Source organism: Mugil cephalus, chromosome 12 (assembly GCF_022458985.1).
Source record: "Mugil cephalus isolate CIBA_MC_2020 chromosome 12, CIBA_Mcephalus_1.1, whole genome shotgun sequence".
Lineage (NCBI taxonomy): Eukaryota > Metazoa > Chordata > Actinopteri > Mugiliformes > Mugilidae > Mugil > Mugil cephalus.
This window is the reverse complement of record NC_061781.1, coordinates 572167-860524: the sequence shown is the minus strand read 5'-3', so window position 1 is coordinate 860524 and position 288358 is coordinate 572167. Positions and strand designations below refer to the sequence as shown.

General features: G+C 41.4%; 3 protein-coding genes and 2 long non-coding RNA genes across 12 annotated transcripts; 4 read left to right on the top strand and 1 right to left on the bottom strand.

Annotated features, from left to right (window-relative positions):
* Nucleotides 1-25649: 25649 nt before the first annotated feature.
* On the bottom strand, nucleotides 25650-30067 carry LOC125017891. Of its 2 annotated transcripts, none has more exons than XM_047601421.1 (6): nucleotides 29969-30067; nucleotides 29745-29850; nucleotides 27459-27518; nucleotides 26840-27078; nucleotides 26572-26719; nucleotides 25650-26338 (listed from the first exon to the last, which is right to left on the bottom strand). In XM_047601421.1, the coding sequence occupies exons 2-6, from the start codon at nucleotides 29782-29784 to the stop codon at nucleotides 26172-26174; spliced, it is 654 nt and encodes a 217-aa protein (XP_047457377.1). In that variant the 5' UTR covers nucleotides 29785-29850; nucleotides 29969-30067; the 3' UTR covers nucleotides 25650-26171. The 2 variants fall into 2 exon arrangements, with proteins under 2 accessions (XP_047457377.1, XP_047457378.1); XM_047601422.1 differs by lacking the exons at nucleotides 29745-29850; nucleotides 29969-30067 and adding exons at nucleotides 28327-28412; nucleotides 28495-28896.
* Nucleotides 30068-30101: 34 nt separating this feature from the next.
* On the top strand, nucleotides 30102-52817 carry LOC125017796. Its single transcript, XR_007113885.1, has 5 exons — nucleotides 30102-30469; nucleotides 44412-44459; nucleotides 44628-44677; nucleotides 52272-52444; nucleotides 52724-52817. It is a non-coding gene; the product is annotated as an uncharacterized LOC125017796 (long non-coding RNA).
* Nucleotides 52818-55841: 3024 nt separating this feature from the next.
* Nucleotides 55842-256460, top strand: LOC125018276 (diacylglycerol kinase beta). Of its 7 annotated transcripts, XM_047602079.1 has the most exons (28): nucleotides 55842-56124; nucleotides 85308-85426; nucleotides 85697-86129; nucleotides 88035-88111; nucleotides 100514-100534; nucleotides 103257-103407; nucleotides 108572-108634; nucleotides 108905-109168; nucleotides 112321-112473; nucleotides 112991-113040; nucleotides 113129-113203; nucleotides 120174-120293; nucleotides 124205-124322; nucleotides 124624-124712; nucleotides 144541-144657; nucleotides 145885-145983; nucleotides 147783-147893; nucleotides 147974-148047; nucleotides 166184-166258; nucleotides 176105-176190; nucleotides 176439-176528; nucleotides 187971-188131; nucleotides 211287-211351; nucleotides 216511-216601; nucleotides 223405-223606; nucleotides 248188-248308; nucleotides 250173-250233; nucleotides 253345-256460. In XM_047602079.1, exons 3-28 carry the CDS (start codon nucleotides 86063-86065, stop codon nucleotides 253441-253443), a joined length of 2700 nt encoding a protein of 899 aa, XP_047458035.1. In that variant the 5' UTR covers nucleotides 55842-56124; nucleotides 85308-85426; nucleotides 85697-86062; the 3' UTR covers nucleotides 253444-256460. The 7 variants fall into 7 exon arrangements, with proteins under 7 accessions (XP_047458035.1, XP_047458034.1, XP_047458037.1 ...); XM_047602078.1 differs by lacking the exon at nucleotides 85308-85426; XM_047602080.1 differs by lacking the exons at nucleotides 55842-56124; nucleotides 85308-85426 and adding an exon at nucleotides 78360-79078.
* LOC125018278 lies at nucleotides 135238-140663 on the top strand. The gene is made up of 2 exons (XR_007113925.1): nucleotides 135238-137052; nucleotides 137205-140663. It is a non-coding gene; the product is annotated as an uncharacterized LOC125018278 (long non-coding RNA).
* Nucleotides 256461-265279: 8819 nt separating the features above from the next.
* etv5a (ETS variant transcription factor 5a) lies at nucleotides 265280-278421 on the top strand. Its single transcript, XM_047601513.1, has 13 exons — nucleotides 265280-265433; nucleotides 266993-267153; nucleotides 267248-267341; nucleotides 267428-267475; nucleotides 267662-267712; nucleotides 268672-268795; nucleotides 269054-269317; nucleotides 269404-269726; nucleotides 272998-273060; nucleotides 273155-273223; nucleotides 273331-273500; nucleotides 273592-273693; nucleotides 276973-278421. Exons 2-13 carry the CDS (start codon nucleotides 267106-267108, stop codon nucleotides 277201-277203), a joined length of 1587 nt encoding a protein of 528 aa, XP_047457469.1. The 5' UTR covers nucleotides 265280-265433; nucleotides 266993-267105; the 3' UTR covers nucleotides 277204-278421.
* The last annotated feature ends 9937 nt before the right edge of the window (nucleotides 278422-288358 follow it).

Below are 288358 nucleotides of genomic sequence, written 5' to 3'. Positions count from 1 at the left end.
CTATCCTGGTCCTGCCTCTTAAACTGTTATTAGCTGTTATTATTTAATAACAGCTAATGTTTTCTGTGTTCCCTTCAGGTGCTTACAGCTCAGAAACTGCAACTTCACCACGGTCAACAAGTAGTTCAAGTATGGATACCACACCTCGTCAACTGTCTGGATAGAGTATGGATTCATTTCCAGTGAGGTTTGACAAAGTTTGTGGATGTATGGTGGCTTGACCAGGTTATGGATGCCTTGTATGTAAATTGGTAACTATTTTTTATTTTTTTCTTTCATTACAAGTTCAGTTGAATTTTATTGTTTTTTTTTGTGTCAGAACCAGTCATTTTAATTGAATTGATTTTTGAATATTGCTGTAATAATGGTTACCTGTTACAGTTGAATAAAAATTACGGAGAATGGGAAATTGTAACTGTTCTTGTTCAGCTCGGTCTCACTGAAACATAGCAATTCATTTCCCACTGGCCAAAAACTGGTTTAAACCATTTAAAATTAAAATAATTCTGGTGTTATTAGGTGAGTATAGTTTTTTTTAAGTTGAAAGTCCTTTCAATCAGGAAATCAATGTAAAAGAAATCAAAAATAGTAAATTGTTGCAATTGTTCACCCAGTATGTAGTTACCTTTTTTGGCCATGTTTTGAAAGATCAAATTATTGTTGTATACTGTTATATTACATATAATATAGTCATATACAGCCTTTTTAAATAAAATAACACCATTAAAACCTAAAACTAATAAGAGCACATTTCTGTAACTTTAAGCATTATATTACAATGTTAATTTACCATCTTTATGGGTAATTTGATTGTTTTAAAATGTAAAACGTTTGTACTTAAACGTTAAAAACAACGTAAAACAATTAAATATCCATTTGATGTTATCTAAAATTAACAGTAAATTCTTGCAATCTAACCAAATATCTAGTTTTGCAACAGTTTATGACGTGTTTTCAAAGACAAATAACATTATTTTGTATCATATACTGTTATATTACATCAAATCTAAATTATTATACAATCTCTTCCCATAAAATAATGCCATTAAAACCAACTAATAACAGCACATTTCTGTAAATTTAAGCATTGTTATTCGTAATACAACATTTATGTACCATATTTCTAGGTAATTTAATCATTTTAAAATGTGAAAATGTTTCTAATTAAATGTTAAAACAACCTGAAAATAACGCAAAAATCTTATTAAAATTACAAGTACAAACCGTATTTAATTATGGAAAATAACTATTTTTACAATAAAGTCATTTTCTGTTATTTATTACATTTATTTTTAGTACCATAGTGGTCCATTCCAGTTGATGATCATGTCCTTTGTCAATTTAACCTCAGCCCTGTGGTCGACCATGTCGTGTACTTGCGCAGCATAGGCAATCTTCCACTTGGTTCTTTGGAGAGATGTTTTTCAGTTCTGAGGAATGTAGCTTCAATGGTTCCTCAATTGTTTGGCAAAGACGCTGGGTCTTTTATCCAAGAATATCTGGCATGCCAGTTTGGTTCCTTGCTGTGGCTGTCCTCAGTGATATAAGTGCATCCTTCCTTTACCACTTTGAGTTCTTTCTCCTCAGCAAGAGTAATTTCTTTGCCACCTGGCTGGCAGCTCCCACAGCAACAGCCGCCGCATTTCGGTTCGCAAGCTGCACCAATGCTGTTCCTCTTCCACCATTCTAGGAAGTCCCGATAAGTGGCCTCCTGGAACTTGATGTCAAATGCTTTGCTAGTGGAAATTGCTCTGGGTCCTTGTCAGTTAACTCCACATACTTCATAGCTGCCGCTCTCATTGATCTTGCAAAGTGTGTTTTGGACAGGTGAGCTGACACTGTATACTCCTTTAGAGTTTAGGATGAGTTCCTCCAACAGTCTTTCCCTTTTTTTTCTTTTTTTTTTTTCCCCATTTGTCTGCATAGTTGAACACCACAGGGTGTCAACATTATATGAGGTTTATGCAGTTATATTCTTGCAGCTGAAAGCTTTATTACTTCAGAGCGTGAGTGTGACCATCACCAGCCCTCCCTGAGAACTGTCCTGTTGATCTTTATTGAGTGTAGTGACCTTGTGTGGCAGGGAGGGCAGTGCTACACCTCAGTGAATAGAGGGGGAGAACAAAGGACAGAAAAGATGTAGAAGGATGGACAGTGGAGGAGAGGCATGTGGTGCTAGTAGGAACTAGTGGAGTGTAGGGTTCTGTACTTCCCAAGTCACCTCACTCAAGTATGACTGGGTACAGTCATCTCTGGAGAGATGAGAGAGTCCAGGGGGGTAATGGTGTCCCAATGGAAGGAGAGAAGTCTGCCATAGGGCACGTAGTGATAGAGTGAAAACAATAATCCAGCCCTTGATAGCCGGGACCCATCAATTCTTCTTGATGTGATCCAGCACGGGCTGGCAGGTGACAACACACATGCATGTGGGCATTCCCTAAATATGAGTGGGACCATTACCAGGGCCCAAAGTCAGGTCAGAAACCCCAGCGCCCGAGAACCTCCACCCCAGTGTGGGCGCATGGTGACAGGACCAAGAACCACCGTAGCCACGGGCAAGCCACACCCCAGCGCAGATGGTGAGTGACGACCAACACCCCCTGACCGACCAAGCAGCACAAGCGGTGCAGGCCAGAGCAGCCCCCCATACCCCCCACACACCCTCAGCCACCGCAGCCCAGTCACCCACCGCCGCTAACAACCCCCCCCAAAGACCCCACCCCCGCCCGCAGGGCAGCCATGGACACTGAGAGGACTCCCCGGGAGCCAGCAAAGCCCCCGCAGACAGGCACCGCACAGCGCCCAACCAGGACGGGCCATCCGAGCAGGCGGACCACGTGCCGGGCCCATGCCCCTGGCGCACCCAGGCCAGGGAGACCACAGGAAGAGGGAACCCCCACCCGGAAGGGAGAGACCCCAGCCCCCCATCGAAGGGAAAGGGGAAGCACCAAGCCACCGCCCGAACCAGTCGATGCTGGAACAACCAGGTACCCAAGGGAGCCGCCACGAGCCCGTCGCCACACAGCACCGGGAGACAAAGCCCAGCCAAGAGGACAACAGAGAACCTAGATAGGTACCCCTACCAACCGCCGTGGGGCCACAGACCGCCAGCCCAAGATGCCCCTGCTAGCGGAGGACCAGGCCCCCCAAGCCGTGCCAAGGGATAATGAAAAGTGACAGTGTCCCTATTACTGTGCTTCCACAGTCCCTGATGAGGAAGCAAGCCCCTACACCATGACTCTGTGACCCTGGATGTGGTGTGGTGCATTAAGACAGGGGGCAAACAGGAGGGTCGGGTGGGTCAGAGGACTGCAGCACACTACTGTCCTGCAGCCTGCCCTGACCCTGACCGATCCTGGGTGGACCCCTAAGGTGAGGTGCATTAAAAACTTGGGATGGGTGTGTGTGGTGTACCTAGCCTTGGTTGTAATGAGCGACATAGTGTATGGTGGAGTGTGAGGTGAGTGCAATTTAGGAGGCAGGCAAGTGAGGGCCAAGTCCCCGGCAGAAGGGCCGAGGCGCAACAGTAGCCCATGGGACCCACAGACGGGGCGAGGGCCCCCAGGACTCAGGAGTCCCCCGACCAGACCCCGCCCCCAGCCCAGCACAGCAACCAGGATGCGACAGACCCCCAGGAAACTCCAAAGCAGCAACACCGACCAGCCGAGTAATGGCATCGCCTACCCCCCCATCCGCCCCCTGGGGTGGCAGGGGTGCCCCCAAGGTGGAAGGAGACCCCACCCCCCGCCCCAGCACGACAGAGCGACCGGACACGCCCAGGGTGGTATTCAGGCAGCCCCCCGCACCCTCAGGCTCCGACCCCAAGGCGCCCAGCGTGGCCCCGACCGCCGGGGCCCCGACCGCCGGGGCCCCCTGGACCCCAGGAAGGCCCCCCCGACCAGCGAGGGCCCAGCTACCAGCGGAAGGGAGGAGGGGCCGGAGGAGGAGCCGGGCGAAGTGAGGAGGGCGCCGCAGAGGGGAGGGAGAGGAGGGGACAGGGAGCCCGCCAGCCCAGACTGCCAAGGCCCACCAGGAGATCCAGGGAGAGTCGGCCACCGATACACCATGACCCCGGGATAGTGAGCAAGCGCCGAAGCCACAGGGAACCCCAGGCAAGTCTCCAGCGCCACCCCACGTGGGGGAGAGGGAGGCCAGCTGGGTAAACCGCTCAGGGCTGGAAGTCAGCCCAAGGGTGAGAAGGAGTAGGGCACCCCTAATGCATGCTCAAGGTGTTGTGGTCCGGGGATCCTCCTTAGTGAACCTGGATGAAGAGGGCAATAAAATCTTTTCCATAACAACAGTCATCACTGTAAGAGAGATATTATTATAGCATTACAGTAAGTGGAACAGAAGTGGCAAAAGCTAGCAGGCAAAGTCAAGATGAAAATTAAGGTTGAGCGAGTCGCAGAATACAGACCATTTTTTGGCAAACAGAGTCAATTGATTTTTTCGGGTAGCAGATATTTTCTCCAATGATATATAATTGGAAAGAAGGTTCAACCACTGGGAAATGTTTAGTGACTGTTTGTTCTTCCAGTTCATTAGGATTGTTTTCTTGGCGATGGTGAGAGCTACAAGGACAGATTGTGATAGATGGTGAGAAGACTGATTGTTTCCAGGTCACCAATGAGGCACAAGTTAGGGGTTAATGGGATTCTGCAGTCCAAAATTAAGGCGAGTTTCTGTGTTACAAGTGACCAGAAGTGCTGTACCGGAGAACAGAGCCAGAGAGCGTGGAAATAAGAATCTGAATAGTTTTGATGTGCATTGCGTACATTTGTCGGATTGGGAGAAGCCCATTCTATACATCTTGTATTGAGTTGTGTGTGATCTGTGGAGTATTTTAAACTGGATCAGCTGTAAATTCGAGTTTTTTGTCATTTTAAATATATTTTGGCAGATCTGAGTCCAGAAATCAAAGTCTGTAGACAGGGAAAGATCGGCTTCCCATTTTGATATTGGTACATGTATTGAATGTGTGGTTGATAGCAGCTTATATATTAAAGAGAAGGTTTTCTTCTTTTTCTGTGTGAGTGTAATGTTGGTGACGAATTGTGGTGACTGTATGCAGTTCTGGAGCACTGGGATTTTCTTTCTGATTGTCTTGGTCACCTGTAGGTATTGGAGGAAGTTTCTATTTCTTATTTCAAACGTATCAAATAAATCTGTGTGATTCATAAGTAAGTTCCCCTGGAAGAGGTGATGGAGGTGGGTTATTCCTTTATGCTTCCAAGTGCTGAGGTGAAGAGGGGCTTTGTTATTCACAAAGTCAGGGTTGTGCCAAATTGGGGAGAACCCACAAGGTTCCAGCAGGGATCCTGTGGTCTCTAGACTCTTCCACCAAGCCGACAGGGTGGCGGCAATAATGGGGTTTTGGAAGCAGTTATGACGCTTAAGGGTGATTGTAATGAGGGGCAGGTCCGAAATGCATATGTTGTGGCAGTCGGCCTGTTCTATTTCTAACCACGTATTGTAATCTGCCTCTGGGTTTATCCATTTGGTGATGTATTGATCACCAACAGTCTTTCCCAATGGACCATCCCATAGCACGAGGTCTCCAACAACTTTCACTCTGAGGTGCTAGCTGGCCTTCTCTGTGGCTTATGAGCAGGTTTATTTCTCTGGGTCTTGAAAGTTCATCAAGTGGTACATCCGGTAAGAATTTCTGCAGTTGCTTCGATGTCACATTTTTATGGATATCTGAAATACTGTCCAGCCCATAATAAATCAACTTGTGTGCCTTCAGAGTGCCCTTGGGAGTGCTTACTCGGATCTTTAGGAGGTATCGCTTCATCTTCACTTGAACCTTCATTCATCCAACACCAGGAACGACAAGGGTGATTTCTTCACTTCGGAGGTACAACCATGTGAGTGATATAATTGGTGTCTGAGGCCAGGTCAATTATTGTTCCTATTTTCTGCCCTGCATTAGCTGTGACTTCAAGAAGCATCATGATCACTGGCAGCTCCTGTAATCCACTTTGCACTAGAAGGTTTGACTGATCTTTTACAGTGCTGAAAGCTCTTGATGCAGTGTTGGAAAATACATTTCGACATTGTTTTGCAAGCTCTGGTGGAAGTTTGTTAAAGAACTCCTCTTGCTCTGCTGTGTATTTTTTCCTGCTTTTATCCCCTTCTGGAGGAAATGTGCTCTTTTCCTGACCTCTGCTGCAGAGCTTCCTCTTGTGCTTTGAATCATCACAGACAACACACCCTGCATGGTCGGCACTTGACTGAATGGACTTGGTTCTGGCATGTTTGAGCTCAGTCCTGGTTTCCCATCTGCCTGGCTCCTCATCCTTCAGTTGCTCAATCTGCTCATAGATGCTCTCTTGCTCTTTGAGGAATACCAAGAGACTGTCAAACTGATTATGTGGAGCCACATCATTCCTTTTGTCAGCAGCATAAATGAGCCATTCCTTTCTTAGAGAGTCTGGAAGTTTGCTTTCAATGGATTTTGTCATCGGCGGATTTTTAATAGCACCTGTGTTTCCAAGGCCACTCAAATCTTGCAGCGCTTTCTCCAAAGCTTGAATTAGCTCCACTATTTTCCTTGGCTGACGACTTCTTACAGCTTGCATCTTCTGTAGCTCCTCCACTATTTCGCACTGGTTTCTAGGACATGAAAGATGTCATCTGCTGTGCTGTAGGTGGTGAGGTGAAGGTCTCTTGTTATTCTGCTTTGCAGACTGTCTAATAACTGAATCGTTCTCACCTCTCCTTGCTGTTGGAGCACCTCCCAGTCTCCACCTATGAAACTCCCGTTGGATGCCGGTGAACTTTGGAAGGGCCGTCAGTTTCAACTTGATTGCTGGTGTGGGATAACTGGAAACTGACAGTCTTGCAGCATCCTCCTTTATTTGTGCCTGTATGAAGGTGGCTTTCCTGGACACCAGTCTGGGGATGTAGAGATTGAGATTCTTTCTGAGGTTCTGAAAGTCCTCATGATCCTCTTGCGGGATGCACTTTTTCCACCTACTGTATGCCTCCTTTGCAGTCTTTACCAGTCCTTGCAAGTGGTTGAGCATGAAGTCATATGCCTCCTTGTTGCTACTGGGGGGTACAGCAGCGACGTTCTCACACCCAGTCTCTGCTGCTTGCAGTGCTGTTGAAAGTTCACACTTTCCATGGTTGGTCCAAAGAGCCTCCTGAATCAGACCTTTGACCTCTGTTAGTCTCCGCTCACACTCTTGTGCAGTCTTTAGCAGGTCAGCTTTTTGCTGTTCTATTAACACATTTCCTTCTGCATCTGTGCCCAGCTTTGCCTCCAGCTCTGCAGTGAGTCCAGTTTCCACTTCATCATTTGCATCCATGATTTCTCAGCTTCAGCTGCGAACTTGATTAAACTGTCCCTGAGCTCCTCCTCAGACATGTTGTTGTATGGTTCTGGTTATGCTTTTGGCCAGATGAGTGAACTGTCTTTTGGCAGTTACTCTCTCCACCTTGAGTTGTTCCACTTATTTTTCGGCCATGTTGTTCACTGACAAGAGGTAGGTACAACTTTGGAACGAAGATTTTATGTTGTTTTCAACTTGTCTTTCTCTCCAGAATCCCAGGTTGTTGCTCCTGCCATTTCAGCTTGGGCTCCCAGGTTTCTTTGGCTGCAAGACCACCGGTACAGTAGTTTCACTGCAAATCCGGTTGATGAAACGCGCAACTCCCCACTTGAAAGCGCGGTGGCATCGACCCAGAGTTCACATTGGATTTCATTCTTAATAACAAGTCCGTTTTTCCTTTTTTCACTCTTTTTATTTTCCAAAAGGTTGTACGGTCAGTTATCAGTCAATTGCTGGCAGTTATCAGGCAGGTGAAAAACCTTTAAATAACAAACAAAAGAAATTACATTAAATACAGAAAACATGCATTCATAAATGTTTCAACCCCCAAAAGTGCATTTCCCAAATTATTTAAACCAAATATTTTACAGTGTATTTTAATCAATATCTTATAGTTTAATATATTTTTTACATTATGAGCAAATGTAAACAAAAATTCAATGAGAAAATAAACAAACATTTATACAAACTAAGCAGACTTAGTCTCCAATCAAGCAGCTCAGATGAGCACCAAACAAAGCACGAGCACGTTAACAAAGCGGCATTTTGCAAACGTTCCATTCTCTCAGTGAGTTTAGGAAACGTTTCTTACAAGCTTCCTCTCTGGGGATTGTCGGTGTCACTTTGAGACTGTCGGGTTGTTTTTACCACTCTTCGTTTCCTTTGTCTGTTGCACACTCCTCTCTCTATTTCTCTCTCCCCTGTTGTGTGTCCCCTGTTGTATGCCTGGTGGGCTGCAAGGTGCGCGGACCTCCGGTTCTGCTGCTCATTAATTATTTATGAGTCTGACGTTTTTTGGGTTTGACTTCACACCAAATATGCAACCATTAAACAAACATCCACGTGGCATACTGAAGCACTGTATGGCTAATAAAAAATTTGAGCTAGCAACACAATGAAACATGCCTATAATTAACACACAACATCAATACACCACTAAATTATGGCACGTGAAAGAAAACATAGACAAACAGGTCAATACATACCGACGATGCAACTCAAACAAAGTATGCTGGTGTAGCTGGAAAGGAACATGAGCTGCCAAGTGTACACTATGTTCTCACATCATGGATAAAGGTTTGATTCAAATTTAAGAATCACTAACTGCCAAACTAAATCTGGCCAGTAGGTGGCAACAATGAAATTAGTGAAGTGAAAAAATGTTTTTTTTACAACTTAAACATAAAATTTCATAAAACCAAAACAGAACAGCATATTCTCTAACAAAAATAATATATAAATAAAGATGTATCACTTTTTCTATGACACCAAAACTGATGATGATGATGAAACCCTAACATGAGCGAAACCATCCTTCACATCAGAAAGCCTGAGCTGATGAAAGGAGCCAGAAGGTGCAGAAAGGGCAATTAGGAAATCACTGAATCCCCAGCTGAAGGGTCATCTAATTAGTTTGACCCTTAAGCCTCACATGATCATCCTGGATCATTTTCACTCATTTCCAACACTGGTCGTTGGGAACCTTTCATCTACTGGCAGCAAACACTCTGCACCGTTACCCTCACCCAAAAGTTGCATTATTAATGTGATAAGCATGCTTTAGTGGAAGTGTGGGTAACAAAGAGAGACAGAAAAGGAAGGCAGAACCATCTCTTCAAAGAAGCAATGAGAGAGGATAGACAATGTGAAAATGTGATAGTTATTTCACAACAAGAACAACAATTGTTTATTTTTTGCTCATTTTATTAAAATTAATCTCTGGCCTTGAAGGACACACGTAACGTAAGTGTTTCTTTCTCTGCAGGACACTATTTGAAGACGAAGGGATCACTTTGTGAATCACATTACCCAGAGTGCATGGGTAAGATTACATGAGAGCAGATACTGCATATCATCTACACCAGTATAAAGTGGTACAAACCAAAAGTGAAGCCAAAGCAAATAGAGGTCCCTCCACTGACTGCAGTATAGGTCATAAGATCCACCTCTTCCATATTAGTGGATGGGAATAGGGACGACTTTCAAGGATGGATTCTGTCATTGTAAGTAGTTAATATAATGTTGATGCATGTTCAAGTGTTATTTATTTTTTTTTTTTGTTGGATAAGGTTTGCTTTACTGACACCATAGAGTGTTTTTAGAGCATTGTGAACAGACTCTTAAACCCCAACCCTTTCACTTGTCTCTTAGAAGTGAAGACTTGGATGAAATGTCTTCAAAAAACTCTTGAATTTTCCCTGTAAAGAAACTAATAAAGTGTATTTTTTTCTTTTCTTGAGTCAGTTGCATCACAGTGAGTGTTGGCTGTTTTTTGTTTTTAATTAAAATGCTTAGTTTGTGCCAACTACGTCACTGACCAGGGAGAAAAAATATATAACTGAGAGAACAAATGACTGCACCTGACCCTGCTGGCTGAGCTCCACTGTTCCACAACATTTCATGTGGGCTCATAGGCCACCTCTTAAAACAACATCGGGGAACATGTTCACTGATGAAATGCTCATTTAAGGGAGAAGAGACAAAAGAGGCAAACATCTCTAAATATGGTGTTACTGTGACTGACAGGAGAGGATGGAGACGAGGAAGTAAAGCCCTGGTTTATGATACATTAAACACATCAACTCAAGCATCATATTAATATCTAATATTTCAGTGTCAGTCATGGCACTGTGTCTTCTAGCACTTTAATGACACTCCAACCAACTGTTGAACTAAACATATTGAAAGGTGACGTTGTTATAACAGCATACCAACATTTAAAACTGAAAATCTGACATTGGCTTTAGAAGCAGGAGCATAATTAGTTAAAGGTTAAGCACATCACCAAATAAACACCTTATCCATGGTAAGGTATGGTGGTAACAGCATCATACCCTAATGAAATAGTGACTTTACAGATGGAGGAGGAATAAATGAATAACTCTTGACTGACTCCCCCTAAAGGAAGATATTAGAATATTTTTTAACAAATAGCATCAACTATCAAGTATAATTAATAACCTAAATGCCTTTGTCATTAATATTTCATTACATAAAATGCGAGGAATGAAATACTGAAATCTGTCAGTGGCTGAAAGATGTTCAGGGCTCTCTTCGTTGGGAACTTACTCTGCTCCTGCAAAGATCTGCCAGGCCAATCAGATGCACGTCAGGCTACGGTCTGTGTAGGGTCTGTTGCCGAAGCAATGGTGTGAAATTGACACAGAAGTGGCAACCCGCGGCTCTTAAGGTCCTCTGCTGCGGCTCTCCGTGGCGAGCGGTGCGGGGCAAGGACGCTGATTAAAGTCGTTCACTTTTTCACGCTAACTGCCTCAGAAAGGCTGTATCTGTTCACTCAAGAGTAAACAAGTAAGAGCTACGCAACAACTGAATGCCACTGGATGCCATACTACTCACACTCATGGTTGTAACCATAGACATATATACGGTGTCTAAGTCTATGGTTGTAGCTTCCAACAAAAACACCGAACTCCCACAGTGCATTGCAGCACATATAGTCTACTCCTTTTTATCGAGTAATTCAAATGTACGTTATTTTACTTCGGTAGTTTTTTTAAATATAATTCTAAATTTGAATTTATGGTGATCTTGTAACATTAAAATAAAATGTGTTTAATTTTTTGTCGCTCAAAATATACGTCACAACTGCCGATGTGTGACACCCACCGGCAGGTCTAGCCCGCTATTTATTGAACTTTTCGACCGCAGGTAAGCCAACTATGGATAAATCCGTTATGTATGCATAAATAACATTTCTCTGTAGCAGTTCTTTCATATATGCAACACACTATCGTTTTTTTATACATAGCATAGATGTAAAAAACAATATATGCAGTGTTGTCTTCATTTTAGATGTCAAAGGGGTTTTGTGGCTCCCAGTGTTTTCTTTTCTGTCGGAAACGGATCTAAATGGCTCTTTGAGTGTTGAAGGTTGCCGACCCCTGGCCCGGCCCTACATTTGGGCATTGGGCATTCAGTGGAGACAGACAGGAAATGGGGAGGCAGAGAGGGGGGGTAACACACAGGAAAGGGCGCCTGATGCGTGATTCGAACCGAGGCCGTCTGCAGCAAGGACTGTATCCTCAACACATGGGTGGCTGGTGCACTACTCACAATTTTACAGATTTGGAACATAGGGGTTGAACGACTGTGATCAAAACAGATTGATTTAAATCATCATAGGATGTTCCAATGAATGTTTTTGCCACTGTTTTTGGTTTGGTTCACAAATGTTTTTAAATCGGGGACAAAAACCGAAAAATCAGATTCATTTTGTCAGATTTTTTTTTTTTTTTTTACGTCAAAAATCTACTGTTAAATCACACCTGTTCACTGATCTGTGAGCATTTAATTAAATGTTCTTGTTTGACAAACTGAAGAAATATTCATCATCAGCTCCTGGATCAGCCAGCTGATCTTTTTATGAGCCAAACAGATCAGTTCTGTGACATTGTGTGTGCTTTACAGTTTGGTCAAAGCATTTCTCATTTGACACTCCATTTTATAGCTCCATGACTCATGGTGGCTCCTTTTTGCTGGGAATATTGTGCCATAATTTACACGACTGTGGAGTCATTGCCAGTGTTACCTTGCAAAAGTAATCCAGTTACTGATTACTCTGTTCAAAGGTAACTTAGTTATTTTACTGGCTACTTATTTTGACCCTTTAAAGCCTGAACGGATTGTCGGCGAATCCATTAAAGCATGAGGTATTTGAATTACCGTAACTCACAATGGTTTGCGCTATTGACAATATTCGAAGTGTGGCTGAACTCTGGGAATTTGTGCTTTTGTTTTAATTTAAAAACTATTTCCTGAAAAAAATCTTCTTTTATAAAAATAAAAAAGGCATCCTCTACAACATACAGCCTGACCAACTACTTCAACTCTCCCCAACTTACTGGTTTTGCACCAAAGTCCAGCTCTTGTTGTTTGGGTGGTGGGGGATTAGTTGCAGCTTTCTGCATTAGTCACAGCTCTCTGTTTTGATTGACGGTGCTGTGCTGCGACTCCAAATATTTCTTTAAATTCGATGTTGTGTTTTTGAAGCTAGATAGGACTTAGCTGCCAGTGCAGAGTGTACAGCGAAACTTAATATTGTTTTCTTTTGCGGATAAAACCTCTGAATAGTGTCTGTATAGGCAGCTCAAAAACATGCATCCCTCTCCTCCCTCCATTGTTGTTTACGTGTGTGTCGCTGTGGTATTACATGTGATTGTCCTCATGCTGACTTGTTGAAGAAAGCAAAATTATCATCTAAATCGTTACTGACATCACTGGTCACTGTATGGCCTAATTTTTCCCGCAGCCAAACAGTCAGACATGTCATGTGGCTCCATGTCTACAGCCATCAATTAAGTAAAAATGTGGAGAATTCCTATTGATTCTCTCCAGCATTAGAAATTGTCAGTGCCTTGTTTGTACCCTGGATGGAAACTCTCATATTGTCTCTTCAGGTGTTGGCCTCAGGCCCAGGGACATATATCTGCCTTATTGACTCAAACTCTACTCTCTCTGGGATCTCAGATACTGTGACGCAGTCAAGTTCTCTAAACAAATTACAGCATGCTGCTTAAGAGCAAAACTCAAGTTTACTTTTCCAAGAATAGATGCGGTAACAACCGTGTAATACAGATACAGTTACATAAAAAGACAAGGGAACCGGAGGGCTAAGGTGAAAGTTGAAAAAAGGAAAGCTAATTTCTACAAATATACAAACACAACCGGAAGGAATTACCAGGCTGCTGAGGATTGGCATTGTCTCAGTCCCATTGTCGGTCCTCCATTTGAACAGGACGGTGGCCAGGAGTTAAGACATGGTGAGGTAATGGATGAGAAGGATCAGAGCATTCATGCTGCTAATGGATGTGAAACTGGTTTTGGACGGCAAATCTTGTGAGAGAATAAGATTAGTGGACATGTGATGGAGATCAAGAGGAGAAGCTCCGACTCTGAGAGCATCATCATGACTGACAGCTGTTTGGATTTAAAAAGTAGATACCACAAACTTCTGGCACCCCCCGTAACTATGCCAAAACAGCAAAATCGACAAGCTCATCTGACAACTTGCCAGAACGTAACCTAAGAAGTAACTTAAGGTAGAACTTCATCAAAAAATACAGCATATAATACTGATACTGATTAGTGTCCGACCGATAGGAATTTTTTGGCCCAATAACGATAGCTGATATTAGAGGAGGTGCAATCACTGATAACCGATATGCAACCAAACTGAGTTTTTGAGCTGGAATGAAAACAGGCCGATTGTGCATAGATTTTGCAGCGATATGATTATGTAATTGTACAGTCACAGTGACAGTAGTACAGACAGATGCTTTCTTAATCCAATGCCTTTAGACATTTAACATTGAACAGACTTTTTAAAATGACAATTAACATTTGGACTTAGAGACTTAGAAAAGTGCATATTGGCAAACAAACAAAAATTAAATAATGTAGCAGAACTTTCAATAAATAAATAAAAGTAAATAAGCCCTCTCGCTGGGGATAGATGTGGGAGGAGTAAGGAAGCGCTGGGCAAATGGAGACGAAGCAAAGTGACAGAGTTTAAATAGATGCGGGTGGCGAGTTGATGCGGTGGTTGTACACACCCGTGCTGGTTTATGTGACTTAAGGGGACTTTTCGGCGCAGGAGGGAGCGTGGATGCGAGCCAATCTTCTTCAACCATGCACGGAAAAGGGGAATGATAGGAAAGGTTTTTCAAATTTACTGAGAAACAATGCCCAGGTCAGCAATGCATGCCCAAAAACACGTCGTTCATTCGTCCCCTCCATAAACTACGCACAACCAAACCAAGCCAAAATGACAACGATAAAATATAAGTGATCCCGCGTCGTGTCGGGGAGACTCGTGCTTTCTTTGTTAAATCCTTTTAGCATATATTAAACTGTAACCCTTTGGTGCTTATTTGCAAACTGCTAACGTCACTCATGTAATACTACTACTGAGACAAAATCTGCGATGATACAGCAAAGTTGCCTCGCAGTTATTTTACACCAGAGATTTTGGCCAGGGACACTTTTGAAAGGGGCAATGAAATGTGGCCTATAATTGTTGTTCCAATCATGTTTTCATGTTTACAGTTACTTATTTCATGAACTAACTTACCGTGACTTGTCACACTTAGTTTTTTCTATCGGCGCAACATTTCACTGATATGATAGAACCCCCGATAGAACTGGAGCCGTCCTATTGGGCCCCGATATATCGGTGACCGAAAATCTACAAAATGGTGATAAGTAAGACATGTACAGAGGATAACAGACTATTATCTGGTGCACCCAGTGGGATAGTGGTGGTTAGTTCAGTAGCAGCAGAAACTTCTGAGGTTCTCTTTTCCTCAAATACAGAAACCCAGAGTGGTCCACAAAACAAAGTGTGGGATCCACCTGTTAATATTAACCACCGGACCAGTGAACAGCAACAAGTAGTTCAACAAATATTTAACGAGGAGTCAGGTCCCTTTGACAAACACAAAGACAAGGTGGGACACATCAAAAACCTATAAATGAATATCAAGCTGATTATAAAATAAATAAATAGATAATGTCCCAGTAGCTAAAAAAATACAATGCAGTTCCAAGACCATTGTATGATGAGGTTATGAACCACATCCAGGACTTGTTGAACTTGCCTTATCTGCAAATTCACTTCATCCTATGCATCCACGAAAACGATGGTATTAATGGAAACGCATTGTTTACTGTGTTAGATCAAGGCAAAGCATAAAATTAGGGTAGGGTAGTGTACACACTAGAGACACAAGGCGCCTGTGTCAGGGATTTCAGACAGTAACAGGCTACAAACATACAGCTCAGAACAGCGACCCATCTCTGCCAGATAACCTAAACAGGTTTTATTCCCAGTTTGAGGACACTAAGACCAGGGAAGCACACAGACTGACACCAGCATCCACTGACCACGTTCTGCAGCTGTCTGTTGAGAATGCCAGGAGGTTCTTCTCAAGGATAAATCCTTGTAAAGCCTCTGGACCAGACAATGTCCCAGGCTGTGTCTTAAACAGTGACGTTTCCTCATGCAAAGCTAGACAGTCAGTTAACAGTGACTCCAAGAACCACACAAGGCTTGACTTTTCTCATGCATTTCTTGTTTTATCTATTTTTCTTTCTCTTATTTGTAAAACTGAAACATTACAGAATATATAGAGATGGTAAACAACATATACATACACCCAACAATACAATTCAAACATTCTAACATCCTTCTGCACCACAGAATTACAATTAGCTGTGAGCAGACTGTGAATGAACAGCAACTACTGCTAAAAGTGCTAGCTAGCAGAGCACATGGTTAGTCAAACAGATAAAATGACATTTCCTCATTAACTTAAGTGTACCACAATTTCACTGTGTTACTTACAGACAAATAATCTTCAAGGCCCAAGTGTAACAAACTCAGCAGCAACACAAACTCTGCAGACTTCCTTTCATGGGTGCACTGGACTGTATCCTAGATCTGCTGTGTGACTGACTGCAGTAATTATTTCCGGCCAGTAAATGGCAGTAAGTATGAATTATCTCATGAACTGTTTTAAATATTTAACTTACTCAAATTTTTAACAACTTTAACTATCTACTGATTTTAAGTATTTATCCAGCTTTAAAAGCAATACACTCTCTGCTTGATATAATAATATTATATCACTACAAATACAAAAACTTAAATGTCTCTTGTTAATTCTCTGAAAGAGGAACTACTATCTCTTCCCGTCCTTCACAATCCGCACCTCCACCTTTCCGACATTATTGTCACTGATTGGCAAAGCTTTTACAACCAGTTCAATTGGCCATTCGTTCCTGTGCACCTGACTGTCTTTTAATAAGACCACATCCCTTTCTTTCACATTTAGCTTGTCCTTTTTCCACTTCCTGCGGCTCTGAAGACAGATACTCTCCTTTCCATCTCTTCCAAAAAGTGTCAGGGAGACACTGAACTTGCTTCCATTGCTTTCTGTGCAATGGAGCTGTACAAAAGTTTCCTGAGGGGGCTGAAATAGCACTCATCTTTTGAGTAAGGAGCATTGGTGGGGTGAGAACTACAGGCATCTCAGGGTCAGTGGATACGGACACAAGGGGTCGTGTATTGATAATTGCCATTATCTCTGCCATAAGGGTACTCAAGATCTCGTGTCAAGCAAATTGGTCCTTTCTGAAGCAACATCGTGTCCAGATTTTGCCTGGCAACAATTAACCTCTCCCAGGAGCCACGTGGGAAGCATGAGCAGGATTGGTACCTTTTGACTGCTGTGTCATCTTTACTCATATCCAGCTCCTTGCAGGCGCCCACAAAGTTAGTCCCTCTGTCAGATCGCAGAAATTTTGCTGGGCTGCGAGTGGAGAAAAAACTCCTCAAGGCATTAACAAAACTGTGTTGTCATGGCTTCAATCAGTTCAATATGCACTGCCCTGGTTGCCATGCATGTGAAAAGCACTGCCCAGCACTTGCTGTCCACAGTTCCTCCTCTTGCGCGACGTGTGCTGATAACCCATTGCCCAAAATGTCAAGGCTGACAGTAGTGAATGGAGGTTCAGGACTAAGTCTGTCAGCTGGCAAATCTGCCATTTTCTGGTAATCCAACCTTCCTTGCAGCTTGTAGCAAATAACACATTTGTGGATGACTAAAGACACCAGATGCTTACTGCCAATTATCCAGTAACCAGCAGCTCGTACTGCTCCTTCTGTAATATGCTGCCATTGGTGAGCTACTTGTTCATGAAAGTGTCTCAAGAATATTTTGGAAATGTGGTGAGTGTGAGGGATGATCAATGGGTGCTTTTCTTCCTTTGAAAGGTCAGCTGAAGATAGATGAGCTGATTTAAAAAGACTGGATTGAGCTTCTTGAGTGTGTTTCGTTTAGGTATTGTGTGTCCTCCCTTGAGATGTCTCTGTTCCTCTTTAAAAGGTTCTTGCTGGACAGAACAAATGATCAAAGATTTGGCTTGTGAGAGTTCACTTATGGTCACTGTCTTCTTGAAACATTTCCATCATTTCTCTCCTGCTTTTTCTGATTTATTAAAGGAAGCCGTGACATGAATGAGTATGGCTATTGTTCGATTGAGAGCTATCCAGCTTGAACATTGCTCAAAATGATGTGAACCTAACTGTGACTCTGATGTCTTGGTTACCAGATTTGTAACCTCAGGACGAATTTCATCCTCAGCTTCGGGTTCAATGAGAGTGAAAGAACTTGACTTGAGTGTCTCTCCTGTTTCGTGGTACAAAAAGACTGGGCCAGAGAACCAACTGCTGGGTTGGAGTTGGGGTGCTGGTATAGACCTGGTTGCCTGGTCTGGTGGATTGAAATCTGTTGGTACATAGTTCCACTGGTCGGAATGTGTGGACTTTTTAATCCGAATGACCCTGTTGGAGACATACACATAAAACCTTCTTGTGGAGTTGTGGATATAGCCAAGTACAATCTTGCTGTCAGTGAAGAATTTCACAGCATCCACTTCAGTATCTGAACGTCTCTGATCAGCTCGTATAGCTCAACAGCCAGCGTCGCTGTACAGACCTCCAAATGTGGGATGGTGTGGGCAGGGCAAGAGGCCAATGTCGACTTCCCCATAACAAATCCACATTGGCATTGTCTCTCAGTGTCAGCTACTCTCTCTTTCCTTTGTGTTGAAGATAACAAGGTCAGAATGTAGCATCTCTGTATGTGCAGGTCTTCAAAAGCCTTAAGAGAGTCCTTCCATGAGTTCCATTCTGCTTCCTTTTGTGGAAAAATGGAAGCTTCCCATTTGGTCTGTTCAGATGAAAGTCCACAAACAAGCACTTTGCCTTTGTTACGACTCTGGTCATAGGATCATTGAGTTTGTTTCAGGAATATGCTGTGCCCAGGAGGTGATTGGTGCGGGAGGCTCCATGGCTCTATGGCTCAGTAGGTAGAGCGGATTGTCCATGAACCGAAGGGTTAGCGGTTCGATCCCATGAGTGTGCCATATGCCGAAGTGTCCTTGCAACCCCCAGTTGCTCCCAGTGCAACTGGCGCTGGTGTGTGAATGTGTGTGTGCTTGTGTGAGCGGATGGGTAGATGTGTCTCTGACTGTAAAAGCGCTTTGAGTACCTTTCAGTAGGTAGAAAAGCGCTATATAAGAGCAAGACCATTTACCATGATTGACCGACAGAGGTCACCTACATAAGGATCCAAGATGGTGACCGGGGTTGGCGGCAGGCTTACTCTCATCTCCCTCTGCTCCCAACCAGCCAGTCCTTTAAGGAGCTTAGTCCTTTAAATAGTAGGGGTGGACTGCCTTTTTTTTTTTATCATCTTTCTCCTGTTTATTTAGTTAGGGGGTTAAGTGTTCTGTCATTTGTTTGGTTTTGATAGGTTATTGAATTAATTTCAGTGTAGGGTTGTTTGGCTTATTATTTTGGCCTTGGTCCACCCCAAAGTCATCATTTGCGTACCTTCATTTGTTTTCCTGTTGTAAATAATATAATGTCTTTATTTTATAACCTTTTGTGTCTTGGTCACTGCTTGGGACCAGGGGAAGATGGGAGTCTAATCATGTTGTGTCCTAGTTACCCCTAGATGGGACATAACATGAATTGGAGGCTCATCCACTTTTTTTCCCTGCATTGTTTGTGGTGAGCTCTGTGATTTTTTTTTTGTCTTTTTTCTAGTCTTCTGATTGGTAGTTTGTTTTCGGTGTGTGGGGGAAATTATGTGTTTTCTCTTGATGATTTCATGACCAGTCTGTATCTGGTAAAATTTGCTAAATGCACAAAAGCAGATTTGTTTATTTAGGCAGATTTCTACGTGGTCCAAGTGCCTTACAGTACTCGGAAGGCAGAACTCAAACACCCGGTGTGTGAGAAGTTGGTGGAGCAAGGCATGCTGCCCAAGGTGGCTGCAGCGGCTGAGGCTGCTGGTGACGCATCGGTGGCCGAAGCGAAGGCAGTGAAAGTTGCAAGCATGCCTATATTTGATCCTCCGGGTAACATGTCCACAGAGGATATCTGCTTAGCCCTTCAAATAAAAGAAGTGGAAACTAGGAACAAATAGCTTGAAGTACAAGCTATGCAGGTTTGCATTAGGGCTCTTGATCTGGAAAGAGATGCACATTGTATTAGTCCCTCCTTTTTGTGAGTCCGAGGTGAACTATTTCAGTGCTTTTGAATGGATAGCTGCCGCATTAAAATGGCCAAAAGAGTTTTGGTCACTTCTCGTGCAATGTAAGCTTGTGGGGTAGGCTCAAAAGTCTGTGCCAGTTTATCCATTGAGGACAGCTTGGAGTATAGTATCCTTTCCTATTAAGCCCATTCTATGTAGTTTTGAAGGTGTGAAATAAAATCTATGAATTATCTTGTACTGGATAAATTTCCCCTTCGCCTCTCTCATGTGTTTCCCTCTATTTCATAATTTATTTAGCCACTCCTCACTCAAATCACACCCCAGGTCTTTCTGCCAAATGATCCTCAGATTTTTACACACATCTTCTCTGAAACCATTAAATATCTTGTAGAATGTGGCTGTTCTATGTGATATACTTCAATTCAGCAAATTCAGTTTTATTTATATAGCACCAATAACAATACAGATTGTCTTAAGAACCCAGCTCATGTGGAGGGACCCATCTGCCGAAGGCCAGCCGGGTAGAAACAGAGAAGATAGAGAGAAAAGAAGAACAGGAGAAACAGATAAACAAACTTCTGTCATTAGGGGTGTAACGATTCGATTCACAATTTGTGGTTGCTGATATGATTCAAGGACGATTTTAGTTCACTTAGAACGATAAGATCCGAAACGATTCAGTGACTTGAAATCGATTCAGTAACGTTTTAGCCAAAAATTAAACCAGTGTGACTGAAATAAATACCTACTCAGTGTTTCCTCTACATACATTTCGGAGTGGCAGGCCGCCAACAGATAACTATCTTGCTCAGTATCTACTCTTCGGGGTTCTTAATCTACCGGTTATAGTCACTTTTTAAACTTCCACAAGTATCTCGATCTGCTGGACAGCGCTTGGTTTATCAATAGAGTACGAGGTTATTATGGCCCAGAAGTTGAACACCACATGACCGTTTCTGTTCATTATCCCTTCTTTTGAGCTCTGACGTTGTCATTACATGCTGGTCTGTTGACAATATCACATGATGGCGGTGATTGACGCTGCATGTTAAATTATCCAACTTTGCATCGAGTTGTTTCTCTTTGCTCAGGTCACTGTGCGTCTCTGGTGGTACGAGGCAGCGAGGCAAGGAGACGTGGAGGCGAATGTTAGCATTAGCATTTACATTAATTTTCCCATTGATGTTAGTTGGAAGCTAACACATATTTGTATAACGGTGTTTTCAGTATATCAAACTAATTTGTAAATTTAGTTTGTTCAGTTTTACAGTGTTTCTCAAGTAAATACTCTAAGCGGATCCTCTGACATGCTTAATCCAATGCATTCCTAGTATCGATACAATTGTTTGATTACCTTTTAAATCGATATTAGATCGATGTATGTTGTCTGGACAGCCAACTTGCCAAGCACAGATCGATGTAGTTGGATCGTAGTGGATGAAGGAGGGGAGGGGAGGAGAGAGAGTCAGACACAGCAGTTATAGAAAATAAATTGTAAGATATTAGAGCACAGGAGCCAGAGAAAAGAGAGGAGAGGACATGTCCTCGGTGCATTGTCCCCCTGCAGCCTAGGCCTATAGCAGCATAATAAAGGGATGGTTAAGTCCAGCCCTAACTATAAGTTTTGTCAAAAAGGAAGATGAATAGAATGAATAGAAGCTAAAACTGGGATAATATGGTCTCTCTTGCTAATACCTGACAGTGCTCTTGCTGCAGCATTTTGAATCAGTTGGAGGCTTTTTAAAGATTTATTTGGACAGCCAGACAGTAATGTGTTACAATAATCCAGCCTAGAAGACACAAATGCATGAACTACTTTTTCTGCATCACTCTGAGAAAAGATGTTCCTAATTTTGACGATATGATGAAGGTGAAAGAAAGCAGTCCTGGTCACCTGCTTTATATGAAAATTAAAGGACATATCCTGGTCAAATATAACACCAAGGTTTTTCACTGTAGTACTGGAGGTCAAGGCAATGCCATCTAATGAAAGCAGGTGAATAGATAATGAATTTCTGACATGTTTAGAGCCAAATACAATGACTTATGTCTGATTTTAAAAGTAGAAAATTACTTGTCATCCAAGCCTTTATATCTTTAAGGCATGCTTGGAGTTGAACCAGCTGATTAGTTTCATCTGGTTTCATGGATAAATACAGCTGGGTGTCATCTGCATAGTCTTAATATAAGAAATAAATACTTGATTTGAGCAGATTTAGACTACAATTAAGTGAAATAATCTGCCAGCGCAGTAAGATAATCACACTTGGTAAGATTTCTTAAAATTAGAAATATATATATATATATATATTAGGAAAGTGAGAATTATCTTAAAGAAAGTGGTGAAACACCCATTCCAAGTGCTGTATGCAAGTCAAATAATCTCAAAACTAGCTTTTCAATTCTTATTTCTTGAGTGAAAAAAAACTAAATCCAGAGCAACTTAACAGGACGATTCTTCTTAATTCAAGAGTTATGATTAGCTTTTATCTTGATCAATACATTAAAAATCATACGCAGAGAATATTGTTAACAACATTAAAAGTGTAATAATAATCATAATTAATCTAAATTCAAGTACATTTAACTTACTGTAAGCTCTACAATAGTGATACTGTTCTAGATTTAAGACAACCACCTACTTAAATAAAAACAAGTCTTGCATTAAACAAACAAATATTTTATTTTCTCTGCCTAAGAAAGAACATGCCTTTTTAGCTCTGAAATGCAGGAGTCAACAGTTCTTACAATCCAGTGCAGCTAGTCAGTTACACTGAGACTTCACAGCATAAAGTGTATGACTGGAGCACCAGTCATGTTTTGGCTCACAGTCTGTATCTGAGCTCTCTTCGCTTTTCATCGCAAGAAGTTCTCTGGGCCTGGGAAAAGGTCCTGCAGGTCTTCGTGAAACAGAGTGCTGATTATTTCTTCACTTATGTTTGCAGCTCTGACATACTGTAAGACACACATTGCAAAATGAATTAGTGCCATAGAACAAACTGTATGAAACAGCTGGCTAGCACAGACTGGTTAGTGCATTAACAATATATAAAGATATTGCATACCTTAGTAGACTATGCATCACCATATCAGAGTGATGAATTGTAATTCTCTTACAAAAACCAGTTTCATTAAAATTAGTTCAGAATTCAGAGTTAAGATGTAAAAATAAAACAATAACTACGTTAAAAATGTATATTTGACTACATTACCTCTCAAGTCGACACCGTGGCATCATGAAGTACGTCCATATTGTTAGTGGTTTTAGCTAGCAAGTTAGTTCAGGTAGCGTTAGCTTGTGCTCAGCTGCAACAGTGTACACAACAAATACACGTTGAAATATGGATAATATTTAAAACGTATGTGACTGGAAAACACAAGATATTCGATATAACATAACCTGCAATGAAATACGAATTCAAAACTTCTCGGACGAGGTAGCTTTATTATGTACCTGTAACGTTCCCTCCAGTGAGCTGTGCTGTTGTTCTTTTTTCTTTGTGTTCACTACTGCACATGTCCAACTTTCAACCGTCACGATAAAAAAGTGGGACGTCTCACTTCTTAAAAAATCAGGTGAATGTATTATTCATTCATTCATTATGCTCACTTAGTTTCTGAATATAACACGTTGTTTTTCAGAGATGGAAATAGCCATGGAGTGTGCCATCTCTCATTTTCGTTTAATCTGTAATGAGGGCTGTATTGTAATTTGTAATTTATTGTGTAATTTTTTTGGAGTTTTATTTTGACTGAACTAATACTTCAACATTCTGGGAATCCCTAGTCTTGTGATCACCGTGAGGCAAACAGCAGAGACTCCAGAAAGTCACTATCTGATGAGTTTTTTCAAAATCCGTTGAAACTTAAGGCTTTCCTATAAACAAGATACATTTCAAGTCATACAAGTCTAATTACTGAAAGAAGATGGTTTATCTTTTGCAAATAACACAGCATCTTAAAAACTTCTTCAAATGTCAAAAAAACTCATGACATATGAGACTTTTTCCACTTAACAAGATATTCAAGATACATTGTCTAAAGACAAGTCCCAATATCTTGCTGAAATGGTACTTGTAGTGGTCTTTTACCACTTTAAATCCATGTGACTGACGGAGAGTATTTCTTTAACTGACCATCCTTGTCCTCATGGCTCCAAAAGAAGGGATTGTCCACAATGTTGAATACTTTTAAACTCAATAAGTTGAGTATTTATTCTACAGTTAAACGTAAATGGTAAAACAATGCCCAGGGAGCATATTGGGAGTTAGGTGCTTGCTCAGGGCACCACAGCCACGGACAGGGCGGGAGGCGAACCTGTGACCCTTCGAACCCCAAGCTGTGCGTGACAGTCGGTTGTACTATGCACTGCTATCAAAACCAACTCCGATCTGCTTTGTTTTTTTAGGGTGATACACCCCCAACAGAGGCAGGTACCACCTCCCTTCGTCCTCCTTTAACGGAGGGGCAATCTCTGGCATGGCCATTTTGGAAAATCTTTTCCATGAAAGCTGCAAACTGATCTCTCATTTCTGGTTCCTGTCAACACTGCAGATCAGAGACATCAGCCCATTCATGGCTTGTGGCCTGTTGTTGGGGAGCCTTGGCCGTGCTGGCTTGAATGGTAATGGAGCTATCCAACTATTGTTTGCATCCCTTTTCATCCCTTCTTTCATTATTTCAATGAAGACATTGTCTTCAATTGATGGTGAGACCTGATTGTCATTTTTGGTTTGTTCAAACACACAACTGTCGGGATGGTCCGTTTCACAAGATCTGTCGTTAGGTTGTGGTGTGCCGTGGCAGGGGATCTGGATCCTGCAGTGTTTCTCTTTCACATTAAATAGATTAGGACAAGGCTGGAAACATGTTGGTCGACCTCTCTCTGTTGTGTTGGTATGTAAAGCATTCACTGTGATCGTTTTGTGAACCCCACCTAGACACACATCTCCCACTGTAACCACCCCCAAATCAAATTTTTGTGCATAGGGTGCATCCTGAGAGCCACTTATTTGTTTATGAACTTTGTGAACCCTGCTGATGCAGCATCAGTATGCAGGCTTTAGGGTCCAGCTCTGGGATGTCATTGTCATTGCACTCGATCAGACTGGGCAGGGGGATGTGGACTGTCCCATCTAAGGACTCTACTACGTAACCGGTGGCATTGTTCTCTTTTAGAATGGGCTTCTCATGAAAGGCTCATCTGTCATCTGTCTTTTTTGAATTTCCATATGACTCACAGTTGGGGTTCGAAAATACCCCTATCTTGTGTACTGTCACTTCTCTCTGTCTGTTACATTTCCAGGAGGGCTTCTCTGGAGGAAGTGTCAGGATGAGTGGCTAAAATAAAGCTTGGCTCATTCTTAATGATATACTGGAAAAAAGGCCACTCCAAAAACAAGCAAAAAAAAAAAAAAAAATGAATACAAGATATTTTTGCTTGTAGTAAGCAAACAAATCTGCCAATGGAACGAGTGAAAATTCTCTCGGTAAGATTTCAAGTTCTTTATTTGAAATAAGACATTATATATAAGCCTTAGAAGATAAGAGTGGTCTTGAAATTAGCTGGGAATACTCATTTTTAGCTATACATTACTAGTATTGTGATGTTTTGTGTCTCATAATAAGCTTGTGATGCTCAAAAATAGTATTTTCCCCTCAAAAGTAGCATCTTTTTTTGTCATCCTGTTTGTTTCAAGTGTATTTAACTAATTTTTTAGTTCTATAATTGTTACACTGTTCTAGATTTAAGTCCACCACCTACTTGAAATAAGATCAGAAACTGGCATTTTGAAACAAAATGTCTTGAGTTAGCATTCCTGACTCATATTAGGCAGTGCTTTTTTGCCATAATAAGCTGTAATTTACCATCCTGTCATCATCTCAAGTGTATTGACCTTATTATAAGCTCTACAAAAGTAATGCTGCTCTAGATTCAAGACATTCACCTGCTAGATTCAAGACATTAACTACTTCTTATAAGACATAAAAAAATAAAACTAGTCTTGCATTTAACCAACTTTTTTTTTATTATTATTTAAACAGCAAAAAGTCCCAGAGGACTGAGGGAAACAGCTTCATAAACATTTTGGCACTGTTAAGGTTAGGCCAGGTCCAAACATCTGACCAATGTGCCCCTCAATACACGAACAAAATTGTAGAGTTTTTTTTTTTTTTTTTTACAAACACTTAACTTTACAAAGCAAAACTCTGACAAAAGTTACAGTACTAAGAAAGCTCCATCTGAAAGTGCTGTTTTTAACTATCCCCAATGCATTTACTGTTTACACACATCTAGCCTTCCAAAAGAACTAAAAACCAAGGCTAGACTAGTCTTGCTTGGTCATCATTAGGATGATAAAACATGCTACCATGTAATGCACACATTTTTGTACATATTGTGGCATAGCCAAGACATCTACTCCGTAAAAAAAATCCTCTTTCTAAAAACAAATGTTTTAGGTGTCTTTGAGGCTTAGAACATACAGTATGTGAATAGGAAATAAATAGGGAGTCATCAGAGGCAGCACCATTAGTTATAATTTTGTCTGATACACCAGTCAAAATGATCCTGCAACATTTTACACAGCTCGAGGACATGCAGCAGAGTCTCACTCGCATCTCGTACCCTCTTTGGAGGAGCAGATGTGGAGGGGAACAGTGATGGCAGCACACGTAGGATCTCAAGAGCCTGTTCATCTGTACAGGAAAAGATTCATTACTAAACACTTGGACAAAGTGCACAAGGTCAAATCTGATCAAAGGGTATACAACAGACACAATGCTTAAAAAAAATTCAGCAAATAATGGGATAGCCATAAAAGATGAAAAAGATGGACGACAAAACATTAGCTCATGTACTTGACAATTAACATGCCCGAAGGTCCACCCTAACCCCTATTCACTAATAACACCAAAACAGCATTCCCTACCTTTGTCCATTCCTATTGGGGGTTTCTGCACCTTTTTCCATATACCAAAAAACTGCACCTTCTGGCAGAAGTCATGCCATCTTCCCTTCAGTTCATCGATGAAGTTGGTATTATCCTTATCCAAAATGCGTTGAAGCTCCTCCATCACCTATGAAATATCAAATATACCAATACAGACATTTGAATATATCATTTAAGAGGAAATTAGTATTTTAAACATTGTGCGTGATACCATGGTTTTAATCATGCACAGTCAATAATGACTTACATGTCCAACGTCCTTGAAACAAAGATATGCTTCGAGAACCTTCTCGTGTCTGTCCTCTTCGCGAACGGTATTTGAATCAATGAATGCTCTTCTGGCTACGAATTCCAAATCCAAGAGATGAGAGACATCCTGGTGGTTTGGATTTGTTCTTTTATACAAAGTTTGTAGGGTCTTGTAGTGCTTGGTCAAGGTTGCTGGACTGTAGGTGTCTGGACTGTCAATATCTGCAGACTTGTTAGCTGTAAGACACAAAAATACATGATTAATATGCCTCAGTTTAAAAAAGTTCATCCCATGTTGTTGCATGACAAAGAATATGTCCAAAAACTGCTACAAAAATCATACATTAATATTAAACTTTCATGGAATTAAATCTTTTAACAAATATCAGCCCTGATCCTAACTACCAAATACCTATTCATTTTTGGAATTTTAACCATTTAAATGCCATTTTAAAAAATCAAATCATTTTTTATATGATAAATGCAAGAGAACTATTTGTTCGAAACTCATATGGTCAGGCAATCACATACAATTGCATGTAGGCACACAAGTGCACCCCTACAAAGATACACACACCCCGACTACACACAGTCATGAGGCAGTTGGACAAACTCACCATTGGGACTGGACAGGGCAGAGGGTGTTTCTTCAGGTAGGCTTTGGGATCTTCTTTTTCCTTCAACACATAACACAGACATATTTCTGATAGGATAATGTATTTTAAGAATCATTTTGGTATTTTCAAACCAAAAATTAAATTCAATTAAAAAGAGCAAAAATGCCACTAATGAGACACATGGGTTTTAAATACTTAACATTATTTGATATGCTGGAGAGGTTATAGAAAGTAATGTTGCACAGTAGACTGATACTAAAAGGCACTGCTGTACCCTTTGGTTCAAAATGATACAAAAGATTTTTATTAATACCAGATTTCTGTTAAAACTTATTTTCTACAATAATGTTAATAAACTGATAATAAAACAGGACAAATGTAGTGTAAATACCTATCCTCTGATGTCCATTTTAAAGCCTTTTACTTCTGTCCATTTAATCAATTAGTTGTATAGCACTTTTCATACAAACAAAATGTAACACAAAGTGCTTTGTAATAAAATGCAATATCCCCCACACACATTCAAAGCAATTACTTTGTAGTCAAACACTAAAATAAGAGCACTAATTAAAAACAGGAAGTGAGGAAACACTAGAGACTGATCACCCAGGACAGTGACATGATTGATCATTTTGAGTCATTTTTCTTTGTTGAATGTCCAAATATGATTTAAGCTTCTCAAATGTGAATATTTTTTAGCTTCTTTAGTCTTTTATGACAGTGAAATTAATATCTTTAGGTTGTGGACCAAACCAGACTTTTGAGGACATCACCTTGGACTTTATACTGACCACACAACTGATCAATTAATCTTGAAAATGATTAACAGATGAATCTTTGATGAAAATAATTATTAGTTACAGCTCACCTCTTTGAATGTCTGCCATCTGAAGTTCTTTTTTGGGGGGATCTCACATTTTGCAGTCTTTTGTACAGCTGTGTGTACACAGTAACCTGCACAAGACATTTTATTTAATTTTTCGAATCGCTACTTAAAATGTCCAACACAGTCATCAACTGAATGCATTTCACTTACCCATGTATCGAGGCCTTAGTCCTGCAGCATGGGGTAGTACAGTACGATTCTGTTTGCCATTGCTGTGATTTCTGGCTTTGATGGGTATCTGTGTGATTCTTCATTCCCCTTTGCCCTCAGGATTGCAATCATACTGGTCATGGTGTTTCGAATGAGCCAGCATCTGAGCTCCTTTGACATCTGGCAGTTGCGCTGTTCGCCTCTCTTCGACAACTGAAAGTACTGTTGTTGGATTTGCTCAAGTTCTGTGTCGGTGTGCAATACGTATTCTGGAAAGGATAACTTCACAACCTTTTCAGGGGCTGTGTACTTTGCAGGACTTGCATTCACAGGAGTGGATGTCTGTTGCATGGGTGACGCATTAAAGGAGGAACTGCCCGATAATTTTGAGTGTTCTTGGCCAGATTCCTGTAAAATAAAAGATAATGATCTAGTGCAAAAAGCAACATTTTTGCTTTTTGTGACAACATAGAATGCAGTGTAGCATTGATAGCTCTACGTATAAATAAGCAATGTTCCATTTTAGCGGTGAAATCGCTTACATCAACTAACGGAACACCTATCAATTAATCTAAACTGAATTGAACACACATGTAGATGACCACGCCTGATCCAAAAACACTGTGCTGTTAGCTCATTGTGCTGCTGCAAACATAAATAGGTGGTTAGTTTAGGCCACTGAACTGAGAAACTGACCTCCTCCAACGCACCATGACAGGCATGCCAGACTGCTTTTCTCTGTAAAAAAGTTCTCTGGGCCTGGGAAAAGATCCTGCAAGTCTTCGGGAATGCTCATCATTGTCTCTGTGATGTTTGCAGCTATGAAAACATTGGAAGACAAACATAGCAAGATGAAACAGTGCCCTAGAAATGAAACTTCATGACACTATTTGAGGTTGACACTTCATTCAAAGTAGGTACCTAGTGCAAACCAGCTTAGTATAGAAATGTAGATACCTCATTGGCTGCTGTTGTCATATAGACGTTACTAGTATCACTAGAGCTGCCACCAACTAAGAATTTTCCTAGTGATCAACAATTGTCATTTGTCGCCATTAGTTGACTAGTCTTCACAGTTTATGAATTTAGGGGGAACAAAATGGCGTTCAAGGCCCGCAGTGCTGCTGGAACGTTAGCGGATCACATGTGGAGCAGTGCCAGGAAGCAATTAGCTTTTTCTTTTTTGCTTCAATTAGGCCTCTGAATTCGTACGTTCATATATGATAAAGAATAATATTTGCATACATTACTCCTTAAAGTCGACACTGAGACATCATCCAATTCTTCCATGCTTTTGGTGACTTAGCTAGCTAGTTAGCTCCGCTAACGTTAGCTCGCCTCACTGTATCTGTTCGGCTGCAACGATAACGTTACACAATAAACACTGAAAACACATTAAAAACGTCGATAACATTCAAAGGGTGTGCGATTTGAACTACAAATTATGAGCACTGGATACAGCGCTTTAATTTACCTGCAATGAAACAGTCAGTCCTAGCTCCAATCCAAGTCGGTCCCATATAACGTTAGTTAACGCCCACACTCTCATTTGCAGCAGCTAGCTGGCGGGGTGTAACCATAGTAACGAGTTTTTACGGTAGTCTTGCGCTACCGTCCTCATGCCTGTGACATCTTTGCTTCCAACATGATCTGGCGTTGCTTCATATGCTACATATGTGTGGCACTGACTCTGAAACAACCTTTGAGTCACATTAACAACATGCACAGTCGCAGCCCTGACTTCCGCGTCGTGTGCGGGATTGATGGTTGTCCAAGTGAGTACAGGGTGTATAACTCCTTCTACTATCACGTGAAGCGGACACATGCGCATCATCTTCTCCAAGTTCAAGCGGCAGAAGAGGAAGGACCGACTCGCTACGGTTTACCTGGAGCAGGTGAAAGCACAGCCGTAAACGACCAAATTTACGCAAGCCCTGTGGCTGAAGCGGAGGGCTCAAGCATCGTTATTCCAGCGGTAAGTCGTTAATGTTACACTAGCTGAAATTTAACGTTATTACATTTATTTAGGTCAACTGTGCCTGATCCAAGCACGTCCACTTAACATGCTTGTTTTTGTCAATGACAGGCTCAGGTTATTTTAAGATAAAGTAATAGCAGTGTTGAAAGTAATGCGTTACTGTAATTCCATTACATTTGTCAGTAACGAGTAATCGAACCAGTAGCGCAAATACAACTAGCCTACTGGGATTTAAATCGGCTAACAGTTGGTTAATGGTTACATTTATGTTGACAAACGCAGCCTACCGCCCCACAGATTGTCCACTTATGATCTAATGTCACCAGACATTACATTACAGCGAGCATCAATTAACCTGCATTTGATTGCAAACAAATGAGACTCAGTCGTTACAAACTCATCTTGGCTGAAAAGTGTAGTGGAGTGTATAGTACATATACTGGACTGCAGCTTTGTGTCTCTGCCTCCTGCTACAGCAGAAGCCCAGTCAGACAGTTTTTTACTCAACCATCTGCTGGTAAATGCATTCAAACTTAGTAGCAAGTCCCGTTAGTTAAAAATGGTAAACCAGTGTTGAAATACGTGTTGAAATCAGCAGGGTAAAGCTAGTTAGCTTACAGATGGTTTACATATGATGTGTTCAAGGTGGGCTCAGTAAAATGACCATTAGGCAAGTTAAATAAAATGTCATCATGATATGTTCAAATGTGTAATTTCAAGAAAAATAAACTTAGGTACACTAAAATAATAGCAGTGTATCTGCACATTAATAAGAGAATTAATTCAAATATTTAGAAGTAACACAAAAGTCACTTTTCTGACATGGAGACTCCAGAGTTCTTACCATTAAAGACCATTGTTTTCATTATATACCGTTGGTGAAAAGTTTGGAGCAGCTGCTGTCACATCCAAGAACAATAGCAATGATTGATGAGAGGCCACATACATGCAAGGATGGATTTTTTCATGATTTCATTGATGGAGACATTTTTAAGTCGCACCCACTGTTTTTGAAATTTACCCAAGCATTGCAGTTGGTTTTATATACAGATGAAATTGAGCTATGCAATCCTCTTGGATCTCGGGCAAACAAAAACAAATTGGTATCGATTTATTACACCTTAGGTGACATCAACTCTAAATACAGATCAAAACTTGCTGCCATTCGTCTGCTTGCCATGATAAAATCAAAAGATCTTTCACATTGTGGTTGTCATGACCCGTCGGCCATGAGCTGACTACTTTGGGCTACTGGTGGGCGTGGTTTGGGCAAATCCAGACTGCTACTCATCTCACCTGCACTCCGGTTCCTCGTGACCTAATCAACTCCCCTATAAAAGACCAGTCCAACCTTCCAGTCCCCGTCGGATCGTCGCATCAGCTCACCTTCACACTCTCTGCTTGAAACTAGATCCGCCTGCCAGCAAGCCCAGACCGAGACCCCTGGAGCTCCGATCCATGCGCTCGCCCACACTCTTCAGCAACTCACGCCACGACTCATTTCTGTGTTTTCAAATAAAACTCACTGAAAATCACTTAATCTCCTGGTCTGCGTTTGAGTCCTGTAACCAGTCCTGACAGAACGATCCGGTCAGTATGGACTCAGCAGACCTGGAGCCTGTCCGTCACGCCGTCTAAGCTCAAGGAGCAATTCTGGACCAGCACAACACCGCGCTTCAGGAAATAATGGCCGGGCTCCGGGATTTATCGACCTGCGTGGCCAATCTCCAGGGCGCACTGCAAAACCCACCTCCAGTGCCAGCTATTGGAGCACAAACTACAGCCAACCGCGCCAGGGAGCCTTTGGTCTCCCCACCTGAACGGTGCGACGGGAACTTGGGAGAATGCAAGACGTTCCTCATGCAGTGTGGTCTTGTCTTTGATCTCCAGCCCCTCACATACGCTACGGAGAAAGCGAAGATCGCCTACCTTATCGGGCTGCTGCGAGGAGCGGTGTTGGACTGGGCTTCGGTTCACTGGAGGAAGCAGGATCAAGTCACCACCACCTATGCCACCTTTGATACCGAGATGTCAAAAGTTTTCGATCACCCGGTTCAAGGTAAAGAAACTTCCATGAGGCTGTTCTCTCTCCGTCAAGGGCTTCGGAGCATGGCGGAATACGCCATTGAATTCCAGACCCTGGCAGCAGAGAGTGGGTGGAATGGGGCGTCCCTGCAGGCAGCATTTGTGAACGGGCTAACTGAAATGTTAAAGAACGAATTAGTATCTCACCCTGAACCTGAAGGTTAACCATTTGGATAGACAATCGTTGCCGTGAGCGGCGGAGGGAGAAGCGGCATACTTCAGGCGGTGACGTCACGCCTCGTCGGAGGGAGCATTCCCCAGCCCCGGTAAGATCTCGCTTCGCTTCCAATATTGTTCTGCCACAGGAACCGGGACCACGAGAGGAGAACCACGGGGGCGAACCTATGCAGCTAGGACGGAACCAGCTGAGCACAGAGGAACGGGAGCGACGGAGGGCTACGCCTGCCTCTACTGTGGAGGGCCGGTCACTACCTTGCCACCTGCCCAAGCCGACCGTTAAACCGAAGGGCTCGCTAGCCAGGGGAAGCATCCTAGCGAGCCGGGCCGGTATACCTCTGTCTTCCTGTCCCCGAACCCAGTTACATGCCACCCTCGGTTGGAAGGACCAGACACTAGAGCTTCTAGCTCTCATAGATTCTGGAGCAGATGAGAGCTTCCTGGACACCAGGTTGGTTAAACAGCTGGGGCTGCCTACCGAGCTACTAGAGGAGCCACTGGAAGCTAGCACTCTCGACGGGAGGCTACTGGCTTGAATCACCACCCGCACCTGCCCAGTCCAGCTCCAGTTGTCAGGTAATCACTTAGAACAAATTTTCTTGTTTGTCATTGATTCTCCGTTTATACCTCTTGTTTTGGGGCACTCCTGGCTGTCTATTCATAACCCCTCACATTGACTGGACTGCAGCCAAAATAAAGAACTGGAGCCCCACCTGTTTAGCCCGTTGTTTGCGATCTGCTCTGCCTCCTTCTGTAACCCTCCCGAAACCTGAACCAGTGCCACCGGACCTGTCGTTAGTACCAGCCGAATACCATGGGATCTCTGAGGTATTTTGCAAATAACAGGCTCTCCTTCTACCCCCGCATCGACCATACGACTGCGCTATCAACCTGCTACCAGGAGCTACATATCCCCGTAGCCATTTATATAACATCTCTCAACCTGAACGGGCGGTTATGGAGGAGTATATCCACAATTCCCTGGCAGCAGGGATCATCCGTCCCTCCTCTTCGCCTCTGGGAGCCGTTTTTTTCTTCGTGGGCAAGAAGGACGGAACACTCAGGCCGTGCATCGACTTCAGAGGGCTGAACGAAATCACGGTAAAGAACAAGTATCCACTCCCTCTCATGAACTCTGGTTTTGAATCTCTCCAGGGAGCAACCATTTTTTTTAAGTTAGACCTGCGCAACGCCTACCACGTGATCCGGATCCGTGAGGGCGATGAGTGGAAAATTGCCTTCAACACTCCCCTGGGACACTTTGAGTATCTCGTCATGCCTTTTGGCCTCACCAATGCCCCCTCAGTATTTCAGTGTCTGATTAACGATGTGCTGAGAGATATGCTGGGCAGATTTGTTTTTGTCTATCTCAATGACATTCTCATCTTTTCTCAGAGTCAATCAGAGCACATCCAGCATGTTCGTCAGGTCCTCCAGCGGCTGCTGGAGAACCGGCTATTCGTCAAGGCAGAGAATTGTGAGTTCCACGCATCCACTATCACATTTCTCGGCCACATCATAGCCCAAGGTCAGGTGAAGATGGACCCCGAAAAGGTGAGAGCGGTCATGGGTTGGCCCAAGCCCGAAAGTAGAAAGCAGCTGCAGAGATTCTTGGGGTTTGCTAATTTCTATAGACGCTTCATTAGAAATTACAGCCACATTGCTGCACCCTTAACCGTTCTTACCTCCCCTGCCAGACCATTTCACTGGTGCCCGGAAGCTGAAGGAGCCTTTGTGTAGCTGAAAAGCGATTCACCTCAGCTCCAATCCTCACCCAGCCAGACTCTTCTCGACAGTTTGTAGTTGAGGTTGACGCCTCGGACGTGGGAGTCGGGGCTGTCCTGTCCCAGCGATCCCCTGAGGACAACAAACTGCATCCCTGTGCCTTTCTTTCCCATTGCTTGTCTGCCACAGAGAGAAAGTACGATGTTGGTAACCGGGAGCTACTGGCGATCAAACTGGCACTCGAGGAATGGAGACACTGGCTGGAGGGCGCCGAGCAACCGTTCGTGGTTTGGACTTACCATAAGAACCTTGAATATATCCACACCGCTAAACGGCTTAACCCTCGCCAAGCCAGATGGGCCCTTTTCTTTGGCCGTTTCAATTTTGCCCTCACCTACAGACCCGGATCCAGGAATGTGAAGCCCGACGCCCTATCTCGACTGTTGAAGAAAGAAGCAGCTGCCGAGTCTGACACAATTATACCCAGAGCCTGTATCATTGGAGCTGCCACCAGATCGAAAAGGAGGTTAGGACGGCTCTGCAACATCAGCCAGACCCTTGTAATGGCCCCCCGGGCCATCTGTTTGTATCTCTCTCTGTTCGGTCATCTGTGTTACAGTGGGGCCACTCCTCCAGACTCTCATGCCACCCTGGAGTAGCCCGCTCTCTGGGGTTTCTGCACAGGCGGTTCTGGTGGCCAAACATGAGGAAGGATGTGCAGACCTTTGTTTCAGCCTGTCCCGTCTGTGCTCAGAATAAAGGATCCAATCAACCACCCCCTGGACTCCTACATCCGCTTCCCATACCACGTCGTCCCTGGTCCCACCTGTCTCTGGATTTTATCTCCGGGTTGCCACCATCAAAAGGTATGATTGTAATACTCACGGTGGTGGACCGATTCAGCAAGTTTGCTCATTACCTGCCCCTGCCTAAACTGCCCACAGCCAAGGAAACAGCCAAGCTCCTGGTATCAGCGGTATTCACAGTTCACGGCCTGCCTTTGAACATAGTATCCGACCGAGGTCCACAATTCACATCAGCAGTGTGGAAATCTTTCTGCCAAACCATCGGAGCCACCGTAAGCCTGACCTCAGGGTTCCATCCCCAAGCCAACGAACAAGCAGAAAGGGCTAATCAGAAGCTGGAATCCACCCTGCGCTGTCTGGTGTCCTCCAACCCCACCTCCTGGTCAGCTCAGCTTCCATGGGAGTACGCCCACAACACCTTGCCCACATCAGCCACAGGTCTGTCTCCCTTTCAGTGCGTGTATGGATTTCAACCTCCGCTCTTTCCCTCTCAGGAGAGGGAGCTGGCAGTCCCCTGAGTCCAGGCATACATCAGGAGATGTCATAGCACCTGGCACCAAGCCCGAGCCACTCTGCTTCGAACCTCGGCCCAGTATCAACGCCATGCAATCATCATCGCACCCCGGCCCCCACCTATTCTGTTGGAGACAAGGTATGGCTCTCGACCAAAGATCTCCCATTAAAGACTACTTCGAAGAAACTGTCACCCAAATACATTGGTCCCTTTGTTGTTGAAAAAGTTATCACCCCTGTGACCGTCGGTCTCCGGCTGCCGCGCACTCTCAGGGTCCATCCAGCCTTTCATGTCTCCCTGCTCAAACCTGTCCGTATCAGCCCGCTGCTCCCTCCTCCCCCGGCCCCTCCACCCGCCCGGCTCATTGATGGCCTGCCAGCATTCACTGTACATCGGATTCTGGACTCCCGCCACCGGGGCAGTGGCCTACAGTACCTTATCAACTGGGAGGGTTATGGACCTGAAGAGCGGAGCTGGGTTCCCAGGCGGCAGGTTTTGGATGCGGCTCTCATCTGGGCCTTCCACCGTGCTCACCCTGAGTCTTGTACTACTGAGACATTCGGAGTGGCAGCTTTTATTCTCTGAATACCTAGGCTCTACTAGCCAAATCTACTAGCCAAAATATTTAGACAAAGGGGACCTTCTAAACCCTAAATTCCTAGACTGTGCAGTTTTGGGGGCTGATCAGACCCCTCCGGCCTTTAAACCGTGCTAGTCGGCCCTTTTCTTCTCTATTCTTCTTTTCATTTCTCTTCTCTTCTTTTCCCTTAAACTCAGAGGGCAGCTTTTACATCCAGACAATCAGGCAATATCCGGCCTGACTATCTGGATGAGGGGGCATTCTAAACCCTTACTCTGGTCTTTTATATGACTAATCCGTACGTATTCTCTGTGTTTTATTCTTACAAACAGTACTACTGTTGAATCATACTCTCATAGCCACCAAATGTCTCATAAGACATGCAGAATTTTGGTTAAGAGGTTTTCTGCTCACCTTTTACTTAGTTGCGGCTGCTGACTGTAAGAGATGCTCCTCCAGTGTAACTACATTCCTTTCCTGGTATCCCGACGAGCCCCCAATTTGTCGAAGGAGGATATTTTCCTCTCCTTCAGCCCAGGATCTTTATACCGTTTGGAAAGGGTAGTTCACCTACTCACAAATCACGTGACAATTTCTCACGTTTTGGATATTTATTTTGTAGACAGAGAATAGATATTGACTTCAGCGCTGAGGCGTTGGTCAGTTCACCTTAAGGGTAAAAAGAACCTAAAGCCCCACTTCAGGGACATACTGTGACCTTATTCTACCTAGACCGCGCCCATAAGACAATGGGGAGGAGTACTGCCTGGAGTACTGGAGTGTTAGTGAGTTTCTATGTGTAGCCAATTAGCTTTATCTGGTTTCCAGCCTGTGAGATATCAGGGTGTGATGTGTCCTAATCTGTGAGCAAGCTGTAGCAAAGTGGAAGACAACTCCTGATATGGTGAGAGTAACATTCTTCTTGATTCTTCCCAAGGTTATACATAGGCTGAAGGCCTTATTAACCCCTGAAAACCCAACACTACAACACCATATTACATCCACAACGAGAGGTTGCATGAGTACTTGACATTGGAACGGAACAGAGTGCAGGATACACGCACAAGACTGTGTTAAAGCAGACTGTGTTCTTTTCATAACTGGATAAAACTTCATGTGCACCAACGCTACGAATGGGCCCCAACGGTTAGGGAAATTATCCGTGCGCTTGGGTTAGACTTTTCATGGTACCATTATCATTTATCTTTATTTCCATGTGAACTGTGAACATATATTGGTACTGGTGTGGGTATTATTATTGTGTTTTGAGTACACAAAAGAACTCAGATTTCTATTCTGTTTGTGTTATTGAAATCATATGTTGAACATTTGATGGGCATGAATACAGTTAAAATTTTAGGAACACATCTCGTCATTTCATAAGTGAATGGTTTATTAAAAGAGAACCACAATTTGATTTAGTTTACAAATAAGCTAAAAAATCTAATTTCATAGGTTTATTTTCATTGAGTTTGAGTTTGAGCTCAAATAAAAACAAAACAAAACAACAAAAAAAAGTTTATTTCATTGGTTGAAGGAAACTTAAAGTGGTGTTAACTTTTGTATTGAATTAAAAAGTTTAAAGCAAAAATAAATGTTTGTGTTTCTGTTTTACATATTGTGGTTTAATATTCCTTTAGAGTAAACTATATTTATTTGAGTTCTGAGGGCTTACATAATTTTTGCTAGCACATAGCACAGTAAGTTTTCAGTGGAGGCTAGTTATTTTCCTTTTTCACATTCAAGTAATAAAGTCCCTTGCTTAATTAAGACCCAGAGCAAATTCACTATCTTTAGCTGAGAACCTAGGACCTGTTTAATTCTTATTGGGTGTGACCTCAGTGTAGATTATAAACACTAAGGGAGAGAGGGGTTACATTTGGCTGCCTAATAACTCCCTGTCACCAGTTTGTCGCGCCCAGTGTTCGAATTACGGGAGAGCTAAGGGGAGCCGAGCTCCCCTGGAAAGGACAAGAACTCTCCCGGAATGCATACTTGGAGACTTTCAGGGGGAACTCTGAAATATTTTCCATTTTTGTGTCACAGGTTACAGACTTTGGATTTTCTGTACACCCGGGTTCCTGAAATAAATATAATAAAACATGCCAGTGTGTGCTTATTCACTATCTCCGTCAATTAATAAACACAATGCGGTACACTATCAGACACTGCTTGTGGTCAGCACAGCACTGTACTACAGTTTTAGCATCATGTTGATGGTGTACATACTTCTTCATAGATGCGACCGCTAGCTTATATTTGATTGGCTAATCGTTAGATGTTATTCAGTATTTTTAGATGCCATGTTGATAAGGAGTCAGAATCTCCAAACAGAAACAACCAAGCCTCAGACTGTTTGGATTAACTAAACAAACAAAGACAACTTTGAGTGAAGACAACGAAGCACCAGTTACAGCTAGCTTGCCAGAGCCACTAATGGTTACTGTTGCTGCTGCTGAAAGTGACAGCTCCAAAGCGGCTTCGTCACCAGACATCACCGGCACAGACACCGCAGCTACCTGCAGCAGTAAATGTAATGACACAATGGAGTCAGAGAAATACGTGTCTCTTCTCTAAAAATCAAGAAACAACGAAGTGGACAATGTGTTGTTGGATATTGTTGTGCTCACAGAGGGCACGGATGCCGAATCGATATATAAGGAAAGGCCTGAGACAAGCAGGACTGGACGCCGAGTTTTTTTAAAAAAAAAAATCTCATCTCCATAGCCACAGATGGAGCGGAACTCTTTGGCAGAGTCGGCAGAGTGGTCACTAAACTCAAACAAGATTTCCCTAAAGTTCAGTCGATACACTGTCTTGCTCACCGACTTGATTTAGCTGTCAAAGACTCACTCAGGGAGTTTGTATTTAAAGACTATCCTGCATTGGAACGCCAATTCAGGACAGCAATGGAGGACACATCTTGCTGTGATACAGAGAGGAAGAAATTCAGGGGCCTGCACAAACTCCTCACAAGCACAAGGTTTTTGACCAATTTGGCGTGTATGAAGGATGCTCTACGAGAATTACAAAGCCTGTCACTAAAACTGCAACGTAGAGAGACATCTTTAGTAGTTGCAAGTTTCTACATTCAGCAGACAATTGACATCTTGACAGCCATAAAGGACTTTGGAGGAAAATCCACACAAAAAGCGGAACAACACAGATCAACTGGCCTGTTCAAAGATGTTGAGCTGACAGAGAGTAGGCCAAAGAATATCCATCTTCAGTTCAATCAGTCTATAATTGATAGCTTGAAGAAGCGACTGCCTGAATTGGACCTTGTCCAGATGCTGAAATCGTTGGATAAACGCTTTTGGCCACAGCAATGCAGTGCTGTAATCCTCTATGGGAAAACTAAAGTGAGAGTGTTGGCAAAAACACTAGGAGAACCAGTCCGAGAGGCAATCGAGGAGTTCAGGGACTTTAAATTGAAAAACCAAGCACCAGGTAAAACTCTGGTATAACTTCAAACTGCAAGTCTGACATACCTGCCCACCTCAGCTGAGTGTGAGAGGGGATTTTCTGCTGTAAACTGTACTGACAGCAAGTACAGCAACAAGTTGCATGAGCAAAGCCTCTCCTCACTTCTCTTTGTGGACCTGAATGGACTTCCTTTGGAACTATTTGACCCTCTGCCTTTTGTGTCATCCTGGATTAAAGCCGGCCACTGCCAGTCCACATCCTAGGTTACAGGATGAAAAATAAAGACACAAGAGCCCAGGGCCCTGTGGTTGCTTCAGGATTAAGGTAAGAATAACAAAATTCCGAACTTGAACTGTGTGTTTGTGAGGACTGGCCCTGGTCCTATAGGCGAGATGATGTGTTTTTATATGGTTGTTATGTGAGTCTCTTCCATATAATGTTCTGTTTACATAACGAGACATTATGTTGTTTCAGTAACCATGGACAGTGTTTGTTTGTTGCGTGTAGGTCGTGCTGATAGGCCTATGCCTGTATTTGGCGGTTATATGCAAGGACAGTAAAAACATGAATACATGTATTTTGGTTGTAAGACAAAAGAGGAAGTGAGGTAATGTGTGTGAGAGTGACAAGTAGCTTCATATGCTGCAAATGACAATTGACCGCACTACCGCACTCTTCCATGTGTGCATGCATGTGAGATATTTAGTAGAGCTCCCCCGAAAGTCACAGTGTAATTCGAACACCGGTTGCTCCTCACTTGTCACCTGATTGACATATTACCATATGACCTTGACATATTAAACAGTTTCCACCCATCCTTTTGCCGATTGATGCAGTTCACAGCACAACAGCTTTTTGTCATTTTCTTTCTCCACTGACTCCGCTGGTAAACACATAAGAAATATCCCGCTTTCTGCCCTCTGGCTGCGTGCGTACATGTGTGATGACGTTGCACAGAAACCTGTCTATTGGTTTCTACAAGGACTAAACACTTATCACTTTGTTGAAAGTTTTAAATATGTGTGAAAGTCTGCTTAGGAATATTAACATAGAGATAACACTAGGAACATATCTTTTAACATTATTACCTTCCTTGAGTAACCATCCACTCCACTAAACACCACAATATTATACCTGTGGAAAAGAGGGAAAGTTTAAATAAACCAAATTCTGTTCTTGCTTAATTTCACTTTGATCATATCTTACTCCTACTGTTAATATTTTCCATAAAAATAACAGTCATGTTGTTATGGGTGAAAAATGGCTGCAGAGCTGCACTTTTGGGATGGAAAGGTATTTTTCTCTCTCTTTAAGCTGCTGTGTCTGTTTTAGGTCCATTTATTACCTCCAACTTCCTGTTTTGCAGTACATTCTGATTGGATCGGAGTGTGTACGTGGTTGGTATGTCTGCCATGTATACAACAAAATCAGGGATTACTTGTAATGAACAAAATGATCTGCTAATAGAACAGAACACACACGCACACAGACACACACGCGTGCACACACACACACATCATACTAGACACGTATATTCCCCAAGCATACCCCGACCCAAACCTAGTCTTAAGATAAAATAGAATATGGCTGAGCACTGAGTGAGGAAACACCATTCTTTAGCAGCTGTCCACACTGAGAGGTGTCACTGCTTACTGCTACAGAGGATGCAGCCACAGAAACCACCCTGACCCAGACAGACAGGGGTCCACACCATGTCCATGAAGCCCTGCAGCAGGACCCCCAACCATCCGGCCAGGACAACCCCCAAGATGGCACCCCTGCATGCAGGCCAGACACAGCTCCCAGCATGGATGCCCCCTACAAATACTTGTTATACTTTGTTCAAAAAAACATTTAGAATTGTGGTAGCTCTCATTTTAGCCATTAACTGAACTAAGAACCAATGAGGAAATGGAACTAACATAACTTCCTAGCTTTCCAGCTAATAGTAATGCTTCCTAACTAATAGTACCACTTCCTTACTTTCCAGCAAATACTAGCTCTTCCTAGCATTTTAGCTATTAGTACACTTCCCAGCTAATAGTAACATTTTCTAGCCTCCCAGCTAACAGGAGCACCTCCTAGCTTCTTAGCTTCTTATTCATTAATACACAGGATAAGATATTACAATCCCTTCTGCCAAGGTCCCAAGCCATACACATTTAGAAGCCCAGTCCAACTGAAAACCAGTCAGCAGACTAGCAGTCAGCTATCAGCTAGCAAGTAACAAGAACACACCAGTTAACTAGCCTAGCCAATGACAGTAGTCAGTAAGTGGCACATCGTTGGGGTTTTCAAATGGGCACCTGCCTTCACTGGTTTTTCGTTGAGTTATGCCCATGACACCTCAAGAAGGCTTAACACTGAGTTCCAGTATCTTGGAGCCACCCCCATCCATGCTGCCACCGCCTTGACAACCATGTGATTTTCAGCCACAGAGAGATTAGCTTACAGCAACAGCAACAAAATATACAATTGTGTTGGACTGGTGTCTGAGTTACCTCTTCCCCGAGAAGGGATGGGATGAGGATACAGACATTGGTTTGGGTAGGGGATGGGGATTGAGGATACAGGACTAAACCATGACCGGCATACCAAAGAACAAAATTGAACTACTCTTGCAGTTCACCCAGCACATATAGACCAAACAAAACACTCACACAACCTCGTACCTGTGGCTCGCTGAACCAGGTAGCAACAACTAAAACTGCTTAGCTGGCCTTAGCTAACCTTACTTTTAGCTCCCCAGCTAGTGTGTTTCCTCCTTAGCCAGAGCGACTCACTTGCTTGCTCTTCCGCAATTGTGGATTTTGCCACTAATCCACAGCAATCTCTGCATATCTAGCTTTCTTAGGGTCATTAGCCTCCTCAACTCTGTCTTCCCATGGGACAGTAAGCTCAATAAAATACGCTACTGGTATTTCTCTGGTTCCGACCACAATAGGAGGTGTAGCCCGTAACCAGGTGTTAACTGTCTGCACTGCGTTAATCGGCTGCTGTTTAAGTCGTCCCTGCTCCCAGGCTCTGCCTTTCCTTAGCTGCTCTGCCTTCTGCCTGATCCTCAATGGTCTGGCCTTTTCTCCCTTCCATATAAACATAATAATATAATTACTATATTATTATTATTATATTACATAATTCTCCTTTCTAGCAGATAAGGAATTAACTCCTACTTGTTTTTCCTCAGTTGCAGCTGCTGAGCATTTCAGAACGTGGTTGTGACGCCTGCTATATCGCTCTTCAGAAAGACTAACCCTGCAACCTGTCAGAATATGACTAAAGAAGTGCGCTTTATCACTAAGACACTAAGTCATCATACCATCTGCCCAAGCTCTTCACTGGCACTTCACAGATTTATAACAAACCTCTTATCTTCTAACTTTCCTTTAACAATGGAAATACTCCAAGATTTACTTAACTTAGCCCTGCAGGTTGCTATTCAACTTACCCAGCAGTCTGCTAGTACATGGAGCAGTTGACATCGCAGTCATCTTGTCATCCCTGTAGGCCCTAACTGGGGGGAAGCGAAGCCCTCCCTGCAGCTTCTCTCCACCTACCAACCATTTCGATGCCTTCAGCTCTCGCAGAAGGCAGTCGCATTTTTCTTCCCTCTCCTCTCCCTTATCTTCCCTACTTTGCTCCTCTCATCTCATCTGTCTACTGTCTGCACTTTTGAGAGCCTCTCTCCACACTGCTCTTGAAACTACAAAATCATGGAATTGCTAAACTGGTCTCACAATTTTTTTGACAAGAAACCTGAGTTCGGGGGCGCCAGACTGGCGGGTCGTGTGTCTGGCGGTTTTTTCTGTGGAGGACATTGAAGACATCTACCTATTCGGAACCATGATTTCAGGTCTTTTACTGATTGGATTAGGCAATCTGACCTGGCTCAGGAGGAGCAAGCTCAATTAGCATCTCTGCTACAAAAATGGATGCAAGTCTTTTCCACCCACGAGGAAAACTTCGGGAGGAGTGATGCAGCGAAGCACTATATTCCCACAGGCGATACAGACCCCATAGGGGAGCGTTTCAGGCCCTTGCCGCCTCTTCTGTATAAGGTCATGTGAGCCCTTTTAGCAGCTATGTTGCAAAATGGCATAACTGAAAGTTCCAGCCCTTGGGCAGCACCCATTGTCTGCAACACCCAAGCGACGTTTCAGAGTTTGATGCAGCAATGCCTTAAATCACAGACTCCCTATTAGTCGATTTAGATGACATCATTGTCTATTCTCCAGATTTCTCTACCCATGTCACACACTTGGAGGAGGTGTTTACACACCTTTGGATGCATGGCCTTAAGCTTCGGCCTAAAAAATGTAAACTCTTCCATCGACAAGTCAAATTTCTGGGGTGTCCACTTTTGTTGATTGGCTTGTCCCCATCACAGCTAAGGAATTAAAGGCCTTCTTAGGTCTGGTTGGTTAGTATAGTCAGTTTGTCCCTGGGTCTGCACAACCACTAAACTCCCTCCTGGTTGGTATACGCAGCGACAAGCATCTAAGCTCTTGCCCCTTACGTTGGTCTGCCGAGGCTCAAACTGCCTTTTACAAAAAAATAAATAAATAGTGACAGAAGCTCCTGTACTAACCTATGCTGATTTCTCTAAGTCATTTGTTCTTTACACAGATGGCAGCCACCAAGGGTTGAGAGCAGTATTGGCTCAAGTCCAGGAAGGTAAGGAGCGAGTCATTGCTTATGCCAGTCAAAATCTACATCCCACAGAACGCAACAATGCTAAGTACAGCTCGTTCAAATTGGGATATTACAGAGGAATTCAAAGATTACTTGACTGGAGTGGATTTCACAGTATATACAGACAATAACCCTGTTGTTCATTTACAGTCTGCAAAGTTGGCTGGCTGATCCTGGCAACCAGGATCCAGGACAAAGAGGTATGTGGAGCAAGGCTTGTGTCCCTGCAGCCCAGAACAGAGCACCTTCAGTGCTGGCACTGTTAGACTGTTAAATGATTGATAAGAACATCAACAACACTTGCACTCTGTTTGCTATGGTTGATAAGCTTACAATGCCCCCAAAAGAGGTATTTTCAGAACTTTCCTCCACAGAAAAATGCAATGGAAAAATCAAATCTATAAGACTAAATATTGACACGAATCAGCAAAATAATAAAATGGCACAATGCTTGAAACCACCTAGGAATAAATCAACTATGATGTCAGAATTTAATACAGTTGACCAAAAAAACATAGAGCAAACAGTTCAGCATCTTAAACCATCAACATGCTGTCTTGACACAGTGCCATCTGACTTTTTTTAAAACTATCATAAGCTCTGTCCAAACAGATCTTCAGCAAATAATAAATTATTCACTTCAATCAGGCACATTTCCTAAATCCCTAAAAGTAGCTGCCATCAAGCCACTCTTAAAAAAGAGAATGCTGGATGCGTCAATTTTAACCAGCTATAGACCTATCTCAAATCTCCCTTTTATAGCCAAGATCGTTGAGAACGTGGTTTTTAATCAACTCAGCAACTTCTGGAACTCCAGTGAACTCTTTGACAAATTTCAATCAGGCTTCCGACATCACCACAGTACAGATACGGCTCTTATTAGAGTGTTAAATGACATAAGGTTGAACACTGACTCAGGCAAGGTGTCAGTTCTGGTCCTGCTGGATCTCAGTGCTGTATTCAACACTGTGGATCACAGTATACTGCTGAACAGGTTGGAAACATGGGCAGGACTCAGCGGAACAGTCCTAGAATGGTTCAGGTCCTACTTGGAGGAGCGGAGTCATTTTGACCATTGGAAATTATCAATCCGACCAAGTGGCTATGACATATGGAGTTCCTCATGGGTCAGTCCTTGGACCCCTACTTTTCAGCCTATATATGCTGCCTTTGGGCCAAATTCTGCAAAATTCTAATGTCAACTATCATAGTTATGCAGATGACACTCAGATGTATCTCGCACTGTCTCCTGATGACTGCAGTCCAATAGAGTCATTGTGTCACTGCTTAGAGCAAATCAAAAATTGGATGAATCCTTCAGTTAAAGCAAGATAAAACTGAAGTCATTGTTTTTGGCAACAAAGAAAAGAGGGTTACTATCAGTAAACACCTTGAGTCACTGTCTGTAGAAACTAAAGACCAAGTCAGAAACCTTGGTGTGCTGATAGACTCAGATCTGACCTTCAACAGTCATATCAAATCAGTCACCAAAACTGCCTTTTATCAACTTAAGAACATATCCAGAATTAAAGTTTCATGTCCCAAACAGATCAGGAGAAGCTGATTCATACCTTCATCTCCAATAGACTTGACTACTGTAATGGTCTGCTGACTGGACTCCCCCAAAAAAGTATTAAACAGCTACAGCTCATTCAAAATACTGCAGCTTGAGTTTTAACCGGAACAAAGAGATCAGAGCACATCACCCCAGTTGTCAAGTCTTTACATTGGCTCCCAGTCAGCTACAGAATAGATTTTAAACTTCTGCTATTGATTTACAAATCAGTGAATGGTTTAGGTCCAGAATACATGAATGACATGTTAACAGAGTATAAACTCAGTAGAGCTCTGAGATCTATTGACTCAGGTCAGATAGTGTAGCGCAGAGTTCAAACCAGACACGGTGAAGCAGCATTTAGCTGTTATGCTGCATACAACTGGAACAAACTACCAGCAGAACTCAAGTCAGCCCCAACTGTAAGCACCTTTAAATCCAGGTTAAAAACATTTCTCTTTTCATGTGCATAGGGCTGAGCTGTTTTAAATAATTTTAAATCGTAAACTTGGATCTGCAATGTAAGCCCTCTTAATTGTTTTAATATATGCCTTGTACTTTTTTCTTTTTCTTTGCTATTTTTTTTTTTTTTTTTCAGTTTTATACTGCTCTTTTTAAATGCGTTGTCTCTATGTAAAGCACATTGAGTTGCCTACTGGTATGAAATGCGCTATATAAATAAAAATGCCTTACCTTGCCTTACAACAATACAAGGCAAGGCAAGGCAATACATCCATGGAGGGGTCCTGTACCGGAGATTTATTGACCCCAACACCCATGAGCAAGTGTTCCAGATTGTGTGGCCAGGGCCCAAGTGCCAAGAGGTGTGGAGACAGCATCATGAGGCTTCCGCACATGCAGGACAAGGGAGGACTTTGACCACGCTGAGACGCCGCTTCTTTTGGGTCAACATGGAGAGCGATGTGCGGGCTTTTGGGACATGGACAGCACCTCTTTGGTGGGGAAGGAGCCAGAGCTGGTGGAAGAGGTGTAGTATTATCGACTAGATATAATCGGCCTCACCTCGACACATAGCATCGGCTCCGGAGCCCAAGTCCTTAAACGGGGATTGGACTTTCTTCTTTGCTAGAGTTGCTCCAGGTGAGAGGCAGACGGCTGGAGAGGGCTTTTTGCTTTCCCCAAGACTCTCTGCCTGTATGTTGGAGTTCTCCCGGATGGACGAAAGGGTTGCTTCCCTGCTCCTTCGGGTCGGGGAACGGGTCCTCACTGTTGTTTGCGCATACGCCTGAACAGCAGTGCAGAGTACCCGCCCTTTTTGGAGATCTAAGGTCAGGTGCTGGATTGTTTCCCAACTGGGGACTCTACTGTCATTCTGGGGGACTTCAACACTCACGAGGGCAATGACAGCGTGACCTGGAGGGGCGTGATTGGGAGGAACTGACTGCCTGATCTGAACCCGAGCAGTGTTCAGTTATTGGACTTCTGTGCAAGTTGCAGTTTGTCCATAACTAACACCATGTTCGAACATAAGCATGGGAGCATGGGGTGGATGGCCCCTTGCTAAGGGCCATTTAGTTCCTGTACCAAAGGAGCGTGAGTTTGGTCCGTGTAGCTTGTTATAAGTCGGACTTGTTCCCAGTGAGGGTTGGAGGCCCTTTGTCACCGGTTCTGTTCATAACTTTTATGGACAGAATTTCTAGGTGCAGCCGTATGGTGGAGGGTATCGAGTTCGGTGATCATCGTCCCTGCTTTGCGCTTTGCGGAAGATTTGGTCCTCTTAGCTTCATCGAGAGCAACCTCCTGCTCTTGCTGGGGCAGTTCGTAGCCCAATGTGAAGCGGCCGGGATGAAAATCAGCACTTCCAAGTCTAAGACCATGGTTCTCAGTCGGAAGAGGGTGGATTGCTTACTCCGGGTCGGGGAGAAAGTCCTGCCTCAAGTGGAGGAGTTCAAGTACCTCGGGATCTTGTTCATGAGTGTGAGGGTAGAATGGAGCGGGAGATCAACAGACGGATCAGAGCGGTGTCTGTAGTGTTGTGGGCGCTTAACCGGTCCGACGTGGTGAAGAGAGAGCAAAGCAGGAAAGCGAAGCTCTCAATTTACGGATCGATCTATGTTCCAACCCTCACCTATGGTCATCAGCTTTGGGTGATGACTGAAAGAACAAGATCGCAGATACAAGCGCCCGAAATGAGTTTCCTCCGTAGGGTGGCCTGGCTCAGTCTTAGAGATAGGGAAAGAAGTTTGGACAGGACAAAAGCACAGAGTAGAACCGCTGCTAATCCACATCGAGAGGAGTCAGTTGAGGTGGTTCGGGCATCTGGTGAGGATACCCCCCAGACGCCTCCCTTCCGAGGTGTTCCGGGCATGTAAATGGTAAATGGTCTTGCTCTTATATAGCGCTTTTCTACCTACTGAAAGGTACTCAAAGCGCTTTTACAGTCAGAGACACATCCACCCATTCACTCACACAAGCACACACACATTCACACACCAGCCCCAGTTGCACTGGGAGAAACTAGGGGTTCAGTGTCTTGCTCAAGGACACTTCGGCATACGGCACACTCGGGGGATCGAACCGCTAACCCTTCGGTTCTACCTACTGAGCCATAGCCGCCCCCATGTCCCACCGGTAGGAGGCCTCAGGGTCGCCCCAGGAGGTGATGGAGGGATTATATATCCTGTCCTGGGAGCGCATGGGGATTCCTCCAGAGGAGCTGGTGGAAGTGGCTGGGGAGAGGGCCGTCGAGACCTCCCTCCTAAAGCTGCTGCCCTCGCGACCCGGACCTGGATAAGCAGACGAAGATGAGAAGAGACGAGTTAGATGGCCAGAGTACCTCCCTGAGCTTCTGCAAGCCTACAACAACACAGCACATTCTGCCACAGGGTTTGCCCCATCCTGTCTGATGTTCGGCCAACACCTTAGACTCCTGTTAGATGTTGGGTTAGGGGTGGCACAGGAGAAGCCAAACAGTGGGTTGGTAGGAAGGCTCCAGGATCACCACCAAAAACTGACCTATGCCTATGATTTGGCCTGCAAAAAGATGACAAAAATATCAGAGCAGACAAACTGTCGCTATGAACAGAAAGCTAATGCTACTCCATTAGTAGCCGGCAAGCATGTGTGGGTACGAAACCGGAGTAGGAAGGGCCAAGGGAAGCTGCATGATAGTTGGGGCCCTGAACCTCACATTATACTAGCAACAGTGGGACCTGGGTAGCCATTTTAACAGAGTCCTAGGCTCTTATTAAAACATTGGTGGCATTGTCTGCATATTAACTACTATTTACTTCTTCTACTTTAACCACAGTGCCACAAAAGCATTAGCCAGGTCTAGAAATACAACATGCATATCTCTCTTGTCTCACTTCACTAACTGGATTTGGTGCCAAATAATGCTGGTGTGGCATAAGCATTTAGAAAAGCTGGGTATTCCAGACTATTGTACTGATGTATTAATCTGTCCATTTTTCAAGTAAGTGGCCTCTGTGCAACATCTCTGAAGAAATCCTTCCCCTCAACATTAAGTAGACTGATTGGTCTAAACTGAGTTATCTCTGAGTAATCCCTCTTGCTCTGTATCATGCCCTGGGAATAACCTGTTTTTTCCATACTACCTTCTTCAACTTCCAAAGAAATCGCAGTAGATATGGTGGACTCTCATACAGCCAGCAAGGGACTCAATTAGGTCCCGGGGCTTAAGGGGCTCTTGCGTGCCTCACCACTTCCTGAAAGTCTTTCCATCTTGGTGGACTATCATTGTTGTGGAAAAATTCACCAGGTAGGGGTTGTCGAGAAGCAAGTAATGGTTCAGACTCAGCAATCACTTATGAATGTGTTCTATTCTGCAGCAGAAGGAGATACAAGATGACAGGGGTTAAATCTGTCATGGGTAGCCCGCGAACTCCGACTAACATCCTTCTTTTATGGTCTGGCCTCATGTGACTGCCTCCTTCTTCCAAACCTTTTCTTACCACAATTGTATATAACAGTCCCATTTTATCCAACTTACTTTCTGCCATCCTTTTCAGCTTACCTAGTACACTAGCCAAGTCATTATTGATGTCCTTCCACTGCTTACTTTCAGCTGTACCTGACCAGTTATCCCTCGGTTTCTGACCACTGATCTTCTCTCCCTTTGGTTGGCTGCTCTCTCTTTCTCTTACTCATTGTCGAGTCCAGTTAATAGTAGCTCTTCTTAGCTTCCAAGCCTCCAAGCAAATTGTCAGAAAATCTAAATAAGTTATGGGCTAATAGCTTAATTAACTATTATTTCTAATTTAGACAACACTTAAACACTTGCAACTCAAGTGATGAACATGCCATACTTTGCTTCAATTTAATTTTTTATTTATTATATTTCATCTTAGTTAGGTGTCAGTTTTAGCAGTTCATGAATTTTTGTGTTCAGTCTATTTCCACCTTCACACCAACTGTCCAGGATGGTCAAGACACTGACTCAACTCATCCTCTTCAGATCCTCTCATCAGTTTAGTTCAGAGTAAGTGAAACTGGAGTATACAGCAGGTGTACACATGAAACTGACTGACTTAAAACCTTCAAACCTACAATTTGAGCATCACATCTTGAAAACTCTACCCTTGAAGTTTCAACCTGTTTGTTCTGCTAAGGTGTCTGTGTGTGTTTGATGTCGCAACTGATGCTTCTCCTCGGTGATGAAACCATCATAACATCCTCCCAGATTTTCAATGGGGCTCATGTCCGGGAATTGAGCTAGTCACTTAAAGACCTGGATACTGTGCTCCTGCAGCCAAGAGCTACTGGCCCTGGATGTGTGGCAAGGGGCATCTTATTGAAACATCCATTTTCGATCTCTGCGGAACAGTGCACATGCAGAATTATACAACGTATAATATATAATATACAAAGTAGTTCCAACCAAGAAATCTGACTGGTCAATAAGACATTAAGAATGTGCTCAAATCAGCATTACAGCATGGCTGACTCATCACTAAAAATATTGCTCCGCCAAGTCTGTGGCAACATTGTATCCATCTCCATGGCAGCACTGTAACTGTCAGAGCTGGAGCAGGAAACGGCTGCAAAACATGCTACAAAACAGATCGGTTTGTTGTTGAACGTCAGCACAGAGTTCACTCGTCTGGGACTAGAAAATCATTTCTGTTGCTAGGTCATCACTAAGGTTCGGATTATTTGCTGTAGTGGTGAACTACGTTCCGTTACACATAGGAGTCTACTGACATGACTGATTGTGTTCCAGTTATTAGTCAGACCCCATTTATTTCCATGGAAACGGGGAGCAAAAAAACTTAAAAATTTGAGAGCAAAAGGTCCATCAACATGAATATATATTTAATTATATGCTTTATTTTGCTTTTGCTTTATTCGCAATATTACCCTCGAGGGTGTGCTTTAATGTCATTTGAGCACGACGATGACCGTCTCTCGGGTAATATTGCTTAATTGAGCATGTGGCTTTCGAGAATGGCACAATATTTGGGAGCATTCAATGTGCCATCACAGACCGTGAGATGACTAACACCAGGAGAACTCATGCATCCCCAAACCATGATTCTGCCTCCACCATTTTGACAGTAGGTACTGTACATGCTGGAGATAATGCCACACCTGGTCTTCCTCACATTAGCAGGAGGAAGATAAAGCTGCAAGCTGGACTCATCTGACCACAGAATCCTCTTCCAATTCCTGACTGTCCAGTTCTAGTTCTTGCTAAACCCTCTCATCTCATTCATCAGGGGTTGCTAGACAGTCTTGTAAGACCTTAAGGCATGATCTAAAAGTTGACCACGTACAGTGTCCAGTTGAACACTGGACACCAGTTTGGTTTGACCACTGCTGTTGGAGCTCCTGTGATGTCTTTCGACAGGTTTCCCTGCACATGTGGATCAGGATCCGAACTTTCAAATGTACTAGCAGCAAAGGTACAGCTTTCATTAGTGGATCAATGGTACCAAAATGACCCAATACTAAATATTTATCAAGGATTTTTATGGAACCAATCAAGTTTAAGTTTTTAAGTGTTTTAGAATTTGTTTCATGTTGTTGTTTAGAAATTGCACTTGAAGACCTAAGACTCATTCTTTATACAATATTTCATAAATGCATGGGGTGTCAGAATTTTTATTTTCACCTCTGTATATTGCTCACTGTCCCGAGAATTACATTTATGCTCAGTGATGCTAAAGGGTTTAGCCTAGCATAGCAGTCTTCCTTCTTCCCCATCTACTTCTCCTTCTTCACCTTCTTCTCTCCCTTTGCGAATCCAAATCCCTCAGGTCCAGACTGGACCCTCTATGGCCCATTCGCCATAACTTCCAGGACTTCTTGTTCTTCTATACACTGAAGATAGTTGTTAATGACCTTAATGACCATATAATCACTCAGCTGTATGACCATATCAAAGCCTTCAAGCAAAAGCTCCAGCTGCTTACCAGACATCTCTCCACAGGTGAGATAAAATTTTAATATGTTGTTGAACATAAAACAATGTAGGATTCTTATTGATAACAACCATGTAATTATATGTGTGATGCCTGAATACTTGGTGTATGTAGAAAATGGATGTTCTTATAGACGTGAAATCCAGTAGCAATAGCAGCATTTGTTTTTCATACTGTAGCCATAAACAAAACAAAAAAAATCATTTGATTGATGTTTGGTATTTAATTGAAAAAAAAAAAACCTTGCATCTTAAATTGCTACATTTCTCTTTTTGTCTGCACACTAGTCTCAGAGAAGTTGGGTTGATGGAGGAAGACACACCAAAATAACATTCTCAACAATCTTGTGGTAAAGTTTGACCATGACTTTGAAGATTTTCCTGGAAATACGACAGCATTTGAGCTGTTTGCACAACACTTTTCTGTAAATGTGGATGCAATCAGCTTCAAATAAAACCTTTGGACATTCAGTCCAATTCAGACCGCAGCAGATTCAGAGAGCTTTCCTTACAGGATTTTTACAAATGTGTTCCTACACAAAGATATGGAAAGCTCCAAAAACATGCACAGGTGATTTTATCCCTCTTTGGAAGTACCTATATCTGTGAACTTGTTGAGATGAATCTCAACAAGTTCAAACTCAGTGTGTTTACATGCAGAGCTTAATTGAGCTATGCTCAAAATTTGACTTTCTGACTACAGTCCTTGTCCCAGTTCACATGCAGCGGAAGAAAATCAAATTCCAATCACATTATCTGGGTGTCTTAATTGGATAAAGAGAACTGCGATTTTAGTCTGAGTAATGTGTTTATATGCACTTACTTGCTGGTCTGCAGCATGAAGGACTCTTGTGTCATGATCTGTATCTGTCTTTTATTTTGTGAGTCATCATTAATCATTAAATACCTTTTGCTTGAATTCCCTGCCTGCCTGCTCCTGTCCATGCCACGAGGGTTGCATCTGCCCCTACAGTCCCAGTGCCTGCGCCCTGGACCCGGCCGCCCACAGTGTCCCCAGTGCCTGCTCCCCGGACCCGGACGCCCGCAGTGCCCCCGTTTGCTTCAGCAATCCACGTTCCATTTACTGAGGAGCCGTTTGCTCCAATCGTCCACGTTCCAGTTCCTGAGGAGTCGTTACCTCCAGCAGTCCACACCTGCGTCCCTGAGCCCGTCGCCACCCCTGCAGCCCATGCCTGCGTTCCTGAGATGGCCCGCCATGTCCTGTCGGTCTCCTGGCCGTCCTCCAGAGTGGCCCACCACATCTTTCCAGCCTCCCAGCCGTCCTCCGGAGCGGCACGCCACGTCTTCCCGGCCTTCGGGTCGCCCACCTGAGAACTGTAAAATTTTTCCTAGTTTCCTGTCTATTGTGTTTCCTTGTGGTTTGTCATGTCTGTCCATGTCATGTTGTGTTTCCTGTTTTATTTTGTTGTGTGTCTCTTGATTGTTCACTGGTTTCACCTGGGTTGATCATCTTCATGCGTCTCACCTGTGTCTTGTCAGCCCTCAGCCCTCTTGTGTACATATAGCCGTGCCTTCCCTTTGTTCCTTGTCGTGCCGTTAATGTCTTCACGCCATGTTCCATGTTTCCATGCCATGTTGATGATTTCTTTTGATTTTTGAATTTTGGATTTTCCTGCCTTGTGCAGCGATTTTTGTTAATCATTAAATACCTTTTGTTTGAATTCCCTGCCTGCCTCATCTATAGTCCTGCACCTCCCACCCAACCCTGACATCTTGTTTATTATATGACTTAATAGGTCAACCGGAAAACGGACTGTATTAACATGGTATATCTCGCTGGAAAGACACATATCACCACCTAGTGTGGAGGAGGAGGACATGTTCCTGTCTGTTATTCGATTTTCTTCGCTGCATATAAACTGGGACAAGAACTGTAGTCAGAAAATCGAGTTTTGAGCATAGCTTCATTAAGCTCAACATGTAAACGCCTCCAATGTATCACTTAAGAGTAAGTTCTGCTCTGTAGGATTAAATATTACTTTGTTTATTGGACTTCTTAAGACATGAGCTCTTGTTTAATATGCATTTTTTTTTTATTATTTCTCTCTGCTATTTAGGCTTGTTGGAACCTGATAAGTGTACAAACTAAGAATCATCTTTTGACATGATGTAGTTTTAGAGAAAAATGATGTCCACTTATGTGCACACCTGTTTGAATTTGCATAAAATACAATAAAGTCACCTTTGTGTAATAGAGTGCAAAACTTTATTTCAACCCTGAACACAGCCATTTTCTTTCCTAACTGTTTTTGCATGTATTAATAACACATACAAACATACTTAACTTAATGTACTGCAAAATTAACATTTTGGCCAACAATTCCCCCGGGTTTCAATTTTGGCCCTCCACAGGTAAGAATTTGGGCACCCCTGGTTTACAATGCACCTGCCTAATACCTTTGCACTGTACTGCAGATCACCCTCTTACAACGCAACAGTGTATGTGAAACAGCAAACAAAAAACAGGAGTGTTTAGCTGCTGCATCAAGTTCATATGGTGATATTATGTTACTGTTCCTGACAAAGACAAATCATTACCTCAACAACTTCCTACACTGGAAAAATATCAAATGGAAGGTGATAACACAGTTAGTAATGTGAACATTAAATTGCAACAAAGGGTTCCTCCTAATCCATCTGATCTTCTTGATGGATCAGGTGTAGGGATGGTAACCTTTACTAATCATCTACTAATGAATAAACATCAGGTGAGGAGTTTCCAGGAGGGACAGAAACGTGGAGGTAGAAAAACAACCAGTTGTTGAAACAAGTGCTTGAAAAAGAATTCATGGGGACAGCAGTGTTGGAGACCTAAAGACATCTTGATCATTTTCTTCTCCTCTAGACATTCAGGACTGAACAAAAACATGAGAAGAACATACTACTTACTTCAGGTGTTGTGATTCTGTGCAGGATGTGTGTTTGTGTGAGCGTGAGAAAAACTGAAACACAGGAAGAGTGTGTATGCTGAAAACTACACCAAAAAAATAATAATGTATTAGATTATATATTATATAATATATGGTCTAATATATAATATACTTAGAGGGTGCTCATTTTCATGTGTGAGCTGTGTGTTTGTGTGTGTGTGTATATATATATATATATATATATATATATATATATATATATATATATATATATATATATATAATATATATATATTATATATGTATACAGTATATATATATATATATATATATATATATGTATACAGTATATATATATATATACACACAGTATATATATATATATACACACACAGTATATATATATATATATATAATATATATATATATATATTATATATATATATATATATATATATATATATGACAGCGAGTAAGAGAGAATAAAACATGCGCACAAGAGAATTGGAGCGAGATGAGAGAGAGAGAGGAGACGGAGGTAGGGCAGCGCAGAGGGAGAAAAAAGCCTTAATTAATTCAGCTTAGACGAGAAGGATGTTGCTGCTGCCGTCCCCGTCGAGCCTCTGGTGCCTCCGATGTCGTGTTGCACAAAGCCGAGAGTGTTAGTGTGAGCAGAGAGGACGAGAGCGGCTTATTCAACGGGAACCAGACACCGGTCCAGATCATGGCTTCATCACAGTTCCAGATTCTGGACCGACGAGCCCGGACTGAATGCTACATGGACCGTAGTGGCCGACGGTAGGACTGACTTTCTTTTTGTTTGCTTCCACCTCGAGCTGCTTTATATATTTTTTTTCTGTGTGTGTGTGTGTGTGTGTGTGTGTGTGTGTGTGTGTGTGTGTGTGTGTGTGTGTGTGTGTGATCGGTGTCTGCTTCATCTGTCTCACTAGTATTTATCAGAATTTCTTATTCTTGCAGAATGCTTTTTTTTTCATTGTTCAACTTTCCTCCTCTCTTATTACCACACGTGTAGCTGATATGCTTTTGTGCAAAAACAACAGATCACGACCACTTGGTTTTGTAGTTAAGGAGTGTGTTTTCAGTGGAGATGGATTAAAAAACAAAATGCTTCGGTCTCAGGAAGCCGTTCTCCACAACAGAAGAATCACTGTTGTAGTTTGATGTGCAAACCGCCCCGGGTCGGGTCACTCGTTCCCAGGAAAAAGACTTGTTGACCCTTTGTTAGTTGGAGCCGGACTACTAGGGGGAAAAGACATCGCTCTAAATCAGATTCTGTTTATTAATTGAACTCGTTTCGACTTCTTTTTGATTCCGTTTGCGCTTTTAATTTAACAGTGTATGTTGCACATCTACACATCCCTCCCTCTTTAATCCCAGCCTCCTGTAGCCCGAGACTTCTGCTGATTAATCAGTCAATACGTCGGTGATATACGCTTAAGATTTGTTTGCGAGAACACCACAAATGAGTGAACGGAGGAAGGAGCGGATCGACGGAGACAGGGACACACAGAGGAGAGGGAATCTGAGCAGAGGGGTGAAGGGAAGAGGATCACTTAGCGCCGCTCTGATATGCTGTTCACGTTCGGCGGCCAGGTCAGTGGAGGTCTGTAGCGGCGGACGGTGGAAAGCCTCATCGCTAGGATCCGTGAGTCATTAGCCTACTCGTCACGAAGATTAAGAGGTGAACAACCCGCCTGAACATGGATCTGCGCGATTGGGATAAAACCATGCACGGACCCACTCAAACGATTCCTTTTATTTCCATGGTGACCCCAATAGAAGGTGATTATCAGATAACAAGGCCCATTGTGAAACAGCTGTTTTTTGATGAAGAAGTGATTTTACTGAAACACAAACTGTCACGGGCATCTGGATTCCAAAACTGTCTCTTCTCTGGTGGCAATTCTGGAGCCTGCAACCAGATCAACTTCAACTGCAAACAAGTTCCTCTTCATTGGGAAGTGATTATGCTCCTTCAAAGATCTGAGTGCCCTGCAGATGAATTAGTTCTAAATGGCTCCGGTTGGTGTAAGATTTCTAATGTAATGAATTCTGCCAGAGTGAGCAATTCCAGTTGATGCAGAGGGTAGTAACACTGTGAAAATGAAGCAGAAGTACAGTTGTAAATAATTTTAGCATGCAGTGGGCAGCAATACACATCCAGTACAATACAACCTGCCATAAATCCCAAAGGAGAGAAGAAGAGGAAGAAGAAGAACAAGAAGAAGAAGAAGAAGAAGCAACAAACGAGCTGAAATGGACAAAGAGCTGAGTCCAAGGCTTGACATTAACACCTGCCAAATGCAGGTAAATTTCAGCAGTGGTGTGTAGCACAGCCACTAGCCACTTTGACGGACTGAATTTTATATACATTTTTAAATTATAGTCTTCTCAAAGTGAGACTACAGCACTACAACTGCCATGAGCACTGTGTGCGCACAGTGTTTGCTCATTGGTCCATTCATTCTGTAGTCAGGCGTTAGCAGTGAATTTATAATGTTGAGGCCATAGAGATATTGATCAGAAAACCCAGGAAGGGACAAATAAAAGAAAAGCTGAAGATGGAATGCAGGATAGGGAGCCAAAAAAAAAAAAAAAAGCTATTTAATGAAAATTAGGGTTAGGGGTTAGGAGTTAGGGTCGATTCTGATTGCCGAATCGCCAATATTTAACGGTGATTATTTCTCGATGGCCCCTGGCAACAACATAGCCACTGTTGCCCCCTGGAAACCAACAACACCCAGCTTTAACCTAACTTAATAAACAGGAAAATTGAAGATTTTCCGAATATAACATTTAATTTATTTGGAGAAGACAAAACACTGGATACATGGCTGTAGAATAACATGTCCCCGGACATGACTTTTGCTCCTGTATTAGATAGGGACAATTGAAGAAAGGGAAGAATCAAACGAACGCTGCAACGAGGAACATAATTTCCCAACAACAAAATTGCCACTAGTGAAAATGCTGAGTGGCGAGTAACTCTGGAAAACAACTACCTACAGTGGCTGGTGAACAAAAAAATTAATATCAAGCCCTGGTTTTGTCTTTTTAACAATGAATGTTGAGTCTCATTGGAGTCTTGAAGGCTGCTAATGTCTGGATCACATGGAGAACAAGTGTTTTTATTTCGTATGCAACCTCTGAGCCCACATGTAGCCAACAAAAAACAGTTTATCCAGTGATGTCTCTGAATGAAAAGCAGTTAGTGGTGTTTTCCAGCAGGTCTGTCCTCCTTAATCAAATAACTACCAGGCTAAAAGGCCGACAGTGGCTCTACATTCCACTGAAGTCATGCCATAGGAAGTCTATGGTCCTTCAAGACTAAAATATGATGTGGTCAGATATGTGTGTTTACATCAAAACATGAATTACTGTGGAAGCTTAATAGTGAAGAGACCAGAATCAGAAAACAAAACATACTCTTTCTGCTTCACCATTTAGCATTTCAGATGGAGACACATTAGTGTTACAGCTCCTGTCACATCTCGAGTCCACCCATGAAGCGAAATATTTGCATATTTGATTCTAGATTTCACAATAGGACATATAACTTATGTCTGAGGGGGACTTTTAAGACGCACTCACACTAGGCAACTTGAGTCGTGCTTTCCCTCTAAAGTCCGGATTCTATGGCTATGATATAAATATGACTATTTTGAAGATAGTTTTTAAAGAACAAGGAAGTCATTGCAGCTGTGTTGTGGGGTTTGTTCTCCAGTGCGCTGCTGTAACCGCGTAAAACTACGCGTCGCTTTGTGATGACGTCGTGCCATATCAACGTGATGATGTGTCACAGGCAACCATGCCTCAGCCCAGATGGCAAAAAATTGCAGTTCATCAAGTGACAACTTGAGGCTGGGATCCGTGGACAGAACAACTAGCCCAAGTGTGAGTGCACCCTTAAAGAGTATTTCACACATAATCTCATTTCTTACACACAGCACTAGTCACAGGCAGCAGTAGGAGACACAAAATCAATTACTGTCAGCTGGACAGTGTTCTCCACTAAATGCAGTGCAATCAGTTGTTGTGTGTATAGCTTGGCCTTTCCATTCTCTGCGTTTTACACACAATCTCCTAGTTGCCATGACACCCAGACCTTTCATAAAAACGTGGTATTTGTGAGGCTACATCCCAGTAGGTTAGAACACAGAAAGTCCTATGTGAGCCTGTCCTGTAGCAGAGCTAACTGCAGATCCATCAGTGACGTCCTTGGGAAGTTTGAGCGCCACCTGCAGGTCGGTAACTGAGTCCAGACATGGATGTAGATCATCCCACAGATGCTTGATCAGTTTGGGATCTAGAGGCCAGGTCAACACTGTGTGTTGTTCTTCATGTTTTTTTGAGTTGTTCCTAAACCGTTTGTATGTGTGTGTGCCTGTGTCAGGCTGCATTGTGCTGGGAATGGCTGCTGCCATCAAGGGTGGGAGTTGTCCTCATAATTAAAATCCTGTGGGATATGGTCCATCTTCATCTTACAAAGAAGCCTTAATTGAAAGAGCTCGGCGACTGAGCTGAGACATTCATCAGGCCAGTCTCTGCTGCATGTTGTCAAAACAGAAGTGATTGATCAGAGAAAATAAATCTTTTATAAGGTGGACCAAGTGGAAACATTGAGCGGTGACAGAAGAGGGCGAGAGGTGAACATGGTCCCGGACAAGAAGCAGGAATCATGCGTAAAGAGTGTGTATGTGTCTTGTTAAGTCTTGACAGGGGCCAGCAGCAGACCTTTTATGGGTAGAGTTGGTGCTCAGGCTGTGGCCCCTAAGGTTATCCATGATCTTGACTTTGGGCTGTTAGTACCCCCCTCAATAAAATATTGCCTATGAGGAAAAAAGTCTTTATTATTTTAGTTTTTTGTTTGCCATCTGTACTCGGTTCATAAATGACATCCTGCACTGCAGAAACTTGTTTCATGTGAACATCTCTCAACTTTGTCCATATAGTACAATATATGTTGCAGATTGTCTGTGTCTGTTATTATTTAAAGGACCAGTCAGTAGGACTTATTACTTTCTACTACTCTCTCCACTCTAGTGGTTAAGCTGCAGATTGCAACCATTGTAATATATATATATATATATATAAAAATTGTGGAGAGCTCTCAGTTCCTCAAAAGTCTGCTAGAGACAACAAACAGGTGGACAAATAAGACGAGTCAGAATCCTAAGGCTGAAAAACGTTCTGTAATTTAAAGTTCACAACTATTTCCGTCTTTTTGATCAATTAAAGTATATTTTCTTCTAGTAGTTTTCATCTCACTTGGTGTGAATGTGAGTTTAGTTTCTTTTTTTTTCAGAACGTGGTGAATTTGATTTATAAAGTGGTTGATGTTTCTATGCCGACAACAAATTAAACAAAACATGACAAAGAATTATCAACCAAAGCTGCAGCTTGTTTCACTGCTTCGTCAGATTCCTGTTGGCTCTGTGTCTTTGTTAAATTTCATTTGACTCAACCTTCACCTTCGCTTTCTCACCCGCCGGGTGTCTTCAAAAGGCTGTGAAATGGCGGCGCTCTCTCTGTGTGATAGGTGTGAAATGGGTTCAGTCTGCTTCCTTCGTTATGAGCATTGATATATTAGACTGGTTACACAGACATGATGGCAGCAGAGGTCCAGAGATTAATTAAAAGCAATTGAATGAACCCAAAGCGTTGTACAGTGGGAGCTCATGCAGGTGGAGCTTTGGATGACAGGTTTGTTGTTTGAAAAGCTAGCGGCCCAGTTTGCAGCAGGAAGTCTATATTTAGCAATGCTTGGATCATGAAGATTATCTCAGCGCTGTAAGTGATTGATGTTTGACACAGAAAAGCTGTTGCTGGTATCCATTTAATCATACGGTCACACGGTCCCATGGCTTCCTGCAGCAGGCTGCTATCTACACATGCTTCCTGCAGCGAGAGGCCCTCCAGAGCCACAATATCCTGCTCAGGGCCCTGCAGATGGGGGTAGTTGTTGGTTAGGAGCATCCTGTAGTGTTTGGCGTCTCTGCCTGAAGACTCTGGATCAGTTTACATCATTCTGCAGACTCATGGGCAGTTAGTGCTGTTCTGTCCTTCTGGTAGTGAAAGTGCAGATGTCAGGGAATAAGAAGGACAGAGCTGCTGCTGGTCCTCTAACAATAAGAGTTAAAAACCTTCTGGATCAGATCAAATGGATGGAAGTGGTGTAAAGGTTCTAGTGGTAATGTTTCTTCAATGTTGTAATAAATCAATTCTCCCTGAGCATGTTTGCTCCAAGTGGGGTAAATGTCAAACGAGGAGTTTTGTTCAGGAGGGACAGAAACATGGAGGTAACAAGGTTCTTCTTCTCCTTCCCCTCCTCCTCCTCTTCCTCATTTTTTCATCATCTTCTCCTTCTGCTACTCCTCTTCTTCTTCATCATCATCCTCATTTTCTTCCTCTTCTCCTTGTCCTCATCCTCTTCTATCTTCTTCATCTTTCTTTTCTTCTCCTCATTCTCTTCTTCCCAACCTTTTCCTCCTTTTCGACATCTTTTCTATTGCTCTTATTCATCATCTTCTCCTCATTCTCTCTTTATCCACTTATCCACCCCTGTTCGTCTTCTTCCTTCTCCACCTTTTTCTGTTCCTCCTTCTGTTTTACACCAAGCACATGTGATGCTACACAGGACTGTGAGTAGATAATGATCCTCGTGTTTGTCCGTGATGCAGCTTCCGGAAGCCTTTTTGTCTTCTCGTAGTCTTTGTCTCACTTGGTCACATAAATCATCATCAGAGCTACATAGTGAGTTCTTGAGGTCTTCGTGAGGTCTTATGCAGCTTCAATGGAAGGCCAGACATGATGGGATACACGGTAAATTTCTGGCAGCTGGGATGCCAGAAAAATACTGTGAAATAAGAAATACAAAAATAAAAATACAGTTATTTTCCATAATTAAAATACAGTTTGTACTTGTAATTTGCCCAAAAAAAGATTTTGCCCTATTTTCAGGTTGTTTTAACATTTAATTAGAAACATTTTCACATTTTTAAACAATTAAATTACCTAGAAATATAAAAACAAAATGAGACCAAGCTGAACAAGCTTTTATTCAACTGTAACGGGTGACCATTATTACAGCAATATTCAAAAATCAATTCAACTGGTAATGAAAGAAAAAAGTAAAACAAAAACAAACAAACAAACAAAAAAATAGTTGAGTTACCAACTTACATACAAGGCATCCATAACCTGTTCAAGTCACCATACATCCACAACATTGATTACAAACTTCGTCAAACCTCACTTGAAATGAATCCATACTCTATCCAGACAGTTGACGAGGTGTGGTATCCATACTTGAACTACTTGTTGACCATGGTGAAGTTGCAGTTTCTCAGCTGTAACCACCTGAAGAGAGCACAGAAAAAAATAGCTGTTATTAAATAATAACAGCTAAAACAGTTTAAGAGACAGGACCAGGATAAAGGTGCAAGATCCAGCCTTTTCCAACACCACAGCAGTCACACGAGTCCCACTATAGATGACACCGTTGCTTTGGGACAGACAAGCTTGTGAGATCTCAACATAACACACTACAAAGAAAATACACACAAGACTGACCATACATGGTAACTAAATGAACAACATATTCTTGTTCGGGGAACTATTGCTACTGCTGGATACAAAAGTCATTTTTTTTTAACATTGTAATAAAATATCCTGTGTTCATCCCTAATTAGTTGTGTTTATTTGCTAAAAATCTGAATCTAGAGAAGATAGACCCAAGTGATGATACTGATTTATAAGCACACTGTCAATTCACTGCTGCTGATTGTACTATATTGCAGTAAGTTACAGGTAGATTCTATTATTTTTCAGCCCATCTAACCCAAAAGAGTAATTCTGTGCAACAGATGCAAATACTCAACACTACAGGCATAGAAACTGGTCTTGCATCACAAACACAAGCTCAATCTGTCTGAATTCAAGTGCCTCACCTTGGTTTAAACACAGAAAGAGTACCTTTTCGTACTGAGTGCCTTTCCACTGCACCTTGGTAGCTGCTCAACATTGGGTTTTTTGATTAAGGTTTCTCCTACTGTGGAGCGCACTGCTTCACTGTACAGTTCAGCATGGAAAGGAGTGGAGTTCTTAACCACCAGTTTATGCCATGAAATCAACTCTCACCACTTATCTGCAGAGAGAAAGAAAAAAAAAATGATGAATCATGAAATTTGCCAAAATCAAAATTAATGCTATTGGTTGTGAAATAGTCGACCTAAACTGTGTTAGCAGATCTCCCCTCAATAAACTAAAAGATGATTGTTAGCTTATCCTTTACATATTTTTCAGTATTGTTTTGAATTTCATGTTGACCACTGACTAGTGTTGCACCAAAATTAAAATTTGAAAAACCCTGAAAAAGGCAGAGTAGGTCGCTCCTCCTATACTGTATTTGTGAGGCAAGAGGACGATGAAAATATTAGTTTTAAGAAAGAGTAACTGGTTGAAATAAACCATTACCAAATCTCAGTATCATTTATAAAACATTTGTTCTCTCTTCTTTGGAAGAAAATCCACTTAAAATGTCTCACTAGTGACACCTGCAAGTGGAGGAGTAGGAGCAGTCTGCGTGGAAAAGAGACTTTGACATTTTGACATGTTACATATAATTAATCTTCCTATCCTAGCCAGAAATCATGCCATTTCAAGTCACACAGTAAAGGTTATGGCCAAAAAACTAGTGAAAATGTAGAAGAGGGTTAATAATCGATTATTGTTGATTGTTGCAGCTCTAAACAAATGTTGTTCCTCTTTCTCTCTGCCTGTGTCAGTTAGTTAGCCAACGTTAGTGTAAATAAAATAAAAAACGGTTGGTCTGGCTGACTACTAACAGTCATAGATATATATCTATGACTAACACTGGCAGACACCACGTGAAGACAGCGCCAGTTAGCTAACATTTCAATTGACGACATGCTAGCGGATTGCTTTTGTGGACTGAGTAAAGTCAGAGGCACGGTGGTAAATAAAACTAATACTACTCAGCTTCAGTTTGATACTTGCCTTCTGCCTTCGTCCTTCCTCCAGCCTCGACATTAGCTGCTGTTTGCTCCAAGTTTCTGTGACCAAACGGGAACAGCGGCGTGGTGGTTGTTGACCTTGTTAAGCGTAACGTCAAAGACGGATGTTCAGTGTCCCAACAGCCAATGGCATGTCTTCTTCTTCTTCTTCTTCTTCTCCAACCTTTTCTGTCGACCAACCCAAACTGCTTTTCAAAGCATGTACTCCAATGACATGTCGCGTTCACATTTTTGTCTTTTGTGTTTGTGCAGGGAGACGTTGCAGCAGTAAAATGTTTCCTGATTACACACGTTTTGTTCAGACATGCTGTGAAATAATTCAAGACGTTGTGATTTACATTGGATTGTATATACTGTATATACACACAATAGCCTAAAGTGTTAAATAGTTGTTTTACTATTAATTTCTCAGTAATTTGAATTTTTTTTTTAAGTTTTAACATTTAATTTTACAGTTTATTCCATTAAATAACAGACAAATATTTGTAAAATTACGATACATTTGTGAACATATTTTAACAATAAATATCTGTATTTCTAATCATGTCTAATCATGTTTTCAAATGTGTTTCACAGTTACTGTGATTTCATGTTATTTTACATTTGATTTCTTTTTTTTTTTTTTTTTTTTTTTACAGGGTAGGATGAGGAGTTTTTGTGGCTTAAGATAATAACAGTACTGGTGTGAATATATTTTTCATTGTGAAGTATTTATTTCCATTCCATTTACTAGTCTGAATTTGTACCCCATATATCTAATATTTTATTTCTCACATAACAGAAATCATTGCATCTGGTTTTGCTAAGTTCTTTTTTACCATGAAGGCAGAATGAAATAGACGGAGTGTTGTAATGAACATAATGTGCTGTGGAGGTGTAAACAAGCCCTCTCTCTTCTCTTTCTTACCACCCAGAGGGTCTGAGTCAGTGATGCTCATTAAAACAGAACTGAAGCTGCAGTTTCACAGATGAGACATTCACACAACTGACTTTTAGTCCAGTTTATTTTGTTTCTGAGAGTTAAAAGCTGGAGAGACTAGCCTTTAAATGAATACTTTGATATTTTGTTAAATACACCTTTTTGAACAGAATTAAAAGCAAAGTTTGATTTTATCTATTTGTATGGCTTAAGTTTTAAATCAGACACCTGAAATATTTAACAAAACTCAAAATAAGTGAAATATAAAGAGATTTCTGTTTCATCCACAAGGTCCTATTTATACGTCTGTAATAATTACAAAACAGTCAGTTCTACAGGTTTATTCTGAACTGAATTAACATTTTCTTTTGCAGACTTTTCTTTAAATTCTATTTAACAAGAAGTTTGACAAAGTTTGCAGTTGCCTGAACTCATTTAGCTAATTGTGCGATCTGTTGTCAATACCTTAAACCATTTCACATAAAAGAGGAGGAGGGCAAGAAAGAGGAAGAGGAGGATGAAGAGGAAGAGGAGGATGAAGAGGAAGGGGAAGACAAAGAGTGGAAATATGTGATGAAATTTGAGCAACAATAATTGACCAGTATCACAGAAACAAAGGACAAGTTTGTGAGATGCAGGTTACAGTGCTGTAAAAATAGGGCTACAAAGAGGAGGAAGAACAAAAGCTGCAAAGAGCAAAGCAGAGCAGTAATTTCTGAACGATTCTGAGCAACTATGATACAACATGTTTTCCGTTCATCAAAAGACAATGATGGAAAAATATGAAGTTTGTTTTGAGATTAAAAATGTTCTTCTCCCTGAGAACTATATGTTTTGAACAATGTGTTTTTTTGTTTTTTGGTGGATTGTTTACTGACTGACATAATTTTGATCACTTTGTTTATGATTTGAGAGCAGTGTTTGGTTTTGAGCACAGGTAAAACTGTTTTAAGGTGAAAGTTCCATTTTGAGCACAAATAAAACTGTTTTGTAAATAGTGCTTGAAGCTGAGGTTTTGTGTTTAATGTTTTCAGAAAATGGAGCAAGGTTTCAGAAATTATGTTTTAGCAGTTGAGAAAAACTGTAACTCATTCATTCAGCCAATATTAGAAATGATCGCCTGAGTAAATGGTAAATGGTCTTGCTTTTATATAGCGCTTTTATACCTACTCAAAGGTACTCAAAGCGCTTTTACAGTCAGAGACACATCCACCCATTCACTCACACAAGCACACACACATTCACACACCAGTGTCAGCTGCATTGGGAGCAATTGGGGGTTCAATGGCACACTCCGGGGATTGAACCACTAACAAACCTTCGGTTCGTGGACAACCCACTCTACTGAGCGGGGTTTCAGCCCCAGTCTCCTGACGTGCTTGGCAAACTCCAGCAGACAGGTTCGACTGTAGTGATGTCTGTTCATTTGTGATAAGAGCCTTTTAAAAGTTTCTGTCCTTGGAGCTGGAATCTATCTAAACATGAAATAGGTCTAAACTAAAATTTACTTACACATTTCCACAACAATGTCTCTATTTCCTTTAACATCAGAGATGTTTGTTTCTCCGCAGTTACATTACTCAGAGAAGCTGCAATGGTTCAGTTCTAATGTGAGCTTTGTCTCTAAAATAAGGCTAAATTAAACGTGTGAGAAACTTTACAGCTTGTATATGGATCATCTTCCCAAGTCAACAACCAGCTGTTCATAGTTCTGATCTGGTCGGTAGTGATCCAGTAGAGACAGCGGTTGTTACAATATTCTACTGACCACATGATGGCGCTGGTTAATTACATACAGACAAATTGAGATCAGATTTCAAGTGCTGTCTGGGGACACAAGTGTAGACACTTTTTTACAGATTTTTCCAATTGCTAAAACACAATTTTGCAAACTAGTGTGGTTTTATCAAAATACTTCACACTATTCACAAAACCGTATACCCAAACTGCAAAATACCTCCTATAGCCTGCAAAATTAAGCACTGCAACCAAAACTGCATATAGCATTGTCAAAATCAAACTTTTGCACCAAGTGGCACACACACATGCATATTAGATTTTTGTCTAAGCAACTACACACTGTTGGGCATAATGTAAAGCTCATCTTTAGTATGCTTGCCTTAATACTAAAAAAGTTCAACTTGTAGAAAATTCTTCAGATTGTTCACATGCACGGAAATATTTGCAGATACACACATATTGTTGAAACATTTTATCTCCCCACAGTAAATTGTACAGGAAACTTGTACAGTTAGTGTAGGACATCAGCCATTCATGAAGTAAACAGGTGTCACCCAACGGATACACAATGACATGGGGTGTACTACATAGTGTAAAATAAATTTTGGTTACATACCTGTGCTCCAGACTAAATGTTGGAATGACAGAGGCGACAGTAAAACGTCTCAAGTTGGGCTGCACTCTCTGTCCAGCTTCTCGCATTGTCAGCCCGTGGTTGATGACATGATCAGCTAAGGTGCTCTGATTTCATTTGAAAGTTATTTTCTTCTTTGGCCATGAACTCCTCTACCAGCTCTACACCTACCTCTCACTCTTCCTCCCCCTCTTATTCTCACCCTCCCTCTTCCTCTTCCTCTCTCTGCAACGTCTTCCGTTGTTGTAAAAGAAAGAGGTGCTCACCTGTGGTCTTTTTATAGTGCTTATTTCCTGATTGAAGTGTTAACAATTAAGCATTCAGGTGTTTGGCCAGGTGGAACATATATTGGCCAGTTAGCTCATGTAGTGTCATTTTGAATGGCAGTGTTTTAAAACTGCAAAGATATGACTTGTTGTTGTGTCTTATGCAAAGAACCAGTTCATTTAAAAAGTGCCATTTTGAATTGCAAAATGTGTGTAAAGCAGAAAATGTGTTTAGACTTTTGGAGACTTGAGAGGAGGTTTTGCTCTCTGAGTGTCAGTTAAAATAATTGTTCTATGGATGTCATTTTAGTGTGTTAGCAATTGGAAAGAAAATGTAATGAATATTAGATGTGAATGCAGTGTCATACTATGAAAGTAAAACTGGCCATGTTTTGCGTGTTTCTTTTTGTGTTGTAGTTGGGTTGCCCTTCATGTGTGTTCCCGCCATTGTGATTGTGTGTATCCCTCAACACTTCCAGTTTATCCTCTCCTCAGTGGAACCAGTGCAGTCTCAACCTTGTCTTGACCAGCTCATAGTTTTTGTGAGACTTTGTCATTTTCCTTGTTTATTGTTATTTTACCTTTGATTATGTTTTTCCTCAAAGAGTGATATTGTGTTACTTTTGTCATTATATTTTTTTTATTGTGTTTTTGCCTCTTTAAAAGAGATTTTTGGTTAAAATCAGAAATAAAAAGTGAATTTGAACATCATCTCAGAGTCATGCATTAGGTTCAAGCCTGACATGCAGGAATCTAAAGCGAGCAACTTGCGGTCATTGCAATCGACTCGCGGGATAGATAGGATAGATAGATATATGTTAATGTCAGGTCTGAACTGCATCTTTGTCAAATCTGATGCAAAATAAATCAATCACAACAAAAATGTATCTGTTTCTGCACCTCTGTATCTACAGATTATTACAGATGTGTTAAGTCTAAAAATATGATTTCCTCTTTATGAGGCTTGGTCTGTCTCCCTGTGTGTGTGAGTGTGTGTGTGTGTGTGTGTGTGCGCGCGCGCGCTTGTCTTTGTCGTTTGCATTGATGACGTTGAAGTTGCCAAGGAAACCTCATGAGCAGCATGAACAGAATGCTCTCTGCTCTAAAGGGAAGGTCCCGTACGCTTGATGGCACTGCAAACATATATATCATATCAATAATACCACCAAATGGTAGTGAACGGCGCACATCCAATACACATCAATAAATATACAAAGTCACCATACACAATATACCACAGTCAAATATACATTTCAGCACCACAAATAGAACTAAAAATACAACATATACAAAAAATATATAAAATGTTTGGTTTTAAATAGTAAAAGAAGTGTATGGTGTATTGATGTATAGATGTCAAAGTAGAGAAGGGAATGTTACAGTGCTTAGTACATAATAATGAACAATAGTTAAGTTTCAAACACCATACACCAACATTTAGCTGTAAACTAATTCACCTCCACGATACTCAGTTGACGTCTATGAGTACTGTTACTCTTCTATCACCACATTAAGCCCGTCCCCAACTGATCTGATTGGCCCAGCAGATCTTTGCTGGAGCAGAGTCATTTCCCAACAGAGGGAGACTTCAGATAAACTTTAAACTTAGTGTACTAAAGTACTAACTTGAGTGTAGTTAAATTATTTTGGCAGGAAAAGTTTGTCTGGCTTCCAGGATAGTATAAGAAACGATGTACTGTATGTGGTTATGCAGAGATGAACCTCAGATTGAGGAGGATCAATGTGGTTTTCATCCCAGGTGTGGAACCAAGGGTGCTGGAGGGGAAATGGGAGTTTGCCCAGTCAGTTCACATGTGTTTCATGGATTTAGAGAAGGCTTATGATTGTGTGCCCTGGGAGTATGGGCTGGCCCCTTGCTAAGGGTCATTCAGGAGCGTGACTTTGGTCTGTGTAGCTAGCTGTAAGTCGGACTCGCTCCCAGTGAGGGTTAGATTCTGCCAGGGCTGCCCCTTTACTGTCACCAATTCTGTTCATAACTTTTATGGACAGAATTTCTAGGCGCAGCTGGGTGGTGGAAGGTGTCAAGTTCGGTGATCAGAGGAGCTCGTCCCTGCCTTTTGTGGATGATATGGTCCTCTCAGAGTATCTGGCATGTGGTTAGAATGTCTACTGGACACCTCCCATTAGAGGTGTTTCAGGTGTGTTGACCCACGGACACGATGGAGGAATTATATCACAGTGTTTCCCTGCAGCCAGAATCATAGACATATATATGTCCGCATCTATGGCCCGAATGCAGGGACGTAGCCATCATTGTAGAAGTGAGGGGGACAAATTGTACAGAAGTCTATTGAGTGATTTACTGTATAATCCTCTCGCATTCAATTGCACCTCTCCTTAGCAGCTAAAGAACTACATAACCACAAATAGCACAGCACCACAGAACCGACTTTAGTTCTTTAAAATGATATACTATCAAAATATAAAGCTCTCCTGTCTCCTGGAGAAAACGTGATGGTCCTGTGAGAGATAAGTTGATTATTGTTTATTTTGACAACATTTACTGGAAAGTATTCTCATTTGTGTGACTGACATAACTGTTGTGTTGTCTTTATTAAATCCGATATTACTAAGAGCGACAAGCATGGCTCATTAGCAGCTAATCGTCATCTCGTCCATAAGCAATGCGGCTATGTGTAGTTATAGGCTAAAGTTTGCAGAGAATATTTGTATTACCACGATACATTGTTAATTTGGATGTTATTTTTTTTAAAATTTTAAATAGATATTGTTTTTGTGGACGTGATTTTTTACAGTGATGAAACACTGACAAAGTTAAACATTAAAGCACAGTGTGTACAGGCTTGGAAATGATAAACATTGGACAGAGATGACAAATTTAAAATAAGAAGAATCGGTAACACTTTCTATGATAACCGCTAATAGTGTCATATTCTTGTCACTTTACTTAGCGCTGACAAATAGCACTTATGATATTGCATAGCTGTTTATAACAATGTGCTGTAGGGAGATGTATACATTATTACAACTTTATTACATATACTTATAACTACAGATATAAAGCACTATAGGCGAAGTCAAAACTCATTATGCATCACTATGCACATTTAGCAAAGCGAAGTAGTTATGATGCATCATAAAACTAACAAGTGAGTAGGCAGATATTGACATATTTATAATGCACTATTCAGATTAAAATTATAATCATTCATAACCAGTTGTCATAATGCATCATGAAGTTGGTTATGACGACTTGTGAATATGTATAGATGGTAATAATGACCATTATAATGCTTTATAGACACCTTATAAAACATTATGAGTGCATTCATAGGGCATTATAAATACAACCTTCATAGAAAGTGTTACCGAAGAATCTGATTTCATTAACATAATTAAATTATATTATGTTAAATTGTTAACATGGTAGCTGCCATTAAGAGGGATGGTGTGGTGTCCACGTTGGTTTGTTATGGAGTCCGTTAACATGGCTTTTTAGAACATTTTGGTGACAGGTAACAGTCTTCTACAGGTACATAATTTATATACGCACTTTCGTTTTACTAGTTTGGTTGTTACGTAGTTGGCTAATGGAGTTTAGCTTTCTCACGTGAGGATTATTTGGACAAAAGAAGCAGCGTGACCTTTATTTCCATGCCACGCTGTATAAAACAATAACATCCAAATTAACAACGTACTGTGGTAATATAAATTGCATTTTATTTGTGAATGTAGACATGCAGTGTAAAAATGCTTTGAGTGACCACAATGACTACAAAAGTGCAATGGATACAGTCTATTTACCATCTAATGCAGCAGGTAGTAGCTAGTGTTAGAAGGGTCAGAGTAAATTTAAACTGACCAATGTTTTTCATATGTCTATAATATACAGCTACATCTGTCAGTTTTGTCAAGTGGCCACAAGCTCCAAGCAACAAAATGTCAAGAGGAAGGATGCCAACTTCTCCAGTGTTCTGTTTTGATATGTTTTATGTTATTCTGTTAAAATGTTGAATTGTTCAAGAGAAATCATTTTTTTCCATGTTTAAAAGTTGTTGACGAGAAATTGTATATTTTTTAAATGTTTAAAATTCGTAGAAAAATAAAAAAACAAATAAACAAAAAAGGTCAGTGTTCAAAGGTCAATACAATACAATCAACTACATTAAATCCCTAAGTGTGGTGTAAGAGATGTGTTATAGTGTTTTCTGAGACAATAAGTGATTTTTTCCCAGGGGGATGCAACTATTCATCTCAACAGACCATCTGTCAATAAAAGTGGGGAGTCAGATTTCCATGACACTGCAATGCACTTCTTAGCCGCGCATAGAGCAATTTCAATGAATTTGAGTTGTGCATTGGTTAGAGAACGGCGAATACTTGTAAAGTTCCCCAATAAACAGAGTTCAGGGTCCACTGGAACATTAACTCCTGTGATCTTGGTTAAAGTGGAGCAGATATCATGCCAGAAAGGCCTCACTTTCATACACAGCCAGGTACAGTGCAAAAAGGAACCAACTTCAGTATCACATCTAAAGCACATCTCTGACAGGTCAGATTTGAATGAATGTAATTTTTCTGGGGTAAGGTATAATTGATGTAGAATATTAAAGTTAGGCAATCTATAACGGGCATTGATAATAGTTGACAAGCTGTTTTGACATAGTTCTATCCAAAATTGTTCGTCAATTGTAACATTGAGATCTGACTCCCATTTCATTCTAGACTTATGTATACCTGGCTTTGGGCCCTCATTCAACAACAGGCGATACATTTTAGAAATAAATTTGTGTGTTCCCATCATAAAGAAAACTCTCAACATCATTCATAAGAGAGTCATTTCAATACCCAAATTAGCCCTCAGAAAGGATCTTAGTTGGAGATAACAGAAAAAGGTTTGATTGGACAGGTTATATTTCCTCTTCAGGTGTCCAAATGACATGAAAAGTCCTTTATCGAAGCCATCCTCCAGGTGTTGAATTCCCTTATGGTGCCATCTGTCCAGAATCTTATTATCAAGAGTCATGGGTATAAGTTCATTTTGCTTTAAAGGTGTTTTAGGTGACAGCCCCACCTTCATTCCAAGACTTTTGTGAACCTTATACCAAATTTTTTATCAGATGCCTCAGTATAGGGTTATCTGTCCTGTTGTTTACAGTTCCAGAATTATGCTTATAGATTAAGTCACTGTGGACCTTTTCATTCAGGGGGTGCAGTCCAATTTGTGTCCAAGGAGGGGCGTCACTGCTCTCAAAAAAGGATGAGATGAACCTCAGTTGAGCTACCAGGTAGTAGTTTTTAAAACTTGATAGTCGAAGTCCTCCCAAGCCATAGTCCCATGTAAGCTTCCCCATAGATATTCGGGGTGCTTTACAGTTCCATAGAAATTGTCTGACACATCTATTGAGAGCTTTGAAGAATGATTGTGGCAATGGAATGGGTAGAGATTGAAACATGTATATTGTACATTCATTTTAATACAATTCACTCTTCCAATCAAGGTGAGAGGCAAGCCCATCCATCTACATAAGTCATCTTCAATCTTACTGAGCAGCAGGAGGTAATTCAGTTTGTATAGGTTTTTGAGGTTGTTGTCTACAAATATACCAAGGTATTTTATACCATCCATAGGCCATCTAAATGAACTTGTGCGCTAGAGTTCAGAGAGTTCAGTTCAGAGTTCAGAGTGATCAAAACTTGTGAATGGAATAATTTCACTTTTCCAAATTCCAACTTTACCTTATAACCTGAAACACTACTATGAGTATGTAATACAGTTTGTAATTTGGAAGGAGAGTTATCAGGGTCTTTTAAGTACAAAATAACGTCATCTGCCAGCAAGTTAATTTTATGGACTGCCTGACCCACCTGAAAGCCTTTTATATCAGGGTCTTATCTAATTGCTTCAGTGAAAGGCTCAATTGCCAAAACAAAAAGTGCTGGAGATAGAGGGCATCCCTGTCAACTTGATCTGCTTAAAGGGAATTTAGATGAAATCTGTCCATTAGTGCTGATTTTTGCCTGGGGTTTATGATAAAGAGTTTGAACCCAACTAATAAATGATTGACCGAACCCAAACTTGGCTAACACTTTAAATAGATATGGCCACTCAAGCCTATCAAAGGCCTTCTCAGCATCCAAAGCCACAGCTTTATGGGTTACGTTTCAGATTTTATTAAATGAATAATGTTAAAAAGCCTACATAGGTTGTTAGCTGAGGAACGCTTGTAATAAAGCCACACTGGTCTGGATTCATTAGATGTGGCAGGTATTGGCCAAGTTTGTTAGCCAGGGCTTTGGAAATTAATTTATAATCTGTTTTTAACAATGAAATTAGCCGATATGAAGAGCATCTCAAAGGATCTCTATTTTTCTTTGTGAATTACAGTTATTATGGCTGTATAGAATGACTGAGGGAGTGTTCGAGTCTTAGAGGTCAAGTTGATGACATCCATGAGAAGCGGGAGGAGCAAATCCTTAAATTCCCTGTAAAATTCTGGAGGGAACCCATCTTCTCCTGGTGATTTATTTGGTTGTAATGAGCCCAGAGCTTTTTCAGTTTTTTTTCGTGTAAAGGGCAGATCAAGACTATTTTGGTCTTCCCGGCCAAGTTTGGGCAACTCAACCATGGACAAAACTTCATCAATGTTACCCAGATTCTCCGGTGGTTCTGATGTGTATAAATGTGTGTAAAATTGTTTGAATGCATCATTCATTTCTGATGGGTTATATGATACAGAACCTGTTTCAGTTCGGATTGAATCAATCGTCCTACAGGTTTCTTCTTTTCTCAGTTGCCAAGACAGAATTTTGTGCGCCTTCTCTCCCAATTCATAGTATCTCTGCTTGTTTTTTAGAATGTTTTATCCAATTTTCTAAGGATGCTAAGTATTGTATCTAAGCTTTTTGTTCACCAATAACTGGTGTACTTCTTTAGACCTTGATTGTTGAAACTCCTTTTCAAGTTTCAGAATGTCTGCTTCCAATTCTTCTATTTCTGCCATGTATTTCTTTTTGATACCTTTGGTATAAAAGATTATTTGTCCCCTTAAAAAGGCCTTTAGTGTGTGCCATAATATAAAACTATTGGAAGAAGAAGCACAATTTGTCTCTCAGAATAGACCGATCTGATCTCTTATAAATTTGCAATTTGTGTTTTCATTAAATACAAAAATGGAAAAATAAATGAACCCTTGGAGTGAAATACTGTTTGAATTTTTATTAAGTGTCTGGTAACTGCCAATGTCCTATTTTTCAAGAACTTTATCTCAATGACTCTAAATCTAAGTGACTTACTTAAAGTAAGTCACTTAGATTTAGAGTCATTGAGACTCAACTGCTCTTGTTGAAAAAAAATATGCTTGCTGCGCAACCCCAATATTACCCGAATCAGTAAACTCGATTCCAGCTGATATCTGACTATGCCCCCCCCCCCCCCCCCACAACCCCCCCACAACCCTCCTAACGACAGGAACGCCCATTTTTGTGTTGCAGCCAGATGATATTGAAATAATTACAAGTCATAGTGAAAAAGACTAAGTGAAAAAACTAGTCAATGACTGTGTAACTTTTTAGTAGCCTAAAGTCTGCTTTATTCATCAAATAACTAATGCAATCATTCAATCAAAATAATAATCAGCAATCAGCAAATTTATGTACTTTAAACTTTAACTACCACAAAAATAAATTAAATCTTTACAGAAATAAGTCAATGGAACACAAATACATTTATATTCTTATTTTGTACCCAGAAGTGAGTAATCTTAAAGTAGCCAAAATAGTAACTTTACTCAAGTAAGACTGTTGTTACTTTAGAATAATATTACTCAAGTAAAATTATACAACAAGTAGGTCAAGCAATCTGATTGGTCAACTAGATGTTTAGAATGTGCTTTAATCAGCATGACAGCACACCTGACTAATCATTAAAAATATCACTAATATTGCTTAAGTTAAAAATATTTTGCAATGAAACAATTCACAAGATCACAATTTATCTAAAAAGTTACTCAAGTAAATGTAACTAGTTACTACCACATCTACCATAACTATTCAATTCAATTCAATTCAGTTTTCATTTATAAAGCACATTTCATACACAAGGCAGACTCAATGTGCTTTACAAGAGGTATACATAGTTACAATACAAACATTTACATAAAAATCAGTTTGGAATCAATTGAAAGGTATAGGTGCAAGTAAACAATCATATGTATGCCATTTTCACCACATACACACTTAAACTCACACAACCACACATGCACACACGCACACACAGCTCAGCAGAATGCTGTTGAAAAAAGATAGGTTTTTAATCTGTTTTTAAAGATGGCTACTGATGTGGCATGTCTAACTGTGTCAGGCAGGCTGTTCCATTTTTGTGGGGCATATACACTAAAAGCTGCTTCCCCTTCTGTGGATCTGGTGCGAGGGATGAGTAAATTGCCACTGCCTGTTGACCGAAGTGTTCTTGCTGGGGTGTAAGTGATGAGCATATCTGTGATGTACTGTGAGGTGCTAGACCACGTAGTGCTTTATAAACCAGGAGCAGTATTTTGAAATTGATTCTTGTTTGAAATTGAACAGGTAACCAGTGCAAAGATTTAGGAACAGGTGTTGATATTTTTTGGTACCAGTCAGAATACATGCAACTGCATTTTGAATTAGTTGTAACCTCTGAATACTTAAATTCGGGAGTCCAGTGAATAAACCATTACAGTAATCTAATCTACTTGTTATAAATACGTGGATTCATTTTTCCAAGTCTGATTTTGACAGAAAGTCCCTCAATTTGGAGATATTTTTGAGATGATAAAAAGATGATCGTGTGATGTGATTGATATGACTTCTGAAATTTAGATTGCTGTCGATAATTATGCCCAGATTCCTTGCTTCAGTTTTGCTGTCAAGAGAAAGAGAGTTGAGATGTTCTGCGATTTGCAGTCTCTGAGCCTGTGCACCAAAGATGATTATTTCTGTTTTGTCTTTGTTTAGTTGTAAAAAGTTTTCTGACATCCATTGATTAATATCTTTGATACACTGAGTGAGGGATATTATAGGTGATAGATCATCTAGGTGTATTGAAATGTAAAGTTGCAAATTATCTGCATAATTATGGTAATTAAGATTATGTTTGCGTAAGACATGAGAGAGTGGAAGCACGTAGAGATTGAATAGCAGTGGTCCAAGAATTGACCCTTGAGGTACCCCACATGTAATGTTCATTTTGTTTGAATTAAATTCGCCAATGGAGACATAAAACTGCCGATCATAAAGGTAGGTTCTGAACCAATTTAGAACTGGGCCAGACAAGCCAACCCACCTTCCAAGCCTTTCCAATAAAATTTTGTGGTCAACGGTGTCAAATGCAGAGCTAAGATCAAGTAGAACAAGAATCCAGATTTTTTTGGAGTATGCGTTTATATGTAGATCATTTAAAACTCTAATAAGTGCCGTTTCTGTGCTATGGTGGGGACAAAAACCAGACTGATAAGTGTCTAAAAGGCTATTTGATGCCAGAAAATTCTTTAGCTGAATGTAAACTGCTTTTTCAAGTATTTTGCTAAGGAATGGTAAGTTGGAGATGGGCCTATAATTTGCAATGACACTTTGATCCAGATTGTTCTTCTTCAGAAGTGGTTTGATGACAACTGTTTTTAGTGATGTGGGAAATATACCTGACTGAAGAGACCAGTTAAATATATGTAGAACCTCTGGTGCTAGGGAGTTAAAGACAGTTTTGAAAAATGGAGTTGGGAGAGGATCCAGGCAGCAGGTCGAGGACCTGAGCTGACCAACAATATTGTCAAGTTCTGTCAGATCTAGACAGTTAAAGTGAGACATGACACAGGTGGAGTTCCTGGAGAAAGGAATGGTGAGTTCAGTGCTAGATTTAAGGGCACTGATGTTTTGTCTAATAGAAATTATTTTGTTATTAAAGAAAGAAGCAAATTGATCACATTTTTCTGAGGACATCATTTCAGAGGGAATGGTGGATGGTGGGTTAACAAGTCTTATCAACAGTGGAGAAAAGCACTTTACTATTATTTATATTTTCATTGATAATTTTTAGAAAAGAATGACTGTCTAGCCTGTTTGATTGCTTTGTTATAGTCATTCAGTTTATTCTTATAAATGTCATTGTGAACCTGAAGTCTTGTTTTTCTCCACTGTCGCTCTGCCTGACGACACTTTCTCTTTAAGCATCTGATATCCACTCCATTTCTCCAGGGAGCCTTTTGTTTTTTTACATATTTAGTTTTGAGTGGTGCAGTTTTGTCAAAGACACTTTGTATTTTTGAGTTGAAGTTGTCGACAAGGTCCCCAGTTGAAGATATTGTGGATAGCGACATCTCTTTTACATTCTTCTGAAAGCTTTTGATAGTATTGTCATTAATTGCGTCTTTTGAGTTATCGAGATCCGTTAAGATTTGGGTGGAAATGGTCGTTTTTGAAGAGGTCAGTTCTTTTGAGAAAAGAGGTGAAGTTGTCCACATATGGGATGTCTCGGCTGCGGCAGTATACTTTGAGGTGGAGGTGCTGTGCTTCACGGGGTGCTGAGCCACTTGCGCCGGACCAGAGAGGGACGAGCCTAGATGTCGTGTGGCCGATGGCACACAGGGCTGCCGAAGCTCCACCTGGGGCGCGGGCTTCAGTGAGACAGTTGCATCAGGCATTCGTGACGCACGCCGCGGCGCGGGTGTAAACAACGGCATGGAGCGGCGTAGTTAGTGTGGAGCCGGAGGAGACGGAGACGACAGAGCCGGAGGAGAGGGTCGGGGTTCCTCTGTGAGAGGAGTAGGATCATCTTGGTCCAGCGGGGAAAATCTATTTTCCAAGTGAATGTAATGTTTAGGAGCGGAGCGGCGCCCTCGTCTGTCTTGACTAGTGATCAGTGACCAGGATTCAGGTGCAGATGGGGTGGAGGAGCCCTGAGCTTTGGTCTTGGCACCTTGGCACCTTGGCGTGGAGGTTGATTTCCGGAGGAGAGATGGCAGCGGCAGGAGAAGTGGCTTTGGGTCCCGGTGGATCGAATGTGACTGTGTCTATAAACAGCTCAGCCTCGCGGATCTGATACAGGTTAGAAATGCGTCCTTCAAGCTCGGTAACTTTCTGAGCGAGGCGGGTGCAGCTGCAGCTGCCACAGGATGGTGAGGTGAGTGGAACCATGATTGATAGCAAACTGTACGTGATGAACGCTGAGGAAACACAAATAGCGGTGGCCATTAAAGGTGAACGCAACACAGGGCAGGTGTTGTTGTGTTAGGTGAGGGATGTAAGCGGTGGCCCTGAGCAAGACTTACTCGCAAGGGCTCCACAACGGGAGCCCACAGCGGAAAAATGCAGAGTTATAAATCCCACACTAGGTCAGCAAGACCGGCACAGGCCCAAAGAAAGGGCCTGTTGAGTTCGAGCTGCCTCCGGTAAGCGTACTGAACAGTCTGTACGGGAAGATCAGTCCCCATTCAACGGTGTGATTCGGGGTCGATATAACAAACACCGGAGAAGTCCTTCTACGGCTAGCTGTAATGTTAGTTCGGCGGGTAGCTAGCGGTATATCAGAGGATCTAAACACTGGATTGTTGTCTTATATCACACGACAAGGATATCTTTTGTATTACTTCAAAGTTGCCAAAGACTTCCAACTGAAGGTCAAGACGTAAAATAGAGTATTACAGGAGCTTCTAATTACTGTTTAACCACAGGGCGGCCATCTTGGAAACACCTGGCTATTGTATCCAACTAAACTGGCATTATCTATTTTTTTGTTTGTCATCTTTTAGCTAAACATAATCTACATTCAATAGCATTACTCAACTTACATGGTTTGCTTGGGAAAAAAATGCCTAATGTCTTTTGCCTCTTGACTGTCCTCTGAAGCCTCGCTCTGTCCACCTTGGTGCAGCTCCCGTACTATGTGGACAGTATGTCAGCATTGCCATTACTTAATCAAGAAACTCAGAACAGTTTTGACAAATTTGACAAATACGCACTGCAGTTTTGCACCGGCTCTGCATATGTCAAATCCAGCAGAAGCATCAATAGCTGAGTTTACATGGCGCCAAATATTCTGATTACAATTGGTAGAAGCCCAAATCAAATAAAAATGCTCCATATAAACATCTCATTCAGTTTACAGGGTAGAATATTCCTTTTCCCAAACAGATCTAAAGTCATATAAACAGTGAATCAGAAGCTCCGTTTGCACATGCTCTATCTATTATGAAGGCCTCAATGCAGATTTCTTTGATCCTAGCAACAAGTCATGGGTGAATTGTGATTCAAACAATTGTAATGACAATACACATTTACAAGTAGCTACTATAAGGCTAACCAACACAATAGCAAAAGTGGATACCCCACAAACTTTCAGAATCAAGCTGTTAGTTAATAAGTGTAAAAACAGTAGCAACGACTATGCTGATTAGATGAGAGACCTCCATCTTTGATCAATCACGTGATGTTTTCATCAATCTGCACATGTCACGCGGCTGTAGTGGTATAGTAGTGGTATATCTATCAGTTAAGAATAGATCACCTCACATGTACACAGTTGACCTGAAACCTTTGTTGTATATTGATGTGCTGAAGTGTGCTGAAGAAAGAAGTGATCACCGCTGACAAGTCTTATCTTGCATTTAAAAATGGTTTATTACAAGAAAGAACAATTTCAAAAACTCTTGCTGAATATCAGAGAACTTCTGGCCAACCGTTGAATCCTCTCTCTCGTTCAGCTCCCACAGTCACCTTATATATGGTGGTCATCCCCAAGAACCCCCTTTCACAAACAAAACTTATCTCCTTACGTCTGGTTAGTTTTACAAGCTGGCATCTGGTAAATGACCCCTTGACCTTTAAACTTTATACACACTTCACAAACCCCAAACACAGGAAAGGGACAGAAGAGGAAAAACAAGAAGATAATATACTACACCTTCAATCATAATGAGAAAAAAGTCTCCATGTAAACACGGATAATGTTGACCAAAATAGAATGTCAAAAAGATACATAAAAGATTTAAACAAAATTAATTTTACTCATCAGACCATGAGGACCAACAGAGAAGACCTAGTGGACTGAAAGTGGCAAATCCTTTTCTGTGACAGGTTTCCTAGCTTTTGAGTTACCCAACCTTTTCGAACGATGTCCAGCTTATCTTGGAAAGTATGTTTTGAAAATTGCTTTGACAGTAAATCCTCAACCAAATCCATTTCTTCAGCCATTGTGGGGTGGGAAAACAGCTATTAAATCAATACAACTATATTTTTGCTCATCCAGCTCACAACGGGTGTAGTACACTAGCTCAGGCTAGCACACTCTCTGACTACCCAATCAGAGGGTGTGAATATGCTGACATCACCTATCCCTGCTAGCAGGCCATGGTGTCCTCAACTCAAAATCTGACTGACTGGTTAATGCAACAGTTTGATCAACACTTATTTTATGCTGCAGGGCCTTCAGTGCTCATTATGAAGGCCTCCATGCAGATTCCTTTGATTCTAGATTTTACAGTTTTTCTCAATTGCTAAAACACTAAAATCCATTGGCTGAACAAAGTTCGCAGTTGCCTGAACTCATTTAGCTAATTGTGTGGTCTTGTCAATACCTTAAACCATTTCACATGGTAAAACACAATTTGCAGATCTTACTCAGAATGCACATGTCATCCATGCTGGTAAACACAAGGGGCAACAATCAAATGCAAAGAGAGAACACATCATTAATTACAGTTTTTCTCCGTTGCTAAAACACATTTTCTGAAACCTTGATCCATTGTCTGAAAACATTGAACACAAAAGCTCAGCTTCAAGCACCATTTACAAAACAGTTTTATTTGTGCTCAAAATGGAACTTTCACCTCAAAACAGTTTTACCAATGCTCAAAACCAAACACTCCAATCATAAAAAAGTGATCAAAATGATGTACACTATCAGTCAGTAAACATTCCACCAAAAAACAAAAAACACATTGTTCAAAACATAGTTCTCAGGGAGAAGAACATTTTTAATCTCAAAACAAACTTCATATTTTTCCGTCATTGTCTTTTGATGAATGAAATGTAATGAAAATACACATTTGCAAGTAGCACAACCAGGGGAAAAGCTATGAAAGGAAGCTAACAGAACATTTGGAATCAGGGTTAGAGTATCGGGCACTGTGTCCTGCACTGCTATGTTCTGAATATGATTGAGTTAAGATGAGTGCTGAAGGTCAGATCTGAATCTATCAGTATACTAAGGGTTTGGATTTGGTCGTTTATAGCGACAGTGATTAATTTATTAACAGCAATATTTATTTATTAACAGATATTTATTAACAACAGTCCTTTTAGCTCAAAAACAATCATTTTGTCTTCTTTAAACTTTCAATAAAGGTGTTTGATTCTTTTGGTAAGACGAAAGGGACAGGTATGATATTTATGTCCCCAGACCTCCTCCACACAAAAAACAATGTGTTACTCGGTTGATCCTGCCAGTAGCATTTGCTTGTCTCAAAGATTAAGCCATGCAAGTCTAAGTACACATGGCCAGTACAGTGAAACTGCGAATGGGTCATTACATTTAGTGAATATTTGGGGGGTTGATGGAGCCTATCCCAGCTGGCATCGGGCAAGAGGCGGGGTACACCCTGGACAGGTCACCAGCCTATTGCAGGGCTAACACGGAGGGTTAACCTAACAAGCATGTGGGAGGAAAACGGAACACCCGGAGAAAACCCACGCGTACACAGGGTTCACACAGGAAGAACTTGCAAACTCTACCCAGAGTAGGGAAAAGGCTGGACTCGAACCTGGACCTTCTCATTTGTGGTTTCCAACTTGGCTTGTCATCTATAATAACTCCTAAACATAAACACTTTGCATTTCAATATTATCTACTGTAATTTGTGTTTAATTTTTTTTTTTTTTTTTTTTGTGCGGTATAAAAATATTATATATTTTGTTAAGTTTAGTTAAATTCAAAATGGAGGACAAGGCAACATGGCTCCTTTTGTTCCCCAGACAAAGAAGGCATTTGAACTCAAACTCCCAGCAGCTTTCACCTTTTTACACCTAGGTGTGAAACCTCCACTCTGGACCCCATTGGTCACTATATGGCCAAGACTTCTGAGGTCATAAAGCCAATAAAAGGGAGAGATGCCCCTCTTCTCCCTCTTCTCTCACCACTCTGACTCATGCCACAGCAGGAGTGGCTGTTCTTCACTCTTCTCTCTCCAACTTCCATGAGGCCTGCACAAAGCTCAGCCCTCCTCTGGACTGGACCTTGGTAGCGACGTGAGTGCCTACCAAAGGATTTAAGGACAGAACCAACTACCATGACACAAAGTCTACTAGTTGAGTTAACAAGCAATGGAGTCACAAAGCAAAGCAAAACAACCATTCGACTCGTAAAGGAGAACCAAGGACCCACCTCAACAGAACTGGAACTACACAGCCAGGACAGCTGTAGTTCATTTGACAAGGACAACAACAATTAGACTTTGCAACCCAGCAACAGCAGGACCTGCAAATCAGCACACCAACTAGCATCTTCTCTTCTTCATGTGACGTGGTATTGTAACTGGGCCTAGTTAGCTCATCATGCACACACCTTGACTAAGCATAGACTACTTCAACCTTGCCAGTCAATGATTGAAATCAGTGAAATCAGAATCAGAATCAGCTTCATTGGCCAGGTATGTGAACACATACAAGGAATTTGTCTCAGTGACTGCTCAGAGTTCATCAGAGCGACAGCCCGGGGAAAGAAACTGTTTTTGCACTGGGTGGTTTTGGCATACAGTGCTCTGTCCACAGTACTAAAGTCCACAGTCTTGAACGGGTTTAGCTCCAGGTGGTTCTGACTGCACCAGAGAACCAGCTGATCCACTTCCCCTCTGTATGCAGACTTGTCCCTGTCCTGGATGAGTCCAATGATGGTGGTGTCATCTGCAAAGATGACACCAGGAGTTTCACAGAAGGGTCCCAAGAGGTGCAGTCATTCGTGTAGAGGGAAAGAGCAGTGGGGAGAGAACACACTCCTGGGGGGCGCTAGTGTTGAGAGTCTGGGTGCTGGATGTGAAACTTCCCAGTCTCACCTGCTGCCTCCTGTCAGTCAGGAAGCTCGTGATCCACTGACAGGTGGAGGGGGACACAGTGAGCTGGGACAGCTTGTGGTGGAGAAGCTCAGGGACGATGGTGTTGAACGCCGAGCTGAAGTCCACAAACAGAACCCGTGCGTAGGTCCCTGCAGAGTCCAGGTGGTGCAGAATGTAGTGCAGAGCCATGTTGATTGCATCATCCACGGATCTGCCCTATAGGCAAACTGCAGGGGGTCTAGCAGGTCAGTGATGTCCTTCAGGTGGGCCAACACCAGTCATTCAAAGGATTTCATGATCACAGACGTCAGGGCGACTGGTCTGTAGTCATTTAATCCTGTGATAGGGGACTTCTTGGGGACCGGGATGATGGTGGACCGATTGAGGCAGGAGGGAACCTCACACAACTCCAGGGAGCTGTTGAAGATCTGGGTGGAGATGGGAGCCAGCTGGTCAGCGTAGACTTTCAGGCAGGACGGAGACACACCATCAGGTCCTGGAGCCTTCCTGATCCTCTGTCTTTGAAAGAGCTGACACATGTCTTGTTCGTCAAATTAGCGTGCATACGCGAATGTGTATGCTGCCTGTTACGATCACTCTTGCCCATTTCTAACTATTTCTAACTTCTAACTAAACTTTATAGCATTCATTCCAACCACCATCCAGGTCAGCTTGGAACAGACTGGCCATTCAGGAATCCTCCTGAACCTTCCTCCTCTTGTCCAGATATTTACCAGAGCAGAGTAAATTGGTGTCATCAGCAAACAAAACAAAATGCAATAACTTGGTCACATTACAGATATCATTAATGTATATAATAAATAACTATGGACCCAGCACATAATCTTGTGGGACCCCACATGTCCCTTAAAAAATTTTCATCATTTAGTTGAACATATTGTTGTCTATTATGTAGATAATTTTCCAGCCATGTATCTGCTGTGCCCCAGATCCCATATCGTTCCATATTCTTTATTACTAAGACATCTGAACCCCCGAGGTTAGAAAGAGCTACTCTTAGTTCGGAGGCTAGGAAGCTAGGAAGAGCTACAAGTCATCCTACAGAGCTGGTCTCTCCTGAATCAGCTGATCAGTTGTTCTACACTTTACTCATTCTATGTCATCATGTTGTGTGGAAATATCTAAATGTTAAGATGAATATGAAAAAGAGTCTTCTGTGTGACCTTTGAACTTGTTTTGTTTTCTTTCGTTACTTCCTGTTTCTCTTCTTGCATCGCATACTTCAGACTTGACTTATTTTAGCTTAAACTTGACAAGTTTTTTTTTTTTTTCTGGAGGACACAGGATGGCCATTCCAAAGTAGAAACAGTAACATACATGAAATGCATTCTGAGATACCTGTCAACACAAGACACATCCTGATGCCTCCTCAAACAGCAAGAACATAGCAAGAACACATCCTGGTATGTGGACTATACCTGGCAAGATGTTCTTTGAACTGGAACAGAACTCCCTGTCCATTTCCTCCAGTTCTTCTCTTTCTTGTTTTAGCTGATTAAATAAATATCCTGCATAATTTCAAACTAATGTTCTTTCTTCAGAGTTTTTTTTTAATCACTTTCCGGTTCTAGCTTTTTTTACTTCCTTTTTATCAGATTGTTGTTTTTTGAACAGCTGTTTGCTAGGTACATTAATTAATCTCAGTGTTTGCCTCCTTCTCTCTGTCCCTCCAGGTCATAGAAGATATATGCTGTTTTAGACCTTCTGAGGAAACAGATTCACGGCTGCAGGATCTTTGAAGGCTGAATCATATCCACAAATCAATCAATTAATTTTTATTTATTTTAGCGTTAAAAGTAGCAAACATCCAGTTCCACTTCGATCATCTCATCCTGCCCTGCTGCTCATGTGGCCCCAATTATCCCAACTGTCCACCTCCTGTGAGCTCCTAATCTGCTGCAAAGCAGAGATGATGTCCCAGAGCCTCTTCGCCTTATTGCACCGCTTGACCCGAGGATAACTGTCAATCATCCACAGCGACTCCCTGTGGACCAACCCATTTCAATACTCAGAACCCCGGCTCCGGTCCTTCAGGGAGGATGGGGGATGGTAGCTGGGTTTGTCTAAGCCCGGCAGAGTTTTCCCAGCTGCAGCAGTATAGCGAGTGTGAGTACCCTTCAAGTCCGATTCTGGCGTTTGTCTTTCTTTGTGTATGTATGAATACAGAATATATTGATCAGCGTGGGAGAGTGCGATGCATGTGTCTGCTCCATTCCTCTCTCCACTGCCAGTTCTTTCTTGTCTGACTAATTTCTACATAAATTCTTGTATTGCTCTACAGTTTTGTTATTTATCTTTGTTGGGGTTACTGCTGCTGCTGTGGTCCAATAGGGTTCACGAGGCCTTGCTGCTTCAGAGAAAATCTGTAATGGAAACATGACAAAAGTGGTGACGGGATGCAGACAAGAAGGTCTTATTTTTACTAATGACAGCAGCGGAGAGACAGCAAGGCTTGTGTATCATCAGCCTACTGTATCAATAACAGACTAAACAAAGGGCACAGGCTGAGAGTTTCCTCACGAAGAGCACCAGTAGATGGAGGGGTTGGAGCCCTGCACAAAAATACTCATTTAAGAGTTTTTTTTAGTTTCTAGAACTCGATGAGAAACTCATTTACTGACTAGATAAAGATCAGATTCATCAGTAACGAAATCAATGCTTAGCTGCAGCCTTGAATTCAATGTTCTTCGACGAAATGAGACAAATGAAACAAATGTGAGCATGACGCCTCGGCCGTTAAACACAGGATGGATATATATTTTCCAACTATTTGCTCTTTATTGGGCTAGGATGAAAGTGAAGCAGAGTAAGTCTAGGAGTATCTCAGTTATTAAAGGGAAGGTAGTAGATAAGAGGTTTGTTATAAATGAGGAGGAGATTCCCACAGTACTAGAGAAGCCAGTCAAGAGTCTGGGAAGGTGGTATGATGCTAATCTTGATAAAGCGCAGTTTGAAGGATTGAGGCAGGAAACAATTCAAGGCATTTTGAGCATAGACCGGAGAGCTCCCAGGAAACTTAAGGCACTTTGTTTTTTTGCCCCAGCTAATGTGGCCACTGACAATGTATGAGGTTCCTCTCATCTCTCAAAGGTTGAGAAGCTTGAAAGGATGATTAACTCCTCAATTAGGAGATGACTTGGTGTCACACGCTGCTTAAGTGGCACAGCCTTGTATGGGAAAGGCATACTGGAGCTCCCAGTAACTAGTCTGACAGAGGGGTTTAAGCGTGCTAAGGCTAGACTGGAGATGACTCTCACTCAGTCGAAAGATAGACAGGCCACAGGCCACCCTCAGGCTTAGGGATCATGTACATCAAGGGCGTGGAGGCCTGGGGCTGTGTGCAGGAAAACCTTTGTGGAGCAAGAAAGATGGTAGTGGAGGAAATCCATAGGCAAGAGGAAGCAGTAAGATGTGCTAAGGCAGTGTCGCAGGCTAAGCTGGGAGAGAACTGGGAGAGTGTAGAGAAAAGGAAGTTGAAGTAGAGAGAGCTGTGGCCCATGGAGGCTAGTAGGATTAGATTTATGATGGGGGGCTATTTATGATGTGCTTCTATCTCCCCAAAACCTAAACCAGTGGTTGGGGAGGATGCTGCCTCCCCACTGTGTTCTTGTGTATGTACACTAAGCCACATTCTGACAGGTTGCAGGTTTAGTCTCTCCCAAGGGTGATATACCTGGTGGCACAACCAGCTTCTCAAATGCTTAGCAGCTGCAATTGAGGAAAAACAGGTTGAAGCAAATTCCTCATCTGCTACAAAGGAGAATAGGCATCCTGTGTAATTGTTTGACAGATGGTGGTGAGAAGGGGTCATTATGGGTGTGTTTGGTGGTGGTAATGGTAGTGGGTTAGCATCCAAAAGTGAAAAAAACACCATGTCCCCTTTCACTATTTCAGCTTAGCTGATGTTCCTGTTACAGATGAGTGTTTATCAGAGAACCTGTTAATGAGGCACAAGTCTTTCTGTTGCTCTAAACATGATGTGACAACATTTTTTTTTCAATTATTTTTCAGACTCCACAAAGAAGCTGAAAGATGTGCTGGAGGAGTTTCATGGTGAAGGCGTCCTCTCCAAATACAACCCAGAGCAGGTGAGTGTGGTCTCTCTTGGTCTCTGAAGTTAGCCTGTGGCTCAGGGTGGTATTGATCATCACAGCCCAGTTTCAGATGAAGGATGTGGTGACACCCCGTCTGCAGTAGATCAGGTCCCAGCTGGGTCATAGTGGCTGCTGTTTTATGTCACTGTCTGGACTTCAGACAGGCTCAATAATTTCTGGACATTTGTTTTCATTTTTTATTATTTCTCTGCTCATCCTCAGTCTATGACACAAACCTCCAGGATGAGCTTTGACTTTAAAATGAATTAATACTGAGAGCCGGTTTAACTATTGTGGTGGGAGCTGATTTACACTCAGTTGTTTTCTTCTTTGTTAGATCATGGTAAACATTCAAATACAAAGTTTAGTTGTCACAAACACATTCATGCTCCAGAACACTGAGAAGGACAAGCGGCTCGCTTACCTGGAGAACCGGGTCACGGACCTGGAGCAGTACACTAGGGTGAATGATGTGATCGTCACTGGGCCCGAGACAAAACCGTGGTCATATGCACTGGCGATGACCACTGACAACAGGGAAGAGCCCAATGATCAGGATGCTAGCTCCACGGAGGAACAGGTCCATTGAATTAGACTGTGACAACATTGAGACCTGCCACCCTCTGCCCAAGAGGAACGCCAGCAACAAACCGTCCATCATCATGAGGTTTGCCAATAGAAAGCACAAAACTGCACCGTTGAGACAGGGAAGTAAGCTAAAACACACATCTTCATAAATAAGCATCTCACCAAGCCCAATGCTGACTTGCCAGAGCAGTGCTCTACCTGAGGAAACAGGAAAATATAGAACACCAAAATGTGAATTATTCATCAAACTCAAAAGAACACCTGAGGCAACTAAAGTGCTGGTTATCAGAAACATCAGGAATCTGGACAAATACCAATGATCCCCATGAACTTTTACAGGGCCACAATCGAGAGCGTCCTGTGTCTCAGTGTAACAGTGTGGTACGGCAGCTGCACAGCATAGGAAAGAAAGGACTTAGCTCAGGTGGTGAGGACAGCGCAGGGGATTGTGGAATGCCGTCTACCAGATCTGGACTCAGTCTATGCTAACTGAGTTAAGAGGAGGACTAGACGCATTGCAACAGATCCCACCCACCCAGGCAACCCACTGTTTGTACTTCTTCCATATAGGAAAGAGGTACAGGAACATCAAAACAAGGACAAACAGACTAAGGGACAGCTTCTTCCCCAGAGTTGTTAAAGCAATCGCTTCCCCCTTAGTGAAACACTCAAACCCCACCCCCTACAGAACTCTCACACATGCGCCCTCCCCCCGCCAGCCACATACACTCACACACATTCTCACATCACATCGTCTTTTTAGCATTCATTATTTATATCCATATATTAACAAACACCTTGTTAATAATATCAGAAAATAAATAAATTCTGCTGTGATTGCATTAGTGGGTCAAATATTAGATAAAAGTGTTAACAGTTAGCATAGGATTAGCCTAGTGGAAGGCAGAACATCTAGATTTCATTATGAGGTGGATTTCAACTGATGCAGTGAAAAAAATTGATTGTCCCCCAACCAATAATCAGACATTTTAAGCTAATTATATTATATCATATTATATTATATATTTTCCTTGTTCTCTGTCCTCCTCAGTGTTTGTGGTGACATGAGTAACATCTGGTTTGGTGGCGCCATTAGAGCCACACTCAGTGATTTCTGAGACCCCACGGCCATCCATCAGTGTGTTTGTGTGTAACATAGAGAATCTGTTAAGTCATCAGTCCACTAAACCAGTTGTAGTGAAATCTAGAAAAGAAGACAATGACCTTTCCTCCAATATAGTGATTTTAATCAGCTTAGTCTGGTCCTGTCTCTTGTGTTACTCCGATAATCAGAATCATATCAGTCTGATGGATGAGGAGTAGAGGTGTGGTGGGAACCTTTGCTAATCATCTACTACTGAATCTGTCTGCTCCACATGGGGTACACATCAGGTGAGGAGTTTCCAGGAGGGACAGAAACATAAGGTAGAAAAACAACCAGTTGTTGAAACAAGCTGGGATTCATGAGGACAGCAATGTTGGAGACATTGAGACATCTTGGTTGTCTCCTACTACTCTAGATATTCAGGACTGGACACTGACATGGAAGAGGAAATAATTCTATTTGTTCACATCCTTTCTTCTCTTCAGTCTTCTTTCATTCATCATCAGCTTCAACTTGTATTATTAGATTCTATGTGTTTGCGTTAGTCAGATGTATGCAGTTGCATCTTTGCATTAGAGGTGCTGCAGTGCATGGGAAGGATTATAAGGTTTATAAGTTTTCTTGTCTCAAAAGTGTTGTTGCGCATACATTAATAAATAATAAACTTTGTCCCCAGTGAAAGTTTTTCATCATAGGTCTCATTTGTTGGATGCAATTTCCTCTGTAGACTGTTTCTGTTCTAGTTGTGTGTGAGTAGTCCGTTGTGCCTGATGCTGTGTCTATGTTTCCGCTCAGTGGGACACAGTCAAAATGACCCTGGCCTGCAGTGTTGTAGACTAGTGAACTGCTGCGCATGCATGCACTTCAGTTTGGGCAGAGGGGCCTGAACGTCAGGGACTCAGAGGATTCGCATTGGCTGATTGGAAGCAAGGGACAGGGACAGAACAGTTCCCAGTAGTTCAGCTAACGTCATTGATTGTATATACTAGGCCTGTTGTTTTCAATAAAATTGAGCATGCATTGCCAGGACCAATGCCTGAAAAGCTTTAAATAACTTTTAGCTAATCAGGGTTGTACTTCGTTTTCGGCTCGTCCCAGACTCTGTGTCCTTCTTGCTTTCACTTGAAGAAGCCTACTAAAAATCGATAAATTTTGCCCCTCACATGCACTGTCATTAGCTAACCAGATGTTTAGACTTTTTTTCAGGTTTATTTTTTCTCACGCCGCACCTCTGGTGCCACTCAAGGGAGGTGCACTCGTGGTGAAAGTTGGTCGGTGGGCTAACGAATGCGTAATACCGATTAAATATTTAACACAGCAGCAAAAGTCACATCATCTACAATACACATAGTTACATGACTTACTGGTACACTATACCTTTTTATTGCTCTACACAAGATGTTCTCAACTGGTCTATATTCAGGACCCCTCAATCATCCCTTCATGACAAGATGCAACTCAAAAGAAAGAAATTTTTCAAATTCTTAAATTAATTGAATGAAAAGATTGTGCAGTTTGAACCTGAGACAATAGAATAGAATATCACAGTATGAAAAAACAATAAAAACCCCAGATGATCTTTGAGTGTAGTGACCTTGTGTGGCAGGGATGGCAGTGCTACACTTCAGTGAATAGAGGGGGAGAACAAAGGACAGAAAAGATGTAGAAAGATAGACAGTGGAAGAGAGGCATGTGGTGCTGGTAGGAACTGGTGGTGTGTAGGATTCTGTGCTTCCCAAATAACCTCACTCAGGTATGATCTCTGGAGAGATGAGACTGTCAAGGGGGGTAAGGGTGTCCCAATAGAGGAGAGAAGTCTTCCATAGGGCACATAGTGATAGAGTGAAAAAAATAAATAATCCAGCCCTTAATAGCCGGGAGTCATCAATTCTTCTTAATGTGATCCAGCACGGGCTGGCAGGTGACAACACACATGCATGTGGGCATTCCCTAAATATGAGTGAGACCATTACCAGGGCCCAGAGTCAGGTCAGAAGTCCCAGCCCCCGAGAACCCCTACCCCAGTGTGGGGTGCATGGGTAACAAGACCAGAGAACACATGGCGAGCGACGACGAACACCACCAGACCAACCAAGCGAGCACAAGCTGGTGCAGGCCAGAGCGGCCCCCCACACCCCACAACCACCGCAGCCCATCCATCCACCGCCACCAACCCCCCACCCACCCAGTCAATCCAGGGGTAAGAAGGAGTAGGGCACCCCTAATGCATGCTCAAGGTGTTGTGGTATGGGGATCCTCCTTTGTGAACCTGGATGAAGAGGGCAATAAAATATTTTCCATAACGACAGTCATCCCTGTAAGAGAAATATTATTATAGCATTACAGCAAGTGAAACAGGAATGGCAAAAACTAGCAGGCAAAGTCAAGATGTAAATTAAGATTGAGGGAGTCGCAGAATACAGACCATTTTTTGGCAGACAGAGTCAATTGATTTTTACGAGTAGCAGATATTTTCTCCAATGATATATAATCGGAAAGAAGGTTCAACCACTGGGAAATGTTTAGTGACTGTTTGTTCTTCCAGTTCATTAGGATTGTTTTCTTGGCGATGGTGAGAGCTACAAGGACAGATTGTGATAGATGGTGAGAAGACTGATTGTTTCCAGGTCACCAATGAGGCACAAGTTAGGGGTTAATGGGATTCTGCAGTCCAACATTAAGGCGAGTTTCTGTGAAGTGCTGTACCGGAGAACAGAGCATTGTTTTGGGTGTATTTGTCAGATTGGGAGAAGCCCATTCTATGCATCTTGTATTGAGTTGTGTGTGATCTGTGGAGTATTTTAAACTGGATCAGCTGTAAATTTGAGTTTTTTGTTTTTTTAAATATATTTTGGCAGATCTGAGTCCAGAAGTCTTTAGACAGGGAAAGATCGGCTTCCCATTTTGATATTGGTAGATGTATAGAATAGGTGGTTGATAGCAGCTTATATATTAAAGAGAGGGTTGTCTTCTTTTTTTGGTGTGAGTTTTTTAATGTTGGTGACGAATTGTGTTGGCTGTATGCAGTCCTGGAGCACTGGGATTTTCTTTCTGATTGTCTTGGTCACCTGTAGGTATTGGAGGAAGTTTCCATTTCTTATTTCAAATGTATCAAATAAATCTTTGTGATTCATAAGTAAGTTCCCCTGGAAGAGGTGATGAAGGTGGGTTATTCCTTTATGCTTGCAAGTGCTGAGGTGAAGAGGGACTTTGTTATTTACAAAGTCAGGGTTGTGCCAAATCAGGGCGGACCCACAGGGTTCCAGCTGGGATCCTGTGGTCTCTAGACTCTTCCACCAAGCGGACAGGGTGGCGGCAATAATTGGGTTTTGGAAGCAGTTATGGCACTTAAGTGTGATTGTAAGGAAGGAGAGGCCTGAAATGCATGCATGCATGTTGTGGCAGTTGGCCTGTTCTATTTCTAGCCACAAATTGTAATCTGCCTCTGGGTTTGTCCATTTGGTGATGTATTGCAGCTGATTTGCCAGGTAGTAATTCGTAAAGTTCGGTGCATCTAGTCCTCCTTCCGATTTACTTTTTTGAAGGGTGGTGAGGCTAACTTTTGTCTGTTTTTTGACAAATTATAAGCTTCCTGCAATGATCTCTGAGGTTGTTGCAAATAAACTAAAACATCGTCTGCATATAAATTGATCTTATGTTCAGAGACAGATGAGTGGATACCCTGGATACTCGAGTTCGACGTATTGCAGTCAGTAAGCGAGAGAGGGGGCATCCTTGTCTGGTTCCCCTCTGTAAGGTGAGGCTTTGTGATGTGATACCATTAGTGGTGCCTGTGGCCTTAGGTGAATTATACAGTGCAGAAACCCAGTGGATAAATGACTCTCCAAAGCCGAAATTTTGAAGGGTGGCAAAGAGGAAAGCCCAGTTAACTTTATCAAAAGCTTTCTCAGCGTCCAATGATAAAACAATGGCTTCTATGTTTCTACGCTGCGACATGCTGATCAGGTTAAGGAGCCTTCTAACGTTATTTGTTGATTGTTGGCCTTTAAAGAAAAACCTGAAACCCTCATGAAATTGCTTCCTCTAGTCTAGATGCTAGTGCTTTGGAAATAATTTTGATATCTGTATTAATCAATGACAGAGGGCGATAGCTGGAATGGAGTGTTGGGGGTTTATCTGGTTTTAAAAGTAATTTAATTGCAGCAGTATTCATTTGGGATCTTATGCGACCTGTGTTTTTGATTTCTGTAACGGTCCTTAGGAAGAAGGGGGCCAGATCTGACCAGAAATGTTTCATAAATTCGGCACTGAAACTATCTGGCCCAGGAGCCTTGCCCGTAGGCATGTTTTCTAATGCTGTTAATAGTTCTTCCATGGTCAGTGGCGAATCAAATATGTTTCTTTGTTCTTTGGCAGTTGGGGTAGATTGAGGTTTTTGAGGAAGGCCTGAATGTCGTCAGGATTCGGGTTGGTAGTTGTTATATATCATTTTTTATAGAAGCTGTAAAAGATATGATTAATTTCCTGTGGTGCTTGAGTGTGTTTGCCACTTGAGTCCCGAATTGCACTCATAAGCGATTTTTCTCTGTTGCATTGGAGTTGACTCGCAAGAAATTTGCCTGATTTGTTGCTTTGCTCAAAATTTTGGTTTCTAAGTTGTTGAAGTACGAATTCAGTTTCTTTTATTAAGATATTTTCTAATTGTAGTTTCACATTTTGTAGCTGGGTCCATACGTGTTCATCTGGGTTTGCGGTGTATTGTTCTGTTATTTCTTTAGTCTTATCCTCGATGTTTTTTTCTGCTTGTTGGTCCTGTTTTTTCTTGTAAGAGGAGTAAGATATAATTTTGCCTCTGATTACGGCTTTCCCTGTTTCCCAGATCAGAGATGGGGATAAATTTGGAGAGTCATTTATTTCCAAAAACCCCTTCCATTCCTTCCTTAGTAATGAGTCAAATTCAGGGTCCCTCAGTAATGAGGTGTTAAGGCGCCATGTGGGTGATGGTTTTAGGGAAGATTCTATTTGAAGGTGGGGTAGAGTGTATAATACTGGTGTTGATTCGTTGTACAATAGAATTGTTTGACAGAAAAAAGTCAGTTCTAGAAAAGGAGTGGTGTACTGGGGAAAAGAAAGTGTATTCCCTCTTTGTTGGGTTTTTGATTCTCCAACCATCGCCAAGTCCGAACTCATCCATGTATTCTTTGAGGACTTTGGCTGATTGTGATTTTTTTGTGTGTGTGGAGTTATTGGACCAATCTAGAGAGGGATTCAGGACTGTGTTAAAATCCCCTCCAATGATTGTAATGGGGGTGACGGCTATGTCAGATAATTGCGAAAAGACTTTGTGAAAGAAGGCCGGATCATCATTATTTGGGGCATAAATGTTTGTAAATGTGTATAATTCATTAAAGAGTGATGCCTGAATAATGATGTATCGACCTTCTGTGTCTGTTATCAATTCGTTTAAGGTAAATACGAGTCTCTTTTGGACTAAAATCGAGACTCCTCTTTGTCTACCATTGAAACAGGGAGAAAACTTGGTTAAAATTTGGATCTGTAAGAGATTTTTCTACTGAATCTTGTAAGTGAGTTTCTTGAATGAGTAAGATATTGGCTTGTAATTTGGAGATATAATCCATAATTTTTTTAAATTTCTTTTTGCCTGCGAGCGAATGCCATGCACATTCCAACAGACGACAGTTTACTGAGACATTGAGATTGAAAGCATTCAGTCCTTCTTTGTATGTTGTGTTGGTAGAGGATTTTGTATGTCTTTACGGGGCCGTCTGCTGCTGTCAGCTGCTGTCAGCATGAAAGGATTTACAGACAATGGAGAGAAACCAGGAGGTCAGTGTTGGATTAATCGATTATACCTGATACAAACAATGTCATACAAACATATCAACAATAGCATCAGTTCCTGGAAAATGGATAGTAACCACGAAAAAGGAAATTATTGTGTCGGAGATATGTGGAGGGGTGAGCGGGTGAGTGGAGGGAAGTGTGGAGGGCAGGGAGACATGGACAGAAGGAGAAGGAAAAAAGAAGAATAGCAGGGGGGGATGTATGAGGTGAGTGAAAAGGTAAGAGGAGTGACATACATTAATGTTTTGTGAGGTTTTTCTTTGATTTTTTTTCTATTTTTTTTTTTCTAAGAGGCTCCAGGCTCCCATGGACAATAGCTTCGTTAGAGCTCTATTCATAGGATAAGTTAGCCTAGGCACACAGTTCCCCCCATTCAAGGACAGGTAAGTACCAGCCATTATGGTAATTAGTGACCCCAGTTTCTGGTCAAGCAAGTTTCGGGTGGGTCTTACCCACAGAGTTTATTCCTATTTAGTTCCTATTCCTATTCTAGTTTATCAGAACTGAAGAAGCTACTCGAATGAGTGGTGAAATGTCTTCAAGAAATTCTACAAGTCCAGCTGACCTTATTCAACGCTTTTTTGGATTACCATGACCTGGATGACTGAGAACCTTCGCAGACGACTTAAGTACTGATACCTCAGCTGTTATTAGGACGCTTATGATACCTCAGCTATTATTAGGACGCTTGTGTCCGTAGAGGAGTCAGCTTTCTTTCTCTTGGCCGGATTGTCAGAATGCTCCAAGACACACTGCAGGTAGTACTTGTCGATAAAGTTTTTTAGGGCCTCCACTCTGGCGGTATTTCAATGTTTTAATTTAGCCTTTTGATTGCGAGTGGAGTCCGCGGATCTCTGTTGATGTTATACTATAAAGTCTTGATTTAATCGGTTTAATCTTGCAGCGTTATGCCGCCATGTAACGATTCAAAACCTCACCCGTCTCTCATCACAGCATCTTGCGATCTCGTGATCTCCTCACCCATTTTTAACAGACTCAGTTGGTGTTTTCATGCAAAATATGCAAAATAAAAAAGTACAACTTCTGGGAAATATTAACGAAAACTTAAATAACTTTAATAATGTATCGGTGGTGAGAGCTGATGCCTCCCAGCAATAAGGTCTTGGTTCGAGTCCAGGATGGGTGGAGTTTGCATGTTCCATCATGTCTGTGTGAATTTTCTCCAGGTACTTTGGTTCCCTCCCACCTCCAAAGACATGCTTGCTAAGCTGATTGGTGACCCTATATTGACCCTAGGTGTGAGTGTGAGTGCGAATGGTTGTTTGTCTCTGTGTTAGCCCTGCGATAGACTGGCAACCTGTGTACCCCGCCTCTTGCCCAATGACAGCTGGGATAGGCTCCAGCAACCCCTACAACACTGCACTATGTTCCAGTTCTTCTTCCTTCTCCTCCTCCTTCTTCCCTTTCGTTGTTCTCCTTCATTCTTCTCCTGTTCTATTTCCATTAGATTTGATGGTCCTCTTCATCAATAAAGTTCTACAGTGATTGATCAGGTTCATGGAGATGTTGTGTCAATGTTAACTTTCTTATCTTTTTATGAACCTTTGTGTTTCACTCTGGGAGTCAGTATGTCTGAAGTGTTTTTAAAGCAGAAATAACTAAAGGAATGTGTCAGCACAAACACTTTTCACTTCTTACTTTGACCCTTGTCAGCAGTTTCAGACATTTTCCTCATGTTTCCTCCTCAGTGCTTAGTTTATACATCAGCTGTTTGTCTCTTCTGGAGGATCACTTTCTACTGATCGATCACAGGCCCATGTCCACCCTGGCCGTTCTCAGCTGAGGTGGTATCAACTTGTTTTTCTGAGAGAAGAGAATTTCCCCAAATGCATCTGTGTGTGCTTAAAGCCAGAGCAGTGTATCAGAACATGGATGCTGCATATTTGCAGCGTGGTATGTGAAAAATATGCATGTGTTACACCAGCCGGAGAAAATGAAAGCCTTTGGTTTGTTTTGGCCAAATAAGGAGAAGCAGGAGTGATGTGAATGATGCCCCACATGTTTCAGGAGCTCTTGGGGTCAGCGGCACTAAGCTGAGGGAGGATTCTCATCACAACATGTTCTGCTGCAATGGGCATCAGTTACAGCTGCTCTGAACATACTCAAAACAAGCAGAAGGGATCCTCTTTACTTTCTCCTGTTTGGGTCTGAACTGAGAGCTTCCCGAGGGTATAAATTGTCTTCATATTGACTGACATTCATGTATTGGAGCTGAAATGGCATAATACCCATTTAGCAAACACCTTCAATCCAACTCTTTAGAGTCATGTCAAAAATGTAACCACCAGTTCTTCTAACAGCCTAAGAACTCCTCTAAGACCTCCTGTTAATAAACATGTTTACAGCCTGGTACTAAAACACAGTTTTTCGTTTCTAGAGACCTGTTGACAAGAGTCTGGTCAACTCAAATCATGGGCGCCATATTTGATAGCTCGGAGGGAAGATTCTACAGTCTAACCCTCTGGGGAGATGTGCATTGTTGAAATAAATCGCTTATTTTCACCATTATCAGGCCCATAAACATTATGGCCAACATCTGTCAATATGTAAAAGGCCCTCACTTAAATATCCCAGTGTCTACTTACTTTAAATATCTTAAATGAGCCCATAAAATGCTTTGTAGCCCAATCCCCTCATCAGTCACGGAACACAGTCACTGTGTTTAGACTTAGACTTTAATGATCTATGAGGAAAATTACTTTGTCACTGTAGCTTTGTTGCATATAAAGGTAAACACAAGAAAGATAAAAGAAAATGAGATTAGATTAAAGTAAAATAAAAATAAAAAGTATAATCAAGAAATGTATGGAATTATGAAAATAAATATACAAAAATAGCTGGCAAAACACCAATGGTGTTTCCTTGTCCGCTGAGGGAAGGATGTAAACGCCCATACAGTCTGAAGCCGGGCACAGACATACTGTGGTCATATGAGTCAGGTCTCCAAAGCTCTTCTCAAGACACACTCCCTCTGGGTCCCATTGAGAGCACACAGTTCATCCATCCCACCGCCAAAGACCTCATGTTCCCCTTGAGGACAAACGGCACCACTGACCTGAAGCTCCTTCTCTGCTTGTCCACCTCCGACTCCAGTCTGGCATCACCAAAACTTCTCCTGAAGCTCTCAGGCCTTATGCCAGTCAGCTCTGGGGACACAGACAGCTCTAGCAGGATCACAGGAACACACCAACGGAACACAACGGCCACTCCGCCGAACTCCGCAACCAATGGCCAATGATACAGCCAAAAACAAATATGAAAAACAACACAAAGACAAAAACGACCAAAAACCATTTGACTGGTTCAAGGCACGAAAAAACAAGTCAGACAAAAAAACAACCATTAACACACTCATAATCACCTAAACAGGTTGGTCTTCGCAGAGCTACTGGTGACATGCAGCCATTCTTTCAGCCTTCTCCTTAATTCGTCTGTAAAGTGGTATTTAGCGTTTTCGAGATCAAGGTTCAAATGAATGAAGTTTGGGGTTAACCAAGCCTTATGCTATTCTTATGCTAGCTAGTTATCTAGACTAAATGCTTAGAAAAATAGCAGCTACCATCATATATACTTGGGAAACCCATGTGTCCATGTAATTTATGTTTATGTAGATAGACAGTTTAATTGACACATAACTTTACCTCAGCTACTACTAGTTATTATGGTTAGTGTGCTAATGTTACAATGATAATTCTAATGATAATACTAAATAACAGTAAGGCTAGTTTAATTAACACTATTTCTTGAGTGTTTATAAATTTTCTGTGTAATTTCAAACTTTTAATGGTGATGGATGAGCACGGAGACTGAGGAGAAGGTAAACACAGCTCATGACTGATGAGACGATTGACCTGCAAAGCATTTTACAGGCTCATTTAAGATATTTAAAGTAAGTAGACACTAATATATTTAAGTGAGGGTCTTTTGCATATTGACAGATGTTGGCAATAACATTTAGAAGCCCATTAATAGAGAAAACAAGTGATATATTTCAACATAGCACATCCCCCAGAAGATTACACTGTAGAATCTTGCTCTGATGTATCTAACGTGTCGCCCATGATTTGAGTTGGCCAGACTCTCTCTAATACACTACTCTGACTCCCTGAAAATGGAGAAAAAGACCTGGAACATGCACAGACACTTGCATGGTGGGACTATGACATCATTGTCTCCAAAAAAACAAAAAAAAAAAAACAAAACAAAACTAATAATTGGCATTTACACAAAACTGCACAAGGCAGAATTTTCAAACTTCTTGTCTGCACCAGAGCAGATACTACACTGCAAACACTTAGCTTAAAAAATAAGAAAAAAAGCCTTAAAGTTAGAGATATATTGATTAAAATAAGCAATAATTAATGAGTTAAAATAGCTTATTAATAGGATTTACAAATAAAACACTTAAAGCTAGTCAAATGCCAAAACAAACATGGTAAGAATCAATCAATCCATCAAACTTTATTTATATAGCACTTTGCTTACCAAGAAAGCAACCCAAAGTGCTTCACAAATAAAACATTACAACAAAATCAAGAAACCGCCACCATATGTGCACACATACATACACACGCACACACTACACGTACGCACCAATATACACACTAAGAGTTGTCAACAAGACAAGAAGAATAATTTTAGTCAACAAAATAAAAGCCTTCATTTAATGTATTTCATCTTAGTTAGATTTCAGATTTGGGACCTACTGCATCTGAGCTACAGCCTGATCTACACCCTATAACCTTCATCATCTTCACTGAGGATGTCGCCTCATACCAAGTAGCTAACTCCTTCTCTTCTTCTACTCCTTCTTCCCTCACTCCTTCCTCCTCTTCATTGTTCCAACTGTTAAACAGAAGCAAGACGTTCTGAAACAAGTAAGGCTCGGCCCGGTGGGCCCTGCATGCTTCGTGGTGTCTACAGACTGCATGCACATTACATTTCGTCCACTAACATGACCTCGCCTCTTCCTCTGCAAATGGTCTGTCACAACCGGCAGAGTGAGTTGTGGGGTTAGTTACAGTTCATGAGTTAAGTGCTGCAGAGTCCACCTCCATATGTCTGTATGGAGGGTAGCTAAGGGAGAGAGCATTAACAACAAAGCTGCTCAAGGAGTTTTTTTTCCATTTATTAACAACTCCATATTAAACCAGATACATTTTATTATTTTACTCCTCAATCCTGTTTACTTTATTAACAGGAAATGTTATGATATTTAAGCCACCTATAGACCAATTTCCAACCATTCTTTTATTTCTAAAATTGTAGAAAAAATTAGAATTGGACTTAGACAGACTTTAATGATCCACAAAGGAAATTAATTGATCATAGTAGCTTAATTGACACAAAGAGATGAGCTGTCATACAGCTGGATAGAATAAGGAATAAAGGAAGTTCTGTAGCATTCACTATGGCAGCAGAGACAAATGACTCCCACTCCCTACCGATCACATGTCCAGCCTTTCGGATCAATTTGTTGATCCTACTGATGTCTTTTTTGCTGGTACTACTTCTGCAACAAGTCACAGCAAGGAACAGGGCACTCGCAACAACAGACTGGTAGAAAGACTCTAGTAACTTACTGCACACATAGAAAGACCTGCGCTTCCTCAGACAGTGAAGTCTCCTCAGGCCCTTCTCGTACACAGCACTGTCCTGCCAGATCTTAGTGCTGCATTTGACAGTAATGATCACAATAAATAAAAAAAAGATGAACAACCTCTGTGGAGCAAGGTATCAGGAGCAGAAAAGAGAAAGATGGTAGTGGAGGAGATTCGTAGGCAAGAGGAAGCAGTAAGATGTACTAAGGCGGTGTCACAGGCTAAGCAAGGACAGTGAGTGAACTGCAAGAGTGTAGAGAGAGGGAAGTTGAAGTGGAGAGAGCTGTGGAGCATAGAGGCTGGCAGAATTTAATTTATGATACAGGTTATTTATGATGTGGTGCCATCTCCCCAGAACTTAACCAGTGGTTGCAGGGTTAGTCTCTCCCAAGTGCGATATACGGGCAAGGGAGAGAACAGAGGGTTGCAGTAAACAACATGTCCCTGGCAGCAGAGCAAGTGAGTGGCTGCGACTTTTTTTTTTTTTTGAAAAATGTGCCTGAAAGAGTGGCTGCATGTCGCCAGTAGCTCTGTGAAGAATAACCATTTTCGGTTATTGGCGGAAGCAGCCGTTGTGTCCGTTGGTGTGTTCCTGTGATCAGCTGCTAGCTCAGTCTGTGTCCCCTGAGCTGCCCGGAGTGAGGCCTGAGAGTCCCGCTTAACTTCAGGGGTGGTGCTGGAGGAGCAGAGAAGGAAGTTCAGGTCAGCAGTGCCGTCTGTATTCACGGGGAACGTGGGGTCTTTGGTGGTGGAATGGATGGACTGTGTGCACTTGATGGGACCCAGAGGGAGTGTGTCATGAGAAGAGCTTTGGAGAGCTTTGCTCTTCCTAGACTTCCTAGAGACCTGTATCTTTATACTTTTACCCAAACAAAACAGCAGGTTGTATTTGTTCCTAAATACCTCAGAGATTATCTTTGGTTTCTTTGCATGTCATTACCTTGGCAGTCCAGTATGACTGAAAAAAGTTTGTGTTATATTTGATGAGGATATGTCCTTAGTTTGTACATAAAGCAAGTGAGTGTAGGACTTCTCCTCCCCTCTCTCTCTTCCCTTTTGCACCCCCCCCCACCCCACCCCCCGCTTCTCCATCTTATTGTGAGTGTCTCTGGCCTGCAGTTGTGTTTCTGACTTCTGGAGCTCCATACTACAGAGATCCTCCAGTGTCCTACCTACCCGAATGAATAATTCTCCAACCTGCCTGTGATTCCTCTGTCATATAATATCATTATCATATATTTGTATCATCATCAGATTCTTCATGTACTCTTTAGTCAAATGTATGTATCCATGATGGATGTATGTTTATCTTATTCCCCCTGTTGTTCTCTTCTCTCCCTTTTCTGTCTCTACCCGGTTGGCCTTCTACAGATGGGTCCCTACATATGAGCTGGGTTCTGCTCAAGGTTTCTTTCTGTTAAAAGGGAGATTTTCCCATGCCCATGTTGTTTTCTAAATGCATTGCCTCACAAGTTGTATTGTACTCTCCCTTGTCTTTGCACACTTTGCACTTTACGTACTGTTTTTGAATTGCCTGGATAAGTTTGCACATATGCACTTCATACATGATAGTATAGTAATATAGTCCTATGTCTTAATCTAGCTCTATAGTCCCAGAAAAACATCTTCTCAAGAAAGAAAGAAAGACGCACATTAGATCAAACATTCCAGTGGAATTTAAAACAGATACACACAGAACAAATTCACTGAACAAATCAAGAAAAGTTCCTGAAGGTAAAAGGTTTAAACATAATAAGTTCAAACTCAATACGTTTATTCTGAGTGCTGCAGGAGTCTTGACCTTTCTACAGTTTGTTGTAGTTGAAGTTGCAGGAGGGACTTAATGTTTTAATGTTTTCTTCTTAGCTTTAGCCAGGTTTTTATCAGGATGCAGATTCCAGCGCCTTCCAGCAACTCTCCAGATCAGCTCTGCAGACCTACATTCCTGAGTCTTCCTCAGTGGACTCCTAACCTCTGTGCTCTGTGCTCTTACCTGCAGCCCATCGACTACGAGGGCTTCCAGCTCTTCATGGCCACGTACCTAGAGAATGACATCCCAGAGGAGCTGTGCCAGCATCTCTTCACCTCCTTCAAGAGCAAGACAGAAGGCTGCTCTCCAGACCAGTCCCGAGCAGGAACCAGTTTACTGGGTAGGCAGCATCTTTGGTAGATGTACACCAAGAATGAGGTCAGCATGTATGGATGGGTTGACAGATTACCAGACTTCTTCTTTCAGATACTTCATTATTACATCACACGGCCAGCAGTATTCAGACCCTTTGCTGTGACACTTTTCCACATGGTTATGAAACGGCTGCTGAAGGAATGTTAACCCACTCTCCTATATATATATATATATGTGTGTGTGTGTGTGTGTGTGTGTGTGTATGTGTGTGTGTGTGCGTATGTGTGTGTGTGTGCATATGTGTGTGTGTGTATGTATATATATATGTGTCTATATATATATATGTATGTGTGTATATATGTGTGTGTATATATATATATATATATATATATATATGTGTATGTATATATGTATATATATATATATATGTGTATGTATATATGTGTATATATGTGTGTGTATATGTATATGTGTGTGTATATATATATATGTGTTAATTTCAAATTATATGTCATGAGACTCAAGTGTCGTTCATTTCCTGGTTCAGTTTAAATAAATCAACAATTTGCCTCAGTCTGATCTTCACAACGTATGTTTGGTGAGGTGTGTGCTGACTGCCTCTTTGATCCTCTTGTCTCTTGGTAAAGGAGTTTGTATTTAAACCCTCGCCACATCACCAGAATTGGGTATAAATGCACAAATGCCTCTGTGTTGCTGTAGGTTGTTTATGTTCAGCATGCTCTTTCCATGTGAAGGCTGTGTGGGCTCAGCTGCCAGGATCTGCTGCTCACAGCTGAGGAGACAGATGGACATGGCCTGAACTACAAATCTATTTCTGTGGCATGAAGCTTGAAAAAACTAAGAGGCAACAAATGGTTAGAGGCTTAATGTGAGTGTATGTCAGCGTGTTTCAGATAGATTAGTTTGAGATGTTTCCTCTTCTATTGGTCTTAATTATCTGATAAATATCATTAGTCATACCCTCTGCACGTATGCTTCTAGTTTGCCTCTTTAAAATTTAAAAACACTATGCACAAGTCCAAATGAAAAGTGTTTTTACCTCAATTAACTGATGACTGTATCTGCTCTCCACCTGTTCTTCTTCTGCATCAAAATGACTCAAAACTTACTACTTATTATATATACTTATTTATTCAGGAAAAATATACCAATATTACATATCAGAGAGGTGCTACTCTAGGATCATAAACTAGAAAATTCCCTCAGGGAAATTTTGAAAGGGCCACAGGGGCTACTGCCAGGGGTACCATTTCTGTCAAAATGGGAATCAATCCCACGACAAGAGCAAGGGTAGTGTTGTAACATAAATGTATGGGAGACAGGGGTCAGCAGTATTAACAGCCGAGATATCAGAGTCCCTGATTAATGAATTGGTCTCAGCTGTGGCTCTGGCCTGGCCTGGCCTGAGGATCAGAGGTTGCCATAGCAACTTGAGGTGGGCTTACTGTGACAAAATGGCAGCTCCCGTCAGAAAACATGCACAGCGTGGGCGTTGTAAGAACTTCCTGAAGACTTTGACATGTTATTTGTCTTTCTAGAGTAAATATTTTGGAGACATATTCAAGTTTGAAACAGGGGTCCCTTCTGCTTCTCTCAGAAAATCTTTGCATTAGAGTCAATGGAGAGCAGAGATGTGACTGCACTCAGAGGATCACAACTTAAATTCTGTAAGTCTCACTGCTTTGACAAGCACATTGTGAGAGACCGAACAAGTTTCACTACAACTGTGGATAAAATCCTGTGTGTAGAGCGTAAATTGTGGCCAGAGGAAGCGTGGAAAGAGAAAGTTTCAGACAATTTCAGACAACTTCCTCCACTCTAACTGATGATCACCCACTCTAGCACCAACATTCCGCGCAATACATTATAATAGACTTAGACTTAGATAGACTTTAATGATCCACAAGGGAAATTAATTGATCATAGTAGCTTAATTGACACAAAAAGATGAGCTGTTATACAGCTGGATAGAATAAGGAATAAAGGAAGTTCTGAAGCGTCCACTATGGCAGTGGAGCTGAATCATTCTGCTGGAGAATGAGCTCCTCTGACCCTCAAATCATTAAAGTCGTTGAGGCCAGATGGGATGGGCTTCTTTTGCACCGGTAAAATGCAGGATGTTTTCCATGCACAGGTATTCTTTCCAACTTCAGACTCAGGTTAAACAAGAAGTGCAGGATGCCAGTCAGCTGGAAAGTGCAGGTCTTCAGGACCTGGGGGTTTACATGGTCCGGGCCTATAGATTTGCCTTGCTTAACTTTCTCCAGCTGTGCCTCTGGGTGTTTGGACTGTTGCCTGGCAACAGTGGCGTGGATCGCGTCACATGCTGTTGCCATGGCAGCTGAAGGAGGGATGTAAACTCCGATAAAGATGACATAGGTGAATTCTCTCAATAAATTATACGGACGCATTCCCACAGCTAAAAGTTCAATGTCCGGTGTACAGACACACTCCTTCACAGTTATATGAGTGGAACTTCACCATCTCTTATTCACAAAAACAGCAATCCGGCCAGCATTCTTCTTGCCGGTCAGGAGCGCATCTCTATCCGCCCGTACAGACTTAGACTTGGACTTAGACAGACTTTAATGATCCACAAACTAAATTCAAATGGAGCATGTCCGCCTGTAGAGTCTGAATCCGGGCACAGATGCACGGTAGTCCCACAAACCAGATCTCCAAAGTACTTCTCATGACACACTCTCTCTGGGTCCCATCAAGTGCACACAGTCCATTGATCCTGCTGCTGAAGACCTCAAAATCCCCTTGAGGACAGACGGCACCGCTGACCCGAAGCTCCTTCTCGTTTCTCCACCGCCAACTCCAGCCTGGCATCCCCAACAACAGCTGATCCGCAGAACTCCACAACCAACAACACAGCTAAAAAACACAAAGTCCAGAGAAAAACAAAATAAAAACAGCACAAAAAGACAAAAACAACCAAAACCCATTTTGATTGGTTCAAGGCACAGAAAAAATAACAAGTCAGACAAAAAACAATCATTAACACACTAAGAATAACCTAAAAAGGATATTCTTCACGGAGCTATTGGCGACATGCAGCCACTCTTTTAGGCGTGTAGCACCCTAAAATGTAATTATTTCCTGAAAATGTAATAAAATTCGCACTTAACTCGATCAAAAATGTTGTAAAACTCAATAATATTATACTTAACCAATAATGTAATAAAATATCTTGACTGATGTTGTAATAACGTTTTTACCGATAATGTTGTATTACAATATTGGGAATTTATTACATTTTCAGGAGTTTTTTTTTTTTCAAAACTGATAATGTAATATTTGACATATAGTGTATACATAAGCATTCATAACACCTGCATACACATTACATGACACCTGATATTAACATAGGCCCACGACTTCAGAAACCCTGTATAAACCCCAAAAATAACCATATCAGTTGCCATCAAGTTTTGTCATTTTGATGCTGACTGTCAGTATGACAGTATGTCAGCTGACCACTATATCACTTGACACAGAGTAAGATCTCAATTTGACCTTGGAAGTGATATAATAACCATTTATGAGTGGATATGTTGACCTATGTTAATGTCAGGGGTCATGTAATGTGTATGCAGGTGTTAAGAATGCTTATGTATACTCTCTTCAAATGAAGTGCTACTGAAAGTTGTTTTGTTGGTTTGTGGTTGTTTTCATGAGGTAGTGATTTGTTGGAAATCTATGGAGTGAAGAGGTTAGTTTAGGGAAGAGTTACCTGGGGTCTCCAGTGTTGCTCAGAAGCTTATCTGAGCTAGAATTCTGGTCTAGTCCATCACCCACTCGGTAGGACCAGGATGCAGTTGCATGTGCCTGAGTATTTTCACATATGCATATGGCTGTACGGTACTCAAGGTCTGCAATTTAACTCAGTAGTCATTCTGTCATTTCAAATGTTCAAGTGTATATAGTAACATTCTTAATTTCTCAAAACACAAAATGTAGAACTCTGGACTGAAAATGAACATATATATTACACTATCTGTCAAATATTACATTATCAGTTTTGGAATAAAAAAAAAACTCCAGAAATTGTATTAAATTCCCAATGTAATAATACATTACAATACTTTTATTACATTATTGGTGAAGTTATTACATTATTGGGTTTTATTACATTTTCAGGAAATTATTACATTTTAGGGATGCATTCCCCCCCCCCCAAAAAAAAAAAAAAAAAAATATATATATATATATATATATATATGTATATGTATATATGTATATGTATGTATATGTATATGTATATATGTATATGTATATGTGTATGTATATATGTGTATATATATATATATGTATATGTATATATATTGAAGCACTATGGTCAGGGAAGTCTGCATGCAGCCAGGTCTCCATAAAAAACACAAAATACTACTGACTACATATTTCCTCTGGGTTCTTAGAAGTACACACAGTTCGTCCATCTTATTAGCAAGAGACCTCAAGTTCCCCATTTCCACAACGCGCTTGTGGAAATGTGTGTTGGCAACCGACAAAGTAGCTTTCTGAGGAGCTCAGAAAAAGAGTTGTTGTCTCAAAAGAGTTTAGAATCCACAGACGGATTGAGAACAAATGGAGGAGACTTAAGACTTGAGACAACTGTTCTCCACAGGAGTGGTCCACCAAAAAATCAGTCCATAATAGTCAGAGAGGTCCCAAAGGAACACAGGGGAACTTCTAAGCAGCTATACACCTCTCTCACATTGGCTAATGCATGAATAACTGAATGCATAATTACACTTCCTTTCTTCCTCAGATGTTTTTAAGTATTTTATGCAGAAATGTGGAAAACTCTGAAGGACAGAGAAAGTTTTATGCTTCTAGTTTTCTCTGTGTTCTGAATTGAAAACCTTTGACCTGAAGCTGATAGTGAAGCTCTTGTTCATGGTGTGTTCATGCAGATCAATCCTGCACTGCCACCTAGCGGTGACATGGCAGGAAGCAGTCTGGATGAAACTGGTTAATGTGCTTAATTAATATGTTTAGTTCTTAGTTTTGTTTAGTTAGACTCACATGCATCTAGTGACAGACGGGGACTGCAGATTAGGAATAAATAAATACGAATATTTCTTTCTAAAAATTGTTCTCTTCATTGTTGCTGCCTCTGCTGCTGTCTTTCTCCTCCTCCCATGACTGACTGACTGCAGACGCCCGATCCATTGATGCAGGCATCTCTATTCAGACCGAAGTGGCTTGTGCTCCTATTACAGGTACCAGAACAGGCCCCTGACACCTTGCATTTGGAGGTGGTCTTAGTGGGACCTGAGTGTTGTTGGCCTCTAAGCTCCTGCTGCCCTTGTGGTTATGTGCTCTTGTTGTGTTGATGTGAGTTGATGATCATGCTTTGTGAACTGGTACTCTTCCTGTCCCTCCATGCTTGTTATTGTTCTTGAGTTTGACAGTACTTTTTATTTCTTATAAAGCATTCTTTCTTTTCTCTTCTATTTGTCTACTGTCCTGTTTCGGTGTCGAACCCTTAGGGATGAACGGGAAGAGCATTCTGTCTGCGATGGGCCGGCACACCCCAGAGCACTCCATTGTGATGAGCACAGTGGGTTCAGGAGCCACCAACTCCCCTTGTTCATCCCGCTCCTCCTCGCAGCGTTCGGGGACAGGGACCAACATGCCCGGGGCTCCCCACAGATCTCCCTGCACCCAGGTCAAAGCCTCCGAGTGCAGCAGCAATGTCCTGATGCCCAACACTGGTCCTGTCCGTTCCCCAGTGTCTGAGAAGCTTTCACCGGGTGAGGAGGACTGTTTTACTCTGTTAGCTTGACAAGTTGAAAAACAATCAGAAAAATTATCAATGATATTGACAGACTCGAAATGCTGAAAGATCGTTTAATAATAAAATGAGTGCCGTCAGCTCAGCGGCCACATCCTGCCAAAATTGAGCAACAGGGGGGCACTCCCACACCATGTGGAGGAATGTGCCAGGGGTTCTCAATGCACACAGGGTGCATGAGGGATCATTGAACTTTCATAAGATGTAGCCTACGAGGGGTCAGGTAGGTCCAGTCAGGATTTCGAGAGGCGAGTTTGATATTGACCCGCAACTTGTCCCAATCAAGATCCTGATCCAGACTGGGGACATCGCCCCTTCATATCCTGTCTACTGGGAGCGTTTTGTAGGTAGCCTCAAGCAAGTATAAGTATTGAGTGGATACCATTCCCCTCGCAGCTCTTTTAGTAACAATCAACTCATGAAGTGGATGCGTAGGCAGCAGGTGCTGCCAAGGTAACCTGTGTGCTTTAAGGGCTGCGTTCAACTCATGAAGAGCGTAAACCATCCAAATCGAAAATATCACCCAAAAACTGTATCCCTCCCTTTTCCCACAGGTCTCCCCCAATCAGTAAACCTTTATTATTAAAAATTAGACACTGCCATCTGCAAGATATATCACAAATCCTTTCCACTGAGCGCCAGACCGGGATCAGATGAGTCACGATGGGGCCGCAACGTAATTGACTTTGCCATACAGAGATATTTGCAAATAAAACGTCTGCCAATGCCCCCGGTGCACCATTCTTTCTTCCATTGTATGGCAAGAAACTGCTGCCTGAGAGTCGAACCATGAGACAAGGGGTCTAAGAGTGAAAGACCAGTGGTAAAGTTTAAAGTTGGGCACTGCTAATCCCCCATCTAACCTGCGCTGGACAGTGGCAGATCTAAGAAGCTTACCTCAGTATCCAGCAGGCGGAGAGAGGGGAACCATTGAGCTGACAAAATTTATTCTGGGCACTACATTCATTTTGACAATAGAAATACGTGCCTTTTGTGAGTTGGACAGACTGGCCCATCTTTCCAAATCACCCAAGACTGTTCAGTGTCTCAGTATAATTGTGCTTGACGATAAGATGTAGAGAGGAAAATATTTCGATGCCCAGGTATTTAAAATATGAAACTGAAGGAATATTGGAAGGCAAAGCAGAGGTCTTGACCGCTTTATTCAATAGCAGCAAAGCTGACTTTGACCAATTGATTTTGAACCCTGATAGCGCACCAGACTCATCCAACATTGATAAAAGGTGTGGTTCAGACTGCAATGGGTCTCCCAGAAAGACTAAAATGTTGTCAGCGTAAAGTGCCAGGTGGTGGTGTGTGTTATGAACAGTTATGGATTTAATACCGATAACCGGATCATCTTGGCCAAGGTTTTTATCTTTCTTCAGTAGTAAGGTTATTACAGCTATATTGACATCCCTAGAGAAAGTCCCTTTCTCTATTGAAAAGTGGATCATACTGAGAAGCAATGGACCAAGGAGGTCCCAAAAAGCTGTGTAGATTCCAAACTTTTTAAAGATGGTTTTTATAACCTGTACACTTTAACATGGCCTTGGAATTAACTCAGTGTCACCTCTGCAACAAACCTGACAAACTCAAACAATAAACTTCTACTAGTGGCCCTAACCATTGCCAAGAAAACTATCCTCATGAACTAGAAGTCCAAACACAACATAATTATTACTCTCAGTGGAAGACTCCAATCAACAGCTTGCAAGACTACCCCTCTCCATTTGGTCACCACTAATTTTTTTCTCATATAACAGTCCTTTATGATACCTGAGAGTCAATTCGACAAATTCCACTAGAAGCATCAATATCATTACATTGATATCACACTGCAGTCTACAGCACCTCATTATAATATCATATCCACAATATCATTAACTTAAAACATACCTGTAGCATCATAGTTGTTATATTATATAGATAGTATCTTTACTAATGAACTATAGTATTACATTGTTCAATTTAATTCAATGCAGTTCAATTTAATTCAATTAAATTCAATTCAGTTTTATTTATATAGCGCCAATAACAATACAAATTGTCTCACGATGCTTCACAAAAACCAGCCTGCAACCTCTAGAGCAAGCCTGAGGGCGATGGTGGCAAGGAAAAACTCCCTTTTAACAGGAAGAAACCTTGAGCAGAACCCAGCTCATATGGAAGGACCCATCTGCCTTTCCTTTCTTTAGTTATAACTAATTTACTGAACAATGTCTCGCTGGTATTATTATTATTATCAACTAACCCTATAGATATCAAAGGAGGGGAGGGATGACAGATGTAACTATGATGGTTATAATTATTATTATTATTATGATTATTGTTACTGTGGGCCGGAGACACCTCATGAAAATGAATAAAAATAAAATAAATAAATAAATCAGCCTCATATAAGATTTATCTTCCTCATCCCTCCTCCTCCCCCTCCACTATCCTCCATTATAGTAAATATTATCTTTATAATTTTTAACTGTTTTGCATATGTCTGTTTGTTTTGTTATGTCTTTAATTATTTACTATTGTTATTTTCTTTTTAAATAATTAATAACGGAAGCATTATATTACTTTATATATTCTTACTATAATATAATATGTAATAATAATTATTTAATTATTATTGAGCATTATCTATCATTATTTAATTGTTATTTATTATTATATTCATAATTTGCTGGTAAACCTGTCAAATTATCAAATGTAACACCATGAAAGGTCTCACACACTCATGCTAACACTTCAAATCTGTATTGTATTGTCCAATAATAATAAAAAAACTACAACTTGTAATCCTCAAGGTGCACCTACTTTGGCTGTATACTTCACAAAACTTTCTTCAACAGAAATGTTTGTGAAGTATCAAGTAAATTAAATAAAATTTGATGTCATTCTGCTCTGTTTATGGCTCTGCTTTTTCTCCACCTGCTGACACCTGCTGCGGGTCAGAGCTCTCCAAAAACCTGTCAAATTAATGCTTAAATGTGTAATTTACCAGTGCTTTGCCTCATCAATTCCAAGCAGAGGAGCTGCATAAAAGAATGTGGAGGAGGAGAGTGAAGAGTGAAGCTCCGAGTAGCTTTGAATATCTGTGTTGTATGTTCACAGAGAGGAGCTGCTCAGAGAAGCGTTTGTCTCTGAGAAGGAGTCCTTCGCCCCAGAAAGGCTCCGTGGTGCTGTTGCCCCAGGTTGTCTTCCTCAAGGACATTGTCTGCTACCTGTCCCTGCTGGAGAGGGGGACTCCGGAGGACAAACTGGAGTGTAAGTAACAGAAATGTTTGTAAAAGGATAGTTCATTGAAAATCTTTTCATGTTCTTCTTTGCACTAAAACAAACGGAAACATTAGGAGTTATTCATTATTCATAGGTTCTACCATGTTACTAGTCTGGCCATTTCAGATCAAATTGACCCCTAAACTTAACTGAGTTTGGCACCCCTGACTTAGAGTGTGGTATAAATCATAAAACACACAATCCACATGTAAAGAAACATGTAGAATTGGAACAAATCTACATGCATTTTAGGCGTCTTCACCCCAGGGCTTTAGATGCTCTCCCACATCGCGTGGGCTGGTGCCACGCTTAAACCCTGTTTTTCCAGATGACTTCTTTGGAGTCTATATTGGTGCACATAGACAGCCTTAATCTCTCCTACCTGGCTGTGCACAGAGCACATGGACCTTGAAGGTAATCAAGTGAAAGTCCTGGAACAAACGCTCCAGCCTCAGCCTCCCTTCTTGAGTCATCATGGGACATCTGCTCTCTTGTTTTGTTCTAGTCATGTTCCGGCTCTATGACACGGACGGTAATGGAATCCTGGACAGTTCTGTGAGTGTCCCCTTTCCTTCTCCTACCCCTCCTCCACCTACAATATATTAGTTTAATTTGAATTTCATTTGAAATGTTTTATTTCTAGGAGCTGGACCGCATCATTAATCAGATGGTGCATGTTGCAGAGTATCTGGAGTGGGACTCGACAGAACTGAGGCCGGTGAGCAAACTCAACCTGAACGGTAATGAAGTCTAAGACACCACATTTCTTTATTCCTCCACTTAATCTCAGTTCCAGTCACACACAGGATTATTTTAGTCAATAAATATTGTATGTCATTTTCGCACAATAATAAATGGGTTATATCTTCACAACTTTTGGTCATCTGTGACACAAACACATGTGAGATTGCTACAAAAGTGTCAGAATAAAGGTATATATGTTACTGCGTGATTCACAATATCTCTGACACTTAATCTGGAACAAAGTAGCAAATATATCGTAGAAAATATAAATTTCTGTTTTCGCCAAAAACAACAAACAAACAAAAAAAAACATTATGTAAAAACCACCCCTGATATGTGGTTTAAAAGCCCAGTTCAAATCTTGAGCAGAACCCAACTCATATGGAGGGACCCATCTGCCGAAGGCCAGACGGGTAGAAAAAAGAATAGAGAAAAAAGAACAGGAGAAACAGAACACATAGAATACAATAATATAACACATAGCTGATGATCTTATGTGACAGTTTGTGAGTATAAGAGGATTCATGGGCAGGTTGGTGAATTATTCATCTAGGTAGGAGCAAGCCATGAAGACTGGGGCAGATGTAGTTTATGGAGCCCCACAGGCCTGATACACAGCACTCCAGACCATGAAGACTGGGCTGGTTGATGAGGCCACAACAGCAGATGTAGCTTGGAACTCCGCAGGTCAGATATTAAGCACTCCAGACCAGAGACCCTCACAAGAAGATGGAGGAGAGGAGAAGAGAGGAGTCTGATAGCTGGAGGCTCTACTTCTACCTCTAACAACCCAAGTAATCCATACATAGAAAGAAACCAAAACAAATAAGTTCAGAAATTAAGTTATGTATAATAATGTAAAATAACAAAGGAAAAAAGTATTGAACACACACAGAAAGGGAGGTGGAAAAGGCATGGAAAGTCAAGACACCAGCTGAAATCTATCAGTGATCAGAAAGCCATCCTGCCCCTTATCAGTGCAAATGAATATCAGCTGGTTTAGTCTAAACTGATGGCCTGTTAAAAGGTGTGTCATTACCAAGGTGTCACCCAAGGAACATCTCATGATGGGTAAAAGCAAAGAACTCTCTCAAGACCTTTGCAACCTTATTCAATTCAATTCAATTCAATTCAGTTTTATTTATCTAGCGCCAATAACAATACAAATCATCTCAAGACGCTTCAAAAGAACCAGCCTGCAACCTCCAGAGCAAGCCTGAGGGTAACGGTGGCAAGGAAAAACTCCCTTTTAACAGGAAGAAACCTTGAGCAGAACCCAGCTCATATGGAGGGACCCATCTGCCGAAGGCCAGCTGGGTAGAAACAGAGAAGATAGAGAGAAAAGAAGAGCAGGAGAAACAAGATAAACAAACTTCTGTCATAGATACATACATCTATGACATACATTATTGTTGCGAAACATTCTGATGACATTGGTTACAGAAGGATTTCTAAACTGAACATTCCAGTGAGCACTGTTGGGGCCATAATCCGGAAGTGGAAAGAATATCATTCAATCATAAACCAGACACAACCAGGTGTTCCTCACAAGATTTCAGACAATGAAGTGAAAAGAATTATCAGAAGAGTTGTCCAAGAGCCAAGGACCACTTGTGGAGAGCTTCAGAAAGACCTGGAATTGGAAGGTACAATTGTTTCAAAGAAAACTATAAGCAGTGCACTCAAAGGGCATGGCCTGTATGCACACTTGCCATGAAAGACTCCATTTCTGAAGAAAAAGTATGTTAAAGCCTGTTTAAAGTTTGCTGCACAACCAGTACTGGGAGAACATAGTCTGGTCAGATGAAACTCTTTGGATGCCGTAACACACAGTACAAAATTGAGGACAAAGTGCACTGCACATCACCCCAAAAACACCGTATCGACAGTGAAGTTTGGAGGTGCAACATCATGGTGTGGGGCTGTTTTTCTGCATATGGTACTGGCAAACGTCAGATGACAACTACATCAAGTTGCATCATGCCGACACACACCCCTGGAAGCCACACCTGATCAATCAGCGCTGTTGACACCCCGGATGAAACAAATAACACACCCTATTCGCTCACAGCCTGGTGGCAGTTTTAAAAACGTGCCTACTTCCGCATCTAGACAGACAGACAGACAGACAGAGAGAGAGATGATTTTTTCAACAGAACTTTATTAAGTCTATTCTATCACAACAATTCACAACAGAAAAACAATATATAGATTCTACAATAAATAAATCAGGCCAGTTGATTTGAGGACAAAAGTTTATTTTCCTGGACGGAGCACAGAACAACACCATAAGTCTATGTACTGCATTTCTCTGTAATAATTAAAGTTGAATATATTAATCATCTGGCATTTGTCTTTGTGAGCTTTTTTTTTACTTGAAACCAAGAATGAAGGTCTTAAGAGAGAAAACCTCCCCTGCTTTCCTGAAAAAACAGACCAACGTGGAGAAAAGAGTGATGAGGACATTCTGCAAAGCAGTGAAAAACAGTTTTTACTGCCTCAAAAAACGGACAGGTGTTTGCAGAGTTCAGAACGGATATAATAGAATTCACAGCTAGAATCCCATGTAAGAGTCTCCACTGGAGGTCCGCCATCCTCTTAGAGAGAGGAGGTTTATAAAGACTCCTCCATTCAGGCTGGACCTCCTCACTCAGGGCCAGACTGTAATCTGAAAGCAGCACACCGGCCAGCCAGGTGCACCCACCCCTGTACTCCCTCTTCTTTAGGGATAAACAGCTCCGCCTGTAGAAGCCATTGGACTCTGTCCCAGAAAAAAATCCACAAAACGAGCCTGGATCTGTGAGAGCAGGTTAGTGGGGTGGTCCACAACAGCCAGTCTGTGCCATAAAGTAGAGGATACTAGATTGTTAATAAGGGTCCTGCCTCTAAATGACATGCAAGGCTCCAGTCTGCCCTCAATGAGCTCCAAAACTCCCTCCTAGTTTTCTTTAAAAATTGAGTCTCAAAGCTAGAGTCTTCGACAGGACCTTATAATCCCCACAGAGCAAAGAGACTGGCCTCCAGTTCTTTAGGTCCTGGAGGTCACTTTGGGAGCAGAGTGATCACAGCCCTCCTTCAGCTCTGAGGTGAAGTCCACACTCCTGAAACTCCCCTGGAACACCTCCAGCATGACCTTGCCCACCACTTGCCATACGACAGTCTTATGGAATTCGACCCTTCAATACCTGGAGCCTTACCATTAGCCAGGTTCATGAGGGCCACATGAAGGTCTTCCAAGGACAGATCAGCTGACAGCAGAGAATCCGATGATTACCCCACTTGAGGTAAGTCAGACAGAAAGGCTGACTCCAGCTCTGGATACTCCACTAACTCTTGAAAAGGTCTTTATAAAACCGCCTGGTGTACCTTCGGATCTCAGTGGCTTCAGTGAGGGACCCATCTTCAGAGTGCAGGCTGTGGATCACCTACCTCTGGCTATTCCTGCTCTCCAGGCTGAAGAAAAACTTGGAAGAGGCATCCATCATGGAGGCGTTCATGAAACATGACTGAACTAAAGCTCCCTGTGCTGTCATGCCCAACAGGTTAGCTATAGCAGCCTTTTTACCTTTAAGGACTTCAACATGTCCTTGATCTCCTGTACAGCTCAGTAAGTGCTGTACCTCAGTCTCTAGGTCCTTGCTTGGTAACGTTGCAAGTATACTGTTGACAGAATTGCTTTATGACCGTTTTTCCAAAGTCCCACCATTTCTGCACTGAGGCAAATTTGGACTTCTTCTCTCTATGTGAAACCCGTTACAAACTTAAAAGCCTCTTCTAATAGAGCTGTGTGCACTACAGGTCTTCACATTCTGGATAAAAAAGCAGCACTGTACCAAGGAGTAGCCACACACACCCACTGGGAGAATATGACAGTTTTTAAAAACACTAAAATCATGTTTGAAGCAATAGAACTGATCTAATCTAGCCAGGTGTACTGTCTACTCCTGCCATTAAAGCCCTTCCACATGTCCTTCGAATCATGTGTCTTTATTAAACATTTGAGGTGAGCAGACGAGGCAGGATGAGGCTCCAGATGATTCCTGTCCAGTGCTGGATCAGCAGTGCAGTTAAAATCACCCCCACGAATGAATACTCATCAGAAACATCACCAATAACATCACATAACACATTAAAAAATTATAATAATTCTGTCCCTGCCTAGCACAGGGGCATATACACACTGGAAAACCAACTTCACATTTTCATAAAGTGCCTTGACCATGAGAACATGTCCAGGCATGATGTGGTGCAACTCCAGAATGAGGACTGAAAGCCCTGGAGAAAAAGATTCCCACCCCAGCACTATTGGACTGTTTGTGGCCAAGGAAAACCTGCCCTGGGCACTCCTTCCTTCAGTCCCTCTCATTTTTACTTTCACTGTGAGTCTCTTGAACAAATATCACATCCAGCTTCTTTAGTTCAAACAGTTTAAACAGAAAGGCTCTCTTTGTATCAGCACATGCACTGTTAATGTTGCTCCCCATGTTAATGTTCACCATGACAAAAAGAAACACAGCAAGAACAGTAACAGAGAAAAAAAGTTAACAACTTCATGGAATGATGATTGCAGCTTTGGCTTTGGTCACCAGCTTCTTAAGTCTCTAAACCTCCTGATCACTGAACATATTTTTTTTTCCGAGTCGATTCACAGACCTGATAAAACCATTTAAATCAGGAAACAACTGCTCAGTTTTCACGGCCCTCTGACCTTTAGCCTCTGCTAAGAACCTCCTGATCTTCTCCACAGAGTAGGAGGCGATTTTTTTCCTCCTGAGAAGCAGTCAGTTCAGTGTCGTCTTCCTCATCAGAATCTTCCTGGCTTTGTGTCCCCCTGGCCTTTATCAGCGGATTTCTTTCTCTTACTGGTGTTTATGCTGAGACATCGTTCATCAATCAATCTTCCATTGACACATCACTTACCAAATAATCATTATTACTGCGCACTGCCACCTCTGGTGCCTTTTCCACTGACCTGTCACAATGTTCATTTACAACAAGCTGTTTTGCTTCTATATTTTCTGACCCATTTGTTCTACACTGTTTTATCTACACTCTGCAGACCACCTGGTGAGTTCAAACCCACCATCCAATCTTGCATGGACTGACCCGTAACTAATACTGGGTCCGAGGCACTGGCGTCCTCCGCCGGCTGCCCTGACTCCGAGAAACTGGCTTCTTTTACCGGCCACTCGGAACCCATTGCAACGGTGTTTACCCTCCTGGCCTTGGGACAAGCTCAGATGAGATTACCCTCAGCCCCACAGCCAGAACATTTCATCGTGTCAGAAGTAACAAAGACAATGTAGTTGAAACCATTGATCTTGAAATTAAGAGTCAGGTTGATGTGACTGTCAGCACCTTTGGGGATCATTTAAACTTGTCTTCTATGACAGACCACATGTTTCAGCTTGGGAGACTTACAACCCAAAAGCACCATTTTTTATAAGAGACACGATTTGTCTTGCACTTTGCGCAGATCGTCATTTTTAATGAATGGCAGGGTGTGTGAAATGGTGATCTTTTTTGCCAAGTTTGCCAGCGGATACACCGGAGTGAATGTGCCCCTAAGGAGGATGCCAGACTCGACCACCTGCTCCACTTTATACACTTCATCAAGGAAAAGCACCACAGCACTGTTCATATGAGATGCATCCTGGACTCAGGATCCTCATATGCCCTGGTCAATGAGAGAATGGCCAGCGGGATGAGTTGAAACCCTGGCCCAGAGGACCTTTATTTCTGACGGATGGAGAAGGATAACAACCATTAGGATGGAGTGACCTGACAATCACTTTGAAAACTCAAACAGTGATATTACCGTGCATCATCATGCCTGCTGGCAGTCTGGTGTTTCCTGCTGTGGTAGGACTTGATTACATCTGCTTAGCTGGCCTTTTGTTTGATGTGTCAGAGAACAGCTACTAATTCAAACCTAACTGTAAATATCCATTCTTACCAGAATCTGCTGTGATGATGAATGGCAGTGTTCTACCACAGTTGGCTTGTTCCCCTGCCAAACTTCAAGTGATCAAAGAACACATACAGGAAATGCTACAAAAGGACATTATATAGAGCCATCCACTTCTTTTTGGGTCTTGGTACCCAAAAAGAACACCCCAAAGTCAAGGTTCTGTGAGGACTACAGGAAGGTCAACGCTAGAGCTCAAACGGATGCCTACCCAACACCCAACATAAAAGAAATATTGGAATCCCTGGCTGGCGCTACCATATTGGATCTTAACAGTGGCTAATGGCAGGTACAAATGGAAAAAGACAGTTATGAACAAACTACCTTCCTCTGTCCACTGGGCCTCTAGCATTTTAAAAAAATGCGGACTAAAAAACGCCCCAGTAATGTTTCTACGGCTCACAAAGTTATTACTTGATGAGCTGCATGGAAAGATCTGTTTTGTAAGAAAAATAGTCAGTAGAAAACATGTTAAGAAGAAGATCAGTTTGTTTTATGAGTTATGAGTTTATGAGTTAGTTTGTAGCCATTGTGATGTTCTGTGAAGGTATATTTTCGTCAGTAAAAACCCTGAGAAGACACAGAGAAGTCCTGCTTCGTTTCTTATAGAAGCTGCAGTTAAGTTCCCACACCCACTTTTTGAACAGGACAAACTTATTTGGTGCTTTGGCTGTTGCTGTTTTTTTATGTTTTCTTTTGTCTTTATTTTGTCATATGTTTAATTATTCATGTTCAAAATAACATAAATTAAAAAAATAATTATAATGCCTTTGCTTGAATGCATTAGTTATTATTCATTTACCCTGTTAAACCTGTGGTATGAAACAAAAACCCTACTGACCATACTCAATAAATGAATTTTCATATTTTCCTTTCCAGTTGATGATGCATGTTTTGTTGTTTAATTTAATTTAGAGCGGTACTGCATCTTTGACTATTTAAAAATAAAACCTGTATGCTTCCCCTGTGTCTTCAGATCCTGAAGGAGATGATGGAAGAGATTGACTATGACCGAGATGGGACAGTCACTCTGGAGGAGTGGATCAGAGGAGGCCTCACCACCATCCCTTTACTGGTTCTGCTGGGCATGGACACGGTAAAGACGATGAGTTAGGTTGTATATACATATAGATAGAGACACACACTTACACACCCTCCATATTTGCACATACATACACACGTGACACAGGCACACACACACTTGGGACAATATGGTACTATGAGGTCTTTCAGATATGATGGAGCTAGGCCTTTCAAGGCCTTGTATGTAAGTAGGAGGATTTTAAATTCAATTCTAGATTTTAAAGGGAGCCAATGAAGAGAAGCTAAAACTGGGGTAATATGATATCTCTTGCTAATTCCTGTCAGTGCTCTTGCTGCAGCGTTTTGAATCAATTGGAGGCTTTTTATAGAGCTTTTTGGACAGCCAGACAGTAACGAGTTACAATAATTCAGCCTGGAAGACACAAATGCATGAACTACTTTTTCCGTATCACTCTGAGAAACTTTTTTTTTTTTAATTATGTTTTTGGGCTTTAATGGACAGGAAAGTGGAAAGTGACAGGAAATGGAGAGTCAGAAAGGGGGGAACGACATGCAGGAAAGGCCGCTTGTTGTAGAATTTGGGATTCGCTGCCTGCGACGAGGACTGTAGCCTCAACACATGGGGAGGGTGCTCTACCCATTGAGCTAAACACCACCCCAGGATGTTCCTAATTTTGACGATATTATGAAGGTGAAAGAAAGCAGTCCTGGTCACTTGCTTTATGTGAGAATTAAAGGGCATATCGTGGTCAAATATAACACCAAGGTTTTTCACAGTAGTCTTGGAGGCCAAGGTAATGCCATCCAACAAAAGCAGGTGATTAGATAATGAATCTCTGCTATTTTAGAGCCAAATACAATTACTTCTGTTTTGTCTGAGTTTAGAAGTAGAAAACTACAGGTCATCCAAGCTTTCAGGCATGCTTGGAGTTTCATCTGGTACCATGGAAAAAAACAAACACATTATCCAAGTTACAAGACAAAAACATACATACCTATTTAAACTTATTATTTGTCACTTTAAAAGGTAGAGAGTTAAGTGGGAGTTGACAAGCAATCTTAGTGATAGACAAGAGCTCACTCTTGCCAAGATTCAGCGTGTACCCTGAAGAACTACCAAAAACTTTACGGATTCAAGATTCAAGATCACTTTATTGATAACATAGAACATAAATGTGACCAGACATAGACATAAGAATACGATATTGTAGTTCCTGTAATCTTGATCACACTTTCTCTCTGCAGTAGAATACTGCAGGGAGTTTTTCCTTGCAACCGTCGCCCTCAGGCTTGCTCTGGAGGTTGCAGGCTGGTTTTTGTGAAGCGTCTTGAGACGATTTGTATTGTTATTGGCGCTATATAAATAAAACTGAATTGAATTTAATTGAATTGTGATTAATAATGTCAAATGCAGCAATGAGATCTAGCAGGACAAGTATAGAAACAAGTCCATCGTCTGAAGCCATGAGGAGATCATTGGTAACTTTAACCAAGGCCGTTTCAGTTTCTGTTTACTATGATGAACTCTAAAACCTGACTGAAACTCTTCAAACAAACCATTCCTGTTTAAATGATCAACCAACTGATTGACAACAACCCTTTCTAAAACTTTAGAAATAAAAGGAAAGTTGGAAATTGGCCTACAGTTGGCTAAAACATCTGGGTCAAGAGTGGGTTTTTAAAGTAATGGTTTAATTACAGCAGTTTTAACTATAAGCATTGTCAAAAAGGAAAGTCTTAAGCCTGACCTTAAAAGTAGAGACGGTCTGCCTCCCAAACCCAAACTGGGGGCTGGTTCCACAGGAGAGGAGCTTGATAGCTGAAGGCTCTACCTCCCGTTCTGCTTTTTGAAACTCTAGGAACCACAAGTAAACCTGCACGTTGAGACTGTAGTGATCTGTTGGGACAATATGGTACTATGAGGTCCTGACTGGAACTTTTCAAACAAACCATTCCTGTTTAAATGATCAACCAACTGATTGACAACAACCCTTTCTAAAACTTTAGAGATAAAAGGAAGGTTGGAAATTGGCCTATAGTTGGCTAAAACATCTGGGTCAAGAGTGGGTTTTTTAAGTAATGGTTTAATTACAGTAGTTTTAAAAGACTGGGGCACATATCCTGTTAATAAAGATCATTATCTTAATCTGAGTTTATCTGGTTTAATATGGAGGTATTAATTAATGGAAAAACCTCCTTGAGCAACTTAGTCGGGATGGGGTCTAGAAGACAAGTTGATGATTTAGATGCTGTAATAAGTGAAGTGAGCTCAGGAAGATCAATTACAAAGAAAGAATCCAAATACTGACTAGGTCCTACACAGGTTTCCAATGCCACTGTACTTACATCTTTGACAGCTGGAAGGATGCTATGAATTTGATCTCTAATGCCAACAATTTTATCAGTGAAGAAGCTCATGAAGTCATTACTGCTGAGGTCTGAAGGAATAGATGGCTCAACAGAGCTGTGACTCTTTGCCAGCCTGGCTACAGTACTGAAAAGAAATCTGGGGTTGTTCTTGTTTCCGTCTATTAATGAAGAATAATATGCTGTTCTACTCTTACGGAGAGTTTTTTTTTAATAAGTTGTTAAACTATCTTTCCAGGCTATGTGAGCTTTTTCAGAACTAGTGGAATGCCAAATTCTTTCCAGCTTTCAAACTGCCTGCTTTGAACTACGCAACTGTGAATTATACCATGGAGCTACCCTCCTCCGATTTATGACCTTCTTTTTAAGAGGAGCAACTAGATTTAGAGTTGTACTAAGCGATGCTGTTGTGCTGTCAACAAAATTATTTATTTGTGATGGAGTTAGATTGTGGTTGTTGTCATCCACACCACTGATATAAGACACTGGGGTAAATACTGAAGGAATTAATTCCTTATATCCAGTGACAGCATCATTAGGTAAGTGTCTACCATAACGATATGTCTTTCCAATTTCAGTGTAATCTCTTATAGTAAATCCAAATGTCATGAGGAAAGGATCAGACAAAATAGGGTTATGAGAATATACTGTCAGACCTTCAATTTCTATGCCATAAGTTAGTACAAGATCTCAAGTGTGATTGAAACAGTGAGTTGAACCATTTACATTCTGAGAAAAGCCAATTGAGTCTAGTAATGACATAATTGAAGAGCTAAGACTGTCACTGCCAACATCAACATGGATGTTAAAGTCACCTACTATAGTGACTTTATCTGTTCTAAGCACTAAATCACATAGAAACTCAGAGAATTCAGCTAAAAATTCTGAGTAAGGAGTAGGTGGGCCATACACCACAACAAAGAAAATAGTTTTTTGTGTTTTCCTGTCTGGATGAGCAAGACTAAGAGTAAGGGTCTGTTGTGTCTCTAAAACAGTTTTGACTCATCACAGAATGGACATGGACCTTCTGAGGGTGTCATGACGTGTCTGGCAGATTGTTGTTTGCGGGGCCCTTATGGGTTGAAAGGACCCTCCCCTCAACCCAGGGCCCCACAAACAACAATGTTTGATCCTCTGTGGATCATCCCACAAATTATTTATCAGCATGGATCCAGTGAATTTGGAGTACTGTTCTTCATGTTTTTTGTGCTTAATGGAGGTGTGTGTCTGTGTCATGCTGCATCCTGCTGCCATCAAGGAGTGTCATTACTATGGAGTTGGGGTGCCTGGTCTGGTCTGGTTGACGTGGGTGGTACATGCAGAACACTGCAACACACTTATCCCAAAATGGTCAATGTTGTTTACTTCTCCTGTCAGTGGTCTGATGTTGTGACTGATTGTTGTAAATGAAAAGCAAGCTTAAATAAATTCCTTTGAAAATGCACCTAAACAATATTCTTGTTAGAGTTTCCCTTCACTTGTTGTTTTCTTTCTTTTCCTCTTCAACTTAAGCCAGTCTTTAATCTGCAACATCAGATAAATCTTTTTAAGATGAACCTTCTAAAACTTAGTGTTTAATTTTCTGTCCTCTCTTAGAACGTGCAGGAAGATGGGCAGCACGTTTGGCGTCTGAAGCACTTCAACAAACCAGCCTTCTGTAACTACTGCCATACCATGCTGCTGGGAGTCCGCAAGCAGGGCCTCTGCTGCTCCAGTGAGTATTCATTCAGACATTATCTCATCATCTGCTCCTCCATCTTTATCTGAGAAGTAGTTTGTTGAGTCTGAGTGCATCTGAGTCAGTTCTGTTTTCAATTAAACGCCCACATGGCCACCATTAAAAAAACAAAAAAACAAAACAAAACAAAAAAGAGACACATTGACAATGCAATTATGTATAATTTCATCAGTGAGGGAATTCTCTCACTGCTGATGAATGGGCATCTTCACTCGCTGAGACGTAGCTGAATTCTGTTCCTGTGGTTTTAGTCTCATCTCTTGTTGTTTTCCTTCAGTATGCAAATACACGGTACATGAACGCTGTGTATCCAAAGACATCGCCGCCTGCATCAGCACCTACGCCAAGTCACGCAGACACACCAGTGTAAGTATGTCAAGGGTCTCAGTCAGCTAGATGTTTTAATACTATTTTGATTCAGATCAGAGTGTAATTGGAAAAAAATAAAAACCTTACTCCTTCACTAAATCAAAACAAATGAAACACTCTTTCTAAGGGCATGTTCAGTGCATGTTCAGACTATGCATTAACATCTGGCTATTAAAACATGTCTTCACATTTGTTTCCAGCCATGGAGGACCAACTCTGCCATAATTAAAAATAAATAAATAAATGAATAAACAAAGAATGCCTATGGATATATGCCATAAATAAATAAATAAATCACTTGCTACCTAAACATATATACCATAAATAAATAAATAAATACCAATTATTTATTTATTGATTGATGTACACACTTTAGCATGCATAACGAAATGCAATGCAGATGAGGGGGCTGTCCGCACTGGTTGAACTTTTCGCCTATTGGTTGATCAGTGAGTGCATGGATTGACTGCACATGCCTTGATGTGAATTACTGCTCTTGTTAGAGTTTGCTCGGGTTCACTAAAAAGAACTGTCTCTTTCAGCTCCCAACTGGCTCTTCAGATGTTGTGTTGCTTAAATTAATTTATTACCCAATTATGTGCATAGTGTAAAGGGAATTACTAATGGAATTACATTACATCAGTTGTTTATTATAGCTTTATTAGCTTTACTTAAGTCAGTCTCATCAGTGCTTACCCACACACCACCGGGTCTCAAGGTTTAAGTTTAAATTTTAACTCAGAGTCTGCACCCTTTGTATTATCAAACACATTAAAATGTGTCCAGACTTTACTCTGTTTTCTTTCACTAATTTTCCTTACCCTTTCTAAAGCATGTAGTTTCTGTCTCTGTCTCCCTGCCTCCAGTTAGTGCGTTACTGTGCTCTGTGTGTTGTGTATGTGTAACCCCTTCCCCATCTCAGTGTAGACGCACAGATGCCACCACCATACATCTCGACCAATACGTTCGGCTTTAACAGAAAAAAAGAGAAACAAGGGCAACACAGCAGCTTGGTTGTTACCATTGATGCCTCCCAGCGAGAAGGTCTGGGTTGGGCCTTTCTGGGTGGAGTTTGCAGGCAGGTACATAAAATTAGAGGGCAAGACAAGAAATGCACAAAGGTGGGTGGGTGGCAATAGCAGCATATTGTGTGCAATGGCAGGCCTGCTGCCAGTAACAGTATAAATTGTTGTTGTGGTGGTAATAAGGCAGAAGTATTTATAAGGAGATCAATAATAGTAAATATGAAATTAATATAAAAAATGTAAAATTGCAGATCCAGTACATTAAACTAAGAGTGACATGGTAATATTGCACAAAGTATAAATCTTAAGTTATTGTAACCCAGTGTTTTTCAACCTTGGGGTTGGGGTCGCCTGGAATTCAAATCGAGTCACCTGAAATACCTAGAAGTTGTTTAAAAAAGTGACGGATGAAAATATTTTTTTATTATTATTAAACAGAATATAATAATAAACAGGCACGCAAGTGGCTCGGTGGTTAACACTGATGACTTCCAGCGAGTAGGTCTGGGTTGGAGTCCAGCTTGGGCCTTTCTGGGGGGAATTTGCATGTTCTCTCTGCATGTTCTGTCTGTGTGGGTACTCCGGTTTCCTCCCACCTCCAAAGACATAGGCTAATTGGTGACCCTAAACTGACCCTGTGAGCGTGTGAGTGAATGATTGTTAGAGATAGACTGGTGACCTGTCCAGGGTGTACCCCATCTCTTGCCCGATATCATCTGGGGTAAAGTCCAGCAACCCCCACGATCCTAGTGAAGATAAGCGATAGTAGAAGATGAGATGAACACAAGAAAAAAAAGTAGTCAACTCCCAATGACGTGAACAGCCTCTGTCACTTCAAAGAGCCAGTTGTTAGAACCGTCTTGTTGCAACCAATGCATCACTATTTTTCCCAGCCAGCCAGGTAGTTTGAATTGAAATGGTGCAGCAACTGAAGGCAGGAGCAAATGCAGGCGACCAAGCAACTTCAGACCAGGAGATTACAGCAGAGGTGCAGACCTCCACTGTCAAGACGGAAGTGATGTTTTTCTCACATGTCCCTAATGGCATAGAGAAGAGTGTGGAGACAAGGTAAACTAAAGTGACTACTGAAACAGTCACTAGGAAGTTGTGTTGTCCAATATATATTGTCATGTAACATTATGTTAATTGGAAAGAAATTACTTTGGTTCATTTTCAGCGTTGTTACAGTAGCTAGGCTAGCGGTTAATTAGGCTAACTTTAGGATGAGCTATGTATGTTTTATTTAGATATTTCTGTTGTATGGGATGAGCTTGACATCACAAGGTTTTCACTGTCATTGGTATTTTGACATGAATGAAAAAAACCCAAATGATCACTGTAAGCAGACTATTTGACTACCATGAGCAAACTATTTATACTGCAGTTGTATAGAAATTATTCTGTCCCAAACATTTTGATGATGCTTGATCCTTATATGCCATTTTCCTGCACATACACCACAAAGGGAGTTATGTCATATAATTTTGTTTTACTTTTTACTACATGATGTTCATTTGTTATTTGTCTCTTACAAATGGATATATCAGTCTTCACACGGCACTACACTAAGCCCAAAGTTGAATGCTGTACGTCATGCTGCAACCGCTTTCACTGCTCTCTGTGTCTGAATTTTAAACCAACAAATTGGTCCAACCCTCAGAGCCACTTAGAGGCACATATGAAATGTGGCATTTGGTTTAAAGGTTAACTTAATGTATTTGTCTGTGTGTTTATACTCCTAAGTATGAGCCAATGCTACTTTTGCTGCTAAGATTGTGGTTTGGCTGGTTGAAGGGAAAAAGGAAAATTAAGGGAACGTAAGTTGTAGTGAAGGACACCTGACACCCCCACTTTTCTGCATGTCTTATTGAAATATTTGAAAGTGGGTGTCTAAAACAGTTTACATCATAAACATCTGAAATTATGTCTATGATGTAAACTGTTTTAGACACCCACTTTTAAAAAAAGAAAAAGAACAATCATTTGTCAAAATTGGGATGGGAAAATGCAAACATCATTTCAGAAAAAAATACAGAAGTTTAGAGTCAGATTCTCTGCTCTGCAATTTCAAAATTTGTTATTTTTTCCTTAACACTCAAATCCATAGCCGAAAATGAAAAGTTAAGTGAAAAGTTGTAGACTTTAGAATGACACTGATATGGTGTGTGAGCATGTACACGCGGAAAGAGAGTATAAATAGTGTTTATAGTTTGTACTTATTTGTCATTGGTCCCTGACTAAGACATTATTTTTTGCATGATTTTACTCTAGATACACTTATTTGCAGATGCGGGTTGAACTGCAGAGATCGGGGACACTATCATTGCCCTGTGTGCAGTAAAGCTGTACTGAGAAGGACAGACATGACAAGACACTTGGAGGATTGTCAAGGTGCTATGACAGCTGCCTCTCCGGAACAGACCTCTCATCCTGCCCACAAACATACAGCTGCATTGTCCTCCTCTGTTTTACCTGCTGCCACAGGGAATAGGTGTTCAAGATTATCCCTGAAATCCCTGAAAAAGCAGCAGAATGGGTGCAGGCTAATAATAATGTGTTTGCAGTCAAAGTGGAGTTGCCTGATATTTTGAAAATGGACAACACACAAATTGAGGAGGCTGTGCATCAAATTGCAAAACTTCATGATGGCACCATGGATCTGAATGATGAACACAAAAATCATTAATTCTGGAGCCTTTCAAGTTTGGCTGTTCTGTGATAAAATCATGGACAATAGAGAGTACTTGGGATACTGCAAATGCAAAGTGGGGAACAAGTAGTCCCTAGTAGTTGTTCATTGAAAATTGAAAGTTTGTTTTGTCTTTACTTTACTCAGAGGCTGTTGGCTATTTGGGTCATGTAACTAGGTACTCAGTAATTTACTTTTCAATACAAAAAGCTAAATTAATTTAAAATCATCTCTCATGCACTACATTGCCAAATGCAGGTGGTCCAACAGCACAAGGTAAGAAAATTGTACAAACAATATTAAGCAATTATTAAATTACAGTTTTTCTCAGTCGCTTTGGTACATCATTGTGTCACTTGTGCACATCAAAAAAGCAGTTTCTCATTTCTTTGAACAAGTTGCAAATGCTTTGGTACATCCATGGAAATGATTATGTACAATTCTCTTCCGTTTCCTACATTATCAATTGCTTATGTCATGTTGATCAAAATATATTATAACGGGTCTCTGTTGAATAGTCCCACCCCCCACAACATATAGGCATTAGTTCATAGCACAAGTCTTTACATGCAAATGGTTGAACACGTCATAATATGTCAAGCATATTTGTATACATTTCCATTAGACTTTTTTGCTAAATCTGTCCTGAATTGGTAAAATGCTTCCAGATGAATCTTGACTTTCTCTAACGAATCAATCAACTGGCAAATACTGTATAGGTGGAGTGCAACACAATGTTACAATTTCTGACAATGAAAGGATAAAGAATTTGACCGGTCAACAGCCAGAGAGAAGAAGAAGAGGAAGAAGAGTGAGGCTGCGTGGCGAAGGAGTTGGGAGGCAAAACTGAGGAAGAGGCAGAAGAGGCCAAGGACATATGTGTGTTCCTGATGAGATAAGAGCCGCACTTGTAGACCATGTTTTCAATCATGAGCTTGTTGGGAGAACAACTGCGTCAATCATTCAGACTTTTTGTCAACAGAACAGGTATGTAATCTAACAATAGGCACTGTGCTGTAACACTGTATACTTTATGTAATGCTTCATATAATATTACACTATTCCACTTGCATTTTACTATATACAGTAAGTACACTTTACGTAAACAGTGACAATTTATTTTACCCAATTTTGTGTTTTGCATTACTATATGTCTTCCACATAGGTCTGCAAGACAGCTTCACAGGGGTGGCAGAGGGCGCCTTTTCACACCTGAACGGGAGGAGGCTATTTGCACCATGGTTGTAGAAAACAATGCCACAAGACTAAGGGAGATATAGAGTGCCATTATAGAGGACAACAACATCTCTGATAACATCCAAACAGTCAGCATCTCAACCATTGACAGGGTGCTGAAAAGACACCAAATGAATATGAAGCAGCTGTACACCGTTCCATTTAAAAGAATTGAGAAAGAGTAAAGGAGCTGTGCTGCCATTTACACATTTGCTATGGCTGTAGAAAAGAAGATGCCATATGTGTTGTATACATTTGCTGTAACTGTATCTTGCCCAAAATCAAAATGTATGTAATTCATCAGTCATTTTGTGTCTTCTGGATATAGCGTCTAATGGAACTGGAAGCAAGTGAACCACCGCACAGCTTCATCTACATGGATGAGGCTGTCTTCGATCTAACTAAACGCAGAAGGCGTGGTCAAAATATCATTGGCCACAGAGCTACAGTTGATGTGCCAGGCCAACGGGGCAGGAACATAACCATGGCTGCTGCTACCTCTGAGAATATTCCCATTATTGGGCCATATAATACAGAGCGTCATGTCACCTTTTTAGACATTCTACAGGGATCTCATCCCTGAAGAAGAGAGGGGCCAGATTGGAGAGGATCTGCCAAAGTATTTGATAGTTTGGAACAATGTCAGCTTCCATCGCGCCAACATCCTCAGGCAATGGTTTGCGTCCACAACAGGATGCTGATGGAGTTCCTTTCACCCTACTCCCCATTTCTTAATGGCATTGAGGATTTTTTCTCAGCATGGAGATGGAAAGTATATGATCGCCAGCCACATACACAGATGACCCTTGAGGCTGCCATGGATGCAGCGTGTGATGACATCACAGCAGATGCCCACAGAGGCTGGATAAGACACTCCAAAAGATTCTTTCCACACTGCATTGCAAGAGAAGATATTCATTGTGATGTGGATGAGAATTTGTGGCCCAACAGACAGGAATGTCAGGAGGTGTAGGAAGACTGCACTGTAATTCCTACAGCACTGCATGTACAGTTTTCCCTAAGGAGATGTTCACATTTCTACTTTTGTTTTATTTTTTTTTCTTTGTGCTATGCAGTGCTGTCGTTTCCTTTCTGTATCAAAATGACATTGCACACAAATTACAGTGCAAACAATAAAAGCGTAAATGTGAATCTTGTCCAGTCTCTTGCAATCAAACTCCCACATACACTAAGGTGTAACCGACAATTTACAATAATTGTCATCAAAACTTTAGCCATAGTTTACATCAGAACATCCCTCCAGAGTTAGTCCACTGTTATATTGACAACATGACTAAGCAATTTGACTGCCTTATCACAAGGACTTGTTATTCTGATGGCACTGACATGTTCATTGACACGGATATTTACTTTTGAGAGATAAACTAAGGATTTTGTGCAAGAGAGTGGCTTTTGCTGGTAATCCATGGTGTTTTGCTATTTGTACAAATTATTTTGAGAAATGCACTTACTATTTTGCAAATTTCGAGGATGATTTGAGAAATGTAGAAAAATGTAATTATGATGAGGTGTGAGAATGTTAATATCAAAGATTTGAGCAAATTAATATGTAATTAAGTCCAAAGGTGCAAGAGGCTATATTTTAAATGATAAATAATGGTGAAGTAAAGAATAGTCAGCAATAGGTTTGAGTTTAGAAGCATTAAGCCATCACACATATTAAGGTGTTTCAATGGATATTTATTGTTTTAAACAAATTTGTAAAACAAAGTAAACTTACAGCTGTCTGTTTTGCTAATTAGCTAATAACACATTTTAAATAACGTTTTAAGATGAGTAATAATGTTTTAAGATGATCAAAACAATATCAGTACATTTAGTTTGCATTGATTATCTGATAATCCCAATCCAGTCCCTGAAGTTACCATTCCCACCTTGTCTTTTCTCTTTGTTTAATAATATTTTGTTTTTATCTTAATATTTAGAAATGTCTTGGGAGAGCTCAGGCACTTAGCTCAGATACCTGAGATACTGGGCGTCTGACCGTGTGGCAGACGGACATGGGCAAGCACTGTACCACTTCCTCCAAAAGCCCGAGTATCTGAGGGTTAATGCTTGTGTCAGTGTATGAAGTACAGATGGGATTTATGGCTCTTTGGAGGGAGCCGGATCTTTGGGATCTGTTCATTTCAAAGAGCCATTCAAAAGACTGGCTCATTTGGCTCATTTTTATATTTATTCACTTTTAAGAAGCCAGACTGGGGTTAATTCATTTTATCCTGGAAATAATCACAAGGAGGAATGATGGGCTGAGATTTGGATCAGAATAATTTCTAACTCAGATTTCCCACCAATATTTGAGTTTAAATGATTCTGAAATATTGATTATAGCTTCATTTGATGTGTGGACAAGATTTTAAAGTCTGATATGGATTCATTGTAAATATTTCACTGCCATAACCCTCTGAGTTGACAGTGACATCATTATTTACCCTTTGTATAAAGTGTGTGTATGTGTGTAAAACTACTTTGACTTATGTTATTCATGCAACACCTAAACACAATAAAAAAACAAAGCAAGCTACAATGAAGTTCCATGCAAAAGCTTTTAGTGCAAAAAATAACATTTTTAACAATACAGAAAAACTCAAAACAATATTTTAAAATTATATAAATTAAATAAATGTGCATACAGCCCACTAGTACTGCTAATACAAACTGTGCAATGGACTAGTGAACTGTCCTGAGGTGCATATAGGTGCTCTGTAAAAAATTTAAATAAAATAAAAATGCTTCCCTGAATGTCAGGTCCCCATAGCACTTCTTCTCATTGGCTGATTTGGAGCAAGGGCAGGCACTGCACAGGTCTAACTACCTTGGCTAAAATACCAGTGGCTAATTCATATTGTATTAATTCATTGCATGATGATCCGAGGTGACTACCTGGCTAGTGTGAGATTCAGGACTTTATCACTTCAGCAGAAGTTGGAGATTTAGGGTTTGGGGCACATCAATTCATCACATCTCATCTTCTGCTACCGCTTATCCTCCTATGGTCAATTAAGAATCACCAATTAACCTAACGAGCATGTCTTTGGAGGTGGGAGGAAACCGGAGAAACAGAGAAAACCCACAAAGACAAGGGGAGAACACGAAAACTCCACCCAGAAAAGCCCAAGCTGGAGTCAAGTAAAGGTCAAGTGAATGTTAACAACAGAGCCACTGTGCTGCCCTACATCAATTCAATTCAATTCAGTCCAATTAAATTTTATTTTTATAACATCAATAACAATACAAATTGTCTCAAGACGCTTTACAAAAACCAGCCTGAAACCTTGGCAAGGAAAAACTCCAACAGGAAGAAACCTTGAGCAGAACCCAGCTTATATGGAGGGACTTATCTGCCTAAGGCCAGCTGGCTGGAAACAGAAAAGAACCAGAGGATTTCTCAAGAGGGAAAAGACAAAACTAGGTCATTCAACCAGGAGTGGTTAAAGCAGAAAACTTGGTTAACCAGGAGCTTGTCAAAAAGGCTTGGTGTAATTTATTTTTAATCTAAGTAGAACTGATAATGTAGTTTACATATTGTTTAAATTATAATGGAATTTGTGTAATGTGTAAGATATGCTTATTGGTGTCACGTTATTGTTTTGATCTTGTGATATAGTGAGATCTTGAACACTGCGGTTTGGTGGCGTTATTGATATGTGTTACGGCCTCCTAATCAATAGTGACTTGAGAAAGAGACCCAAAACATGTAAAAGGACGCCAGACCACAGTTTATGAGTTTCAAACAATGCATGGTTTGATTTACACCGAAAGCAGGGTAATAATTGAACCAAACTCAAAGAACTAAAAAGGACTGCAGGTGCCAGCCAAACAAAACAAGAGAGATGTTGTCGGGGTGCGCCAGAAAACGATGATGAGAGAGAGAGGGAGAGACAGCAACTAACAACAACAACTCCCTTCCATATATAGTCTCCTCCTACCAAAGAACTATTGGGTGGCTGTGGCTCAGTAGGTAGAGCGGGTTGTCCACAAACCGAAGGGTTAGCGGTTCAATATGCAATGTGCCATATACCGAAGTGTCCCTCAGCAAGACAATGAATCTCTAGTTGTTTTGTGAATGTGTGTGCTTGTGTGAGCGAATGGGTGGATGTGTCTCTGAGTAAAGCGATATATATATTATCTACCATCATCTAATCGCACTCAGGTGCATGGCTGGTCGTCTGTTGCTCTGCTCTGTGTTTGCTGTGAGTGTAGTAATTTACCTGTTCTGTCTTGAAGTGTCTTGTCTCATTACCTATGGTCGTCAGACTGCTTGATCCATTGTTTGATGTCATGCTTTGACATTCCTGAGGCGTCTTCCATTCCATCTTGGCCATTGGAGATGCTGGAGAAGGAGCGGTAAACGCCTCCGAATTAGGCTTGAGGCTTACCTGAGGTCAGTTGGTGTGTCTGATGGCTGCAATAATCGGCACTTAAATAATCTGGACATTCACCTCGGCCTGCACTCAATGAGGATTAGAGACCAATGGATCCATGGTTCTTAACTGAAACCTGGCTTTGTGAAGGTGATCTTGCTCCTTTTTCTGAGCTCCTTCCCCCTGGATGTAGTTTCCTTACCACCGGCAAAGGTGGAGGGCTGGCATCCATATTCAAATCCACCTTTCACTTCCAACAGTCTCCAGCTGTCAACTGAACGAGTTTTGATCTCTAACTTTTTCAGGTAAACACTGTTCTCTATGCGGTGGTCTATCACCCATGAAATTTAACTTTAAGACTGTATTCAGGACTTTGAAAGCTTTGTGTAGAGTGTTATTCTTGAATATGATCACTTTCTAATTGTCTGATTTTAACATGCATGTCTGCTGTGAGACCAGATCATTGGTCAGAGACTTTCTGGGACTCATTGACACTTTTAAACTCATGCAGTCTGTTTTGGAACTGACGCACAAAAAAGTACTGTCATATGTCATATATGTCCATACAGTCATATGAATTGAATGTGCAAATAACTGAAATCTGCCACACTCCATTTTCAGACCATTTACTTGTCGTATTTTACTTCTCATAGATTCTCTGCCAGGGTCTCCACGTCAGGTCACTGTTTCTGTCTTTTTAGCCCTTTGACTCCTCTGCAGTTTTCTGTTGCTTGGAATGACTCATATTTGTTGGACAACTGTGACCTTGATGTGGATGTCAACCATGCTATTGTCAGTGGGAGCCTCCAGTCTCAATGTGTGAATGTTGTTGAAACTTCTTGGAGACAGAAATCAAAACTGATTTGTAAATTGATGGTAAATTAAATCTCAGTCTACCTCCTCTCTTTAGAGAAGGTTTTTCCACTTTGACATAGATGGCTTCCTTTACTCCTTTCTCAAACCATCTGTCCTCTCTGGCCAGGACTGTGATGTTGGTAGTGGAGTGTCCTTTGTCCTTCAAGTGGAGGTGGGCTGCTGAGTCATTCTCTGATGAGCTGGCTCTCCTGTGTTGAGCCATGCATTTGTGGATGGGTTGTTTTGTTTCTCCAATGTACAAGTCTGTACATTCCTCACTGCACTGAACAGCATACACTACATTACTCTGTTTTTGTCTGAAAATTCTCCTCAGTTTCTCCCATACACCAGCCACGTAAGGGATGACGATGTTCTTCCTTCTGCTGTGCTCCTCTTCCCTGTCCTTCGTGGGATATCTTTTTGAGCCTTTCACAAAGGCCCAGTTGGGATATCCACACATCTTGAGGGTTTGTTTGATGTGTTTCACCACCTTCTCCTTTCCATCCTGTTTTGTGGGTACAGTCTGTGCTCAGTGCTGGAGGGTTCTGATGACTCCTAGTTTGTGTTCGAGGTGGTGGGAATCAAATAATAAGTGCTGGTCTGTGTGCGTGGGTTTTCTGTATACTTAGATGTTGAGGCTTTGGTCTTCTTCAACAAGATTTCTAGGGATCTCCTATGTCATTGTCTTTTAACTTATCAGTAGGCTGTTAAAGCTGCTAAAGCTGAATATTTTTCCTTGCTTGTCTCCAACAACGCTCACAAACTTCTTTTTTTTTTAATGTATTTGAATCTTTAGTGAACTCTTGTGATGCTGTCTCTGTTGAACCATCTTCTTTTCTGTGTGAGGACTTTTTGCAGTTGTTTGTGAATAAGATTTCTGCTCTTAAATCCCTACTCCCTCAGCCTGCCGAGGGTCCCTCCATTCCAACAGCGAGTTCAGCTGTTTTTAACCAGTTTGAGCTGGTTTCACTTTCTGCACTCACTGAAATACTTGAACACCTATGTCCTGCTTACTGCCCATCTGACAGCAACCCATCTTTTTTTTTTTTTTTCTTTCATAAAATGTGCCTGAAAGAGAGGCTGCATGTCGCCAGTAGCTACTTGAAGAATAGCCTTTTTAGCTTATTCTGAGTGTGTTAATGGTTGTTTTTTTGTCTGACTTATTGATTTTTTTCTGTGCCTTGAACCAGTCAAATGGTTTTGGGTGTTTTCCTCTTTTGTGCTGTTTTTATTTTGTTTTTTTCTGGACTTTTTGTTTTTGGCTGTGTTGTTGGTCATTGGTTGTGGTGTTCGGAGGAGCGGCCGTTGTGTCCCGTTTTGTGTTCCTGCAATCAGCTGCTAGCGCTGTCTGTGTCCCCTGAGCTGCCCGGAGTGAGGACTGCGTTCGTGGGGTCTTTGGTGGTGGAATGGATGAACTGTGTGCGCTTGATGGCACCAGGAGAGACTGTGTCATGAGGAGAGCTTTGGAGATCTGGGGCCTCATGTACAAAGACTTGCGTGGATTTCTCACTGAAACACAGCGTGCGCTAAAATCCAGAAACTGGCGTCCGCCCCAAAAAAAATCAGATGTATCAAAGTGTGCGTGCACCTGGATCCAAGCACTATTTGTTTGTACATCCCAGTCAACGTGGAATTGAGCGCACATGTTGGAGTGCCAAACTCCTCCCTGACCACGCCCCAATTTGAATATACAAATTAATTTAAATAGGGCCTGCATCGCGGATTCCCCACTCTTCACGATCGGGTTTTCACAATGAGTAAAAAGAGGGAAAGAGGGACTTCACCGAGTCAGAAGTAGAAGTATTACTAAATGAAGTGGAGACACGTAGACACATTTTGTTTGGTAGCCTGTCATCAGGAATCAACTCAAAAAGAGAGCGAAGTGAGTGGGAGCGTGTTTGTGAGGCTGTGAATGCCGTAGGATCAGAGGAGCGCGTACACACTGAAGTAAAAAAGAAATGGTCCGACATGAATGTGGAGGTGAAGCGGAGGATTTCGGCACACCGCCGAAACTTGACCGCTACGGGCGGGGGGATCAGGAGGGGACGAACTGACCCCCTTCGACCAGAGAGTGGCCGCCATAATGGGTGACACAGCTCTCCTCGGAGTTGTGGGAGCCCATGAAGGTGACACAGATCATCCCCAAGGTAAATGTGTTAAACTCAGAAATATTGTCATTATACTGGTCGTACAATAGGCTGTTCACAATACACATAGCTCGTGCGTGAAGTTGCAGGATATTAAACACATTGACTCGTGTTTAGTCACTTCGATTTTTATTATCATTATTTCTGAAAAGACAATGACCCAGGAGAGGGCACTTCCGCCGGCACCGAGCACCCCGCTGTCTCCACCGGTCCCACCAGCTCCACCCTCTCCACCGGCAGCATGCGCCCCGGCGACTCCACGCCAGCAGCTGACGTCTGCCCGACTGGCCGTGTTCTCACCCAAGCGGTCACAAAGACCAAGAGTCACAAAACGAGATTGTGAGAGCCATCCATGGCATCAATGATCGTCTGGATCAGATAATTACCGGCCCAGGCGATATTAGCAAGGCAATAAATGCACTTGTGAATAAGTAACTAAATTGTGTCCTTGCCTCTTTATAAGGTTGAAATGAGGTGCTCCCGGGCCCGTATCGCTTCCCGGGGTGGGGCGAGGTTGACAGGTCCAGCATCCGGTTCCTCAGGTGGGGGGATGTGTTCTGGTGGTGGTATGCCGTGAAGGTGTGCCACGTGGTGCAGGACATCACATGCCATTACAATGCGGCACACATTCTCCGGTCGGTAGAGCAGCATCCTCAGAGAACTACTTGATTTCACATTATTGACAGCCATGATGTTGGCGGAGGTCACCGCCCATTTCCACGGTCAATTCACTTTTGATACATCTGAACGTTGACGTTGATGTGGACGTACACCACGTTTTCGGGCGCACGCAACTTTGATACATGAGGCCCCTGGTTCATAGAACCACAGTGCATCTGTGCCCAGCTTCAGACTCTACGGGTGGACACACTCTGTTGGAGTTCTCATCCTTCCCTCAGCAGACAACAACAAGGAGATACCATGTCAGATACCTGATCAAACAACCTCAGACACTGTTTTGCTAACTATTTTTGCATATTTTTTCGTAATGCTAATTCTGTACATTTTTGGATTATAGTTTTTATTTTTTACTTTAATCTCATTTTATTTTATCTTTCTTGTGTTTACTTTTATGTGCTACAAAGCTACGGCGACAAAGTAATTTCCCTTGTAGATCATTTAAGTCCAAGTTCAAAAAGGTTTTTAGCTCAGTTGGGTCGTTTAATTTGTTTCTTATAAATCTGTGTCTCAGCTCTGGGTGCGTCCCATCCTCCTTTGAACATGCCACTGTGCAGCTTCTTTTAAAAAAAGAAAAACTTGGATCCCTTGGTTCTGTCTAATTTCAGGCCAATTTCCAAACTCCCTTTTATATCCTAGTTTTTAGAGAAAGTTGTTCTTAACCAACTTCAAGATTTTTTAGATAGTCGTGAAGTATTTCAGTCTGGTTCTAAGCCAGTCTGGTTCTAAGCACTGAAACTGCTCTTTTGAAAGTTTTTAACGACCTTCTTTTAAACCTTGACTCTGGCAATTGTGCATTTTCAATTCTTTTAGACCTAACAGCAGCGTTTGACACAGTGGATCACAAAATCCTCCTGTCACGCCTCATGCACTGCATAGGCAACGAAGGCACTGCATTAGATTGGTTTAAATCTTACCTCACTGATAGATCCTTCTGTGTGCAGTTGAGACAGTTGTCCTCCTCAGTTTCCCCCTCTGACCTGCGGGGTCCCCCAGGGGTCAGTTCTGGGCCCTCTACTGTTCTCACTTTATATGCTATCCCTGGAGTCCATATTTAGGAAACAAGGTATTTGTTTTCATTGCTTTGATGATGAGGATGTGCAGGTGTACTACACTTAAAACTGGATAAAAACGTATGTTGCGGAGCTCTGTTGTGCAGAGTAGACGCAAACGCATGCGGTGTGGTCTCAAAACCATGCTAACAGAGTTTTCTGCTTACCACAGTGTTATTCTGCATGATGTAAGTTTACACATCATTTAGTTTAGTGATGTGGGTATTGTTTTCAGTTATCATGCATCGTGTATTATGTTATATTCTGTATTGTGTACATTTGCAGATACCCCATTGTATGGCACAGGCTCAGATGGTAAAGCTGTAGAGGGGTCGCCACATGTGTGTCCGTGGTCTGTGACTTGCTGGCTCACGTGATAATGATAATATGATGTTTCTTTAATAGTTCGCTGGTGAATGACTTTCTGCTGCTTTCCTGGTGGCCATAGAGGACGAGAGTTTCTGGTTGCAACACACACATGCCCCCTTCCCCTGAACACATTATACATGCACACATAAATAAGAGCTCTTTAAACTGTTTCTTTTTGCTGGCCAGGAATTCTTTTCTTTCTTTTTTTAACTTTTGGTTTGAAGACTATTTTGTTTATTTTATGGACCAAGAAAGGACTCTAACAAGTAATAACTTGTTAGGTACAGGTCATAAGTGCACTAAAGTAGAACGTCAGTTTTGCAAGTGCCAGTCTCTCTCTCTCTCTCTCTCTCTGTTGTATTTTTTTCAACGTAGTGGCAAGTGCTGCATTAAATTGACCAATGAGATAAGATAATAATACTAGAAAGTTGTAACAGTATACGCTTATATGGCACTAACTGGTGATAGCCTTCAGTGCAACTTGCTAGCATTGCAGAGGCTTCAAGAAGTTGAAAACATACAATTTCCATCCAGAATGTGAAGAGGAATTTCTTTATACAATGGTGAAACACAAGTGTGTGTATATTGTGCCACCAAACTCAAGTGCTGTCTAAAAGAAGAAATCTGGAGCATCACCACAGCACTAACAATGGCAAATTTAAAGAAAGTTTCTGGCAAAGTGCTACAGCATTTTGTTGATTAGGTGCTTGAGATAAAGACTTTTCTGTCATCAAGGAATGAGGAATGAGGAAAACTGAATGCACTGAACAGCAACTCCAGGCAAAAGACCGACACCTGTTGGTAGTACATTCTGGTCTGTCCTTTTCTTTATCTTAATAATGATAATAATAACAATAGTAATAATAACAACAATTTATATAGCACCTTTCACAAAACCCAAGGACGGTTTACAAGCTTCAATAGGTAGATCTTGCCTTTCAACAAGGTGGAGGTCAGGGATCTTGGGCTTGAAAAATCAGGGTTGTCAGGGTACCTACGCAAGTATGGAAAGTATGGAAAAGTATGGAGTTTGATTTTATAAATTTTCCAGTCTAGAAAAGTATGGAAAAATAGTCATGTTTCCAAGACTGTTACCACTGTTCAAATTTCTAAAACCTAAGACCAATTATATTTGGCCAGCGCCTTGCCTCACTGTAGATTTGTTTTTTCCCCCACCATCAGTACTCGCTTGCTGCGCTCGCTCTCATTGAATTCTTTTTATTGGTGCACTTCCATTCCTGACCAAAGACCAGCAAGCGAGTGAGAGGATGCAGATGCAGCGTGACCAATGAGCGTGACGCATAGACAAATGAAAATTTTAAAAAAATTGTGAAAATGATTATCTTTTTTTTTTTTTATACCAAGATCAATTCCCTTGAAGTCTGTATGATTAATTGAGGTATGTTTTGTCCCATTTTCTGCACTAGTAAGTACAGTACTGATTTCATTCGTGGCATGTTTTGTCCGATTTGACTTTGCCTACTGCATTAAATGCCTGTGTGTTTGAAGATATATGCCCAAGGTGTTGTAATGATTTATGTCTGTTTGAGTGCTTCAGTTTGGGCACCAAATATATATAAATATACATGAACCCGAACGGCGAGAGAGCGTCTGACTACCTGCATTGACTCCAAACTCTTACAGGAGGTTGTTGAAAGTACTGGTGTGGCTAAACAAGATACTGACTCGCAGCTATTTAAGCAGCAGGCTGTTGGGACGACTCCTTAATAACCACACTGCATTTAAAAGAGTCTCTTAATTACCTCTCCACAAGCACCCTTACATTCACAGAGTTACTGTTCAAAATTAGGAAAGTCAATTAAAGGAAATTAAGAGAAAGCGACATATGGGGGGTGCTTCAACCAAAGTCCACACTAAAACACATTTAGCCACCGGTGAGTGTGAACCTCCTGGTTGCCACAACCACACAGTGTTGGATGCTCATAACAGAGAGCAGCTTGAAGAGAGGATCAAGCAGCTGGAAGCTGAGCTTTGGAAAAGTGCATTTACCAAAAATGATCAGCCCTCCAGAAATTATAGTCCTGTACGAAAGCTCTCCATGGGGCTAAAAGCCCTTATTCCTGTTACCTTTCTCACAGACAGTTATTCTCTACTACAAAGGCACTCAATATTGAAGGTGCAGCTGGACAAAGTGTCCCCTGTAGGGTATGTAGAAGTGGACATTCAATTCTCTAAAGATGGAGGGAGGGAGTGGCTCCAGAGCAACAGTGAACTGGACAGGGCTGGAAGAGGAACAAACTAGATTTCAATAAAAGGGATCTGAGCACAAGGAAACCAGTTGCAAAAAATGAGAGCACCGGAAGAAAATCACATCTTTCAAAAAACTAGGAACAGAGGCTGAACATAGTTACTGTGAGGTGAACTGTAAAGATCTGCCGATGAGTGAGTGGAGAGCTGGTGCATTTAAACTGTGAGGTGACGAGCCAATGAAGGACAGGTGTGCACCCTGCGTCACCTGATTGCATCCGGAACTGCCACTAGGGAGGAGTAAGGAAAAAACAGAGAGGGGAGGGGAGAGCAGCAGGACCGCATGAACGTGGATATGAAAACACTTGCGCATTCTAGCATTACTGAGTCCAGATCAGTTATACAGCAACAAGTATCCTCTTCTTGTTGGCATAAACACACTATGCCCAATGGTTCGAGACTGCCAAAAGCAAGGTGGAACTAAGTTCCCGGAAGTCCTCCCTATCCAGGCTAACTGGGCGATGACTTACTTTGTGAATTAGTCACTTCACAACACTAACAAAAGATGCCAAAGTTTTGCGTGTGGGGCTCAGCAGTAAAGTCCCTATACACTTGAAGCATGGTGAGCTTAGCATTTTAAAGGATAAAGGCCACACTAAATCTCATAGGGGGTTCCAAGTTTTTGTAAGTGGTACGGAGGAAGTTCCCGCACCAGGGGAGCCTGGTTGTCTATGACCAGATAGTGGATGTAAAATATGAATCCCACGACAAGTTAAACTTGCGGTCAAAAATATGTCCTGTGACCTCACTCTCTATCCAAAGACTGTTTGCTGAGTGTGTCCCCCATTGACTGGAGTGTGCCAGTTTTGCTCTCTAACCAGAACATCCTGTCAAATATTCCTCAGCCACATGCATATTCCATGCTGGTGTCCTGTAATGAAATGATTAATTCAGCAGCTGAGGCCCTCCATCATTTTAGTGACAGCCCCATATCACCACAACTACACTCAAGGAGCACATAGAAGCAAGAATCAATAAAGAAGTGTCCAATGCATCTTCTAGACATGATCTAGATGTTGGCATTGTTGCAGGGGTCACTCATTGCATAGCAAACAAGGCATGTTGCACCTGCAGACTGGATTTAAAAAAGCATCTCCAGGATGTCTTGGCTGCACGTATCATAGAGGAATCACAGAACCCTTATGCATCTCCAGTCAAGTTGTGAATGATGGTGGATTATCACAGATTGAGCAACTTAACTTAAAAAGATGTCTACCTGTTACCTCATATAGAAGAGACATTCACCCTGCTGTCAGGCTCAAGATGGTTTACTGTCCTTGAACCTAAGAGTGGGGGTTGAGCCGGTTGATTGGCCAAAAACAGCATTTACAACACCCTTTGGTACATGGCAGTTTCGTAGAATACCACAAGGCCTGACCAACTTGAAGACGTGGCCTTGGCACAAGTTATTAATACGCTAGACACTGAATCTGATGCTGAGATACTGGATAAGAGGTCTGGAGAACTTGAAGTAGTTCTTCTCTTACGGGAGAGGTCGACGTTACTCTTGGTGGATGGAGTGCTACACTATAATGTCCTCAATCAAAGAGGTGAAATGTTTCAACAGCTTGTCATGCCTAACAGCCGCACGAACACTGAAAGAACTTTGGAACTAGCCAGGGCAAGCTTTTACTGGCTGAAGATGACAAAATATATTGAGACAAAATGTAAAAACTGTGAAAGTATTATTCAGCTGCAGTTTTGTCTTCAGGTGCAATTGTGTTGTCACCTGTGTCATCAACTAATCACCTCAGCTATGCAGCAAACTCTTGGTTTGAAGTCGCCTGGTCGCCTGCACCATTTCAATTCAAACTAGGTCCTGCACTTGCAGCTAATCACCTTCTCTGCAGAGCGAATCACATGCTGCACTTGTCCTTAGCAGAGGCTGTAGCATACTAGATGGTGATAGAGTTGGTGAGGATGGGCTCAATGATGGCAGTGTAGAAGTGCACCATCATTGACTTTGGCAGGTTGAATTTCTTCAGCTGCTGCAGGAGGTACATCCTCTACTGTGTTTTTTTGATGAGGGCACTGATGTTCAGCTACCATTTGAGGTCCTGCGAGATCATGGTTCCTGGGTTCTTAACTATTAAGAACTACTATAAAACTTGCATCTTAATTCTGGCCCTGTGGATAACCTATTGCAGGGTTAACACATAGACAAACAACTATTCGTACTCACACTCACCCATAGGGTCAATTTAGAGTCACCAATGGTCAAGTTAGAATCAATTAAGTAGCCTAAAGAGCATGTCGTTGGAGGTGGGAGGAAACTGGAGTACATGGAGTAAACCCACCAGACAGACAGGGAGAACATGCAAACTTCACCCAGAAAGGTCCGAGCTGGACTTGATCTTGGACGTTCTTGCTGGGAGGCATTAGATCTAAGATCTGATCTCAGTTTGTTTGTCTGTGAATAACCAGTGCCATCATGTGGTAGTAGAATATTGTAACAGCTGCTGTCTCTAATGGGTCTCTACCTAGCTAGCTGTTTGCTGACTTGGTTTCTCATACATTAAGTTCTTCTTTATTTCTGAAGAAGGAAGGAAGGAAGGAAGGGAGGGAAGGAGGGAGGGAGGGGCTAGACACAATTCCACACATCCTCCTCATATTCAGTCATTTCATCAGTTGATTGCAGTTTAGATTGAATTCTTTTGATTAGCGAAGAGCTCCAAGGATATAATCTTTTAAAAGGCTCTCATTACTAATGAACAGACATCACTTATTCAGGTGATCATTTCTATTAGTGAATGAGTTAAACTCCTCGTACCCAAGACTCATTTTGTGTTCACACTACCAAAGGAATGAGGTCAAATGTGTCCCAGTCCAAATCCACATGTGGATTGAAACCAGATCTGTCCCCACACCTGGACTTAAACCTAAACAATTGAGATCATATCACTCAGGACAGATGTTAAATAAATAAATATCTGATCAGGACCTACTACTTTGTTTTACAAATAAATATGAAGAGATCAGAGCATGTTTGTTTTTTCTTCACTCTGTTATTTCCCTTTTAATGTACCAACTTTTAGTCACAGTGGGCACAGCATCTAATTTTTGGTAATAACTAAAAGAAATAGTAAAAACACCATATCATGTTTCTCTCTGTGTTCTCCAGGCTACGCAGCATGTGTGGATGGAGGGTAATTCTCCGACAAAGTGCGACCGCTGCCACCGAAGCATCAAGTATTACCAGGGCCTGACAGGCCTGCACTGTGTGTGGTGTCAGACCACAGTGAGTTTCAATCATTCCTGATCCACAGTGACATTTAATCACTTTCAGGATATTTAGTCCTCACAAATCTTCACATAAAATATGTTAGAACACATGTATGGAGGTTTTATTTTTCAGGATTAGATCAACAAACCTCAGAATTCAAAGTCATGGACAGAAATTTGAGTTAATTGAGTTGTAATTTGAGATAATTTATTAAGAGAATTAGAATTTTAACCTTATTGACTTCACATTTTGTTTCCCTACCCTAAAAAAATACTATGCAAGTAATTTAATCATGAAAAGATAGACTTAAAATCTTGACATAGATTATTAGGTACACAGAAATAAAGGAGAATAAAGCCTGATGAGAGAAAATGAGATGAGACAATATGCAGATGAGATAAGAAAAGACATGATAAGATACTATATGACAAGACAAAAGATGATGAGATATGATGAGAGGAGAGGGAGTAAGATAAGACATGGCAAAATAAGAAAATATGATAAGATGAGAAGAGATAAGATGAGACGGGACCCAAGACGAGATTATAATACATGACAAGATAAGATGAGATGAGACGAGGTAAGCTATGATAAGACAAGACAAGAGATGATGAGGTATGGGGAGATGAGACATGATAGGATGTGATAAGATGAGACAAGACATCCCACAAAATGAGATTATGAGACATGACAAGATGAGATGAGACAAGGTAAACTATGACAGGACAAGACAAGAGATGAAGAAACATGATGAGATGAGATAAGACATGATAAGACATAATATGATGAGATATGTGCACACAAGATACTTTAAATTTTAATTTTTCAGCAGAAAAACACCGATATAAAAATAATTTAATTAAGGTGCAAACAACATATACAGTCTACTACATCAGGCCATCATCTTGACATGAGTGTTTTTAAAATTAATTTACTCTGTTTTTTTTTGAAGTGTGATTTATCCTGAACTTCACCTTCTCAGTTTTAATACTTTTCTAATCCACCAGATGTCAGTGTTGAATTAAAGTTTGCTCTTCATCAAACCTGCCAGAAGCATTAGATCTCTCTCCCTCCACAGAAACACTAATCAATTTCTTTCTGATTGTTACTGCATGGCATAATAACCAATCAATACCTCCAGTCACTCAGAGGTGCAGAATTTCATACCAGGAATGTTTAATATAGTCACAGTCACAGATGGATTACACCCACTATTCTTCTGTTTCTGTTTCTGCTCTGCAGCTCCATAACAAGTGTGCATCCAATGTGAGGCCAGAGTGTGACGGAGGAGCCTTGAGGGACCACACTCTCCTGCCATCGTACATCTGCCCTGTTGTCCTGGTGAGAGTGTTTTCTCCATCTGCACAGTCTGGAGTTAATGTATCAGTTGAAGACATGCAGAGCTGCTGGAAACAGAAACCAGATTGATACAGGGCAACAGCTGGTCCTGGTTCTTCATGAAAGAACAAGTGACTGAATTCATTGGACACTGCCAGGAGGGTGTTGCAGGACAAATTTAATTTTTATTTTAGGTGTAGCAGTGGTCAATACCCTGGAGCCAAACTACATTGTTGGTCAGGGAACAAGTTTTGTCAAGTGGGTCACCCCCAAGGATGTCTCCTGCTGGCATTAAAAGCTGATGTAGTTTGAAGTTTATTGTTAAAAGTCTCCCACTGACAATAGCTGTGTTAGAGCACCATTCATAGGGTAAGTAGCCTAGGCACACAGTCCCCCTTCTTAATGATAGGTAAGTACCCAGCCATTATGGAAGTAGAGGCACCAGTTTCAGGTCAAGTAAGTTTCATGTGGGTGTTACCCACATAGTTTTCCTATTTAAACATCAACTTCCCACTAGTCTATCAGAACTGAAGGAGCTACTCAGATGAGTAATGAAACGTCTTCAAAAAATTCTACAAGTCCAGTTGTCTTATTCAACACCTTTTGGATTACCATGACCTGGATGACTGAGAACCTTCACAGACATTCCAGTTTGTTGATGACCTGAAGAATGGACCAGTCAAACCCCCGCTCTTTCAAAAGGCTGCTGATATTAGAATAAATCACTCTGTCCTGCACAGTGCACGATATCTGATGCCAAATCTCCTCTTTTCCTCGGATGCAGTGTGATTCCTTGATCGTTAAAAAAGTGTGGGATATTGCTATACAAGCTGTGTATACACAGTCACACAGTTGCCGTTCACCTATGCGCTTCCATTAATTATCATGTGAGAACACATTGATTTATTTGAAAATAAAATCACTGCCCTTCAGAGATCAAACTTTATGGGAATAGACCAAAACTTGTTTTTGAGCTGACGTTTCTACAATAATACTGTCTGTCAGGCTGTTGAGTCAGAATGTAATCGGCAGATATATCAGCGTCAGAGTGAAAAACACGGGTCAACGCGGCATTCCTGTTCACATCGGAGCCATGTTGAGCCAAGCCAATAAAATCCGGGGTCGATTGCCGAGTTGTTGACCCGGTTCGACCCTTTCACATTGAGGTTTCTCGCTGGATGTGAAAGGGGCTTATGACTACTATGACTTAACACATTGGCACTGCTGTTGTTTCAGATGGGGGTCCCTTAGGAAGGTCTCATTGAAGACTTCACATGCCACTGCTGTAGTTTAAACTTTATTGTGAAAAAAGTGGGAAACCCTTAGAAAGTTCTCCTACTGACATTAAAAACTTAGCACTGTTTTACCATAAGCAGTCATAAGCAGTGGAAAAGTGGCTGACGCTCAGGGATGTCTCCACATTTGTTCAACATTTGTTAAGGTGGGCCCCCTTGAAGAGGTCCCCTAAACTGACGCATTCACATAAGGCGGTAGCCTGAGCCAACAGGTAGTGGTGAGTTGGGTGGATGGGTCTCAATGGTCAGGCTGCTTTCGCTCTACTTTGAAGTGAGTGTGGGCAAGGAAAGCTCATCCAACATGGCAAGTGCGGCCCACTTTGTGCTTCATTCCCGTAATTATTCCATATACAGTCAATGGGTTTTCGCCATGGCTAGGAAGTGGCGCCTGCCATCTAGTGAACTGTGTTGTTACAACTGGGGACACCATTTACCTATCCCTGAGGAAGATATTCTACAAAAATAGAGATCTTACTGCCTCACCCCCCCCCCCCCCCCCCCCCCCAGGACCGTCATTCTGTGGCAAAGCGAGGTGAGGGGGAGTCGCCGCCCAGCACCAGCCCTGATGACAACAGCCAGACATTCAAGTTCTCTCCTGGAGATGGCCAGGCGCTGCAGGTAAGACCCTCTGTTCCGCAGTAGCTCCCGCATAGGCCCCTCAACTATATGTGAGTGAAGCCTCTTCTTCCTGTCTCCAGATCACCCCTCTGCCTGGGACTCACCCGCTGCTGGTCCTGGTCAATCCCAAGAGTGGGGGGAGACAGGGTGAGCGGTAAGTCACTATAACTCATCTGCTCTGGTCAGCATGTTTATTTCAATATTCATACACAACATCACATAGAGATCACGGAGAACAGGATTATCTCAGGTCAAAGGTCTACTGCCTTCCTTCAGGTCTCCATGGTCCAGTTCTGAATTTTCATCAGAGGTCAGAAGCCAGCATGGACCCTGTTTCTGGTTCTTCTCATTCTTTGACCTTTGACCTCCTCCTCTTCTTCTTCTTCCTCCTCCTCAATAATTCTTCCATTCCGTCCATGACCCTTGGTTCTGTTCTGGCCCAGTTGATAAGACATCACAGCTTTTCTAACCCTTTTCTCAAATCCTTCCACTTGAACATTTTCCTTGACACAACGTTCAACCTGCTGCCTGTTGTATCCCAACATGATCATGATGTTCTTTCATGAGAGGATTGAGGTGACTTTCATTTATTTGTTTGTAGCTGGTGATGAACTGAGCTCAGGATAGTTCAGGATAGCACAGACTGGAACCCAGATTGTGTTTTAGCTCTAGACGATCCTGTATTCATTGAACCTGGAAGATTGCTTCCATATCCATTCCGGCCTTTTTGCAGAAAAAAACTATTTAGGACATACCCAAAGTAAATTGAATGCTGTTCATGAACAGCTCATGCATGGTCTTTGTCTTGTTTGGAAGCTAAGACTCTGATGTTTCTATCACAAAAGTCAGAATCAGGTATTGTTCTTGAGGAATCAAAGTTCTCACACAGTTAAAATGTTGATGGGTTCGCCTGTTTTTATTTATTTTTTTTTCTGATGCCTGCAGAGGAAACTGAGGACAGATCTCATCTGGATAACACAAAATTATCATAACATAATGTCTCACTTACATTACAGTTCAAATTGCCTATAAAAATAACCAAAACTAAGTTTCTTTTACCCTTTTGTCTAAAGGATATAACCAGGCTTTTTCCAACATGTGCCATTTGGACACATTTTGAATAAAAAGGCCATAACTTTTGAACGTTTCACCATACAGTCATAATCTTGGGCTCCACTGAAAGGTGACACTCAGAAGAATTATATATATATAATTACAGTAACAGACGTTAGTGTATGAGAGGCTGTTTAGGAAATAATTAGTAATATTAGTATTATCCCGCGTGTTTTTTCTTATTAGGGGCTACAAGGCAACGCCCGAGCCCCTATTGTTATCCCGCATGTTTCTTCTTCTTCTTCTTCTTTTTTTCTCATTTCCTCCCTGTTTTCGTCCCTAACTTTCGTCCCTAACTTGCCCTACAGCTCTTTGAGCTGTAGGGCAAGTTATGCATCAAAACATGCGGCTCATTCGGGTTCGGTGTGCTATTACTTTTCTTTCCGAAATACGAATTTTTCGTGACCTAAGCTGCGAAAAACTGTGATAAATTTCCCATTGAAAATGAATGGGACGGCCGAAAAAAAAAAACATGCAAAAAATACAGTTTTTCAAAGGTCTACTGCTCAGGCATACTTTCACCTATAGACTTCATATAAACTTTAAAATGTAGACACAAGCCTTGTGTATTCCTCGTTTTAATACATCTTATTGTTGTTGATCAATCACTGTTCAATGACCATGAAAATGTTTCTTGAATCTCGTTTTAGAGTGCGGAATGTTGGTACTTAGAGTGAAAGAACGTGTGTGAAATCGCCTGAGATTTTTCTCTTTCCACGCTCGTCCCGGCCGCAATTTACACACTAGACACATGATTTTTTCCACAGTTGTAGACAAACTTGTTGTGTCTCTCACAATGTGCTCGGCAAAGCAGTGAGACATACAGAATTTAAACTGCGAGCCTCTGATCGTGGTAAAGTACCTGTCTGCTCTCCATTCACTTCAATGCAAAGATTTTCTGAGAAAAGGAGAAGGGACCTTTGTCTTTAACTCGTGAGTGTGTCCAAAATATGTACTCTACAAGGAGTACATACAAGGTGCTAACTTACAACAAAACACACCAACACACACTACACACGTAACTTTGTGATTACAATTACACACACATGCGCGCACAAGCGCGCCCTCCTCACACGCACACACACACACACACTACACAAGTAACTTTGTGATTACAGTTACACACAAACATGTGCGCGCAAGCGCACCCTCCTCTCACACATACACACACACACGTAAGCGTGCTACTCAGAAACACACAGGTAGCTTTATGTACAGTTACAAATACACACACACAAAGAGGATGCACACGCACAAAGACATATATGTGCGCGCAAGCGTGCATTACTTTGTCACACACAGGCTAACTGTGCTAACAGTAAGCTAACTCTGCTGACCGTATGCTTACTGTGCTAAATGTGGGTTAAGTGTGCGACATGTGGGTGGACTGAACTAAATGCAGGCTAACTGTGCTAAATGTAGACTAACTATGCTAACCGTAAGCTAACTGTGTTAAATGTGAGTTAAGTATGCTAAGTGCAGGTTAACCGTGGTCACTGTAAGCTAACTGTGCTAAATGTAGACAAAGTGCTAATTCCCAGGTTGACAGAGACGGTACCCCCGGCATAGCCCCCCATAGCCCCTTCAAAATTTCCCATAGGGAATTCTCATATTTTACATCATACTCTCTTAAACACTACTATAGTCATGCACACTTACTATCATACTCTCTCAAATACTACTATAGTCACGCACACTTACTATCAAACTCTCTCACAAACACGATTATAGTCACTATATTAACTTTTAAAATTCTGCATAATTAAGGGCGTTCCCCCTTTGAGTGACAGGTGACACATGGGTGCTGCCAGAGACCGCTAGCTACTAGCCTTGGTCTCTCTGCTAGCCCTCACCTGAGCTAATGAAAACCTTTTGTCTGAGTTTGAGGTTTTGGTCCATTTTGGATTATTTAAAATAAAAAATAATAGTTGTTTGCTTTGCTGCACCTCCAGTAAGTGAATTTGGAGAATTATTTTTATGGTTGGTGTCAGTGCCCAATATAGCTAGGCTAGTAGCTGAAGTTAACTATGTAATTAGCAAGCTAATGAATAAGCATTCCAACGAAGCTCCTGTTAACCAGGATAACGGGAAGCTATCCAACAAACCGCCACCGAAGTCAGAATGTAAATAGCCAATAATACTTAATAAAGTGTGTCAGTTTGGGAAATGTTTATCCACCACGCAAAGTAGGAAACATTAATTTTTCCTTTTCCGTTCTATAGAACCAGTGTCATGGTAACAATGACAGACTTGGTTTGATGGTTTGATGTGTTGAGCTGCATTCAGTTATGTTAAAATATTAATGTTATATCACCGTATGGATCCAGATGTAACTTTAGTCTAGATGTTGAAATGAGCTTATATGTTAGTAGTTTAAGTTAGACTGTAATGTAAATTAAGATTGAGGAACCAGAATGTAAATATTCGTAATAACATTCACAATAACACATACGCATTCTGTACATATAACAAATACATTATTTTACATGTCTATTTGTCTGTGTAAAATTGAGGGGATCCAGATATTCTACATGAGATGAAGAACTGGACTATCAGGACTTCTCATCTGGGCAGAGAACATTTTGAAAGTCATCACTACATTACCCATTTTTTTTATTATAGCCCAGATGTGAAATGTGACCCATAACTCATAACAGAACTAATTTTTTTTTTAATTAAAGACATTAATCTCTGAATCATAAGTGTATTTATATATTATATATTATATTTTAGTCCGGACAAATGGCATCAAACCGGGAGAGGCAGGAGATCGCGAGATGCTGTGATCTCACGAGACGGGTGAAGTTTTGAATTGTTGGCGGCATAACGCTGCAAGATTAAACCGATCAAATAAAGACTTTATAGTATAATATCAACAGAGATCCACGGACTCCACTCGCAATCAAAAAAGTTAAATTAAAACATTGAAATACCGCCAGAGTGGAGGCCCTGGAAAACTTTATCGACGAGTACTACCTGCGGTGCGTCATGGAGCATTCTGACAATCCGTCCAAGAGAAAGAAAGCTGACTCCTCTACGGACACAAGCGTCCTAATAACAGCTGAGGTATCATAAGCGTCCTAATGTCCAGCTGAGGTATCAGTACTTGAGTCTATTAATAAAAAACTAGATCTGCTAAGCCCTATGCACCAGGAGATCAAGGATCTCAAGAGATAACGCTGAGCTGCGAGCTGACGTCACCTCCATTACAGTGGAGGTAAACCAGCTCAAAAAAGAAAATAAACAGCGGAAAGAGACTGTCCTGGACATACAATCAAAGAGTATGCGGGACAACCTAATTTTCTCAGGAACCTCAGAGAGCTCCCCAACAATCCAGAGGCCCTGATTAAAAACACCATGACCACCGCTCTCAAACTGCCAACGGAGACGGTGAAAACCATCTCCTTTCACCGCGTCCACCGGCTCGGAGCCCGAGGAGGAAACCGTCTGTGTCCCATCATTGCAAAATTCGAACATTTTCAACAGAAGGTACTATTGAAGAGCAAAGGACGCGAACTCAAGGGCACCTCTTTCGGAATTAACGACCAATTCCCGAAAGAAATCAACGAGAGGCGTAAAGTGCTGTACCCGATCCTCAAGGATCATCGGCAGAGAGGAAAGAGGGCCGCGCTCACAGTGGACAAAATCTGTATCGACGGTCAGCTGTTCCGGGATGCAAACATCACCCCCTGGCTCTACTGACGGATAAGTATTAAGAAAAATAAGCCATGTATATTTGTTATTTGTATCTACATCAATGAGGTATACATTTGTATATATAAATATAAATATTTAGAATATAAAAAAACATCAAAGAAAAACTGCTTCTATTACCTTTTTACCCACCTCATACACCCCCCCCCCTTTTTTCCTTCTCCCTCTGCCCATGTCTCCCTGACCTCCACACTCCTCCACTCACCCCCTTACCCCTCCACATATCTCCAACACAATAATTTCCTTTTTCGTGGTGCTCATGTTATTAAGTTAACTATCCATTTTCCAGGAACTGATGCTATTGTTGATATGTTTGTATGACATTGTTTGTACCAGGTATAATCGATCATTCCAACACTCACCTCCTGATCTCTCTCCTGTCTGTAAATCCTTTCATGCTGACAGCAGCAGACGGCCCCGTAAAGACATACAAAATCCTCTACCAACACAACATACAAAGAAGGACTGAATGCTTTCAATCTCAATGTCTCCGTTAACTGTCGTATCTTGGAATGTGCATGGCCTTCGCTCGCAGGCAAAAAAATTTAAAATTATGGATTGTATCTCTAAATTACAAGCCGATATCTTACTCATTCAAGAAACTCACAAGATTCAGAAGAAAAATCTCTTACAGATCCAAATTTTAACCAAGTTTTCTCTTCTTGTTTCAATAGTAGACAAAGAGGAGTCTCAATTTTGGTCCACAAGACACTCGTATTTACCTTAAACAAACTGATAACAGACACAGAAGGTCGATACATCATCATTCAGGCATCAATCTTTAATAAATTATACACAATTGCAAACATTTATGCCCCAAATAACAATGATCTGGCCTTCTTTCACAAAGTCTTTCCACAATCATCTGACATAGCTATCACCCCCATTACAATCATTGGAGGGGACTTTAACACAGTCTGAATCCCTCTCCAGATCGGTCCCATAACTCCACACACACAAAAAAATCACAATCAGCCAAAGTCCTCAAAAAATACATGGATGAGTATGGACTTGGCGATGGTTGGAGGATCAAAAACCCAAAAAAAGAGGGAATACACTTTCTTTTACCCAGTACACCACTCCTTTTCTAGAACTGACTTTTTTCTGTCAAACAATTCTATTGTACAACAAATCAACACCAGTATTATACACTCTACCTCCACCTTCAAATAGAATCTTCCCTAAAACCATCACCCACATGGTGCCTTAACACCTCATTACTGAGGGACCCTGAATTTGACTCATTACTAAGGAAGGAATGGAAGGGGTTTTTGGAAATAAATGACTCTCCAAATTTATCCCCATCTCTGATCTGGGAAACAGGGAAAGCCGTAATCAGAGGCAAAATTATATCTTACTCCTCTTACAAGAAAAAACAGGACCAACAAGCAGAAAAAAAAACATTGAGATAAGATTAAAGAAATAACAAAACAATACACCGCAAACCCAGATGAACACTTATGGACCCAACTAAAAAATGCGAAACTACAATTAGAAAATATCTTGACAAAAAAAACTGAATTCGTACTTCAACAACTTAGATACCAAAATTTTGAGCATAGCAATAAATCAGGCAAATTTCTTGCAAGTCAACTCCAACGCAACAGAGAAAAATCTCTTATAAGTGCAATTCAGGACTCATTAACAGCATTAGAAAACATGCCTACGGGCAAGGCTCCTGGGACAGATGGTTTCTCTGCCGAATTTATGAAACATTTCTGGTCAGATCTGGCCCCCTTGTTCCTAAGGACCATTACAGAAATCAAAAACACAGGTTGCATAAGATCCCAAATAAATACTGCTGCAATTAAATTACTTTTAAAACCAGATAAAAACCCAACACTCCCTTCCAGCTATCGCCCTCTGTCATTGATTAATACAGATGTCAAAATTATTTCAAAAGCACTAGCATCTAGACTAGAGAAAGTAATTTCATCAATAATTCTCAATGCCCAAACAGCTTTCATCAAAGGCCGACAATCTACAAATAACGTTAGAAGGCTCCTTAACCTGATCAGCATGTCGCAGTGTAGAAACACAGAAGCCATTGTTTTATCACTGGATGCTGAGAAAGCCTTTGATAAAGTTAACTGGGCTTTCCTCTTTGCCATCCTTCAAAATTTCGGCTTTGGAGAGTCATTTATCCACTGGGTTTCTGCACTGTATAATTCACCTAAGGCCGCAGTCACCACTAATGGTATCACATCACAAAGCTTCACCTTACAGAGGGTACAAGACAAGGATGCCCCCTCTCTCCTCTACTGTTTGCTATATTCATTGAACCGCTCACATCAGCAATACATCAGAACTCCAGTATCCAGGGTATCCATTCATCCGTCTCTGAACATAAGATCAATTTATATGTTGACGATGTTTTACTTTACTTGCAACAACCTCAGAGATCATTGCAGGAAGCTTATAATTGTTTCTCAAAATTCTCAGCCCTCTCTGACTACTCAATCAACTGGTCCAAATCAACAATATTACCAATAACATACAAAGCTTGGGATCCTGCAGACCATAAACCCCAACTTCCATTTTCCATAGGAAATATCAAATACCTGGGCATAAACATCTCATCTAAGATAGTGTAACTGAACCTTTATCCACTACTGGAGAAAATCTGTGATGACCTGAAGCGCTGGACCAACCTTCCCATCTCTCTTTTGGGACGCATAGCAACAGTTAAAATGAAAATTTTGCCACAAATTAATTACTTATTTTCCATGATCCCATTCAAACCCACAGCAAAATGGTTCCACAACTTAGATTCTGCAGTCACCAAGGAATGCCCACATGCATGTGTGTTGTCACCTGCCAGCCCATGCTGGATCACATCAAGAAGAATTGATGAGTCCCAGCTATTAAGGGCTGGATTTTTTTTTTTCACTCTATCACTACGTGCCCTATGGCAGACTTCTCTCCTCTATTGGGACACCCTTTCCCCCCTGGACTCTCTCATCTCTCCAGAGATCTACACAGCTCCCCCCTATACCCAGTCATACCTGAGTGAGGTGATTTGGGAAGCACAGAACCCTACACACCACCAGTTCCTACCAGCACCACATGCCTCTCTTCCACTGTCTATCCTTCCATATCTTTTCTGTCCTTTTTTCTCTCCCTCTATTGACTGAGGTGTAGCACTGCTCTCCCTGCCAGACAAGGTCACTACACTCAATAAAGATCAACAGGATAGTGTTGTATATTGATGTGCTGAAGAAAGTAGTGATCACCGCTGACAAGTTTTATCTTGCATTTAAAAAGGTTTATTTACAAGAAAGAAGAATGTCAAACTCTTGCCGAATCTGAGAGAGCTTCTGGCCAATCGTCGAATCCCCTCTGCCATTCAGCTCCCACAGTCACCTTATATAGGATGGTCATCCCCGAGAACCCCCTTACACAAACAAAGCTTTAGGTTGTATGTCCTGGTTCGTTTTACGAACTGGCATCTGGTAAATGACCTTTTGACCTTTTGACCTTTAACTTTATACACACTTCACAACCCCCAAACACAGGAAAGGGACAGAAGAGAAAAACAAGAAGATAATATACTACATATTTCCCCCCTTCGAGGCTCCTAGAGTCTCGACCACCAAAATACACATACACACATTCAACATATGCATTGTTATAACAGAAAGATATGTCCTTCTTACAGTGCCAGTTACAGCACAACCCTTAACAATACTACAAATTCATGGAGTGTGAGAGCGAAAACCTATCAGACAGTCATCTTTCTTAAAATGTCCACCTTTCAATCTAGACAGGAAATTCTCTCACGGCCCCTCTGTCTAAGGCGACCACACAGTAGTACTCCAAGCCTACTAAAAAAGAAGGATTTCTAAACTTTATAGGGAAATATCTTAAGCAGAGTATATATATGGATACCTCAGCAAATAAATCAAATCCATATCCAACATCAGGCTGGTCGACCCATCGGACCCTCCATTGGACCTTTCCCTTCCTAGCATTACTTTCCTTAAACACCCCGAAAACAAAAAGAAAACAACTGAGGTTCCAATACATCCACTTTCTTAACAAACACATAACTCAATTACATTCATTACAACATTGACAAAACAAAAGTATTTTGCACTGTGATTCTTTTCCACTTTGCTCCATTCGTTTCCCACTGGCACTGCAAAGCTTCATCACAGTGTCCTAGTTCAGGGTCCTTCAGTCCCCGAACACCCAGCTTCTTGCAGTGATCCTCCTTCAATATCCTTCTAAGTAGAGAAAAGACAGCACACCAGTATCTTTGCAAACATTAAAACAAATAGACACAATATATTTAAAAACAAACATCAACACACACACATTTCTCCCTTGACTCTGTGGATGATAAACTGCCCCTGACGCTGTTTAATCCCCAATTTTTGTAAGATCAGTTTCACAGTCTTATCCACAAACTCCTTCCCGTTATCCGAAGATATTTGATCAGGAAGTCCCCACCTGCTTATGACCTCCCTGCACAGAAACTTTGCAACTGACTGAACATCCTTCCGCTTAGTTGGACAAGCCTCAGGCAATCGTGAAAATCTATCCACGACGACCAACATGTACCTCTTTTACCTGCAACCGGTTTTATCATATCGGCAAAATCCACCACCAACTCACGCATTGGATCCCTTGGCGTTGGAATATGACCTGGAGGAACCATCACACCCCTCCTGATTTCTCCAAAGACCAGTAGAATCCCGTGTTGCCCCTCGATCTACCCACAACTGTTTATCCACCTCAGAGACAGCTTCCTGCATTAAGACCACATCTTTCACTGTAATCTTATCCTCCAAATCTACTTCATGTGTGACCAAGAAAACTTTACCCAACTTCTCAGCTCCTGTCACTGCTTTTGCAGCCTCATCAGCCGCTCTATTACCCTGAGTGACTCTTGACACATCCTTCTCATGTGCTGCACATTTAGCTATTGCTATTTCTTTAGGTTTCATCCTAGCATGGAGATGTTCCATTATCTGAGTGTGATGCAATCTCAAATCATGAACCAAGCGATAGGAATCATCTGGTTTCTGTAAAGGCAACAATGGCGTATTGCTTATAGGATTTTGAGTTATCTTCAGCACATCTGCTCTCAGAAGTCCTTCTTCTTGTTATCCACCAATTGTATTTGATTGAGTTTCCGAAGAGTTTCTTGATCTTGTTCCTTCTGATCATACTCCTTCTTTCTATACAGGTCCACTTGATGTGCTACATGGTTTGTATATACACCCTTCGCCATATTTCCAAAACCAACCACTTCTGCCAATTTGCTCCGCACTGGTAGAGGTAGCCCCTTCTGTATCTTGGCTCGCAAAATTGATTGCTCCATCTGGCTTTCTTCTGGATCGTTTCCTGGGACATTTCTCCATACTCGATAGGCTCTTGACACATAGGCTCTCGGATTTTCTTCCTGTCCCAGTGGCTCAATGAGAATGTTGTCGGGGTGTATATTTGTTGGAAATGTATCTTTCAATGCTCTCCATACTCGACCTCTATTTGCTGCAAACAGCTCTGAATCATTTACAGCAGTTTCCACATAACGGTTTAATCCAGCTCTCTGCAAAATCTCCCCCATGACTGGAACCCCAAGTATATTAGCCAGCAATCTCTTAATGTCTCCTACTGCAGCTTGCGTCCCCACCATGATCTCTTCCAACTTTGAGATCCAAGGTGTGCTTCATCTTGAAGAGTAGGTAACTTCTCAAGTATATCTGACATGTCAGTACTCTGCCAAGGTTTATACTCCAAATTCTGACCTCTTATGACAACTGGACACATCTTACCAGGCTTCTTCTCTTTCCTTGAACGCAGTTCATATTCCTTGTCCAATTTTTGGGAACCTGTTTTCGCGCTCTTTTTTCTTCTGAATCTGCAGTTCTTGTAATTGGTCTTCTAATGCCTTCCTTCCTTTTGGTGTAGTGCATTTGTCCAGACATCTACAGCATCGATCTATATTCTCTTCAACTTCTCTTAAAATCTGTCGTCTTTCTTCTTCTCTATAAGCAGTTTTTCTCTTAGCAAGAGAAGGACTCTCGCTTTCTTCATCACTGTCCTCATTTTCAATCTCATTTTCACTTACACTTTCACCTTCAACTTCACTTTCATCTCTCAGTTCCATTCTTCTTCCTGTTTTACCTCCTCTTCTTTCCGCTCTGGCCAGTAGTCGTCTGACTGCTGGATCATATCCTCCCATGGCTTCTTCTTCATCACTCTGATCCTCCACTTCTCCAAAATCCATCCTTTTAATTCTCAATCGTCCTCCGGTCTCCAAACGTGTTGTTTTCTTTTTACTTTTTGTACTTGGATACATCCTAATAGTTGTCTCTGCTTTCCCCACTTCTATAACCTGCTCAGCCTCATTCTTAATGTGGTAATTGCCCTCTTGACTAATTACCGGAAGCTGAGGATAAACTTCCCTGAGCTCCATCTCCTTCTTATACGGCGGAGGTCTCTGTACTGGAACTACATGTGAAAAGGGTGCATCAATCTCTGCCATTAACTTCTCTGTTTTCTTCACATTCTTTTTCATTTCATCTACCGTCTTCTCTTCACAGTCTTTCTTCATCTCCATCCATTTCTGTCCCTCCTTCTCAAACAACTGGAGAATGCCAAGCTCCGTTTGTCTCTTCTGTTTACGTCTTTCACCTTTTCTTCCTTTCTTTTCGTCTGCCTTATATGTGGTCACAAGCACCTGTATTGTTTTTATTACTTCTGGATTAAAGGTTCCTATCACTGGCCATGGTTCCTCAATTTCAGGCCAACACTTACACCATTTCTGTGACATCATTGCAATACCTTTAATTAAAGGGTTATTCTTCTGAACTACCTCAACAGGAGTAGTTACTTTTGAGTTATCCATTTCTGATATAATAGTAACACCCCCTTTTTATCTGTAATCAAATTCAACCTAATTAAAAATTACCTTAACTCTATTCTATTATCCTATTATTATGTTTATTTTAATTGATACACTATTATTATTACTACCTATATTCCCCCTTTTTATCACAATCAACAAACAAATGAATAAATTTGCCAACTTCAGAGGATGCAAAAACAACCCTACAGATGTAAGAGCAAACAACGCCAGGTCCACACACAATATCAACCATATACAAACAACCGATCAAATTGCAAGGTACAGCTTCCCCAACTCAGCCGAAATTAAACTCTGTTATTTGAATGGTCAGTCATTGCCAAGCCTCAAACTGCAACATACATGTTATGTGCAAACAAATGAATATACTGTTGTTGTCCCAAATCTGATTACCAATCAAACAATATATGTATCATCAATATCAACCATTAACAAATGCATAGAGGTCAAAAAGCAGGTAGATTAGAAAGAGTCTGTGGATAAAATCACACTGGCCTTGTTGTTGGGTTCAGATGCGTGTGCTGTCGTCTGCAAGCCTCAGGTTTCATGTGAGGTAGACCACCTGTTCTCTCCTCTGCCTCCAGACACCCCCCTTGTCCTTTTGCTTCCTTCTTGAACTCTCACCCCATAAAAAGAGACAACAGGCAAACACTTTAACATTGTAGAAAACCACTAAGTACAATACACTCTTCAATGTGACTAACACATTCCTGCCAACACTTTCCTTTATTATTTCTCTAAATATAAAGTCCTTTTTCTGGGGCTCATATATTTTAACAGTTTCCAAAGTCCTCCAAGCAGAGGCTCATAGTATTTTAACCAAAAAAGTCCCCACAAAAGGCTCATACTATATTTATCAAACGTCCTTTAAAGGCTCATCTATTTCGCAAATACTGAAGTATATTATTATTTTATTATCAACTAAATCTCTTATTTCCAAATTTAATTCCTTTTATTCACCATAAAAATCTAACATATTAATTCATAAAACCGGTTGACACACACACACTTCAAGAATCCACAAACAACAAATACAAAGCATACAAATTTAAAGTGATCACACATTTCTCTTCCAAATAACTAGGCCTCTAACTTCTCTCTAACTTCTAACTAACTTCTTTTCACTAACTACTTATTTCCATTTCTCTATTAACTATTCCTATTTTCTTCTCTTTTCTTTTTTAGGCGATTCTTTCTAGCGGTCCTAGACCTGCCCTAGTAACCTCAAGCTATAGAACCCCTTTTTCTCTAATCCTATTTAACTCTTATATCCTCTATTCCCATTTTCCTCTAAATTTACCTCTTTTTTTAAACAAAAATCGAAATGTTCCAAATTCCCCCTGGGCCCAGGAGTTCTCTCTCTCTCTTTTTTTTTTATCCTATTTTTACTTTAAGCCAATTCCTTTGAAGCCAATAAAGCCAATTTTCACACTGCAACTAAAGACCATGTGTCTTACTAGTTACAGCGGTAAAGGGCCTGTCCACTTAACTTTGCATGATGTGAGTTCAGCGCCTCATGTTACTAATTAGGCTTTTCTACTCTTATTTCTTCTATTCCTTTTCTATTCTCTTCTTCACTTTTTCTCTATTTGTAGGCCTACTCTTATTTCCTTTTATTCCTTAATCCTAACTTCTCTTTTTCTTATCTTCTTATTTCCTTTAAATCTATATCGTCCTTTTCCCCCCTTTTGCGTTGCCAGCAACGCAAAGAAAACCTCAAATTTAGAAATTTAGAACGATGAACAACTTCTAACAGCAGCACAACAACCACCCCACAAAGAGCCTTAAACGGTGTGTCCCCACAGCAACACTGCACAGTCCCCACGAGCAAACCAGCGCACTATATTGTGAAAAACTCACCCTGTATATAAGCCGGCTGATGCGGGAGTCAGCTCCTCAGGACTGAAAGCAGATGCTGAGAGGCCACAAACACGTCCAAGTTCGTGACGCCAAAATTGTTGTATATTGATGTGCTGAAGAAAGAAGTGATCACCGCTGACAAGTCTTATCTTGCATTTAAAAAGGTTTATTTACAAGAAAGAAGAATGTCAAACTCTTGCCGAATCTGAGAGAGCTTCTGGCCAATCGTCGAATCCCCTCTGCCATTCAGCTCCCACAGTCACCTTATATAGGATGGTCATCCCCGAGAACCCCCTTACACAAACAAAGCTTTAGGTTGTATGTCCTGGTTCGTTTTACGAACTGGCATCTGGTAAATGACCTTTTGACCTTTTGACCTTTAACTTTATACACACTTCACAACCCCCAAACACAGGAAAGGGACAGAAGAGAAAAACAAGAAGATAATATACTACAATAGTTCCCAGGGAGGCTGGTGATGGTCACACTCACGCACTGAAGTAATAAAATTTTCAGCTGCAAGAATATAACTGCAACAACCTCATATAATGTTGACACCCTGTGGTGTTCAACTATGTAGACAAATGCAGCCACACAGCTTCCATTTAGCTAGCAGTAAGCTCCCAGAGCTGTGCACCAATTGAGGAATGAGGCTTTATACTATTTCCTGTTTAAACAAGCTAACTTCCTGTTTTAGTAATTGTGACTATAGAAGAGAGTATGATAGTAAGTGTACGTGACTATAGTAGTGTTAGTGAGACAATGTGAGAGTATGATAGTGTGTGTGACCATAGTAGTGTTTGTGAGAGAGTATGATGGTAAGTGTGCGTGTGTGTAACTATAGTAGTAAGTGTGTGTGACTATACTAGTGTTTGTGAGAGTATGATGAGTGTGCATGACTATAGTAGTGTTTGTAAGAGAGTACGATGTAACATGTGAGAGCAAATGTAAATTATTTCCTAAATAGCCTCTCATATTAGTAAAGTAAAAGCACATTTTGTGCATTGCTTCTCATTTGAAAATTAAACACAGACGTCCAGCTCTAATACGCATTGTGTTGTAATAAATCTCTGTTCCTCAGCCAGAGGAGGTTTCCAGCTGGTGAGTTGCTGGTGGTAAAGCTATGTTTTAAAAAAAGAATAACGTTTAATACAAACATACTTTGAATTTCACCAAGCACAGTGAGTGTCATTATCTATAATATGTGCCCTTATATTAAATTACATAAATTCTTGTAGGGTAAACATATTTCTGCTTAATATGTCGCGGCGTTGTACTCTCTCTTTGTGTTGTGTAATTCAACATATGAGGAACACCATCACTGTTGGCAATTTTGCCGTTTAATTTGGACATTGTCTGGCAAAGCGTACGGTCAGAGAGATTAATAATACAATTAGTCCCAGTTTTCCTCTCTCAAACACACACTGTACATGCCAGGAAGATAGCGAGGTCCAACTGCTCGACTAGTTTCAAAATTAACATAAAATAACATACAAAGCGTACGTGGCAGAGGGATTAATAATACAACTAGTCCCAGTTTTCCTCTGTCACACACATACATGTTTGAAAAATGTAAAATGAAAAGAAACTGCAGGTTACCTAACAACGTGTAGCACTAGCCATATTATGTATATACGATATATATATCGTTTGAGAGCTATATTTAAAAAAAAAATAAAAATACAACTTAACACTTGGTCTACCAGAATTCTGCAACTAGTAGAATGACCATAGCAGTCATTTTGACTGCTATGGTCATTATTTGTATATAATTTGGATTATCATTAAAAATATCTAAAAATAAATTGGTGGAATAGGTAAAATCACATCAGGACGCTAAATCAAAACTATATGATTGAGTGTTTTATTTATTTAAATGACACATATACACGACACGAAATAAAAACAAATGTATCCTGCTTTCAAGATAGGTTGGTGTCATCATTAGACCTTAACAGTCAAAATTATTAACTAGTATGAACATTCCAACATGCTGTGATGGCTGCCAGCCAGCTGAAGACACTCTGCTGTTACGATGCCAAGTTGTTTTGCTTATGGCTCACAATCAACACAGGTAACCTGTACCTTCCATGTGCAGCTCCCACACACTGCCTAGTGACATTGGACACAAGATCCTTTGCTTTGTTTTTCTTACACTTTCTTCGCAGTTGGCACTGCCTTCTCCTCTCCATCTTCTGCTGCTCCAACTGGGGCTCTCGCACCATCATTTGTCTGGTTTTGCTGTCATGTGTCCAGAGCAAAGTTCATTTGTGAGTCGCATTATGAAGTTCCTCCGTGACATCATCTCATTGGTGCATTTCTTGAACAGGATCGAAGCATTTATGGCAGCCAGGTCAAGAATATTATAAAACACCGCCAATGGCCATCTTCGTGTAGGTGCTTTCACTGAGTATTTCCTCGCCATTTGATCAAGCACATCTACTCCAACCTGGGTTCTGTTGTAGTATGTAATAGTCTCCGGTTTAGCCTTGCGGCCACTTGTGATGTTGACAGCTGTGTGGACAGTGCTTAGAATGGAGACATTTTTCCTTGGTTTGCATTTATAGACTGTTAGAGTTGCACTCTCACATTTCAGCACCTCTGTAGTGTGCAGGGCCCTTTGCTCCTTTACAGATGGCGGAAGCTCATATCTGCTCTTATTTACTGTACCATCTAGGCTGGTTTTCTGGGCCTTTAGTGCCTTGGCAAGTTCAAGGGAAGTAAAGAAGTTGGTGGTGATGTTTCTCCCCTTCCCCAGAAAAAGGCCCAGCCAATTTCAACACCACACTGTCTCCGAGTTACTGTCCTGACCTCCGTGTCTCATCTTTGCCCAGATATGGTGCAGCATTCAGCATGTATTTGGTATCAACATCAGCAGCAAGCCAGAACTTGATACCAAATTTATCAGGGTTGCTAGCTATATACTGGATGAAGCTGCACCTTGCTTTTGTTCGGAAGAGCTGCTCATCAACAGTTATATCAGTACCTGGTTTGTAGCAAGTGATGCAGTTCTGGACAAATCTCTCCCAAACTTCAGATACCAAGGAAAACTTGTTCTCCTGCAGACGTGTGCGTCTGGTCTCCTTTTTGTCAAAATGCAGGAATCGTAAAATTTCCTGATATCTGTTTCAGGACATTCCTTGAAAAATGCACAGCCCCAGTCAGCTGACCAAAAGCTCCAGGCCTTTCCACCTTGTGCACCACAAATGTAGATTAGAGCAATGAAGGCCTTTAGCTCATCGACAGTCATATCCCATGAACTTTCCTCTCTGACTCTGTGTGCCTCAGCAACGGTGCAGGCCCTGATGTGTTTCAGCATGGCATCATCAACCAAACAGAGAAAAGAGATGAGGGCGTCGTCAATGTTGCCTTTGGCATGTGCTTTGGGGCCTGCAGCTTCTGTAAAGACATTGTGACTATGACTCTGTCTTGGGTTTAGAGTGAAGGTATAACTAGGTTTTAGCTTTACAGAGCATAAAAAACAAACAGGAGAAAAGAAAGAGCAGGAGAAAAAGTGGGAAAATGTAGCAAATAGTGAAATATAACACCCCCTGTGAAAAGCATGCAGTCAATTTGACTGCCGTGGTAATTCAAGGTATTAATACTCAGATCTCTTTTGTGTTTTAAATTTTTAATGATGAAACAATGTTAGAATAAAATACACACACATTTAGGAAAAGTCAGGGTCCTATTGGTACATAGGTTTTTTTTAAACCAAGTTATGATGTTGCAAATTCTGAAAGCAGTCAAAATGACTGCCTTGGTAGTTCGTGTGAACCACCCCCTAGTATTGAAATTAAAGTAATTAATATGAAATGATGGCGGAGCTCATAGCGCGTGCACCAGGTGACATGGAGACAGTGAGGTCCTACTGCTGCTACCCCCTGGGGTGCACGACCCTAGTCCACAGGGGTGCTGCATTTAATTACTATAAGATAAACAGGTTTCCATGTTGTGTGATGAGTTTATATGGCAAGTGGAATCACACTACTTATTAACTCCTTTACAAATGCACATCATGTAATACAGCACATTATAATAATTTCTTTGAATTACATTTCGTTTTCTTAAGCACATCACAGACCTTAAAATTATACCACAGTCGGCAACCAAACTTTACCAGGGAAGTAGCATATCTTGTTTAAAGCAGCTCATTGGCTACGCGAAACACCAATCATCCACTAAGTTGGCTGAAATTGGCTCTGTGTATGAAAGAAGGGGGAATGGGCTTTTTTCCAGTGATGACTCTCATTGGTTTCTGAAGGCTGTTGACGGGAAAGTAACTGATTCAGTGAAGTGTTAATTAAAAGTCAGAGTTCAACGGCGATTTAAAAATTAAACGGCAGTAAAATTTACTCCTATTTTCTGATAAAATACGAAGATTGTGAGGTATCTCCTTCTTCGTCCAAGACTTTAAAACAACTCTCTGTGGAACTGAAGGTAGTTTTTGGACTGAAATCGACAGTTAGGACCCTTATTGATATAAAAGGGCTGGAGCCTGGATAATATTGATTATTACTTTTCCGGTGAGTTTATACTTGTTTCTTGTTTTTATCATTTTGAACAAAATGTGTTGGTTGTGTCAGCTGCAGTCAAACACAACTTATGTACAGAGCTCCGATTTGCTCAAAAATCTACTGCCGTCCCACATATGACCCAGCAGTATGTTAAATACTGTGTATGTACCGATGGCTTCATTTATTTTTCTTCCTCTTTGTCTCTCTTCCAGGGTCCTGAGGAAGTTCAGATACCTGCTGAACCCCCGGCAGGTTTACATTTTGGACCAAGGAGGACCAATGGTGGGGTAAGTGACTGTGAAGCAGGATGTCCAGTCCATTAAGAAGTTTTTTTGTGTCCTGATGTTAAATGTCCTCAAGTTTGTCCCCTGTAGATCCCTATAGTCTTTTCAGAATCAGAATGAGCCTCATTGGCCAGGTATGAGTGCACATACAAGAAATTTGACTCTGGTCACTTTGCTCAATGAATAAAAGCATAAAAAATAGAAAAAAACTGTACAACATAAATTCAACTTTCAGAATAAAATAGTAATAGAACCAGATATATACAATATAATAATAAACAGTAGTATGTACATGTATGAGAGTTATTGTGAGAATGGTCACGCACTCGGTGACTGCTCAGAGTTCATCATAGTGGCAGCCTGGGGGAAGAAACTGTTTTTGTGTCAGGTTGTTTTGGTGTACAGTGCTCTGTAACACCAGCCTGAGGGGAGAAGTCTGAACAGATTATGTCCAGGATGTGAGGGGTTGTTGGAAATTTTATTGGCCCACTTCCGGATCCTGGACCAGTACAGGTCCTGGATGGAGGGCAGGTCAGTACTAATAATCCTCTTTGCTGATCTGATTGTCATCTGCAGTCTGTCCCTGTCATGTTTGGTGGCAAATCCAAACCAGACAGTGATGGATGTGATCAGGACAGACTGGATTATTGCTGTGTAATAGATGATCAGCAGCTTCTTCAGCTGATGCAGGAAGTACAACCTCTGCTGGGCCTTCTTTTTCACAGAGTCAGTGTGGGAGGTCCTCTTCAGGTCCCGTGAGGCTGTGGACCCTAGGAACCTGAATGAGTCCATGGTAGGGACAGTGCTGTTAAGGATCTTAAGAGAAGGGGCAGATGGGGGGCTCTTCCTGAAGTCCACTGTCATCTCAACAGTCTTAGGTGGGTTTAGCTCCAGGTGGTTCTGAAAGCACCAGAGGACCATCTTTTCTACTTCCCCACTGTATGCAGACTCGTCCCCATCCTGGATGACGGTATCATCTGCAAACTTCAAGAGTTTCACAGAAGAGTCCCCATAGGTGCAGTCATTAGTGTAAAGGGAGAAGAGCAGTGGGGAGAGAACACATCCAGAATGTATAATGTGGTGCTTCCCAGTCTCACGTGCTGCCTCCTATAAGTCAGGAAACTGGTGATCCACTGACAGGTGGATGGGGGCACAATGAACTGGGACAGTTTGTGGTGGAAAAGCTCTTGGATGATGGTGTTGAACACAGAGCTGAAGTCCACAAATTAGACCCGTACATAGGTCCCTGCAGAGTCAAGGTGATGCAGGATGTAGTGCAGAGCCATGCTGACTGCATCATTCACAGATCTGTTTGCCGTATAGGTGAACTGCAAAGGGTCTAGCATGGGGTTAGTGATGGTCTTCAGGTGGGCCAACAGCAGTCACTCAAGGATTTCATGACCACAGACGTCAGGGCAACTAGTATGAAGTCATTTGATCCCGTGACAGGGCAAATTTTGGGGACTGGGGTGATGGTGGAGCGTTTGAGTAGGAGCGGACTCCAGTGAGCTGTTGAAGATCTGGGTGAAGATGGGAGCCTGCTGGTCAGCACAGGCTTTGAGGCAGAATGGAGACACTCCATCAAGTCCTGGAGCCCTCCTGATCCTCTGTCTTTAACCCCTTTCACATTGAGCACATTTTGCTGACATTTTCACATTTTGTTCGATGTGAAAGGGTCCATCCGGGTCAAACAACCCTGGTCAACGACTTGGCAATCGACCCGGGATTTTATTGGCTCGGTTCGACGCAGTAGGAATGCTGCATCAACCCAGGTTTTGTCGCTGATATATCTGCCTGTTACATTCTGACCTGGAGACCTGGAGTAAAAGACATTGAGATCCTCTGCCAGGCGGGGGCTCCCTACAGAGTTGGGGGACGGTCTCCTGTAATTGGTGATGGTGATCAGAGTGTCCCAAAGCAGCAAAGGGAACAAAATGATATGATGTTCATGTCCCTAGTGAGACACGTCACATGCTGTCTGTGTTTAGGCATTTCAAGCTTGAGATTTGCTCAGAATTATTAGCAGAGAGTTCGTGTGTTTTGTGTGTTTTCTGTGCGTGAGATCAGGCCGTGAGGTGCTGTAACGCCTTGGTGATGTGCTCCTGTGGTGGAATGTAGATACTGACCAGCACAAATGAGATAAACTCCCGCAGTGGATAAAAGGTTCTACAGTTTATGAAAAAAGACTCAAAGTGAAGGCTGCATGTCTTCTTTAACACATCTGTGCACTACCCTTTGTTGATGGTAAAGCACAGTCCTCCTCTCTTTGCCTTCCCAGATAGATGGACCAGCTTTTTGGCATCTTGGAAAGATGGAGTTTGAAAATGTTGCGGAGGTGATATAAGGAAGTCTTTTAGAGGTGGTTGCCGTGGAATTAAAAGTTGAGTTGGGGATACATTTTTACTCCAAGATTTGTGACTGCTGATGAAAAAGGGATATTGGAGCCAGAGAAGGTGATGCTGGTTATGGATGATGATAGGTTTTGGTGAGTGGTGTTAACCAGGATGGCAGGATGGAGAAAGTTTTGCTCCATCCGTACCTTTATCTCCTTCAAACAGGTGGTGAGTTTTGATGGAGATGTCGGCGATGATGAGTGTGGAGTTGCAACTGTGGTATTGACATAAAGCTGTTTGTCATCGGCGTAGGAGTGGAATGATAATCCATGACGGCTAATGACCTGACCAAGGGGGATAAGGTAGAGGATGAGCAGGAGGGGCCCAAGGACTGACCCCTGGGGGACACTGCAAGTGACTCTATGTAGCTTTGATTTGGAGTGACCCAGGGATATGTATTCTGTCCAGTTTGTGAGGTATGACTTGAGTCAACTAAGGGCAGTGTCAGTAAGTCCGGTGGTGAGGTGAAGTAGATAGGTCCAGAAGTATGAGGAGGGAAGAGGAGCCGGCATCAGATGACATGAGAAGGTCATTTGTGACTCTTACAAGTGCAGTTTCTGTGCTGTGGGCGGAGTTGAAACCAGACTGGAATTTTTTATAGAGGTTATTTAAGTTCAAGGAGGTTCTGAAGGTGGGTGGCAACTACTTTCTCAAGTACTTTGGACATTGTTATGTGCAAGGTTACACTCTCCAGCCTCTCCAGTCTTACAGGTGAGCCGAAGCTCCTCCCCATCGTTCCTGGCATCTGCTGGAAGGCCTTTAAAAGCTCTGGGTAGTTCCTCTTATCTCTCTCTCTCAAACTGCAGCCTGGGCCTGCAGCAAGGCCACCAGCCTCCGCCTTTGTTGACTCTTTGTTATCATTGACTTCAATAAAACTATCTTGGATTGCATTGATTGTTGTTGACTCCTGTGTTGCCTCCCACGAGCCGGGGTTGTAACACATTGGGGGCTCGTCCGGGATCGGCCCGGCCCTGATGAATGTTTTTTTTTTTTGCTTTCTCCTAGACTTTGTAATATTGTAAGTGGTGTGCTGTGTAGCATTGTGGCTGTGGGCTGCTGTGTTTGTCCTCCGGGTGAGTATGTTATGAGTATAGTGTCTGAGTGTTGTTGAGGTTCAGTGATCAGGGTTGTTAAGTTAGGGTGTTTAAGATGGTGCTCTGTTTGGTACCATTGCAGTGATGTGTCCTGTTCCCTAACTTGTGCTATGCAGTCTGTTGTTTTGTCAGGTAGTGGTTTGTGTAACTTAACTTTGTGTAGGCTAGTTTTCCCTGAGATTGTTGCCATTCAGTTATGATTGCCTGCAGGTGCCATTTGATTAATGGTATCTGGTATTCAGTGCTACATTAGTAGCTTTATTGGTTATCTCTAGGCCTACATATTTGTGACTATGGCTTTGGTGGTCATTAGAAGAGAGCATTTGTGATTTGGCTGTGTGTCCTGTGTACACTGGTTAGTTAGGTTTCAGGTGCTGTTAACCAATGGTGTGAATGTGAGGAAGTTATCCAGTATGGCAATGCTTGATAACTTCATTAGTGCATCTTCAGAAGAGCTTCTTGAGCAGTTTACTAAAGATCAGCTCCTAAAGAGATTGCTAGCAGTGAGAAGCATTTGAAAGAGAGCATTAGAGAGGCTCTTAAGGCTATGTTGATTGAGAAAGGTGTGTTAGAGCCTATGTTTCCATCAGCTTCTCCAGAAAAAGTCTCAAAACCTCCTCAAACAGATGTCGCTCTTGAGTTGAGGCTTAAGGAACTGGCCTTACAAGAAATGCAATTTCAAGACAGGCAAGAGGAGCGGTTACTTAAAGAAAACCAAATGAACTTAGAACATGAGCGTTTCCTTAAAGAACTGGAACTTAAACATGCTGCTTTGTTGCATCCTTCTCACGTTGAGTCGTCTGCATTCGACTGGTTCCACCTTTTGTCGAAAAAGATGTTGAAAAGTATTTCCCTCATTTTGAACATGTAGCTACACTTTCAAAATGGCCTGAGCATATGTGGACATTGCTTTTACAGAGTGTTTTGGTGGGGAAAACACAGGAGCTTACTCTGTTTTAAGCACAGACTATGAGACAGTTAAAGGGGCTATTGTGAGAGCATATGAACTTGTTCCGGAAGCATACGTCAACGCTTTAGGGGTCTCAACAACCCTGATCAACAAACTTGTGTTGACTGTGCAAGGGAAAAAGAGGCCCTTTTTGGTAGTTTGGTGAATAAGGTGTTGAAGGGAGCTGCAGACTGTGAAGCCTATCTGGATGACGTTGTGGTTTATTTCTTCTTTACGTGTCAGTTTGCTTTTGAGAGCCTGGAAGCGTTGTTGTCTAGTGTTCCTGTTCTTGCTGCCCCTGACTTTAACAGGCCTTTTAAACTAGCGGTTGATGCGAGTGATACTGGTGTTGGGACAGTGCTCCTCCAAGGAGTTTTGCCTTGCCACTGTTGCCTTCAGACTTGCTCTGGAGGATTCAGGCTGTTTTTAAGGCATCTAGTAACAATTTTTATTGTTATTGGAACTAAATAAATATAATTGAATTGAGTCTTGATCCTTCTCTGGTTCTGTCAGGTTGTTCTTTGCTGCTGCGGTCAGCATCAGTGAGTGACTAATTGTGAATTTTGCTAGTTTTTGTGGGGTGAAATTAGTTAATAACTGACACATCTAAAACTTTTTCCCAAATTTTGCAGACTGATAATTGCTGTGTGGTAGATTGGATCAGTAGAGAATCGAGGTTGGATACAAAGAGACGTTAAGTGTTAGAGGTATAGAGCCCATGAAGGGGAGCTCATATTAATTCCCTAGTGAACACCATAGGCAATAGGGGCAGATTGTAAATAGTAAATTAGTTGTAAATAAAAGAAAAATGTGGCGCCCTGGAGATTATAAGAAAAGCTTGGAGTTTGTTGCCTTGTATGAAGTCTGCTAGAACATGAATACCTTTTCCTGACCAGCTGGGAGGGGTTGTCCCCTAGTGTGATACAATAGTTATTAAACAAAGGAACATTAAGATGGTATTTACAAACAGTTATAATTTTCCCAGTGGAGCACCAAACAGAGAGTTGGAAGTTGGAAGTAATGGGTTCAAACTTTACTTTTTGAGATTTTGTGAGGGTTGTTTAAATCGACAACATCCTCTAATCGCTGAGGTTTAATTCTGTATGGTTCTATAGAGCCACAGGCATTCACCGCATCTGAATTAGACCATGATCTTAGTGCTCGCATTGAAAAATAATAGTGTTGCGAGTTTTGACCAACCCAATTCCTTGCTCTTTGAAGTGTAGTTAATTTGATTTTCTGAGCTTTCTTGATCCAGAGAAATGTATTGGTAGTGTGTAGTTTATTCCAGTAGCCAGCTGGAGGGGAAACTCTGCTCTTAAGCATTAACATAGAGCTACAGGAATTCATCCTAGGCATAATATTCATTTTAATTTTAAAGAAATGAGCTTGAATTGACTGTGGAATTGTAGACTACCTTTCGAAATCTAGTAGTATGACAAGAAGTGTGGTACTATAGTTATCAGATATAATTTTTGTAATAATGGAAAAAATATTCATACTAAGATATTGGAAATGTTTAACAGTGGGGATGATTGTAAAAGTGTTTACAGCTTTGGTTGCGTCATTCAATGGGAGTATAGGTGATTTAGACCAATTTATTTTGTAGCGTGAAATGGCCCAGAAGTAAATCGGGACTCTGAGTGGACATATCATTAACATAAATAAGAATATCATCAGCATACAATGAAAGGTGGTGGTTAGGATTATGAATGATGATCTGATCATGTCTGAGTATGCGGCTTGGGCCAATGGTTCCAGCGACAGAGGTCGCTGGAACCATGTCGCTCGATGGCCTGACAGACTGTATCATTTTAGAAGCTTCAGCTCAAAAACAGCGCAAAGTTGTGGTCTACTCCATCAAACGCATCTCTGAAAGGCAAAGCTTTTTGTTAATTTGTTTTTTTTTTCAATCAAACAAATCAAACAAAAACAAATCTGTTTTTGACGCTTGATGCGAGCCACGCGCTTCAAACTGGACAGAGAGCGGATCGTTCAGACAGGAAGTCAGACAGAAATTGCAGAGCGAATCAGTTTTTCAAAATAAAACACCATGAACAGACCCCGGGTCGTATTTCCTGTCGCTATATCAACATTACGCTATCATTCCGTAGCAGTTCTAGTTTTAACGGAGCCATTGTTAAACCGCACCAAGCTCAACAGAGCAGATTGCATCAGGGTAGGAAATCCGACACAGAATCAACGTAAAACACTTCCGCCCACTTTCAAAATAAAACACAATACGCCGCTCGTGTATCCTCACAACTTTAAATCAACATTACGTCATGGCCAAATTGAAGTGGAGCAGCATAAAATCATTTATGATACAACACATACTTTTATAAGGACAATACAAGAAAGGACAAAGCCTGGAATGTAATCCCGCGGTCTCGTGTACGTCCAGGATTATCGCGTGATCGCGTGAGTATGGCTGGCTCGCAAGCCAGCGCTACGCTGTCGTTCCGTTTTGTCGCTCGATGGCCTGACAGACTGTATCATTTTAGAAGCTTCAGCTCAAAAACAGCGCAAAGTTGTGGTCTACTCCATCAAACGCATCCTGTGTGTTTCACAGACGTTTGGTAACTTCCTCCTTATTTTTCGGTTAATATATTTTATTTATAACTTTACATTTTAAGGACAAAACAACTCCATGTGACCAACGCTGGGTTCTGTTTATGTAGCTACAGTTAAGACACAAAACTTACGTTAGCAGTTAACGTTAATGTTATATATGAAACTGATAGGCCACTTGTTGCACTTTTTAACTCTCCATTGTTTATGCACTTTATTTACTGTTCAAAGGCTTGTAAGCTACAGTTTGCACTGTTTCAATAAATGAAACTAATTGTCTCACCAAACCTTTGATTCATTTTGTCTAGCATTTCCAAGCTGTAGACTCTCTGTCCAGTCAAAGCCATATATTATGTAATTAATGCTTTCAGTTTTTAGTTCAATTCATTCAATCCAAGTCAATGGAACATTCACAAGATGTCACCAAAATCACACTGTCCCTTTAAAATCTTTCAGAAAATTATGTAAGCCTATCGAATTGTATCAAATCGCACCGTTGGCTGAATATGGTATCGTATCTGAGATTTGTGTATCGCTACAGCCCTAAACCCTAATGTACGCGATGACGCATTAGAGGGAGGAAAAAACAGGCATGCAGCTCTCACAGTGGGAGGTCCGACCTGGGACCTCTGGCAACGTGAAAACACACCAGGCGAGTCGACCCACGATTTTCAATATGAAAGGGCAACAGGTTTGCAATGATTCAAAAAAATTCTGATAATGAGAGTTGGATGTATACACTGAAATAAAAGCTTATTTATAATCACTCATCGTCATTTTAACATAAGCTACTATACCCTCTTCATGGTTCCCAGTGTCCAAAATAGTTAAGGGTAACAACTACTGATAATGACAACCCCTCTGGATTTTTTGTGAAATGAAGAAGATGCCAAAATCTACTTATTGCTAAAAACGAGAAATATCTTCCTTAGGCAGATGTGTTTCATGAATTAAGGCAATATCAATCGCCTTTCTATGGAGCAGGTCCAAACAACTTGTTCATTTACAAGCAAGATTAAGACCCTGAATGTTCAGAGTTAATATATTTAATCTATCCATAACTCGCTGATAAGATAATGCAACACAAACCTTGATAAGTAGGATCTTTTCCTTGTCACTAGTTCAGGAGCTACTTAGAGTTAGCCAGACTTATTGCTCACAGTAGCTTAGCACATAAAAGAAGCATTATTAAAAACCACAGGTAGAATGAAAGATAAAATAAGATTACATTAAAATAAAATAAAAATAAGTATTATCTAGTCAAATAAAATAAACAGTGTAATCAAAAAAAATTACAGAATTACATTATGAACAAATGTTACAAAAGTAGTTGGCAAAAGAGTGTCCAAGGTGTGTGGCTAGTTGGTCAGTTGCATAGCAACAGTGGATCATGTCACATGGTATTTCCTTGTCCACTGAGGGAGCGATGAAAAACCCAACACCCAGGAGTGTGCCCCCAGCCATCCCCTGAGTCCCAAATCCAGGCATGGACCCAATGCCATCCACATGTACCCAGGTCTTCTCAAAACACAAAGCACTTCTCAGGATCCACTCCCTCTGGGTCCCAACAAGTGCACACAGTCCATCCATCTTGCTTCCAAAGACCTCCCTTTCCCCGTGAGTACACATGGCACTGCCAACCTGAACCTCCTCCCCTTTTTCACCTCCAACTCTAGCCTGGCATCCCCAGTGCTACTTCTGAAGTTCAAGGTCAGCATGGATCCCCCCCAACTGAGATCCACTGACTCTCTTCTATCAGAACCAGCATCAACTTCTTCAGGAGAACCACACGGGTCAGACTCAATGATCCTTGGTCTAGGACCCTGTCTCTGGTTCTCCTTCTTCCTTGTATCACTGTTAGATACTGACCACTGCAGACCAGGGAGACCCTACAAGAGCTGCAGTTCTGAAGATGTTTTTACTTAATAGTCAACTCAAATCAAATTCTTCCACTTGAAAGATTTTCCTGCTTTTAACATCAACTTTGAAGATAAAACAATCACAGGAGCCATAATAACTACATAACCAGGGTTATTCTCTTCACCTGAGTGGCGTCTATTTTTAAACTTTTTTAAATGCTTACAAGCATCTTACTGAAACAGGTTGTTACTCTGACAGGTTGTTCAGACCATGATGGGAGAATGAAAGTAGATTTATGGTTGTAGGTTGCCTTGTAATGATGAAACTGCTGCTGTGATTGGTCTGAAATGATTTTCTTGTCCACGTCTCTATTCATTAAAATTCACTCTGCTCTACACCATTCACTCAGATGTCTTCTTTTTACCATTTCAGTGATTACAGTCAAAGTAACCCGAACAAAAGCCAGAGGTGAAACTGAGAGCAGCATGATTACAGAACGATGCAGACACAAGTATAAAGTATAGGCCTCTCATGTAGACGACACTGAGGGCTCTGGATTGATTCGTTGCAAAGTTGTAGCTGTAGCTGAATCAGGGTTTCTCAGTTTGTTCATTCGTTGGTTTCATGGGATCTGTTGACAGTAACACAGCACATCCCCTCTTTCAACATGTCAACGTGGTTTGGAGGCTGATTCAATGCCAGATGGTGGATGTGAGGAGGGTTTGTGGTCCTATGACGAGGGGAGATGAAAGCTTCTGGCTGCACCTTTGTCCCGACACACATTAAAGGTCCCTTTGAAGGAAACACACTCTGCCACTGTGCTCTCTAGGCACAGCTGGAGAGGCCACACATTGATTAAACTCCAGTTCTTTCTCCTCTGCATCTCTCTGTCCAGCAGCCTTTCGGCTCTATTCATGAGAGAGAATCCGTTAAGAAATGCAATGGAAGGATTTATCAGTTGTAAACACTTATCTCTCCTTAGGCTTAACTTTTTCCACGATGTCCCTGATTTCCGGGTGCTCGCTTGTGGAGGTGATGGCACTGTGGGCTGGATCCTCGACTGTATAGGTAATATATATTATAGGTTATATCACGACACTTACCTCAGTGTTTAAACACTATAACACCACCTTGTATTCACTGCATCTCTGGATAGTAACAGATATCCTTGCGCTGGTTTTCTATAAAGATTTATTCTCTAAATAAATATAATCAGGATCATGATTCTTCAGCCGGTTCTAAGCGATAAACCTGCACAAACATGGAAAATAAGACATGATCCTAAAAGACTGCTTTGTTTGTCTTTGTCTTCACAGATAAGGCCGGCTTCGCTCGACACCCTCCAGTAGCGATCCTCCCTCTGGGCACGGGGAATGACCTGGCTCGCTGCTTACGCTGGGGAGGAGGTAAAGGAGCTCACCCAAACATCTGCATGCCTGTAGAGGGATTTATAAAACCACCATATATCTGACCTTCTTGGCCACTTAGGGGCAGCAGGAGCGTGATGTGACCATATCACTCAGGATGATGATACTGTGTTCACAAGTTCCCATCTTAAAGTCCCGGTGTGAATCAGATCTAATCTCAGTTCACATGTGGAGGTGGTCGGGGACACATTTGACCTCATTCCTTTGGTAGTGTAAACCACAATGAGTCCTGGGTCACCACCTAAAGTGACCCAGGACTCATTGGACCTTCTACCAATAGGGCTGATCTGTGGAAGAAGGTTTAACTCATTCATTCAGCCGCTATTAGAAATGATCACCTGAATAGTGATGTCTGTTCTGTAGTAATGAGAGCCTTTTAAAAGATTATGTCCTTGGACCTGTTAACTAACTAAAGAAGAAATGGGTCGCTTTCACACCAGACCTGTTTGGTCTGCTTTAAACGGATCAGTTTATTTCCTCTAATAGTTCGTTTCGTTTGGGCAGGTGTGAACCAAACGAACTCTAGTGTGGACCAAACAAGTGAACTACTCTTTTCGAAACATGGGTCTCGCAAGTGAACTCTGGTGCAGTTCGTAGACAGCATGAACGCTCACCGGAGAAAACACAGAACAAAAATGCAGCAAGTAACACAACACGCAGTGCATTGTGTGTGGTGGCAACAACTGACAGCCATTTAATTGAAGTCGCAACAGGACTTGCTAGTGGCTAACCTCTACTATAGAAAAGCCTCCACTCGTATTTTGTGAAGCACCCATGTAACTTTAGTTTGAAAGGGACAGGCACACATGTTGGACCCTGTCATGCTCTGTTGTTATTGTTTTATGCTGCTATTTGCACATTTAAAAAAACTAAACTCCTTGTGGGAAAAACATTTATTGTAACGGTAAGATTACTTATCAGGTAACAGTTAATCGTTATTGGTTGATGTGCATTTGAAACACAATCCCCAAAATGAATCCATGCACCATTCTGCTTTCTATTTTCAAATGTCAATCAAAAATAAAAAAATGAAAAAGTGACAGCTTATTTTGTTTTTCTTTATTTAATCTAACACAAAAAATGAGAAGTCTGAGACTCAGATCAAAAATACGAAATGGAAAAACGGGGCCACAGGACTGAATATTTAATTAGTCGGGTTTATGTGACCTGGAAATGGCTTTGTGTGTGGCAATTTTGCAAATGTGTATACAAAGCACCTTTCACATCAACCAAAAAATGGGATTTTATCAGCTTGATGTGAACAGGAATGCCGCGTCGACCTGGGTTTTTCACACTGATGTTTTGTCACTTGATGGCCTGACAGACTGTATCATTTTAGAAGCTTCAGCAAAAACAGCGCAAAGTTGTGGTCTACTCCATTACACACATCCTGTGTGTTTCACAGACATTTGGTAACTTACTCCTTATTTTTCGGTTAAAGAGGACTTCAGCAGGGCTCTTTCCTGTAGTAGCATGTTCTATGCTCCTGTAAACAGTCACGTATTTTCTCAGTTCATATTTCCAATCCAGCCCTTCTATTTCAGCGATCTTGATTCTCTTCATCAGTGATGAGTTTTGGCGCTCAACTTCTCCATTTGCTTGAGCCCATTTTGGTGTTGTTCTCACGTGTTTGTTTCCATTGTTTTCACAATATTCCCTGAATAGGTCAGATCTGAATTGAGGTCCATTATCTGATTTGCAGGTGACAGGTAGTCCGTGTCTGCTGAAAATTGACTCCAGACTGTCAATGACTTTCTCTGTGGTCGTAGAGGTCAGCACGTCATACTCATAATAGCGACTACAGTAATCCACTATTACGTATGGAATGATTACTTGGCAGTGGTCCTAACAGATCTATGGCCACATCCTGCCATGGACCGTCCGGTAGCGGTGTGGTTCTCAGTGGTTCGGGTGGATCAGGTCTGGCCACAATTTGACATCCATGAGATGCCTTGCAGTATTTCTTGGCTGCTTTTTCCATGCCAGGCCACCACAGTTTGGTTCTGAAATGTTGTTTTGTTCCCACAATTCCTAAATGTCCTTCATGTGCCAGGCTAAGTGCTCAAGCTTGCAAACTTTGTGGGAGCACATTGCGATTTCCCCAGAGAACTGAGTATCCCATTACACATAGTTCGTTTGCAATTGGTGCATATGTCTTACAGTTCTCAAAGTGTCGTTTTGTAAATGCTTTGTGCACCTCTTGTAATTCTGGGTCAGTTGCAGAGGCTTCTTCCACCTCCCTGTTTGTAAATGCTTTGGGCGTGGCACTCATAGCAACAAATCTCACATACTCTTTGGACTCATGTCTGTGTATCTCTTTCTTAGCCGTGTCCCAGAGGAGCCGTGACAAGGGGTCAGCTATGTTCTGTTTTCCTGGTACATGCACCACTCTGAAGTCATATGGCTGTAATCTGAGGACCCAGCGCTCTATACATGCACATGGTTTGGAGCTCTGACTGTATATGACTTCCAATGGCTTGTGGTCTGTGACCAGATAAAATCTTCTGCCGTACACATACGAATATGAAGTCTTTCACAAGCCCACACCAGAGCTAATGCTTCTCGACCCATCTGCAAGTATCGCCTCTCACAGTCTGTCAGGCTGCGACTCACATAGCACACAGGTGCCATCTCTCCTTGCTGGTCCTGTACCAATACAGTTCCTAAGCCTACAGGACTCACATCTGCAATCACTTTGGTCGGTGCTTCCTTATCGAAGTAGGCTAAGGTACCAGTTCTGGCTAGCTCATCCTTTAAAGCTTGAAATGCTCTTTTCTGTTCCAGTCCAAAGTTAAATGGTGTGTCTTTTTTCGGGTCAGGCGTCACAGTGGTTCTGAGAGTGTTGGAAATTGTGATATGAATCTACTTCTGTAACCTGCAAGTCCTAGGAAGCTTCTCACCTCAGTGGCGTTCTCTGGTTCTCTACTACTACTACTAATAATAATAATAATACATTTTATTTGTTGGCGCCTTTCAAGAACCCAAGGTCACCTTACACATAAGAACAAAAAAAAAAACAACAATACCATTTGACAGGGAGGAGTGCACAATTTGCATGATGAGTGAGGAGAGTGTGGGGAGACAGGCTGGTGCCGGCAGGGTTACCGACAAACAGCCATCTCACTGCTTTGCCGAGCACATTGTGAGAGACACAACAAGTTTGTCTACAACTGTGGATAAAATCATATGTCTAGTGTGTAAATTGTGGCCGGGACGAGCGTGGAAAGAGAAAAATTTCAGGCATTTTCACACACGTTCTCTCACTCTAAGTAGCAACATTCCACACTCTAAAATGAGATTTTTTAAAAAGGATCATGGTCATTGAACAGTGATTGATCAACAATGATAAGACCTATCAAAACGAGAAAAAAATACACCAATACAAAAGGCTTGTGTCTACATTTTCAAGTTTAAATGAAGTCTGTAGGTGAAAGTATGCCTGAGCAGTAGACCTTTGAAAAACTGTCTTTTTTTGTGTGTTTTTTTTTCGGGCGTCCCATCGTTATCTCGCGTGTTGCTTCTTATTATTAGGGGCTACGGGGCAACGCCCGAGCCCCTATTGTTATCCCGCGTGTTTCTTCTTCTTCCTCTTATTAGGCAATTTAATTGAAACAAGTAAAATTAGTTCAGAATTCAGAGTTATGACGTAAAAATAAAATAATAACTACGTTCAAAATGTTTACTTGACTACATTACCTCTTAAAGTCGACATGTGGCATCATCAAGTTCGTCCATGCTGTTAGTGGTTTTAGCCATAGACATTAATACATGTGTCTATCGTTTTAGCTAGCAAGTTAGTTCAGGTAGCGTTAGCTTGTGCTCGGCTGCCACAGCATACACAACAGACACACATTGAAACATGGATAATATTTAAAACGTATATGACTGAAAAACACGAGATATTCGATACAACTTAACCTGCAATGAAATACGAATTTGAAACGTCTTGGACTATGTAGCTTTATCACGTACCTGTAATGTTCCCTCCAGTGAGCTGTACTGTTGTTCTTCTTCTTTGTGTTCGCTACTGCGCATGTCCAACTTTCAACCAACACGATAAAAAAGTGGGACGTCTCACTTCTTAAAAAATCAGGTCATTGTATTATGCTCACTTAGATTCTGACTAAAACACGTTTAGCCATGGAGTGTGCCATCTCTCATTTTCGTTTAATCTGTAATGAGGGCTGCGCAGTATGGTAAAACCACTGCTGAACCATAGACTACTACCATTTCCGAAACAGGGATTTATGGCAGAAATTAATTTTATGTAACTGAACAATAAAAAATCCTGGATTTGTGTATCATTGTGTGATTCTGTTGGAGATTTATTTATTTATTTATTTATTTATTTTGATTGAAGGAATACTTCAACATTCTGGGAATCCCTAGTTTTGTGATCACCATGAGGCAAACAGCAGAGACTCCAGAAAGTCACTATCTGATGAGTTTTTGTCAAAATCCGTTGAAACTTAAGGCTTTCCTATAAACAAGATATATTTTCTTAAATCTAGTAAGTCTAATTACTGAAACAAGATGGTTTATCTTTTGCAAATAACGCAGCAGCTTAAAAACCTCTACAAATGTCAAAAAGCTTGTTTCATATGACAAATGACTGAAAATAAGATGTTTTCAAGACTTTTTCACTTAAGATATTCAAGATGCATTTTTTTAAAACAAGTCCCTATATCTTGCTGAAATGGTACTTGTTAGGCAGTTGTGTCTTATATTAACTGTAATGAGATATTTTGACTAGAAATGAGAAAAATATACTTGATTGATAAGGCTGGGATGGCAGTCAAAGAGGAACATGGAATGAACATGGGTGAAGAAGGAGAATTGCTTCGTAGTTGGATTTTTTATTCGCCAGGGGTCTACAACAATATATCTGCCGTTTGCGTCTGTTATTACTTCCGATGGAATCCCCTTCCTAATTGGAATTGCTGTTCCCCCACTGGACACTTCATTAGGTACACCTTGCTAGCAAAAAGGTTGCACCCCCTTTTGTCTTCAAAACTGCCTTAAGTCTTCATGGCATACTTTCAACAAGGAGTTGGAAACATTCCTCAGATTTTGGTCCATGTTGACATGATAGCATCACACAGTTGCTGCAGATTTGATGGCCGCACATCTGTGATGCAAATCTCCCGTTCCACCACATCCCAAAGGTGCTCTAGTGGATTGAGATCTGGTGACTGTGGAGGCCATTGGAGTACCTTGAATTCATTGTTATGTTGAAACCGTCAGAAGATGGGTACTCTGTGGTCAAAAAGGGATGGACATGGTCAGCAACAATACTCGGGTAGACTGTGGCATTTAAATGATGCTCAATTTGTACTAAGGGGCCCAAAGTCTGCCAAGAAAATATCCCCCACACCATAACACCACCACCACCAGCCTTAACTGTTGATACAAGGCAGGATGTATCCATGCTTCCATGTTGTTAACGCCAAATTCTGACCCTGCCGTCCAAATGTCGCAACTGAAATCAAGACTTGTCAGACCAGGCAGTGTTTTTCCAATCTTTGTGGTGAGCCTGTGTGAACTGTAGTCTCAGTTTCCTGACAGGAGCGGCACCTGGTGTGGTCTTCTGCTGTTTGTATTCCATCTTCTTTGAGGTTCGACATGTTGTGCGTTCAGAGATGGCATTCCGCATTCCTTGGTTGTATCAAGTGGTTATTTGAGTTACTGTTGCCTTTCTATCATCTCAAACCAGACTGCCCATTCTCCTCTGACCTCTCACATCAACGAGGCATTTTCATCCACACAACTGCTGCTCACTGGATATTTTCTCTTTTTCGGACCATTCTCTGTAAACCCTAGAGATGGTTGTGCGTGAAAATCCCAGTAGATGAGTAGTTTCTGAAATACTCAGACCAGCCCGTCTAGCACCAACAACCACATTCAAAGTAACTTAAATCCCCTTTCTTCCCCATTCTAATGCTTGGTTTGAATATCAGCAAGTTGTCTTGATCACCTCTACATGCCTAAATGCATTGAATTGCTATTGAATAGCTATTTGTGTTAACAAGCAGTAGATAAAAGTAGCTAGTAAGATAAAATAGTATAACCAAAAGTTTATGAACTAGCATATGAACAAATTACCAATAAATAAAGACATAAGTAAATACATATTATACACGTAGGAAAGATTAATATGGTGCAATGCGGTGCATTAACCTTAATAAGTTAGTTATCCGTTACAGAAAGGTGCGTTGTTGTACAACTGGATAGAGTACGAATGAGTAACGTCCTGCAGCATTCACTGTTGGAGCAGGCCACAGTGGAGTAGAATCTTTTGGAGAATGAGCTCTGCTGCCCCTCTATAGTGCAGTATAGTGCATGTGGATGTGATGGTTTGTCCATGATGGAGAGCAGTTTGTCCAGTGTCCTCCTCTGTCCACCTCTCTGCTGATTACATGTCCATCCTTTTGGATCAGTTTATCGATCCTACTGACGTCCTTTTTGCTGGTACTATTCCCCGAGCAAACCACAGCAAAGAACAGGACAACAGGGCAACAACAGACTAGTAGAAAATCTCCAACAACCTTTAATTAAAAGACCTGCGTTTCCTCCTTTTCCTTCTTGTAAATGACCAGCTCTTTGGTCTTGTCCGCATTCAGGAGCAGGAGGTTTTCCTGGAACTGAAAATTGAGGAGAGGAGCTGTAATTAATATGTAAAAATAAGAATGTGCATTAATGACCAAAATGCTTTAATGTAACACTTGATATGGTTGTTTTATTTTTGCACTTACAGTTGTGCTCACAAGTTTACATACCCCGGCAGAATGTTTGCTTTCTTGGCCTTTTTTCAGATATCAATATGAATGATAAAACAAAAACTTTTTTCCACTCATGCTTAGTGGTTGGGTGGAGCCATTTATTGATAAACAACTGTGTTTTCTATTTTTACATCATAATGACAACAAAAAACATCCAAATTACCCTGATCAAAAGTTTACATACCGCAGTTCTTACGACTGCAAAAATTCTGCGGGGGTATTTAAACTTTTGAGCACAACTGTTCTTATTTTTTTATTACTTATTTTTGCAAAGTAGTTGAAAATGGTTCTTATTACAGGCAGAGCAGTGCCCATACACTCTCTACTGGTTGGTGCTGAGCCACTCTCATCTCAGACCCCAGACAACAGGCAACCTTTTCAACAGCCGCCCCTGAATTCAAGATGTGAATTCAAACCTCTTGAAAGTCCACTATTCCTCTTCAGGAAGAGCAGGGAGACATAAGACTTACATCTTGCTACAGGCCAGGTGTATATTCAATCCTTTACCAGCACCTTAGCAGATCAAGCATGGTTGTCAGCTCCAAGGAAGACTTTTCCTTTCCCATCAGCCAGAGGGCCTGGGGCAGCTGGTTGTCAACAGTCATAACGATATTTCCAACTTGTAGGTAATGTTTGAGGAAATACTACCAGAAGTGGTCAGCCAATATTTGGCTATGTTGCCATCTTCGTCAACCTAGGATCTCAGGACCCTCATAGATAACCTGGGACATGGCCGCGTCATGCTGCCCCATGAGGAAACAGTTAGAGGTGTTGGGATCAGGATCCACAATGTCCGATGAGACATAACCAAGAGGTTTGGAATTTAGGATTCCTTCAGTCTCCATGAGAACAGTGTGCAACACCACCTCTGTGACTGTCTGTGCCCCGATGGTGACTTGAAGTGCAGCTTAGAAGGAATGAATCTCCCTCTCTCAGCATCCTCCAAAAGGTGGTGATCCTGGAAGGTTGAAAGCAATGAATCAGATCTGCTTTTCTGAGACCAACCTTGACAGCATATGGCCCAAAGCAGTCAACACTGGTGGAGTAGAAGGCTTAAAGGTGTGCTGTCTAGCTGGAAGGAGGTCAGACATCTTAGGTAGATCCGGTCTCCCTCTCCACATCCTACACTCTGTGCAGTTCCTCTGGTGTTGATGCACTGCTTCACACCCCCGCAGTATCCAATACCTCCTCCTGATGTCTGATGTCCCTGGATGATGCAGCTTGATATCATAGTCCTGTATGATCAGTCTGGTCAGAGGGTGCAGGGGTTTCAGGATGATGTTCAGCAGCAGCGTAGTCACCAGCAGTCACAGGGGTTGAAAGGTCAGCCACCTCATTCAGCTGGTGGGCAGTGACCTCCAGATAGTCACTCAGGGTTCGATGCTGCTGTCGCTCTGGCATATTGCAGACTGCAAATGCCTCATCTCACTCTCTTGATGTTAAGCTGTGTAAACAGCTGTCTACATAGAACAACTTCTCTATGATGATGCACGTCCTCCTCTGACTGGCTGTGGTCATGCTACAGCAGTGCAAGTGTGGCACCGCAGGGACTGCAGGTGGTTCCGAAGGGGAGGACTCATCACTCATACAAACTTGGTGGACTTTCAGGCTTCAAATCTCTCAGTAAGAACCACAGCAGTGGTTTGTCTGTCTGGTGCAGGCACACGGGAAGCACAGCAAGCAATGAGGGGCCTAAGGGAGGGCCTGACAGAAGTAACTCATTTAGATTGTAGCCTCTACACTGGAAGGAGCTTGGCACCACCCTGGTCTTTGCATTGTGTTGGACTATATGGTGTGGTATATATCACGATTCTTCCATGGTTTCCACCTGATCAATGTAGCCCTAGTGAGGACCTTTAAGTGGTTGGCATATCAAAGTCACAAAGGTGTTGATGATGAAGGCTTTGGCATCATCAACACCTTTGACACCTGGAGCATCCCAACAGTGCCAGTGCCAGACTCCTGTGTGCAGACTTCTTCTCTGCCTTTAACACCTTGCAACCTCAGATCCTGGCAGAAAGACATAAACAGTGGCAGTAGCTCAGGAAGTAGAGTGGTGGTCCAACAACCAAAAGGTTGGCAGTTCGATTCTGCCCTATCCCTAGTCCATCTGTCACTTAACTCACCTTGCGTCCAGGTGTATGATTGCGTGTGTATGATGCTGGTGGTGGTCGGAGGCTGTAGGTGCAAACTGGCAGCCACGTTTGTGTTCATCATCAGGGTGTGACTGTTTCTGTTTAATATTAACAGAAACCGTTTCTGTTTATAATCTCATCTTCTGCTACCGCTTATTCTCACTGGGGTCGCGGGGGTTGCTGGAGCCTGTTTATTATTATTGTGTTTAATAATAATAAAATATTTTCATCAGTGATTTTTTTAATCAATTACTAGGTATTTCAGGCAACTCCATTTGAATTCCAGGCAATCCAGACCCCAAGGTTGAAAAACACTGGGTTACAATAACTTAAGAGTTACACTTACGCTGCAATATTCTCTCGTGTGCAATATCACTATGTCCTCATGTGCAATATTAGAATGTCACTCTTAATTTAGTCCATGCTTCACATTATGTATTGCTCCGCTGAATCTGCAGTTTTACATTTTATGTATTAATTTCATATTTACTGCTACTCATCTTGAGTCCTTAATACTTCTGCCTTATTACCACTCATAATGTTACTGGCAGCAGGCCTGCCATTGCACATAATATGCTGCCACCCACCCACCTTTGTGTGTTTCTTGTCTTGCTCTTTATTTTCACGTATTGCTCTTTGCCCTTTATGGGTCTCCGTTTGATAGGCAGTGGCTTTCTCTGAATCTTTCAATAACCTCCTCTCAATGCTCCTAAACTGCAGAAAAACACCTTTGGTGGAGCATGTAGCTGTTCTTAACTCTCAGTAGGGGTGTGGCGTAGTGACGTCAACTTTCACTGGATGGGTCTGCTCCTGAAGGAAGTGAATGAATGGGGTGAGGTGGATGAATGTCTTGAAGCTAGCAGTGACGTCATGGTGTAGCTTACTGAGTAGCCTGGATACATGAGATCCATACTGCAGCTTGCTGTGTCCTCTTGCCCCCAGCTGCTCCAGCATGCACACCAGAGAGCATACACGAAGAGCAAAGAGACGAAAAGCTTTCACATAACTGCTATGGACACCTGGAGCTGTGTTGCATACCACACCTAGCTTGTGTGGCTCCCCTTACATCTTGGTGAGGGCTGCCATCATGTCGGTATAATAATGCTTGGAGTTTGCCACAAGCGATGCCTCTTCACACTTGAGGTGATCTGTGGGGATTTGGAAATTGATAGGAGGATATTCTCCAGTGCATTCTTTATCTTTGAAAACTCTCTGGGGTTCGGTGACATCAGAGGTGTGATAGATAACTTGGGCCCGCAGTAAGTATGCTCTCAAGTGAATGACACGGTGGATGATACGGGGTGTAGCCGTCATCTGCTCTGTCTGCATAACCATATCGCGGGTTTATAGGCTGCCTACGGTGGGGTAAACGAGTATGGTGGGGCCACTGGTACTCGTGTAAAACTGGGCTGAGATGGACTCTGATGATTTGTCCCAGGCCTGGGAGGAGGGTAGTATGCCTCTCTGGGGTCAGCAGGATGTCCTCTATATGAATTATGTACTTGGCACAGGGTTTTGGCTGATAGGGGTTATGCCACCAGAGCTTGCCTCTGCTCCCAGCTGCTCATCCTCATCTTCTTTTGTGTCTTGGGGACCTTGGATATGGACCCACTTCTGGGATCCTGGTCCAGTTAAATCATAATCCAACAAGTAAGAGGGAATTGATGTCTGCCTTGGTTGTCGGGAAACCACATCATTTGGCTCAGGGTTAAGCATCTATCCACAGTAATTTGTCGATCCGGCTCTAAGAACCAATGAAAAAGTTGGCTTTTCAACAGTGAGAATGTTTCCTTCATCTTCTCTGCTTGGTTGAATGAAAACCATGTGTTTCTGAACCTCACTGAGAGGCACAAGGCCGCAATTTAAAATATGTGGTGAAGTTACAATATATGTTTCCTTGCCCCATAAAGGATTAAACTTTCTCTGCTTGTACGGCTGCTGAGACATGAGGAGAAGGAAATGTAGAGTCTGCATCGCTGCTATGAGTATGTACATTTCTCAGAAGGTGCACCTCTGTGTGATGCATAACTGTAAATGAGGCTCAATGATGTGTTCACACTGGAAAAAAAAAGAAAAGCCTTTACTGTCACTGTATGCATGATACTGCAAAACAGTCAACAGCAGTGCTGTTTAAAAGATTAAAATACAAATATGCATAAAAAATACTCTAGCAATCCTTTAAATTATATAAAAAAAAAATACTACACAAAAATGAAAAATATTCAGGTGAATTTTATTGTTACTGGCTGTGTTAATTAAATGACCTTAAGAAAGAAACTGATCAGTAGTCTGGTGGTTTTTATGGTGAAAAGAGTCCCTCACAATGTTCTTTGATCTTGGGTGACAACTAGAGAAGTCCAATACTGAGCCCAAACACTTGTCTGCGTTTGTCTCAAAATCCTGTTTTCAGTGTGTTCTATCCTAACTGGTGCCAGTCATAATCTTGTATCCCTGCAGCTGCTTGTATTGTTGCTCACTGCATCCTCCCCCCTGGCTGTTTCCAACAGGATACGAGGGCGGCAACTTGCTCAAGTTCCTTCGAGACATCGAGCACAGCACAGAGGTGGTTCTGGACCGCTGGAACATAGACATCGTCCCAGATGACAAGGAGGAGAAGGGGGATCCCGTTCCTTATAACATCGTCAACAACTACTTCTCTATCGGTGTGGTAAGGAAACAGATCAGTTATAAAACTGGTTGGACGTTTGTCTTCGCAAACCAAAGCCTCTGAGTGATTGGATTTAAACTCAAGGTAATATTTCTGGTAAACATCCCGTCCCAACTGAGTGCAGTCATTACAATACAACATTAAATAAAGATGATCTGATCCTTGTGGATATAAGTAATTAGTAGATTCATTAGTGAATTTATTTCTCCTCTTGGGGCAGTCTTGGTCTTTTAATAGGAGAGAAACATGCTGCCAGGTATCAGTTGCTTAGCAACCTTTTCATCTTGTCCCGATGGAGACACTTGTGTAAGAGCCTCAGGGACATTTGAAGAGAGGTGACAAAAGTCACAATGCTGGTTCAGAATTAGTGTCATCAGATAATATGGAGGTCAGGGAAGTGTTTCTATTACAGCAGCAATGTCCAAGTTCAAAGTTCACAGAGATCTAAAGAAACAAGGTCTCAGGTCACAGTCCAAAAGCTGAAGTATTACGTTCATGTGTTCACTGTTTCATCGCCTTGTCCCAAAACTAAAAAAACTCTATTCTATTGTAATAACAATATAGTAATAACAATAATTACCATTTAAATTTCATTATGAGGCATGTTTCATCCGATACAGAGATTGAAATTATCTTGGCATCACCAGGATGGTCCTCCAACTAATCAGAGACCGTTAGTTGTAAACTTATTTAACTCCACGGTGCTTATACGTAGATGCACATTCATTTAGTTATGCAAGAGACAAAGAAAGCTAAAAATAATATATGTAATTTTTTTTACCCCTGACATGAGTAAAAGTCAGAAGACTGTCTCTGTCTTTCCTCACTCTAATTAACTCCTATCTAATGTATAACAAAATGCTATGTTCACACTATGAACAATAAAAGGCGCAACTTGGCCAGCACAGCCAGCAACATTGCCTCAATTGTAAACATAGAACACAAGTGGACGACATCACTTTTATGGGCGGCGAGAGTCTGATAAATTCTGTCTGAGTGGAGACAAGTTGCCAATGTCCTGCTCACACTTCCTCTAGACTCACTGGTGATTGGTTAATATTGCGCTGTGCTATGTGCTATCTCCACCAGTTACGAAGAAATGTTGGGTTATTCACCAAACTTATTTAATTGTAAAGCAAGCTCCATCATAGGTTCAGGTTTTGAAGTCAAGTAGCAACTAACGACTGACAACTTTTTCCGCCACTGAACTAACATTGTAGTTTGTTTTAGCTAACTAGTTAATGACATTAATTCACAGGGGCAGCAGTAGTGAGTGACTGATGTTGGTGGTGATCGGAGAGGCTGTAGGAGCACATTGGCAGCCACATTTCCGTACGCCTGCTCCAGAGCAGCTGTGACTACTGAGGTAGTTTACCACCACCAGGGTGTGACTGTGTGAGTGAATGAATAATGCATACAACTGTAAGTGCTTTGAGCATCTAAAAATGGAGCATGTCCATAAAAAGACCGTGAAGCATCTTCTTGACAAGTATTGCTCTGGTGCTGTGGAGCTCCATTGCTGTCCAAAAATGAAAACGCCTCTCTATGGCATTATTGTTTATTTTGAGTCAACCTGCTCACAGCAGTATCTTTCACTATTTCCACTGGAAATAGTGAATAAAAATGTATCCTTTAAAACAAAAAAAGAAATTAAGCTGCATGTTTGTGATCCATTTTCCTCAATGTTGATGAGGAGCTGAGAGTGGAGAGGTTAGAGAGTGATTGACACGCTGATCTCAGCTTTGTGCTTGAATGTAAAGGTTATCAGCACAAGGCCACTGAGCAGAGCAACAGATCGCTGAGACTCCAGGAGCCGCAGCGACAGATGGCTGACTATCTAGGAGCACATGACACCTGAGCGAACCGAATCTCTGACTCATGATGTACCCCTTAGTAAGACCTCAAATCTGGTTCACAAACCATACAAGGCTCCCACTTCCTGCCATCCCGTTACAGAATTCGCTGCTTGGGCTTTGGTTGCCATGGAGACAGGATGCTGCTGAATTTTGGATGACATAGTGTGGAGCATGTGGTAAGCTCAACCAAGACATTCATAGCTGTAATTCAGTGCATTGCAAGACTTCAGTCTATACACACATATTTTAGATTATTTTACTGAATACGTTGTTGTTTTTATGCAATTATGAGTGCAAACGTTTCAGTATTACAGTAAAAACTTGAAGTTGTATGCATTAAAGGGAGGTGAGGTCACTGTACTATTGGCAGCAGCAGTATGGGGCTGCTTAAAGTTTCCTGTGTGGGCTGACGGTATTACATTAAGCAGAAAGCACAGCAGTAAGAACATGTGTGAAGCCTCTAGCTCCTAATTTAACTTCATGTGTCTCTTTATCAATCTCCACTGTCACATTTAAGAGCTAAGGTTACAACTTACACTATACTTTTCTACATTTCTTCATAAAGATCACTCAAAACACCAGAATATTGTACTAATAACATCAATAAATGTTTCCAGTAACTACTGAACAGTCATCTTCCCTAGCATTGGGAATTCACTTGTAGAACTCAGAATCATTGGTCTATCAACAGTGACAAACCGTCCAACTCCAGGTGCAGCAAAATAGGCCCAAACAAGGACATTACCACCCCCATGTTTCATGATTTCAGAGATGACGTTCTAATGTTTGAATGCAGTGTTGTTTCATCTCCAAACGTGACATCTCTCTCATCTTCAAACCAAACTATTATACTTTGAACTCATCTGTCCACTAAACCTAGACTTAGACAGACTTTAATGGTCCATGAGGAATTTTTGTCGCATATAAACGTTAACGCAAGAAAGATAAAATAAAATGAGATTAGGTTCAAGTAAAATAAAAAGTGTAATCAAAAAATTTACAGAATTAGAATTAGGGAAAATTTACAAAAATAGGTGGCAAAACAGTGTCCGAGGTTGTTTGGTCAGTTGCATAGAAAACTGTATAACCTGATCATTGATGTGCACTTTATATTATGTCATGGCGCGGTCCCATGAACCAGGTCTCCAAAGCTCCCTTCATGACACGCTCCCTCTGGGTCCTATCAAGCACACACAGTGTGCCGCCAAATCTCACCGCCAAAGATCTCATGCTCCCCGTGAACACAGACGGCACCGCCAACCCGAACCTCTGAACCGCTCCTCCAACTCCAGTCTGGCATGACCAAAACTGAAGTTCAGCGGGACTCAGGCCTCACTCTGGGCAGCTCAGGGGACACAGACAGTGCCATCAGCCGACCGCAGGAACACACCAACGGACACAACGGCCGCTCTGCCAAGCTCCACACCCGACAACCAACGACACAGCCAAAAACAAAAAGTCCAGAAAAAACAAAACCAAACAACACAAAAAGACAAAAAGACCAAAAACCATTTGATTGGTTCAAGTCACAGAAAAAAAGCTAGACAAAAAACAACCATTAACACACTCAATAACCTAAAAAGGTTATTCTTCACAGAGCTACTAGCGACATGCAGCCACTCTTTCAGGCGAATATTACAAAAAGTAATATTTATCTACAGTGCTTTGGATAAATATTCACTGTTGCATTTATTGGGTAGAATGAGCAACATAGTGAAGTTGTTCATTTAATTTTATAACATTTTAGGGGAGTTAAGTAAGTTCTGTGGGAAAAATTAAAATGTATCGGCTGATGACTTGGATTTCGGGGAAGCCATGCTAATGTTTCTCTTAACTTTGATCCAGTTAATATGTAGTGTTTCAAAATCATGTTTCCAAATTTGAGTAACGGGTAATGATAATGAAGATATTTTTAGTAAATCTTTAATATATTGTAGAGACTGATCACGTGAGATCAGTGCGCTACAGATGGTCTAAACACATTATAGCATGCACCATTATGAACATGTTATACCCAAAATGGTGGGGAGAAACTCATCTAAAAGCTTCTGTCTGGCATTGCCACCCAAATGAAACACAAATAAAACCCTAAGCAATTGTATGGGAATCTGGAATAAGTCTGTCTCTTCACTGTGCGACAAAAATTCAGAGAGCTAGAAGCCAAAGAGTTATTATCATTAAAATTGACCAGTCAGTTTTTGTTCCAGGTTCCACTTGAACCTGGAACAAAAGTTTCCTCTGACACAGTAACATATATCTTTATTCTGACACTTTTGTAACCATCTCACTGGTGTTTGTGTCACAGGTGACCAAAATTATTCATTAAGCCCTTAGATATAATAAGATATAACACATTTATTATAATATGTCATTTTCACACAGGAGGCAGAAAAATATGCATAGGGATGAAGAGTTAAGCCTCCACTTGACCTGCAGCCTGGAAAGAATCTGGTATGAGGTATTTGAGAGAAGGAAATCACACCATGTCAGCAGACATTAAAGACACCACTTCATGATTCCAGCAGAGCAAGCCAATCCCTCTGTGGCGTGTCTCTGTGCAGGCATTTAAATGTGTATGTGTGAGCATGAGTGTATGTGTGGTGTATAATGCAACATGATTCCCAGTGTATGGCTGCTTCTGAATGTGCCCTACTGCCTCTGGTTTTAGCTGCTGGTGGGGGGGTAGACTATCCTGTATCTCATCTGACGGTGATATAAGTCACTGGCTGGACTGCACAGGGACATATGTAGGGGTTTTCTGTTCGTGCAGCTCTGTTTAATCCTGGAATAGATCATGTTACAGAAACAACAAAAATAAATACATATATCAGTCCAGATGGAGTTAGTTCAGTTCTTGACTGGTTTTGATTCTGAAGGTGAAGTGCTTCTAGTCAGACTTTGACTAAATTCTTACCAGATCCAGAGTCTGGTAACATCTAGATTTGTTTTAACTAATAAAGAGAAAAAACACAATTGGATGGTGCTCCATGAGACCAATGAGAAGTTTGACTGTAGTTTAATTTGAACGCAAAAGCCCAAACTATATTAGTGATGCAAATAACAGAACCCCCCCCCAAATGGGACACTGACCGCTCATGTCCACTAAATCATGGCTCAAATTAAGCTTTTATAACCGATACACATACTAAATACACTAAAGAAGATGACTTCAAAATATTACCATAATCAATTTACAGCTGTGGATCATGTGACTGTGTCAACAGTCCAATAATGTAACCTGACCTGCTTGTCATCCTTCACAAACGTTCTCGGCAACTCCGGTACCTGAGAAGCAGTTTAAGAGTAAGGCTGAAGAGGAGCCAAAGCAAGAGCAGAGTACGAATATTACATGAACACACAGTTGCACAAGACCCACTCCAACCTAACCCTCTGCTGGGATATTATCTTGCCCTTCAACGTGACCTATGTCTAAATCATAACCCTGCAAAAAGAGGGACCATCTGACCAGTCTCTGGTTTGGAGTTTTGAGGGAGCCTAAGAATGTCAAAGGGTTGTGGTCTGTATAAACAACTAGAGGTGCTGTCCCCCCCACATACGCCTCAAAATGCTGGCCAAAATGAGTGCCAAAGCTTCCTTTTCTATCACCGAATAGTTGGCCTGGTGTCGGTTGAATTTTCGAGAGAAGCACACTGGTTTTAACACGCCCTCGTCCACTCCCTGGAGTAGGACGCAGTAAGGACTTCACATTTTCAAAAGCCTGCTGGCACTCATCCAACCACACAAACTTAGCTTCAGTCTTCAGTGACTCAGTTAGGGGAAATACAACAGTAGAGAAATTTCCGCAAAAACTTCTATAGTATCCGACTAGACCCAAAAACCGCTGGAGTTCTTTGTAGTAGGCTGTGGGAATTCAGACCAGCACCTTGACCTGCACAGGAAAAACTTTACCCTGACCAACCACACGGCCAAGGTAAGTAACAGTGGCTCTAACAAACTCACATTTGGTCAAGTTAACCGTCAACTATGCTTCAACCGCTGTCTGCTCGGCTGCGCCGTGCCCACATCAACATTATGCTCAATCCAAGATGTGCACGATGGAACATCCCCAAACAGCTCCGGAAATCTACCAACTAGCTCCAGCAACTCGACACCCTGTTCTTGGGTCAGGTGTGCCAACCGGGAATGCAGATTACACAAAGACTCAGAATGCTTTAACCTATCACTCAACAGACTATCATCAGACTCAGGAATGCCGTCTGTCTCCTGCACCACACCACAGGAGTCCACGGCGAGCGCTGGACCCACGTCACTTTTTACGCACTCACCTTGCGCAGAGAGCTGGTAATACGGCTTCACATGATATAGCTGAGACGACTTCCTTCGACCTGGTGTAGCGTCAAGATAGTTAACATCAGAAACCTTTTCAGACACAGTATATGGGCCAACAAATTTAGCCTGAAATGGCGATGTGACCAGCAGTGTCTGTGCGAGGACCTGGTCTCCAGGACTATACTCATGGCACACCGTACCCTGGTCATACTGGGCTTTCATTTTCACCTGAGCCTGCCCCAGTTTCTCTTTTGCCAACAGACCTGCACGAAACAACCTGTGAGGAAAAACCATTAACAAAGTCGTTCAGGTTTCGGGGCGCCTCGGCAGGAACCAACCCACCTTTCAGCGCTGCCAATGGCCCGCGCACCGAGTACCCAAAAACCAACAAGTTCGAACTGAAACCCGTGCTCTCCTGCATGGCTTCTCACGCCGCCAACATTAACCATGGCAGACCCTCCTCCCAGTCTCAATCCAACTCTATACAGTAAGCACACAGCAGGGATTTCAGTGTCTGATGGAATCATTCTAACACACCCTGGCTTTGCGCATGATACGGAGTGGACTGATTGTGGCTCACCCCCAGCATTTTTAACACTTTAGCAAACATGTGGGAAGTAAAATTCGACCCCCGATCACTCTGTATGACCTTAGGTATTCCGAACACTGAAATAAACTGTGCTAGCGCTTTAACTACCACTTTGGTGGTGATGGAACGAAGCGGATAAGCCACTGGATAACCAGTACACTGACACATTACAATCAACAGATACTTAGAACCCGACTTAGCACAAGGCAAAGGCCCCACACAGTCTATAATCAGGTATTTGAACAGTTCACTCACAACAGAGATGGGCTGCAACGGTGCCGGCTTTACGCGCTGGTTGGGTTTCCCCGTCAGCTGGCACACGTAACACATCTTAATATACGCAGCCACATCTTTCTTGGCCCGGGGCCAGAAAAAATGTTTGAGCACCGACAGACAGGTTTTACGTACGCCTAGGTCACCACTTTCATCATGTGCAGTTCTCAAAACTTGGGAACGAAAATCCTGTGGCACCACAACTTGAAACACAGGCGGACCACAAGGCAACCACTTATGGAGCAAGACCCCATCCTGAACAAAGTAGCCCTGGGCTACCTCGCCAACCTGGTGATACGGCACAACCTGCTCCCACAGGACGACAACGATTCATCAGACTTTTGTACCTCAACCCACTCATCTCTGGACACAAGTGGAGGCAACTCAGGCAGCATAACAGGTTCCACTGAGGCCACAGCCACTGATGGCGCAGCCGCACATTTACTTTGAGCGCGCGTCATGGCACAAACAGGAACTTCCAGAGCCGCACTGTCAGACGCCACTGCTAATGGTTTGGACCACCACAGGCGATGGGGGACCACCACAGGCGGTGGGGGACCACCGGGCCAAACCCGGCCACCACAGATATCATTGCCCAGGATCATCGACACGTACAGCAGGTATCTCGGGACGTACATCCACCGAAAACACACCTTTAGCCAGATCACAATCCAACACTACATCATGGCGTGGCATGGGGACGAAACCAAGCTCCCTCCCCCTCATCCCAATGAAATCCCCGGTCTGCGGATCCAAAGAAAAAGGGAGCGCTGACTGCACAATAAAAGAATGCCAGGCCCCCATGTCACGCAACACTCTCTGCTCTCTGTGCATCTATGATGAAAGGCTCAAACCCAGAACTGTCACTCAACTCTACCGCCGTATTCTCCCATGCATTCGCGCACAACATGGCAGTAGCTGGGGGAGGCCCAACACTTTGGCGTCTCAACAAGGGACACCGGTCCTTCCAATGACCCTCCCCACGGCAATAATTACACAAATTTGAGCGCCCTGGGCCCACAGAAGCTGACACACCCCATGCCGGGCCAGGTTTTGAAAAATGGCCGCACGTAAAACTGTGGTCACCTCCACACTCGCGCACCTCAACAAAACCAGACTTTTGTGTTAGCAAAAAATCATCGGCCAATTCGGCTGCTCTAAGCACAGTAGCTGGCCCTCTTTCATTTAAGTAGGCGGCTACGCGCTGAGGAGCGCAGATTTTAAATTGGTCCATAATAATTAGTTTCCACAGAAACATCAAATGAATTTACTTTTTCCGCAGAACACCAGTGGTGAAAATGAGTGGTTAAATCACGCACAAATTCCACATTCGTCTGTCGTCAGTCTTCACCCAATGTCTAAACCTCTGGCGATAAGCCTCTGGGGCGAGCTCATATGCCTTGAGGACAGCCGACTTCACCACTTCATAAGTCAGATTCTCTTGTGCGCGCACAGCCGAGTACGCCTCCTGCGCTTTGCCAGTGAGGACGCACTGCAGAAGGAGAATCCTATCTACATCTGGCCACTGCCTGGCCTCTGAAAGGCGTTCAGACAACGTGAAAAAGGTGTCGGGATCTCTTTCATTAAACTTTGGCACAATGCGCAGACTCGCTGTCAAGTCTCTGACCTCGCGCCCAGTAACAAACCCAGACTCATTTGACATGCCAGATACCCTATCGCTGTCCAAAACCCTTAGCTTTGCCCGCTCCAGTTCCAATTGCAGCTGCAACAACTCTCTCTGCTGCTCAAACGTGAGCACACTGTCCTGACCCGCAGACACCGACGCTGACTCAGACTTGGCTGCCGCCGCGGCCACCAACTCAGTAACAGGCTCGTTCTCAAACACACCTCTCTTAGCCAACGTCAACAACACCAACATTTTTAACTCATCCTTAAGCGACCCCTCTTGTACCACAATCCCATAGTGTTCGGCAATTTCGACCAACTAATCCTTCTTACATGAGTCCAAAAACACTGCACAAGGCGCTTCATAAAAAGCTAGCAAACTATCCATATTCACCTTAGAGCTGGATCTACACTGCTGGATGCACAAATGAGCAAACAATGCCCCCCAGAGCGTTCCCCTAACTGCCTAATCCAGAATCTGACCAAAAGATCTCTTGCTACTCTGTAACAAAACTCAAAACAAGGTAACGTAACCGAGACGCGGACGAGCCCCCATTTGTTACAACCCAGCTCAGTGGTTGCAACAAAGCACAGGGGGGGACAAGAGCGGGAGCAAATTTACCAGAACTTTATTTAACAGAAAATAATGGAATACCCAAAACATAACGAGTTAAACCAGTGGGATGTGAAAGTCAGTGGAATCAGTAGTGAGGATGTGGATGCATGGGTAAATGTAACGTGTGGGAGTGTTGTAATGGGAAACAAAAGACGAAAGCATAGACGCTGGCTGTGAGTTGGGTCGGAGCAGGAAGAAGAGAACGAGACCATCAGAGGAAGGGCTTAAGTAGCAGCAGAACACCGGGCCCAGGTGCTCCACATCAGGTGTCAATCAGTCACTCGGGTTCCATGGCAACCTCAGGGAAACACAGGTAGTGAGACACACCCACCATACGTCATTTTCACAATTCAGACGCCCATGACAAGGGTCGTATGCCTATTATTGGGGGTCCAAGCAGCGAAGCTGCAGGAACCCCATTGTTTTTGTTAGTGTTATTATTGGGGTCCAAGCAGCGAACGCAGAACAAGCACCAAAATAGAACAGATAATTTGGACCAAATATGAAATTAATAATGGCTAGGAATACAGAATAATACAAAAGAGAAGATAAAATGGAAAAGACATTAGAGCAATATACATTAAGCAAAAGTAACACTGTAATACAGTTAAAGAGTTATTTCAAAAAAGCAAGTGGTTTTAACTGACTGTTCCTGCCCCCCAAGCAGGTTTAAAATGTAAACACACTTGAGCCCTATATATTTTTTCCCCTCCAATTAATTAAACTCTTGTAAGAGAGTGAAAACAACTTTCCTCCACAAATAATGTAAAATCTGATAGCCCTAACAGATCTTTGCAGAATCATTTCCCGACACAGAGACTCCAGATAAACTTTCCTTCACAGTTGTTTTTGCTTCCAGACTATGACTCCTCCATGTCCTGAAGTGTTTGTAGACACTCAAACTGAATTTGTAAACTCTTTACCATTTAAATAAAACTGACTTACAGGTCCTTGAAAGTTTGGGCTCCTGGGCCTGACCCAGTAGATACAATATGAATTCACCTTCAACGTGTACAGTATGTTTCTTTCTGAAACTAAAAAGCAGTAGCACTGAGATATGCCTGAAAATCATCTGAAAGATGTATGGATGGATATAGTCTATTAAACTGTTATGTTACAGCAACGGAATACAACAAATATATACCATTCAAGAAGGAAAAAGAAAACGTTAAAAACATATCTCAAATGTTTGTAATATACTATAAATGTAATACAAGCAAGTGAAAAATACAAGATAATGTTCCAAGATATATAATGCCTTATGTATCATTTTATTAATAATCCTTCAGAAATTCACAATTAAAGTAGTCTGATATGTCTGTAAAAAGACTGTATATCACTCTCGCTTTGCTCTGTGAATGAAAAAAACAGGTACTTTAACATACAGCTAAAGGTGTTATACATTATAAAAACCAATAGATATCATTTTAGTATGGCCTAATAAATAAATCTGTAAGAAGCATTAATGTCTGAATAAAGACATGTTCATATCTTGATAAAATCAGCAGCTCAGTGAATTAGATGTTTGAAAAGACCCTGTGTTTTGGTTGGAACATTCCAGAGAGCGAACGCATGAAGAGTGTGAGAGCATTGGAGTTGTCCTGGCACAGACTGAAGGTCAGTGGAAGTATCAGTGACAGGAAGTCAGCACCTGCCAGGTTGAAGCCAGGTTACCACGGTAATTAATGGCCATGCTGAGTGACACCTGGCTGGTCTTAAAAATGGTCCAACACATGGACTTGTAAACACGTTGACACGGGGACGGACGGCTTGGCTTCACATTTTACTTTTAGATAACGTATTTATATGATTCAGATGAACCAGGTTCTGCCCTAAAATATATTTCTATCTGTACTTCAGACCAGAGAGCACAGTGAGGAAATCATGGATGTGGATATAGTGCAGTATCCCATCGATCAGAGTGAGAATGAATCTTTGTTCTGAACTATTTCCTGTCTCATTGTTTATACCTGTGTTTGTGCGGTAGTGTCCTCTTTGTGTTTGATGGCTCTTTGCTGAGTTTCTTGGAACATATTTATCCAGCACCAGCTGTCAGTGGGAAGAAATGTACACAAGAAAAAAACAAAACACAGAGACTACACTACACTAAACTATTACTCTACCGCATAAGTCTTCAACCGGGGTCCGCAGAGGCACTGCAAGGGGGTTGCAAAATCTTTGGTTGTTTAGATATATATATGTTTTTTTTTTTTTTAATTTTCCCCCACAAATTTAAATTTCTTTATTTATTTACTTATTTATTTTTCTTGCTTTAAATAGACATTAACATGAATCCAACACATTTTAATGAAAGGTTAAGGGATATACCAGTATTGAATAATATCAATAAAATGATGATAATAATAATAATGTATATTTCTAAATAGCACTAGGCTGAGTTTAATACACATAATAGGTAGGGGGTCCTTACTTAATCTTTCCATCAGTTTGGGGATCCTTGGCCTGAAAAATGTTGAAGATCCCTGCTCTACAGCACAACTAGTCATCAGAAGCTGCCTTTAAATCCTCTGAAATCTACACTGAGGTTAGATTTATTTTAAATCAAGTTTGATTCTCATGAACACAACATTTTAACATTAGCTGCATTCCTGTGGACTATGAATAAAACAGCCTGAATTAGAGCAAAAAATCCATCTGCATCAGATGAGGAGTTTCCAGGAGGGACAGAAACACAGAGGTAAAAAAACAGTTGTTGAAAGTGTTTGAAAAGATGAACTAAGCTGGAATCCATGTGGACAGCAACGTTGGAGATGTGGAGACATCTTGGTCTTCTTCTTCTATTGAATCTATTCAGGGTTGGAGATAAAGATGAAGGCATACCTCTCCTACTCCTCCTTCCTTATTGTCAATAAAGACCAGGAGATATCTTGGTCTTGTTTTGGGGGAACTGTTGAGTACGGATTAGAGGTGCAGCTTGGGGGTCAAAGGGTCCCAAGTTCGGCTCCTGCCCTGTCCATGGCTGTGGTGCCCTGAGCAAACATATAACCCCCAAAAGTATTGTGTCAAACAGCAGGAACAAGTTTCCCCATTGTGAGACAATCATTGGTTATTTTATTTATTTATTTTACTCAATCAATTCAGGGCTGTCCATAAAGACTCTTCTGAAATATTTATTGCATATTTGAACTTCCTTAATAAAAGTGCTGCAGTGATTGATGTATTGATGTGTCTGATCACATCATTGACATGCTTATTAGCCTTTTTTTTGTTTGTTTGTTTTTTTTATTGAAAGCATAGTAGAGAGAGACAGGAAATGGGGAGGCAGAAAAGGGTGGAATGACATACAGGAAAGGCCGCTTGGTGCAGGATTCGAACCAGGGCCGCCTGCAGTGAGGGCTGTAGCCTCCTCCTCTTCCTCCTCAGCCTCAACACATGGGGCGGGTGCTCTACTCACTGAGGTAAAGGAGGAGGAGAAATGCTTCTTGTTGGTTGAAAAAGTAAGAACTCACATCTTCATCTGTGACATGCTAGATATGTTAGGCTGAGCACAGTAGAACCTAGTGGAGGCCCTTCGTGACATTTCACTGTGACATTAAGCTAACCAAGGCCTCTTACCGGAGGCCAGTGAAAGACAACTGATGATGCATCCCTCCGCCAAGAGCTGTGGGGTCCACTGAGGTGACATTTTACAGTCAGTGTTATTATTTTTTGTTTTGTTTGTTGTTTTTATTATTTGTCTCTCTCTTTTTTCTCCCCCTTCCTGCTTTTCACACCACACATCCTCTTGCACACCCCAAGCAAAATTTCACAGGGCAAGATCAAAACGACCTTCACACGGGCAACTATAGGCAACAGCAAATGTCACATATTGTTACTGGCAGATTTTTATTTATTTTATGTCGGGGGGACAGAATGGGTGGAAGTGGGTCTGGTTAGTGATTGCCAGCAGCAGTGGATATAGAAAAACAACCCGAACTTTACAGGTTGTCATCTTTGGAAAAGGACTCTCTGCACACAATATTCCAAAATCACCCAAAACACGGCACATACTAGACAGTAAACAAGTAGTTAGTCTTAGACACATTTAAACCATTTATATTATTACAGATATTATAGATACAGTGGTTGAAAAAAGTTTCCAACCAAAACCTGTACTCTGCTGACCGTCAACCAGTAATTATTTCATTTCATTATTTATGTGACAAAGACAAGACACTGAAGAGCTAAAACTAATATCTGATGATTACTCTGATGAAATGTTAACAAGACAAGATATTATTTGATGTAATGTTATTTGAAAATTGGACATTCCAAATACAGCAGTGAAAAAAAACAGCAGTGGAAAAAAGACACCCCATGCATTTGTGAAATATTGCATTAAGAATCACTCTTAGGTCTTCAAGTGCAATTTATTTTAGTACAGTTACAGACAAAATACTAAAACAGCCATTAAAAACTTAAAATTGTTTGGTTCCATAAAAACACATAAAAAATTATGAGTATTGGTTCATTTTGGTACCAGCGATCCACTAATGAAGGCTGGGATTTTTATTAAAAGACACACTGCTGTGCTTCGTGTCTTTTAAATAGTCTTTTATAGCTAGTACATTTGAAAGTTCTTCAGAGACAAAAATGGCTCAAACAAGGAACCTAAGACACATAGGAAGATACAGATTCCAAGTTTTTGTCAGCAAGAAATGACCACATCCTGATGTGCATGTGCAGAGAAATCCACAGAATGACATCACAGGTGCTCCAACAGCAGTGGTCAGACCAAAGTGGTGTCCAGTGTTCCACTCGCACTGTACATGGTTGATTTTTAGATCATAGCTTAAGGTCCTACAAGGCTGCCAAGAAGCCCCTGATCAATGAGAGACAGAGGTTAGCCTGGGGTCGTCGTTATCTTCCTCCTGCTAATGTGAGGGCCCACAGAAGAAGCATTCAGTTCTGTGCCGGGGTGGGATGACCCGCTGGCTGTGTGATCTGCCCAACTGCCACAACTCGCCATGCAGAGGGTGAGAGGGATTGTCCACAGATTTTGTCCAAGTTCAATCCCACAATCGAGCTGCTTTCCTCACCAGCTTGTTGAGCCTGTTGACCTCACCAGGCTTGGCTCAGTCCTCTGGACTCCTCCTCGTCATCACTGGCGATACATCTGACTATGGAAGAAGAAGAAGAACCAGCCTCTCAAATGACTTCATGTCATACTGTCAAAAATGGTGGAGGCAGTATCATGGTTTAGGAATCCATGAGTTCTGCTGGTGTTGGTCATCTCACTGTCTATAATGACACATTGCCAAATATTGTGCCATTCTCATACATACGATTTGTGTTTGTTTTCTTTCTGTCTAATGCAATCACACCTTTTGATACAAAAGAGTTTTTTCCGCAAATATTTCATGATAATAACTGGTTTCCACCACTATATTTGGAATGTCTGATATTCAGATAACACCTTATCACATCAAATAATATTCTAGTCTTGTCTCGTTAACATGTGTGTTATATTATTAGATCCTACGTGTTTCCTTTAGATTTCCTTTTTGATATATGTATCTATGACAGAAGTTTGTTCATCTATTTCTCCTGTTCTTCTTTTCTCTCTATCTTCTCTGCCTTCAGCAGATGGGTCCCTCCATATTAGCTGGGTTCTGCTCAAGGTTTCTTCCTGTTAAAGGGGAGTTTTTCCTTGCCACTGTCGATTCAGGCTGCTCTGGAGGTTGCAGGCCAGTTTTTGTAAAGTGTCTTGAGACAATTGGTATTGTTATTGGCGCTATATAAATAAAACTGAATTGAATTGAAAAATTGAACATTTCGCCAGAGTAATCATCAGATATTAGTTTTAGTTCAATGTCTCATCTTAGTCAGAGAAATAATGAAATTAAATAATTTGTGGTTGACAGTCGGCAGAGTGCAGGTTTTGGTTGGAGCTCTGAGAGTAAATGAGTTTTGTTTTTTGTCAGAAAATCTCCACCCTCCAGGTTCTTACCGGGTTCGTGTAATAATATTACCAAAATATAGTTAGTAACACGTTATACTACAACACGTCACTAATACGATTGTATTTGTTGCTTAGAGAGTTGCTTTGAGATTGAAAAACAAAACAAAAAACAGCTACTTCCGGTTGAATTAATTGAATAAATAAAATATCTCAAGTTGACAGCAAAAGCTGCTAGAACCCTTACCCGCCTGTACTTATTGGCTACAAAACCATGACATCTACAGCTAAACATAGTACAAGTAACCTGAAGAAACACCTGGAATTAGAGGCTAAATGACTTTGTACTAGCAATAACACAGAAAATGACACGAGCAAATCTAAACAATGAAAACTGGATTTCTCCAGACCAGAGGTAAGATGTTTGACCCAGGAGAATGGTAAATGGTCTTGCTCTTATATAGCGCTTTTCTACCTACCCAAAGGTACTCAAAGCGCTTTTACAGTCAGAGACACATCCACCCATTCGCTCACACAAGCACACACACATTCACACACCAGTGCCAGTTGCACTGGGAGCAACTGGGGGTTCAGTATCTTGCTCAAGGACACTTCGGCATATGGGACACTCGGGGGATCGAGCCACTAACCCTTCAGTTCATGGACAATCCGCTCTACCTACTTAGCCATAGCCGCGCGAGAAGTGTGAAGGCTGGGGGCTAAGTATGTCGTGGAGGATGCACTGCATCTTTCTACAGTTGAGTTGCCGATGTTTCAAAAGCTTGTCAGCAAAATCCCTGTTCTTTCAAGTGACAAGGTAAAAACAAATTTCTAATGATATATTCTTGTTGTTAAGGTATAAACACATTTCCCCAGATGGTTAATTTAATATGAGACACTACAGGTGGTGTTAGAGGTGATTCAATGATTAAAAATTGTTTTAATTTGTTAAGTCAGTTGTGTTTGCAGAGGGATTTTCATGGTTGTTATTGTCACATCATCTCAGAATACTTTAGCAGTAACAATAATAGATCTCCATGTTTTACAATACTCATAAATGAGACTGGGTAGTAATGAACAAAGCGCCAACTAAGAAAAAATATGGATAGAAATATATAAAGTTATGAGTCAATACAGATTTGCGTCTCATTGTCTGGGGACAAATCCTTCACGGAAGACAACCTTTAAAACTATGCAATGTAAATTGCAGTTCATATACTTGTTGTAGATCAAAAGAATACAAGTGAAAATATTGAAAGGCCTGTTCGCCAGGAGATAAGTAAATGTTGCGCACCTTCATTTTGTAATGCCTTGTCGTAAATATTTATTTTGGTGAAAGTAACTAAAAAGTAATAAGTAACTTATTACTCTACACAGAAGGTAATATTGTAAAGAAACATATTACTTTCAAATGCAAGTAACTTGTGATATGGAATATATTACATTTTGGAAGTAACTTGCCCAACACTGGTCACCACACCATCTGACCCTGGAGGTCTGGTAGCTGAAGTCTGTTGTGAGGGTAACAGGAGGCATAACTGCTCCTGTACCGTCTCCGTCCTTATTGCAGAGCGTTGAAACACCTGCACCAGTGGCTGGAGCGCCAGCAGCCACCACTGATGCTGATCTGAAATGCTACATTTTCCTCCATATTTCAGTCACTCAAACAAGGGTCAATATGACGTATTATACTTGCCTGGCCAAAAATCCCTGCATGTTCTACACATAACAGTAACACACACATAAGCTAATGAATGACGTTAGCGCAACCAAGCTAACTTTAGCCTGATGTTAACAGCCCATTTGCACCAGGAGTTATATGGAAAACTTTAAGCTTACTGTGAAATTTCTCACAAGCCGATTGGTGGAGAGTCAAGTAACACTGTATAGCAACAATTAATTAATAAAGTCAGTTGCGTGTCTGTGTATGACTAGTGACCAACTGACTGGCTGCAGGCGTGTTGTGCAGAATGTGTGCTGCATGGTGGTGGGCATAACCAAACCAAGATAGGATGCATGCATTTTGATTTTGATAGACCACCCACTAAAATTTACGTACAATTTCATCTCGTCAATGAAAACTCACATAGGTCTCATCACGTTTTAGTCATCAAAGAGCCATGTTTAGCTTGTCATCGTCTCGTTATCGTCATGATAGAAAGGGGGGTCAATTAAATAATTCCATCATCGTCGTTGACAGAAACAACACTGATAAATACAGAACAGACTTCATCCCCTCTGTGTCCTACTTTGGTCAAATCGTCCATCCAGTGATTGAGAGCGTAGGAGTAGGGGAATATAGTCCCATCAGTCGGAGTCATGTTTCAAAAGAACACTCACGGTCTCTGAGAGTGAGTGAACAACTGCATATTTTGATATCCGAGATCACTACCTGCCAGACAGGCCATAGTTTGTGCATTTGGGCCTTGTCCTGTCTGATGTGGTGGTGAGTGGTGAGTGGTGAGTGGTGAGTGGTGAGTGGTGTGGGATCCCCACAGGGGACTGTGCTTGCTCCTTTCCTGTTCACCTCGTACACCACTGACTTTCAGCATAACTCAGAGTCATGTCACATACAGACAATTTCTGATGACGCAATTGTTTGGTGTATAAGTGGTGGACGGGACAAGGAGGAGTATAAAGGAGTGGTAGAAGGATTTGCGGGGTGGGCTGGCAGGAATCACCTGCTGCTTAATGTGGGCAAGACCAAAGCGATGATGATTGACTTCAGGAGGAAGGGAACAGACCCTCAGCCACTCAGCATCCTTGGTAGGGATGTGGATGTGGTGGAGGAGTACAAATACCTGGGAGTGACCATTGATAACAGACTGAACTGGAGACCAACAGTACAGCTGTGTACAAGAAGGCCTGCAGCAGACTGTATTTCCTGAGGAAGCTGAGATCCTTCAATGTGAGCAGTAAGATGCTGGAGATCTTTTACCAGTCTGTTGTGGCCAGCATCCTTTTCTCTGCTGTGGTCTGCTGGGGGAACAGCATTGCAGCCAGTGACGCCAACAGACTGGGTAGATATGTCACTGTGGTTGTAAAGTGCTTTGAGTATCAACAGGTAGAAAAGTCAAGGTCATTCAAAAAGAAAATACCATCAATATCAAAGAAACTGCTGCTCCATCTTGGTTCAACCGCTATCATCATGGTGGATGTGAGGGTAGGGATGAGCGAGGACAGCATTATCTGTATCCGTATCTGTATCTGTTAACCATAGAAATGATCTGTATCTGTACTCGAAGTGAGCGGGGCCTAAACAGGAAGTGGGTGGGATTTAACCAAGAAATGGGTTGGGTTTTGTTGAAATGGGTGGGGCTTTAACTGGTATGTTATTTTAATAATAACATATCAGTATTTAATTTGTAATATTATTTATACCACAACTACCTTTATTTAGGAAAGTGTCGGAAAAAAGAGCCAGCTGACGGTTAAAAAAAAGAAAAAGAAAAACATTTCTGACAGGCAGAGACGCAACGCGAGTCGCATTAATCTGCACCACATCTGAACAAACCCACGTTTACTAGAACTCCACTGGTTGATAAGTAAGTACAAACCAGGGTAAAAACAAACCTGAAGTTGAAGAAACTCTAAACTTTAACGGAAAAGACTGCGAACCTGAGAGACAGAGAGCTGTTGTGTGTCAGAATGAGCAGAGCGGGACACAGCAACACATATGTATGTGTGTAGGGGAGGAACGCAGCCCTATCACAGAAGAACACAGACACAGTCAGATAACCAATGAGGATTTTCATTCAATCCAAGCACAGATATTGACTCGTATTACTCGTATAATACTCGTACTCTGCAAAAGTGCTCGATCCGTACCGGATACCCTCTATGTGAGGGTAGGAGCCAAACGACTCTAAACATCTAATTTCTTCAATTAGAGACTCCACAACAACTCCACATCTCTCAGACAACTACTGTTACTCTTCTATCTGCACATTAAGCTCCACCCCCAAATAATCTTATTGGCCTGGGAGATATTTGCAGAAGCAGAATTAGTTCCCAATGGAGAGGTAAACTTTTCACCAAATAAAAACATATGTGTTCATGGAAGTCTTCTTCCAGACTGAGTTGGTTGTGCAGCATGAATTATTTATTATGTGTGGATTTGTTTTTATGCCAGACCAGACGATGCTTTTAAACATCATGCTTGAGTAAAAAGATGAGAGCATCATTACCGATTCTGTCGTTACAGTGACACTTTCCACCCACTCTGATCCGATGCTGTGTGCCACCATCTCCATGTTGGAATTAAGTCTGTATTAGCCATACTATTCCCTCTGACTCTGAACTTATTTTGCGTGTACTGCTGCCATTTATCAGACAGAGGCAGATCACATCCTCGGGCCTGAATGGAGCAGAGATGACTCTGGTTAGCATCAACTCAAGGTCAGATTGTGACTGGTCTGGATAATTGATCACATCCACTCAAAGCTCACGTGTGTGTCAGTTATGTGGCTGCAGTTTGTAAAGCATTCAGCTGCATGTTTGAGGTTTATTTGTGACAAGGCATACGTCTTCAGTTGGAGGTTCTTATGGTTTCAGATCACTGATTATGTCATCCTGACAGCTGCTGGTGTTCATGTTGATGTATTTGTGAGGTCATACAGAGGCTGCTCCTGTGACTGATCAGGATCACCATCCCCTTTAACCCGGGGTCAAACTTTGAACACACGGGGTTTCCCGCCCCACTCCTGCTTAGACCGCTCAGACTCAGACCTTGCTGCAGCGAGTCATAAAGTGTTGTTACATTTGTACAGATGGTACTTGACAGTGAGTAGTGGGACCGTTGCAGGGATCAACAGGGAGCAACGCTGTTGTAATATTCCTTGATGTTCCATGTATGCTTTTATTTTGAAACTCCAGAGTGGAATGTCAAGGTATCTATGGTTACTGTTGCCAGTGGCAATAAAAGAAAAGTAGGGGAGCTACAGAAAGCTAAACGTTAGTTTAGCAGTCGAGGTATCTGGTTTGTGTCAAGGTAGATTATGAACAGATCGTAAATAGTCTATCACAACAACTATTGTCCCAACTACAGCGGCAAGTTCAAGGAAAACTTCTCATCAGAATAGTTAGTTGTGATGCTTGGGTAGCATTAGAGAAAGAGATGGAGCATGAGTATAGCTGAGGCTAAAGACAGCTAGCAACCAGAGAGAACATCCACCTGTCAATCAAAGTAGCCATGCCCCTTAATTCTGTAATCGGTTGATATAATCTAAACTCAAAACCAGGATGTAAACATGTTTATTTAACATGTTTATTTTAAATAGACTCTCTAGTGGGCCTTAGAGGAACTGCAGCACAACTGTTTTTTCAGATGCTGTTGCTTTACTATTTTTCTGTTTGGCACTTAATTGCATATTGACGCAATCATTTTAGGCTTTAACGTTTTTAAATTGTTAATATAGAAATTGCACTTTTGTTCAAATTTGAATGCTATGGTAGATGAACGCTGTCCAACGGTCTGACTCTGACTTCTTCAGTATTTTATAGCTCAGCTGAAAAGACTGTGAAGCTTCAATTACTTTATCCTCTTGTCAGGTATTTCCTGATATGGCTCATTTCTCTGGGACAGTAGAGCTCCATTGTTCTCTCTACGGCATTATTGTTTATTTTGAGGCAACCTTGCCAGTAATCTGCCACTGAAAAAAGTCTCAAACTAAAATTTTGCCTTTAAAAAAAATTAAGCTGCATGTTTTGTGACCCTTTTTTTCATATTCCAACTTTTGGTAATTAAAGGCAGAGTATGTCATTTTTTATTGGTGTAATTTTGTCCAAATTCATTAATAGGCTGTCAGCATATTGTAATTCAAGTGTTATGAAAGAACACTTGACTTCTGTGCCTCCTGGCTGCATTTAAAGGCTTTATGAAAATCATCCCATGACAGACGTTTTCTACGAATGTCACTGTTTTGGGTGTTACATAAGTAACATACTCTTGAGTCCTCCGTGCACATCCCACTGCTAGTCAATGCTGAAGTAACGTTGTTCATAAATTCAATTTATTCCCGATTTGCCTGTGACTCAGCCATGCTGTATAACTGAATAATTGCTACACCAATGTGTGCGTTCACATGGAGAAGGAGGGACTGGAACTGCAGCGTATAAAGAAAAAGGGGAATGAGAGCAGCACAGATTTTACATGCCCTGCCTTTAAGTGTACATTGAAACTAGAAATTTTAGACTTGATTAATTTTATGATGAGAACTTTTGTTCACTTGAATAATAAAACAGAGAAACTCTGAGTGGAAAGTACCTGTTTTCATTTCCATTTTTTACCAAAAAGGAAGAAGTTTTGCTACAAATAATTGTTGAATAATTTAAAACCAGACTTCTGCAGACTCTAAAGTGGAGAAATAATTGGGTTGAATGGGTGGTTTTATGCGTACAGCGGGTAAAACAGGTATTGAACACATCACAATTTTTCATAGTAAACAAATTTCAAAAGGTGCTATTGACATGACACCAGGCAATCCAATCCAAGTAATCCATACATATAAAGATATCAAAACCAAAAAGTTCAGAAATTAATTTATGTGTAACAATGTAAAATAACAAGGAAACTCTCAACAGCCAAAATAATTCCTATTTATAAAGATGATGATCCAGCTGTGTTTAACCATTACAGACCCATTTCTGTTTTACCTGTTATATCAAAAGTACTTGAAAATGTGTATATCAAGAAATAGTTAAACACATTGATGAGAATAACATCATATGTACACATCAGTACGTGTTCAGAAAGAAAAACTCTACACATATGGCACTCACCCACTTAATAAATGAAATATACCCAGCGAAAGATAAAAGGGAAATCACCGTTGGCATATTTTTGGACCTATCAAAGGCATTCGATACAGTCAATCATCACATTCTTCTCCAGAAGCTCTCACATCTTGGAGTAAGAGATATTGCACTGCATTGGTTCTTAAAGATAGACAGCAGTTTGTGTCCTATAATGGTACAAATTCTCCTTTTTTGCCTGTACTTTGTGGTGTACCACAAGGCTCAATTCTTGGGCCCCTGCTATTTTTGATATACATTAATGACCTACCGAATGTTTCTGACATATTATCCAAAATTCTATTTGTAGATGATACCAGTCTATTCTATTCTCATACAGATCTCAGTACCATCACAGATGTATGTAAATGAAGAACTTGTTAAAATATCTATTTGGTTTAAATCCAACAAAGTATCAGTTAATATCGAAATATCTTGTTTCATTTGTTTTGGGTTAAAACCAGGTATACATAGTTTTTCTCTTAAAATTGAAATTGATAAAATACCTTTAACTTATGTGCATTGTACATGTTTGCTTGGCATACTGCTTGACAAATCTTTGTCCTAGAACCCTCATATTAGGGCCATAACCACGAAGATGGCCAAAAGCATTGGAATACTCTGTTAAAATTGTCACTTGATCAACACTAACGTTGCCATTATGCTATATTCTGAAATGGTTTATCCATATATAGGATGTGGATAAACTATATGGACTGGTTTCTCCATACAGGAGGCGTCTTGAAGCTGTCATTACAAACAAAGGCTTTTGTACAAAGTATTAAATATCAGTAAGCGTGTTCAATACTTTTTCCCTCTGTTATTTTACAGTATTACACATAACTTCTGAACTTATTTGCTTTGGTTTCTTTCTGTGTATGGATTACTTGGGTTGTTACCAACACCTGTTGAAAATTTCATGTCAATAGCATCTTTAGAAATATATTTACTATGAAAAATTGTGATGTGTTTAATACTTATTTTACCTGGTGTACAAATTGCTTTAGTTGGCATCAGACAGTGTAATGCATGTATTCTGTAATTTTCTTGATTGTCCGTAATGCAGTTTTGTTGTGAAAGAGAAAGATAGTTGAGTTTTACTAAGGCGGAATATCTTTGTATGTTGGCTCAACACCATCTTACCAGCAAGCTTTGATTAAATGTTGAGTTGGTGTCATGCAGGTAACATTGTCTCTCATGTTTCTCGCCTGCAGGATGCCTCTATTGCCCATCGCTTCCATCTGATGCGGGAAAAGCATCCAGAGAAGTTCAACAGCAGGTTGGTGAATGTAATATTTTGAAGAGTGACTGATGCTGGCAGTGGAAAACATCCTCACATGATACCATAAGCTAACTAGAAACCTCACAAAGCAGAACTAGTGACCTGGCACTTTAATCTGGAAATGCACTTTCACATTGGACCACAATGATCGGACGATCAATAAACCTGCCTGTGTGGTGGGATCAATATATTGGCAGCATTGGCCTTGTTAGTGTAAAAACTGAGCTAAGCTATAGCGTGACAGTGTTTGCTGGCTTGATTATTGGTCTTATCTAATTTTTAAATATATGAAGCATGTATCCTGGTGTGAAACTGAGTGAAAGCAGCGCATAATGTAAACAGAGGTTTCACATCCTTGCAACAGCAGAGAAGGTACTTAAAGTGGCAGGCCATAGGCCTCAGCCTGACAGGAAGTCAGCTCAAGAGTAAAGAAATATCTGCATCATAAAAAAATATTTATATATATATATAATTATTATTATTATTTTATTATTATTCCATAATTTAATGAGGGCTCAGTTCTGGGAAAGAAAGTAGTAGAAAGTAGTTGCCGCTCAACTACATACACACTTGACACAAAACTCCCTCTATGACACCTTCCAGTCTGGTTTCCGCCCCCTCCACAGCACCGAAACTACCCTCATAAAAGTTACCAGCATTCTCCTTATTGCAGCTGATTCCAGTTCGCTCTCCATTCTCATACTCCTCGACCTTAGTGCAGCCTTTGACACCACCTCCCACCCCATCCTCCTCAGTAGACTCTGCTCTATCGGCATCACTCACACCACCCTTCACTGGTTCCACTCCTATCTCTCGGACCACACCCAGTTCATCCAGCTCAAATCCCTCAAATCCAACTCCTCCCCAGTCACCCCCAAGTGTCCCCCAGGGCTCTGTCCTAGGTCCCCTTCTCTTTATAATTTATCTCCTCCCCTTAGGTGCTATTTTTTGTAAATTTAAGATTCACTACCACTGCTATGCTGATGACACCCAGCTCTACCTCTTTGGTAAACACAACTCTACACAGCTTTTATTTTGATACAGCAGCGTCCGTATTAGCTAAATATTTAGTTTCTCCAAGCGCTACATTTAATATTTAGATTTAACATATAACATTTAAATTTAATCTAAATTTAAATTTAGATTCAACATTTAGATATAACGTTAACATTTAGATTAAACATTTAACATCTAGATTTAACATTTAGTAAATGTGATAAAAAAAAAAGTGAGTTTGAAAGATTCCATTCATCATAATGATCTGCCTTTTTAAGACATTTTAATTTAATAAATTTAATTTAAGTTTAAGGTTTTTTAAGTTTTTGTCTCTGTCTATTAAATAGTTAAAATGATTTGAAGTTGTTGTCATTCTTTCGTTTACCAAGATAAAGGATGTTTGCATTTTTATGATGCAGTAGATTACTGAAATGCGATAGGTCATATTTGTATAGTAAATACATTCTTTATATACCAGAACAGAAAGACAAATTGCTAATAGGAACTCTAGAGTGTGCTTTAAGCTGTGCCAATGGCTAATTGCTCACAGTCACAATGCTAACATGCTGATGATAATGTTTCGTGGTTTTAATGGCTCGTGTGTGATCAGGGTATAAGCTAAGACTTCATTATTTTGGTTTAGTTTGTTAGCATTCTAACATTTCCTCAATATAGAGGCTGCAAAAGATTAGCATAAGTTTGTTCTTAAATCAAAATTGTGATTTTGACTTAAGAACAAATCGTTCTCAGTGAAGTTTAAGAGTCGTTAATGTTGTTACAAATGATTCATATGTATTCACTGAAAACCACAAATCGAGGTCATGCAAGAGAGACATCAAGGGGACCTCCAAAGTAAATCCAACTTGATGTCTGTGCAAACTTTCATGATGACTGCTCCGTTTACTTTGAGTCAACAATTCCATTTTTTAAAGTCAGCCATGGTAAAGAAGTCAAAAGGAAAATTAAGTTGTTGCACACTATTTTCATTTCACATGAGAAATGAATCAGCAGCAGTTTGCACACAGCCTCTGTAGACTCATACTGTAGCCTTGTGGTGAATGACTGGTGATGAGTATGTGATGGCACTTCTGTGGTTGGTCTGTTGTCTCTGCTGCAGTCTCACTAACATGAACAATTGGCATTTGGCTGTGATAATTTTCATGACTTGAAGAGATGATACAAATGTTTGTATAGAATTAGACACAATGTTTAAAAAGCTTAAAAATAGTCATAATTGTGTGAGTGAATACCTCAGTTGTGTGTTTTGTAAAAATAAATACAGACATCATTTGTCATGTGTAGCAGAATACCTCTGATTATGCTGTCTCTAATGAACTGATAAATAGTGCTGTTTCAGAACCATGAACAGCTGTTTGTTGCAATTTGTATCTCTTCAAGTCATGAGTACTTGAAGAAATAAAAATTTTGTATCCACTAAACTATTCCTCTCTGTTCTGTCGCTGTGTGAGACAATCATGGCTCAGATCCAAGCCAGAGGTTTCACAAGCTGTGCTGACACTCACAAAACAGCACGAACAGCTTACTGTAGCAGTTTACAGTTTACAGCCGACACTGGAGGTTATTGTTCTTCAGTGGATTTTCTTCTCAGTACTTCCAAAGAGATGGAGATAGCTGACAACTGTGACTGGTTTATTGTTTTGGCAAACAAAGTATCCCTCGGCAGTGGGAAAAGAAAGGACAAGAAGTAGATGACCACCATTGACCCAGTGAGCGAGGCCTCATATAGGACTTAGCTGCCCCTTTTGTTCTAGTTGTGCTTTAGTATAGCTGCAGAAACCCCAGCAGTAATGGAAGAAATGCTTTGTGGAGCAGTCAGCCTCCTTGTTGCACTCCATGTCCATAACAGAGGAGTAAAAATTAGTCGGTTGCCCGTTTTTTTTTTTTTGTTTTGTTTTGTTTTGCTTTTTTTTTTTCAGGCCGTCTCAAGTGGAAGCATCTTAATGAGGTTAGGCAGCTTGGCTCGTTGAGAATCACAACTGTTTCCAATTGTGTTCTCAAATACGCTCATAATCCCCTGATTTGAGAGCGGCAGAGGTTTCTGAGGAGGCATGAAGGTTGAAGAGACAGGAAGAGAATTATCTGCAAGGAAAACACATGAACAAGGGTAACAGCTTATGGCTGCGTTACGCTTTCCTTTTATTTTTTTTATTGTCCCTGCAAATAACTTTTTTTAAATATTTTGAAATCTTCTCGTGTCCTCTTCTGAGACAGTGACATCTAACCTTGATACTGCTGTGCCCATATTACAAAGCTGTTGTGTCAATATCGGTGTTGTCAGTATCAGCAGTATATCCACGTGCCAGTGATCGTAGAATCGTATGAGGAGACATAAAACACTAAAAGAGTAATTACCACGCTTTTAAAGAGGAGCGAAGGACGTCCTTTGCTTAAAGAAAACACTTGACTCACATTAGATCACCTCCACAACTGAATGGATACAGAATTGGTTTGAAGCCCAGTTGCATTCTTTGAGAATGGTTGCTCTGTTTGGATCAACCCAAATCAAACCAACAAGACTAGAATATGGCTTCATTTGCACAAGAAATTTTTGCTGACACTGTCCTGTTTTAGATTTAAACGAAGGTTGGTAGGACCCAGATGCACAATAGTTTTAGTGAAATATGTCTGTGAAGGTTCTCAGTTATCCACGTCATGGTAATCCAAAAGGCGTTAAAAAAAGGCAACTGGACTAGTAGAATTTCTTGAATACGTTTTGCCACTCATCCGAGTAGCTTCTTCATTTCAGAGCTTTAGTGATAAATTATTATAAAAATTTAATATAAACAATACAGTGACATGGTCCAAAAAACACAAGAGTTGTTAAAGCATGTCAAGATCCAAAACATTCCCATCATGATTTTATTACATTATGAGCCGGTTATTACATTATAAACCATTATTACGTTATGAGCTGCTACAGGTAGTAACACCAAAAACTGTGACGATTTTTCTTTTCTTCACTCACTTTGCTTTTTGTAAACTGCTAAAAATAAACAATCATTATTTATATTTTTGAAAACTTTCTTAATTTACAGCATTTTTTCCATGCCCGCCTAAAACTTGTGCATAATACTGTATATATATTGTTTTTTATTGTGTTGAGGTCTTATTTTTACCACTGATTTCTGTTTTACCAGTCTGATTCAATGATAGGCCAGAAACCACATGATAATAAACCCAACTCACACTTTTAGGTGTTCCCTGGCTGGTATGTGTATGTGGAAGGGTGTGATTGGTTGTCCTGATGCCACATGACCAAGGCCATATTGCAGGTGCACTTATATGCATATGCACAAGTATATGATTGGTTGTTTCCATTTAAAATGGCGCATTTCTTTACTTCATACATTATTAAAAAGTGAGTCTTGATGACCTTTGGGCCAAAAACTTGTCAGTCTAATAATGCTGTTCCATTTACTACAAGTGCTGGTGGAGCCCTGACCTTATACAGTCCCAACATAGGTCACAAAAAAGAAACAGAGCAATCCCAAAAAACAAATGTAAAAAATGTAAGACAAAGTGGTAGGACCATTCAGGAATGGACAGCGGCAAATAGATGAAGTGACAAGAGACAAAGGATAGGAAGGATGTGGACTCAGAACTAGCAGGAAGATCAGTTTGATTGCAGGTGTATAAAGCAAGCTTCATTCTGTCGTGTAACTGGAACCATGAACCATGCGTGATGAGTAGATTGTAGTGTTTTGAGGGATTTCTCTGGCTGTTAGTGGTGTTATGTCCAGAACTGACACTAAAGCCACCGTGATATAAACCAAACTGCGTTCATCAAGTCACCTCTGAGGAATCTGTCTGTGGGGCAACAATGAACCATGCCTCAGTCAGGCCTGTGGGCCGTGTTGGATGTTGATGCTATAGTCTCTACCAGCAGGTTTTCATCTCCCGTTCCACCAGTTCCGCTGGCTGCAGGGGGAATTGATAGAGTGCTGACCTCTTAGGTCACATGACTACGAGTCATCCATAGCTGTCAGAAAGTTGTGAAGAGACTCGAGGCTCCAGACAGCTTCAATATGTGTCCAGTGGACCCAAAAAAAAATTGTGTTGTAGGCTCATGAAGTTGTTCTTGTCTATGCAAAGCTGAGTTTGAATCTTTTCTAATGTTGTCCGGTCCTGTTTCTCCTCAGGATGAAGAATAAGCTCTGGTACTTTGAGTTTGGCACCACTGAGACCATCTCTGCCACCTGCAAGAAACTTAATGAATGCATAGAAGTGGAGGTGAGTGGGTCTTGTCAGAGGAGGCTGAGGGTTATCTGGGAACGAAACTAGAGTAAAGCATCTTGTGTCAGTATGTTTTTTTTTCTGCTTTCTACTCACAGGCTGATGTTCTGTCATGTTTTTCTCACATGTCAATGAAATGCACAAATACCATGTTTTTTACAAATACTTGTTTCAAACAAAAAGTATTTAGAAGTATTTGTATTCAAGAATAAGAAACACCTCATATCAAAAAGCTGCATTTTCCCATGTGACCACAGAGAATATTTGTGCACCTGCCCAGATTAAGTGACATTCAGGAGTCAGGGTGAAAAGTCTGACACAGTCTGACTCCATGACAGAGGAGGCTGTGCTACTGGACGAAACACGACTTAACTCAGCACCCCTACCCCCGAAGGTCCAGAAGTATTTCAGGTCACCTTTCCTGTAGAACACATCTGGGGTCCGTTTCACAAAGCAGGTTTAGTGAAAACTCTGAGTTTATTAACCCTGAAATGTTCGAAACTCTGAGTTTATTAACCCTGAAATGAGGGAAACTCTGAGTTTTCCGTTTCACAGAGGTAAATGGTAAATGGTCTTGCTCTTATATAGCGTTTTTCTACCTACTCAAAGGTACTCAAAGCGCTTTTACAGTCAGAGACACATTCACTCATTCGCTCACACAAACACTGGGAGCAACTGGGGGTTCAGTGTCTTGCTCAAGGACACTTTGGCATATGGCACACTCGGGGGATCAAACTGCTAACCCTTCGGTTCATGGTAAGTCAAACCAGAGAAATCGGGATAACTCTAGCCTGTTGCTTAAACTCTCGGTCAGTTACCGTAGTAACAGATTCTATGAACCTAACCCGGTTCAGTACCCGGTTTTACTCAATGAACCTCAATGAGTTTCTTTCCGTCTCCACCCTCTTTCAGCCACACACGCCTTTTGATTTCCTCTTTCTTTCATCCATTCAGCAGGCGAGTTTTGGCGTAGCCTTGTTCTGCCGTCTGTCAGACATCTTAAATTTTTTTTTTTTTAAAAGTCCGTCAGTAGGTTCTATCAGAAGTCCATTAGGCACAGTAGGAGGCAACTGTTTTCACGAACACGGCATGTCCTTTTGACAATGATCCCAAGGATGAAGGTGCAGCATTACTGCACAGAGAATTTAATTATTCGTCGGAAGATGGTTATCAGATCGCGCATAGATGTTTTAGCATTTCCAGACAATTATCTTTTTGAGCGGTACCATCAGAATCTGTTGGGACAAAAGAAAAAAAATGACATAAAAGACAAATAAAAAAGTGTATGAATAGACTAGAAAAATATATCTATAGACCTATTATGGGCGGCTATGGCTCAGTAGGTAGAGTGGGTTGTCCATGAACTGAAGGGTTAGCGGCTCAATCCCCCGAGTGTGCCATATGCCGAAGTGTGCCTGAGCAAGACACTGAACCCCCAGTTGCTCCCAGTGCAACTGGCACGGGTGTGTGAATGTGTGTGTGCTTGTGTGCGAATGGGTGCAGATGGGTGGATGTGTCTCTGACTGTAAAAGCGCTTTGAGTACCTTTGAGTAGGTAGAAAAGCGCTATATAAGAGCAAGACCATATTACATTTTATGAAGGCATTATTTATGAATGCATTTTTTGTGTCTTGGGGGTGGACTCAGAGAAGTCTGTGTTAGTTTAAACAAGCTTAACTTTTTAACAGAACATGATATAGAGGAGAAGACGTTTATGTGTGTGAAAACAGCATTATGTTGGGGATGAAACGATTTAATATTTACTTTACAGTGTAAAACATGAGGTCCCTCCATGCCGAGGTCTTACCTGAACAATGGTTTTATATTTAATCTTAAATTGCTGCCAAGTACGCTTCTCCCCCGCGGGATTGCACCCAAATTAAATAAATGAATAGGCTACCATTCAAGCTGTTTCCCCCTGTAATACTATTGTGATTGTAAAGGACTACATTTAAACTTGCGCATTGACCCGAGCAGCAATGTTCTCCCACGCCATCTCCCTCTCTTTTGCAGTTGCAGCAGTGTTGCACTTCTTTCTAAAAACGTGTTGAAACTCGCCGTATGCGCTTAACTCCGGGTGAAAGTACTCCGAGTTGATTAAAACAGATCAAAACCGCTGCTTTGAAACCGCAAACTCTGAGTTTTCTGACTCAGAGGAGATCAACCCAGAGTTTAGATAGACTCAGAGTTTGTTGAACCTGCTTTGTGAAACGGACCCCTGGACCGCGTTCTATTACTAAATAATGAGGTTGCTGCATTAGCTTTATTTAATGCAAAACACCAACCAGTGTTGCATATACATCTATGATTATTATAATGGATAATAAAATAATACTTTAAAGAATACTTTTTACACCTAAACTAAAAAAAAACCTACACCTATTTTGAATTTTATTTGAATACAAATACTTTTTCCCCTCAGCAAATACAAATACTGGATGCTTTGCACACCCCAAGCTCAAACTAACATCATCAGACTAAGTGTGTCTGTAAAGGTTCTCATTCATCCAGGTCATAGTAATCCAAAAGGTGTGTAATACGGCAGTTGGACTTGTTTAATTTCTTGAAGACAATTTGTCACTCATCCAAGTAGCTTCTTCATTTGAGCTGAGAGACTAGTGGGAAGTTGGAAGTTTAAATAGGAAAACTCTGTGGGTACCACCCACCAGAAACTTGCTTGACCAGAAACTGGTGTCACTATTTCCACAATGCCTGCGTACTTACCTGTCGATAAGAGAGGGGTTGTGTGTCTAGGCTACTTACCCTATGAATAGAGCTCTAACAGGGCTATTGTCAGTGGGAGCCTTCAGTCTCAAGGTGTGAATGTTGTTGAAACATCTTGGGGATAGAAGTCAAAACTGGATTGTAAATAGATGGCAGATTAAATCGCAGTCCACCTCCTCTGTTTAGAGAAGGTTTTTCCACTTTGACATAGATGGCTTCCTTTACTCCCCTCTCAAACCATCTGTCCTCTCTGGCCAGGACTTTGACGTTGTTATCTTCAAAGGAGCATCCTCCGTCCTTCAGGTGGAGGTGGACTGCTGAGTCGTTCCCTGATGACCTGGCTCTGTTTGTGGATGGGTTGTTTAGTTTCCCCAATGTACAAGTCTGTACATTCCTCACTACACTGAACAGCATACACTACATTACTCTGTTTTTGCCTGGGTGTTTTGCTGTGTTTGAAATAAACTGGAATGCAGTGTTTTTTTGAAGATTCTCCTCAGTTTCTCTGACACACCAGCCACATAGGGGGACTGTGATGTTCTTCCTCCTGCTGTACTCCTCTTCCCTGTCCTTCCCGGGATACATTTTTGAGCCTTTCCACAAAGGTCCAGTTGGGATATCGACACATCTTAAGGGTTTGTTTGATGTGTTTCCCCTCCTTCTCCTTTCCATCCTTCTCCTCTTGTTAGTATAGTCTGTGCTTTGTGTTGGAGGGTTCTGACGACTCCTAGTTTGTGTTCCAGGGGGTGATTAAATAATAAATGCTGACCAGTTCACACTGACCAGCATTTATTTTTTAATTCCCATCACCCCCACCTGAAGGACAAAGGACACTCCTTTGAAGATACAAACATCAAAATCCTGGCCAGAGAGGACCAATGGTTTGAGAGAGGAGTAAAGGAAGCCAGAGTTTCAACACCATTCACACTTTGAGACTGGAGGCTCCCACTGACAATAACATCGTTAGAGCTCCATTCATAGGGTAAGTAGCCTACCTGGGTAAGTACCAAGCCAAGTCAACAAACAGCTGTTAATGGTTGTGATCCAGTGGTAGGTAGAGATCCATTAGAGGCAGCATATTCTACTGACTGTCAGGTCGAGACTCGAAGCAGGACTCAGATGCAGAGATATTGAATAACAAAAAGACTTTTATTGAATTCACCGGAGAACTCAGACAGAGTGACAAACAAAATGGCTATAAAAACCTAGACACTAACTCTGAATACTGGCACTCTCCTTGGCTGGCTTGACCTGACTGACATGGAAGGTGGGGTAAACACGGAGGGAGCGAGGCAGGCGGAGCCGGACAGCTGCAGGACCGATGACCTTGGTAATGGGGAAGGGGCCCACAAATTGCGGTGCCAGTTTCTTGGAGGGACCCGGAGGTGAAGATTCTTGGCAGAAAGCCACACCCTTTGACCCGGCTGGTACTGACAACATGATGGCGCTGGTTATTTACAGACAGAGAAACTGAGATCAGATCTCAAGTGCTGTCTGGGGACACATGTGGACATCACTTGTCATCAGGAACAACAGGAAGAAGCTGTCGTCGTTAGTGTCTGATCACCCTCCTCACGTGTCCATATATTAGGCAGTGGGTCTTCTGAGATTTGTTTTCGTGTTGTAGACGTTCAGTCCGTTTAGTGAAGCCCGGCACTGATGTTACACCCCTGAAAAGGGGAATAATAAATAAGAAACACAGACACAATGTTGCTTCAATCACGTCCAGTGTTATAATTAACTTTTTCCAACAATACACAATTTTTTCAACATTACATTGCTGTCAAATCAGCAACAGTTACAGCAACTGTTATCTCAAAAGATTGTCCAAAAAATAAAGTATTGCACTGAAAACATAAAACATTGTTTATAATGGTTTAAATCAGAACTGTCAAACATTCAAATGGACAGCAACTGTATGGTAATATAAACTCACGTTTTTCATCTGCCTTGGTTCAAATATAAATTAAAATATATCACATCAGTCATGTAACGTTATAATAGTCATAACCAAACTCGTATCTTGCAAAATGGAAGCTATAATCATCACTCTTTTACCCATAGAGTTAAAAAGAATAACAGTGCTACACACTTATCATCAAGTATTCTCATTACATGTCGAACATTGCACACAAACGGCACAACTTCACCTCTGAAACAACGTCTTCGCGCCACACAACGCAGCTAGCAAAGAAACTATGGCGAATGTGACATTCAAGTAAAACAAAACTTATTATTATAAGTAACTTATTATTCCTATTAATATTTTCAGACACAGTATACATATAAACACGTCACAAAACCGATTATGTTAATTTTTCTTACCTGTAAAGGGGGATAATAATAAGAAACACAGACACTATGTTACTTCTATCACGTCCAGTGTTGTAATGGACGAGCGAAAACACCGTTTTGCCCTCTACCGTCTTAGGTCAAACATAAGCAATCAAAAACCGAACACCAGAGGTGATTTGAGGATTAGCTTTGAAGAAATAACTTAAACGAAGAAGTGGCACTTTAGAAAACAATAAATATTAACCAGAGAGCTTTTCCAAAATAACATAAGGAATTAATTATGTTTTGAACACAGATTATCCCTTGTAGCTCACTCTATGCTTGTTAGTCTTTTCATGAATTACAGCATTCTTTTGCTTACTGTTTTTAAAGTATTTTAGCATTTTTAACAGCACTTTTTAACTATTACATTGACATGTCTTGACACTTATCGGCCGCCATGCTGAGTCACATCAGTGCACTGCTGATTCTTTGTCCGTTTGAATCCAGATTAAAGACTGGACACAACATCCTTCAGAGTCTGGCCAAGAGAGCGAAATTGGTATTGCCTTTATATCTGCTAATGTATACGGTGTGTAGAGCCTGGCGTTTTTAATTGAATACTTGGCGGTTTTCCAAGAAATGCATCAAGGCCATATAAATCTAGTTGTCACGACAACTCTGTGTTGTGTGTACATCTGTCTTATTTAATGATGCAACACCTCATTTGCTGCAGCTTGAGTAAGCAAGTTGTAAAGGAGGGTTTAGATTTTTATCATCTGTGGGTAGATTCCACCTGAACGTCACATGAGTGGACTCTGTCAATGACCTGATTGACTCAGTCGGAGTAAGATGGTATTGTTGTATATATGTACCTGTTAGCCGGTAAACCAATTACAGAACAGACCAACACTTAAACAAAGTCTTAAACAATTAATGTGGAAAAAAATACGAAAAAAATAACTTAATTCTTTATTAATTAAGTGCACATACCACTCCAGTTTTCTCCAAACTCACTACATTGGTTACATGTCAGTGAAAGAATAGATTTAAAATTATTTTGTTGGTATTTAAAGCTCTAAATGGCCTTGTCCAACCTTGTTTGTCTGACATGCTCAAAATATATCTGCCCTCAAGATCCCTAAGATCCTCAGGCTCAAATCTCCTGATTGTTCTGAAGGTTTCAACCAAAAGGCAGAGGACAGCCCTTGCTTATTATGGCCCTAAACTCTGGAACATTCTACCTGAGGGTCTTGGGAGCTCTAAATCTGTTGCATGTTCAAACGAAATCTTAAGACACACCTTTTTACTATTGTTGTATTGTGTTCTTATGTACTTCTGTTTTTATCAGGCATTTTATATACAAGTTTTTATCTTTGTATTTCTAACAAAAGTGGCGACTGTGGCTCAGTAGGTATAACGGTTCGATCCCCAGAATGTGCCACATGCCGAAGTGTCCTTGAGTAAGACACTGAACCCTCAGTTGCTCCCATTGCGTGGCTCTTATGTGTGAAGGCGTGTGTGCTTGTGTTAGTGAATGAGTTGTTGTGTCTGTGACTGTAAAGTGCTTTAAGTACCAACAGGTAGAAAAGAGCTATATAAAAACAACACCATTTACCAAATGACTTGATTGTGTTTTCTGTTAAGCACTTTGTGTTGAATTTTATGCATGGAATTGTGCTATATGCATAAAGTTGTTATTATTTTTATTATTGTCTCATGTATGCAGATTCAGTGAAACAGTGTCTTTATCTGTGATAATCAGAGCATTAAATAAAATCTACCTCTTTTCTGTCTCCTAAGTGCGACGGGATCATCTTGGACCTCACCAACACTTCCTTGGAGGGCATTGCTGTACTCAACATTCCCAGCATGCATGGTGGCTCCAATCTGTGGGGTGAGACGAAGAAGAGGAGGAACTATAACCGTATGAGCAAGAAGGTTTCCGACAGGATGCTGGCCAGCACCGTCACCGATGCTAAGGAGCTAAAGTTCTGTATGCAAGGTGAGTCAGAGCAGGATGGACGAGGACGAGATATGACCCAAATGGAAAATATCCTCAAATTCAGTAGCTGCCCCTGCAACTTTTGAAACCATAAATCTCTGTCTCCTTTTGGTTTCATGTTAACTTTGGTGTTCCAATCACAAGTGTGGCAAGACCCTGTGTCCACTCCTGGTTTTAAAATTTGCCTCCTGTATGTCCCCAGCCACCATTTCAGATCTGATTTCAGAAAATTTTAAAGTTGAGTTCCCCAGCTCTGTCTGCTCCTGTGTCTTTAATCTCCGGCATGTCGCCCAGTAACTGAAAAGATTATTATTTTTTTTTTTTTTTGTGATCGTATTTTTCTTCATTATTATTCAAAATGGGGACCTCCCACCCCACAGTGGGAAAGACTACATAGGCACACTGCACATGGAAAACACAGGTGTTTAACTTAAAAACTGAAAAGAATCCCAGAGACAGGTTGACCTCTTTAGCTCCGTTTATCTGAGCTGTAGATATTTCCATGTGGAAAAAAAAGTCGGTAACCATTGCTACTTTGATAACGAATGTGGTGATTTCCAGTGCACAGCAACCATTTTCATAGCTGCAGTTAAACCATACAACATGACATACTTTTCAAATTTCAAGATACAGAGTGATGAAAGGTAATTCATTAAGAGAGAAGAATCATTTTTGTTGACACAATACTGATAATGTTCTAGCCACTAACAATCTCTATGGAGGACCAATTCTGCCACAATAAAAAATAAATAAATACAAAATAATGTCAGAAATAATTAAATAAATAAATACCTAAATATATGACATCGATTTATGTATTTAATTATTTATGGCATATATCTGTAGGTATTTACTTATTTATTCATTTATTATTTATTAAATCCCTGTCTTTGTGTTTTAATTGGCACTTGGTTTGAAGAGATCCAACAGGGAGACAAAACGCTTTCTAAATGGAATGAATTAGTCAAACAGAAAATCATAGGAGCCACCTCACTCTATCAAATGAATCCCATCTGTAGATATGGTCTTCATTTGTCTGTGTAATTTACTGTATGTCACTGTCATTATAGAGTCAGTTTTTTAATTTTTTGTTCTGGCCCCATTCAGATCTCACATCAACACCAAATTAGGCGATCTGAACACAAGTGTCCATCTTTAAATCCCTGTGTTCACACCTGGTATGCAGTGCACAGTTCGCATCCAAAGCACAGGTAGTTGGAGGCAAAACAATGTCACAAAAAAAAGGACATATCCTTCAGGGCATAGGTAACAAAAAGGAAGAAAGAAAAGGAGGAGAAAATGCCAAGATAAAGGTTTGTTTGCGTGTCTTGGTAATGGAATGTTTATCGAAGAGATTTGTGTAGTTGTTAATAGCAAATTAGCCAGCTAGTTAAGAACTAGAGAAATGTATCTCTTAACTGCCCAGTTAAATAGCTTAATGTTCATACTAATGTTTGTATTTGAGTGATACTGAGATTTAACTTATTTGTCAGCGCCCCATATCTTTCCTTCTTTTGCTTCAAAACACAGCTTTTGTTAACGTTTCATAGCAAACATTACACCCGTGAGTTTGAGATATGTTGTTTGCCGCTGGTTCATCATGTGAGGGAGAGACTGTACTTAAAAGAACTGCACCCAAAGAGAAATTGATTTAGTCAAAGTACCTCATATATGTGTATGTTTTTCATCTTAGGTCCACCTCCATTCTCTACAGAGCTCTGTCTCTCACCCCCATCCTCTGTGCCCACTGTCCCTTGTACTACACTGTGTAAATGATGGGTAGCTCTATGGATAACCTGCACTCTCTCTGTGACTGTCAAATGCATAGATTAAGGTAGTTTATTTTGATTTTTTTTTTTACTAAAGCCTTTGCTTTCGCATAATTACATACATGTTTATAGTTTTAAGACCTAATTATTCAACTTTATATTTTTAAAAAAATGTTGTCACCTTGTTTCAGGTAACTATTGATTTATTCATGATTTAAGTATTTGCTTGATATTTTATTTTATTTTATTTAATTCTGTCTGTTTTGTACGGTTGAGTTTGTAATTATTTTTATATATCTAAGTGATTTTATTTATTGTTGCACTTTATTGTTCTTGCACTACAAATGCACTATAAATAATTTTTGCACATTGCTTTTGCAGTGTTTTGAAAACAAAAGTAATAAACCAAAACTTATGTTTGTATATTTTAACTGATTCAGAGTAGTACATATCAGACTGACAATAGGAAAATCGAAGCAGCAATGAGTTTATAGTGCATGATCAACAATCAATATTATTGGCAGAATTAGAGGGCTCCAAAATGAAATTTTGCTAAGGGCCCCATGGAGGCTTGGGCCGGCTCTGTTTAAAACCACCAGATGTCAGAACTTCAAAGTAACCACTGCTGTTTTCTAGGTTTTCCTTCCTTTACTTTCCTTGTAGGGTAATGTTAAGTCATGGTTACAGTCACAAACAGTTAATGGGCATAAATGGGTGTAACAATAGCCATAATTAGTCCCTTTAGAGGCAGCAGGATTTAGACTAAAAGAGAAGACAGCACTTACATGTGATTGCCTTCAACTGGCTTTTCACTTGACTTGAATCTGACTTCATGGGAAACTACTGCAAAACCATTTATTATTATACATTGTTTCCAAAATCTGCAAATTTAACTAATAATGAAACTCAGATAGCAACAAATGTCCTGAACACATAAAATTTTATGTGTTCAGGACATTTGTTGCTCTGTGTTTTGAATCAGGTTCAGACTGGAGCTACACAAACCACCAGGACACACAAGTTGCCTTGCCTTTAATGTTTGTTTATTTGTTTTAATGTTTGAATTGAGAGGTGGTGCCACCGAGTTTCGTGGTTCTAAAGGGAAGAACGGAAAGAACGCAAACAAAGTAATTCATGCCTGATAATTCCTTAAATACCATTAAATTAGAATACAATAAATCTTCTAAGTTCATTATCCATAAACACATAACCCTAGCCCTAACACCTTAATGCATTGAAATAAGTTTAGATTTACTTACAATGAGATGAAGTCAAACATGCATGGCAAACTCAGGTGAGCACCACCAGCACACACACACACACACACACACACACACACACACACACACACACACACACACACACACACACACACACACACACACACACAATCTGGAAACAGAGGAAAAGGGGGAAGGCCTCAACTGGGCCCCTATTTGTAAAAGTGGGAGGAACAGTGGGAGGTGCCTGCATCTCCATCCCACTTGGCTCCATCTGACCAGATTAAAGGAAGTGAGGATGAATAAAATACAATACATAAAAATAACATTTTTATTTCCCAAAGGCTCTGAGATCAGTAAAATAAAAATAGTAATGGAATAATGTGTGTGGTTTCAGTCAGAGATAGTGAGAGTTTACTGCTTGTTCCAAATGTTCCATATGGACAGCTGTTCATGGTTCTGATCCAACAGATAGTAGACATTAGAGAAAGCAGCCAAGAGGAGGAAGAAGTGATGAAGGGAATTCAATTCAATTCAATTTTATTTCTATAGCATCTAAATTCAATCCAAATTGTCTCAAGATGCTTTACAAAAACTAACCTGAAACCTCCAGAGCAAGCCTGAAGGTGATGGTGGCAAGGAAAAACTCCCTTTTAACAGGAAGAAACCTTGAGCAGAACCCAGCTCATATGGAGGGACCCGTCTGCCAAAGGCCAGCCGGGTGGAAACAGAAAAGAGAGAGAAAAGAAGAGCAGGAGAAACAAGATAAACAAACTTCTGTCACAGATACGTACTTCAGGCTGAAGGAAACATGTACAATCTAAAGTGGAAGAACTGAAGAGGCTACTCGGATGACTGGAAAAACATCTCCAAGAAAATTCTACAAGTCCAGTTGCCTTTCTTCAACATCTTTTGGATTGAATCTAATAATATAAAATATAGTTGATGATTTTATGTTACAGTTTGAGAGTATAAGAGGAATCATGGGTAGGATGGATGACATGTAGGGGTGTAACGATTAGTTTTAACAACGATTCGATTCGATTCAAGATTCGTGATTGCCGATACGATCCAAGGACGATTTTAGTTCATTTAGAACGATACAATCCAAAACGATTCAGTGACTTGAAATCGATTCAGTTACGTTTTAGCCAAAAATTAAACCTGTGTGACTTAAATAAATACCTACTCAGTGTTTCCTCTACATTCATTTAGGAGTGGCGGGCCGCCAACAGATAACTATCTTGCTCAGTATCTACTCTTTGGGGTTCTTAATCTACAGGTTACAGTCACTTTTTAAACTTCCTCAAGTGTCTCGATCCTGTGGACGGCGCTGCATGTTAAATTATCCAATGTTTCATCGAGCTGTCACCGGTGGGTCACTGAGTGTGTCACCGGTGGGACAAGGCATGGAAGCGAGCATATACTTTAATTTTGCCATTGATGTTAGTCTGAAGCTAACACATATTTGTATAACGGTGTTTTCGGTATATTAAACTAAATTGTGAATTTTGTTTGTCCAGTTTTCCAGTGTTTCTCAAGTAAATACTCTAAGCAGATCCTCTGGCGTGCTTAATCCAATGCGTTATTTCCTAGTATCGATACGATCGATGGATTACCTTTCAAATCGATATTAGATCGATGTATGTCTTCCGGACAGCCAACTTGCTGAGCACAGATGGATGTAGTTGGATCGTAGGAAAATAAATTGATTCATCGATGCAGTGGATGAATCGTTACACCCCTAATGCCATGGCAGTAGTTACTGGATATGATGTTGCTATGATGAACTACTGCATGGCTCTTTAAAGAGCATTTCAAACATACAGTATACATACAGTAATAAGTACTGGTCGAAAGTAGAGCACTGATAACATCACGATTCAATAGGCAGCAGAGGAGAAGAGTTCCGACCTAACACTTACCAAACAAGTTTAAACCTCCAAAAAACAAGCAAATGGAGCATAACCTTAATTGCTATGCACTTAGTAACAAAACTCCTGCTATGAGGAAGAGTTCACACAGGAGGAATCAACAAGGAACGCATGTACTAAAAGCAATAACTCCATTCATGCGAGGCAGCCCAAAAATAGCTCATAGAGCAGCGGTGAATACAACTGATACCACCCCTAAGACCATGCAGATGCTTCAAATGGAGCTACAGACATCCAGAGAAGCTGTGCTGGTCCAGATAAAAGATTGTTTAAAGAAATTGAAACAGACATTGAGTCAAAGAAACAAAAGCCAATATACAGGCCATACGAGACAAGCTATTTTGCGAGTTAGCATGACTCTGCTCAGCACAGGCTGAGACAGCTATCAAATATGAAGAGATGGGCACTGCGCTCAGTGAAACGATGGACAGAGTAACTGTGCTGGAGAAGTCACAACAATTAATTACTAAAGAATGTGAGAAAATGCAGGTGAAATGTCAAATCGGTATTATAAAGGGAGCTGCGCCTTCAGGTCTCTGAAAATTCCCCAGTCAGTGGTCCTGATGGACCTGACAGAGGGTCTGGTAGATCTGGTTTTAGGTGTATACCAGGGATGTAAAAAGAGTGAGACATGATCAGACAGACCCAGGTGGGGATAAGGCTGGGCTCTGTATGCATGCACTATATTAGTATACACCTGAACAAGTGTATTGTCCCCTTTGGTTGCACACCCTACATTACCATGGAAACTGTGAAGTATGGCCTTGAGGTCAGAGTGATTAAAATCCCCTGCTGCAATAAAGGTACACTAAGAGTGTGCAGCCAGGCATTTGTTTATGCTGTCACAGAGTCTTGTTAGCACGAACTTAGCATTGGCATTGGAGGGGATGTATACAGTGCAAATGTAAACAGCAGTGAACTCTCTAGGTAGTTGAAACCGCCTGCACTTAAGCAACCAAAACTCCACGTCCGGGCAACAATGTTTCTTGACTACCATGGTGTTTGTGCACCACGAGTTGCTGATGTAAATGCACAGCTCTCCACCAATCTTCTTACCTCTGCGGTTCTGACGGCCCGGTAGGCAGTGCGGCCGGCAAAATCAATAGCCACCTCCGGGGTTGTGCTGTCCTGCCAGGTTTTTGTGAAGGTCAAGCTGCTGCAGTTGTCTATGTGTCTCCAGTTGCAGTTGGATTTCCTATATCTTACTCCGGATCAAGCAGGCGTTTGAGAGGAAGATGGTGGGAAGCAAAGGTTTGAACGGGCTAGCTCTTAGCCTGGTCCACCTACCGCTGCGCTTCCCCCTCTTCTGCCGGCGTTCACAACGTCTCCTTTTCCTCGGGCTTGCAGCCTCAGGAGTCCCCGGTGGAGCTGGTGGTGGTCCTGGTGGTGGTCTAGTGATCTTGTGAGGGATGGATGGATAGTAATCCGCTGGAAGATGGAGCAGTACCCCATGGTTTAGGTCGAGGAGTTTGTGTCTACATGTTCTCCTTCCCCCTCTCAGCTCACTCCATGCGTTGCCTCAATCCAGACATCAGAGGACGTCTACACTGTAGTCACACATTAGTATCATTTTCCATGTTAGCGTCTTTGCAGCGTTCCATTCATGTTCTTAGGTTTTAACTCCTGACTCCTGAATTCACAGAAGCACCTTAAAGAAGCTAACTCAACAAACCTGAACATCTTATTACACTGAAATGTGTTAATATTGTTACTGGAGTCAACTAAAGGTGATCTGGACACTATAGTCCATGCAGACTACTCCGCTGAAACTCATCAGTGGTGTTGAGTTTATCAGTGTGATTCAAACTGAGTGGATCATGATGTAGTCAATAAATGTTGAACAACAGTTTCACTTAAATCACATGAACAGAAAAGACAGCACTCCGAGTAGATGGTAGGGCAGAAGTGGCAGAAGGAGGGAGAGATTTATAAGAGACGTGGACGAGGAAATTAACTTCATACCAATCACAGTGCTAGTCCCATAACTACGACAAAAACTGTTCACTTGATGTGACATTACTCAGACTTTTCACGATCACAACAAACAACAGACTCCCCCCTCCTCACCCAGAACATATAAGCCATCTGCCCATGCACAGTGGGAAACATAGCACATAACACACAGTTCAGATTTTCACTGCTGCAACACATAGTGAGCATTGCTAAATACAGCTGATTTTGAATCCAAAAGGTGTTCAATAACTACCCAATCACACATACAAAATATTAGTTATTAGTTCAGTACTTGATCCACCCACATGTATAAGCAATGAAATTATTCTGCAACAAACTGCAGCCGCCAACCACCACAGATACTCACATCCAGCTATCAGGACGTCATCTGAAGATGTCATGAAGTCCACTAATAAGCAGATTCCCTAGTCTTTAGAAAGTAGTAGCAACATTGCACATACAGCGTTTGGAGGAATAAATATACTTTGTTTTTGTTTGAAATCCGCATTAAAAAGTAACAAAAAAAAAAACTAAATGATCCCACACCAACCCTGGTTTACCTGAAAAATAAAAGTCAAAACTGCCTAACACTATGTTTAGTTACATTTATTTAAAGATGTAAGTAAAGTCGGAGGAGATGTAAGACGCAGAAGTGACGTTCACTACCCCAGAAGCACATTTACTAACTCCACCTCACAAAGTGAAACTCAACACAGCTGAACCCTTACAACGCAACAGGACACTGTTAGAAATGCTTCCGCTGACATACCTCTCTGCATGGACTGATTGCTTTATAAACCAAAGCTTTAGACAGCTGAGTAGATTCAATACAGAAGCATAAATTGAGCCTTGGTGAGTGAAATAAAGAGTTGAGTTTTGGCCCAAATGACAGCGACACATGTTTATCACACACTTGTCATTTTTGAGGTCACCATGTACAGTCTTGTTGCTCACTACCATGAAGGCAACTTTAGTAAAACACTGGTTCATGTTTTGCATGTGAGCACCTGGGGGAATCTGGTGCAGAGTCATCCCTCTGGATTCAGCCATTTATCAAATCATGAATTGCACTGATGATGACTTTCAGTCCTGCCAAAACAGGACTTGTAGAGAAGCTGTGTGTCCACATGCATCTTCTGCTTCTCCATGCTTCAGAGTGTGTGTTTCCATGTTTATCATGTGATTAACTGGCAGTTGCATTCTCTGGCACAATAAATTAAAGCTTTCAAAACCATTAATGCTGCCATTAATGCAATCAGTTAGGGTTCCAGAGAGAAAGACCTCAGCCATGAAATTTCAGTCCTCTGAGTCACAGTGTTCCTGCTCTGCTTTGTGTTTGTGCACGGGCAACAGAGACAGTCTGCACTAAAGACTCCGCGGCAACATGCAGTTATGACACAGTGAGAGAAATTTAAACATTGCCACAGTCGTTTAACTGGAAAAAGTCCCCAGGAAGCCTAAATACGTGCTCAGACAGGAAATTTTCATTTGCACAAGATTGGCCACTAGACTATGTAATCCATTTTTATTTACCCGAACTAGTATACCAAGTGTGCTGACATACATTTGGACAAGACTACTATGTACACAGTGGAGGAACTCCTTTATTCCTACATATTTGAATGTTTGAACAGGAACATGTGTTTTTCTGGTCATCTCTCTACTGTTGTTAATCTAATAACAGTTATTATCTGTGCCTTTAAAATAAGGAGTTGGTTCTGAGCCTCTGTGATTTATTATAAAATAAATTTATGTAAATTTGTGATTGTGCTTTGTTTTAATATTTTATTCTTGGAAGAAAGGGTTTAAAGTTAAGAAAAAAAAATAATAATACATTTTATTTATAATGCACTTTTCTTCCAAAGGGTCTCAGAGTGCTACAGGTTTAAAAGCAACAAGTTAAAGCATAAAAAGCATAGTATAAGAGAAATACATATATATAAAATACACAGATCACAGACATGCCAGCAGTTGAAGGACTTTTTGAATAAAAAGGTTTTGAGTCCAGGCTTTGTGCAGCCCTCAGGCAGATGGGGAGACTGTTCCATAACCGAGGTGCAGCCAAGTAGAAGGCTCAGTCTCCCATGGTGGAGAGCTTGGTGCTGGACACTTGGAGGAAGAGGCTTCCTGCAGATCGAAGGGTACGTGTGGAGGATTGTGGGGTGATGACTTCTTGTAAGTAGTGGGGTGCGTGCCCATTGAGGCATTTGTGTCAGCAGAATTTTATAATCAATTCAAAAAGTGACAGGGAGTCAGTGCAGTGTGTAAAGGATGGAGGTTATGTGCTTATATTTACGGACTCGCATCAGGACCCTGGCAGCACTATTTTGGATGTATTGCAGCTTCTGAATGTACTTGCCAAGAATCCCACTGAAGAGTCTGTTGCAGTAGTCCAGACTCGAGGAGATAAAGGCATGGACAAGTTTTTAAGCATCTGGCAGGGTTAAAGTTGGGTGGAGCCTGAAAATATTGTGAAGATGATGGAATGAGGTCTTGCACAGGTGCTTAATATGGTCATGGAAAGTAAATAGATGGTCAAACTGAACTCTCAGATTTGTGACTGAGAAGGTGAGGGGGATGGTCTTGCCATGAAGGGAAAGTTGGGATATGGGTGAAAGCTGAAACTGGTGAGGGGTGCCACTCAGAAGGGACTGTAGCACACTATAATGTAATAATTTCCTGAAAATGTAATGACATTTGCACTTAACTCAATCAAATCGAGTTAATAAAATATCCTGATATCATCAACAATAATGTAATACCCTATTACATTATTAGGAATTTATTACATTTTCAGGATTTTTTTTCAAAACTGATAATGTACTATTTGACAGATAATGTAATATATATGTTCATTTTCAGTCTTCATCAGGTAGTGATTTGTTGGAAATCTATGGAGTGAAGAGGTTAGTTTAGGGAAGAGTTACCTGGGGTCTCCAGGCCTGCTCAGAAGCTTATCTGAGCTGAAATTCTGGTCTAGTCCATCACCCACTCGGTAGGACCAGGATGTAGTTGCATGTCCCTGAGTATTTGCACATATTCAATTCAATTTTATTTATATAGCGCCAATAACAATATCAATTGTCTCAAGACGCTTTACAAAAGCCAGCCTGCAACCTCCAGAGCAAGCCTGAGGGTGATGGTGGCAAGGAAAAACTCCCTTCTAAAAGGAAGAAACCTTGAGCAGAACCCAGCTCATATGGAGGGACCCATCTGCCGTAGGCCAGCCAGGTAGAAACAGAGAAGAGAGAGAAAAGAAGAGCAGGAGAAACAAAATAAACAAACTTCTGTCATAGATGCATACATCAACACCACCCAGGGCAGCCCAGAGCTCCAGGAGAGCAGTTCTGCTGAGGTGATGCAGTAGAGAACAGCCTCCATCTCCTGATTGGCCCGCTCCATCTGGCCACTGGACTGCGGGTGGTGCAGTAACTCCTATGGCTGTACAGAAAGCTTTCCAAACCTGGAAAGTGAACTGCAGACCTCTGTCTGAAACAATATTTAAGGGCAGACCATGGATGCGGAACACATGCTGTACCACTAAATCAGCAGTCTCATGTGCAGAGGGGAGTTTGGGCAGGGCAATGAAATGTGCAGCCTTAGAGAAACGATTGATGATGGTGGGGACAACCATATTACCCCCAGAAGGGGGAAGGCCGGTCACAAAGACCAGGATGATCTGGAACCATGGACAGCTGGGAATGGCCAGACAACGGAGCAGACCAGAACTAGGCTTGGTGGTGGTCTTACTTCGGGCGCAGACGGAGCAGGCTGCCACAAACAACCGGGTGTCAACATCCAGGGTCGGCCACCAGAAGCGTCGTTTGAGGAAGGAGATGGTACAATGGGACCCTGGGTGACAGGTAAGGTGGGAGGAGTGGGCCCACTGCAGGACCTGAGAACGGACAGAGTCTGGGACAAAAAGACAGTTAGGAGGTCAGTTACCTGGGCCAGGCTGTGTGGACGGGCCTTGGCCTCTATCTCCCAGGCGAGAGCTGCAATGACACGGGAAGGAGGCACGATGGGTTCAGGTTCGGCGGGGACTTCTTCGGCTGAGAGCTGGCAGGATAGGGCATCCGGCTTCACATTCCTGGAACCTGGACGGTAAGTGATAGTGAAATTGAATCTACCTAAGAACAAAGCCCACCTGGCTTGATGAGCGTTCAGACGATTAGCTGTCAGGATGTACGGGAGATTTTTATAGTTAGTTCACGTTATGAAAGGATGCTCCGCGCCCTCCAGCCAGTGCTGCATATTCCTCCAACGCCAACACCACAGCCAGCAGCTCCCGATTTCCAACATCATCATTCCTCTCGGGGGGGATCTAGTTTATGAGAGAAAAAGGCACACAGATGCAGCTTGTTATCTTTGGGTGAGCGTTGTGAAAGGACAGCACCTACCCAGTGTCAGAAGCATCCACCTCCACCACGAACTGCAGTGACCGGTCAGGATGGATGAGGATGGGAGAGGAGCTGAACTGGCGCTTGAGCTCTGAGAAGGCTGCCTCGGGCTCAGGAGTCCAATGGAACGGAACAGATGGAGAGGTGAGTGCAGTTAGGTGGGCAGCTTTGCTGCTGTAGTTCTTCACAAACCTCCTATAGAAGTTGTCAAAGCCATTGAAACACTGAAGCTGTTTGCGGGGTGAAGCAGAGAAAGGAAGTGGAGGTGGCATGAAACTCACATTTCTCAGCTTTGACAAACAACTTGTTCTCCAGGAGGTGCTGCAGCACAGTGCGAACATGGACCTGATGTTCTTGGAGAGAGCAAGAGTAAATCAAGATATCAGCCAAGTAAACAAACACAAACTTGCCAAGTATGTCACAAAGCACATCGTTCACCAGGGCCTGGAAGATTGCTGGGGCATTGGCAGCCCAAAAGGCATTACTAAGTATTCTAAATGACCTAATGGGGTGTTGAAAGCAGTCTTCCATTTATCACCCTCTCTTATGCGCACTAGGTGGTAAGCATTACGTAGGTCCAGGGTGGTGAAGACGGTGGCACCTTAGAGAGGTACAAAAGCAGAATCAATGAGACGCAGGGGATACTTGTTCTTGACTGTGATGTTGTTAAGCCCTCTAAAGTCAATACAAGGTCTCAGTGTGCCATATTTCTTCCCCACAAAGAAAAATCCCACACCTACCGGAGAGGATGACGGGCAGATGATCCCGGCCACCAGAGACTCCTGGACGGGAGAGGTTATACAACTTGCTACTGGGAAGTGGAGCTCCAGGCAGCAGCTCAATAGCACAGTCATAAGGCCGGTTTTGGGGGAAGAGAAAGAGCCTGTTCTTTACTGAAGACTGGGGCCAGGTCATGATCTGGATCAGATGACAGATCTACTGGTGCTGCTACAGGCAGGGGGTCAGAATTGGAGGTTGGAGCAGAGGGAAGGGGAACCCCAAGATTAGGGGAACATAAGGAGAGTAATGTTCTGATCATCTCCTGGTGATTTCTGGATAGTTACACTTGCACAGGAGTGGTCTTGTGGTTGATAGGGGCCAGCAATATACGATTGAGGGCTTTGGTTTCTAGTGCATCATCTAGGGGCTCGGTCTTGATGCCCAACTGCTGGCAAACAGCACTGTCAATAAGGCTCTCATCAGCCCCTGAGTCGAGTAGCGCGGTGAGAGGAAAGGACCATCCTTGCCACAGGAGGGTAGCATCGAGCGGAGAGTGGTCTGGGGGAGAAGGGCTGACCAAACATCTCAACAGTAGTTCTCGTGCTACTGACGAGCCGGACCTTTTGCTGGACGGACAGGACAAGTGGCAATAAAGTGACCAGCTTGGCCACAGTACAGGCAGGACTGAGCCCTAATTCAGCAGGCTTTCTCCTTGGGGGACAGGTGGATGCCATTTATCTGCATGCGCGTGGGCTTGGGACTCCTCAGCATTTCCTGGTGATCATCGCGAGGACTTGGCACATCTTGGCCGGTTTGCTGTTTAGAGTGAAAAGTGGAGGGAGCAGCTGACTCGACATGCTACAAGGATACATGGTCACTCACTTGGATGGCTGCTTTTATGGCCTCGTCTAACATCGTGTGCTCCTTCCCCCCAACGTGGTGGAGTCCATTCAGGAAAGCAGTGATGAGTGCTGCCTCATTCCATCCCGACTCCACTGCAGCACTTTGAAAACAGCTTACGAACTCCCGGACAGAAAGCCGTCCTTGGTGGATCCTGGAAAGCTGCAGACCGGCTTGCTGGCCCCGCATGGGATGATCATACACCCGTTTAAGCTCCCCAGTGAAGGCATCAAAAGACATGGTAAGAGGAGAATGTAGCTCAAAGAGGGCGTTGTAAAAGTTCAGCGGAGGACCCTCCAACAGGTTAACCAGGTAAGCCACCTTAGCCACTTCACTGGCATAACGAAGGGGTTGAGCACTGAAAGTTAATTGGCACTGTGTGGGAAATTGGCAACATGTGTTAGGATCACCTGAGTATTTTGCAGGAGGAGGAATATGGGGTTCGGGAGCCGGCTGGGGAATTAACTGGAGCTGGTGGAACTGCTGGAGGTTGTTCACCAGGCAGCGTACATGCACAAGAACAAAGTGGGAGGCAGCATCCTCCCCTAGCCACTGGTTTAGGTTCTGGGGAGATGGCTGCACATCATAAACTGCCCCTATCATAAATCTAATCCTACTAGCCTCTATGCTCCACAGCTCTCTCCACGACACCTTCCTTTCTCTACACTCTCCCAGTTCACCCGCTGTCCTTGCTTAGCCTGCGACACTGCCATCGTGCATCTCATTACTTCCTCTTGCCTATGAATTTCCTCCACTACCATCTTCCTCTTTTCCGCCGCGGATGCCTTGCTCCACAGAGGTTTCCCTGCACACAGTCCCAGGCCACCACGCCCTTGCTGCACATGCCCCATGATGTCCCTGAGCCTGAGGGCAGCCTGCGCCTCCTGAAACGCATCTCTTTGGTCCCACTTCCTGCCTGTTTTGACCGTGGGGGCTGTCCGCCTCACTACTGGATCTTTTGACTGAGTAAGAGTCATCACCAGTCTAGCCTTAGCACACTTAAACTCCTCTGTTAGACTAGTTACTGGGAGCTCCAGTATGCCTTTCCCATACAAGGCTGCACCGCTTAAGCAGCGTGGGACACCAAGCCATCTCCTAATTGATGAATTAATCATCCTTTCAAGCTTCTCAACCTTTGTCAGAGGGACCTCATACACTGTCAGTGGCCACATTAGTTGTGGCAATAACCCAAATTGCATGCACCATAATCTCAGCTTTTCTGGGAGCCCTGAAATGCCTTGGATCATACCTTGTCTTAATCCCTCAAACTGTGCTACATCGCTGAGACTTGTGTCATACCACCTTCCCAGACTCTTCACTGGGTTCTCTATCACTGTGGGAATCACCTCCTCATTTATAACAAATTTCTTATCTACTACCTTTACTTTAACAACTGAGATACTCGTAGACTTACTCGGCTTCACCTTCATCCTAGCCCACGACAAGTTGCTGTTTAACTTATCCAGCAGTCTGCTAGTAAATGGAGCAGTAGACGTCACAGAGAAGGACTGTCATGGAGTATGGAGATTTATATTTGAAAGCTTGACACTCCATGGATGTAAGGTCAGACAGCGACAAGGGGGAGAGTTCCAGTTCAGCTCAGTGAAAGATGAGTAGACCACCACCTCGACCTGTACTGTGAGCTTTCTCCATGTGTGTTAAAAAGTTCCAATGTGACACAAGACAGAGTTAATGGTGGAAGTGTCTATAGACTCCACAGCACATTACGATCTGCTCCACATATTCCATTTCGCCTACAAATCCCTGGTGCATCGGTGTTCTAATGACAGTGTCGAGATGCGACATATACCAAGACCGTGCTGGCAGTAAACATTTTCCAAGCACTTCGGTGGCTATAATGAGGTCAGCAAGTCTGAGCTGTCTGATAGCTTTGATGCACGCTGGAGTGGGGGAGTTACAGAAGCTCAGCAGCTGTGAGGTGGAATATTTCAGCATTGGGCCGGGTGTTGGTAAAGTTAGCCTAATGCTAGTTGTTAGCCATGCACATAGCTGGAGGATCGGGCAGATGGTGATTGCACTGAAGCACAGCTGTCCTGTTGGGACATGTCAGGTATGCGCCAACAAACCTTTGAGATTCTGCAGTCCGGGTAGCAGAATATGTCAGAAAACAGCTGGCCCTGAGGGCAATGGGAGCAGGTAGATAGTGTTATTGTTTTGAGATGGAGAAGTGGCGAACAAACAAATACCAGCATCCTCTTCTGCTCTCATCTGTGGATCTACAACCTGAACTTCTACAATTTTTGAACAACAACACACTCTCAAAATAAAAGACTACATGTACGTTGCTATAGAGACATGATAATGTTAGAGGAAATCACAGTGAGGGCCAGAGCTGCAGACAGAAACAGGATTGTCGAACCAAGGCCATCTCCACCCTCCTCCACCTCTGCACCCTCTCTCCCCTCCTCCCCTGTTTACTTCCTTTGTCCTCCTGTGCAAACAATGCACAGGAGGAGAATATGTCATATAGCAATTACAACCCTGTCTTCTTTACATGCAGTGTCTTGTTTGGTTAGCTCAAGATTCAGGAATCATTTGGTTTAGACTTGATTATTTCCTAACCACCACCCACCCCGCCATGTGGTTTGTGTTTAATAGGATTAATAACAATTTATCCACTATATCGATGAATCAATTTACTTTCCTACGATCCAACTGCAACGATCTGTGCTCGGCAAGTTGGCCTCCCAGACGACATACATCAACCTAATATTGTTTTAAAAGGTAACCAATCGATTCTATCAATACTAGGAAATAATGCATTAGATTTAAGCACGTCAGACCTGTTTGATTGATTTGATTGATGTGTTTTGTTTTAGCACTTTTAATGATCATCTCATCTTCCGTACCACTTAATCCTGCACTAGGGTCGCGGGGGTTGCTGGAGCCTATCCCAGCTGGCATCAGGCAAGAGCCTTTACTTGAAAACAAAAGAAGGACAACTTTGGTCATTTGGAGACATTTTGGATTTAAATTGTCAGACATGGAGCAGAAGGAGATTGTTTGCAAAGTTTGTCGTGCCGTCGTATCTGCACCCCAAAGCAACACATCAAATTTATTTAACCATTTAAAGTTTTGCCATGAAGTGGTCTATGACAAAGTATTGAAGGAGCAAATGATCCAAAAAAGCATGTCAACTTCAGCCACGGCAACACAGTCCTCCATTGAGGACAGTCTTTACAATGCCACTCCATATCCCACCAACTCCCGGCCACAGCGAGAGATACTGGAGGCTGTGACATTTATGCTATAAGTTATATTTAAAGTTGAGTTTTAGTGGTTAATTATTTTTTTTAATCTTGTTTATTAATCGTGATTTCAATATCAATCAAAATAATTGTGATTAGTATTTTTTCCATAATTGTCCAGCCCTACCTCTCATCACACTGATCCAGAGTGGAACATGAAGACATTTGTTCTGCAAACCAGAGATTTAAGTAAAGCTCATACTGGCAAAAATATTAGCGCGTTACTGTGTGAAATCTGCACGGAGTGAAAAATTCTCTGACAAGAATCCTGCCATCATTACAGATAACACCAGAAACATGATTGTGGCTGGTGCAGAAGCCCTGTTCCCTTACAAGAAACAAGAGGAATCTAGAAAACTTCACCTGCACTGTCCAGTGTCCAGGTGTTAATTTCAGTCACGCTGGTTTAATTTTTGGCTAAAAAGTCACTGAATTGATTTCAAGTCACTGAATCGTTTCAGATCGTATTGTTCTAAATGATCCAAAATCATCCTTGAATCGTATCGGCAACCACAAATCGTGATTCAAATCGAATCGTTGTTAAAACTAATTGTTACACCCCTTGTGTTAAAACCACATACTTTCTACTATGGAGGTTTTTTTTTTGTCTTTTTATCACAAAAAGTGTGTTTTTTATGTTGTATTTTTTATGTAATGTATGTAATGTAAACATGATTCAAAGTAGGTCCATAATATTGGCTAATATCACAGTCATTGATCATATCAAACTTTATTTGTATAGCGCCTTTCATACAAATAGATTGCAACACAAGGTGCTTCTTATAATATAAAACAAACCTGCAGAACCCTCCCCCTTTCCCGCACACACACTCACAGGAGCGCAGGCGAAGAAAGAGCACTAAAAAATTAGCATTATGGCTGAGAACAGATGGCTTAGTGAGGAAATGCCATTACTGAGGACTGTCCGCACTAGGAGCCGATCACAGCCCCCAACCGCAGGGACAACGAGTCGGGGACCACCCCAACCCAGGCAGTCGTAGGAGTCCATGCCACAACCATAAGCAATGACCCATCCTGCCAAGCCAGGACCATCCCCACAGCATCGCCGCAGCAAGAGCAAATCACTGCTCCCAGAGAGGAAGGTCTTTGGTGAAAAAAACACTAGATAACCTTAAAATCGATCCTGAAACACAAGGGGAGCCAATGCAGCGATCTTAAAACCAGTGTAATAAGCTCTCTCTTTCTGATCTTCTGGAGATGACAGGAGATAAAAGCATGCATCAGCGTCTCCGTGTTTGCTTGAGAGACAAACAGGTGGCCTCTGGCTATGTTCTTTAGGTGGTAAAATCCAGATTTTACTATGTTTTTAGTGTGAGTGATAAAACCACGAGTTAAACATAATGCCCAGGTTTTTTACCTGTTATGAAGAGGATAGATACATAGTCTGTAATTTTTTTATAAATGTTGCTCTCTGAACCTCAAGACTGATAAAACTTCAGTTTTGTCAAGGTTAAGCTCTAGGAAGTTCTCTGCCATCCAGGTCTTAATATAGTGGCAGTAGTTTAAGAGCTAGAGTGGCCGTCCATTAGCCAAAAGGTGTCGTTGGGCAGGACACTTAATCCACCTGGCTCCCAGTGTATACCCCACTGGTGTATGATTGCGAGTGAGTGATGTTTGGTGGTGGTCAGAGAGGCCATCATTCTTGCCCAGGGCACCTGTGATGACTGAGGTAGTTTACCACCACCAGGGTGTGACTGTGTGAGGGAATGAATAATACATTCAATTGTAATGTTATTGTCTCTTACCATATGTGAGACTGGGACCTCGCATATGGTAAGAGGCCACATCAGCCTGGGTAGCAGCCCAAACTAAGTACCACAATGGCACCTGTAGGAACCAGACCGAACACAGATTTTGGTGCTTCATTTCAGTGCCACTGAATTTTTGATTACTGCCACTTTAACTCTATTGCTGTGCCGATGCTACTTGTAACATCCTTTATTTTATGTTGGTTAATTTATAACTTAGTCTTAGTTGTATTTATATTTGGGGTCCAAGCAGCGAAGCTGCAAGGAACCCATTGTGATTCTATGTTTTCCTATTATTGGGGTCCAAGCAGCAAAGCTAGGGAGCACTATAATTAGAAAAACATTGTTTTTGCTCATATCTCTTGATGACTTTATATTTGAAATGACTTTGTGACATCCACAAGTACTGCTGGGTGCCCCATGTATAGTTCATGCCAACTTTTGATGTTAGCCCATCGCCATCGGCAGTGAAGCCGCCAAACAGGAGGTTTGCTCATATTTCACAACGCTTTGACTTACAATCACCAAATTTGGTTGGATGCTTTATGACTCGATCCGAAGTAGGCACAACAAATTTGGTGCCGTTCGGCCACTAGGGGGTAATTAGCAAAATTGCGTTTTTGCTTATTTCTCTTGACGTGTATGGATTTAAAATAGTTTTTTCATGTATGCTGATACTGTCCCCTTTCAGCGTCTTGCACAAGTTGTCACGTCATCATAAGAATTTGCCATCTTGGATTTTGTCGAAAACACTTCAAAAGTTTCAGCAGTCTCAAATCTTGACCGATTCTCACACAAATCGTATCTTCAGGCCAATGCGGACAAAAGTTAGGAGACGGATTTTTCAATTTCGATTTCGTTTGCCCATGACAGCCAATCCAAATTGGCGACGAAGGTGCCAGACAGGATACGATATCATATCTCAGGAACACTTTGACGTATCGAAATTATATAGATATTATAGATATTACAAATGTAAAATCCATTTTTTGAGTTACACTTATAATTCTGATATATAAGTGTAAAAATAAGTATTAATTAATTATACATTATAATAATTATGGATGTATATGCAATATTGATTGGTGTTTTATAGGGGTGTAACGATTTTGGTTCATTTAGAACGATACGATCCGAAACGGTTCAGTGACTTGAATGTTAACAACAGATAATTATCTTGCTCAGTATCTACTCTTTGGGGTTCTTAATCTACTGGTTACTGGTTGCGGTCACTTTTAAGACTTCCTCAAGTGTCTCAATCCGCTGGACCGCGCTCAGTTTATCAGAAGTTTAACACCATATGCCCGTTTCAGTTTATAATCTCCGCTTTTGAGCACTGACAATCTCACTACACGCTGGTCTTTTTGACAACATCACATGATGGTGGTGATGCCGGTGCTGTACGTTAAAATCATCCGACGTTTCATCGAGTTGTTTTCTTTTTGCTCAAGTCACATAAAGTCTGATGTGCTTAAATCCAATGCATTATTTCCTTGTATCGATACAATCAATTTATTACCTTTTAAAACAATATTACATCGATGTATGTCGTCCGGCCTATGCACGTTTCTGCTAAAGAAACGTGGCCTGTGAGGGCTTAAGTATGGTATGACTTACCCGCAAATCATTTGCAGCTGACTTCCACAGTAAATAATGAGTAATTGATGTCAATTTTCAGATGAGTTAGTCGGCGCGGGTGCTGCTTAGAAACCTGCTATTTCAAATTTGTTCTCATAATAACTTGTTTTTTCTCCTTTTTGTCCGACCCCTTGCCCACCCTCTCCCTCTCCTCACCTTGCCTTCCCTCCCTCCTCCCCTCTCTCCAGTCTCCCGAGCCCCTACCCACCCCTCCAGAGTAGCAGTCAGACTGTGACACACAGAAGAAGAAGGCTATTTTAGGTTGTCCACAGACTGTACATTGTTTTCTTCTCACACAACAGTAGCGGCTGACTATAATTACTTTGATTCACTCCCAGCAGTGTGTGTGTGGCTGAAAATAGCAGCCTCTCAGTGGAGAGCTGTGTGGAGTGACCTTTCACTGGTGCATTTAGTTAATCAATGACAGCTCCTTAAAGAGGAATTAAAAAAGATTCTTCAATAGTATTACAGTCTGTAATGCAGTGACATAAATGCAGAGAAAACTCACCATCTGGGTGCTCACATTGCAGGCGAGCATTCAGAAACATGCTACTTGCGTTTATGGTGTATTTTTATTCTGGAGCATAGTAACATGGTGTTCTGTGTCAAGTGGCCAAGTGCTCGCCCCTGCACCTTTACCTCCACAGGGGCTGAAGAGGTGAGCTGCAGTTCCTCTTGACCATCTGCCACGACTCTCACCACAACTGAGACAATAACAGGCTGATAGGCAGGGGAGGGGGTGAAGTGGGTGGGCAGAGGAAGGATACACAAATATGTCTGCTTATAATTATAGCCCAATGCCTGAAGCTGATGCGCAGTGAACGCTGCAGCTATTTCAAAGAGGAAACTACAATTCATCCTCCAGTTTCTAATTGACAGCTTGTTATTAATAGCTCTAGTGAAAGCTTAAAGGATGAGACAGGTGTTAAGTTTATATTATTGTTATGAATGAATTGATCCAGAGCCCAACACAGCTCCTCCTTCCTTGGTTTTGCTTCATTCCACTTAATATATGAATTGCACTGTGACACCAGTGTGACACCAGAGCACCGCAAGTTCACCCCTGTTCACCCGTTTAAATGGTGTTTGCATCCAGAGGTCTTATGAAACTGAAACATCTGAATATAAGACATGGGGTTTAATCAGGGTTCCATGTTTGGCATTAAGAGAAAGGTCATATGATGTGATGTAACATGCTCTCATCACAGATATTAAACTATCTTTACAGTCAAATGGTTAAACTAAGTGAACCCTTGTTTTCAGTATCTCCTTGTGCAGCAGCAACATCAACAAATTGTTTCCAGTAACTGCTGATCAGTCATCTACAGCAGTTACAGGGAATTTTAGCCCATTCCTCAGAACAGAACCACTTCAGTTCTGAGTCGCTGGTTGCTTTGCTCACATGAATGCTTGGTTCAGGTCTTTACACAGCATTTCTATTGGATTAAAGTAAGGACTTTGATTTCGGCTGTTCCTAAAAGTTCATCTTGTTATTCTTTAACTATTGTTTTGTAAAATAACCAGTGACATATTCTCCTGAAGGGAAGCCATGCTTCCTCTATTTTTCATCAGGCTGTAGCTGACATTAAATAAAAACACTTAAGTTTCAGGAATTCTCTGTTGTATCACCCACCCGTTGGCTTCTCTTGGCCCCAGGCCATCAAACTATTGAATGAAATAACGCAAGAATATAAGTTTGTGTTGACATTTCGTTAGCAGAATGAGCAACGCAGTGATGGAGGATTTGGAGTATTTAGTAAAAAATACTTTTACAAAACTGCCTCTATAGCTTTCATTACATTTGAGAATGAATGCTATTTTTATCACTATCAAATCAAAAACACTATCAAAAACACAGAACCCTTGAATCTACATTTCTGTTTTCATTCATTTTCTGAATTTAACAGGATTAACTGTTTAAAATTGTGAATATTGAATAGACTCTTCACAGCCGCAACACAGCAGTGACAATGCCTTGTCCTCACTGCCCACTGCGTGGCAAAGCAGTGCCATCCCATCCCAGAATGCACTACGGCCTCATTATGTAAGAGGCTGTTCTTTTCTATTCTTAGCTCTACCACGCTGTGAAAGTAACAGCGCCAGTTGCCCGAGAGTCAGAGATCTGATGAGTCGGGAATTGTCAGCGAGGTGAGAAGCATCATGTTGGGCTATACTCTGGCCATCAAGCTCTCACTGTGGGACCTGGGTGGGCATGCCCATATTTGGGGCGGGATGAGGAAGCGAAGGTGTATGGGCCGGGTGTGCGAGGGAGGAGATGTATTTTTAATAAATGGAAAGAGATGTATAAATAGAGCTGTGCAAAATCCCAAAATAGGGCAAGTCTCTCTTGTCTCCTCATGAAAAAGAAAACAATACACATCTTTAAAACACACAGCCTCTCTTTTATTGCCATCTGCCTTGTGAATCCTCCGTGTCTTGATCCCTTGAGTCTAACTGTGCCATTTGTTCTTAATGGACGCCCAATCCTATTATAATTACTTCCTGGAAAGCTCTGCAGAGACAGGGCAATGTGAAGCATGTGCCGAGCATGTGTCTACAGCAGCATGCAGTCACTGGATGATGAAGTGTAATGGACGAAGCTGTCATGTAGGATGCATTTTCTCTGAGTTTCTAGGAAACTGTTAATCCCACTGATAAAAAATAGAAACTGAGAATTAATCAGGAGATGCTACATCTTACATTTAACAGAGAATAAGAAGTAGAAGGAGAAGAAAATCATGGGAAGGAGGAGGAGGACAAAGTTATAGAGGAAGAAGTATTGTCATGTTAATGTCTAGGACTGAATCTCTAGAGTAGATGACCAAGATGTCTCCACATCTCCAACATTGCTGTCCACATGGATTCCAGCTTGGTTGATCTCTTCAAACACTTGTTTCAACTGGTTGTTTTTCTACCTCCATGTTTCTGTTCTGGAGCAAACATGCTCAGAGAGAATGGATTTATTCCAGCACTGAGGACACATTATCACCTCTACGCCTCATTAATCAGTTCTCAGAAATTCAGAGGAAATGTTAACGTATAATGTGAGAACTTGAATGTGACATAACAGCAGTATAATCTGGCATAGGGCTATGTTAGTGACATTTACAGTCTGTTAATGCACATGTATTAATCTTTAAACGGTGTTCCTTTTACTCCAACTCCAACCTGAGTTTTATTTATTGTATTATAAGTAGAGGAGGTAAAGTGATTTCACTCAACTCTGACATTTTCTCTTCAATTGTCCTCTGAAATATAACAGCGCCAGTGACTCAGACACAGCAGCGTATTTATTCCCAGATAAACGCTAATTGTCATGGCAGTGCTTGTCAAATACAGTTCACACACAAGATGAAAAGATGAAAACAGGAAAAGGATCTAGAAAACTAATCTAGAGAGTGAGGTTTGTTGGCTTTATTAAAGCAGTGAAGTCAGAAAAAAAATCAATCAATCAAATTTATTTATAAAGCACATTTAAAAACAACCAAGACTGACCAAAGTGCTGTACAAACATTAAGTGAAAAAACACAAAACACAACCAACAACAAATCCAGCAATAGAACAAAAATCAAGAAGACTTAAAAGCTAAGGTAAAGAAGTGATTCTTGAGCCTTGATTTGAAAGACTCAACAGATGGGGCAAGTCTGACAGAGGGGGAGATGCTGTTCCACAGTCTGGGGGCAGCGACCGTGAAAGCACGGTCACACCTGAGTTTATGAAGAGAGCGTGGAACTATTAAAAACCCTTGGTCAGCGGACCTGAGGGGCCTGGAAGGGGAGTAAGGAGTTAGAGGTTCTGACAGGTAAATGTCATTTTTAGAAAAAGTTCTCAGAAGAAGAAGAAGACAACAGTTAGTAACTAGTGTGATGTGGATGTTTGGTGAGGTGGTAGTAGGAGATGATCATTCAGTACTACCAGTGGTGATTTTGGTTTAGAAATTGTGGTGTTACCATGCAGGATCAAATCTTATAATGCAATCCATAAATGCCATAATCAATACCCTCACAAAAAAAAAAAACAAAAAAAAACACAGCAGCAAGTGAGTGAGGATTCCACAATACCTGACAACCAACAAGTGACGACAATATTGCAGCGGAATAATGTCATCACACAAACAATGCCAATCTGATGACATTATCATATATGTATCAAACAACAGTGTTCAAGATATTACTATATCAAAAACTCAAGATCGAAACTATAATGTGACAACAATAAAAACACAATGCACAGCTCATGGCATGAACAGTGCACACAATACACAGCAATCAATATACAAAGTTACCACACAGCCACAGACACTATTGATTACAGTATTATACTACAGAGACTTAAAAGTGTGATCAAAATAAAATTAACCGAATTTGACTGATTTAAATCCTATCTGTCAGACAATTTCCAGTTTGTCCATGTAAGGGCAAGGGTGATGTGTGTTTGAAAATAATATTAATATATTACTCTAATAATAACAAATAAATTAATTTACATCAAATAAATAGTTTGATTTACGACTTTCGGTTGTAAGGTTGCTGATTCAAGCAGTCTGCATTTGCCTCATCCATTCGCAGATCACTAATTTCTTTTCTTTCTTTTTTTTGTCTGCATTTGTCCACATAGTTAAATACCACAGGGTGTCAACATTATATGTATATTTTCTCTTAATCTCAGACAAAACAGAAGAAACACTCTTGTACAAATGCTGTTTCTGAACTTCAGCTCAGAGAGAGTCACAGTGCTGCCCAAGATGCAAAACTTTTGGTGAAAAAATATTGTCACACATTAAAATCTGCTTTGAGGAATCTGATCACAATTAGCCATCTCAGATCTCAAGTGCTGACTGGGGACATGTGTGGGGACACATTTTAATTAATACCAAGAATGAACACAAGCACTTAAACAGGTGAAAATCAGATTGATCATGTCAAAACAAGGCTTTGAAGACCAACTGATGCTGATTAAACTCAACGTAAAATGTTCATCTGTGTCTCTATCACTCTGTAACCATCCAGACCTCAGCGATCAGCTGTTGGAAGTGGTTGGCCTGGAAGGAGCGATCGAGATGGGACAGATATACACCGGGTTGAAGAGTGCAGGACGTCGGCTGGCCCAGTGCGCCAATGTCACCATCAGGTCAGAGCCTCTTGGCTGCTCCACCTTTTTTCTCACATTTATTTCCCAATTCTCCTCCCTCCTGTGACCCTCTGAACTCCACCTTTCTTTCCTGTGTCTGGTGTGTCTCTACCTTGTGTCTCAGAAGTTCTACATGCTATACAAAATGCATTACCTAAACATCTTGGATAAAATATGTATTGGTTTGGAGTGCCTATGAAAGTCCCTGCAGCATCTAAACAATAACATGCCCATAGATGATAAATTACCGCGTGAGCTTTGATTTAATTTCAGCCTAGTTTCGCATGCAAAGATTCTCATTCAGCTGATATTGTCTGCCACTTTCATTTGTGGAATATGTGTGGAGCTAATCATGTTAATTTGGCTGTGATTGATTAACTTTGTCATCTTCTTTTATCCACAAGTCTCTGAGCCAAGCATACTGGCTGTTCCCAATACATTCTTTGTTGTTACGAACAAAAAATCTTTATACTCAACCAAAAGCCAAAATTAAAATTGTGTTCTAGCTGTTACTGACACATTTATATAAAATTTGAAAAACTTTTTAAAGGGGATGCGTCTTTATACCACTCAGAAATGAAAGCTCTGAATTCTGTTGTGCCCTTCTGCTATTGGCTACGATTCTAGGAAACTAGGAAGAGTTACTACTAGCTGGGATGCTAAGAAGCTATGAAGAGCTATTCGATTCAATGTAAATTCAATTTTATTTATATAGCATCAATAACAATACAAAATGTCTCAAGACGCTTTCCAAAATCTGGCTTGAAACGTCTAGAGCAAGCCTGAAGCTGACGGCAAGGAAAAACAGTCGCTTTAGAGACCGTGTGGCATGCGCAGATCAATGAAAAGATCACGTGACTGATCAAAGATGGAGGTCTCTCATATCATCAGCATAGTAGTTGCCATTTGTTTGGTTTATTAAAGCCGGTCTTCAAGGTTTTCCAACTATCCTGTATTTGGTCCACGCTTCGGTTTATCCCAGCTTCAATTTTTGATTGACCTTTTTAAACAATTCAATATTTCTATTTTTTCTGAGGATACAGGACTGAACCATTAGCCACACAAAATTAATCACTATAAGCCGGGAGGCTTAGGAGATAGGGAAAGCTGGGAGGCTAGGAATAGCTACTATTAGCAGGAGACTAGGAAGCTATGAAAAACTACTAGGCCTATAAGCTAAGAGGCTAGGATGCTAGGAAGTGCATAGCAGGGAGGCTACATAGAGCTGCTATTAGCTGGGGAGGCAGAAAGCTAGGCTAACTTTATCTAAAAGGCTAGGAAGCTATGACTGTTAGGTAGGAAGTTAGGAAGAGTTAATATTGGTTGGGCTAATGCATGTTAATTAGAAACTAAATGATGTTTTGATAAATTTTACCCAGAGAATGCTTCACTTCAGGTTTTTTTTTGTTTGTTTGTTGTTGTTGTTGGTCCTGTAAGGCTACTCGGCCCATTTACCATCCATAGCACTCCTTCTCAACAAAGCTGACATTTACATGTCATTCTCTTCACTCGTTCAAACTGCCTCTAATGTTTTCCAAAGCAGAATTAAAAGCTCATTCATCACAGCCATTCGTCCATACTGTGACTCTGCAGAGGTGTGTGTTAAAGTCTTAAACCAACATCTGAATGTGTACAGTCGGTCTGTGAGTTTAAAGAGTGGGGGTCTGTCTGGGATTGGGTCTCATGGGAACAAAGACTGCAGTGTGTGACCCTGTCCTGGGACAGTGTTAACTGGCCTCTCGTGGCTCAGCCGTGTATGTGATCTGACCTTCATAGCGTCCACCCCCACCCTGTTCCCTCTCTCTTTGCCCTCCCTCCTCCCCTTTTCTTGCTCGTCCTTCATTTTTCTGCTGTCTTTTCACAGGACGTCCCGGCGGCTGCCCATGCAGATTGATGGCGAGCCCTGGATGCAGCCTCCCTGCATGGTGAGTGTGAACGCTGCCACTGCAGCATTTAAAATCATTGCTATGCAAATAGTTCCCTCTGAAGGTGACACACACATGTCAACCTCATGCTGCATTGCAAATATTGGCCTGGACACAGCTTTATTTTACTGAAATAAACTAAAAACAAAAATGAAGATGACAAGAAGTAACATTGCAGATATTGGGAGAACCAGAGCTGGGGTTTATAGCTGTGTCCGTTGATGGCTGCCAGATCATCTCTGAGTATGTTTGCTTCTCGTGAGGTAAACATCAGTTGAGTTCATCTTCTTCTACTCTAGACATTCCCCCCCCGCCCCCCCCCGCCCCCCCCCGCCCCCCTCCATTACTTTATTGATCCCAGGGGGAAATTACTTTTCATTACAGCAGCTCCAACCCAAAGTGTACCAGTGTTTAGAACAAAGAGCAATCAGAATAAGTAAGAGACATTAAGAATAAGTAGGAGAATGTAAAAAATATAGGAAATACATATATAACAATATGTACAAGTACAAGTGAAGTGAACCTGTTTTCTGAGTTATTGCTCTACATAGAAAAGATTATTGCACATGGTGAGAGATATATAAGGAAATATATACAAGTGTATGAAAATAATGTTATGCATGTGTTATTGCACAATCAGGGTCAGTATAGTTATAAACATGGATTATAGTTATAAGCATTATTGCACATAGTAAGACCAGAGTCCTCTAGTATACAGGGAATGCTACTGGTATATAAGATGATACATGAATTATTACACATTAAATGAATAATATGGGTTCTACACCCTCAGAGTGAGGAGTTGTACAGGTTAACGGCCACTGGCAGGAATAATTTCCTGTGACGCTCTGTGATGCATCGTGGCGTGATAAGTCTGGTGCTGAAAGAACTCCTGTGTCTGGCCAGCACGTCATGGAGTGGGTTTGACTCATTGTCCAGGATGGCTTTCACCTTGTGAAGCATTCTCCTGTCTGATACCACTGTCAAAAGGTCCAGCTTCACTCCCACAATGTCACTGGCCTTGCGTATCAGTCTGTTCAACCTGTTGCCGTCTGCTACACTCAGCCTGGTGCCCCAGCACCCAACAGCATAGAAGATGGCACTGGCCACCACAGAGTCATAGAACATCCTGAGCATAGTCCTGCAGATGTTAGACTTCAACTGCCTTCAGAAAATAGAGGCGACTCTGGCCCTTTCTGTACAGGGCGTCTGTGTTCTTTCCCCAGTCCAGTCTATTATCAATGTGAACCCCCAGATATTTATAATCCTCCACTATGTCCACATTGACCCCCTGGGTGGAAACAGGGGTCACCGGCACCTTGGTCCTCCTTAGGTCCACCACCAGTTCTTTTGTCTTTGTCACATTGAGATGTAGATGGTTCTCCTCACACCATGTGACAAAGTTGTCCACAACAGCCCTGTACTCCACCTCGTCACCCTTGGTGATGCATCCAACCACTGCAGAGTCATTCAATTCAATTCAATTCAATCCAATTCAATTTTATTTATATAGCACCAATAACAATACAAATCGTCTCAATAAGCTTCACAAAAACCAGCCTGCAACCTCCAGAGCAGGTCATCAGAAAACTTCTGGAGATGACTGGTCTCCGTGCAGTGGTTGAAGTCCATGGTGAGTGAAGAGAAAGGGAGAGAGGATTGTCCCGTGTGGGGCCCCAGTGGCTCACAGTACTCGCCGTCTTGTCCAGGTGGGTGTAGACACAGTTGAGTAGGAAGATGATGACATCCTCAACTCCGAGTTGGGGCTGGTAGGCAAACTGGAGGGGGTCCAAATGTGGCTTGACCACGGGCCGGAGTTGCTCCGAGATGAGTCTCTCCAGGGCCTTCATGATGTGGGAAATCAGCGCAGTCTGTAATACTTCGAGCCACCGGGTCGCAGCATCTTCGGCACAGGAACTAGGCAGGATGTCTTCCACATCACAGGGACCATCTGCAGACTCAGGCTCATCTTGAAGACAAGCTGAAGAACTCCACAGAGCTGAGTGGCACAGATTTTGAGCACCCTGGGGCTGATCCCATCACGGCCCGCAGCCTTGCCAGAGTGAAGTTTCCCCAGCTGTCTTCTAACATTGTCGGCAGTGATGATCACAGGTGATGGGGGTGGAGGTGGGGGTGGAGGTATGGTGTCGAGGTGAGAGACTGTCCTCCCCTGGAAGATGAGAGGCTGTAAGGAGGGTGAGGGGAAGAGAGTGGAAAAGGTATTGTGGACAAAACAATAGAGGTATTGGTGGGGGGGTTGATGGTGGTGTTCATAGGGGGTGTAGGGCCAGTGGTGTCAAATCTGTTAAAGAACAGATTGAGTTCGTTGGTGTATGTTGTATTTTTGAAGTTAGACAGGATGTTGTCATGTACGGCAAACCTTAATATTGTTTTCTTTAGCTGACACAAACTCAAAATAGTGGCAGTATTTCCAGCTCAAGAGCACGTCTCTCCTCCCTCCATTTTTGTTTACGTTTGTGTCCCTGCATGGTATTACATGTGAGTTGTCTTCAAGCTGAAATATGTGACGTCACACCCGCAAGAAGGAAGTAAAAATATAATATGATAAATGAACCGCTACAGGAAACTAAGGTCTCTAGCAATCAATTCAATTAAATTTTATTTATATCGAATCAATAACGATACAAATTGTCTGAATTGTCTGTGAAGGAAAAACATAGAATCTAATAATACAACATATGCTGATGATTGATCTTATGTGAGAGTATTGATAAAATGGGTCAACTGGAAGGGGGCCATATTAACATGGTATTATCCCGCTGAAAACACACATATCGCCACCTAATGTGTAGGAGGACATGTTCCTATCAGTTATTCGATTTACTCCACTGCATGTAAACTGAGACAAGGACCACATTTAGAAAGTCGAATTTCAAGCATAGCTCCTGTGATAGACTGGTTACCTGTCCAGGGTGTGCCCCGCCTCTTGCCTGATGACAGCTCTGATAGGCTACAGCAACCACCCACGACCCTCTAGACAGACAAGTGGTTATGGAAGATGAGAATGAGTGTGTCATGTTGACTGTCAATCAGTTGATCTCCCTTCTCCTCATCATTTCCTTCTGTGTGTGTGTTGTGATTTTATTTCAGATCCGGATTACCCACAAGAACCAGGTCCCCATGTTACTGGGCCCACCTCAGAAAATGCCCTTCTTCTTCTTCAAGAAACGCAACCGGAGCCGCGACTAGCGCACAGACAATAACAAGACGCTGAAAGTGGGGTGTTCATTAACTTGATGCCTACAGAGGTTTAACTCTCTGGTAAACTTAAAAAAAAAAAAAAAAAGAAAAGAAAAGAAAAAAGTCTGTCAGTAAACAATAACGACCTTCTCCTGTGTAACCATCGCCCTCTCGTCTCGTCAAGTATCTCGGTCCAGTTGTGCACTGTTTGGCAAACGCAAATCGGACTCGCTGCCCGAGGAAGCTCGTCAGGGAGGTGATAGTGTGGGGATGGTGTATGGTGAACTCTCCTTTAAAACACCTGCATGAATAATGCAGCAACCACTCACTCTGGTCTGTCCCCACAGATTCAACAAAACACAAGAGTGAAAATAAATAAAGAAGAAGCCTCATCCATTATCGCTCTGTTTGTGGGTTGACAGCATCAGCGCGAAACAGTGGCCTGGAAACAAGACGCATGTGTGACCTACAAAGAGAAAAATCTGATAATCTGACTGTAAACTTCAGTATGTATGATCTAGGGATGTCCCGATCAGTATCAGGGTCGATCAAGGGATTTTTAAAATGATCAAATCAATATCAGGCTTCACTCAAGAATAATTTCTTGTAATTATTTATTTTAGATTTGACATAAACCAAAACCATGTCCCTGTACTTTTAAAAGATCTTCTTCACTTTTAAAGGAGGCTGGCTAGTATCAAAGCTGCCAAAAATCAAAGAAACAGAAGAAGAGAACTTGTTCTTTTTCTTCTTCTCTTCTATCTGCTGTGTAAAATGAAGTGAGTCAGACAGCCATTAGTAATGTGAATGTTTGGTGGGGTGGTAGTAGGAGATCATTACTAAAATAACTAGACAGAATCCATGGAGTCTACTCAAACAAAGGCTGCATCCAAACAACAACAACAAACACTAAACACTGCTAGATGAATGCAATGAGGACAACAAAAGACTGTGGGGATTGACAGGGGATCAACTTTAGGACATTTAACATCTGATCGGGACATCCCTAGAATAGTCTGACAAATTGAAAGTAGAGACTCTGTCATTCCTCGTGTCCTTTGTGGATGGTGCAGATCAAATCAACACCAGCTCCTGTTTACAGGACACATCCAGTGGGTCAAGGATCGAAATAAAACCCTGCAGGGTTTTAGCAGCAGGTACCTGGAGGTTTTATTTACCACAGCATTGACTAAATTTATCCTTCTATTTCAGTCTCCCCTTTGCTGAAACTCGACTCTTAATTACCATGTCAAACATCCATTCACAATGTCAAGAGTCGCTTCAGTAAAGAATCCACAACACTGTCCCATGAGCCCCACTGAAAATATAATAATGTGCAGAGTTTATGTAAATTTCTGGAAAGTAGGCATCATGTACATGCAAATGTGTTTTAATATATTGTTAATAATAATAATACTAATGTGGGTTCTTAGCGTAGAGGGTTTCAGTTCAGTATTCTCTCTGAAGACTTGCTAATACTTGGTCTAATTCAGATTATAGTGAATTTCTTTTATTTTTTAACTTGAAATGACTGAATAATGTGATGAGATAATCTCTCAGTTTGCAGATGAACACGACTGATAATGGAGCAAGAGAAGTCATATTAGTTTAATTCTGAGAGAGAAAAGAGAAACAGACATCTTGGTTCTATCCATCAATCAATTCAGGACTGGACATAAAGATGGAGGAGATACTTCACTTCTTCCTCCTCTTATTGTCCTTGTCATTCTTCCACTTAACCTTTCCTTGTGTAGTTTCTTCTAGTTCTCCTTCTTCCTGCATTTTCCATCCTCCTTCTTCTACTCCTACCCCTTTCTTCTCTTACTCAGGTTCTTCTCATTCTTCCTTTCTTCTTCTTCCTCCTCCTGCTGTTATATTTCCTTCAGATTCTTCTATCTCCTCCTCCTCCTTCTACTATCTCCTTCTTCTTCTCCTCTTCTCCTCTCTTTCTCCTCCTTCTTCTACCATCTTCTCTTCCTCTTCATTTTTCATCTCTGATGGCACCATTTTGTCTGGTCACCAAGGTAACATTTCAGGTAACATTTCCTGATCAGGATGATGGTGATGTACTGATCTGTGTGAACACACTTGATAATTAACATTTCTTCTTTGTGTTTCTTGTAAGACAAAGGTAATATTTGGATCTGGAAGGAATGTAGGTTAGCTTGTACTATCTGAACCACAAATCAGTACCTAAGCAGTGACACTAGGAGAATAGTCAGAGCGACATCCATGAATGTTTGCATACGATTTAATCGTGGAGATCGGAATTGCTGAGTTATCCATCAAAACTAATGAGGTTATTCTGGTCAAGAATGTATGTCCCCCAAAAAACAAAGCTGACCTGATGGGTTTCTAGAAAACATTTCCTCCAACTCTTTGGTTGTAAAAGATTTTTGAAAAGTTTAGGTTTTTATTAGCAACATGAAACTCTTTGGCTGGTTAGAATTAGACGTAAACCTGGTGTTTTAAAGGCAGAATGTAAAAGTGTTAAACTCTTATATAGATGTTTATTTAAAACTGTCTTATGTCCTGAGATGAGGCGCAGAGTCTGCCGGACACTGGAGCGATGCTATGATGGAAACAAGCTGAACTCTGCTGCAGGGTCAGGTGTCATCGCCTCAGCACCCGCTTCCCTTTAAAAAAACACACCGAGTGGCCACTCTGGTGTCCAGGCTCCATGAAGTTTTCACTGTTCTCAGTGATAAAGAGGGTATGTTTACAGTAACTCTACATTTACTAAACGAATGGTTTTGGACTGCACCTCCACTCTAGACTAGACGTGTACATATCTGTTTATAATATTTTATTTGACAATACTTTATCACCGCATGCCTGAAACAAAAGGAGAGTGAACAAAATAGGAGAGTGTGGATCTGACTCATCAAATTCTTTTTTTCTGCTTAAAAGAATCAATTTATCTGAAATATTTATTTTTTGTTTTTCTGTGTGGATTTATTTTATTTTTTGCTAGCATGTTAAAGAGAAGCCAGAAGACACGTGACATTAAAAATAATAATTAAAGACTTGGAAGTTTCTCTTTGTGTAGTCTCATCACATCATACACAAACCTCCTGATCTTTGGACAAATCAATTTGCTTTAACAGATAAATGAACCAACAGCCAAGCAGAGGCAGGTTAGATGTCTGCTTCAGCTTATTCACACAAACCGCTTTATCTGAACATTCATGTGGAAAGGCTTTGATGTAATTTACCTCCACTAACCAATAACCTGATCTTTATTCATCTTTATCTGCAGACTGAGTTTCCTCCTGTTCTTTTTAAGAGATGAGGCAACAGATAAAACCAAACCAAACACTGGCTGAGCTCTTTCTTTGAGTCACATGTGAATTTATTTTTAAAAGGCTCAAATGTTTATGCGGAGTCTCTCTGTTGAGCAACTGATTCTGCTCTAACAAAGATCTGCCAGGCCAACCAGATTGTTTGGGGGTGCGGTTTTATGTGGTGATTTTCAACACAGACAAGGACCATAAAGTCAGGTCTCACTGCATATGCCATAACACTCACAGATAATAAAGTATTCGTGGCTTTTGGCCGTCACCTGCATCCACATTACTGAGGAAGTCAAAAAGAGACAGATGCAAAAGTGACATTTAAGCAGTGAAAACAAAAGAGGCACCGCCCTGTGGTGTAAACTGGTAATGCTCTATGTAATACTCATAATACTTAGTTCTATTTAGATGTTGTTGAGTGGAGCGAAACAAATTGGAAAGATAGATGAACCTCACTGCCTTTACAGTATTTATGGCGGGAAGTTGTTCTGGAATCTCTCATCAAGTAACTGATTCTACTCCTGCAAATATCGGGCCAATTAGATCGTTTGGGTGCGGGGCTTCATATGGTGTTGGACACAAAAACAACAGTAGTCATGCATGAGCACCAATTAGTTTCAGCAAAATGTTTGAAATATCTATAGGTAAAGATATTGACTAAATAACTTTAGTCAATATCTTTGATAAAGGACAAACAATTGACAGCAATTAAGGCATTAATGTCACATATTTTGTTGCTCTAAATGCAAAGGTGTTTTATTTTCTCTGTATCAGATGATATGCTTACAACCAGACTACGTATATCTAAAAACAAACAAAAAAAAAAAAACTAAAGCTGAAACAAAGGCAGCTGGACTTGTCAGGTTCTAAGTCATTTAGCTTCATGGGTTAAAAGTAAAACATCCTCATGGAACCCAACATATTCATCTATCCAATGTCTATGTTTTCGGCTTTGTTTTTTTTTTTGGATATCTGTGATGGGATGTGGCCTTCTGTTCCCTTTAGGGTCAGTGTAGGACCAAGAGGTCAAGGACAGAACCCCACCCCCACAATCTATGTTATATCCTGACCTAATCTAATCTGATTGAAAAAGGCTAAATAATCAATGCACAGTCTGTCTCATGTCTGTTACCCTCACTGTTAGTTAGCTGTCGACAGATCTGATTTTATTATTGTCCTTAATTATCTGAGCCACCGACTGAATTTTTGACAGCCCATGCACTTTTTGTTATTTTAACTTTTATGCTCTAAAATTGAAAAATGATAAATAAGTAAGAAAAAACACCTCATCTTAATCCTCACTAGGGTCGCAGGGGTTGCTGGATCCTATCCCAGCTGGCATTGGGCGAGAGGCAGGGTACATCCTGGTCAGTTCGCCAGCCTGTCACAGAAAGAAAAAACATATATAAACAAAAACCAACCCTTACCCTTTGGTCCTTTAAAAAATGAATAAATAAATGAAAAAGAAGAAGTCAGAGACTGAAGTAAAGGAGAAAACTGACGTAATTTGATTTATCTAAAACCTGAAGTTTTTGTAGGGAATCAACGTTAGCACATTTAACATCCAAACACGGATGAATATTAAGTGTTATATTAACTTTCTCTTTTTTGTTTAAGACTAGAGAGTTTCTGTTTTGGATTTTTTAAATCAATATCATATTTACTTTTCCTTCACAAATGTAATTTAATGTACTCAGGTGGATCTGTGGCCTTGTTTAAACCTTTAAGTAACATCTGACAACATCAAGTGTCCATGTTAACCCACTTCCTTTGGTAGTGGGAACACACAATGAAATCTGGGTCGTATTAAAGGCCACCTGCTCAACTGGGCTGATCTGTGGAAGCCTAGTTCAACTCATCCACAGAGAATCAGTGTTATTTGTCCAAGGACAAGCAACAAAAAAAAAAAAAAAAAAAAAAAAAAAAAAAATCCTAGAACAGAACCCTGACAGGCACATGTGAATGATGTGGTTAAAACTCGTGGTTAGATCAGTACAACTTATGCCCTTTTCTCCCACTGGGTCCCAAAGAGACAAAGAGAGAGAAGGAACAAGGAGTAGAAGAAACTGGGATGGATACAAAAGAGAGCAACAGTAAGAAGAAAACTTGGTTATACAACTGGGAGCCTGAGAAGAGCCTTCGGCAAGGCTTCTTGAGGCTTCTGAGATAACAAGACAAGAATTATCCCCTAAAGTGCTATTAATAGCAGGCAAGTCACATCTTGTCCCTCAGTGGAGAGCATCCTGTGCCCAGAGGCACCACTTTCTAATTTTAAATCTTTTTCCCATCTTTTTAAAATGTGCATTTTGACAGACATTAGTTTAAGATCAATTCACAGACGGGATTAAGCCTACAAATACACTGTGTGTGTAAAGTCAGACAAACAAAACGCTTAATCACATTAACGTCATCAGCAGACAAGAGTTCAGTCTTGATGAACTTGTTAACCCTGGATTTAAAAGAGAATGACTGTAAATTCTACATGAGATAACTTCTCCATACCTGGATAAAAAAGTAATTTATGTGGCATCAAAAACTGATAAAGTACCTGAAGAGATATTTTTTCATGTATTTTTTTCTGTTACATCTCCATCATCCTGATCAATGAATGTGACTAAAGATTAACTGTTTCCATGGAGACCAATTAAATAATACTGCATGATCAACATTAATCACTTAATAAATTTAATGATGAAGAGGAGCATCACATTAGCTGGCAATAGAACAAAAGAAGGAGGAGGAGGAGGAAAATAAGGAGAGTGAAAGAACACGAGAAGGAGAAGGTGGAAGAAGTGAAAGAAGGGGGAGGAAGAGCTAAAGAAAAGTTAGGAGACCAAGAACAGAAAAAATAAGAGAGAAGGGAAAAAAAGGAGGAAGAGGAAAAGAAGTAGAAAAGGAGGAAGGAGGAGAAGAGGAAGGGGAAAGGAAGAAGAGAGGGAGAGGAACAGGAAGAAGAAGAGGAAAACAAGGAGAAAGGGTGAACAGGAAGGAAGAGCTGGAAAAGGGAGTAGGAGAAGGAAGGGGATGAGAACATGCACAACAATCAAAGGAAAAAAGAGGAGGAAAATGAGGAGAAAAATAAAAAGGAGGGAAGGCAAGAGAGAAAGAGCAGAACATGAGAGGAGAGGAGAAGATTTCCTCCATGTTCATCTCCAGTTCTGAATATATTGAATAGAAGAAGATGACCAAGCTGTCTCGATATCTCTACATGGATTCCAGCTTGGTTCCTCTTTTTAAGCATTTGTTTCAACAACTGGTTGTTTTTCTATCTCCATTTTCAGTCTCTCCTGGAAACTCCTCACCTGATGATTATTTAATATTGGATTATTAGTGAAAGTTACAACCACACTTCTACACTTCATCTAGAAGGATCTGATTATTAAAGGAATGACTAGACTCCATGTAAATGCAGGAACCATTTAAGGAGTGCAGTGATAAAATGGGACTGGACCCAGACCTCATTTTTAGAAAGTGAACAGATTCATGGAAGGTTGCCTGGTGTTACCAGCTTAATTTGACCTGCATCAATCCATCTGTGTTTATAATGATTTATTTGATTGTACCTTCGCTTTTGTTTGGAATAAAACAGATCATCTCTATTCTCTGATCCATGGAGTTCATGTTGGCCTCGTGGCTATGGAGCTCAGAAACAGACTCAAGCTGAAGTGCTAAAACATGTACAGAAAAATGTATGCGACAACTCAAGTTCAAAGACAACTTCATATAGACTATATTGTCTAATTTGTTGAGAAGCTTCTTTGTTCAGATGTTGAGCTGTGCAGCCAAGTGAATATCCAAGCTGCAGGTGTAGTGTGTTTTTCTTTTGAAGCATCCTAACCTTGCTGGGCAAACATTGGGATTAAGCTGCTGACCTGGTCATTACATTTATGTCACAATGACCTAAAGAAGATGTCTTCGAAAGCTGAGCAGGAAGTCAGGGCTTTGAAAACCTTACAGAGGGAGGAGAGGTATATGTGCACAAGCAGCGTGTCGCCCTCTGTGCATATGGCACATTTATTTAAGGAAAGAGTAAGAATGCAACACAATGTGCTCTCTCTCCACACGCCTCCAAGTCACCGCCCACCACATCCGCACCAGCGAAGAGGTGCACCAACCGCGGATGTGCAGGCTGTTGCTTTTCAAACCACCTCGCTAAAATCTGCCCTGTGCTATTTAATGCTCCATTTTAGATATTTTTAAAGCAGCCACATTTGTTTTTGTTTTTTTTTTTAGGTTTGCATCTCCAAGTGGAGCTCATAGGCTGAAACAGTTTGCTCTTGGCCTAGGACCTATTATTATTATTATTATTATTATTATTAGTAGTAGTAGTAGTAGTAGTAGTAGTAGTTTTGCCTTGCAGCCGTCTTATAATCTCTGCATTGTAGGTGCAGGGATTTACTGGGGATTGTAGTTTTCCTACACTGAGTGATGCTCACGATGCTGAAGTTTAAACGACGGTTTCCTAATTTGGTTGATTGAGGTGAAAAGGACAAAGGTTATTTATTTGTGACCTCTGACCTTTGGATTTCAGCAGCTGTTCATTCACAAACAGACTTAAAGACACTACAGTACATGAGGTTGTAAACCTGTGAAGTCATGAATATGCAAAATTTCAAAATCTGTGAATAATTAGAGGAACTAAAAAGTGTTGTTGAAAAAAAATGCATCTTCTAGGGAGCAGGAATGTGCTCAGGGCAACAAATGTAAACTAGCCAAGGAGGATTTATATAAAGTTTGATGAACACTCAAAATGTTTCTTGAAGGTTTTACTAGGTATTTTGTCTTTGTCCTTCTCCATCTTTGTCTATCTCTATTTAGTTCTTAACTGATTCGACAATGGTCATCACTGGAACTGAGGCTAAAGACAGCTAGCCACCCACCTGTCACTCAAAGCACCTTCGCCTCTTAATTCTGCAGAACTTAAATCTTTGATCTAGAGGTTCAGCTCCGTGCGTGATGCAGCGATTGGGCTACAAAGTGTTTGACAGGCTCATTTAATATATTTAAAATAAGTATATGCTGGGATATATAGTTTTTCTTCTCTGGCACCAAACTGTTTCTAATCTCTTGTCATTTCTTTTCTATTACTAACCGCTCCGCCTCCTTTCCCCTCCCTCTCCATCTTCTTGTGAGGGTCTCTCCTGTTTTTCTTTTCTCTCTATCTTCTCTGTTTCTATTTGCTGGCCCTGGAACTTTTCCTTGCCACCGTCGCCTTCAGGTTTGCTCTGGAGGTTTCAGGCAGTTTTTTTTTGTTGTTGTTGTTTTTTTAAGCGATAATTTGTATTGTTATTGATGCTATAGGTGGTATTGAATTGAATTGAATTGAATTGAATTGAATTGAATTGAATTGAATTGAATTGAATTGGTTTCCTTTGGGTTGGGAGTTCAAGTATTGAAGTAATGCAGATTAAATTTAACAGACGATCCTAGATATAATCCTCACCTATGATCATGAACTGAAGTGGCATTGCAGTTAAAAGTGGCTCAGTGTGACTCCTCCAAATGGTGGCTAGGTTCAGCCTTGGAGATTGGACGCCTCCCTTTTGAAGTTTACCGGGCACAGCTAGTGGAGGAGGAGACACCCAGGGCAGACCCAGAACTCACAGGAGGGATTATAAACAATAAACTTTCTCCCCAGTGAAATGTCCACAGTTTTCATTTGATGAACACAATTTCAGCTCTGTACACACTTTTTATAGTATAGTTGTGTGTGAATAATTTGTTGCGCCTGATGTTCTGTCTCCTGTTTTCGCTTGGTGGGGCACAGTTGTGATGTGCTGAACTGCATGTACTCGAACAGCACACACTTGACTTTGATCAGTGGGGCCTGAACTTCAGAGCCCCAGAGCGCTTCTTAGTGACTGATTTGAAGCAAGAGTGGGCACTGCATAGGTCTTGCTAGCTTGGCTAATGTATGTAATGAAACATAGCTAATGGACGTTTCATTCATTCATTGCAGGATCAATTGAGTTGACTACCTAGCTTGTATGCAATTAAGAATTTTACCACTTGAGCATAAGTTAGACATAAAAAGTTTGGAGGAAAAAGACGAAACTAGGTAATTCAACCAGGAGTGGCAGCTGCCACGTGTGCCCCGGTACAGACGCTGCTTCTGTGTTATGCACTTTTGTCCTTTTTCTATGTTAAAGAGTACTTATGTACAGTATATTCAAATATGATCTAATTGATCTGCTAGTCATATGGGCAAGATCTAATGGAGCTGTTACCGGGACTATTACTCTCCAATGTTAGATCACTAAGGAACAAGATGGATGAACTACAGCTTTTAATCCAAACCAGGAGAGATAATATCTTCTGCCATCTGTTTTTACAGAGACTTGGCTGGACTCATCCGTACCTGCAGCAGTAACCCCACCCGGCTTTACCATGTCACACCCTCTCACAGAAGTCTAAACGAGGGGGTATCTGCTTCTTGTTCAATCAACAATGGTGCAGTAACACCAGCCAAGTGTCCTAGCCAAGTGCTGCTCCCCCAATACTGAATACTTCAGTATAAATTCTACCTGCCTAAAGAGTTTTCATCCGTCATACTAGTTGATATTTATGTACTACCTGATGCTAACGACAAGTTACATGTCCAAGCAGAGAAAATAGAACATTGGATCACTCTTACACCACAGTTGATAATGTTTACCCTGCCTTCCCCCATGCACCTTTGGGAAGATACATACATGTGTTCCTGCGTACAAACAAATACTGAAATCTACCAAACCCAAAACAATAACTGTGAAATCCTGGACAGATGATGCCATTGAGTCATTAAGGGATTGTTTTGAATGCACAGACTGGGATTCCAGCAGCATGTAACTCCCTAGATGAATTTATACTGACGTGGTAACGTCACATGTCCATTTCTGAGAGGAGTTGTGCACTCTCTACCAAACTATGTCAATATTTGGGAAATCCTAGATCACAAAAGAAGTATAATTACTACTAGGGGTGTAACGATTCATCCACTACATCGACGAATCAACATATTTTCCTAAGATCCAACTACAACGATCTGTGCTCGGCAAGTTGGCCTTCCTGAGGACATAGATTGATCTAATATCGTTTTAAAAGGTAATCAAACGATTGTATCTATACTAGCAAATAATGCATTGGATTTAAGCGCGTCAGACTTTAGTAGTTTAAGTTAGACGGTAATATAAATTAAGATTGAGGAACCAAAATGTGAATATGCGTAATAATATTCTGTACACATACACATTATGTACATATAACACATAATTTTATTTGTTTGTCTGTGTAAAATTCAGGTGATCCAGATGTTCTACATGAGATGAAGAACTGAATTAGCAGGACTTGAAATCAGGGTAGAGAACACTTTGAAAGTCTTCACTCCACCCATTAATCTGATGACGTTTAACGCCTTTATCATTAAAAGTGCTAAAAACAACAACAACAACAAACACATCAATATAAAGTATAAACCTTGTTTCAATCTAGAGTAACGTTATGTATGAACCCATACTTTAATATAACATTGATATTTCTTTCCGTATTTTACCGTAACATTGGTCGTATGGAAAAAGTAACATGAACGAGACAGTAATGTTTCGTACTTTACGTGGTGGATTAATATTTCCCAAATTGACACACTTCACTTAAAAGTATTATTAAGTATTATTATTTCTACTGACTTCGGTGGCGGTTTGATAGATAGCCTCCCGTTAGCCTGGCTAACAAACCGGAGCCTCTCTGGAAGGCTAGCCTAAGGTTTATTCATTAGCTGGCTAATTAGACAGTTAACTTCAGCTACCGGACTGGCTATATTGGGCACCGACACCGACCATAAAAACAATTCTCCAAATTCACTTAACGGGTGAGGAGTAGGCCTACATTTTTAACGATGGATGATTAGATGAGGAAAGGACCAAAGTAATTTTTTGGAAATTCAAAAGAAAAAATGAAATATCCTGTTATGTTATAATTCATGTTATATTTCAAAAAAGTTTTGGCACATCCAGTTTGTCCTCATTGGTGAAGAGTACATTTTTGAATGAATAAAAGAATAAAAAGAAAATAAAAATGTTAAAAAATGTTATCATTGTTTCAATTAAATAATGTAGCTTATGTGTGAATAACATGTCTGATCTGTATCGTGCTTTTTATAAAACAGATAGAACATGTATAACAAAAATGTAATATTAGTTTATTTATTATTAATGAAAAAAATCTTTTTATTATCTTCATAAATCTTTAATCTTTTTCGTCACTCTGGTGTTATATAACTGCTAAATATGATTTTAATGCACCTCTTTAGAACATTCGCACTGCTACTTGCCCTTTAACAAACAGCAACCGTCGTTGAGACAAAACTGAATGAAATCCAGCCATTCATAAAAATAGGCCACCGCTGCTTCGTGATTGGTCAAGCCAAGCCTCATGTATAAGTAATAAATTAGCGAGACGCCATTGGCTGCGTCTTATAACGGACAAGTTGTTTCCACCAATTAGCGTTTGTCTCTACACGGCGCTCGAGCCCAGGGCAAGAAAAAAAAGCGACCGGGCCATTAACGAAAAGCTCAGTCAAGTTTTTTGAGTGGAAGGAGGTGCATCAGTTTATCCGTGCTGACGAACAGCTACACGACTGTCTGTACGCAGTTTTTTTGCTTTGTTTTTAATTTGTGGATATTTCTAACACATACTTCGACAAAGAGGACGTTTATAACCACATACATGGTAAGTTGCGACACAAATTCCTGCCTTAAGTTGCTTTCTTTTGACGCGTTCGTGTTTTTTCTCATTCTAACGCAGTTTCAGACAGAGCACAACGCCATTTTATTTAAAGATATATTTAGTTTGACAACCATTTTATACGGAAAGAGTCCGTGTGCTGTAGTATCTGAGTCCGGTGTGTGTTTTGAGTACGGTTTATCTTACTCAAAAACGGTTTATATTTATGTGCGTGGATAATTTATCAGTGCGGTCAGCGGAGTGTTTTGGTTATTTTTTTTGGGGGGGGGGGGGGGGGGTCGTGTTTTTTTTTCTTCCTTCCACACGGATCGAGTTTCACTTCATTGAGTAAAACAGGGGAGGGCACGATGGGTGAGTGGGTGGGGGGAAGGTGGAGAGAGGTGGAGGCGCGGGGGGTGGGGTGGAGGAGGTGTCGGGTGACGCCTTCCCTCCCCAATCGTAAAATGCAAAAGTGATTAAAAAATCCCTTAAATTAACTATTTCATTATCTGAGTGTGATTAACGTGGTCTGGTGAGTTCATTGAAAATTCTACACGTTGTGTTTTAGCTTTATCAGCACATCAACTTGTTAAAAACAATAATAACGCAGTTAAAATGTAAAACATGGCAGGGGCGGTTCAAATTAAGACAAAGAACTGAAGTTTAGTGTGCTTAAGTGTTTACTGTACATGTCCCTGAAGCTTTTCTTTAATCATCTTATTTTTAACTGGCATGTAAATCAAGAAAGTTTGTTATTTGAGCTGGATTTAAGTTGTGCATTCCTGTTTCCAATTTTTATTGACTATTTGTTTACTTGTGTGTGATTAACCTGGTCTGGTGAGTTTATGGAACATTCCATACATTGTGTCTTAGTTAGTTTCATTAAAAACCATGTGTTTAAGGTGTAAAATTCAATAAAAGATGCTGAATTAACTCAAATAATTATGTAAAATTTTGTATATTTTGATTGATCTAGTTGTTTTTGAACCTTTCTGCATGTTTGAATCCTCTCCTTTTTAATGTGATCCTATGTGAGCCAATTGAAGTGCTCTCCATTGAAGTTCTGTTGTTCACCTTGGTGTCTGAAGTTTTTTTTTGTTTAAGTGGCACAAGTGTCAGTAACATTATGGTAATTTTGTTCTCAGACAGGTGAAGATGGTTAGGGAGGGCTTTGGTCCTCTGCCAACGGTGAAACAAGTATTGTCACCCAACTATGTCCTCAAGCCTCTGTAAGACACTAATCAGCTCTTTGATTGACCTCCTTATTTCTTCTATCCTGTTTGCGAGGCTTTGAGATTTAGACCCTGAAGAGTGGGAAGTCTTTTACTCAATATCTCCAAGCTGATTATAGTGGAAAGTCCACAGATGGCTGAGTGTTTGGGGCTTATATAACTATGTGCTCTTTCTTGGTGATGTTTACATTATCCCAGTTCAGTGTTTGTTGGTTAAATAAAAGACAGAAACAGCGATATGTTTAGTCACAGATAGGTTTTTATTTTAATAGTCATCTGTGTGGAAACAGTTTCTTTTTACACTTTCTTAATTTGACCAATTTTATTTTGCAGCTACCCAGAACATAGTACAGTCGCTGTCACTTTGAAGTGCAACCCTCCCTCCCTCTCCCCCTCATTTAATATTGGAGCCCCACCACCACTTCACTGCCAATCAGTCAAATAAGATGGACGGATTCTATGACCAGCAGGTCCCATTTATGGTTCCATCCAGCGTAAGTGGACGCTGCCTTCTCGCATCGCTTCACATTTATGCAGTACACATTTTTACACTGTTGCCATCATCATCATTACATTCCTTCCCAACAGCACAAGTCTCATGTGGAGGAACCATCACTCTGCAGGCCTTTGAATGACATGAAGAGGAAATTTGTGGACACAGAGCTTGCCCAGGACACCGAAGGTAGTTTCTAGGACGTTTGTCCTCGTGTGTCACTTTGTTTGATAAAATAAATCAAATTCTTTGTCTTTTGTTTGTTTGATTTCTAGAACTCTTCCAAGATCTCAGTCAGCTGCAGGAGATCTGGATCGCAGAAGGTGGGATTTTAATTTATTTTTTTGTTCTAAATGTTTAACTAGATTTTTAAGTGAATATTGATTTTGTGAGAATTTATTTTTGAGTTGGCAACAACTACAGCAAGAAGAGCAACATTCAGTGTATGAGAAGCTGCTGACCTACAGAGATTAAAATTGTTGCTTTGTGTTTTTCTTATATCTCCACAGCCCAGGTGCCTGACGATGAACAGTTTGTCCCAGATTTCCAGTCGGAGAGCTGTGAGTACCTGGTTCCTCTCTCTCTGTTTTCAGAAGTATCGTCTTCTTTCAAAAGCTCCAGTGAAGGAGAGAGGCTGCTCTCTTCTTCCCTCTCTCCTCCATTTTGAGTTTAATCAGCCGATTGGCATGGGGCATCACATGAGCAAAGCTCCTAATCTGATTTCACACTTTCCCGCATTCTGGCCCTGCTGCTGCAGCTGAAGTGGGCTAGATTCCAGTGGATGGAGCTGAAACGCCCTGAAGATGCCAGATTGGCATGGGCACCCCCTCCAACCCACCCACCCGTTCTCCAACATACCAAAAAATTCGTTTGCGTTGCACGTCTCTTTCAGGCTGCAGCGGGCAGAGTTATTTTTGAGTTTTGCCCAGCAGAGCATTTTTACGACACCCTCCCTCCCTCCTTTCCTTCCCCTCTGTCTTTCTGAGTTTGTGCTTTCTCCTGATGCGTAGGAGGTGGAGATAGGGTGTGGTTGGCTGTCTGTCTTTGTCACAGCTGCCATTTCACCTTTTTTTTTTGTGAATGTGGCGAGGGATGAGACTTTGACACTGAGTCTCAGAGTCCATCGCGCTGCTGATTTAATCGTCTTCCGCTCCTCAGTGCCTGGGGAGATCCGGTTTCCGTCCGGACTATTATGTGGCGCCCTGGAAGCTGCAGCTGTCTAATGGTTACAGCATGAATAGGGTAGTGCCATTAGATTACATCTGCACTGATTCATGAGTATTGGTGCCGGCCCATCTTAATGGGGAATAAGACGAGAGCTTGGATGGCTGCTAGGGCCTGCTACCTAGCAGTGCTGGATAAATGGCTGTTAAGTGGCTCTGTCAGTCAGGGAATACAGACACTAACCATGCATCCATTTATCCATCAGCTCCAAATGTGGTTAAGATAACTGCTGCACTTCATGGCTCCACTTATCTGAATATCTGGAGTTGATCTAATGCTCTGCTCCTCTCTGCAGTGATGTTTCATGGCCCACCACCAGCCAAGATCAAACGAGAGTTGACTCCCTCCAAAGAGCTTTCTCCCTGTCACCAGGACAGGAGTTCCATGCCCTACAGAGAGAAGTGCCTTTACAGCTACAGGTGTGTAATGAACTTAAACTAGGGTTCTTTACCCACAGTCTGATCTTAAACATCCTAAAGTTGGTCGTCTGTAGATTCCTAAAGTCCTTTCTTGTCTGCCTAGACTCGACTGGTTCAGTCTAGTAAATCTGCTTCCTTGCCTGATCCAATCCTGTCATTTTAAAAATCCCTGGATCTGCCCCAATACTAATCAGGATATCCCTAGCATCCATGCTCATGTCGTCTTCTTAACCCATTGTTCATCTTTTCTGCCCACAGTGCCTTTGACAGGAAACCCACTCCTGGGTTTAAGCCATTAACCCCCCCTTCCACGCCTGTGTCACCCCGTGGCCCCACGAGTGAGCAGACCTCCCCTCCACACCCCCATGTAGCCAGCCCGACCCAGCGCTTGGTGCAGGTTCAACAGCCACTGGCAGTGAGCCCCTCCGGCCAGCAAGGTTCCCTGGTCCGTAGCCTCCCCTTTGTTGTTCCCCGTGCACCCCTTGGCCAGGATGCCAACAGCTTCATACCTGAGCAGCACAGGTGAGAATTGGCCCTCCGTTCCCTCTCATCATCCACTATCGTTTCCAAAACAACTCACAACGTTGTTGTTGTTTGTCCATGTTCAGGTTCCAGAGGCAAATGTCAGAGCCATGTCTACCTTTTCCCCCTTCTGACGGTCAGGGCCATCCCCAGTTCTTGCCCCAGCCCTCAAACACCAGCAGCAATAACAGTAATAGCAGCTTGCGGGAAGGCCGGCCCCCCTACCACAGGCAGATGTCAGAGCCTCTGGTGACAATGCCTCCTCAGGGCTTCAAACAAGAACTCGTCGACACTCGATACGCCGAGCAGGATGTTCCTGCCATGGGTCCACCTGCAGACCCTTCCCATCCCGCTCCTTTCCACTCCATGGCCATCAAGCAAGAGCCCAGAGACTTCTGCTTTGATTCTGGTGAGTAGTAGGTTTAAATTATCCAAGGCTGGCTGGGGTGGTGTTTAGCTCACCCAGTTGAGTGCCCGTCCCACGTGTTGAGGCTGTAGTCCTCTCTGCAGGCGGCCCTGGCTCGAGTCCTGCCCTTTCCTGCATGTCTTTCCCCCCGTTCTCTGCCTCCATTTCCTGTCCATCTCTCAACTTGACTTTCAATAAAGGCTAAAATGCAAAATAAATAAACTTTAAAGAAAAAAAAAATTATCCAGGGCTGTGTGAAGGGGAAGGTGAGGAATGTGGGTTGCCATGTTTGTTAAGGCGCTCACACACGGCTGCTATAATCTGCACCGTTCCTCCAGAGCCGGGTCGCCCGAGAAAAAGTGGGTCTTTTAGCTCGGCGGTAAGCCTCTGAGGGCAAAAAGTATATGGGTCACTGAGGCAGGTGGTGAGAACCTCTTCCCTGAGCCTACCTTGAATAGATCTAGGTCACAGCTCCTCAGAGGACTTGTGACCTGCAACACAGGAAATACAGAAACTCTGTTCTCTTTAGAAAGTTTGCACAATTTAAAAAATGACAAAAAAGGTAAATGTAACAATACACTGCGTAGAAGAGAACAGAAAAAACTATAAATAAAACCAACTCACAGTTAAATATATTTGTTTGGAAACATCTTTTTATTTATTATTTATTGATACTTTATTTAACCGGGAATATCATTACACAGAGCCAGGAGGAATTACAGTTAGCAAAAAGGGTCAAAAATAAAAGTACATTGAGGTAAAATATGTGTATATACAGTGGTGTGAAAAGTGTTGGCATCCTTCCTGATTTATTTATTTTTTTTGCATGTTTGTCACGCTAAAATGTTTCACATCATCAAACTAAGTTGGATATAAGTCAAAGATAAACACAAGTAAATACTAAATGCAATTTTTATTATTAAGGGAAAATTAAATCCAAACCTACATGGGTCTGTGTTAATGTGTGATTGGCCTCTAAACCTAATAACTGGTTGGGCCACCCTTAGCAGCAACAACCTCAATCAAGTATTTACGATAACTTGCAATGAGTATTTTACAGCGCTGTGGAGAAATTTTGGCCCACTCATCTTTGCAGAAATGTTGTAATTCAGCCACATTAGAGGGTTTTTGAGAGTGAACCACCTTTTGAAGATCATGCCACAGCATCTCGATAGGATTCAGGTCAAGACTTCGAATGGCTGAAGAAGAACAAAATTAAGCCTTTGGAGTGGCCTGATTTTTTGATAGGCAGCAGAATTCATGGTTCCATTTCTCACAACAAGTCTTCCAGGTCCTGTATCAGCAAAACAGCCCTAAACCATCACACAACCACCACCGTATTTCATATTTTACTATGTTCGTTTTGCTCCGTAGTAGTTTTGGATCTCAAATGAGATTTCTCAAGTGGCAAGTGAGGCCTGCAGTTCTTTGGATGTTGTTGTGGGGTCATTGGAACTCTTTAATGAGTCGTCGCTGCACTCTTGGGGTAATTAAACTCTGTTCTAGGTTTTCTCCATTTGCAGATAATGGCTCTCTCTCAGTGCATTTACATGCATAGCATTATCGATCTATGTTTGAAATACGACTTCTGAATGCGGTCCTACATGCAACAGAGGAAATTGAATAGCTGATGGGAACATGTCCTACCCTTCCACACTAGGTGGTGAGATGTGTCTTTTCAGTAGGTTAATACGTCCCCCTTTCCACTTGACCTATTGCGTCATACAATAAACAAGTGTCATTCATGCGGCAGACCGGCATTTCAAACAACAACCAGATAGATAATAGTACAGCTTTTTTAATCTCGTACAATGTGTTTTCTACTTATGGTGCAGATAAGATGTGTGATATGCCTCAGGTTGTTCTGTTCTGTTTCTTCTGCAACTGGCTTTCATCGATGTCTTTGTTCTGGGTCACACACCAGCGCAGTGATTGTGGCGCATGCGCACGCATGTTGTCTGGTTAAAGACTGATTACACATATACTGTTGGAAAAAAACTATTTCCAATCGCGTTATCATGGTGTCTTAATCGGATAAGGATAACTCCAATTTCAGTTGGAGTAACGTGTTTATATGCACTTAAGTTACATTAAGGCAATAACGTATTGACCGTGTTCACAGGAGTCCCAAAGCTTTAGAAATGGCGTTTTCCAGACTGATATCAATTATTTTCTGTCACTTGTGCCTGAATTTCTTTGGATCTCATCATGATGTCTAGCTTTTGAGGATCTTTTGGTCTACTTCCCTTTGTCAGGCAGGTCCTATTTGAGTGCTTTCTTGATTGACAACAGGTGTGGCAGTTATCAGGCCTGGGTGTGTCTAGAGAAACTGAACTCATGTGTGATAAACCACAGTTAAGTTATGTTTTAACAGGAGAGAGGCAAATGCTTTTTCACACAGAGCCATGGAGGTTAAGTTTGGATTTTTTTCCCTTATTTAAAGAAACTCTTCATTTAAAAACTGAATTTAAATTTAGTACTTAAATTTACTTGATCTGAAACATTGAGGTGTGACAAACATGCAAAAAAAAAAGAAATTGGGAACAATGCACTTTTTTTACACCACTGTATAAAAATAAACAAAAGTGTATATATACAAAATACGATATACTAGAATATATGTAAAGATGTGGTAATAAAAACACATCATATCACGTACAATAAATTAGTTTAAAGACAGTTATGAGTATATGTATGAAATGAAAGATATCTGAGATATTTAAGATATTTGTAAGATACATAATACTGTGTAAGAATATATAGTTGTAGCAGAGAGACCACGGCTCAGTTGTGTTCTCACAGGGAGGCGTTTTAAATCTAAAAATATTTAAAAGGCTGTGACAAGCAGTTGAAGAAGAGAATCTGTTTGATAGCGACGCCCACACGTCCAGCTGTCGTCCCTCTCTGATGCATTGACGTCCTGAAATTCTGCAACTTTATTTATCTTTATCTGGTTTCTCTCACTCTGCTCTGGGCGGCTGCTGGATGTCACTGTGATGTAATGACCAATCCTCTTAGGCTTTTATGGCCTGGGGGGGGGTTTCATCCCTTGAGGGGAGAACTGGTATAACTTGATTGTCATTGAGATTGAATGCAGCAGCCACGGTGCTAATCCTGTTTAGAGGCTTGGAGGACATGATAGGCGTGTGGTGCACTGTCCACTGATCCCGGTCTTTACTCCACTCTGAGGAGGATAAAAGAGAGCGTTTTAGTCCATCTGATGCGAAGATGAGGATGTTTCTGGCCTTAATCTCATGATCTCCTCTTTTCACAGAAGTGCCTAATTGTCAGTCGTCGTTTGGAAGAGCGGGAAGCTTCTACCACAACAACCACGAGAGTGAGTCAGATTCATGTTTTCACCCCAAACCTCTTTGACTTGTTGGAGGGGAATTGGTTTCCAATTAAACGCTTCTTCTTCTTCCTTTTACCAGGCTTCTCTTTCGACAGAGACACTCAGCTGTACTTTGATGACACATGTGTGGTCCCGGAGAGATTAGAAGGTGAGATTGAAATCTGGTTTAAAGGCAAAAATAACTGAACTGAGGCTGGTGCATGATGAATAAATGGCAGGAATGTGTCGTTGACTAAAGCGTCTTTCATTTCATAGGGAAAGTCAAACAGGAGCCATCTGTGTATCGAGACGGGCCTCCCTACCAGCGCCGGGGCTCCCTGCAGCTCTGGCAGTTCCTGGTCACATTGCTGGATGACCCCGCTAATGGCCACTTCATTGCCTGGACCGGCCGTGGCATGGAGTTCAAACTCATCGAGCCCGAGGAGGTCAGTGCCAGCATTGGGCAGCTATACTTTCAATCCACTGTGCAATGTATTTTTTTGAACACTTGAGATTAACTTTCTTTTCTGGCCTCAGGTGGCTCGTCGCTGGGGAATCCAAAAAAATAGGCCGGCCATGAACTATGATAAGCTGAGCCGCTCGCTGCGTTACTACTACGAGAAGGGCATCATGCAGAAGGTAAAGACACGTTTCACCGTTATCTTCTCCTTCACCTCAGACTGCATGAGGCTCAAACTGTGACGTTTGAATACAGATCTCAGACCTGTAGACCTAAATAAAATTAAACATTAAGTCTACATTTCTCCAAAAAAAGACTCAAAACTTCAGCAGATTTTCACCAAGCCCTGAAAGTAGACCAAGAGAATCTAATTTAACCCAATAGGAAATAAAAAAATACTCTTTTGTCTTTATTTGTACCAGAAAAGTATTCCTTTGTTCATATCAGTGAGTTGTAAAAGTAAGTGAACCCTTGTTTTTAGTATCTGCTGTGTATGTTGTCCAGAATTAACATGCAGTACATGTACGTGGGCGGCTATGGCTCAGTAGGTAGAGTGGATTGTCCATGAACCGAAGGGTTAGCAGTTCGATCCCCCGAGTGTGCCATATGCCGAAGTGTCCTTGAGCAAGACACTGAACCCCCAGTTGCTCCCAGTGCAACTGGCGCTGGTGTGTGAATGTGTGTGTGCTTGTGTGAGTGAATGCGTGGATGTGTCTCTGACTGTAAAAGCGCTTTGAGTACCTTTGAGTAGGTAGAAAAGCGCTATATAAGAGCAAGACCATTTACATGTTTGTAGTAACTACTGATCAGTCGTCTACAGCATCTCGGAGGAATTTTAGTCCTCATAACTTTAATTCTGAGATGTTGGGGGGTTTCCTCACATGAACTGCTTGGTTCAGGTACTTGGCGGTTCTTAAACATTCATCTTGTACTTTTTTTGTAGAACGACTTGTGTTCTTGGGCTCATTGTCTTGCTGCATGACCCAGTTTCTCTTCAGATACACCTCATAGACAGTTGTTCTGACATTTTCTTTTAGAGTTCACTGGTATAATTCAGAATCATTGGTCCATCGGTGATCACGAGCTATCCTGGACCAGATGCTGCAAAACAAGAACATTACCACCCCATTGTTTCATGGAGGGATGAGGTTCTGGTGCTAGAATGCAGTGTTGCTTCATCTCCGAACATTTAAACCAGACTATTCTACTTTGTTCTCATCTGTCTTTTGTCTTGTCTACATTATGTTGATCAAACTGCAGACAGGCAGAAACTTTTTGCAGAGCAGTGTCTTTTTCCTTGCCACTCTGCCATCACACCATGGTCGTTCAGTGTTCTCCTGATGGTGGATTTATGAACATTAGCATTAGCCAATATGAGAGAGGCCTTTAGCTGCTTCGGCCATGTCCACGCGAATATGATTTTTGGGTGAAGTCTTGCATGTTTAGGCTGGCCATCATGACGGATCCACATCTTTCTGTGACTGGAACTGCACCTGTTTAAATCCAGGTCCCAGGCTGCTGGTGCTGCATCAGATATTGTTGAGTGACGAGGGCAATCTATACTGTTACACCCTTAAAACATCCTAAAAATTGTACACAATGTCAAATATTATGAAATATTTGTGGGAAAAAAAGGTGTGGCTGCATTTGACAACACAAATACAAAGGAGCAAAGAAGAACAAAGGAGTTCCTGAGTCTGTTAGTCCTGCACTGGGGAAGGAGCAGTCTCTCCCTGAACATGCTCCTCTGTGTGCTGATGACGGTGTGCAGAGGGTGGTTGGTATTGTCCATAATGTCCAGCAGTTTGTCCAGTGTCTTCATTTCTGCCACCGTCACCACAGAGTCCTGCTGCTGCCTGATCAGTTTATCCAGGCTGGTTGTGTCCTTCTTGGATGTACTGTGTATAAGAGGACACTTGCAACCATGGACTGGTAAAACATCCACAGCAGTTTGCTGCAGGTGTTGAAAGACCACAGTCTCCTTAGGAAGTACAACCTACCTTGTGTCTTCCCGTACAGGTGGTTGGTGTGTGTTGTCCAGTCCAGTTTATTGTCCAGCCACAGCCCTAGATATTTGTACGATCCCACCGCCTCCACCTCAGCTCCCTCTAGCAGGACTGGTCGTGGTCTTGGTCTGGCCCTTCAAAAGTCAATAATTGAATATTTACATGCACGTGAAAAAACTAATTATTGCTTAACCAGACTGACGTTGGACAACGTAAGTGCATGTAAACACGTTACTAAAATCGGAGTTCTCTTTATCCAATTAAGACATATAGTCAGAAAATCAAATTTCAAGCATAGCTCGATTAAGCTCTGCATGTAAACACACTGACTGACCAGCTCCTTTGTCTTAGAGGTGTTGAGCTGTAGGTGGTTAGTGTGGCACCATTCAGCAAAGTCCCCCACCAGACGCCGATACTCTGTCAACGCTGATGCATCCAACGATGGCTGTGTCATCACTGTACTTCTGGATGTGACACAGCTCAGAGTTGTAATAGAAGTCTGAGGTGTAAAGGGTGAAGATAAGAGGGGCCAGCACCGTGCCCTGGGTATTGCCCGTCAGTATTTTGTCTGTGACTGTACTGAAAGAAAATGCATTTGAAGACCTAAAAGTGATTCTTAATCCAACATTTCAAATGCTTTTTTGGCTGAGTTCTGTATCAGAAACAGTGCCACGCATAGGCCTGGGATATGTACTACAACATTTCTACAACTAGATGCAGTTTTGCAATGGATCCATCCTTACAGGTTAACCTGGTTTCCTTTGGGACGTCTCAGACCACGTCCACACATACCAAAACAATCTTTTTTTCTCCGGTTTTCCTTGGTGTTGTTCAAGAATTTATCTGTAAAGATTGATCCATTGCAAAACTGCATGTAGTTGTGAAAACTCTGTAGTACATATCCCCAGCCTATGCATGGCGCCATATCTGATACACAACTCAGCCAAAAAAGGAGAAGAGGCAGAGCATGGGCGTCAACCCTGCACACTGTATACAAACATACAGTATATAGATACATACAGTAACAGTAAATATTGCCCTAGCCGCCCAACAGGGGTCAATATCTGATGCAGCACCATCAATACCGCCTGTAGTCCACCATTAATGTTGTTGTTATGAGACGTCGAAGACTAGAGGTAGAAGGACGAGGACAACATCGTGTTCGTATCAGGCTTCCACACAAATGCTGAAAAAAAAGAAGCTGCACAGGCTGCATATCTGTCTGACTTTTAATGATGATGCACCTAGAGTGCACCTCAATGATATATAATGTTGACTCATTTTACAGAATAAACCAATAATCATTTCTGCTTTGTGATATGTACAAATTCTTAACTGTTGTATTATACTTTCTCAGATTTCAACTAATTAATAAACTTAACATCACACATAGATGTCTAATAGTCTGCCTCTGTTATGTCTAATATGTCTAATGCGTCCTGTTTTTCTCAGGTGGCAGGCGAGAGGTATGTTTACAAGTTTGTGTGCGACCCTGAGGCTCTGTTCTCCATGGCCTTTCCCGACAACCAGAGGCCCAACCTAAAGGCCGACCCAGATAGTGTGTTGGGGCTGGACGATGACACGGTGCCCCTCACCCACTATGACAACAGTGCTCCTTACCTGCTGGACATCGGGGAGCAGTGTGCGGTTGGCCTCCCTTTTCCAGACGGCTACAGCTACTAGTCATAAACGAACTGTTAACATTGCTGACAAGTCTCTCGAAGCCCCACTATCACCAACCCCACACTCCCACTCTTGAAAAATCACAGAGCCCTTCTCTCCTAGACGACGGCTCTAGAGAAACAGAAGGTCGGAAGGGGCAAGCGTGAAGCTTGGACACCGTGCACACTTTCCTTAAGTAACGGCGAGAAGGATCCTGTCGCCGTGGAGACCAAAAGGAATACAAGGCGAGTTTTTTTTCCTTTAAAGCAGTCAGATTTTTGTGACAATATGCTCAAGTAAGCAACAAAATCTTGTCAAGATTTTATAGAGTTGCTTTTTCTGGGGGGAGCTTTTACCACTGTCATCCTAGAAAGGGCTTTAATTAACTGCATCAAAACGCATCGACAAAGAAACAAAAAACACAATTTTTTTTTTTATTATTATTATTTTTTAAACTTTAGATAGGATAACGACCTTCTTTCTTCTTCTTTTTTATGAATAAGTTTTGAGACCCGGGACTCTCAGGGCCTGGGTGTGTTGCTGAGTCTCTCTCTGGTGTAAATGTTTGTTAATTTTGCACTCAGACTGCACTCCTTGGATCACATAGCACTCCATCTCCTCCTTATAAAAAAGGGACACCCTCATATTTTCCCCCAACGATAGTAGTTATGTATTGCAGTAAATCATCACTCCTGTTTCTTTTCTTTTCTATTTTTTTTTTTTTTTCGGTCTACCAGTTCCTCTGATGCACCAGTATGACAGGAAACACTGATGCTGCATGCACACACAAAGAATATAAAAATAAACAACCACAGGGTGAAAACTGGACTCCTCTTGTTTTTTCTTTTTATTGTGGATATGTTTCAGCCAATCATCAGGAGAGCTCTGCCTCTGTTTGCATGGTGTAATCAGTTTAGACTGAACATATCACATTTGGACAAAGGAAGATATTTGTGATATTTTCTCTGCTGTTTTTAATTTGTGTTTTGTTATCAGTGTTTCTGAATGGGTGGGGCTGGGTGGGTTTAAATACTTCTATAAAGTATATATTTTTGCTATAAGGCTGCATTTTGTTGCTGTAGAGTTGTCATTCTGATAGACGACTGAGTAGATGTTTTGATCGTCTGCTCTTGTAAAGGCTTCAAGACCCTCGACCCCTATCCCACCGCAATGTGTTAATTACACTGTTGAGTTTATGATAATCTGTACTGGGTACAATAAACGGTCCTTAATGCTTCACTGCCTGCAGTCCTGGTGTATTTCATCATTTTCTCCTCCTCCTTGCCTCATTCAGCTGACCGTGGGTCTGACAATTACTGCTTGACCTGACTGATTTCTGAGTCATATGCCTCATTTAAATCTTTCTGGGTAAATGGTTCCTGTATGTTCACCCCATTTGGAATGTGTTTGAGCAATATCTGGTTATCTGTGAACTAGGTAAAAAAAAAAAAAACTTTTGCCTAGTTTTTGTGTGTGTTCAGAGATCCGTGCAGACATTTTTAAAACTATCGTAGGCTTCAGTCAAGTCTGATCTTCAGTAGTTTTTTTTTTATTTTATGTCTGTCATAAACTAAAACCATGATCCTGTGGCGCCTAAACTACTTTTTCTATTATAATGGTGTTTGGCTGGCGTCAAAGCTGTTATAATTCTAAGAACAAGAAAACATTAATTAATCATGCAATGTGAATATTTGGTGAGGTGGTAGTAGGAAATCAATACTACCAACTTGATTCAAGAGCTCCAATAAAATCACCAAGAGATGAGACCGTCTACAGGACAGAGACTGACTGCCCCGTGATTTGGTGTAGCTGTAACAACCTGGTGTTAAACGCTTCCAAGATGGTGGAGATGATCAAACTACAGAAAGAAGGACAAGAGCAGACTGCAGTGTGTCATTCACTCTGCAGAGAAGGTGATCGGCTGCAGTCTTTAGTCCCTCGATTAGCTGTACGCTTCCAGGACTCTGAAACTTGCTGCTAAGCAGCTTTTGCATCTCCTAAACAATGCCAATAACCCCATGAACACATCAAACCCACCATCATCCCACCGTGAAAGTTCCTTTTGTTGTATATACAGTAAATGTAATTTTTGTATTTTGTAAAAAAGAAAAAAAGTATTTACACCTCAGCTGTAATTTTGTAAAGACACCCTCATTCCTTACTGGATTCAGACCAAACAAAGAATCAAGCGCACCCTTCAAGTCCTGGAACCATGAGAACGAAACAAAATCAGTATATACAATCAGTCCCAGCTGGTGGTGAAATTTGGTGGGTGGGCTGATGTGTAAAATAGATTAAATAGTTAACACAGCAGCAAAAGGATCATGACCTACAAAACCTATATCAATTACAGGTACACTACACATTTTTAGGGCTCTACATCTGGTTTGGCTTCAGAGCCCTTTAATCACCCCTTAAAAACAAACTGCGATGCAAATCAAAGAAAATTTTTAACTTCTCAAATTTATTGAATGAAAAAGTGCAATTTGAACCTGAGACAATAGAATATAATATCACAGTAAGAAAACACACACAAACCAGCAAGTGGCGATTAAATATTAACAAAAAATTAAATAACTTAAAGTAGCTTTAGCTGAGAATCTTCACTTACTGAAACTATGACAACCAGCACTGCACTATGGAAAAAACATAAATTTTGAGTCTAAGGATGCTCACGGGACTTGAATTCAGATGTCCCGTGTGGTAGCCAGCGTCACTAACTACTATAGCCTACCACCCAACCATACGCATATTGCTGGCATTAACGCTGTTTCCCATGTGCTTTGTGCTGCATCCATATTTTCTAATACCCCTTTCACTTTGAAAATCCCGGGACGACCTGCCTTTGGTGTGCTTCAAATCACCAGAAGTCGTGGATCGGACCTCCCGCTGTGAGAGCTGTGTGCCTGTATTGTCCTCTCTCATATGTCATCGAGTCGACGACGTCATCATTACATAGTTAGTACAATACACTACAGGTAAACAATGGACAGCATGGTGTATTTTTTTAATGCTTTCAGTTTGTTGACGACCTGAAGAATGGACCGGTCAATCCCCCGCTCTATAGAAAGGCTGCTGATATTAAAATAAATCACTGTGTCCTGCAGAGTGCCCGATATCTCCTGCTGCATCTACTCTTCTCCTGGGATGCAGAGCAGCTTGTGGAGATCACGGTCTTGCCAGTGCGCTACCATGACTGTTGAAAAAAGTGTGGGATATTGCTATGTGTCGCACATGTGTAACAGGTAAGAATTTGTCTGTGAAATTTCCGCTTAAAAAAGGAAGATTCATGATGTTATCAGTTGTTTCAGTGAGTTAGGCATGACATGTTTTAACTGCGACATCTATTGGTGTCTTATGTTCAGAGCTGTGCAGGAAGCCCCTTCAGTTGACGCCAGCTCTGGGGTTGGTCAGTGGTGCTTCAGTGTAGCTCAGCACAAAAGAAATGAATGTACGAAAATTTGCAATCCACTCTATGAGCAAAACATATAATAATGGAATAGATCCAAAAAGGAAAAGAAAGACGTTTTATTTGTGCATTGTGTTTCTTATAGTTACTGTACTTGCAGATATCACTGCGTTGCAGTAAATTCTTAACATCAGCTCAACCCTGTCTGTGTTCATCAGTGGGAGTATGGGAGCCATATTGGTCACACATGTGCTTCCATTAATGATCACAACACATTTGATCAGTTTGATTGAAAAAATTAATGAAAACCTCTGCCCTTCAGAGATCGGTCATTATGGAAGTAGACCAAAACTTTGCTCTGTTTATGAGCTGGAGCTTCTACAGTGATACAGTCTGACAGACGTCGATTGCCAAAATCAGAATATAAAAGGCAGGCCAGTCATTTCTTTCAAACCAAAAAGCACAGATTACGATTTTTTCCTTTGTCACTTTGAGTTATTTGAACATCGTTTGGCAATACGTGATCCCAGTATCTTAACTTCCAACTTTTCCTCCAAAGAGGTCACAGAATTTGTCTGATCTGAGCTCACCATCAGTTTCACCTGTTTCATCAGTCACCAGTTTTTAACCAGTATTGCGTGTGTCTCTCTCCATGTACAATACGCCGGGCTTAAAGTATTCCGTGCTGGATCTCCAGCATGTGATCGCGACTTAAAAAGATCAACATTTAGAAATAAATTAGTTTGATGCGTGATATTGTCAGGTTTGAGTAATTCACCTACCAATGGAATGAGAGTAGGGCAGCTTTCCCTTTCCAAACTAACATCACCAGCCAATCAGAAGCATGGTTCAGATCCAGCTGCAGCTGATGCTGCATTTAAGGCAACTTGGGGAATAAATGAGTTGTGAAACTCTGCAATCACTGCTTCCAAAATAAAAAAAATATCTGCTGCACACATTCGAAAGTTCAGCAAAAGGTGAGAATACATCAAACTTATTTCTTTTCTCTGAGTTAAGTTGGAAATTTCTAACACAGACCAGTCAACATGAAACCAAAAGGCTGCTATAATGAGCCTGATCCATAAAACAACGCCATGGCAGGGTTTGGAAACGTCTCGTCACCTTGGAAACCATCTTTATCCACCACCCTCAGCACTGACTGGCAGTAGTAAATTACATGCAGAGCTGCAGGAAAAAGATTAATGGCCATGACACGTATGAAACAAACTACAAGGTGGATCATAAACGTCGCACAAGATCGATGCGTTGCCTCAGGCTCCAGCAGGGAAGCAATAGGCCCAACTTCCATCCACCACATGACCACTGCCTTGCTGCCAAGTAAATTATTGATCCATAAAAGGCAGCTCAGGCATTACATGGTTTCAGATTATTCTGATTCTGATTTGAGCCACCGAATCTAACCTTTTTAACTGAATGCCTAGTTGTAACCTTTACCCTAAAACCAACTCATAACGTTACTTCCGCAGCAATAAAGGGCCCACAATGACAATATGACCCCAAATATGACTCCAGACAGTAGTATGACCTGCAAACTGTAAGTGTGGGAGCATCTGCCATTCTGTTCTGGCTCTGGCTACCAGGAAATGTAGGTCATGCTACTTGGAAGGGAACAGCTCAAATCTTTCACATTATTTAGCCAACATGCTGCGTTCACACAATGCTAATCCCCATGGTGAAACTTGAGTCCTAAAACACTACCGCATAACTGATTTCTCACAAACACCCCTTGCCACCCACTCACCAATATTCACTTCATATTCGTGGTGGGGGCTGGTGTTGGCGTTGACTTGATCATGGCTGCCCTCTGGTGGAGATGTACACTCTTCTAAGACTGTGGAAAATACTGGACATGAATGCTTTTATGAAACATCAAATTATAACATATTGTGTTTATTAGTGATCATTTATATCTGGGTGTTTCTCTGCTCTGGTCAGAGACTGATTGTAGATGAAAATAAGTGATAGCAGTGTACTGACTGAGAGGAGAGATTATTCATTGTTGCTTTGTTGTTCAATCCCCAGCTCCTTAGACTTACACTTTAATGGTCCACAAGGGAAATTGCTTGGTCATAGTAGCTTAGTTGTTACAAAAAGATGAGCTGTTATACAGGTGGATAGAGTTAGGACTAATGAAGTTCTGTCAAGTTCACTATGGCAGTCGAGCTGAATCAGACTGCTGGAGAATGTGCTCCTCTGCCCTCTAGTGTTTAGTGTAGAGGATGGGATGGATTGTCCATAATGGAGAGCAGTTTATCCAGTGTCCTCTTTTCCCTCATAGAGACATACTACTACAACTACCTACCAATCACATGCCCAGCATTTCAGATCTAGTTTGTAATCCTACCGATGTCCTGGGGGGTATTGCACAAAAGCTGGATAAAGACATCCAGGATAAGTGAGCAAGCCCGGCTTGAGTAAATCTTGTCGGTGCTTCTTGGATTAATCGGTTGCACGATTACGGATTACGGATTGTTAGCATAAGTGCGTGTTCATGTTATTCTTAAGAGGACCACGAGATCGATCACAGAATCATTCAGTGCGTTTACATGCATGTGAAGAAAATAATTATTGCCTTAATCGGAATATAACAGGAGAACTTAAGTGCATGTAAACACATTACTCCATTAAGTTCTCATTATCTGATTGAGACACCCAGATAATGCGACTGGAATTGGCATGTATACGGTAACCACAGTTTTCAATCGGACAATACATGTGCGCAAGCTGCAGCTTTTTTTATGTACTGCAAATTGATGTCCTCTGGAAGGTCTAGAGTTGTCAAAGTAATTTTATGTACTTCATGTGACCCCAGAACAAAAACAGAAAACTTCTGCCAGTCACAGAGGTTGCAGGCTGTTTTTTGTAAAGCGTCTTGAGACAATTTGTATTGTTATTGGCGTTATATAAATAAAATTGAATTGAATTGAATTGAATTGAATTGAATTGAATTGAATTGAATTGAATTGAATTGAATTGAATTGAAAAGGAGAGGGAAGAGCCTGGTAGACAACAGTGGATTTGTTTAATGTTTGTAATGTAATGTAATGTAATGTAAGTAAGGAGCCCAAACATGTACAACTGTACTCCACTGGAACTGTCATAGTTACAGTTAAAGGATGTGGAGCTGATTAGTTCACTAATGAATAGTTGTGTTTTTGCTTTAATATGGCACATAGAAGTACATCTTACTCATGTTATGTTCAGTTTAATTAAATTCAAAGAAATGATCTACTATTTTATTGAATCTACTTTTCTATGTTGTGTTCTGTTTCATTTATCATCCTTTTAAAAGAACAAACTTAGGACTGGACAGCAGGTGAAAACCAAATACAATGATATTTTGCTGATAATGAATTTCTGTATTTTTATTTATTTATTTATTAGTTTATGAATTGGGACAATGCACATTAATCAACATTGATGCATCAGTCATCAGTGTAAATGCACCGGTCTTAGCACAGATGCTAATTTTCAGCCATAAGATTTGATAGCTATCTATATCAAGAATATTATACCTTTGTAGGATATTACGGTAATGAAAGTGAAGAGGTAAGATTTTAACTGCCTTCTTGAAGAGAGACTTGATAGTTTTTACTGAACTTTCATTTGTGTGTGTCCAGGTTGTAAAACAGTAATTTATGTGCGAAAATATCATGGCATGCATGTAAACTTTAGTAGTTTTGGAGCTAAACCTTCAACCTCCAATTTTCAACCATAAACCTTCCACCTCCAATTTTGTACCGCAAACCTTCAACCCCCAGCTTTCAACCTCTGAAAAAGCTGGACTTAACTTCTGGGTGAACAGGGAGAAGCAATCGATCTCCGTCTCTATTCATCCAACGTCTAGCCAATCAGGATATGCTCCATTGGTCATGAGGTGACACCGGCACATAAGACAGATCAGCCATGGCCACCAACGTTATTGAAAACTGCATTAGAAACTACCTAGTTACTGGCTGTGACCAGTCTGAACTGAACAACTCCGCAGGGATGCCTGTAATGCGCTACTTAGTAATCAGAGTAACTGAGTTGCTGATCCTACTCACTGTGCGTTATTATTTTTGTACATTTTATGAGTAAAAAGGTATGTTATTGCTTTCCTCTGCAGCTGTATGTCATCACTTGTAAAATATATTTTTCCCATTTATTTAATATGTTTTCATTATTTTTAGTATGCACTGTTTTGTATATACTTCGTGTCGACACTGTAAAGGAGAAGCTCTTCAATCTTGTTATACACTATACACTGAATGATGACAATAAATGATATTCTATTGTACTGTATTCTATTCTATTCTATTCTATTCTATTCTATTCTATTCTAGCTTCTCGGGAGTGACGTCACGTTTTCAGCATAAGGACAACTCATGTGTCATATCACTCAGCGACACAAACATAATCAACAATCGTTTTCTGACTGGATCTACCACCACTATTTTGAGTTTGTCTCAGCTAAATAAATATATAAAGTTTCGCAGTAGTGTCTGTGCTGTGTACAAATTCCTGTCTAGCTTCAAAAACGCTATTTCAAATTTGAAGAAACATTGGGAGGCACAGCACAGTTAAGTTAACACAATAAGTCTATTTTTACTAGTTAACATTTAAGTCCCGTCCAAGGCCTCATTTATCAACCGTGCATGTATGTGTGCGTACAGAGAGCATAAGCACATTCCGCCGCAAAGTATCGACTTTTATCAATTTGTACTGGTGCATAGAAAAAATGTGTACATTTACACTCTCACCGTACATACTCACAAAATCTAGTGGTAGAACAGTGTAACTACACATCACTCTCATTAAGAGAATCCCAGGGTTCACCAGTCTAAAACTTCAGATATTACAGCATATTGCCGGTCTCCTACCATAAAAATGTCAATCAGTAATTTAGCAGACATTTTGAATAAATGGCGTGACAAGCTATAAAAGACAGTTGTGATGGGACAACCTGAAAAGAAAAGTTGAAGTACAAGTACCATTCATTCTCTTGAGTGTTAATCTGTTAAACAGCGCTTTTTTGAGATGTTCGGCCACCGGAACTTTTCTGCGAGTTTGGCATTTCACAGCCGACACTAAGTAGAATCATGCGGCAGTGATGGATGAAATCATTTCTTTGGCCTCAGTTTACATCCAGTTCGCATACAGACATCACCAACAAGTCATTCAAGTCACTGCCGGATTCCCAAAATAATTTGGAGCCATAGATGAACTCACATCTCAATAAAAGCACATGACGAATTCAGTTACGTGTACATGTGAAATGATTTTATTCAATCAATACCCAATAATGCAATAATGTGGGATGCAAAGTGAGAAATTTAATTTTCTTTAATTTGATCTAATTTCATATTTTATGTTGCTCAGATGATCCTTCATTTCATTTAGGGATTTGGTGGGGTCTTGTTGATTCTGCAACAATTTTCTTCAGATTAACATTTGGGCAAACTTTAGGCAGGTCATTTACATAGAGACTGAAAATGGAACCTTAGGGTACACCAGTTGAGCAGCTGAGGTAAGGTGACATTGAGTTTCCAATCTACACAGTCTGTTTTCTATTTGACAGGTATGATCTCATCCAGCAGAATGTGGCATCCGAAAAGTTGAAGCGGGACAGTTTTGAGAGGAAAATGGCATGGTATAATAAGTCAAAAGCTCTTTTCAAGTCCAGGAAAACAGCTCCTACATAACCACCTTGATCCAGAAAGCCTTTGATGTTCTCATGAAAATAACAAATTGCTGTCTCAGTTGAGTGGTGTTTACGAAGTCCGAACTACATTGGATGGAGTGGGTTATGCCAATTATTGAGATGTTCTGTTAACTGCAGTGCAATCCATTTCTCTGTAAATGTCTGGCGGTCACAGATAAGTCCTGCTTTTAGATATTTTTTTTAGTGCATTATCTCTTTCTTTCATCAGCTTGCGTACATCACCCTTCACCCAAGGCGGTACCTTGTTACGCTTTTTGAATTACACTTTTTTTTGTGAAGCGATCCAGAGGTCCCATAAAACATTTAAAGGTGCTGCAGCTGTCCTCAACTCCAGTATTCATTAAAACATTGGACCAATCTATACTTTCAGGGCATTTTTCAGATTTTGGTGTTCGTGTAGTATATTATCTTCTTGTTTTTCTCTTCTGTCCCTTTCCTGTGTTTGGGGTTTGTGAAGTGTGTTTAAAGTTTAAAGGTCAAAAGGTCATTTACCAGATGCCAGCTCGTAAAACTAACCAGACATAAGACATAAGTTTTGTTTGTGTATGGGGGTTCTTCGGGATGACCATCCTATATAAGGTGACTGTGGGAGCTGAACGAGAGAGGGGATTCGACGATTGGCCAGAAGCTCTCTCAGATTCGGCAAGAGTTTGACATTGTTTTTTCTTGTAAATAAACCTTTTTAAATGCAAGATAAGACTTGTCAGCGGTGATCACTTCTTTCTTCAGCACATCAATATACAACAATTTTGGCGTCACAAACTTGGACGTGTTTGTGGCCTCTCGGAATCTGCTTTCAGTTCTGACGAGCTGACTCCTGCATCAGCCGGCTTATATACAGGGTGAGTTTTTCACAATATTGTGCGCTGGTTTGCTCGTTGGGACTGTTCTGTGTTGCTGTTGGGTCACACCGTTAAAGACTCTCTGTGGGGCGGTTGTTGTGCTGCTGATTGAAGTTATTCGTCGTTCTAAATTTCTAAATTTGAGGTTTTATTTGCGTTGCTGACAACGCAAAAGGGGGGAAAGGATGATATAGATTTACAGGAAATAAGAAGATAAGAAAAAGAGAAGTTAGGATTAAGGAATAAAAGGAAATAAGAGTAGGCCTACAAATAGAGAAAAAGTGAAGAAGAGAATAGAAAAGGAATAGAAGAAATAAGAGTAGAAAAGCCTAATTAGTAACATGAGGCGCTGAACTCACATCATGCAAAGTTAAGTGGACAGGCCCTTTACCGCTGTAACTAGTAAGACACATGGTCTTTAGTTGCAGTGTGAAAATTGGCTTTATTGGCTTCAAAGGAATTGGCTTAAAGTAAAAATAGGATAAAAAAAAAGAGAGAGAGAGAACTCCTGGGCCCAGGGGGAATTTGGAACATTTCGATTTTTGTTTAAAAAAAGAGGTAAATTTAGAGGAAAATGGGAATAGAGGATATAAGAGTTAAATAGGATTAGAGAAAAAGGGGTTCTATAGCTTGAGGTTACTAGGGCAGGTCTAGGACCGCTAGAAAGAATCGCCTAAAAAAGAAAAGAGAAGAAAATAGGAATAGTTAATAGAGAAATGGAAAATAGTAGTTAGTGAAAAGAAGTTAGTTAGAAGTTAGAGAGAAGTTAGAGGCCTAGTTATTTGGAAGAGAAATGTGTGATCACTTTAAATTTGTATGCTTTGTATTTGTTGTTTGTGGATTCTTGAAGTGTGTGTGTGTCAACCGGTTTTATGAATTAATATGTTAGATTTTTATGGTGAATAAAAGGAATTAAATTTGGAAATAAGAGATTTAGTTGATAATAAAATAATAATATACTTCAGTATTTGCGAAATAGATGAGCCTTTAAAGGACATTTGATAAATATAGTATGAGCCTTTTGAGGGGACTTTTTTGGTTAAAATACTATGAGCCTCTGCTTGGAGGACTTTGGAAACTGTTAAAATATATGAGCCCCAGAAAAAGGACTTTATATTTAAAGAAATAATAAAGGAAAGTGTTGGCAGGAATGTGTTAGTCACATTGAAGAGTGTATTGTACTTAGTGGTTTTCTACAAT

Coding starts and splice junctions, on each gene's coding strand:
- LOC125017891 (XM_047601421.1), bottom strand. CDS start 29,784: ATGGAAGAATTGGATGATGTCTCAGTGTCGACTTTAAGGA. Junction 27,519..29,744: donor CTCAGTGTCGACTTTAAGGA/GTAATGTATGCA, acceptor TATGTGTTGAAG/GAAAAAGAAGATCCCAAAGC. Junction 27,079..27,458: donor TGCCCTGTCCAGTCCCAATG/GTGAGTTTGTCC, acceptor TGTGTCTTACAG/CTAACAAGTCTGCAGATATT.
- LOC125018276 (XM_047602078.1), top strand. CDS start 86,063: ATGGGGGATGGTAGCTGGGTTTGTCTAAGCCCGGCAGAGTTTTCCCAG. Junction 88,112..100,513: donor CCAAATACAACCCAGAGCAG/GTGAGTGTGGTC, acceptor ACTGTTAAACAG/AAGCAAGACGTTCTGAAACA. Junction 250,234..253,344: donor GGATGCAGCCTCCCTGCATG/GTGAGTGTGAAC, acceptor ATTTTATTTCAG/ATCCGGATTACCCACAAGAA.
- etv5a (XM_047601513.1), top strand. CDS start 267,106: ATGGACGGATTCTATGACCAGCAGGTCCCATTTATGGTTCCATCCAGC. Junction 268,796..269,053: donor AAGTGCCTTTACAGCTACAG/GTGTGTAATGAA, acceptor TTCTGCCCACAG/TGCCTTTGACAGGAAACCCA. Junction 273,501..273,591: donor AACTCATCGAGCCCGAGGAG/GTCAGTGCCAGC, acceptor TTCTGGCCTCAG/GTGGCTCGTCGCTGGGGAAT.